Here is a 288,358-nt window from a genome sequence, read left to right as displayed (position 1 = left end):
GTTCCATGGCGGTCAGCCCCAGCCATACCCGAGCCCCACACCCCACCCGCGACAGGGCCTTACCTCGGCTGCTGGGAGCTGTCATCTGGAAGGGTCTGCAGGAGTCAGGATCGAAGATGCTCTGTGTTTATTGTGCCAGTGACAGCACATGAGAAAACTCTTGCTGTCATTTGGGGTAGCAGGATGCTTTCATCCATCCTCACATCTGACTGTTGGGGAGGGATGGTGATCAGATAAGCTCTGCCTCTCCTACAAGGGGCTGCAGAGTGGAGTCAGCCCTGGCTGCCTGCCACAGGGGCGAGGAATGATGGCAGGGAAGGCTGTGGTGGGCTCCTTGCCTAGGAGGAGGCTCCATGGGCCAGGGCTGGGCCAAGGGTCAGAGCTTTTGGGCACAAGGGTAAAGCTGTGGCCTGGCCCTGGCGGTGGCCCCTGAGGTGGCCTGTCCTCTCCTCCCTGGGGGCTGCACGGGGACCTCGGGCTTGGCAAGTTGGGTTGCCAGATTCAGCACATAAAAATGTAAGCTATTGCATGGGTCATGCTTATACCAAAAATTATTTGCGAAATTGAAGTTTAGCCAGGTGTCCTGCATTTTATCTGGCAACATTACAAGGTGTCCGAGTCCTGGGCAGGGGGAACCAGGAGCCGGCAGCCTGGCCTCAGTGCTTTGCAACAGAGAGCCTTGCCCACAGTAGGTCTGGAGTCCTCTCGGCCCGTTTCCTCATCTGTCAAATGGGACGGGGGACAGAAAGCTTCCAGCAGCAGGCCCCAGCAGCTCAGAAACCAGGCTTGGCCCGAGGCGTCGGGGAGCTGCGCTTTCACCCGCCGCCACGAGGGGGCAGCAGCGTCCCGGGCTTAAGGCGCCTTGGCCGCTGCTGGGGAGGTGGCCGAGCTGTCAAGTCCCTCAGCCGCTCAGCAAACACCTGGTCTCCGCCGGGATTCCCGGCCCGCGGGTGCCTCGCCCTGCCCAGCCCGGGTTTGTTGAATGCGTGGGTGATGCCGCGGCAGAACGGGCACGGTGTCTCCATCTGGCCTATCTATCCCCCACCCCGCTGAGCGTCCTCGGAGGCAGGGCCAGGCCTGGGTAGGCGCCGTCTTACTGGACCCAGGGCAGAGCCGGACCCGAGGCCGCTGGATGTAGCTCCCGTCTTCGCATGGGACCTGGGTCCCCGCTCCTCCCGCTGCAGGACCCACTTCCATCCAGCCCGTTGTCCCTCAGGGTGGCGGCCCCCACACCTGGAAGAGAGAGGAGCCCCAGAGCCCACTCGCCAGCCCGAGAGCCCGAGGGCCGGATCCGGGCCCCTGAACGTCCTTGCCCTCCCCGCGGTCCCCGCAGCCTCTCTCCTAGCCAGCTGACGGCAAGCCCAAGGTCCTGCCCAGGTGAGGCCAGGGCGGTCCGGGCTTGCTAGGGGCCAGACGGGCTTTGCCCCTGGGTCCCTGGGACTCTGCCCAGGGCCCATGTAAGCACGGATTTGGATTCTGCCCTTGTCAAGCCGGGGCAGTGGGTAGGTTGTGTGGGGTGGGCCCTCTGCTGATTCTGTTTCATTCATTTATGCACTCATTCCTGAGCAGCTAATTATAAGCCAGGCTCTGGGGATAAAGACAATCAGAAGTGATTTGGTGAGGTCAATACAATGGAATCAGAGCTGCGAGTGACTGGAGCATGGGGGTGGGGGTGGTGGGGGTGGAGAGAAGAGCTGGGGAGGGGTTACGGGAAGACTTTCTGGAGAGACATTTGCATCCAAGTCTCAGGATGGACCTGGTTCGTGGGGATGTGTTACTGGACCAATGTGGTGGATTCTTTGGCCTGATGCATTCAAATGACCAATTCCTGAGACATCAGGGTTTCAAAGAGAGAAAGAGATTATTGCTAGGCACGAAGCAGGAGAGCCAGACAGCTTATCAGTCCAATATCTGTCCCCCCGAACTGCAGTAATTTTGATAGTTTTATAGTATCAAAAGATGGGCAGGTTTTAGATAATGAGCACAATGGTCCCAGATGATGTAATTAGAGGTGATCTGATTATTGAGCATGCACGATTGATTACCTGCTTAGTCACAGAATGCATGTGAGAAAATGGCGGCCTTAATATGATAATGGGTGTGATTTTTAGTATTATAATGAGGTGTAGGTGACTTGTAGGTTAAAGTCTAAGCTACTGTGCATGTCAGGCAGGCCTGTTTTGGTTAGATCCAGCTTCGGTTATCAAGATAACTTTGGACTTGGGGTAGGTTAGTTCTGGGCTGAGCTAAGACCCTTCATTAATAAACGTTAGGGGCTGTCTTTAGTGATCATAAGACTTTGAAGTAAAAAAACTGGATAAATGGGTACAAATGAAGGTTAGTCACAAGATTTTTACAATCACAAGGGCGCAAGATAAAGCTATATAATCATTATCAGAGATCAAGGCAGCTAGATTATAACTCAGGTTTTGGGTATCTCCCTCTGTCCAATATACTAGACAGTTAAAAGGAATATTTATATGATGATTCAGTAATCATAATCAGTCTTTCCAACTTCTCAGTTACAGGTGGAGCATGAAGTTCAAGGAAGGGGAGAAAGGAAGGCCCCCGGGGGCCGAGCACCCCAGCTGGGGATGGGGGCCGGGTGCAGCCTCTAGGGCGGAGGGCAAGCCCCTAAGGCAGGGGCAGCAGGATACAGAGCTGGGCCCGGGCTGGGGTGTGGGAAGAGGTGGCCTGGGATTCCCACCTCCCCTGCGCACCTGGAATGAGCTGCCCAGGTTGTCACTGTCTCAACTCGGACTCCACAGGCAACGGGCACACACGCCCAAATCCACAGAACCACCAGCTTGCCCACACAGGCACAGGCCGGGTCTTTGCATGGGGCATGGCTGGACGTGTGTCCAGACATCTGGACACAGAGACAGACATGCTCAAAAGGGGAGACTCAGCAGCACACAGAATCGCGGCTGCAGAAACAGACCCTGGCACGACCACAAGGGGGTGTGGGGGGTGGGGGTACATTCCATTTGGCAGCTTGGCTGGGTTACGGTGTTTGGGCAAACACTGGTCTAGTTGGTGCTATGGAGGTACTCCATGGATGGGATTAGTGTCTACAGACAGTTAACTGTAAGTAAAGGACACTGTCCTCTGCAGGGTGGGTGGGCCTCATCCAATCAGCTGGAGGTCTGAAGAGCAAAACAAGGTTCCAGAGGTCAGAAGAATTTCTGAGAAGAATTTCTGCCTCAAGACAGCAACATCATCTTTTACTAGAATTTCCACCTGTCAGCTTCCCTTAAGGAGTTCAGACTTCAACCCTACTGTTCTAGTCTGCTAATGCTGCCTTTTCTCAAAACACCAGAAATGGATCAGCTTTTATAAAGGGGGTTTATTTGGTTACACAGTTATGGTCTTAAGGCCATAGAGTGTCCAAGGTAATGCATCAACAATCGGGTACCTTCAATGGAGGATGGCCAATGGTGTCCAGAAAACCTCTGTTACTGGGAAGGCACGTGGTTGCCATCTGCTCCAGAGTTCTGGTTTCAAAATGGCTTTCTCCCAGGACGTTCCTCTCTAGGCTACAGTTCCTCAAAAATGTCACTCCTAGTTGCTCTTGGAGCATTTTTCCTCTCTTAGCTTCTTCAGAGCAAGAGTCTGCTTTCAATGGCCATCTTCAAACTGTCTCTCATTTGCAGCTCCTCTTCCCAGCTCCTGTGCATTCTTCAAAGTGCCCCCCTTGGCTGTAGCAAGCTCGCTCCTTCTGTCTGAGCTTATATAGTGCTCCAGTGAACCAATCAAGGCCCATGCTGAATGGGTGGGACCACACCTCCATGGAAAGTATCCAATCGGAGTCATCACCCACAGTTGGGTGGGTCGCATCTCCATGGAAACACTCAAAGAATTACAGTCTAATGAACACTGATACATCTGCCCACACAAGATTACATCAAAGGTAATGGCGTTTTGGGGGACATAATACATTCAAACCGGCACACCTACCTTTACCAGAATTTCCAGCTGTGGCCTGGAATTCAGACTTGCCAGCTTTCATAATCACCTCAAGCAATTCCTTTTTTTTTTCTTTTTTCAATTAGGTAAGTTGAGGGTTTACAGAACAATCATGCATAAAATACAGGATTCTCATACACCACCCTGTTAGTAACACCTTGCATTTGTGTGGTAATTGGTTACAATTGAGAGCAAAATTTAATAATTGTACTATTAACTATAGTCCATGGTTTAATTCACAGTTTGCTGTTTGTGTTGTGCAGTTCCATGGATTTGTTTTTTTTAAATAACTACTTTCCTTCCAACATGTTTCTACTCTACCCCAATCCATGGATTTTTATTTTAAATTTTTATTCTAGTACCATATATACAATCTAACATTCCCCCTTTTAACCACATTCAGATATATATTTCAGTGCTGATAATTACCTTCACAATATCGTGCTACCATCACCACCATCCATTACCAAACCTTTTCCATTGTTTCAAATAGGAACCCTGTACATTTCAAGTCTTATCTTCCCATTCTGTATCCCCACCCTGTCTCCTGGTAACCTAAATTCTAGATTCTGACTCTATGAGATTGCTTATTCTAATTATTTCATATCAGTGAGATCATACAATATGTGCCCTTTTGTGTCTGGCTTATTTCACTCAACATGACGTCTTCAAGGTACCTCCGTATTGTCACAAGTATCAGAACTTCATTCTTTTTGACAGCTGAATCAGAATCCACTGTATGTATATACCACATTTTGTTTATCCATTCATTGGTTGATGGACACTTAGGTTGCTTCCATCTTTGGCAGTTGTGAATAAAGCCACTATGAACACCAGTGTGAAAATACCTGTTCAAGTCCCTGCTTTCAAATCTTTTGGGGTATATGCCTAGTGGTGGGATTGCTGGGTCATATGGTATTTCTATACTTAGCTTTCTGAGGAAGCATTTAAATGTCTTCTGCAGTGGCTGCACCATTTTACATTCCCATCAGCAGTGAATGAGTGTCCCTGTTTCTCCACATCTTTTCCGACACTTGTAATTTTCTGTTTGTTTGTTTGTTTTTATATTAGCCATTTTAGTGGGTGTGAAATGGTATCTTACTCAGGTTTTGATTTGCATTTACCTGATGGTTAATGATGTTGAGCATCTTTTCATATGCTGTCTGGCCATTTGTATATCTTCTTTGGAGAAATGTCTACTCAAGTCTTTTGCATATATTAAAAATTGGGTTGTTTGTCTTTTTATTGTTAAATTGAAGGATATCTTTATATATTCTGAATATTAAGCCTTTATCAGATAATGAGTTCCAAAAATTTTCTCCCACTTTGTAGGTTGTCATTTTACTTTCATGATAAAGTCCTTTGAGACACAAAAGTTCTTTATGTTGATGTGGTCCCATTTATTTTTTCTTTTGATGTGTAAAGTCTAAGAAACTATTGCCTAACACAAGGTCCTGAAGATGCTTCCCTACAATTTTTTCTAGGGATTTGATAATTCTGGCTCTTCTATTTATGTGTTTGATACATTTTGAGTTGATTTTTGTATAAGGTGTGAGGTAGGGGTCCTCCTTTCTTTAGCAAATGGAGATCCAGTTTTCCCAGGACCATTTGTTGAAGAGATATTCTTTCCCAGTTGAGTGGTCTATGCACCCTTGTCAAAAATCAGTTGGCCATCAATATGAGGGCTGATGATTGAGCTCTCAATTTTATTCCATTTTTCTGTGTGTCTGTCCTTATGCCATTACCATGCTGGTCTGATTCCTGTGGCTTTGTAATAAGTTTTAAGATCAGGAAATGTGAGTCCTCCAACTACATTCTTCTTTTTCAAGATGGCTTTGGCTATTCAAGTCCCTTACCTTTCCATATAAAGTTGATGACTGGCTTTTCCATTTCGGCAATGAAAGTTGTTAGGATTTTGATTGGGATTGCATTGAATCTATAAATTGCTTTGGATAAAGTTGACATCTTAACTATATTTAGTTTTCCAATCCATGAACACAGAATGTCCTTCCATTTATTTAGGTCTTCTTTGATTCCTTTTAGCAATGTGCCATAGTTTTCTGTGTACAAGTCCTTTACATCCTGGATTAGATTTATTCCTAGACATTTGATTCTTTTAGTTGCTATTGTAAATGGATTCTTTTCCTTGGTTTCTTCTGATTGTTCATTACTTGTATATAGAACAGTATTGATTTTGGGGTGTTGATCTTGTACCCAGCCCCTTTGCTGAATTTATTTACTAGCTCTAGGAGCTTTGTTGATGCTTCTTCGGAATTTTCTGTATATAGGATCATGTCATCTGCAAATAGGGAAAGTTTTACTTCTCCCTTTCTGATTTGGAAGCCTTTTATATCTTTTTCTTGCCTAATTGCTCTGGCAAGAACTTCCAGTTCAATGTTGACTAACAGTGGTGACTGTGGACATCCTTGTCTTGTTCCTGATCTTAGAGGGAAAGCTTTCAGTCTTTCACCATTCAGTTCAATGTTCACTTTGGATTCTTCATATATGTCCTTTATCGTATTGAAGAAATGTCCTTCTATTCCTAGTTTTCTAAGTGTTTTTATCAAGAAGCGGTGCTGGATTTTGTCAAATGCCTTTTCTGCATCAGTTGAGATGCTGGTGTGGTTTTTTTTTAATTAATGTGGTGTATTACATTAATTGCTTTTCTTATGTTGAACCAGTCTTGCATATGTGAGATAAATCCCACTTGGTCATGCTGTATAATTCTTTTAATGTACTGTTGGATTAGATTTGCTAGTATTTTCTTGAGGATTTTTGCATGTATAGTAGTAAAAGAGATTGGTCTATAATTGTCTTTTCTTGTGAGATGTCTTTTTTTTTTAAACAGGGATGTTATGTAGCAGCTTTTCAAACAATGTATTTTAATTCTTGATAATAGAGAAATTAAAACATATACACAGATGCATATGTACTCATTATTCAGCTTCAATAATTATCACCTCAAGTCCAACTATCAATTCAAGGCCATCCTATAACATTTTTATTTAAAGCAGTTTTATTCATACACCATATAATCTGCCCATCGAGTACAATTGATGGCTCTCAGTATAATCACAGAGTTGTGCATTTATTACCTCAATCAATTTTAGAATATTTTCATAGCTCCCAAAAGAAGAACCCCATATCTCTAATACCCCCTATTATTGACACTTAGGATTGGTGTGGTGCCTTTGTTACAATTGATGGAAGAAAACATTACAATTAACTACAGTCCACAGTTTGCATTGGGTGTATTTTTTCCCATATACCACCCTATTATTAACACCTTCTAATAGTGATACACATTTGTTTTATTTCATGGAAGAAACTTTTATTTGTACTATTAACCACCATTGTCATCCACAACAGGGTTCGCTATGTTATACAGTCCCATGTTTCATCTTCTAGCTATCCTTCTAGTGACATACATGACCCTAAACATCCCTTGTGCCAATTTGGATGTATTATGTCCCCCAATACATCATGTTCTTTGATACAATCTTGTGGGGGCAGATGTATTAGTGTTGATTAGGTTGGAACCTATTGGTTCAGTGTTTCCATTGGAGATGTGGCTCAATCAGCTGTGGGGGAGACTTTCATTGGATTATTTCCATGGAGGTGTTGCCCCATCCATTCAACGTGGGTTTTGAGTAATTTACTAGAGTCCTATGTAAGAAGCTCAGACAGAAGGAGCTTGCCACTGCAACTTACAGAGACATTTTGAAGTTGACCATTGAAAGCAGAGTTTTGTTGATGCTTTGGAGTTACTAGCACAGAGTGTGCCCCAAGAAGCTGATACAGAGACATTACGGGGAACGCCATTTTGAAACGCAATCTGGGAGCAAGCGGACACCAGCCATGTGCCTTCTGAGCTAACAGAGGTTTTCCAGACGCCAATGCCCATCCTTCAGTGAAGGTGCTCTGTTGATGTTGCCTTACCTTGGACACTTTATGGCCTTAAGACTGTAACTGTAACCAAATAAACCCCCTTTATAAAAGCCAATCCATTTCTGATGTTTTACAAATGGCAGCATTAGCAAACCGGAACAGATTTTGGTACCAGAGAAGTGGGGTGCTGCTGAGCTTGCAAATACCAAACATGTTGGAATAGCTTTTAAATGGATAAGGGGAGGATTCTGGAAGAATTGTGAGGAGCTTGATAGAAAAGGCCTAAACTTGCTTTGAAGAGACTGTTGGTGGAAATATGAACTCTAAAGATACTTCTGATGAGGCTTTAAACAGAAATGATGAATGTGTCATTGCAAACTGGCAGGAAGGCAATTCTTGCTTAAAAGTTGCAGAGAATTTGGCAAAATTGTGTCCTGGTGTCAGATGGAAGGCAGAATTTGGAAATGATGAGCTGGGATACTTAGCTGTTGAAATTTCAACACTAAATATCAAAAGTATGGCCTGGCTTCTCCTTGCAGCTTATAGTAAAATGCTGAACTCTTGGGTACAAAGAAACCAGAAATTGATGGTCTGGAAAACTCTGGGCTTCCAGAAAGTGAGACCCCAGAGGTTACAGCCCCATGTGAGGATTTAACCAAACATGGAAACTGATCGCCATTTCAGTACAAGCCAGGATTGGAGATCGAGTTATCCAGAAAGGATTTGTGGAAAGACCTCTTGTTCTGACAGTTTTGACCCCTGTGTGCTTCTTGCCAAGCCAATGACATTTTTGAGAGAACTGTATAGCCGGAGCCATGGCCAGTCTGGACTGGAGGGGACATAAAATTGAGGGAAATATTTCTTCAAGGACAGAATCATGAAAATTGAGGTCTGGAGTCAAGAAATCTCAGGCAAAAAGAGCAGAGCAACCCAGGCACTTAGAAAGGGTGTTTGCCCCAGAGGTAGAGGCCGGGCCTTCCGCCTTGCTGCTCGGGAAGAGTGCTGCCACCCCAGGCCTTAGAGAGGGTAGAGCACATTCCCCAGGGATTGGGGAGAGCCTGGCCACCACCCCACTGTTCAGAGAGAGAGGAAAGCCTTTTCCCTGGAGAGGCAGAGTCCGGGTGGCACCGCAATGTTTGAGGAGGGTGGGGCTGAGAAGCAGGTGGTCTTCACAATGTGTGGATATGTTGGAGCACTCACCCCAGCATTTGGAGAGAAAAGGGCTGCTGCAAAGATCCTTGGAAAATGCGGGACAGCCACTCTCTCAAGCCCCAAGGATGCGAGATCATTCTATGAATGACTCTCAGACTTTGAAATCTAATAGAGTTTGCCCTCTGGGTTTTCGGAACTGTTTTGATCCCTTAAACCCTGTTTTCCTTTCAGTGTCTCCTTATGGCAATGGGAATGTTTATCCTATGACTGTCCCTCCTTTTCATATTGGCAGCAGATAGCTTGTTCTAAGTTTCACAGTCCACAGCCAGAGGGGAATTTTGGCTTAGGATATACCACGTCTGCAACTGATTTTGATGGGATGGGATCTTGTCCTTAACTATTGCTACTGAAAGGATTTAAGCTTTTGTGATATTGTGATGGAATGAATGTATTTTATATATGGGAAGATCATGTCATTTTGGGGTTCAGGGGGTGGAATGTGCCAGTGTGGATGTATTATGTCCCCCAGTACACCATGTTCTTTGATGCGATCTTGTAGGGGCAGATGTATTAGTGTTGGTTAGGCTGGAACCTATTGGTTCAGTGTTTCCAATGGAGATGTGACTCAATCAACTGTGGGGGAGACTTTCATTGGATTATTTCCATGGAGGTGTTGCCCTACCCATTCAGGGTGGGTCTTTGTTGGATCACTGAAGTACTTTAAAAAGAACCACACAGGCCCAGATACAGAGTAGCTGCAGCCAAGAGAGGACAAAATGCCCCAAGAGCAACACTTTGGAGAACGCCATTTTGAAACACAACCTGGGAACAAGCAGATGGCAACCACGTGGCTTCTCAGCTAACAGAGGTTTTCTGGATGCCATTGGCCATCCTCCAGTGAAGGTATCCTGTTGTTGATGCCTTACCTTGGACACTTTATGGCCTTAAGAATGTAAATTCGTAACCAAATAACCCCCTTTATAAAAGCCAATCCATTTCTGGTGTTTTGCAAAACAGCAGCATTAGCAAACCAGAACATCCGCTTTCAACCACAATCACGCGTACAATTCAGTGCTGTTAATTACATTAATGATAATGTGCTACCATCACCTCTATAAATTTCCAAACACTTACAATCAAACTTATTACAGACTCTGCACAAACTAAACATCAGTTCCCCATTCTTCGCCCTCATTCTACCTTCTGGTAACCTATATTCCAGATATTAACTCCATGAGTATGCTCATTATATTCAGTTCATATTAGTGAGACTATACAATATTTGTCCTTTTCTGTCTAGCTTATTTCACTCAATATGCATCAGGATTTCATTTCTTCTCATAGCTGAATAACATTCCATCAGATGTGTATACCACATTTTGTTTATCCATTCATCAGTTGATAGACACCAGGGTTGTTTCCATCTTTTGGCAATTGTGAATAATGCCACTAAGAACATTGGCATGCAAATGTCTGTTTATTGCCTTCCTTTCAATTCTTCTGAGTATATACCTATTAGTAGAATTGCCAAAGCTTTGTAATATGCTTTATTTATTTATTTTTTTACATTATAAACCATTTGTTTTACATTTTTCAGTGTTCACATTAGTGGTAACATATAATATTTCTCTTTTTGTGCCTGTCTTATTTCACTCAGCATTATGTCTTCAAGGTTCTTCACGTTGTCATATGTTTCACAACATTGTTCCTTCTTACAAGCATGTAGTATTCCATCCTGTGTCTAAACCACATTTTGTTTATCCAGTTGTATGTTGAAGGACATTTGGGTTATTTCCATCTCTTGGCAATTTTGAATATCACTGCTATTAACATTAGGGTCCAGATATCTGTTCGTGTCACTGCTTTCAGATCTTCCAGGTATATACCAAGAAGTGTGATTGCTGGATCAAAGGGTAACTCTATATCTAGTTTTCTGAGGAAATGCCAGACTGTTTTCCAGAGTGGCTGAAACATTATACAGTCCCACCAACAATGAATAAGAGTTCTAATTTCTCCACATCTTCTCCAGCATTTGTACCTGTTTGTTTAATGGCAGCCATTCTAATTGGTGTGAGATGGTATCTCATTGTGGTCTTAATTTGCATCTCCCTAATAGCTAGTGAAGCTAAACATTTTTTTCATATGTTTTTTGGCCATTTGTATGTCCTCTTCAGAGAACTGTCTTTTCATATCTTTTGCCCAATTTTATAATTGGGCTGTCTGTACTATTGTTGTTGAGTTGTAGGATTTCTTTATATATGCAAGATATCAGTCTTTTGTCAGATACATGGTTTCCAAATATTTTTTTCCCATTGAGTTGGCTGCCTCTTCACCTTTTTGACAAATCCCTTTGAGGTAGAAAAACTTCTAAGTTTGAGGAGTTCCCATTTATCTATTTTTTTCTTTGTTACTTGTGCTTTGGGTGTAAGGTCTAGGAAGTGACCTCCTAATACAAGTTCTTGATGATGTCTTCCTACATTATCTTCTAGGAGTTTTATGGTACTGTCTTTTATATTGAGGTCTTTGATCCACTTTGAGTTAATTTTTGTGTAGGGTGTGAGGTAGGGGTCCTCTTTCATTCTTTTGGATATGGATATCCAACTCTCCCAGCCCCATTTGTTGAAAAGACTGTCATGTCCCAGTTCAGTGACTTTGGAGGCCTTATCAAAGATCAGTCGGCCATAGATCTGGGGGTCTATCTCTGAATTCTCAATTTGATTCCATTGATCAACATATCTATCTTTGTGCCAGTACCATGCTATTTTTACTACTTTGGCTTTATAATAAGTGTAAAAGTCAGGGAGTGTAAGTCCTCACACTTCATTTTTCTTTTTTAGAGTGTTTTTAGCAATTTGAGGCATCTTCCCTCTTCAAATAAATTTGATAACTAGCTTTTCCAAGTCTGCAAAGTAGGTTTTTGGAATTTTGATTGGGATTGCATTGAATCTGTAGATGAGTTTGGTTGCATTGACATCTTAATGACATTTTGCCTTCCTATCCATGAACATGGAATATTTTTCCATCTTTTAAGATCCCTTTCTACTTCTTTTGGTAGAGTTATGTAGTTTTCTTTGTGTAGGTCTTTTACATCTTTGGTTAAGTTTATTCCTAGGAACTTGATTTTTTTTAGTTGCTGTTGAAAATGGTATCTTTTTCTGAGTGTCTCTTCACTTTGTTCATTTCTAGTGTATAGTAACATTGCTGACTTATGTGCATTAATCTTGTATCCTGCTACTTTACTAAATTTGTTTATTAGCTCTAGTAGCTGTGTCTTCCATTTCTCAGGGTTTTCCAGATATAAGATCATATCATCTGCAAATAATGACAGTTTTACTTCTTCCTTTTCAATTTGGATGCCTTTTATTTCTTTGTCTTGCCGGATTGCCCTGGCTAGCACTTCTAGCATGATGTTGAATAACAGTGGTGACAGTGGGCATCCTTGTATCGTTCCTGATCTTAGAGGAAAGGCTTTCAGTCTCTCACCATTGAGTACTATGCTGGCTGTGGGTTTTTCATATATGCTCTTTATCATATTGAGGAAGTTTCCTTCAATTCCTACCTTTTGAAGTGCTTTTATCAAAAAGGGATGTTGGATTTTGTCGAATGCTTTTTCAGCATCTATTGAGATGATCATTTGATTTTTCTCTATTGATTTGTTAATGTGTTGTAATACATTGATTGATTTTCTTATGTGGAACCATCCTTGCATGCCTGGAATGAACCCCACTTGGTCATGGTGTATGATTTTTTTAATATGTCTTTGGATTTGATTTGCAAGTATTTTGTTGAGAATTTTTGCATCTATATTCATGAGGGAGATTGGCCTGTAGTTATCCTTTTTTGTAGCATCTTTACCTGACTTTGGTATTAGATTGATGTTAGCTTCATAAAAGTGTTAGGTAGTGTTCCATTTTCTTCAATTTTTTGAAAGAGTTTAAGTAAGATTGGTGTCAGTTCTTTTTGGAAAGTTTGGTAGAATTCCCCCATGAAGCCATCTGGCCCTGGGCATTTATTGTGGGAAGTTTTTTGATGACTGATTGGATCTCTTTGCTTGTGATTGGTTGGTTGAGGTCTTCTATTTCTTCTCTGGTCAGTCTAGGTTGTTCATATGTTTCCAGGAAATTGTCCATTTCCTCTATATTTTCCAGTTTGTTGGCATACAGTTGTCCATAGTATCCCCTTATAATTTTTTTAATTTCTTTGGGATCCGCAGTAATGCCACCTTTCTCATTCATTATTTTGTTTATATGGATCTTCTCTCTTTTTGATTTTGTCAGCCTAGCTAGGGGCTTGTCAATCTTGTTGATCTTCTCAAAGAACCAACTTTTGGCATTATTTATTCTCTCTCTCTTTTTTTTCCTCTATGTCGTTTATTTCTGCTTTAATCCTTGTTATTTCTTTTCTTCTACTTGGTTTAGGATTAGTTTGCTGTTCATTTTCCAGCTTCTTCAGTTGCTCCATTAGTTCTCTGATTTTGGCTCACTCTTCCTTTTTGGTATATGTGTTTAGTGCTATAAATTTCCCTCTCTGTACCACTTTTGCTGCATCCCATAGGTTTTGACATGTCTTCTCATTTTCATTCGTCTCTGTATATTTAGCAATTTCTCTTGCTATTTCTTCTTTAACCCACTGATTGTTTAGGAGTGTGTTGTTTAACCTCCAGGTACCTGTGAATTTTCTAAGTCTCTGATGGTTATTGACTTCTAATTGTATTTCATTGTGATCAGAGAATGTGCTTTGAATAATTTCAATTTTTTAAAATTTACTGAGGCTTGTTTTATGCACCAGCATATGATCTATTCTGGAGAAAGTTCTGTGAGCACTAGAGAAGAATGTGTATCCTGGGGATTTGGGATGTATATGTCTGTTAACTCAAATTCATTTAACAGATTGTTTAGGTTTTCAATTTCCTTATTGGTATTCTGTCTGGTTGATCTATCAATAGGAGAAAGTGATGTGTTGAAGTCTCCCACAATTATTGTGGAAACATCCGTGCTTCCTTTAGTCTTGCCAATGTTTGTCTCATGTATTTTGTGGCACCTTGATTGGGTGCATAAACATTTATGATTGTTATTTCTTCTTGTTGAATTGCCCCTTTTATTAGTATGTAGTGGCCTTCTTTGTCTCTCACAACATCCTTGCATTTAAAGTCTATTTTATCTGAGATTAATATTGCTACTCCTGCTTTCTTTTGCCTGTAGCTTGCATGAAATATTTTTTCCATCCTTTCACCTTCAATTTCTTTGTGTCTCTGTGTCTAAGATGAGTCTCTTGTATGCAACATATTGATGGTTCATATTTTTTTATCCATTCTGCCAATCTATATCTTTTAATTGGGGAGTTTAATCCATTTACATTCAATGTTATTACTGTGAAGGCATTCTTGAATCAGCCATCCTATCCTTTGGTTTATGTTTGTCAGATATGTTTTCCCCTCTCTCTCTTAATGTCCTTTAATGTGCTGTTACTGAATCTCTTTAGTTCTGAACCTTTCTTCATACCTCTCTCTCCTTTCTTTGTTTCTTTGTCGATAGGGCTCCCTTTATTATCTCAAGTAGGGCTCCCTTTATTATCTCAATTTGCTATTATTAGCAAATTCTCTCAGCATTTGTTTGTCTGTGAAAAATTTAAGCTCTCCCTCAAGTTTGAAGGAGAGCTTTGCTGGATAAAGAATTCTTGGTTGGCAATTTTTCTCTCTCAGAATTTTAAATATGTCATGCCACTGCCTTCTCACCTCCATGGTGGCTGTTGAGTAGTTACTGCTGTTTCCCTTGTAAGTGGCGAATTGCTTCTCTCTTGCTGCTTTCAGAACTTGCTCCTTCTCTTCAGCATTTGACAATCTGATCAGAATGTGTCTCGGGGTGGGTTTATTTGGATTTATTCTGTTTGGAGTTTGTTGGGCATCTATGATTTGTGTATTTATGTTGTTTAGAAGATTTGGGAAGTTTTCCCCAACAATTTCTTTGAATACTCTTCCTAGACCTTTACCCTTGTCTTCCCCTTCTGGAACACCAATGATACTTCTTTCTTTTTATTTTCTTTTTTTCTTCTTTCTTCTTTCTTTTTGTTTTATTTTTTTTAATTCATTTTATTGAGATATATTCACATACCATGCAGTTATACAAAACAAAGTGTACCTTCAATTGTTTACAGTACCATTATGTAGTTGTGCATTCATCACCAAAATTAATTTTTGACATTTTCATTACCACACACAAAAATAATAAGAATAAAAATTAAAGTGAAAAAGAACAGTTAGAGTAAAAAAGAACACTGGATGTTTTTGTTTTTTTTTTTCTTCACCCATTTTTCTACTCATCCATCCATAAACTGGACAAAGGGGAGTGTGGTCCATATGGCTTTCCCAATCACATTGTCACCCCTCATAAGCTACATTTTTATACAATCATCTTCAAGATTCATGGGCTCTGGGTTGTAGTTTGATAGTTTCAGGTATTTACTGCTAGCTATTCCAATTCATTAGAATCTAAAAAGGGTTGTCTATATTGTGTGTAAGAGTGCTCACCAGAGTGACCTCTTGGTTCCTTTTGGAATCTCTCTGCCACTGAAGCTGATTTCATTTCCTTTCACATCCCCCTTTTGGTTAAGAAGATGTTCTCCATCCCACGATGCTGGGTCCAGATTCCTCCCCGGGAGTCATATTCCATGTTGCCAGGGAGATTCACTCCCCTGGGTGTCAGATCCCACATAGGAGGGAGGGGAGTGATTTTACCTGCCAAGTTGGCTTAGCTAGAGAGAGAGGGCCACATCTGAGCAATAACAAGGCATTCAGGAGGAAGCTCTTAGGCACAGTTATAGGCAGGCCTAGCCTCTCCTTTGCAGCAACAGTCTTCCCAAGGGCAAGTCCTGTGGTAGAGGGCTCAGCCCATCAAATCACCAGTCCGTTATGTCTGTGAGCACATCAGCAACCATCGAGGTGGGGAAGCCCAACACCCCTGCATTCTCCACCAGCTCCTCAAGGGGGCTCTGCATATTTTTTCATTTTTTTTAATTAACTTTTTTTTTAAATAGACTATATAAAAAAAATTTTAAAAATGCAATAAAAAACATTTCAAACAAACCACAATTTTTTACCAATGATTCTTATATTTGTGCACTTTATGTTGTCCATCATATCCCTGAGATCGTTTTTTTTTTTTTCAATTTTTTCCCCATTCTTTCTTTTGTTCTTTCACTTTCCGTTCTTTCCTGTTTGAGCTCACTGATTCACTGCTCAGCTTCCTATAATCTAGTGCTATGAGTATCCAGAATCTTTTAAATTTGATCAACAGTTTATTTCCATAAACTGCAAATTCTTCTTTATACTCTTCTAGGGTCTTCTTCATGTCCTTTATATCCTGTGCCATGCTCTTGTTGTTTGTTATTTGTTCTTTGATTAATTGCTCCAAGTACTGTGTCTCATCTGATCTTTTGATTTGGGTGTTTGGATTTGGGTTATCCATATCTTCTCATTTCTTTATAAGCTTTAAGATTTTCTGTTGTTTTTGGCCTCTTGGCACTTGCTTATCTTGATAGGGTATTTTTAGGATATGTAGCCTTATTTGAACAAGTATATTTAATTTGTCAGAGCTACAGCTTGGTGGAGTGCACTTTCTCTGACTAACCAGCAGGTGGCATCCATGAGCCACCTATTCCCCTCAAGTCAGTTCTCCCCAACTTTGTCTTTGTGGTTAGTGGGGGATCAAATCTTGTGGGGGTCCAATTGGTGCACCAAATTTCCATGTGTAGCTGGTGCTGCTTGCCCTGAATGTGGGGAGTGTGTCTGAATGGTTAGGAAGAGAGGGTGGCTTTAATAATCAAATCTCCCAGGTTTTCCTAGAGACTTAAAGCTGTTGCAGGAGATGAAACCTTTAGGTCAGTCTTGCCACAGTTTGTCTCTGCCATGGACCCACAAGTCTCTGATATTGATATATGGTCCCTGGGACTTCTGTGTGGGTTCTTCCTCCAAACAGGGCCCTTCTAGGGCTTCTGCTGAGGGAAGACTGTGCTACGTCACAGGTGAGTGCAGTCCCCAAGGGAAGCTCTGGGCCACAGGGCTGTGTAGGGGTGTTCCCAGCCCACTGAAAAGATGGTTGTATGGGGCATGATTATTTCCCCCTTTTTCATGGACCTCCACCTTCCTAGCTCTGGGACAATTAGCTGCAGGTGTGTGAAAGGCTATTATCCACCAGATACTGAGGTGTGTGCACTAGTTGTGGGAAGCACTTCCTTGCTGTTCTGGACTGCATGGCTCTCGCTGCCAGATCTGCAGCCACTTTTGGGTCTCCAAACACCAACCCCCACTTTTTCCCAACCGCAGCATGGCTGCTGGTTCTCCAGCAGACTCACTAACTCATTTCAGAATGCAGACTCTCAGTTTCACCACATGCATGGTCCCTGTGGATTTAGCAGACCTTGTCCAGCCAGTGCATCCCTGGAACTGGTATTCTGGAGCAGTTTCTGTCTTTCATCTAGTATTTTTCATGGAGACATTTTTTTGCCCAGTCTCTTCTAATCTGCCGTCTTCCTCCTCTTCACTGGAGGATAGCCAATGGCATCCAGAAAACCTCTGTTAGTTGGGAAGTCACGTGGCTGGCATCTGCTTGCTCCCAGGTTGTGTTTCAAAATGGCATTCTCCAAAGTGTTGCTCTTGGGGTGTTTTGTCCTCCATAGCTGCAGCTGCTCTTCAAAATAGCACTCTCAGTTGCTCTCCAAAATGTCCTGTAATATGCTTTAAAGTCATGAAGTGTGAGTCCTCCAACTTTGTTTTTCTTTTCTAAGATATTTTTGGAAATTTGGGGCCCCTTACCCTTGCAAATAAATTTGATAATTAGCTTTTCCATTTTTTCAAAGTAGGCCATTGGAATTTTGATTGGGATTTCATTGAATCTCTAAACCAATTTGTGTCAAATCGACATCTTAAAGATATTTTGTCTTCCAATCCATGAACAGGGAATGTTCTTCTATTTATTTAAGTCTTCTTTGATTTTTTTTAGCAATATTTCATAGTTTTCTGTGTACAAGTCCTTTACATCCTGGGTTACATTTATTTCTAGACATTTGATTCTTTTAGTTGCTATTGTAAATTGATTTTTTCCCCTTGATTTCCTCCTCAGATTGCTTATTACTAGTGTATAGAAACACTACTGATTTTTGCATGTTGATCTGGTATACCACCACTTTGCTCAACTCTTGATATTAGCTCTAGTAGCTTTGTTGCAGATTTTTCAGGACTTTCTAAATATAGGATCATGTCATCTTCAAATAGTGAATGTTTTACTTCTTTCTGTCCAATTTGAATGCCTTTTATTTCTTTTTCTTGCCTAATTGCTCTGACTAGAATTTCCAGGACAATGTTGACTTACAGTGGTGACAGTGGGCATCCTTATTTTGTTCTTGATCTCATTGGGATCTCATTCTTTCATCTTTCACCATTGAGTACAATGTTAGTTGCGGGTTTTTCATATATGCCCTTTATCATGTTGAGGAAGTTTCCTTCTATTCCTATCTTTTAAAGTGTTTTTATCAAGAAAGGATGCTGGAATTTGTCAAATGCCTTTTCTGCATCAATTGATATAATCATGTGGTTTTTTCCTTTTGATTTGTTAATGTGGTGTATCACATTAATTTATTTTATTGTGTTGAGCCATCCTTGTGTACCTGGAATAAAACACACTTGATCAGGCTGCATAATTATTTAATGTGCAGATTGATTTGCCAGTATTTTGTTGACGCTTTTTGCATGTATAGTGATAAGAGTGATTGGTCTGTAATTCTTGTAGTATCTTTACCTGGCTTTGGTATTAGGGTGATGTTGGCTTCATATAAAGAGTTAGGTAATGTTCCCTCCTCTTCAATATTTTTGGAAAAGTTTGAGCAGGGAGAGGAGCTAAGATGGCGGCATAGAGAGGAGTGGAAGACTGTTAGTCCCCCCGGGAACAATTCATAAATGTGCAAAAATCTAGTAAATAACCTGGAATAACTGTGGGGAGACAAACATGACTGTCCACTCATCATCCACCAACCTGAATTGGGAGGAATGCCCAAGATCGCAGCATAAAATCTGTAAGTAAAACTGCAGACCCGCGCTGAGAGCTGAGAGCCGAAAGCCCCTCCCTCACAGAAGCCTCGCGGTGCTAGAGAGCAGCACTCTCTCAGCCCAGCTCCAAATGGGGTTTTAATGTTAACTGCTCAATATAGACAGTGACTCCTCAACAAGCAGACAGAGGCTTTTGGTGACAACTGACCTTGGGAGAGTCGGGGGACATATCTGTCTCAGGATGGGGAGCCCAGAGGATTGGTGCTATCTCTGGCTGATGGGTGAACCTGGGAGATTTCTGTCCTTTTCTCTCTCTGTGGAGAAAACCTCAGCCATTTTCAGCCCACAGCACTTTGCAGTAAAGACAGCCTGAGCCATTTTAAAATCAAAACACTTTGATCAGCAGAGTCAGAGAAACAAAGAACTTATTGATATGCCGATGACCTTTTTGGAGGGGGCATAGCTTCCCAAGAGGAAAGGGAGGGGCCCAGCACTACTGCCTGCCTTACCGGAACCAGACCCCAAAGCCTGGGGGAGGAGAGTGACAGGCCACACCCCCTTATACCAGCTGGTGACAGGCTGACAGGTGCACCTGCCAGGCAGAAAAGCACAGGTGTATCGATCCTTTAAAAAACCAACAGGGAAGGAGGCGGAGCAGGACGGCGGACTGGTGAGCTGTGTGTTTTGGTTGCTCCTCTGGGAGGGTGGGTGGAGGGCCGGGGGCTGCGTGGACTGGACACCGCGGAGCGGTTTGGCTTTGGGCGTGCTTCATGCAGTGCTCGTGGAAGCATGGAACTGCTGGGATCAGTGGAATCTGTAGGTTTTTGTGGCCGGGGGGCCCGCGCCCCTCCCTGCCGGGCTCGGTCCCATGGTGGGGGGCTGTCGGCTCTGGGGGGGAGGGGGGAGGGCTGCAGTGGCGGCCCTTGTCGGGGACTCGTTCTGCTGATCCAGGCTCCGGCCGTGGATGGACTGAGGCCAGGCGCCGGAGGGTCTGGGGGCGGCCTGCCCAGCAGAGAGGAGACAGGCATAAAGGAGAGCGGCACGAAAAGCTCCAAAATAAAAGCGGAGGATTTTTGGGGCTCTGGTGAACGTGGGGGGGGGGGCAGAGCTCAGGCCCTGAGGCTCGTGTGCAGGTCCCGGAGAAGGGCTGGTCTCTCTGCCCTGTGGACCTTTCCTTGGTGGCCCTGGTTGCTTTGTCTCTTAGCATTTCAATAACCCATTGGATCTCTGAGGAGGGCCCTTTTTTTTAATCCTTTTTTCTTTTTCTAAAGCAATTGCTCTGGGAGGCCCAGTGCAGAGGGCTTCAAAGACTTGCAATTTGGGCGGGTCAGGTCAGGAGCAGAGCTAGGAGAGCTCTGAGATGGGGGGCAGTGGTCCGGTGGCTGGGAGAATTCACTGGACACCGCAGCTTCCCAGGGGAGGGGGGTGTCCGCTCGCAGCCATCGTCCTGGTGGGCGGGAGGCACTCCTGCCCGTCGCCAGCCCCATGGCCCGGAGCTGCCCCAGACGGCCCGGTGTGACGGAAGTGCTTCAAATGATGGGCATGCGCCACGGAGCTGGGCGTGGACATTGGCCTTCCCTGTGACCTCAGCTGGTTGTCCCGGAGTTGGGAGGGTGAAGCGGTGTGAATTGGCGGAGCCCCATTAAGCCATCATTGCAGCAGACTGGGAGCCTCCCTGCGCAGCCCAGCGGCCCGGAACTGCCCTGGGGGGAAGGCACTCACCTGTGACATGGCGCAGTCATCCCTCAGCAGAGGACCCGGGGTGCGCGGCCTGGAGGAGGGGCCCACTTGCGGGTCTCAGGAGCCATACGCCAATGCCAGGGACTTGTGGGTCGGTGGTGGAGACGGACTGTGGCAGGACTGAGCTGAGGGATTGGACTATTGCAGCAGCTTTGAAGCTCTAGGATCACCAGGGAGATTTGATTGTTGGAGCCGCTCCCCCTCCCTGACTGCCCAGAGACACACCCTAGGGTGCAGGGCGGGCAACACCAACTACATACGCAGGCTTGGTGCACCAACTGGACCCCACGGGACTCACTCCCCCACTCACCAAAAAGTCTGGGCAGGGGAGAACTGGCTTGTGGAGAGCGGGTGGCTCGTGGATGCCACCTGCTGGTTGATTAGAGAAAGTGTACTCCACGAAGCTGTAGATCTCATAAATTAGAGATGAGGACTTTGGTTGGTCTACAAATCCTAAAGGAACCCTATTGAGTTCAGCAAGTGCCAAGAGGCCAAAAACAACAGAAAATTATAAAGCATATGAAAAAACCAGACAATATGGATAACCCAAGCCCAAGCACCCAAATCAAAATATCAGAAGAGACACAGCACCTAGAGCAGCTACTCAAAGAACTAAAGATGAACAATGAGACCATAGTACGAGATACAAAGGATATCAAGAAGACCCTAGAAGAGCATAAAGAAGACATTGCAAGACTAAATAAAAAAATAGATGATCTTATGGAAATTAAAGAAACTGTTGACCAAATTAAAAAGATTCTGGACACTCACAGTACAAGACTAGAGGAAGTTGAACAACGAATCAGTGACCTGGAAGATGACAGAATGGAAAATGAAAGCATAAAAGAAAGAATGGGGAAAAAATTGAAAAAATCAAAATGGACCTCAGGGATATGATAGATAATATGAAACGTCCGAATATAAGACTCATTGGTGTTCCAGAAGGGGAAGAAAAGGGTAAAGGTCTAGGAAGAGTATTCAAAGAAATTGTTGGGGAAAACTTCCCAAATCTTCTAAACAACATAAATACACAAATCATAAATGCTCAGCGAACTCCAAATAGAATAAATCCAAATAAACCCACTCCGAGACATATTCTGATCACACTGTCAAACACGGAAGAGAAGGAGCAAGTTCTGAAAGCAGCAAGAGAAAGGCAATTCACCACATACAAAGGAAACAGCATAAGACTAAGTAGTGACTACTCAGCAGCCACCATGGAGGCGAGAAGGCAGTGGCACGATATATTTAAAATTCTGAGTGAGAAAAATTTCCAGCCAAGAATACTTTATCCAGCAAAGCTCTCCTTCAAATTTGAGGGAGAGCTTAAATTTTTCACAGACAAACAAATGCTGAGAGAATTTGCTAACAAGAGACCTGCCCTACTGGAGATACTAAAGGGAGCCCTACAGACAGAGAAACAAAGAAAGGACAGAGAGACTTGGAGAAAGGTTCAGTACTAAAGAGATTCAGTATGGGTGCAATTAAGGATATTAATAGAGAGAGGGGAAAAATATGACAAACATAAACCAGAGGATAAGATGGCTGATTCAAGAAATGCCTTCACAGTTATAACGTTGAATGTAAATGGATTAAACTCCCAAATTAAAAGATATAGATTCACAGAATGGATAAAAAAAAATGAACCATCAATATGTTGCATACAAGAGACTCATCTTAGACACAGGGACACAAAGAAACTGAAAGTGAAAGGATGGAAAAAAATATTTCATGCAAGCTACAGCCAAAAGAAAGCAGGTGTAGCAACATTAATCTCAGATAAAATAGACTTCAAATGCAGGGATGTTTTGAGAGACAAAGAAGGCCACTACATACTAATAAAAGGGGCAATTCAACAAGAAGAAATAACAATCATAAATGTCTATGCACCCAATCAAGGTGCCACAAAATACATGAGAGAAACACTGGCAAAACTAAAGGAAGCAATTGATGTTTCCACAATAATTGTGGGAGACTTCAACACATCACTCTCTCCTATAGATAGATCAACCAGACAGAAGACCAGTAAGGAAATTGAAAACCTAAACAATCTGATAAATGAATTAGATTTAACAGACATATACAGGACATTACATTCCAAATCACCAGGATACACATACTTTTCTAGTGCTCATGGAACTTTCTCCAGAATAGATCATATGCTGGGACATAAAACAAGCCTCAATAAATTTAAAAAGATTGAAATTATTCAAAGCACATTCTCTGACCGCAATGGAATACAATTAGAAGTCAATAACCATCAGAGACTTAGAAAATTCACAAATACCTGGAGGTTAAACAACACACTCCTAAACAATCAGTGGGTTAACGAAGAAATAGCAAGAGAAATTGCTAAATATATAGAGACAAATGAAAATGAGAACACAACATACCAAAACCTATGGGATGCAGCAAAAGCAGTGCTAAGGGGGAAATTTATAGCACTAAACGCATATATTAAAAAGGAAGAAAGAGCCAAAATCAAAGAACTAATGGATCAACTGAAGAAGCTAGAAAATGAACAGCAAACCAATCCTAAACCAAGTAGAAGAAAAGAAATAACAAGGATTAAAGCAGAAATAAATGACATAGAGAAAAAAAAAACAATAGAGAGGATAAATATCACCAAAAGTTGGTTCTTTGAGAAGATCAACAAGATTGACAAGCCCCTAGCTAGACTGACAAAATCAAAAAGAGAGAAGACCCATATAAACAAAATAATGAATGAAAAAGGTGACATAACTGCAGATCCTGAAGAAATTAAAAAAATTATAAGAGGATACTATGAACAACTGTATGGCAACAAACTGGATAATGTAGAAGAAATGGACAATTTCCTGGAAACATATGAACAACCTAGACTGACCAGAGAAGAAATAGAAGACCTCAACCAACCCATCACAAGCAAAGAGATCCAATCAGTCATCAAAAATCTTCCCACAAATAAATGCCCAGGGCCAGATGGCTTCACAGGGGAATTCTACCAAACTTTCCAGAAAGAACTGACACCAATCTTACTCAAACTCTTTCAAAACATTGAAGAAAATGGAACACTACCTAACTAATTTTATGAAGCTAACATCAATCTAATACCAAAACCAGGCAAAGATGCTACAAAAAAGGAAAACTACCGGCCAATCTCCCTAATGAATATAGATGCAAAAATCCGCAACAAAATACTTGCAAATCGAATCCAAAGACACATTAAAAAAATCATACACCATGACCAAATGGGGTTCATTCCAGGCATGCAAGTATGGTTCCACATAAGAAAATCAATCAATGTATTACAACACATTAACAAGTCAAAAGGGAAAAATCAATTGATCATTTCAATAGATGCTGAAAAAGCATTTGACAAAATCCAACATCCCTTTTTGATAAAAACACTTCAAAAGGTAGGAATTGAAGGAAACTTCCTCAACATGATAAAGAGCATATATGAAAAACCCACAGCCAGCATAGTACTCAATGGTGAGAGACTGAAAGCCTTCCCTCTAAGATCAGGAATAAGACAAGGATGCCCACTGTCACCACTGTTATTCAACATTGTGCTGGAAGTGCTGGCCAGGGCAATCTGGCAAGACAAAGAAATAAAAGGCATCCAAACTGGAAAGGAAGAAGTAAAACTGTCATTATTTGCAGAAGATATGATCTTATATCTAGAAAACCCTGAGAAATCGACGATACAGCTACTAGAGCTAATAAACCAATTTAGCAAAGTAGCGGGATACAAGATTAATGCACATAAGTCAGTAATGTTTCTATACGCTAGAAATGAACAAACTGAAGAGACACTCAAGAAAAAGATACCATTTTCAATAGCAACTAAAAAAATCAAGTACCTAGGAATAAACTTAACCAAAGAGGTAAAAGACCTATACAAAGAAAACTACATAACTCTACTAAAAGAAATGGAAGGGGACCTTAAAAGATGGAAAAATATTCCATGTTCATGGATAGAAAGACTAAATGTCATTAAGATGTCAATTCTACCCAAACTCATCTACAGATTCAATGCAATCCCAATCAAAATTCCAACAACCTACTTTGCAGACTTGGAAAAGCTAGTTATCAAATTTATTTGGAAAGGGAAGATGCCTCGAATTGCTAAAGACACTCTAAAGAAGAAAAACCAAGTGGGAGGACTTACACTCCCTGACTTTGAAGCTTATTATAAAGCCACAGTTACCAAAACAGCATGGTACTGGCACAAAGATAGACATATAGATCAATGGAATCGAATTGAGAATTCAGAGATAGACCCTCAGATCTATGGCCGACTGATCTTTGATAAGGCCCCCAAAGTCACTGAACTGAGTCATAATGGTCTTTTCAACAAATGGGGCTGGGAGAGTTGGATATCCATATCCAAAAGAATGAAAGAGGACCCCTACCTCACACCCTACACAAAAATTAACTCAAAATGGATGAAAGATCTCAATCTAAAAGAAAGTACCATAAAACTCCTAGAAGATAATGTAGGAAAACATCTTCAAGACCTTGTATTAGGCGGCCACTTCCTAGACTTTACACCCAAAGCACAAGCAACAAAAGAAAAAATAGAGAAATGGGAACTCCTCAAGCTTAGAAGTTTCTGCACCTCAAAGGAATTTCTCAAAAAGGTAAAGAGGCAGCCAACTCAATGGGAAAAAATTTTTGGAAACCATGTATCTGACAAAAGACTGATATCTTGCATATATAAAGAAATCCTACAACTCAATGACAATGGTACAGACAGCCCAATTATAAAATGGGCAAAAGATATGAAAAGACAGTTCTCTGAAGAGGAAATACAAATGGCCAAGAAACACATGAAAAAATGTTCAGCTTCACTAGCTATTAGAGAGATGCAAATTAAGACAATGAGATACCATCTAACACCGATTAGAATGGCTGCCATTAAAAAAACTGGAAACTACAAATGCTGGAGGGGATGTGGAGAAATTGGAACTCTTATTCATTGTTGGTGGGACTACATAATGGTTCAGCCACTCTGGAAGTCAGTCTGGCAGTTCCTTAGAAAACTATATGTAGAGTTACCATTCGATCCAGCGATCGCACTTCTCGGTATATACCCGGAAGATCGGAAAGCAGTGACACGAACAGATATCTGCACGCCAATGTTCATAGCAGCATTATTCACAATTGCCAAGAGATGGAAACAACCCAAATGTCCTTCAACAGATGAGTGGATAAATAAAATGTGGTATATACACACGATGGAATACTACGCGGCGGTAAGAAGGAACAATCTTGTGAAACATATGACAACATGGATGAACCTTGAAGACATAATGCTGAGCGAAATAAGCCAGGCACACAAAGAGAAATATTATATGCTACCACTAATGTGAACTTTGAAAAATGTAAAACAAATGGTTTATAATGTAGAATGTAGGGGAACTAGCAATAGAGTGCAATTAAGGAAGGGGGAACAATAATCCAAGAAGAACAGATAAGCTATTTAACGTTCTGGGGATGCCCAGGAATGACTATGGTCTGTTAATTTCTGATGGATATAGTAGGAACAAGTTCACAGAAATGTTGCTATATTAGGTAACCTTCTTGGGGTAAAGTAGGAACAGGTTGGAAGTTAAGCAGTTATCTTAGGTTAGTTGTCTTTTTCTTACTCCCTTGTTATGGTCTCTTTGAAATGTTCTTTTATTGTATGTTTGTTTTCTTTTTAATTTTTTTTTTATACAGTTGATTTAAAAAAGAAGGGAAAGAAAAACAAGGAAAAAAATATGTAGTGCCCCCTTGAGGAGCCTGTGGAGAATGCAGGGGTATTCGCCTACCCCCCCTCAATGGTTGCTAACATGACCACAGACATAGGGGACTGGTGGTTTGATGGGTTGAGCCCTATACCATAGGTTTTACCCTTGGGAAGACGGTTGCTGCAAAGGAGAGGCCAGGCCTCCCTATGGTTGTGCCTAAGAGCCTCCTCCCGAATGCCTCTTTGTTGCTCAGATGTGGCCCTCTCTCTCTAGCTAAGCCAACTTGAAAGGTGAAATCACTGCCCTCCCCCCTACGTGGGATCAGACACCCAGGGGAGTGAATCTCCCTGGCAACGTGGAATATGACTCCCGGGGAGGAATGTAGACCTGGCATCGTGGGACGGAGAACATCTTCTTGACCAAAAGGGGGATGTGAAAGGAAATGAAATAAGCTTCAGTGGCAGAGAGATTCCAAAACGAGCTGAGAGATCATTCTGGTGGGCACTCTTACGCACACTTTAGACAACCCTTTTTAGGTTCTAAAGAATTGGGGTAGCTGGTGGTGGATACCTGAAACTATCAAACTACAACCCAGAACCTATGAATCTCGAAGACAGTTGTATAAAAATGTAGCTTATGAGGAGTGACAATGGGATTGGGAAAGCCATAAGGACCAAACTCCACTTTGTCTAGTTTATGGATGGATGTGTAGAAAAGTAGGGGAAGGAAACAAACAGACAAAGGTACCCAGTGTTCTTTTTTACTTCAATTGCTCTTTTTCACTCTAATTATTATTCTTGTTATTTTTGTGTGTGTGCTAATGAAGGTGTCAGGGATTGATTTAGGTGATGAATGTACAACTATGTAATGGTACTGTAAACAATCAAAAGTACAATTTGTTTTGTATGACTGCGTGGTATGTGAATATATCTCAATAAAATGATGATTAAAAAAAAAATAAAAGAAAATAAAGAGAGGGAGAGTCCATTGTCACTTAGGAGGCTCCTGGATCTCCAGTGGAATTCAAGTCTTTCTATTTGAATTTTAACTGAAGATGACACTTCAGAAGACTGGAAAACCTGAGGACACCAAGCCATGGGTTTTGGTATTATTTTATGTTTTAAAATGTTTGAATATATTTTCCAGTAGTTAAAATTGAACAGCACAGTCATAAATAGTTTTTACCCTTCCCATCAAAAAAAAAGTAACTTTTGTGCCATATTTTATCATAATTAATCATCAGTGATGGACAAGAACATCATATTATCCAAGAGCAAGGATGAAGACGAAAATTTAAGTTTAAAATTAACTTCATAATGGAAACAAAACCAAATAAGAATTTGTTTCTGAAACTGGGGAGAACTCTGAGTTCAGATCACTTCAAATGATCTATAAAGCTAGTCGAGAACACAATTTCGAATGCATGATAACCCTCTGGAACTGGAATCTACTTCTTAATACAAATTACCCAGCCATTACATGGAAATGCTGATCTTTTAAATGCAAGAATATGTCCTATAATTGAATTGTTTTTCCATAATTTAAGCAATAAATCAACTAAGAACTTTTCTTCCTGTAGAATGCTACACCATTGAAAGTGTTTGGAATATAATTAGGTTGGATATTACATTTAAGTCTAGGGTCTCTTATTTTATAATTAAGATCATATAACACTGTTTGTAGGAGTTTGTTTCCTATAATTAGGTTGAGATACTCTATTCAATTTGTTGTCAAGATGAAAGTCCTTACAGCCTTTTAGAAAGTTTAAGGCTATAAGATTCCTCAGTGTTGGTTTATAGTGATCACAGTTTTATTTTGGGCTTAAGAAATCTGGCATCAGATACCCTGACATATATATCATAGGATGTTTGATTTATTGTTAATAAAATTATTTTTTATTTATAAAAAAAATAAAAATAAAAAAATAAAAGATGGGAATGTAGAAAACAGTAAAAAAAAAAAAAATGTAGCTTATGAGGGGTGACAATGGGATTGGGAAAGCCATAAGGACCACACTCCACTTTGTCTAGTTTATGGATGGATGAGCAGAAAAATAGGGGAAGGAAACAAACAGACAAAGGTACCCAGTGTTCTTTTTTTACTTCAATTGCTCTTTTTCACTCTAATTATTATTCTTGTTATTTTTGTGTGTGTGCTAATGAAGGTGTCAGGGATTGATTTAGGTGATGAATGTACAACTATGTAATGGTACTGTGAACAATCGAAAGTACGATTTGTTTTGTATGACTGCGTGGTATGTGAATATATCTCAATAAAATGAAGATTAAAAATAATAATAATAAAAAAAATAAATAGAAAAAAAAAAAAAAACAACAGGGAAACCAGATACTGAATATTTCCTCCTTCTGTGACCTGAGCTTTTTCTCATCTGGGAAAACCTTATTGGGGTGGCCTAGTGGGTCAGATGCCTAGACAACAGAAAACTACAACCTACACTAAGCAAAATGAACCTGTGGCCCAGTCAAAATGAACCTATGCACAAACATACACTTCAACTGAGATACAGGAATTTAAAGAACTAATGCTAAATCAATTAAAGTTTAGAGAGTATTTCACAAAAGAGATAGAGGCTGTAAAGAAAACACTGGGCATACATAATGCAGAAATCGAAAGTTCAAAAAAACAACTAGTAGAATCATGGAAATGAAAGGCACACCACAAGAGATAAAAGACACAATGGAAACATACAACAGCAGATCTCAAGAAGCAGAAGAAAACACTCAAGAACTGGAGAACAAAACACCTGAAAGCCTACATGCAAAGGAGCAGATGGAGAAAAGAATGAAAAAAGATGAGCAGTGTCTCCGGGAACTTAAGGATGAAACAAAGTACAAGAATGTATGTATAATTGGTGACTCAGAAGGTGAAGGGAAGGGAAAAGGAGCAGAGGCAATAGTAGAGGAAATATTCAATGAAAACTTCCCATCTCTTTTGAAAGATGTAAAATTACAGATCCAAGAAGCACAGCATACTCCAAACAGAATAGATCTGAATAGGCCTATGCCAAGACACTTAATAGTCAGATTATCAAATGTCAAAGACAAAGAGAGAATCCTGAAAGCATCAAGAGAAAAGCAATCCATTACATACAAAGGAAGCTTAATAAGACTATGTGCAGATCTCCCAGCAGAAACCATGGAGGCAAGAAGGAAGTGGTGTGATATATTTAAGATACTGAAAGAGAAAAACCACCAACCAAGAATCCTGTATCCAGCAAAGCTGTCCTTCAAATATGAGGGAGAGCTCAAAATATTTTCTGACAGATAATGAGAGACTTTGTGAACAAGACACCTGCCCTACAGGAAATACTAAAGGGAGCACTACAGAGAGACAGGAGAAGACAGGAGTGTGTGGTTTGGAACACAATTTTGGCAGATGGTAGCACAGCAATGTGAGTACACTGAACAAAGATGACTGTGAATACAGTTGAGAGAGGAAGGTGGGGAGCATGTGAGACACCAGAAGAAAGGAGGAAAGATAAAAAGTGGGACTGTGTAACTTGGTGAAATCTAGAGTGTTCGACAATCATGATAAAATGTACAAATAAGTTCTTTTATGAGGGAGAACAAGCAAATGTCAACCTTTTAAGGTGTTGAAAATGGGGAGGCATTGGGGGAGGGAAACAATCAACGTGAACTAGAGACTGTAACTAACAGAATCATTGTATTATGCTTCCTTTAATGTAACAAAGGTGATATACCAGGGTAAATGCAGATAAGAGGGGGGGATAGGGGAGGCATGTTAGATACGACATTGGTGGTGGTGTCTGATTCTTTACTTCGATTTAAGGTTACTTTTCCTTTTGCTACTTCCTAGCTGTCATTTTTTTTCCTCTTTCTTTTGCCTCTCTACCTTCTTTGACTCTCCCTCCTGCCTTGTGGAAGAAATGTAGATGCTCTTATATAGATAGTGGTGAAGGTGGTGAACACATAAATGTATGACCATGCAGAAAACCATCGATTATTTACTTGGGATGGAATGTATGGTGTGTGAACAAAACCATCTTAAAAATAAATGGGCTGATGACAAAACCTCCAGGGCAATATACTCAGTGAAATAAGCCAGATACATAAGGACAAATATTGCAGGGTCTCACTGATAGGAACTAATTATAATATGTAAACTCATAGACATGAAATATAAATTACCAAGCTATAGAACGAGGCTTAAGAATGGGGAGCGGTTGCTTAGTATGAACAGAATGTTCAACTAGGATGAACTTAAATGTTTGGAAATGAACAGAGGTGTCAGTAGCAAGATGTGAGAATAACTAACAGTGCCGAATGGTGTGTGATTGAGGTGGAAAGGGGAAGCTCAGAGTCATATATGTCACCAGAAGGAAAGTTGGAGGTCAAAAGATGGGAATGTATAAAACTGAATCCCATGTAGGGCAATGTCCATGATTAACTGTACAAATATTAGAAAACTCTTCCATGAACCAGAACAAATGTATGACAATATAGAGAGGCATATAGGGAAGAAATATATACCTATTGCATACTATATACTACAGTTAGTATTTCAATATTCTTTCATAAACAGTAATAAATGTACTATATCAACACTACGAGTCAATGATTGAGGGAGGTTGGTTAAGGATATGGGAGGATTTGAGTTTCCTTTTCTTTCTTTTTTCTTTTTTCATCTTTCACTTTATTTCTTGTCTGGAGTAATGAAAAGTTTCTAAAAATTGAACAAAAATTAAATGCGGTGATGGATGCACTGCTGTATGAGGGTACAAGGGCCAATGATTGTACACTTTGGATCTTTGGATAATTGTATGGTATCTGAACAATCCCAATAAAAATTAAAAAGGAAAAAAAAAGTTTGAGCAGGATTGTTACTAATTTTTTTCTTGGAATGATTGGTAGAATTCACCTGTGAAGCCACCTGGTCCTGGGCTTTTCTTTGTTGTGAAGTTTTTGATGACTGATTCAATCTCTTTGTTATTGTTTCATTGAGTTTTTGTTGTTCTAGAGTCAATGTAGATTGTGTGTTCTAGGAAATTGTCTATTTCATCTATGTTGTCTAATTTGTTGGCATGCAGTTGTCCATAATATCCTCTTATGATCTTTTTATTTCTGTTGGTTCAGTAGTAATGTCCCCCCTATCATTTCTGATTTTATTTATTTGCATTTTCTTCTCTTTTTTTTATTTGTCAGTCTAGGTAAGGGTTTGTCAATTTTATTGATCTTCTCAAAGAACCAACTTCTGGTTTTGTTAATTCTCTCTTGTTTTTTTACTCTTAATTTCATTTATTTCTGCTCTTTGTTATTTCTTTCCTTCTGCTTGCTTTGGGAATAGTTTCCTGTTATTTTTCTAGTTCCTCCTGGTGTGCAGTTAGGTTTTTGATTTTAGCCCTTTCTTCCTTTTTTTTTTTTTGTTATTAAGAATTATTCATACATTATACAATCATCCAAAATACACAATCAATTGATCACATTTCCATCATATAGTTGTTCATTAATCACCTCTCTTCCTTCTTAATGTAGGTGTTCAGGGCTATAAATTTTCCTCTCAGCACTGCCTTCACTACATCTCATAAGTTTTGATATATTGTGTTCTCTTTTTCATTCTTCTATGAGGTATTCACTGATTCTCTTGCAGTTTCTTCTTTGACTCACTGATTGTTTAAGAAAGTCTTGTTTAACCTCCATATATTTGTGAATTTTCCAGTTCTCCACCTGTTATTGATTTCTAACTTCCATTTCATTATGATCAGATAAAGTACTTTGTATAATTTCAGTCTTTTTAAATTTATTGAGAACTGTTTTTTGACCCAACATGAGGTCTATTTTGGAGAATGATCAATGAGCAATTGTGAAGAATGTATATCCTGCTGTTTGAGGGTGCAATAGTCTGTAAATGTCTGTTAGGTCTTGTTCATTTATCATATTATTACTCAAGTTTTCTGTTTCCTTATTGATCCTTTGTCTAGATCTTCTCTCTATTGATAAGAGTGGTCTATTGAAGTCTCTATTATTGTAGTCATCTATTACTCCCTTCACTTTTGTGTTTGCCTCATGGATTTGGGGGCACCCTGGTTAGGTGTATAAATATTTATGATTGTTATTTCTTCTTGGTGGATTTTCCCTTTTATTAATACACACTGCCCTTCTTTGTCTTCTATAACATTTTTGTATTTAAAGTATTTTTTCCTGCTATTACTGTAGCTACCCCAGCTCCTTTTTGGTTGCTGTTTGCATGGAATATCTTTTTTCCAGCCTTTCGCTTTCGGCCTATTTGTATCCTTGGGTCTAAGTTGAGTCTCTTATAGACAGCATATAGATGGATCATATTTTCTATTCATTCTACCAATCTGTATCTTTTGATTGGGGAGTTTAATTCATTAACATTCAGTGTTATTATTGTAAAGGCAGTACTTACTTCAACCATTTTATCCTATATGTCAGATCTTATTCTTGTCTCTTTTTACCCTTTTGTTTAAAGGATAATCTTTATTTCTACACTCTTTTCTAAGTCTCTCTCTCTCCTGTCTTTTCTTTTCTGCATTGGGCTTCTTGGATGTGAACATTTATGACTTTCATAAGAGCTGGGAAGTTTTTGCCATTATTTACTCAAATATTCTTTCTGTCCCCTTTCCCTTCTTGCACACCCATGACATGTAAGTTTGTGTGCTTTGTGCTATTGTTCAATTCCCTGAGACTTTGCTAAAATTTTCTGTTCTTTTCTCTGTCTGTTCTTTCATTTGTTGAATTTTGGATGTTCTGTCTTCTAGGTCACTGATTCTTTCTTCTGCCTGTTCAAATCTGCTGTTGTAGGTCTCTAGTGTATTTTTAATCTCCTCTATTGTGCCTTTCACTCTCATATATTCTATTATTTTTCTTTGCACGTGCTTTCAAATTTTTCTTTATGCTCATCTAGTGTTTTCTCAATAGCCTTTATCTCTTTAGCTATATTTTCCTTCATATTCTTGAATTGGTTTAGATTTATTTGAACTTCTTTGATTAGTTGTTTCAAATTCTGTATCTCCTTTGACTTTTAATTGATTTCTTTGGGCTATATCTTCTTGTTTCTTTGTATGGCTTGTAATTTTTTTTTGCTGATATCTGGGCATCTGATTATCTTGATGAGATTATTCTGAAGGTTGGTTTCTGTCTCTTGTCTAGGATTTTGTTATTGATTTGTTTGTGTTAAGGCTCTTCTTTGAAACTTGGTTCCTCAGTATTCCCCAGCCAAAATGGGGTCAGGAACCCATGCTGGGGGTGAAGACCAGTTCTGAAGGGCCCAGGGGAGAGGGTCAGGAAAGACACCCCAAAGCCTTTTTTCCAGCCACCCAAGGGTGTACTTTCCCGGTTTGCCCAGAAGATGGAGCTCTTTGCTAAGAAGCCTTTTTGCGGCTGCCCCGCAAAGCGCTCTTTCCTGGCCAGCCCAGCAGGTGGCGCCCTGTGTCCACTCTTCCCCGCAGCCCTACTCGGGCGGGGTATTTTAGCCCTCCGTGGGCTCCGGCCCTGCCGCCGCTGGAAACAACGGTGTGCTGGCGCCAGGCAGGTACCGGCCGACGTTGCCAGACCCGGCAGTCCGAATCCGCGGGCTGATAGCCGGCTCGGACCGGGCGGCGTGCCTCTCTGCTCCGGGAGGGGGCTTCTGCAGCCTCTTCACCCCCAGGCAGGGACCGAACCCCCGGAGCGCTCTGCCTGCCGGGTGGGGGCGGGCGCGGGCTGCTCAGGGCCCCCCGCGCGGGTCTCAGTCTCCGTCCCGCCCGCCCGTGCGCCCCGCGCCTCCAGAGCCCCGCTGTGCCAGGCGCTCCCCTGCCCGCCTTCCTGCAAGTCCCCTCCCGACTGCGCTTTACTAGGAGCGTGAAGCCGGCCTCCCAGAATGAGTCAAGCAGTGTTCCCTCCTTTTCAATATTTTGGGAAGAGTTTGAGCATAATCGGAGTTGTCTTCTTGAACTCATTGGTTAAGAAAATATTGTTTAATTTCCACATGGTTGTGAATTTTCCATTTCTCCTTTTGTTATTGATTTCTAGCTTCACTCCATTGTTGGAGAGGATATAGTGTATGATTTCACAATTTTTGAATTTGTTGAGATTTGTTTTGTGACCAAACATATGGTCTATCTTGGAGAATGGTCCGTGTGCACTTGAGAAGAATGTGTGTTCTGTTGTTGGGTGAAGTGTACTATAGATGTCTGTTAGGACTAGTTGGTTTAGAGTATCATTCAAGACTTTTATTTTTTATTGATCTTCTGTCTAGATATTTTATTCATTATTGAGAGTGGTGTATGAGAGTTTCCTACTATTAGCATACAACCGTCAATTTCTCCCTTCAAATCTATCAGTATTGGAGGCGGGGCAAGATGGCAGACTGGTGAGCTGTATGTTTTAGTTACTCCTCCAGGAAAGTAGGTAAAAAGCCAGGAACTGCGTGGACTGGACACCACAGAGCAATCTGTCTTTGGGCATACTTCATACAACACTCATGAAAACGTGGAACTGCTGAGATCACCGAAATCTGTAAGTTTTTGCGGCCAGGGGACCCGCGCCCCTCCCTGCCAGGCTCAGTCCCGGGGGAGGAGGGGCTGTCAGCTCCAGGAAGGAGAAGGGAGAATTCCAGTGGCTGCTCTCATCGGAAACTCATTCTACTGATTCAAACTCCAACCATAGATAGACTGAGGCCAGACACCAGAGACTCTGAGAGCAGCCAGCCCAGCAGAGAGGAGACGGGCACAGAAGGAAAACAACACGAGAAGCTCCAAAGTAAAAGCAGAGGATTTTTGGAGTTCTGGTGAACACAGAAAGGGGAAGGGCGGAGATCAGGCCTTGAGGCGCATATGCAAATCCCGAAGCAAGGCTGATCTCTCTGCCCAGGGCACCTTTCCTTAATGGCCCTGGTTGCTTTGTCTATTAGCATTTCAATAACCCATTAGATCTCTGTGGTGGGCCGTTTTTTTTTTTTTTTTTTTTTTTTTTTTTTTTTTTTTTTAAATCCTTTTAGCTTTTTCTAAAACAATTACTCTAAGAAGCTCAATACAGAAAGCTTCAAAGAATTGAAATTTGGGCACGTCAAGTCAAGAGCAGAAATAAGAGAGCTCTGAGACAAAAGGCAATAATCCAGTGGCTGAGAAAATTCACTAAACAACACAACTTCCCAAGAAAAGGGGGGTGTCCGCTCACAGCCACCATCCTGGTGGACAGGAAACACTCCTGCCCATCGCCAGCCCCATAGCCCAGAGCTGCCCCAGACAACCCAGTGTGACGGAAGTGCTTCAAATAACAGGCACACACCACAAAACTGGGCGTGGACATTAGCCTTCCCTGCAACCTCAGCTGAATGTCCCAGAGCTGGGAAGGGGGAGCAGTGTGAATTAACAGAGCCCCATTCAGCCATCATTTGAGCAGACTGGGAGCCTCCCAACACAGTCCAGCAGCCCAGAACTGCCCTGGGGGGACGGCACTCACCTGTGACATAGCACAGTCATCCCTCAACAGAGGACCCGGGGTGCACAGCCTGGAAGAGGGGCCCACTTGCAAGTCTCAGGAGCCATACGCCAATACCAAAGACTTGTGGGTCAGTGGCAGAGACAAACTGTGGCAGGACTGAACTGAAGGATTAGACTATTGCAGTAGCTTTAAAACTCTAGGATCATCAGGGAGATTTGATTGTTAGGGCCACCCCCCCCTCCCCGACTGCCCAGAAACACGCCCCACATACAGGGCAGGCAACACCAACTACACACGCAAGCTTGGGACACCAATTGGGCCCCACAAGACTCACTCCCCCACTCACCAAAAAGGCTAAGCAGGGGAGATCTGGCTTGTGGAGAACAGGTGGCTCGTGGACGCCACCTGCTGGTTAGTTAGAGAAAGTGTACTCCACGAAGCTGTAGATCTGATAAATTAGAGATAAGGACTTCAACTGGTCTACAAACCCTAAAAGAACCCTATCAAGGACAGCAAATGCCACGAGGCCAAAAACAACAGAAAATTATAAAGCATATGAAAAAACCAGACGATATGGATAACCCAAGCCCAAGCACCCAAATCAAAAGACCAGAAGAGACACACCTAGAGCAGCTACTCAAAGAACTAAAGATGAACAATGAGACCCTAGTACGGGATATGAAGGAAATCAAGAAGACCCTAGAAGAGCATAAAGAAGACATTGCAAGACTAAATAAAAAAATGGATGATCTTATGGAAATTAAAGAAACTGTTGACCAAATTAAAAAGATTCTGGACACTCATAGTACAAGACTAGAGGAAGTTGAACAACGAATCAGTGACCTGGAAGATGACAGAATGGAAAATGAAAGCATAAAAGAAAGAATGGGGAAAAAAAATTGAAAAACTCGAAATGGACCTCAGGGATATGATAGATAATATGAAGCGTCCGAATATAAGACTCATTGGTGTCCCAGAAGGGGAAGAAAAGGGTAAAGGTCTAGGAAGAGTATTCAAAGAAATTGTTGGGGAAAACTTCCCAAATCTTCTAAACAACATAAATACACAAATCATAAATGCTCAGCGAACTCCAAATAGAATAAATCCAAATAAACCCACTCCGAGACATATACTGATCACACTGTCAAACATAGAAGAGAAGGAGCAAGTTCTGAAAGCAGCAAGAGAAAAGCAATTCACCACATACAAAGGAAACAGCATAAGACTAAGTAGTGACTACTCAGCAGCCACCATGGAGGCGAGAAGGCAATGGCACGATATATTTAAAATTCTGAGAGAGAGGAATTTCCAGCCAAGAATACTTTATCCAGCAAAGCTCTCCTTCAAATTTGAGGGAGAGCTTAAATTTTTCACAGACAAAGAAATGCTGAGAGAATTTGCTAACAAGAGACCTGCCCTACTGGAGATACTAAAGGGAGCCCTACAGACAGAGAAACAAAGACAGGACAGAGAGACTTGGAGAAAGGTTCAGTACTAAAGAGATTCGGTATGGGTACAATAAAGGATATTAATAGACAGAGGGAAAAATATGGCAAACATAATCCAAAGGATAAGATGGCCGATTCAAGAAATGCCTTCACGGTTTTAACGTTGAATGTAAATGGATTAAACTCCCCAATTAAAAGATATAGATTCGCAGAATGGATCAAAAAAAATGAACCATCAATATGTTGCATACAAGAGACTCATCTTAGACACAGGGACACAAAGAAATTGAAAGTGAAAGGATGGAAAAAAATATTTCATGCAAGCTACAGCCAAAAGAAAGCAGGTGTAGCAATATTAATCTCAGATAAAATAGACTTCAAATGCAGGGATGTTTTGAGAGACAAAGAAGGCCACTACATACTAATAAAAGGGGCAATTCAGCAAGAAGAAATAACAATCGTAAATGTCTATGCACCCAATCAAGGTGCCACAAAATACATGAGAGAAACATTGGCAAAACTAAAGGAAGCAATTGATGTTTCCACAATAATTGTGGGAGACTTCAACACATCACTCTCTCCTATAGATAGATCAACCAGACAGAAGACCAATAAGGAAATTGAAAACCTAAACAATCTGATAAATGAATTAGATTTAACAGACATCTACAGGACATTACATCCCAAATCACCAGGATACACATACTTTTCTAGTGCTCACGGAACTTTCTCCAGAATAGATCATATGCTGGGACATAAAACAAGCCTCAATAAATTTAAAAAGATTGAAATCATTCAAAGCACATTCTCTGACCACAATGGAATACAATTAGAAGTCAATAACCATCAGAGACTTAGAAAATTCACAAATACCTGGAGGTTAAACAACACACTCCTAAACAATCAGTGGGTTAAAGAAGAAATAGCAAGAGAAATTGCTAAATATATACAGACGAATGAAAATGAGAACACAACATACCAAAACCTATGGGATGCAGCAAAAGCAGTGCTAAGGGGGAAATTTATAGCACTAAACGCATATATTAAAAAGGAAGAAAGAGCCAAAATCAAAGAACTAATGGATCAACTGAAGAAGCTAGAAAATGAACAGCAAACCAATCCTAAACCAAGTAGAAGAAAAGAAATAACAAGGATTAAAGCAGAAATAAATGACATAGAGAACAAAAAAACAATAGAAAGGATAAATATCACCAAAAGTTGGTTCTTTGAGAAGATCAACAAGATTGACAAGCCCCTAGCTAGACTGACAAAATCAAAAAGAGAGAAGACCCATATAAACAAAATAATGAATGAAAAAGGTGACATAACTGCAGATCCTGAAGAAATTAAAAAAATTATAAGAGGATATTATGAACAACTGTATGGCAACAAACTGGATAATGTAGAAGAAATGGACAATTTCCTGGAAACATATGAACAACCTAGACTGACCAGAGAAGAAATAGAAGACCTCAACCAACCCATCACAAGCAAAGAGATCCAATCAGTCATCAAAAATCTTCCCACAAATAAATGCCCAGGGCCAGATGGCTTCACAGGGGAATTCTACCAAACTTTCCAGAAAGAACTGACACCAATCTTACTCAAACTCTTTCAAAACATTGAAAAAAATGGAACACTACCTAACTCATTTTATGAAGCTAACATCAATCTAATACCAAAACCAGGCAAAGATGCTACAAAAAAGGAAAACTACCGGCCAATCTCCCTAATGAATATAGATGCAAAAATCCTCAACAAAATACTTGCAAATCGAATCCAAAGACACATTAAAAAAATCATACACCATGACCAAGTGGGGTTCATTCCAGGCATGCAAGGATGGTTCAACATCAGAAAAACAATCAATGTATTACAACACATTAACAAGTCAAAAGAGAAAAATCAATTGATCATCTCAATAGATGCTGAAAAAGCATTTGACAAAATCCAACATCCCTTTTTGATAAAAACACTTCAAAAGGTAGGAATTGAAGGAAACTTCCTCAACATGATAAAGAGCATATATGAAAAACCCACAGCCAGCATAGTACTCAATGGTGAGAGACTGAAAGCCTTCCCTCTAAGATCAGGAACAAGACAAGGATGCCCGCTGTCACCACTGTTATTCAACATTGTGCTGGAAGTGCTAGCCAGGGCAATCCGGCAAGACAAAGAAATAAAAGGCATCCAAATTGGAAAAGAAGAAGTAAAACTGTCATTGTTTGCAGATGATATGATCTTATATCTAGAAAACCCTGAGAAATCAACGATACACCTACTAGAGCTAATAAACAAATTTAGCAAAGTAGCGGGATACAAGATTAATGCACATAAGTCAGTAATGTTTCTATATGCTAGAAATGAACAAACTGAAGAGACACTCAAGAAAAAGATACCATTTTCAATAGCAACTAAAAAAATCAAGTACCTAGGAATCAACTTAACCAAAGATGTAAAAGACCTATACAAAGAAAACTACATAACTCTACTAAAAGAAATAGAAGGGGACCTTAAAAGATGGAAAAATATTCCATGTTCATGGATAGGAAGGCTAAATGTCATTAAGATGTCAATTCTACCCAAACTCATCTACAGATTCAATGCAATCCCAATCAAAATTCCAACAACCTACTTTGCAGACTTGGAAAAGCTAGTTATCAAATTTATTTGGAAAGGGAAGATGCCTCGAATTGCTAAAGACACTCTAAAAAAGAAAAACGAAGTGGGAGGACTTACACTCCCTGACTTTGAAGCTTATTATAAAGCCACAGTTGCCAAGACAGCATGGTACTGGCACAAAGATAGACATATAGATCAATGGAATCGAATTGAGAATTCAGAGATAGACCCTCAGATCTATGGCCGACTGATCTTTGATAAGGCCCCCAAAGTCACCGAACTGAGCCATAATGGTCTTTTCAACAAATGGGGCTGGGAGAGTTGGATATCCATATCCAAAAGAATGAAAGAGGACCCCTACCTCACCCCCTACACAAAAATTAACTCAAAATGGACCAAAGATCTCAATATAAAAGAAAGTACCATAAAACTCCTAGAAGATAATGTAGGAAAACATCTTCAAGACCTTGTATTAGGAGGCCAATTCCTAGACTTTACACCCAAAGCACAAGCAACAAAAGAGAAAATAGATAAATGGGAACTCCTCAAGCTTAGAAGTTTCTGCACCTCAAAGGAATTTCTCAAAAAGGTAAAGAGACAGCCAACTCAATGGGAAAAAATTTTTGGAAACCATGTATCTGACAAAAGACTGATATCTTGCATATACAAAGAAATCCTACAACTCAATGACAATAGTACAGACAGCCCAATTATAAAATGGGCAAAAGATATGAAAAGACAGTTCTCTGAAGAGGAAATACAAATGACCAAGAAACACATGAAAAAATGTTCAGCTTCACTAGCTATTAGAGAGATGCAAATTAAGACCACAATGAGATACCATCTAACACCAGTTAGAATGGCTGCCATTAAACAAACAGGAAACTACAAATGCTGGAGGGGATGTGGAGAAATTGGAACTCTTATTCATTGTTGGTGGGACTGTATAATGGTTCAGCCACTCTGGAAGTCAGTCTGGCAGTTCCTTAGAAAACTAGATATAGAGCTACCATTCGATCCAGCGATTGCACTCCTCGGTATATACCCGGAAGATCGGAAAGCAGTGACACGAACAGATATCTGCACGCCAATGTTCATAGCAGCATTATTCACAATTGCCAAGAGATGGAAACAACCCAAATGTCCTTCAACAGATGAGTGGATAAATAAAATGTGGTATATACACACGATGGAATACTACGCGGCAGTAAGAAGGAACGATCTGGTGAAACATATGACAACATGGATGAACCTTGAAGACATAATGCTGAGCGAAATAAGCCAGGCACAAAAAGAGAAATATTATATGCTACCACTAATGTGAACTTTGAAAAATGTAAAACAAATGGTTTATAATGTAGAATGTAGGGGAACTAGCAGTAGAGAGCAATTAAGGAAGGGGGAACAATAATCCAGGAAGAACAGATAAGCTATTTAACGTTCTGGGGATGCCCAGAAATGACTATGGTCTGTTAATTTCTGATGGTTGTAGTAGGAACAGGTTCACTGAAATGTTGCTATATTATGTAACTTTCTTGGGGTAAAGTAGGAACATGTTGGAAGTTAAGCAGTTATCTTAGGTTAGTTGTCTTTTTCTTACTCCCTTGCTATGGTCTCTTTGAAATGCTCTTTTATTGTATGTTTGTTTTCTTTTTAACTTTTTTTTTCATACAGGTGATTTGAAAAAAGAAGGGAAAGTTAAAAAAAAAAAAAAAAAAAAAAAAAAAAGAAAAAAGACAAACAAGGGGAAAAAAAAAAAAAAAAAAGATGTAGTGCCCCCTTGAGGAGCCTGTGGAGAATGCAGGGGTATTCGCCTACCCCACCTCCATGGTTGCTGACATGACCACAGACATAGGGGACTGGTGGTTTGATGGGTTGAGCCCTCTACCATAAGTTTTACCCTTGGGAAGACGGTTGCTGCAAAGGAGAGGCTAGGCCTCCCTGTATTTGTGCCTAAGAGTCTCCTCCTGAATGCCTCTTTGTTGCTCAGATGTGGCCCTCTCTCTCTGGCTAAGCCAACTTGAAAGGTGAAATCACTGCCCTCCCCCCTACGTGGGATCAGACACCCAGGGAAGTGAATCTCCCTGGCAACGTGGAATATGACTCCCAGGGAGGAATGTAGACCTGGCACCGTGGGACGGAGAACATCTTCTTGACCAAAAGGGGGATGTGAAAGGAAATGAAATAAGCTTCAGTGGCAGAGAGATTCCAAAAGGAGCCGAGAGGTCACTCTGGTGGGCACTCTTATGCACACTTTAGACAACCCTTTTTAGGTTCTAAAGAATTGGGGTAGCTGGTGGTGGATACCTGAAACTATCAAACTACAACCCAGAACCCATGAATCTCGAAGACAGTTGTATAAAAATGTAGCTTATGAGGGGTGACAATGGGATTGGGAAAGCCATAAGGACCAAACACCACTTTGTCTAGTTTATGGATGGATGTGTAGAAAAGTAGGGGAGGGAAACAGACAGACAAAGGTACCCAGTGTTCTTTTTTACTTCAATTGCTCTTTTTCACTCTAATTATTATTCTTGTTATTTTTGTGTGTGTGCTAATGAAGGTGACAGGGATTGATTTAGGTGATGAATGTACAACTATGTAATGGTACTGTAAACAATCGAAAGTACAATTTGTTTTGTATGACTGCGTGGTATGTGAATATATCTCAATAAAATGATGATTTAAAAAAAAAAAAAAAAAAAAAAACTTCAACTTCTATGTAAGACCAAGGCAAGAGATGTTTATTTGGTGCAGGATATATAGCTCCTACAGCACACTAAATAATTTAACTTGTATGGTCAGTTTATTCAGACATCATGATTGCATGGAGCTTTGAGTGGCAGGTGGGATCTGCTGGGTTTATTTAAGTTGGTGTGAAGTGGCAAAGCATCCCAGGGTGGTTTGGGCAGAGAATACAAGTGTATATGCAGGGCCCTCCTGAGGAGCTGAGGGAAGGTGCAGAGATGTTGGACGTCTCCACCTGGGTTGCTGCTGGTATTCTCACAGGCACTGAGGACTGAGTTTGGTAAGCCGAGTCCTTGATCTTGGGGCTTGACATAATGAGGCTTGTCACTGCAAAGGAGAGGTTAAGCCTAAGAGTCTCTCCAGAGTACCTCTTTGCTCAGATGTGGCCCTCTCTCTCTAGCTAAGCCAACTTGGCAAGTGAACTCACTGCCCTCCCCACTATGTGGGACCTGACTCCCAGGGGTATAAATCTCCCTGGCAACACAGGATATGGCTCCCAGGAATGAGCCTGGACCCGGCATCCTGGGATTGAGAACATCTTCTTGACCAAAAGAGGAAAGTGAACTGAAACAAAATAAAGTTTCAGTGGCTGAGAGATTTCAAATGGAGTCAAGAGGTCACTCTGGAGGGTGTTCTTAAGCACTATATAGACATTCCTTTTTAGGTTTCAGTGTATTGGAACACCTAGAATTAAATATCTGAAACTGTCAAACTGCAACCCAGTAGCCTTGATTCTTGAAGACAATTGTGTAACTATGTAGCTTACATGGGGTGATGGTGTGATTGTGAAAACCTTGTGGCTCACACTCCCTTTATGCAATATATGGATGGATGAGTAGAAAAATGGGGAAAAAAAAACTAAATGAAAAATAGGGTGGGTTGGGGGGGATGATTTGGGTGTTCTTTTTTATTTTTTATTGTTATTTTTATTCTTTCTGGTGTAAAGAAAATGTTCAAAAACTGAGTGGAGTGATGAATGCACAACTATATGATGGTACTGTGAACAGCTGATTGTACACAATGGATGACTGCATGGTATGTGAATATACTTCAATAAAACTGAATTGAAAATAAAAAAAAAAAAAAAAAAAAAAAAAAAAAAAAAAAAAAAAAAAAAAAATCTATCAGTATTTGCTTCATATATTTGGGGGGCTCTGCTGTTAGGTGCTTATATATTTATAATTGTTATGTCTTCTTGTTTAAGTGACCCCTTTATCAGTATATAATGACTGTCTTGTCCCTCATCATTTTTTTTTACTTCAAGTCTATTTTATCTTTTATTAATATAGCTACCCCAGCTCTCTTCTGGTTACTACATGCGTGATATATTGTTTTTCACATCCTTTCACTTTCAATGCACTTGTGCCTTTGAATTTAAGGTGAATCTTGCAGACTGAATTCCTTAAATTTCCCTATTTATTGTATTGACACACACATGTATACATACATATATCCTGTTGGTTCTGTTTCTCTGGAGAATCTGACGGATACACTCCCCCAAGCACACTTGCACACTCGTGGTGGAAGGGGCACTGTTTGGGGATCAGAGGCCCTGGCTGGTTCTGACTCCACCATTAACTTCCTGAGACCCAGGGCCTGGCTGGGTGCTTGTGGGGTTGTGGAACAGGTAGCACATCAGGTGTCAGTGGAACAAGTTCTGGGGGGCTGGTTCCCACACTTCTCTGGGCCTGCAAAGTGGAGCAAGCTCAGTACCTGCCAGGCCGACCAGAAGGGAGCACAAAAGTCCTTGGCAAACTGTAAAGTCCGGTGGGGTAAGGGGGAGCAGGATGGTAACTCGGGAGGATTTGAGTTGCTGAGGGGCCTACAGTGCTGGTGTGTGTGTGTGCTGGGCATTCGTGTGTGGGGTGTCTGGGCAGGTGTGCGAGCCTGAGGGCACACTGCTCACCAGCAGGAAAAGGCTGCTCCCCGGGATCCTGCCAGGATCACCGGTTTGCTTTTTGATGAACAGGTGTGTCCCAGAGACAGCCCCCCCATACACTTCAGGTCTGGGTCCGGGGAAGCCCACCCCCAGGGCAGTCTCAGAAACTGCTGGAAAGTGCTCACCCGCAATCAGGGCCTCTCTGCCTTCCAGTGGGAGAGCCCCAACTTTTCCCCTCCTGGGGCGGGCTGCCCCTCTCCTAGTCTGGCTCTGGTCGGCCTTCCTTCCCTCCCTTTCTCCGTCCCCTCCCCAGGACCTGGCCGCAGCCAGGCCGCACTCCCCCAAACCCCTGCACGTGCCCCCCACCATGGACCCTGGTTCCTGGGCACTGCCTTGCTCTCCCCATGCCCAGCCAACACCTCCCACGCCAAGCCAGACTCATAGTGTTCATTCCCCGTTGGCTCCTCCAACATCTACTCTATTTCCCACCTTCTCCTCTGGGAAGCCTTCCTGGTGGCCCTTGTCTCCCTGCAATTTCTTACCCCCAGCCAAGTAGAGAAGACCCTGGCAAGTGGAGGGACAGGCCAAGGCGCTCTACCTCCCTGCAGCCCCCCAGCAGGTGGACCCAGCTGGAAGGAAACTGGCCGAGTCCCCCAGGCCTGCTCTGCCTGCAGCACCCAGGTACCCAGAGGCCTGGACCCCACTTCCCCCTGCCCCACCCTGGGCCTGCACCTGCTGAGGCTGCCTGGGGGTCTCAGTCTACCACTGCCAACACGGAGACCAGAGGTCAGTCGGCCTGTGGCCGGCTGGTGGCAGAGCTGGGATGAGAACGGGGCCATCTGCTTCTTAGCAGAGCCCTGCCCACTGCCCCACACAGCCAGCCAGACAGCTCTAGGTCTGTTTTCCTCCCTCTGGAGGCTCCTCGGGCCTGGTCCAGGGCTGGTGTTCCTGCTCTGGTGGCCGGCGAGCACCTCCGGGCATCCTGGGTTTTATCCCCAGCCGGGCTCCCGGGGTCCTCCTGGGGCAGGGCGGCTCTCGTGGAGGTGGGGGACGAATGAACTAACCCATGAACCAACTCCCCCATTTTCCCAAACACCTTTCCCCGGGTCCTCAGTCTCTCTCTGCAGCCCCCCGTGCGTGGTTTCTCTTCCCTTCTCTGGGAGCTGGGATCAGGATTTGAAACCCACTGGGGGCACCGGCCCTCCCCCGCCAGGCCCATCCCCCATCTCAGGAGGGTGGTAGCAATGCTGATGGCTCTGCACTGCCGTCTGTCTGTCCGTCCAGCGCCTGGCCCTGCGAACCAGGCCTGCTGCGGACCCCGTGCCTGCCCCTCCGGAGGTGCCACCTCGGGCAGGGGTGGGCAGGCTGGTTCCCCACCACGGCAGTGACTGGCCAGGGGGTGGGACTTCCACCCTGGGTGCCGCAGCTGTGACCTCACCTAAGCCACATTCGGGGATCACGGACGGGCTCCTTTGCTTCCCACGACGCTGGCGCTCAGAGAGCGGGGTGCAGGAGGGCGGGCGAGGAAGCCACGCTTGGGACGCAGGGCCCGTTATTTGGAAGCCAGAGAGTTTGCTAAGCATGACCTTCAGGGTTCAAAAGCTAATCGGGAAGAAGTCACTTGACTTCTCTAAACCTTAGTCCATCAGTCTGTAGAATGTGGGCAATAATAGTGCATCGAAGGGTTGATGGGAGGTTTAAGTCAGACAGTAACTGCCTGTCCTAGGAAGCCCTTGGTGAACGGGAGCGAACGCCACTCTGGCTTAAAGCTGGATCCCACGGAGGAGGCCAGGCCGCCAGAACGGAAACGCCGTGGGGTGGCACGAATGAAGGACCAGTGCTCAGAGTGAGGGAGGTGACAGCCCTGTCCCTGTGGGGTTGATCACAGCCTGCCCTGGCAAACAGCACCCTATTCCCACCGCCCCGCTCTGCATCCCAGGGTTTACTTCCTTAGATTCCAATTTTAGTCCCCGTTTGCACTGTGTTTCCTCAGTGAGCCCAGAGCACTGCGTGGGGGGTGTCAGAAGAGGGGGAGAGGTCTGTGGAGCTGCCGTCCCAGGGCGGGGGGTTCAGTCCACATGAAGGAAGAAAGGGGCTGAGCCACACACCCCTGGAGCAGCCTCTGGGGATGGTGTTTTCTGGGCTGGGTTCCAGGGATCCTGGGGGGCGTCGTAAGAAATGCACACCAGACCGTCTGACGTACCCGGACAGGGAGACAGGGGTCTGGGGTCCCCCAGGGCAGGGAGAAGGCAGGACAGAGAGCACTTGCAGGAAGATGGGGCAGGAGGAGGAGGCAGCCCTGAGGTCAATAATACACATTACCAGGGAGGGACATGGGGACGCACTTTCTAATGACCCATCCTGGGAGAGGCTACAAGACAGAGGAGAGGCTGCCTGGAGAATTCCTGCTGGGGAGGTGGCTTGGACGAGAGAGTTCTGGGTTCTTTCTCCCTCCGATGAGCTGGGCTTCTTGGCATATGGCCACTAGCTTTGGTGGCTGCCACCCCACCCTCTCAGGCAGCAGTGAACATCAATGTCTGTGAGCTCCTGCTCGGACAGGGTCCACTAGGACCTCCAGATCCATGTCTTCCACATTTGGGCATGAACAGCTGTTCCCACACCTTATGTCTGCTGGACTCTGTCCCCCATTCATACACTGCAGCCCTCCCCTAGCCCCCAACACTGTTTATCTTTGCCAGTTCCAGCTACATTTTTGTAAAATTCAAGCACCTAACTGGAGGTTCCCCTAGGCCAGGCAGCAGTTGTCAAGGCACCATCTTGTCTCTTTGTAGCAAGTGGAATCCTCCCAGCAGATCACCTGGGCTTGCCCCTTCCCTCATCCTGGATGGGGCTGCCAGTAGGGCTCCACGGCTGAGGGTGTGTAGGGTGTCTTACCAGGAGATAGCCTCCGGTAGAACCCATTGATTTGAAAGCCACTTGTCAGACTGGCTCATCGTTTCTATTTAAAAAAAAAAAAAAAGGGGAGGCACGGAATCTTAAAGGATATTAAAGTGACTAAAAGCAATAAAATAACTGCCATCATGGAAAGCCCACTATGAAGCAGGCTCTGAGCTCTGTGCTCTGTGCATGTGATCCCAAAGCCTCTGGCAACCCTTCTTATGCCCCTTTTACAGGTGATGCCACCAAGGCACAGAAAGGCCCAGTTCACAGGTAGGATGGATGCTCATAGAACCTCAATTCTGTCCACTCCTTTGGGGCGCCACATCCTTCGGGGGAGGCAGGCTGCTCCCCAGCCCAGGGGCTCAGCTTGCCTGGCCTCGGTCAGGCCTGGAGAGCTCAGGACTCTTGCTACGGTGCTGGCCTGAGAGTAGTCACGGGACACAGTGTTGGTTGACAGCACGTGAGCCTGGGGTGCGGGGCACTCCGGAAGGTTTCCTCCCCTCAGTGGAAGGATGGAAGATCTGGTTGCTGCTTTTCCTGCTTCTGGATGTTCACATCACATTCTGCGGTGCTGCCTGGAACTGCAGCCACCAGGCTGGGCCACCAAGGAGCTGAGTTTGAGGATAAAAGCTGCCCCTTTGAGTTGGGGGGTGGGCAGTGGGGAAAGCGGGGAGAACGTAGGTCTGTCGGGCTGCAGAATGAGCCAAGCTGAGGACGCACTGCCTTCGGACCTCTTGGCACATGAGACGTAAACGTCCCCATCATTTAAACACTTTCCATTGCACTTTCTGCTGTGGGGACTAGAATATTCGGCCTGCCATGGGGAGGGCAGGAGGGGAAGTCAGGCTTGTGTGCCCTCACAGCCACGCTGGGATGCCCTCTGCCCCTGGCTCTTTCCTCTTACCCTTTGTGCCTTCCCTGCCGCCAGGCCGGCTAAAACCACAGAGCAGCAGAGACGGGGGGCAGGCAGACAGCGCCCCAGACGGACCTGCCAAGAGCACAGTCATCATTCCCACGACTGTTTTTTGGCACTGGGCAGATGCTGAAGAACAGGCTGTGCCAGATTTATAGACACGACGATGGCTGAACGGACACGCGCGCCCGAGTTTACAAACAACAGCTGTCGTCCAGCAAGCCCGCCTTTCCCGGACGGCCACGGTGTGCCACGACCACCGCACGGCAGCTTTGATGGGCAAACACGACATCCAGATAGTTCCATTTATTTAATCGTTTTAGGACAGGAAATGCCAGACTGATCGACAGGGAGAACAGACCGTGCACAGACACCGCATTCACGGCACGGACAGTAAGTGGGTGTCCGCGGCTGGGGGCACACATGCGCTGCCTCTCGGAACAGGCGGGGGGGCACGCGGCAACACCACAACACAACCGGGCTCGGGGGATCACAGGCCACGAGGGGAAACCACGCTTCAAGGGCGATCAGATGCATTTAAATATGGGACCTCCAGGGACAGGTCGTGTCACCTCACATATAATTTATATATTAAAAGAAAGAAGACCACGGTATATATATGTGCAAGCCATTTGGGGCAGAGGAAACAGACGAACGAGACGGATGGAGCCATGCTCGGGAAAGGAGAGGCTTTGTCTACCCGCACTCCGTTTTTGTCCCCACCTTTCCGACAGTCACTCGGTATCACGATATAAATTAGCTGGCCTTGCGCTGTCTTGGGAAGTTTGGCCTGGGATCTTCAGGTGGTGCTATGGGCTCCCTGTGGGAAGGGGTGCCTGGGGAGCCAGGGACTGGGAGACCCTGCGGGGAGACCCAACCCTGTGAGTCGCCTTGGGTGGGGGGCAGGCTGGGATGGGGGAGGGCTGGGAGGAGGGTCCCCCGGGTCAGGTGGAGGAGGGCGGTGCAGCCAGCTGGGCCGGGCAGGTGCACTGGGGGCACCTGGGCCCCGGGTTTCCGGAAGTGCGGGAATGACTGAGGAGGCATCCAGGTTTGCAAGCGAAGCTTCAACAGCGAGACGAGCCCGTGCTGCTCTGCGACTGTCCATTTCCTAGAACTGGCTGGCACTGCTGGGGTCGCACTGCAGCAAGCGGACGATGGAGGGGTCACTCTTGGCACCTTTAATAAATTCTTCCAGGGACAGTTTGCCTGCGGGCAGGGAGGACAGGAGAGGGCAGAATTTACTCAGTGCTCAACTGCTCTTTGTCCCTGCAAAGAGGGCGGGGACAACTTTCATGCCAGGGCACCCGTTTCTGTCCAACTCTATAGCTGGACTGCACACATCTCTGCACTCACTTTGTGAGCATTTCTGGAAACTTTTTTCTGTTTTTTTGCTTTCATTGCTCACTGCAATGCTTCAGGTCCCTGAAAGGATGTGGCCAGTGAGGGCAATTGAAATCTTTCTAAATGTCACTCTGCTTCTTTACGTATTAAGAAAGAAGAGAATTGTCCAGGAAAAATCTGGCATTTGCCTCCACTCCATAAAGAACTCGGGGCTGAGAAGGCCATGCTGGGTGGAGGGCCCCGAGACAGCCCTGGTCTCACCGCCCAGGACAGGGCTTCCGGCCACGGACGGAGCCTGGCCCTCCGGCTCTGCCCCTTGCGGGCCACACGGTGTGGACCCGCTACTCGAGCCTGGCATCTCGCTCACCGCTTCCGTCACACCCACCCCACAGATTGGCCGTAAGGACTGGAAAAAGTATATGAGTCGTGCCAAGGGCCCAGCTGGCTCCTACCCCTCGTCTTCAGACCCTCCTTCAGCCCCAACCCTGTGACTTCCAGAAAGAGGAGTTAGGAATGTGATTTTTAAAACTCAGGTGCTGTAGGAATGTGCGTCACAGAAGAGCCACCACCCGGGACAAGCGTGTGTCCCTCTCCCGACACGGAGTGAGGCGAGTGGGCCCAGGGTGGGGGGCGCGGCCCACGGGCGCCTGCCACCCGGCTTCAGGGGTGCCGGGCCGGGGAAGTGGGGGAGCCCTCCAGCTCACCATATTTTCTCCTCACACAATCACTCTACCTGAGCTCACGCTGTGGTTGCGGCTGCATTTCTTCTGGCACCCCAGAAGCTGACACCCACTTTTATAACTGTGCCCACTTAAACGTGACCAACCCAGGCAAGGCACCTTGAGGTCCCACCGTCGTTTGTGTCCAGCGGGCAGGTGGGGACACACACGATCAGCAGATGCGGGCGTGTGGTGGACTCTGCCCTGCAGACTGTGTTTTGGGCCCTTTGGCCGTGCAATGGAATCATGATGTTTACTTCGATGACGTAAAAGCTCACAGCCAGGGCCCGGCACGTGGGGCGAGCGGCAGGGAGTGAAGTGCCTCAAGCCGGGCTCCCCATTCTCCTGTCAGGGGCCAGTGACAGACCCTCCTGGGTCTCAGGGTCTTCAGCTCTAAATGGGGTCCTGGTGGAGCCTGTCCCAAAGGGCTGCTGGAGGGCCAGGTGGGGAGACGCACTTGAGGGGTCAGCAGGGCGCCTGGAGCGGGATCCTATGAGGACAGGGGCCCAGCAGGGGACACAGCAGGGACCCAGCCTGCCCCGGGGCCTCCCGCCCCTGGCCGGAGAAGGACGCTTCCTCCTTTTGGGTCCCCAGCAGTGAGGCCGGCTTCCCTTGTCCACACAGAGACTAAAAGATGGATTTTTTTTTTTTTTTTTTAGGCTAAGGAAAGGGTTGGGAACAGGACATGGTGGGGACAGCCACTTCCTGTGCTGAGATGGGAAGGGCACACTAGCAGGCCTTGTCACCCACCTTCCAGGGTGGGCCGTGAATTTTATCGGCCACCCCAGGCGGCAGGAGTGGGTGCGTGTCTCCTTAGTTGTGTGGGGGGGGCCTCAGCATCCCAGGGCTCAAAGCCACGGGGAGCAAGGCTGCCAGGCAGGCCCGGCTGTCCCCTCCAGGCCCACGCGGATCCTCCGTCCTTCCCTGCACCCCCAGGCCTCCCAGCTGCAGGGTGACAGGGTCAGCTCAGGTCAGCATCCAGATGGGGGAGCCTTGGAGCTGCCGGGAGGGGGCTGCTGGGACTTGTGGAGATTATCGTCTTCCGGAAGCACCATGCCCTCCTCTCCTGGCGGGCAGCAGGACAGGGAAGGGGGTGGGGGGGTCCCTGAGCACGAGCTGATGTTCCGGCACTTGGCCAGGCTCACTGCTTGCTCACTGCTCCCCGCTCTGACGGTGCAGGGCTGCGTTGGGTGGGTCACAGGTCAAGGGGCAGGGCGGCCTTGGTCACAGCGAGGTTAGCAATGGCAGCTACTATTTGCTGAGACCCGAGCACTGTGCTGAGAGCGTTACGGACCTTATCTTGTTGAATCCTCACGGCCACATGCAATTGCATTTATGATCCCCATTCCAGAGAGGGGTAAACGGAGGCTCGGGAGGGCTCAGACGCGTGCGGGGCTGTCAGAATCCAAAGCCTCCGCCTTGCTACATAGGAGGCTGGAAAAAGCATGTTTTAAATCAGCCCAGAGGCAACGCCAGGCGCAAGGCTGCCTGTTTTATGTGTGAACGTGTTTTGAAAGCTGCTAACCTGCTGTCTGGTACACTCCCTGCTGCCAAAAGTTACACCCCAAACCTCGTCTCCCTGCCAGGCTTAGGAGCCCTTCAACGCACCCTTGGCGGCACTTTGGAGTTTGCAAAACACTTGTTTTGTTTGTGCAATAGCTTATCTTAAATCTCCACCACAATCCAGGGGTTCTTTTCTTTTCTTTTCTACACATCGCGTGCGTTTATTGTTCAGAGGCAAATCAGATCTCGCTCTGTGACTCTTCTTGAGAAAGTCCACGAGAAGTACGGGGTCATCAAGTTTCTTCCTTGGATTCTGCGGAAGCTCATGGCTAGTGTTGACCAGAATTGGGGCCCCGTTACTCCCTCTGAGGCCCCCTGCTCACAGCTGGGCACAGCTGTTGCTCTCACAGTGCTCCTTGGCCCCCGGGGCATCAGGGGAGACGTCCATCGTACGGTGGCAGCGAGGCTCGCCCAGCTCCCAGACCCCACCACCCTGGGCCTTTGATTCCAACCCCCCCCCAAACACACTCCCGGGCTATCTTTATCCCCATTTCACAGGCGAGGAGACCACCGCTCAGAGGGGCCCCTGGGAGAAAGCCAGGACCCAGGAACAGGTGTGTCCTGACTGCCAACCCTGGGCCCCTCCCTCAACCCAGACACAGAGGGGAGAGGGGACAGACCCCAGCAGCGTGGCCCAGACGCACCACGCCCCCCACCCCATCCCCTACCGTCATTGTTCGTGTCCATCTGCCTGAAGATCTTGTCCGTCCGTTTCTCCGGAGTGGACTCGTCCTCGGGCATCTTCATCACGGAGGACACCATCTTGTATATGGCCTGCGGAGAGCACGTGGAACAGACACGGTGAACAGGTGTGCTCAGAGACGCCCTGAGGTCTCTGGGTGGACAGGGCAGGGGAGAGTGCTTCCCCCCAGCCCACGGCAAGCCAGGGAGAGGTCAGGACACGGGTTGCCTCTCAGCAATCTTCCCCAAGGAACAGAGCGGGCCCTGCTACTCGCCGCAGCGCTGAGGGATTGATCTCATGGACAGAATGTCCAAGGAAAGACTCCAGACACATTTACGTGAAGTTCAGGAGCAGGCCGAACAGATCTCCAGTGTAAGAATGGGGGTACCTCCAGGGTTAAGGGTGGGGGAATGCCGGAGAAGGGGCTTCAGGGAGGCTTCTGAGGGCTGGGGATGACTCAGGGTGGGTGGTGGTTACACTGCTGGGAAAAATGTGGGAAAACTCATCACAAGCCCATGGGCTTTGTGTACTCTGCTATATGATGATTCTACATCAGTTTAGGAAAAAAAGACTTAGCCCCTAAAACTCAAAAGGGCAAACCACATAACCAGCCCCAGAAAGGACAGCAGCACCGGGATCTCCTCCTCGGGCTGGTCAGACCCTCTCCTTAGGGTGCTGCCAACCGAGGGCTGAGCTGCCATCGCTGCCAGGACTCAAAGCCCCAGGAGGAAGTCCGAGAGGCCAGTTCGGGGCAGGTGCCTGCTGTGTGTGTGTGTGTGTGTGTGTGTGTGTCGGGGCAGGTGCCTGCTGTGTGTGTGTGCGTGTGCACGTGTGTGTGTGTGTGCGTGTGCACGTGTGTGTGTGTGTGTGTGTGTGTGTGTGTAGTCAGGCAGTGAGGAGGCCAGCAACTGGCAGCTCATTAGAGTAACTTGCAACGGGGAAGGGCAGTCCATGGCAGGGATTTTCTGAGTACTCTCTGTGGAAGTGACTAGATCAATATTTTCATTCCTAAAACAAGACTAATAACAGCAACAATCTGAGAGTCATTATATTTTAAAAGCAGGGCATTTTTTTTTTTTTAAAGAAAGATCCCAGGGTGTCTAGATGTCTATTATGTTATACTACCCTACTCTCACTCCAGCCCCATCTCCGTTTGCTGGGGCTGCCCAGGCCTGGGTCCTCTTCCTGTGCACCACTGGGCCGCGTATATTTCAGGGCCTCTCTGCACACCCCGAATACAGAAAGAACGTCTTCCTTAGATAGGCTCGTCCAAGTGCAGAGCCAGATGCAAAGCCACCACCAAAGTCTCCCGTGGGCTTCTGAGTATTAAAACACCAATCCCTCTGGAGAAAGGTGTAGCCAACCACGTGTCCCACGAGAAACCCCACCCAGCAAGCTGGGATCCATGAAAGGTGCTAGGGGGAGGCTTTCAGGGTTTGGGAACTTGGTTTGGGGGCCTGGAAACCCCGGAGTCACTGTACCTGGGCAGGAGGCACAGCTGCTCACTGCTCTGAAGGGTACCACCTGTGGCCCTAGGTTTTTGCCAGGTCAATCTGCTCAGCCAGGGACAGGCATAACTGTTTGGGAAAGGATAAGGCTTCACACGTGGACTGGGATTAATGATTACTGGGATATAGGATTTTTGTTTCCACCATGGGTTATAGCTGTGAGCCAGGTGGTGACAGGTGAGCCACAGAATTTCCCACACCCGTGTGACTTTATCCACACTGTGTGGAAACCTGTCTACCTGGGAAACAGGTTAGTCACTTCTTAGGCCAGTTGCTGCCAGTGTAGGAGTTTATGGATTTAATACCTCTTGCTTGAGATTTAACCCGGAAGTTCCTTTGGTGTAGGGACTACCGCTTCTGGAGTTCCAGAGTGAATTCCCTAGGCTGTAGGAGTTGGGGCGAGAGGGGAGATGCCAGGGAGGGGCTGCTTCGGGCCACTAAACCGGCCCTGTGGTTCTCTCGCTCGATTACACACTTAGGCAGCCTGGTGAAGTGAACAAAACTTGGATTCTTTCTGGAAAAAAGCCTCATCTGTACAAACTCATCTGCTAGAGCTGTCGATAGAAATGAAGCCCAAGAGAAGAGGTTTCATAAGCCATGTTACTTTTGTGGCATAATTTACTTGAGTGATCATTTAATGTTTCTGTCTAACCTTACAATTGCATGTTCCTGGGGGACATGACGAGCTATGTGTTGCATTCTTAAGTTTACAAGGGTCTTGGCAGGTAGCCCACAAACATCAAGGGTTCCTCCCAATCATTATAATTCTCAGTTGTGTAACCTTAGGAAATCACCACTCTGAGCCTTGGATTTTGCAAAATGGGGAGAATGACCCACCTTACGGGGTTGGTGAAGGGGCAAACAGATACAAGTGCTTGACCCAGGCCTGGTATATAGGAAATGATCAATAAACCTTGGCTTTTAGCACTGCTGTTTGCAAGGACCAACCCAGCCATGTGCCATCTGTCCACTTTAAAAAGCAGGCCAGACTCACATTCCCTTTATCCAGTGCATGGATGGATGAGTGGAAAAATGGGGACAAAAATTAGATGAAGAATAGGGTGGGATGGAGGGGATGGAAAGTTTTGGGTGTTCTTTTTTGCTTTTATTTTAGCATAAGGAAAAGGTTCAAAAATTGATTCTGGTGTTGAACACAGAAATGTATGATGGTGCTGTGAATAACTGATTGTACACTGTGGATTCGTATAGGGTGTGTGAATATATCTCAGTTAAACTGTATTAAAAAAAAAGTAAATGACCAGTGGGGGGTAGGAGGGGAATGGGATGTTTCGGATGTTCTTTTTTATTTTAATCTTTAACTTTTGGATAATGAAAATGTTCAAAGTTTGATTGCGGTGATGAATGCACAAGTATATAACCACACTGTAAACAACGTTAAAGGATTGTATGTCATGTGGTTATATCTCAATAAAATTGCATAAAAAATAATTAATGATTAAAAAAAAAAAAAAAAAGGCAGGCCAGAGAAGGAGAGTGAGCACACGGGCCGGGAACGGTCGGTTGCTCCTGGGAAGGGGTGTCCAGGCCCCGAGCCCAGCAGCGCCCGGCCGCACCTGCACGATCTCCAGCATCTCGCTGCGGCTGATGTAGCCGTTGCCGTCCAGGTCGTACATGCTGAAGGCCCAGCGGAGCTTCTGCTCCAGGCGGCCCCGCGACGTCACGCTCAGCGCGATGATGAACTCCCGGAAGTCGATGGTGCCGTCGCCGTTGGTGTCGAAGGTGCGGAAGACGTGCTCCGCGAACTTGGAGGCGTCGCCGTAGGGGAAGAAGTTGGCGTAGATCTTCTTGAACTCGTCCACGGTCAGGTGGCCGCTGGGGCAGTCCTTGAGGAAGCCCTTGTACCACTCCTGCAGCTCGTGGTCCGTGAACTCCGTGTTCTCCCGCAGGTCCTGCAGCACCTCGGGCCGCAGCTTGCTGTTCTGCTTGCCCATGACGGTGGGCGGCGGCTACACCTGCGGGACGGGGGGCGTCAGCCGGGTGCGTCGCTGGGGCCCCCCCGGGACCTGCAGCCACTGAGCAGGGCTGAGAGATGCCCCCTGCCTGTCCTGCACCAAGGCCTGGAGAAACTCCTCCCCTCCCTCCGAAAACCAGACCATCCTTTGTGCAATCACCATCTTTCAGCAAATCCAAGGTCCCGCCCGTGGTAACTAACATGCATCACCGTTTTAACAAAGTCAGGACACTTCCAACTAAACCTTGACAGGTCACCACCCACGAATTGGCAGACATATTCTGACTTCAAGAATGTGGAAACATGAAAAAAAATTGCAACTTAAAATCAATGAAATGAGGTGTTTATGGAAAGCCCACTGTGGCCTAGATGAGTTGGGGAGGGCAGGGTGGATTCAAGTAAATCCTTGTCTTCTCAGCCCCAACAGCTCAAGGTTGAGTTGCCAGGTAGAAATGAAGCCCCCAGACCCTTCATTCCCAGCAGCTCTTTTCTCCCCCAGGCACAGCTTTCCGTTTTTTTATCCTTAGAACAGGGTCCAGCAAAAGGAGGCCCTGCCTTTATTTTGCCTCTGAAAATCCTGTCGGGGAAGGATCCAGAACTAAGCAGTAAATGAGTCTGTAATGGATAATTGTTGGTGTGTGGCCCCTGCCAAGTGGCAAAATACACTTTGCACTGAAGGAATATAATGTAATATTAACATATCCAGCTGTGGGAATGCAGAACTCTGCTCCTTTGAAATCCACACCAGGTGGGGAGGGTTCCGTCAGGCCTGCAGAAGAAACTGGTCCTGGGCTGATATTACTGCCTGATATTAACACAGCTTTCACCTCACTGCCTACTTTTATTTTTATTTCCTTATTGTAAGAATAATACATATACATGGTTTACTAATATTTAAAGCATACCAAAGAATAGAAAACAAGCAAAAGTCTCCCACTCCAGCCCCAGAGATAACCACTTTTAACTTAACTGCTTCTGCATTTATGAACACTAAACAGTATCTTCTGAATTCCTGTTAGCTGAGACAATAAAAGTATCTCACCTTTACTGCCTGCCACCTCCTCCCTTCTTTGCCCCCTCCTGGTTTTATTAGCTTCATATACACATTTGTGTGTGTGTATGTGTGTGTTCTGGTGCGGGACACTGATTACGTGCTTCAACTTGGCGGGCCTGGGCTGGGGGACCTGATCAGCCCCTGGGGAGGGTGGTGGGCACGGGCGACAGCGCCCTCCGCAGCCCCCCGGGCCTGGGAAAGTGAGGCCGGAGGCAGGCCCCATTTCCTCACCCAAAATACCACTGTTAGGGGAGGCTTGCCGGAGGGAACCGCCTTTTCCCCACCCCCTTATCTTGCCCGGACACTCCCCGTTGCCAGTGCAACTCCCATCACCACCAATGCGCATACATTGTTGCCAGACACCGTTACCGGAGCAACTCTCGCCCCTTTTCAATCAACCTCCTCGCCCTCTCAGAACCAATCCAAGCCTTTAACCTCTACAGCTACCCCGCCCTCTAAACGCCCGATATAAGCTTGTACTCTCCCCTAATAAACTCTCTTGGTTTCTTCACCCTAAAAAGAAACGTGTCCCGCCTGTTCCTTTCTCGCCGCCCTCCATACTTTGCATGCCACCCCGCCGGGGACCTGGCCAAGTCCCCCGCCTTGCCCTCGCCTCCGGGAAAGAGCCCCCGCCGCCGGTACCCTCCAAGCAATCCTGAGAGCCTAGGATTTGGCAACCGGCCGCCACCTCCCCCCCCCAGACGAATCAACTGCGACCGCATTCTGGCTTCTCTTTATGACTTTAAATAATATACTTAAAGCTCGTTTTCTAACCTCCGTATAGGGCAGTATGGCAATAGTTTTCAATTTAATATGTAGTGGATGCCACTTTGGGCCTTGTGGGGGTTTGGAGCTGTATGTACCCCAGAAAAACATGTTCTTAACTCTAATCCATTCCTGTGGGTGTGAACCGATTGTAAGTAGGACCTTCGGATGAGGTGACTCCAGTTAAGATTGTGGCCCACCTCAGTCAGGGTGGGTCTTAATCCTATTACTGGAGTCCTTTATAAGAGAATGAAATTCAAACACACACACACAGAGAAAGCCACAGATGCAGCAGCCAGAAGCTGAACATCAAGGGAACCTGGAAGAGAAGGAAGAGACCAAGAGACACCGCCATGTGAAAAGCCAAGGACCAAGGATCACTGGCAGCCAGCCCCAGAAAGCCACAGTCTTTGGGGAGAAAGCATCGCCTTGAAGACATCTCGATTTGGACATTTTCTCAGCCTCAAAACTGTGAGCAAATAGATTCCCATTGTTTAAGCTGACCGATTGCATGGTATTTGCTTGAGCAGCCCAGGAAACTAAAACTGGTCCTTTTGGAAACTCAGTTAACTAACAGAAGATAGACAAAACCGTAATGGTGATTTCTAAATAAAAAGCAAAGGGAAATATAAAACTCAAAAGGTTGCTGCCACCAAAATATCTGACAGATGAGGAAAAAGAACCAAAGAGCTGCTCAGAATTTTTTCTTACTGGGAGGAGCTCTAGACCAGGTCTGGAGTGTGGGTTCCACCCGGGTCTGCTGTCACTGTGACAGTTCTCTGGGCCTCACCTACACAAGCTCGTGGGTCCTTCCATCGTAGCCTCAGAACTGGATGACCGCAGGCTGCAACGGCTCCGCACCCAGGTTGCCCCCTTGGGCAGGCCACGCTGTGTCCCCAGCTCCTACACGGTGCACAGATGCCCAGGGTGCATCTCCTTGTGGCAGGTTTGTCTCCACTGACACACCCAGGGGGACACTGCTGGGGCCAGAATTGGACACACTTTCAGCCCTGCAGCCAAAGCCCCTTGCCCAAAGACCTGAGGGGCAGCCCAATGGGCTGAGGGAGAAACCGCTTCGGCTGCTGCTGGGGCCTCAGGCAGGGGTCCGGCTGCCCATCCCCGGGCTCTCCCCCAGGTGCTCCAAGGCAGGAGCCCATCCCGTCAGCAGAGGCTCAGGGCCGGGGGACCCGGACATGTCCACCCTGCAGCTGCTCCTTCACAGTGGCCCTGCCTGCTCCCCGCCTCTCCTCCCCCAGCCTCCGGGGAGCCCTCAGCACCTCCTGCCACCTCTGAGGGGAGGGAGTGGTCGGTGCCCACCCCCAGCCTCCTGGGTGCACGGGGAAAACCAGGGTCCAAAGGCTCCCAGGCCCTCGGTGAGCTTCCCTGGGCGACTCTCCCAGAAGCTTCCCCAGCCACCAAGTGGGCAAGCTGGGTGGTGAGCAAAGATGGACAGACACTTCTGGTTAGTGAGGCTTCCTGGACATAGGCTCCACACCGAGCATGCAAAGAGCATTCCAGAACACTCTCAGGGGACAATGAGAAGCAGCTCCTGCAGACTGTGAGCCTCAGACATTTTATGTATATATTAGTCCCACTCTACCAACAAGGAAACTGAGCCCCAGAGAGCTCCAGGGCGTCTGGGAGGTGAAGCCAGGACTTGAACCCAGGCGAGCCCAGTTCTCTCCCTCACATCACGGGGCAGGCAGCCAGCAGGGAGGCTGAGCCCAGGGAGGCCAGACTGCCTGCACCAGGCCGGCCATCTTCGTTCATTAATGGGACAGCCTTTCCCCCTAATTAGCATCCCTGCACTTTGCATTGGGGAAATAAGACATCTGCTGTGAAATTCTAGGCTCCAAGAATTGAGAGTTGCTCCTTTTGGAATCCACTCACCCCACTGCAAAATGAGTCCCTGCTCAGAACCCTGGTATCCTTTTGCCTCAAAATATATCTGTGATTTATGTTCTTACAGATCCCATTGAAATGCCAAAGCCATAGCACCTTTTCTGCCTGAAATAAACGCTTACAAAAAGGAAGGTACCAGATTATGTAGAGTGCAAAAGACAGTAAACACAACTGCTAGAAAACAATAGGCTGAGGACATTTAGGTCTGCCTGGGAGACACTTCAGCCTTTCCCATCTCCTTCCCACTCAGGTCCAGGGGGCAGGCGCAGAGTGACAGCCGAATCCTGCCTCCCGGCTCCTCCACTGCAGAGCGCTCACGCCCTTCCTTCTCTCTGATCTCAATGGGTGTCTGCAGTGGTGGAATGCGTATTCTTGCTGTTGTATAGACACACATATAAATACCTGCTTTCAGGTTTTGCTAACTGTAGAGGCAGAAGCTGGTATTCCAGGCCAGCCCGGGTGACTGCTTTTGGGGAAATGCTATGGAGACCAAACATGGCCCTTCAAACCGTGTTTTAGGAGTCCAAGAGGCCCACCTAGGGGGTTGGGGGCACAGGGACAGGGTGGGGAGAAGGTAGGACCCTGGGCCTCCCAAGTAGGCATCATCCAGAGCAGCAGCCCTTTTCTCTGTGCCACGTGATGGGGTTCTGCATCTCATCCCTTCGGAGAAAGGATTCTGCTGATGAAAACATCTCTGGCACCACAGGTCTGCTTCTCTAAAGTCCTGAGCCTAACAGCATAAAAGCATTAGAAGAACACAGAAAAGCAGGAGAGGGTGGGGCCCCAAGTGGAGTATGTTCTCCCATTTCTCTTGAAAAAATCCCCCCTCAACGCCCCCCGCCCCAAAATAAAAAGGACAAGAAACAGGAAACAAAGCCCATGTTCAATGAGCTGCGTGAGGTCCGTCCCCAGCACACAATGGGGGAGGTGGCAGAGAGGTGACGAGGCCAAGCGGGGGCAGGGAAGGTGCAACCTTGGCACCTGCAGAGGGAGGGGACCAGAGAAGGAGGGCGAGCCGCCCCCTAGAATCCCGGGGTGCTCAAGAACAGGAGGTCACCAGTCCCTCGGAAGGTGGGGGAGAGCGCGAAGCTGGAAATGGATATGGGGAGTCTAATTTGAAGGTCAGTGTGGGAAACAGAGGTTGGGACGGGCTACTGTACGGTCCTCTGTCCCCAGCTACCTTTTCTGCCAGGTAGCTGGCATGTCCTGGGCTCCCCAGCAGCCAGGTGGGGCCAGGAGGCTGTTCTGGCTCAGGGGATATGGGAGGGAGTGAGCTCCCCGTTGCAGCCTTCGACGCTCTGTCCTGCCTGCCAGCCGGACACGGAGTACCCACGGAGGCCTCAGAGACTCTGGGCACCCCAGACCCTATAACCTGTTGTGCTGGTTTCAATGTATTATGTCCCCCAGAAAAAGCCATATTCTTTGATATAATCTTGTGGGGCAGACACATTAGTGGGGATTAAGTTTGGATTAGGTTGTTTGCATGGAAATGAGCCCCACCCAACTGTAGGTGATAACTCTGATGAGATATTTCCAAGGAGGCATGGCCCCACCCATTCAGGGTGGGTCTTGATCAGTGGAGCCACATAAATGAGCTGACAAACAGAAGGAACTCAGTGCAGCTGTGAGTGACATTTTGCAGAGGAGCTACAGCCAAGAGGGACACTTGGAAGAAAGCACAGGAAATGAGAGAGGAGCTTCAGCTTACAGAGACATTTTGGAGACGGCCGTTGAAAGCAGACTTGCTCTGGAAAAGCTAACAGAGGACAAATGCCCCAAGAGCAACTGAGAGTGACATTTTGGAGGAACTGCAGCCTAGAGAGGAACGTCCTGGGAGAAAGCCATTTTGAAACCAGAACTTGGAGCTGATGCCGGCCACGTGCCTTCCCAGTTAACAGAGGTTTTCCGGACGCCATCAGCCATCCTCCAGTGAAGGTACCTGATTGTTGATGTGTTATTTTGGACACTTTATGGCTTTAAGAATGTAACTGTGTAACCAAATAAACCCCTTTCATAAAAGCCCATCCAGTTCTGGTGTTTTGCATTCCGGCAGCATTAGCAAACCAGAACACCTGTCATGCCCAGCCTCCCTCATCTGAACCCCAGCACCCAGCAAATGACTGGCGTGCCGATTTCCTCCATGCCCCCAAGGTGGGTCCACAACGCGTATTGCTTTAGGTGCACAGAAGAGGATGCCTCTGAGTAGCAGGGCTTACTTCGTTCCTAGAGCCTAGTTGAGAAAAGCTGTCATTCACCCAAAAGCAGCAGCCTAATCTCTGCCCGACTGCATGCAGCGGAGCCTCCCACCTCTCCCCACGTCACAGCCCGCGGAAACACGAGCAGGAAATGTGTCTTTATTGCGTGAAGCACCAGGACTGTGGTTGTTTGTTAGGACAACTGGCCAGCCTGACCAACAGAGAGCCTGAGGTCCTGCCCGTCAGCTTGGCACAGCCAGGTGGCTACTCTCCTCTAGAATATTCTCTAGAGACTCTGGAGAAGGGAAGTAGGGTAAAGAACCAACGGAAAACACAGAATGCCAGGGAGGAAAAGCCCACAGCCTACTTGCTCCACCCAACCAGCAAGGGGCCACCAGGCTCGACTCCAGGCAGGAAACAGGATTCTGCTATTCTGGGATTTCTGGGCTCAGATGTCCCAATGCCCAGGATTCCTGTTTCCCTATTAGAAATGGGAAACCCTTTCACCTACCAAGAGAGGGAAGGATGTCCAGGAAGGTGGTTCCACATTCCCCGAGAACTCCCCAGAAACATGCTGTCTGCAAACCACCCTGTGCTTTAGTGCATCCTGCACTGTGACCATCTTCGTGTGCACGCCTCTGCTCATGTGTCTGCAAGCAGGTGCTTTGTTCCCCAAAATACGGAGCCCCAGGAGCACAGACCATTTTCCCTCTGTATGTTCTGAGGGCCTGGTGCCAGGCTGGGTGCGGAGTTGGTGCTCAGTGTTTTCCAGTCCAGGGGGGCTCTCTGAATGCAGAATCCTGGGCCGAAGGCTGGGGTGCAGGTGCCCATTCTCAAGGCACCTGCAGGCTCCTTAGGCTTACAGGATGGGACATAAAAAGTGTCCCGATAGTAGGGGGGCATATGGGATATGGGATGCTTGAGGTTTTCTTTTTTATTTCCTTTTGGAGTAATGAAAATGTTCTAAAATTGATCATAGTGATGAATGCACAACTATGTGATGATACTGTAAGCCACTGATTGTATAGTTCGAATGGATTGTATGGTGTGTGAATACATCTCAATAAAACTGCATTTGAAAAAGCAAACTGAATGATGAAGAATTTAAAGGCCGACAGAGCCTTGACTTATGCAGGCTGTGTCTGGGGAGCACCCAGCAAAGATTCCAGAAGCTGGGAAGGTGGGATCATGCCAGGGGGTGCTGAATGGCCTGGCAAGGCTGGGAGGAGGCAGTAACCGCTCCATTTTAGAGACAAAGAAACTGAGGCCCCGCTGGGCTGGGTGCTGGTGGGTAGCAGGGCTGGGCTGGGATGCAGGTGTGAAAGCCGGAGCTCTTTCCCTCTGCACTGCACCGCCTGGAGGCAGGGGGCTGCCAGGCCGCCTTCCTGGGGCCCTGTGAGTGCCAAGATCCATGGGCAGTGACGGGGGCCACCCCGGGTGCTTTCAGCTGGTGTCCGTCTCCGCTACCTCGCCCCTAAGCTCGCCTGCCAGGACGGTTTCACAAAATGGCCTCCCCACTATAACTTTTACAAGGTCGTTAAATGGAGCCCACAAATGCCAAATAAATCTGTCGGCCTCGCGTGCACTCCCAGGCACTGGCCGGGCAGCCCACACACACTTAACCAAGGGCCCAGCTGAAATATTTAGTAAGAACCTCACTTTCGCTCTCTCCTGGAGGCTCTTGAGCCGGGAGCAGGCAACCTGGCAGGGGACGGGCACGGGTGGGGAGGTGCTTTCTGCAGTGACCCCCATTATTAACTAAGCAAACGAACTAACCGTGTTGATGCCTGGTTGGCTGGGAAGATGATGACAAAAAGCAAGCCTCTCTGCAAAACCAGAAAGCTGCCACTCGTGTTCCCAGCAGAAATGGCTGGCTGGCTACGGTCGTTAGGCAGACACCATGGCCTTCGCTTTCTGGAAAGCCTGACCTTCAACTCCAAGAAGGGTGGTGGGGTGAGGAAAGCACCTGTATAGGGGCAGCTCCAGCACCTACGCGGCTTGGAAAAATTCCCATTCAAGCAGGGCTGGGATCAGACAAGAAACAGCCTTCTGAGAGCATCAGAGTCAGCATTTTAATCCACCATAATGCAGAAATGGAGAAGGCAGTTAATGCATTACTCTGCTTCTCAGCTACCATAATCGTTCTTAATGTGCGGAATTGTTGCTTTGTTTTTTTTTTTTTTTTTTAAAGAAAACGTGTAATTGGGGAGCCCTACAAAAATACTGAACCCCAAGTAGGTATTGCCTGCAAACTAAAGCTTTTTAAATGGCACAGTTCAGTCGGCTGCGTGGTGAAGCTCCAAGGAACTAAGTGCTCCAATAGCCCCTGAATCGCAGCCCAGGATCCAGCTGGCTAATGGCGTCAGTCGACATTTCAAACCGTTCCTCTAAAATGCTTTCATCAAATTCATTCTCCAAAGCCAGCCGGGCCAGTCAGACTTGGAAACGCTTAAGAGGGAAGATGATGGGAGAGGCAGGGAATACAGCTCTTTATAAAAGGCAAGGGGCACTCCTGCCAAGTGTAAATAATAGGGAACACGGTATGTGTGAGGGGGTATATGGAGCTCTATATTTTCTGCATGGTTTTTCTGTAAACCTGTAACTTCTCTAATTGAAAAAAGGAGTAAAAGAATATTCACACTGGAAAAAGAAAAAAAAAAAAAAAAAGACCCAGGAAGAGGCTGGAGGAGCATTTGTTTTGAATTTTAACTTAAAGACCAAAAGGTTCATTTGAGGGAAAAACTTGTTCTGCAGGGAGGTGGAGAGGGCAGGTAGGAAAGAGGAAAGATGGGTTTGGGTTGTTTCTTTCCCATCAGCAGACTCAATTCTTGCCCTGGGTTGAGCCACATCCTACCGAGCGAGAGGGCTAACTGCATGTCCACAAGCAGCTCAGGTGTGTTTCCTTCTCTCCTCCAAATAAGCAGGTGCTGATCAAGCCACCTGCAGCCTTGGCTCCGAGGGGCCAGTCCCCTCCCAGTGGCTGTGCCGGCTGTGGCCTGGGTACGGGGCAGCCCCGCCTGGCCACTCGGGCTGCAGCCAGGGAGCAGGCTGTGCAGGTTCAGGCCTGTTCTAGAAAGGTCTAGCCTACGGCCTCCAAGTGGGGACTTGGGTCCATCTGTATCAGAATTTGGGGATAGGAATCTGAATTTTCAGCCAGCTACACCCACTCTCTGCACTTGAAATGGAGAGACAATAACCACAGTCATTTATGGGGTCAGATACGGCACCAGGCCTAACTCCAAAGGGAGCCCCCGTGCCCCTCGGTGGGGCATCAACACCCTCTGTCAACCAAGATTCGACCAGTGCCTTCGCTGGGCCTGCAGGGGGTGGGAAGGCTCCCGGCCACCTGCCACACCTGCAGGGCCTCGCTCTGCTGCCACTGGCACCCACTCAGGTGCGTCAGCCCCCACCTATAAGTAGGGAGGCTTTGTCCTGTATAGAGCAACAGGCCACATGTGGCCAGTCTGAATTCAGGAATGTATCATCAGTGTAAAGCACACACACTGGATTCTGAAGACCTGATATGAAAAAAAAAAAAAGAAAAAAGAATGTAAAATATCTCATTCATAACTTTTCTGTGTTGATTACATGCTGAAATGATGTCACTGTGGATATAAATGCGCTAAACATATTGTCAACTGTTTCTTTTTACGTTTTCAGTGTGGCTACTAGAAAAGTGAAAATTGCACAAGGACGCAGCTCGCGTGGCTTGCATTTTATTTCCAGTGGACGGTGCCGGGTGTGGTGCTGTCAGGTGGAAGGTCCCTGGGATGCTGTGGGGATCTGAGGCCACAGGCGGTGGCTCTTTCCAGTTCCCCAGCATCCTGTTTACGAGCCCATTGTTAACCACAAACCAGTGCCAAGAGGCCTCCTTTGTTCCTTGCACCCGCGGTGCCCTCTGTCAAAGAGCATGTCTGCGTTCACAGTGACACACAAGTCCTGGGTTTCCACTTCCCGCCAGCAGGGCTTGCTTAGGGGACTTCACTAGAGGCCGGTGGCCACGAAGTCCCAGAGCTGACCCCCGGCTAAGATGTGATGGGGGGCGAGGGGCTGCAGAATGAGGGGTGCTCCCCCCCCCCACCCTTCTGAGCCGGAAAAGCCAGACCTGGGGAAAGCAGAGGTTTCTCTCTGTAGCAGTTACAGGGTGTGGCTGGATCCACACCCAGCCCATGACCTCCGGGAGTCTGTTTCCGAAGGTCTTCCTGAAAACCCTGTTGCTTCACAGTGTTTTACCAGCTCCAGCTCCAAACCAGTGACCAGGGCTGTTGAAAAATCCAACTGAAAACCACCCCGAGTTCTGCACCCCTTTCCAGCAGCTTAAAATCCCCATGGCTCCCCACAGCCAAGACAGACAGAAAGAGAGACAAAGAAGGAAAGAAAGAAAAAGAGAGAGAAAAGAAAGATCCTAATTAGGATAGGGTATAGAAATCTCACCCTGTCTTGAACCACATTCCGCTTTTCACCCTCCCAAGGAAGGGGGAGTAAGTTGAAATGCCATAAATGAGGCTGGGGGTGGGGGGCATGTGGGGAAAAGAATGTTCTTTCTCTTGCAGAAAATATGCAGGTGGCTCTCCGTGCACACTTGCACCTTTGGCAAACACCAGTCCATCCATGTGCTCACCTCAGCGAACTCTTACGCATCCACTAAGGCCCAACTCAAATGTCACCTCCTCAGGGATGCATTTCTCAGCGCCCCCCTACAATTCCTCTTTCCTTTGCTTTCCATTACCACTTTTTACATTTTTCTATTATGGCCTCAACTTTCATTGTATCATTTACTTGTCTTTGTTAACTCATTAGATTCTGAGCTTCCAGGAGGAAAGAGAACAGCTCATTCATCCCTGAAGGCGAACCTGCGAAGTAAATTCTAGCCTCAGGGACTTTGAATTTGCTGTTCCCTCTCCGTGGACTGCCCCCTTGCCCTGATGTCTGGTGACTCTTCTGGCATTACGGACCCTGAGAGGGAACATCAGGCTTTAGGATAGTCACGTGCTCTCTCGCTCAGGTTTGCAGCTCCGAGAGGATACGTTCCACCATCCAGACTTGGTCTCCTGGAAATCTCCAGACAGCCCGACCCCAGCCCAGGAACAGCTGCGGCGTGGGGGAGGGTCTGGGGTCCAGTCACCAAAAGTGCCTTCCTCCTCCTGGGGGAACAAATCTGCAGCTGCATGTCCCCCTCGACGCCCCAGGGGGGGCTCACGGCCCTGGCCAGCCGCTGACCTCTAAGCGGGCTCCTGCAGACGTTTGCCCCGAGGGCTGACCCCGCTGCAACCCGAGCCTCCCCAGGAGGGGCCGTCTGAGCCGCCGCCCCAGTGGGGGAACGGAGGTTAGTCAGACGGACAAAACCGAGGAGCCTCCGGGGAAAGGAAAAGGAGCTCCCACGGAGAAATGCCCCCTCCCTCACCAAATCTGCTAATGCAACAGGAAAAGGAAACTTGAAAGCAGGACCAAACAATGAGACCAAAGGATTTTTCTTAAAGCAAAAGCCTCCATGTACGTCTATCCTGTGAGTCTTATGCTGTTCCGGAGGGGGTGGGGTGGGGGGTGGAGGGTGCAGGGTGCCAGGTGAGGAGGGGGGCACATGGGCACCTGGGGGAGAGGCGGGGCCTGAGAGAACTGGGTCAGACTCCAGGTGTGGAGCCCGAGGCGTCCTTTGCCTCCTCCCGGCGCCTTCCTGGCTTGCTCTAGAAGGGAATTTGGGGCTTTTGGCGGCAGGCCCCAGGCTGGAGAGAGGAGCGAAATCTCCTGCTTCATTCATTCACTCACACACTCAAATGTTTCCAGGAGCCCCCTCTGGGCCAGGGCTGGGAAGTGCAGGATGAATGAGGCACGGGGACTCTTTCGGAGGTGCCCACAGAGGGGGGACAAGCTCCCCAATGCGTACCTATGGGACAGAGTCTTAGGGGACCCCACGAGCGCTGGGTACCAGGAGTGGAGCTGAAGTTGGACAGAAGCTATGTCCAAACTGGGGCTCAGAGCCTCTGGGAGTTCACGCAGTGGGGCAGACAAAGGGAGCAGTGTGCCAAGGGGTGGCGACAGAGACAGCACCCCAAACGCACCCAATGCTGGGATGACCCAGCTACAAACCCCTCCCCACCTGCCATCCGAGGTGGGACCATTAGCTTTGGGCTCGACCACAGAACACCAGCAAGTTGACTGCAGTGAGGAGGGGGACAGGGAGAGAACCATGCAGGGCTGGAAGGCGGGGGCTGGCAATGCCCCCTCCCGCCCCAGCACACCCCAAAGCCCGCACCCCTACTGCTTCCAGCCACGTCCAACCCCTCAGCGCGCCTGCACCAGTGGCGGACCCAGGGACCCCATTAACTGTCCATCACACCACAAAAGCACAAAAGTCGAAACCCACAAACATCTGAGTCACCCAGCTTCTCATCCGCGGGGACCCCCAGCGTGCCACAAGTTCACTGCCCTTTTAAAGGAATTTTAAGAGTTCGCGGTATGTTGGAGACTGCTGCCTCACTTGGGGCGGGAGCCACTCCGAGATGTCAAAGATGCCCCTTCATCAGCCCCTCCAAGCCCGATCTGAGCCCGATGGGGGACAGAGAGAGAACGGGGCTGCTGGCATCTGATGGAGCACCCCACACCCCTGCCCCGGCTCAGCTGTGCTGATTATGTGGGGTGATTTGGCAGGTCACCCCCTTACACATTTTGGAGTAAACTCCTCTGGGCTACTTGTGCCCGGCTGCAGCATGACTCAATTAGGGAAGTGAGCTCTGGGAAATGTCTGCACGTCAAATGGCAGAATTAAGTCCGTAATTCCACCCTGCCGCCCCTGCCCAGGATGTGAGCAATGACCCTTCCCCAAAGGGCAACATCCTCACCCCAGCTGGAGCGAAACGGACTAACCCGGACTAACCCGGCCCTGGCAGGCAGCCGGTGCCAGTACCCGCTTTGTTCCACCACCCCATCTCACCCCGGAGCGGACACAGCTGGGGCAGGCTCCGATTCCGGGTCTCTGTGCCCCGTCTGCTCCTCTGTAAAATGGGCCAGCTGTAAAATCCCAAAAAACCAGCTGCGGGGATTACTGCAAGGACCCGTGGCTGTGTACAAAGGAGCCCGGGGCTCCTGCCAGCCTCCGTGCTCCCGAGCCACATGGCCGTGGCTGTCACGTAACTTCTCTGGACCTCAGTTTCCTTGACTGTAAGATCCCTGCCACATTGACTTTACGGTGCAGCTGTGAGGAAGAAAGGACTTGAAGGCTATAAAAGGACTTTGACAAATTGAAAGCATCAAATATACGGGGGTATTTTCACAGCTTTTCTGATTAAAGAAATACCAGACACACTCAAGGAGCTTAACCACAATATTTAACAGGACTGGACTAGCAAGATGGAGTTCACAGTCTGAGCGCAGTTTCCCGCACTTTCTTGCAGACCGCCCTTGATTGGCATGGCCAGCACGGTGGTAAGAAAACCTGATCCTCGCGCTTCAGGTGGACAGAGATCCCGGGGTCCCAGTGGCCCACAAACATCTGGCTGGGGGCGGGGCCAGTGGAATTCCCACTCATGTTAAGGGGAAAATGATGGATTGGCAGAAACCCAATCATGCGGTAGCAAGGTAGAGCCTAAGGGCCAGCTCAGACTGCCTGGGGTGCACAGCTGGCTCAGCCCTGGGGACGGCAAGCTGGTCCTGCACACCAAGTGTTTCCAGCCACAGTGGCATCTCAGAGAGAGGAACGTCTTCTCTCTAATGGCAATCTGTCTGTCTCCGGGGGAGACTGGGGCTTCTAACTGGCTTTGGTCCATTTAAAAGGGTGTACAGCATTGGAAGCAACCCAAGTGCCCATCAACAGATGGATGGACAAATAAAATGTGGTACGTACACACAATGGAGTATTATCCAGCCGTAGAAAGGAATGAAGTCCTGATACCTGCAACAGTGTGGATGAAACTTGAAGACATCACGTTGAGTGAAATAAGCCAGACACAAAAGGACACACGTCGTATGATCTCACTGATACGAAATGTCTAGAACAGGCAAATTCATAGAGACAGAAAGTAGAGTTTCCAGGGGCTGAGGCAGGGGTGGGGGAGAGGAATAGGAAGTCATTACTTACGGGGACAGAGTTTCTGTTTCGAGGTGATGAAAAACTTTGGGCACAGATAACAGTGATGGTTGCACAACACTGCAAATGGAATTAATGCCACTGAATTGTACATTTAAAAATGGTTAAAATGACAAAAACAACAAAACAACAACAGAGCATTAAACAAGTGGGAAAAAAAAAAGAATATACAGAATCCTGTTTTCATGCCATGGGGCTGGGTTTTCTGAAAGAAGAGAGAATTTTGCAAATGCTGAGAGAAATGGTCTGAAATTTTCACAGAGTACACCCCAGCATTTTTTTTTTTCTTATTTTTGCTTTTGTGTAGCTTTATTCTGAAATAACCATTGTAATGGAAGGTTATTTCCATCTAGTATGTTCCCATTATGGGAACAAGAAAATTTAATATTTACAGAATAATTTTCTGTTATAATTTTTAGAGTTGTACTTGTGGTATCTGATTCAATTTAACTGGCAGAATACTAGAATCCTCATTTCACAGTGTGGAGATCAGAGGAAGCTTCTTTTTTTTTATTTAAATGCAATTTTATTGAGATATATTCACACACCATATAATCCATCCAAAGTATACAATCAACGGCTCACAGTGTCATCACATATTTGTGCATTCATCACCACAATCAATCTTAGAAAATTCTCACTATCCCCCCCAAAATAATAAAAATTTTAAAAAATGAAAAAATAAAAATAAAAAACCCTCAAAACATCCCATACCCCTTATCCCCCCCTATCATTTATACAGTTTTTTTGTCTTAATTTTATTACTCATCTGCCCATACACTGGATAAAGAGAGTGTCACCCACTAGGCTCCCACAGTCACACAGTGATACGATAAAAGCTACATAGTTACCCAATCATCGAGAATCAAGCCTACTGGATTACAGTTCCACAGATTCAGGTATTTCCTTCTAGCTATTCTAATACACTAGAAACTAAAAAGTGATAATCTAAATAATGCATAAGAATAACCTCCAGATTGACTTCTCAGATCTAGTTTGAAGTCTCTCAGCCACTTAAATTGTATTTTGTTTCATTTCTCTTTCCCCTTTTGGTCAAGAATGCTTTCTCAATCCCATGATGCTGGGTCCAGGTTCATCCCTGGGAGTCATGTCCCACATTGCCAGGGAGATTTAAACCCCTGGGAGTCAGGTCCCACATATGGGGAGGGCAGTGAGTCCACCTGCCGAACTGGCTTAGAGAGAGAGAGAGGTCACATCTGAGCAACAAAAGAGGTTCTCTGGGGGAGACTCTTAGGCACAATTTAAGTAGGCTTGGCTTCACCATTACACACCAGCATTTTGAAGCAATCTGGGCAGGTCAGATGGGTGCCTGGAAAGGGTTACTTCCAGCCATCCTCTCTTTCTCTCTCTCACACACACCCCCTGACGCCACCCTCCTTGGCACTGGTGTGAGGACAGAGCCTAAGGCCTCTGCGGTCCCCTCACCACTGACCGTCTGTGTTGGTCACAGAGTAAAGGGCTTCTCGGCACCTCTGGGTAGGGGATGACAACGATATGCCCCCTGGAAATTTTCGGTTCCTCAAGAAAATACTATGGCCTGTGTTTTTAATTCATGCATTCCTTCCACAAATATTTGATGCACTTTCTGAAGCCTGAAGAGATATTGTATTTAGTTACTGAAAACGTAAAGAGAGAACTGTCGGCCTGACCTCAGGAGCTCACCCCGGGGTGCTGCAGAGAGGCTGGCCCAAGGCCCCGCAGGCCGGGCAGGGGCGGGGAGGCCTCCAGGGCTGCTGCCTGAGCTCCTGCAGGATGGGAAGGGGGAAGGGATGGAAGTGGGGTGTCAGGAAGAATCCACGGTGTGTGCAGAGGGGATGGCAGGGTAGGGTGTATCTAGAGAAGGCTGATTTGGGGGACAAGGGAGGGAAACAGCTGGGGAGATGGGCAGGGCCAGGCCTGGGGACTTTACCCTGGTGGGGTTGGGGGGGGCTGCATCTATGATTTGCAGGCCCAAGCTTCTGGGGAAACTACCACCAGCAGGTACCTCGCCCCTGCTCTGAGCTCTGGCCATTATCCACCCATCCTCACCGCCGATGGATGGACTAACAACATGGAACCCACTGCAGGTGGGGAGGCGGGCAGGTGGGGGAAAGAAGAAAAAGCACCGCCAAACCCTGTGGAGTCAGATGAATTATGTGAAGGGCAGTTCAAACTAGAAGTCTGAATCAATAAAAAAAAAATTTTTTTGAATGTCTTTGAATTATTTTTCCAGTAAAAGGGTCATGACTGAAACAACATAGTGCTGTAAAATACAAGTGTGGGTGTGTTTAATGTTTAATGGGCACATGAGAATTACTAATATCAGCATACCTATTATTCTCAATCTCAGAAAGGGGTCAGAAGCCTTTCCGCGGACAAATCGCATCACTAGATCCTCCTCTGTAAAATATGAGTTAGGACAGTGATTCCTGAAGACATTTCCTAGCTCTAAAAATATGTCTTTGAGTCAATCCCCAGCAGTGGCTTCCGAAGTACCCGAGAAGTTTGCTCAGTTAAATGGGAATTAATGGTCCCGCTTGCTAGGGTTTTGTTTGGCAAAGCCATTTGCTTAGCTGGTCTCCCAGTAGGTGGTAAAAAGCTCAGTTTCTGCCAGGTCCAGCAGAATGATGACTAAATTTTCTATTCATGGGCCCTAAATGAGCCACTTCCAAATTCTGAATTCATGTGCCCCAAATGCACACGACTGGGCCATGTTCTAACACATCTTGGGTAGAATCTGACTGTGAGAAGAAATGGCATTGTAAATGCCCGGGGTTTTGTGCACGCTAACAAGAGGCTCCTCTTTGCAAGGCAAGGTCCGCTTGGTGACAAGGGCTGGCGGCAGAGCTCCCAGACGGATGGCTCCAGCCAAATCCTGCCTTGCGTCCACTTACGGCTGAGCACGCAAGTCCAAACACTTTTCCATTGTTGTTGTTTCAAACTGGGAAGCAAACCCCCAGTGAATCATCTCATGAGCTATTTGATTCCTGTTTAATGTCTTTGGGAAGAAATAAAAACAGTAATTCATTCTCAATAAAAACGGCACCAATTCTGCTGAAACGCCAGGTGCTCTGATGGGAAAGTACCGGCTGCCCCTTGGTGGCCCCAGCGGCTATAGTCTTGAGTTGTCCTCAGAGAGTGTGTTTGTTTATAATAGTGGCAGGGACGGCTCATAAAAGCAGTCCTTTGGCATGTCTACTCTTTAATTCACAACCTAAGATGCCATGGATTCTGCAGGGAAAACTGGGAGCAATGCACAAACCCACCTACAGAAAGACTAAGAACAAATGTGACCCGAGCACCCACTAAGTGAAAATCATGATGCTAAATTAAGTGTTGGGGGTACACAAGACTAGGCATCCTCAAAGTGCTCGCAAGTACGTAAGGTGTCCTCAAAGTGCTCACAAGTACACAAGGTGTCCTCAAAGTGCTCACAAGCCAGCGGGGAATGGCAAGGCAGGAATTCCTTCCTTCCTCATCACAGTCAGTTCTGACTCAGAGCCAGGCACGGCGCTTGGGTGCTGGGGGCAGAGTAGGAAAGGAAAAGAAGGGGGTGCAAAGGAACGCAGCATTCCAAGAAGAACCAACAGATTCTTGGCCTCAAGCACTCAGGTGGAAGTCTAGGTCCTTTCCTGACCCTTGTCCCCCAGGAGGTAGACCTGCTCCCACTTACCGAAGGCGCTGCTAGGAACCATTCTGCAACCAATTAACACAGCACTTGTGTGCCAGTTTGTGTATATATTATGTCCCCCAGAAAAAGCCATGTTCTTTGACGCAATCTTGTGGGGACAGACGTATTAGATTGGAATCCTTTGATGGAGTGTTTCCAAGGAGATGTGACTCAATCAACTGTGAGTGAAACGTTTGATTGGTTAATTTCCATGGAGGTGTTACCCCACCCATTCAGGGTGGGTGTTCACTGGATCACTGGAGTGGTATAAAGGAGTTCACAGACAGGGACTCAGAGCAACTGAGAGGGACATTTTGGAGAAGCTGCAACTTACAGAGACATTTTGAAGATGGCAGTTGAAAGCAGAGTTTTGCTGCTGCTTTGGAGGTACTAGCCCAGAGTCTGCCCTGAGAAGATGACACAGAGATATTTTGGAGAACACCATTTTGGAAACACAACCTGAGAGCAGCTAAGAGTGACATTTTGGAGAACTGCTGCAGCCTACAGAGAAACATCCTGGGAGAAAGCCATTTTGAAACCAGAACTCCAGAGCAGATGCCAGCCACGTGCCTTCCCAGCTAACAGAGGTTTTCCGGACACCGTTGGCCATCCTCCAGTGAAGGTACCCGATTATCAATGCATTACCTTAGACACTTTATGGCCTTAAGACTGTAACTGTGTAACCAAATAAACCCCCTTTATAAAAGTGAATCCATTTCTGGTATTCTGCAAAAGGGCAGCGTTAGCAAACCGAACAACTTGGAACACAGGAAGTACGCAATAATTGTTTGATGGGAGGAAGGAAGGAAGTTAGGAAGGGCGGGAGAGTGAAGACACGGCTGATACGGGCATTCCTTCCAGAAAACCTCTGAATCCCCATGGATCCAGTCATTTACTCGTGGATCTTTCACCCCGAGTGACCCCCTGAGATTCCACCTTCCCAGATATCAGTGTTTTCCAGCAAAGATTTTTTTTTTTTTAAAACTAGATGGTCTCCAGCTTTGGTGAAAAAAACAGTTTCCTGGAGACTCTCTGAGGTCCCAGAAACGTCCAACAGAGCAAATGTTTGTTAAACATCTTCCATATCCCCAGTGATTATTTCTGAATTAAAAACGTGGACATGTGGTCTGACGTTCCAAGAATATTCAAGGGGTCAATGGGACAGAGAAGGAGAAATATGAGCTGCCCTAGCAAATTCCGATCATGTGCCTAGGATTGTGCTGGATGCCTTGGGAAGGGAAAAGAGAAGCTCACACGGGCTCCACCTACTGAGGGCTACCAAATGCAGAGGGGCGAGCTCCGAGCAGGCTCCCAGCAGGCTGAGAGGTCCCACCCAGGTGCCAAGAGGCAGTGAGATCTCGGGGAAAACCACTCGGCCATTCATTCACTCACCTACAGGCTTCCCCTTGGTCCTACCCATTTGGCATTGAGCTAAGATGGACCTACAGGTAAGCTGCCCTTTCTTTTCACCTCAGCCTCGATCTCCCAACCAGATGGGAGGCCCAGGCTGGGTCTGGCCCACTAAGGACCCCTGACGTGGCACCCCACCCACCCAGCAGGTGCCCAGGAGATGCTGATGGGTGGTCAGTCCTGGCCAGGAGCTCGCAGTCCTCCAGAGGGGCCTGGAAAACGGTTCCGTCTCCTGCATCGACTCCACGGAGGAGCATGCCTACGCACGATGGGATGTGTGCATGCATGCACGTGCAGGTTTGCCCACAGTGCTCGTCCTGCAGGGTCGGTCCCTGTCATCGGGGCTTGGAGGGGACACCCACAGGAAGCGATGTTGCAGAGTCATCCCAAGTCACTCTAAAAATAACCCTTGACTTACAAAATAGGAAGGATTTTCCCTTTCCTGGTGCCCAGCCTCAAAACCACAAGTGTTTCCACTGAGAGAGGCATTTCAGAAGCCAGTGTGGACGGCCCTCTGGGGCACCCGCCTTGGATCTGCAGACGGATCAACCCCCCGATGCGAGTTTGGCCTGGACACAGGTGCTAGTGAGCCCCCTGTCCTACAGAACCCGGAATCTCCATGTCCCTCTTCTTCGGACATCTTCCAGAACAGTTAAACAATTACCTTGTAAACGTGTGAGGAGGGCCCACGACTTAAAGGACCAGTGGTGGGCAATGGTGACTTCGGTTGCCCCGAGACGCTGCTTGTTATCCGTTTTCCTAATTGGGGTCGTGCCCCTCAGGTACCCTCGACATCCCCTCCCACCTGTCTGACCTCGTCTCCTACCCACCCCCTCACCTGCTCACCCCTCCAGTCACCCTGATCTCCTTGCTGCACCCAACACTCACGCAGATGCCCACTCAGGCCCTGGCACCCGCTCCCCTCAGGTATCACTATGCTTGGCTCCCCCACCTCCTTCTCTTCTCAGTGGGGCCTTCTCTGAAATCCTAACACACATTCCGTAACCCCCTTTCCTGACTCTGTGTTTTCTCCGATTTATATTTTATTGTGTTTATGGTCTGTCTCCCTCCTGTGGGGCCATGTTCAGGCTGGCTCGTTCACCCTCAAAGCCCAGAGCCTGGAAGCCTGGTGTGGAGTCTACGCTCCATAAAGACTCGCTGAGTGATGAATGTGTGACTGTCAGGCCGGAAGGAGGCTGGGAGCCCTGGCTCCGGCACACAGCTGCGCTTTTCCTCCAGGGCCCCGTGGGCAGAGATGGAGGAAGCAGTGAACACACCCTGGCAGCTCATCCCCAAGGCGGGGAGGGGCAGAGAGAAAGGACCCCCTTCCATTTCCCGTCTCCCGGCCCACGCAGCCATCGCCAAGGACACTCAGGCATCAACAAGTACCACCTGATGTCCCCCAAAGCGTCTCCTCTCTGGGGCCAGGGTGTGCACTGAGTATTTTGCTGGATGGGGAGGGACACAACAGAGAACTCTCCAGTGCCTTCTGGCATCTTCAACGGCTCCGGTGTCCGGGTTAGCAGCTCCCAGCCTCCGTGGGGCCTCCTCCCGGGCCAGGAGCCACCCGAGCCCCTCCAGCTTGCAGCCCCCAAAGGCAGGCAAGACTGACATGGAGGTGTTGTCCAGGGAACCCAGACACAGATTTTTTTTCCCCTCCTATTTCCAGGAGGGTCCATGGAATGAAAGCAAACCGGCGAACGCAGCATCTTCCACGTGCAGTTGTGTCTGGTCTGTTTTCTTTGGGGGGCAAAACCCACCAAAGCAAAGAACCTTCTACTCACCCGAGGCCTGAGGTAAAGGCCCCTGCAGCCAGTTTCACCAAGGGGAGCAGGAAGCCCGGCCGAGGGGGGGCTCAGACGGGTGGAGAGAGACCCTCCCACTCAGGAAGGCCGATGCAGACGGTGCCCCAGCCACCCCCCAAAACAAGGGTGGCAGGAAGACCCCACCCAGAGGACACAGACTGCCCCCAGGCCCAGGGCCACGGTGGGTGGGGAGGACAGAGGGCCCACTCTTCCCTGGAAGCCCCAGGCTGCGGTGCTGGCGCCTGGCTGAAAGCGATGTCTGTCCCGGGCCTGTGTATCCGACCCATCGAGAGACACCGTCTGTCAGGGGTCTGACAATGGGGCTGGCGGCTGGGCCTCTGCCCTCCACCCCAGGCTCCCTGGTGGAGGTGTCGGCTGTCCGGCCGGTTGCAGGGGCCTGGAGCCCCCAGTCACCCTTGCGGTGAAGGTGGTGACAGTTTTAATAGTTTGAGGTTCAATATGTAGCCTCGCGGCTCACCCCCTCCGGGCGGGCAGATGAGAGTTATAAAGAGGTGGCCTCTGCTTTTTGGTGCCAGGAGAATTGTCGACTTTCAGAAAGCGACTTTCTGTGAAGGGTTCAGAGGATTTGAATCCTCATGAAAGACTCCAGCTGTGCTGGTTTGAACCTGTTATGTACCCCAGAAAACACCATATTCTTTTAATCCACTCTTGTGGGGGTGGACCTATTGAGGGTGGAACCCTTTGATTAGATTATTTCCATGGAGATGTCACCTCACCCATTCAAGCTGTGTCTTAACTAGTTCACCAGAGTCCTTAAGGGAGCTCAGGGAGAGAGAGGGAGCTCAGAGTCAACACACACCCAGACATTTGGAGATGCTAAGAGATGAAGCCCAGAGTTTGCCCTGGGGAAGCTAAGTGAGAACCTGCAGACGCTTAAAGAGAAAGCCACTGGAATCAGAAGCTGAAAGCAACGCAACCCAGGAGCAAAGGACCAGCAGACGCCAGCCACGTTCCTTCCCAGCTGACAGAGGTGTTCCAGACGCCATCGGCTTTTCTTCAGTGAAGGTATCCTCTTGGCAATGCCTTCGTTTGGACACTTTTATGGCCAGAGAACTGTAAATATGTAACCTAATAAATCCCCTTTATAAAAGCCAATTCATTTCTGGTGTTTTGCATTTCGGCAGCTTTAGCAAAAGAGAACCACCTCAAACTCACTGGATGCAAAGACAGCGAGTTGGTGACAGGGGCTCTCCCGGGCAGGGAGCGGCCAGGCAGAGCTGGGCCCCCAAGGGCCTGTGGCCCCTTCTCCCAAACCCTCCTCCCGTGGCTGCGTCCCCTAGCCCTCTGGCAGCACACCCCATGCTCCACAACCACAGCCTCAACTGAGCCTCCGGACCGTGGGGAAATGCAGGGAAGGGACACGGATGGTGAGTAACAGTCACGTGCTGGGGCTATTGTGATTATAACACTGGCCTTACCACCAAGAGAGGAAACCTAGAGGAGGAGGAGGCTGCAGTCTTGGAGCCCCTCTTGGCCCCATGTGCCATGGGGGATGCTTTATGTCTCAGCTCCAAGCTTTTTTTTTTTTTAAATTAAATTCAGTTTTATTGAAATATATTCATGTACCATACAGTCATCCATGGCGTACAATCAACTGTTCACAGTACCATCATATAGCTATGCATTCATCACCACAATCTATTTCTGAACATTTTCCTCACATCAGAAAGAATCAGAATAAGAATAAAAAGTAAAAGTAAAAAAGAACACCCAAATCATCTCCCCCATTCCAACCTATTTTTCATTTAGTTTTTGTCCCCACTTTTCTACTCATCCATCTATACACTGGATAAAGGGAGTGTGATCCACAAGGCTTTCACAATCACACTGTCACCCCTTGTAATCTACATTGTTGTACAGTCATCTACAGGTCAGCTACAAGCTTTTTAAAAAAAATAGTAATTATTAGAGAACGTGTAGGTTTACAGAAAGATCCTGCAGAAAATACAGAGTTCCCATCTACCCCCTATTATGAGCACCTTGCGTTCGCCTGGCACCTTTGTTAGAAGTGATAAAAGGATATTATTACAATTGCTCTATTAACTATAGTCCACAGCTCACATTAGGGTTCACTGTGTTGTACAGTTCCAGGTTGTGTTTTTTTAAAAATTTTTATCCTAGTAACATATAAAACCTCAAATGTCCCGTTTTAACCACACGCAAACATTTAATTCAGAGTTAATTACGTTCACAACCATCCATTCCTTTCCCTCACCCCCAGCAGAGACGCTGTGACAATGGCCTGGCCGTGACCCTCTCTGAGAGGGGTTTATTAACCCAGCCTGCACATGAGACTCAGACGAGGCTGTTGAGGGGCAGAGGCCCAAGGTAGAGACCTTTCCACCACACCCCACACCTGCTACAAGCTCCTCACAGGAGAATAAAACCCCAAACTCCGCTCCGGAGGGGCAAAGCCCCAGCAGACTGAAGCGGCTCTCCCAGGCCTCCCGGGCCAGCTGGGCTCAGCGGACACCTGTTGGAGCAGCTGGCAGGGAGGTCGGGCTCGCCAAGGGACCCTGCGGCGCCGGGAGGACAGAGGACAGGAGAGCAGCTCGGCCTCGAGGTCCAGGGATGGCGCGAAGATGGGATAAGGTGCCTGAGCTCGGGCCCACGGGATGAACGGGGGGCAGCTGGGCAAACAAAGCAGGGACCGTGTCCCAGGCCGAGGGCACAGCCCGCGCCGAGGCACAGAGACGCGAGGGCATGCTCCGAAGTTACTGGCACTTCGGTTCCACTAGCGCCTCTGTGCCAGTTTGGATATATTATGTCCCCCAAGAAAAAGCCATGATCTTCTAATCCAATCTCATGGGATATGGGGTTAGGTTGTTTCCATGGAGACATGGCCTGCCCCACTGTGAGTGACAACTTTGGTTAGGGCGTGACCTCTGATTGACTGTTTCCATGGAGGTGTGGCCCCGCCCATTCAGTGTGGGCCTTGATTAGTTCCAGGAGTCTTATAAATGGGCTCACAAACGGAAGGAATGCAGAGCTGCAGTTTTGGAGATGGCTGTTGAAAGCTGATGCTTTGGAGAACGCCATTTTGAAACACAACCTGGGAGCAAGCAGACGCCAGCCACGTGCCTTCCCAGCTAACAGAGGTTTTCCAGATACCAATGGCCTTTCTCCAGTGAAGGTGCCCTGTTGTTGATGCCTTACCTTGGACACTTTACGGCCTTAAGACTGTAACTGTGTAACCAAATGAACCCCCTTTATAAAAGCCGATCCATTTCTGGTGTTTTGCAAAAAGGCAGCATTAGCAAACAGGAAGAGCCTTCCTCCACCCGAAGCAGGGCATAGCCTGAGATGGGGCTGGGAGGGGAGGCTCCAGCAGACCAGGCTGAGAGCTTGGGATTTATGCCTCGGTTGGCAGGAGGGCAACATTGTCCTCTTCCAAGATCGTCCATCTAAGAGAGAGCAAAGGGGCTCCAGGCTGGAGACCAGGCAGGAGGCTGCGGATCGAGAGGGTGATGAAGGGGTCTGAAAGAAAGTCAGGGCTTGTGCGATGGGGACCAGGGAGCCGACCGGGGACTTTGGAGGTCACGGGTTGGGTGTGAGGTATAGGGAAGATTCTGGGAGATGAGCAGGGACTGGGCCGGCCCCCGGGGTACCGTGATGTGAACGGGGGGTTGAAGAAGAAGAGCCAAGAAGGGATGAGTGGCGTCAGCTGCTGGGGAGGAAGGGGGCTTGAGCAGAAGGGAAGGGGAAGCCAAGTAAAAGGATGGAGAGGAGGAGCAGGTGACGTGGGGATGGTGGTCCCAGCTCCACAGTGGGGTGACTTCTGCCGGGTGCCGGCCCCAGGCTCAGAGGCCAGGGTGGGGCAGGGTCCCAGGCCTGATTAAGACTTTGCCAGGCTGCAGGGCAGGAGTGCAGGGGTGATGGGGCTGGGGGTGAGAAAGACATCCCTGTGGTCAGTCTTTGGGGAGGTAGGAAGGGCAGCAAGTGGAGGATCCCAGGGAAGTCCATGAGAGGTTGAGAGAGAAGGTGCAAGACTGTTCCAGGCTGGGCTGGGCTGGGACGGGTGGGCAGGGAGGGTAGAGAATGAGGCCCGGGTGAGGGAGGCTCGGCCACAGGAGCCTGGAGCCCCAGGAGGAAGGGGGGATCGAGATGGACCAGAGGCCGTGAGCTGGGTGGAGGGTGGGGGAGAGATGGCCCAGCAACAAGCACCTCGGAGAGCAGAGGTCCCTTCCGAGAGGTGGGTGCAGGGAAAGGGGAGGGCCACCCACTTCGTCCCCCCAGGAAGGGCTCTGAGGGTCCATGGAAAGGTCAGGGAGGGCCCAGGACGGTGGGGTGAGAGAGCCAGAGGGCTGGGGTCCCTGACAAACGGGCTCCCCAGTGGGCAGCCCTTTCTCTTTTATGATGGCGAACAGGGGACCAGGAGAACAACGTCTCCAGGTACAGGGGTCTGAGAGGAGAATGGAAAACACAAGGACACATGAAGAGACCGAAAATGTCCCACTTTGTCCTCATCTCACCTGCTGTCCTTTTCAAACTCTATTCCTTAGACCATCTACTAATTCCCCTCACTGGACAAATCTGAAAATGGGAGCACAAGAGGTCAACTGATTTACCCAGAAAGCCCTGGCCAAGTTAGGGTGAGAACCAAGGTCTCCGGTGGCCTCCCAGGGAAACTGGGTGGGCCCAGGGGGACCTGTCACGGCAGCCGGAGCACAGTGGTCCCTCCCGCCCCGACCAGGCAGGACCCCGCAGAGCAGCGGGAGCCCCCACTTCCGTCCTCAGTCCCCTGGCTGCCTCCAAACCCATCCTGCCTCGCGGAGCGACTTGCCCAAGGCCAAGCGGAGCCCGAGACCAAGCAGGGATCAGGCTTTCCGGGGTCTGAGTCCACGTCCTCCGACCGGGCCACTAGACCATGCCCCTGCAAGAGAGGACCCACAGGTCACGCGAGCGGTGGGCCCACGATGGCCCAGAGGCCCCTGCCTTGCCCTTGTGCCTGGTGGTGGAGCCACAGGGCTTCTGCTAGCACCAGGCTGACTGCAGAAAACCCTGCCCCGGCCTGCTCAAGGCCTCTGCTCCCAGAAGGAGGGAAAGCCGTCTGTGGGACACGTTGGCAAAGCCCGGCGGCACTGCCCATTATCCCAAAGTCAGAGTGGGCGCCAAGTGTGGCCTGCTGGCCTACGGGATCTGCAAAGTTGAGCTCCAACCCTAGCAGCATCACACCCTGGCTGAGGGGTCCAGGGCTATCCCAGGCGTGGCCTTGCCCAGGAGCCGGGGCTAGCCCTCCATACCTGGCAGAGCCGTTGCATGGGTCGGTGAAATCATGCACACAGATCTAGCACAGGGCCTGGTTCACAGGAGTGCCGGGTGCCAAGGAACTCTGGTCTCAGGGTCCTTCAGCCTCAGAACCTCCCCATTTCTCAAGGGCACTGCCAAGGGTGGACCCCATCCTCCCTGGCTTCCTGCCAGAGGCCCTGGCATGGCGCGGGGTTCACACGGGGAGCTCCAGCATATGCACAGCACATCAGCTTAGAAAGCACCACATGTTCATCAGGAGAAAAGAAATTCAAGAACTGCCAGCATACCTGGGCCCCGACCACCTAGAAGTGCTCACCACTGGCTTCTCGGGGTGGTGGCCCCTTTTCTGTGGACCCAGAGCATCCTGTGTATGGTTTATGATGATAATATCATTTGGTTAACATCCCTAGACTGCCAAACACCTTGCTAAAAGCTTCAGGTGCATTTATTTGCATGATCCAATTTAATCCTCAAAGCAGCCCAAGAGTGAGGCCTAATTATTACCCCCATTTTGCAGATGGGGAAACTGAGGCTTAGAGAAGCCAATTGCTTGCTCAAGGTCACACGTCTTCTAAGTGGCAGAGCCAGGATGGAAGCCAGATGGTCTGGCTCCAGGGCCCAGGCCCTCAACCCCATGTTATATAGCTTTTCCCTGCTGGCTCGCTCTTTCTGGCCATCTCCATTTTCTTGCTAAACTACAGGACACACCCCGGTTATTTCCTCACAGCCCACTGCTGTCTTCCTCCGTAGCAGTGATCACAGTTTATGCCCACTCCCTGGAGGGTCATGGGGACAGGACCGGGCTGCACGTCCACCACTGAAAGCCCGGCACCCACATGGTGCAGGCCCAAGGGTCAGAAACGCGTCCTCTTCCATCAGTGCAGCTGGTGCCCAGCCCAGAGCACGTACACAGTAGGCGCTCAATCAATAACTAGTGTCTGACAAATGAATGCCCCCAAAATGCATCAGGTAAACATTACTGAAAGCAGGGAATATCTTGCTGAAAGTGAAAATTCTCCCATTTCCCTTAATAAACAACTTTATGTCCCACGTATGGAATTTAAACTAACTAGCCTCAGAACGTGCTAGATGCTTCACATATGGTCATCGTTTTATCACCCAGCATTCCACAGCCCCCTCCCCACCCACCACCACCCTGGCAGGGGGACACTGTCCTTTTCTCCATTTTACAGAGAAGGAAACAGACTCCTGTCCCAGGTCACCCAAAATGCAAACCCAGAATGCAAACTCCCAAACCCATGCTCTGCTCTTACAAGACGCTCTAGTAAGTTAACGGGGGATTTTAAGAGGCCCCTTTGAATCCAGCCAGCTCGGGTCGTGGAGGGCCTCCCGCTGTCCTGGCGCCCGGGCAGGGGAGCTCAGTCTGGGGCCCGCCTGGCTGCGGCCTTGAACTCGGCTGCACAGATCCCCTCCCTGCCCTCTCACTGCCCCAGAGACATCTCCAGGGCTTCGCCTGGCAGCAGGTCAGGTCAGCTCTCTGCTAGAAAGGCCCATCCCCTGCCCAAGTTCCAGCCCTCTGGGGTCAGCTCAGCAACCCACCAGGCAGACGAAACCAAGATTAATCTACAAAAGCATTTTCTATCCCAGCCCTGCACGTCCCACCGAGATGCACATCCAGCTTTTACGAGGAAAGCACCAGGAGAGGAGGGGGAAGTTCTGGGTTCTGGGCGTGTCTCTGCTGCTGAGTGACCCCATGACCTCGGGCATGCCCTGTAACCTCGGTTTCCCCATCTGAGAGCCAAGGGGGTGGTCTGGATCATCAGGCGTGGGGGGTGGGGCAGCTCGGACACCAGGACTCTGCAGGAGGAGGGGCCTGTCATTTCAGTTACCTGAAGGCCCTGGTTACCCCCCACCCCCACCCCGAGTGCTCGGGAACATTCCATTAACTCAAACTGCAAACTTCCTCCCGGCTCTATCACTGAGCCACAGGGGCTCCCTGGCCACCAGCTTTCCAGTGACAGATAAAGATTACTGTCATTGCTGGAGACGGAATCGAGTAGCAGGAGTCATTATACAGAAATAACCAAGTGGGGCTCTGTCTGGTCGCTCCTGATTTCTGTCTAGCGATTGTCTTACACATTCTGATACCTCTTCCTCTCTAGGAGCAAAGAGTGCAGAGGCCGGGGGATTCGGATCATCTACTGAGCACAAGGCTGCAGCTCCAGACACCTCCTGCCAGGTAGATCTGCCCGCTACCAGATCACTGAGCTCATGAGAGAGAGGAGCTGCAGACGACAGGAGCCCCTGGGAAGGCGAGAACACACACAGCCCCCCCAGATCCCTCCTACGAGACCCAGGGCTCATGTGTCTCTGTCTCCAGGGGACCCCTCCCTGCCCACAGCCCCATCGTACAGCACCTCCCTCTCACAGGTTTGCCCAGATGTGACCCACCCTTGTACTCCCAGCTCCTGGCCCAGGCTGGACCAGGGCAGGGCCTCGGGGAGAGGAGGAAGGGGGGTGGAGACTGAAGGCCACGTGGCAAGTCCCCCTGGGCTCCACACTTTCCTAGCTGTGTAACCTTCACAGGTGCCTTACCTTCTCACTGCCTGAGTTTTTCCAATTGTAAAATGATGACAAAGATAAAAATACTACCCAGTGCACCAAGTTCCTGCAAAGATTAAATGAGCAAATACACAAAAAATGCTTGGCACAAAGGACAAACTCGGCACTCACTAATGTTACTGGAGGGGCAAGGGGAGGCCTGCCCACATGGCTGGGGGACTACACAGATGTCCTCCTGCCCTCTTGACCTCAGAGGGTGGAGAAGCAAAGTGCAAGGTCACCAGAGCCAAGCAGACCCACCCCGGGTCTTCCCAGCCGGCAGCCAGTGCACGTAACGGGACTCGGCTCTTGTCGCCCCTCACAGATGGGAAAGGATGAGCGGGTAGACAGGGGAGACCCCTGGAAGCTGGCAGCCTCAAATCCAAGGGCAGCGTCCCCAAGAATGTTCCGGGGACCGAGCCTCACCACTCTGCCCCAGACACTTACTCAGCACACATACCAAGCACCCAATGTGTGAGCTGGAGCCACTTCTGATGTGCCCACAGCCTATGGGGCACACCGAGGAACACGCAAACTCTCAGGATCTCCCTGTGGTTTGAGGGCCACACACAGGAGTACATGTGTACAAAGCAAAAAGACATGAGGTGTCCTCAGTAATCAGGGGACCCAGGTTGGGGGGAGCCTGTCTTTGGGACATACACACAGCCCTTGAGGAGGTTCTCTTTTAAGCAACTCACAGCTTGGATCCTGAAACAGCCCAGGCTGCTATCTCGGGCCACAGTGAGGTGCGACCCAAGCAAGCTAGTTCTAGGGTGGTTTCTTGGAAAGTTCCTCTTTCGGGGCCCCAGGCCCATCTTCCTGGCTGGCCGGTAGTTGGGAAAGGCAGTTAGAAAAGCTCCATCTTTCCAGTGCATGAAATCTTGTTTACAGGCTTCATCACCCTGACTCTGAAATCTGTGGGAAACTGGAAATCTCCCCTTGTATCCCCTGTACACAAGGGGCGGACGTGTGCTCAACAGACAACAAATTATTTTAATATATCCTGAAATCCAACTTAATCAGGAGAAAAGCTCCTGAGGGAGAAAAATATAACGTGGTCCAAAGTCAAAGATTGATGACTTTTGGATTATGACTATTTCTGAGGCAGCTGTGGGTTCCACAAGAGTAAGTCTACAGCAGCCCCAGGAAATAGCAACGCAAACGAACCACAACCACATGCACCAGGCGGTGAGGCTCACAGCATAAGGCCGAGGGAAAGGAGCCAGACACAGAAGATTATGCACTACCCCGTGATTCCATTTATGAATAGAACAAAAACAGGTAAAATGAATCCACGGGGATGGAAAGCAAGGCCGTGGCTACCCGTGGTGTGGGGTGGTGAGGACACGGGGCCGTTTGGAGCCTTCTGGATCGGTTCTGGGTCTGGCTGTTGGTTACGTGGATGTGCTCACTTGGTGAACATTTACCAAGCTGTGTACTTACCATTTGTGAAATATATGCCGGTTAAACTTCAATCAGAAATTTACACTAAACAAAGGTACTGTGCCAGTTTGGATGTATTATGTCCCCCAGAAAAAGCCATGTTCTTTAATGCAATCTTGTGGGGCAGATGTGTTTAGTCTGGATTAGGTTGGAATCTTTGGATTAGGTTGTTTCCATGAAGATGTGACCCACCCAACTGTGGGTAACACCTTTGATTAGATTATTTCCATGGAGGTGTGTCCCATCCATTCAGCCTGGGTCTTGATTAGTTTACTGGAGCTTTGTAAAAGCTCCGACAGAAGGAGCTCAGTGCTGCTGCAGCCAAGAGAGACATTTTGGAGATGGCCATTGAAAGTAGACTTTTACTAGTCCAGAGTTCGCTGCGAGAAACTGAGAGAACACCCCCAGATGCCTAGAGAGGAATGTCCTGGGAGAAAGCCATTTTGAAACCAGAATCCTGGAGAAGACACCAGCCACATGCCTTCCCAGATGACAGAGGTGTTCCAGACGCCATCAGCCTTTCTTCAGTGAAGGTATCCTCCTGTTGATGCCTTAGTTTGGACACTTTTATGGTCTTAGGACTGTAACTTTGTAACCAAATAAACCCCATTTATAAAAGCCAATCCATTTCTGGTATTTTGCATAATGGCAGCTTTAGCAAACCGGAACAGTACTTACTGGCATTGCCTTCCCGTTCCACTCAAAGTGGAACAGTCAGACTGGGTCTGGGGGCTTCCCTGGGTACACTGCCCCCCACCCAGGCTGAGGGCTGGTGGGCACTGTTCCTGCAGCCCTCCGATCTCTTCATAAGGCCAGACCACTCGGGAGACCGTGGGAAAAGAAGGAGCTTTGGTGTCAGGCGGGCAGGGTTCAAACCCCGACGTCCTCCAGGCAGGCTCACCTCTCTGAGAGTGGTTTTCCGTTGCTCAGGGAGGCTGTGTGAGACGTGAATTTTCACAAAGAAAGATGCTCGTGTAACTGGTGCCCTGGCTGCACGCCCTGCTGTTTATTTGCTGGACTGAAATTTCCTGAGCAGCTACTATGTGCCAGGTATTAGGTGAGCATCCTGCCCCCAAAAGGCTGACTTTCCAGAAGTGACAGATGGTACCCAGAAACATGAGAAAAGTAAGCAGAGGTTGTGATAATGGCAGGAAAATAGTACAGCGTTCTGGTAAAGATTATGGGATGGGGGTGGCGGGGGGTAAGGGGAAGGGTGATATTCCAGCTAGGGTACTCCACAAGGCCGAGTACTGACATGCCTGGGGAGAGAGGGGCAGACTTGGGAGTAGCGCTCCAGGCAGAGGGACAGAAAATGCGCAGGCCCTGCGGAAGGAGGGTCCCTGCCTATTCAAGTCGCTGCAGGAAGGTGAGACTGGCCACGGCAGGGCCAACGAGGCAAGGGGTGGTAAGAAACAAGGACCCAGGTGAGCAGGGGTGTGGAGGCCGGGCTGGGGAGCTGGCATTTTATTTCAACCACAATTGTTTGTAGAAGAACTTTAAAAAGCACAGAGTGCTGCAAAAAATACCAGGCAATGCAGAAAGGGGGTCCCCCCTGGGACCCAGGGGGAGCAGAGAAGTGGGGCCCCAGCCTTCTCCCAATGGTGTGGAGGGGGTCACTTCTAGAAATGGTACATTTTCTTGAGACATAAACCTCAAGTCTGTTCCTTTGTGGCTCTCCGTGGGCAGGAAAGGAAAGAAAATGGCTCACTGTTCATCAACAGAATCCTTGGTGTCTACTGAGCCCCCAGCCACTGCCTTCCCCCAAACGGGGGTCCCTGAGGCCCCCGACCCATGGCCAGGAGGGGCCACCAGGAGCCTGTTCCTGCATTCTCCGTTCTTCCCAGGTGGCGTCTGGAAGGAGGAAGACAGAACAAACCTTTGCCAACATCAAAACAATGAGGCGGCCAGGGGGGGAAGCACTCGGAGGGACCCTGGGGAGACGGAGAACAATAAATCCAGACTTGATCCAGCAAGTTCTATTTTGGGGGGTTTTGCCCGCAGACTCGCCTACTGCCAGTCGGCTGTCTGTGCCAGAGGGGGAAAAAAACACTTCAGACTCCTGCAGCCGACAGGGATGGGGCTCCGTGCTGGCGCTGGGGAGAAGGCGCAGGCAGCCCTCCCGCACGCCCCGGGGCCCCACGACTGCTTCACAGACCCGGCTCCAGGGGTGATTCCACCAGGGAGGGAAAAAGGCTCTGTGCTGAGAAGAGTCACCCATCTGGTCCGATGTGCAAACGGAGGCCCCGGGAGGGCAGGTTTTACCAAGATCACAGAGCCGGCACCGCTCCCAGAAGGAGGCCAGTGCTTTCGTTTGCTGGGCAGAGATGCAGCGATACGGGACCCGAACAACTGTCCCTCCTGGAGGTGCCCAGGCCCTGCACGGGTCACCTCCATGTGAGCAGGGGCCACAGCTGCCCTTGGTACCGGTGTCGGAGGAGAGAGGAAGGACCAACGGGGACATGGTTAGGAACGAGTTGTCAGTTTTGGCCTTTGCCCAGAAAGCCGGTGGGCAACGAGGGCACGGAACTAGGTGCCCCATGAATGGTCGCAAGAGCTCACGTCTCTGACGGATGAGGATGCTGGAAAGCAGAGCAGGTGGAGGTTAGGGCCAAAGCCCGGGGGCGAGGACACTGAGAAGAGCTCAACTGGGTGAGCTTCCACCCCCAAGAAGGAGGCTCCTTGGTGTGCAGTGGCCGGGGCTCCCTACTCGGGGAAGGAGGGTCAGTGCGGGCACAGGGCTGGGCCTGGCAGATGACTCCCATCCTGGGTGGTCCCCGGGCCTCTCTGGTGCCTTCCTCCACCCACTCGAGCACACTCCATGAGCCAACTCGCTTCCAGGATTCACAGACCCACTGCCCTGGCCTCCGGGAGCCTGTGCTCTGTCACACATGGTGCGCGCCACATATTGCACGGGCTGCGGACAAAACCAAAACGAGGGAGAGGAGGGTGGGGGGACTGTGAGTCTAGAAGGGCACGGCGGGGCAAAGCCCTGCAGAACGAGTGTCTCCTGGTGCTCTCTTCTCTGGCTGTAGACCCAGGCTGGAGCCTCCCTCACCCTCCTACATCTCCAGGGGGGTGGGCGTGTGTGGAATGGAGCACCATCACTGCCCCACCCCAAAGCCACTCCCCTGCTTCAGAGTTCCCTGCCTGAGCTCTGCGGCCCACCCTTGATGCTCCAGAGGGAGCAGGTCTCCCAAGCACCAAGGCTGTGTGGGAGGGGTGGGTGCAGACTGAGCGCCCCTTCTCAATGTGGAAGTGGTCCAAGGGGGGCGGATGTGGGCTCTGACACTGTCACTGTGCAGCCCTGGGCAAGCCGCCTCTCCTTTCCAGGTCTGCTCCCTCCTCTGTAAATGGAGACCCTGACCCCTCTCCGTGGGATCCTGAGGCTGCCATAGGGACCAAGCGAGGCAATGACTTCACGTGGAAGCACTTTTTAAGTGTGAGGCCCTGATGCAAAAGCCCGGATCTGCTCTTTAGGGTTGACCTCAAGGCATGGTGCACGGAAACATTTCATACATATCTCACCACCCAGGGCCAGGTCTTCAAAAGACCAACAAGATCCAGACCTTTAGCTACAATGGCCAAGAGAAAAAGAGAAGAGACCAAATCTCTAGAACGAGAAACGAACAAGGTGACATTACTACCAACCCTACAGAAATGGAAAGGATTGTAAAGGGCTACCATGAATTGCTACACAAAATGGACCAATTCCAGGAAAGACACAAACTACCAAAACTGACTCAAGAAGAAATAGACAATCTGAATAGACCTATAAGAGGCTGAATTATTACACACACAAAAAACTGCACACAAAGAAAAGCTCAGGCCCAGAATCTCCAATGAATTCCACCAAATGTGCAAAGAATTAACATTGATTCTTCACAAACACCTCCAAAAGAGAGAAGAGGAGGGCACTTCCCAACTCAGTTCAGAAGGCCAGGATTTTCGCATACATACCAACACACTTACTTCTCAGATGTGTCTGCAAAGAGTGAGAACATCGCCCCTGATCTACGATGGGGCAATAGAGGCTCAGAGAGACTAAGCCACTTGCCCAAGGCCACACAGCCAAACAGTGCTGCACCTGGGACTAAACATGAGTGTACCTAGCCGCGAAGGCCATGCCTTCCTCCACTATGGTGAGGGCACAGGCCTAGCACTGTGTCCTGCCCAGGCAGGGACGCCAGAGACCTCAAGGAGCAATAAAGGAGCAAGGAGAGATGTACTAATTAAGTATTTAAGATGAATTAAGGCGGTGCAATGCAATGCTCTAAGTGCAAGGTGGATGGGTCCGTGGAAAGAGGGGAAGGGTGGGCAGGCAGGTGGTGGGGAGGGGGAGCGGGGGGCTCTCAGGCCAGGCCCTCTGCTGGGTGGTCTTCAGGTACCTGCCTTTCATCCCTCATGGCTGCCCACGGCCTGCAGATCCTGTGGTTTAGCATTCAAGGCTCTTTTGAGCAGGCCCGCCTGAAACCTGTCCACTTATGCTCCTGTTTCCCTCTATACTCGCATCCCCCTCGCTCACCGGGTCCCCCGCACCCTGCACAGCACCCGGCAGGCTGCCAATAAATGTTGAGCGAACAAATCGATGAGTAGGGCAGCTCACAGTAAGAAGCCATGAGAGATGAGGCTGGGGAGGAAAGACGAAGTCAGATCAGGGAGGGCTTGGGATATTGGCACTCAGGCTCTTGGCAACTGGGAACCAGGGCAGGCTTTTGAGCAATGGACTTAGAGGAAGATCAACTCTGCAGCTGGGCAGGATGGATGGCACAAGTTGTGGCTGACATCAGGGAGACCAGAGCAACCCAGGCAGGTGGGTGAGGCTGGTGCATGTGAAAATCTGAGATTTTTAAGGATCATTGCGATCGCGTGTGCTTTTCACCTTGTCACATGCTGCAACGGGAAACAACCCCCCCGCCAGGAGCCAAAATGTCAATGTATTATTGGTATTCGTGATTTAATTAGCATCCAACCCTAAAACCCCCAGGAACATCTAGTGCTTCCGGAAGCAGGAGGGAGAGCATAACTGCCTCACAAAGAGCCAAAAAAGTAAAGCACCGAATGTGAAGAAAACCTGGGCTCTCCTTAAATGCAGCCTGCAAACCAACAGCCTGGAAAGAGCCTTCCAGGGCCAGTCGGGGATTAAGGAATGTTCTCCTGCCGAAGCCACTTAACCAGTAGATGACAAAACCTCCAGAAGCCTGTCTGCAGTCAGAATAAGTCATGTGAAAACAGAAATAAATTATTCATTCCCCACAAACGAGCAGCCTCTGGGTTTTTGCAGTAGCAGCCGTTCCACACACACTGAGAAGCTTCCTCGAATCCTATTAGCGACATGGCTAATAGGACACAGGACACTGCTCTGCCCACCCAGCCTTCCACGCCGGTCCACGAGTGGAATCAGCCCCCCACAGGAACTGCAAATAACAACCCCACCTGGCCTCAGAGACATGTGGGGCTCTTGCTGGAGAGCATGTTTACACCAAAGGGGTTCCTTTAACCCGCAGCCTCCCAAGTGCTCCCCCTCCAGGGTACAAATCACTCCTCCCACTGAGGAAAACTAGCCTGGAGTCGGTATTCATAAAAATGCAGATTTCTGGGCCCTGCCCTGGAGAGTGCATTTCCAACCAGCACCCTGGGGTGACTCTCAGCTCCCAGAAGGGAGAGGCCTGAGAAGGAAGTGCTGGGTCTTGGAATCAACCCCTGCCTCTCTTCGCAGGGACACACTCCCAGCTCAGCCCCAGGCCAGATCGCCACCAAAGAACATATGCAAAGCAGTTTGCACGCACTAGAGCTCAGCAGACAGCCCTGGGCCGGGTCTTTGCCTAGCATTCAGCCTCCAGTTTTACATCCGTGGTTCCAGTCTGCTAAGCTAAGTCCCCAGTTGGGGGTTCTTCCTCTGCCTAGAACATTCCCTAACTCCCCAGCGAAGGACCCCAGCTCCCAAGCCACATCCCCCTGTCCCCCCCCCGCATGTCAGCGGTACTGCATGTCACTGCACTTGGCCACTGATGCAACCGCATGGCTTTTCTGGGATGTGCTGATTGGCGTCTGTAGCTCCACCACAGAAGGGACTGCTGGAGGGAAGGGGTCTTAGCCCCATACCCACCATACCACCTGGCGCAGAGCGAACACAATAAAAATCGGTGGCATGAATTAGTGAATGACCGAGAGTCCGCACCAGGCTGGGGGACTCGTTCTGCTTAAGCCCGCAGGGGCTGGGTGTTTAACATAACAGCGTTCCCCTTCCGGACTTCCCCAGGTGGACGGGAGGAGGGAGGCTGTATTCCACTGTCCTGCGTTTCCTTCAGTTTGCACGACTTCCAGCCTTGCCCCCGACTCCTCGGGAGAGGAAGCGGCTTCTGTGATCTGACAGAAGAAAGGAAAGCCCCCCCAGCCTGGCCTTCCCCCACGCCGTCCTTGCAGCTGCCTCCATCCCCGCCCCGGGTTTGCGGTGGTTCAGCAGGTCTGCCCAGGGTTGGGAAATGTATTTTTAAGGGAAGGGCAAGGATCAGGAAGCTGGTTCTGGCTATGGATCAAGCTTGCTAATCCAGAGCTGTCGAGGAAAAGGCACACGCGTGTGCACACACGCACACACTCACACACACACACAGAAATCAGTGGTTCTCGGCAGGAGGCCGTTTTGCTCCCCAGGGGGACATGTGGTAACATCTAGAGATATTTTTGGTTATTCCATCTGAGGGGTGCTCCTGGCTTCTGGGCTACAAAACAACAAACAGACACCAACGACAAAGAGCCTCCGGGTCCAAAACGTCCACAGCGCCAGGGTGAGAATTTCTGGCATAAACCTGCTCCCCTATCGGTCATCGCCTAACTATCTATCAACTAGGTCCAGACTCAGGGGCAGGGGGTATGCAGATTCGTCCCCCAGACTCCCCAGGGAAGGGTAAGGAGATCCCCCGGGTTTGCAGAACTGCCTGTCCCCAACACCACTGCTCTAGAAGGTCAAACACTCCACGGACTTCTCTTAAAGAGGAGAGGGCTCCAGAAAACCGAGTTTTAAGTGCTCAGGAAAAGTGTTTGGAGTCCCTGTCGTGTGGCCAGGCAGAAACAGGAAGACGGCCGGTTTGCTGTGGAGACTCCACTCAGCAACCAGGGCCACGTTTCACACACAGCCCCAAGCAGGAACGGGGAGGCACACGGGCGCCTGGCTTCTCGTCAGACTAGCGTGCCGGAGGCTGTCCCCAGCCTCTGTTACAGCCGACATGGGTTAGGAAGCACGGCACTCGAATTATTCTTTCTCGGGTGCCCCCCCCCTTTTTTTAAATTCAGTTTTATTGAGATATATTCACATACCATACAATCATCCATGGTGTACAATCAGCTGTTCACAGTACCATCAGAGAGTTGTGCATTCATCACCCCAGTCTATTTTTGAACATTTTCCTCACACCAGAAACAGAATAAGAATAAAAAATAAAAATAAAAAAAGAGCACAGAGATCACCTCCCCCATCCCACCCTATTTTTCATTTAGTCCCTGTCCCCATTTTTCTACTCATCCATCCATACACTGGATAAAGGGAGTGCGATCCACAGGGTTTTCACAATCACACTGTCACCCCTTGTAATCTACATTGTTATATAATCGTCTTCAAGAGTCAATGCTACTGGGTTGGAGTTTGGTAGTTTCAGGTATTTACTTCTAGCTATTCCAATACATTGAAACCTAAAAAGTGTTATCTATACAGTGTGTAAGAATGTCCACCAGAGTGACCTCTCCACTCCATTTGAAATCTCTCTGATTCTTTCTGGTTTGGGAAAAATGTTCAAAAATAGATTGGGGTGATGAATGCACAACTATACTATGGTACCGTCAACAGTTGATTGTACATGTGAATATATCTCAATAAAACTGAATTAAAAAAAAAAAGTAAAGGGCCACCCCTGAAAGAATACTTTCAGTGCTGTGTTTCCTAAACTGAAGCTTTACTTCGTTTCATTTTGTATCTTCCTTTTGGTCAAGAAGATGTTCCCAATCCCATGATGCTGGGTCCAGATTCATCCCCGGGAGTCATATCCTGCATTACCAGGGAGATTTACACCCTTGAGAGTCGGGTCCCACGTAGGGGGGAGGGCAGTGAGATCACCTGCCCAGGTGGCTCAGTTAGAGAGAGAGAGAGGGCCACATCTGAGCAACAAAGAGGCACTCAGGGGGAGACTTAGGCACAATTATAAGCAGGTTTAGCCTCTCCTTTGCAGTAATGAGCTTCATAAGGGCAAGTCCCAGGATAGAGTGGCCCTTTACTTTTAAGCCATAGTTTCTTGAGGATCATGCAAGACTGGTCTTTATTATAGACGGAAGTCTCAGAACGTTCTACCAGCGAGCTTTAATGACACTGAACTTTGGCGATAGGGGGTAAACGGAGGGTCAGGGCACCCGTGCTGTTTGGCCTCAGGACACCTGTGCTCACTTTAGTCCTGTCCCAGGTGTCGAACACAGAGTCTAAACTTGACGCCAGCCCACCAGGGGGGCAATGAATAGCCACCTCTGTATCGTGCGTATGGCAGTCTACAGCGAGCTTCCACATCTGCTTTGCCATTCAATCCTCTCCACGTGGGAGCCCAGGCTGGAGAAGTTAGGGGACCTGTGTGACATCACCCTGCTGGGAAGGAGACATCAGGTCCGGAACAGGGCTCACCGGCAAGGGCTGGGCTGACAAATGTTTGCACTGTTGCTCAAAGCACAACTGTATATCCTTAAAGAACTTTTAAGGGCCCCTTGGGCAGCTCCTTGCTTCGGTTAAGGAATGACCTGCTACATCCCTAGCGGTGCCAAGCTCGGGGCACCTGGACACCTCAGGGAGTCAGCAGGCCTCCTTCCTGGCCCTCCCGGGTACCCCCTGTTCTGCTCACCCCCCAGGAGAACTTGGAAGCTGCTCTGTCCTGCTCAAAAGCAGGGAGCCCGGCTGGCGAAGATGCTCCCCTATTTGAACCTTCCTGTCAAGGTGGTGGGCTGGCTGCTGAATTGGAATTTAGATTCCATTCTCGCATTCTTTCACTCATTCAAAATATATTTAACTGACCTATACCAGGTATTATGGATGAAAAGGAGAAAACAAATTCCTGATTTCCAGGCACTCACAGGAGACGATCCGGGAAAGGTATATGCATATATATGTGGCGAGTGTTGCAAAAGAGCCCACGGCAGGGCCTCCTACCCTAGCTAGGAATCAGGGAAGGCCTCCTGGAAGAGGTGACATCCAAACAGAGACCTGGAGAGTAGGGTAAACTCCTGGGGAGTCAGCTGTGCAGAGAGAGCATGAGAGAGTGGAGGCGGGGAGAGGTGGGGTAGAGGGAGCAGCCCTGCCCGGGGAGACTTCCCAAGAAGCTCCCACCCACCTAGAAAGGGACAGCTCAGCCCCAGGGGGAGCCAGGCCCTCTTCTGACCCGCTGTGGTGGGCAGGCAGTCAGCACCCCTGGCTCCTGTGCAAAATGGGCCTGAAGCGAGCACAGCCAGGAAGGGCCTCGGAGCACGGGGCTCCGCGGGCTTGTTCCGGCCTGGCCAGCCTGGCTGGCAGACGTCCCGGGGCTGGTTGAATATAAGCGAAACTGCAAAAACTGATCTGCCCCTGCCCTGCACACAGCACAGACCTCTGGGTAAATACTCTCCGGGCTCTCACCCGGCTGGGGCACGCCCACCAAGTCGGCCGGCTGGTGCACGGGGCACACTCGTGGCTTTTCCACTGACCCACCCAGGTGCCTTCTTTCTGCACCCAACAGCGTAGGAGCCTGGGGTCTCCACACCGAGGAAACCGCCTGCCCTTCCTGACCAAGAGCTTGGGCTTTGTTTGGTGGTTGTGTTTTTTAATTGCAAAGTTGCCACAGGGAAGGGAAGAGCAGGACAGCACAACCCGCACGTTGCACACTTTTTTGGTGCCGTGGGCAAGCGGGTAATTACAATTGCACAGAGCTGCTTTGTGGGCATGACCATTCCCGTCTGTGCCTCCTGGTGGGGGGTCAGCGAGGCGGCCTTCCCTCCGAGGCACTGCTTCCTACCGGGGGGCGCCTGGGACTCCCCGGGAAAGCTCCATCCAAAGCCTGGGGTCCGAACTCACTCAGCAACCTGCATGAATGAGCTGAAAGGAGAGCCAGTCGATGCTGAGTTTGTGCTCAAGCCTCCCAAATATTTTTATTTTTATTTTTTTAAACTCACACTGTTATCAAAACTGCACTCTCGTGAATGAATGAACATGCATTGAAACCCAAGGGCAAAGCCTACCTTTGACCCTGTTAAACTTCATCTTCTTTGCAGCTTACCTGCTCAACAACCAGAGCTTTGGCAATTTTAATAGCCCTCCAGCTTTGTATCCTCTGCCAAGTTGGCAAACACGCCACGGCTTATAAAGCAGAGGATGAAAACGCTGACGTGGTCGGGGCAAAGCCGTATTGCACGTGTTGAGAGATGGCCTGTGGTAACCACCACCCCATTACCCAAGGCTTTTAGGGTGCACAGCCTGTTTTCCATTCACTTTCCAAAAAATCCCCACAAAACAGTCGGTTCCAGCTCTGCTGAATGTGAAGCCCTGGGCCCACAGCTCTCCGCCAGCCCAGCATGCCAAGAAAGGAAGTCAGTTTTGTGTGCCCTTGAATTTATTAGCAAGAACTTCAGACCTGCCCCCGGTCCCAGCTGCTGCTAACAGGGGGTTGCAATCACCTCCCCTTCAAAGTAACTTCCACCTGTAATACCTTCACAATATTTCTGCAAAACCAAGTAGTCCAGGATATTCTATAATCAGAAAGCCAGTGGCGCAGATTTCGTTGTTTTGTTTTGTTTTTGCAATGGTAGTGCTGGACCTCAAATCTAGCCTTCTGCATCCCTCACGCACCCATGGACAGTCATGGGGCCTGAGGTTGGAGCCGCGATGGAGGGTGAAGGGACCGCAAGGCTGGCTCTTGTCCCAAGGCCCAACTCTGCCCTGATCTCCCTGGGGAGTGCATAGGAGGCCCAAGAAATTGCCTTCCCTAAAATGAGAAGGCTGGACTGAACCACGTAAGTCCCCATACTTCTATGACTTGCCCTTAAAACCTATGCTTGTAAATAATTTTTAATAACCCAGGCGAATGGAATCTTAGAACATTAAATGGAAAGAGTGGGACCTGCAATGTATGTATAGTATAAAGTCAATTTCAACATGCATTTTGCCTCTTCACCCACCAGTAAGCAAATACCAGCTAGAAGAAATAGACCCAGATGTTAGATTCCAATTATCTCTGCGTTCCAGGATCACAGATTATATTTGCTCTTTTCTTTTCCGAATTTTTGCATTTTCTACAACGAGTCTTTAACGTATACAACCGGCCCCATCCCTACAATTTAAAAAACCCTTTAAGCAGTGCATGCAGGTAAAACTGAGAGTTGCAACCAAACCTCTCTCTGGCTCCCAAATGCCTGGCAAATGTTAACTGTTCACGCAGATGAGTCCCACACCTCCCTTCAAAGCAGCCTTAAAAAAAAAAAAAAAAACAGGGAAGGATACCTTTCTCCAATTTGCCTCGGCAAAGATGCTGCAGAATCTTGGCAGGTGAAAATGTGAGAGAAATCAGACAGGGGGTCCATCATTTGGATCCCGCAATGTCATAGATCCCATCGAGAGCCCTGAATCCAAACAACTTACCTTAAAAGGGGCAGCGCCATCCTGGCCTCCCAAACCAGGGCTAAGCGAAGGTGCAGCGCTGGAGACAATCGCCTTCCAGGTTAGTTCAGAGCCCCTCCCCAGCCCAGCCCTCCCTCCCTCCGCAGGGCTCCGAGGCCCTCTCCTCCGGGACGCCTTCCCTGCTCCGTCCGCAGCTCCCGGGATAAAGGAGGCCGTTGCTCTATGTTTCCGTCTTTACTTTCCACCCTGGATGGACAGTTCCTCCGAACAGAACATATCCTCATAATTATTTCTGTGTCTTGGTGCCAAACCCAAAACTTGGTACCTGGGGGTTGCTGGTCATCAGCTGTCGAGTGGAAGGAAAGGAGAGACGCAAGCGGGTGGCAGGGAAACCAGGCACTGCCCAGTGCCTGCCCTCAGGAGCCGACGATCTGCCAGGCGCACTGGGGGTATTTAAAGTACGATGGCAGCAAAGGGGAAGGAGGAAGCTTCCAGGAGAGGAGCTATCCAGGTGGGCCTTCCTTGGAGGTAGCCCCGGAGTTCTCCCAGCAGAGTGGAAGAGCATTCTCCGCGGATGACCGGCACGTAAAGAAAGCACAGAGAGAAGCGTGCCCAAAGTGGCACAAGAGGGCCAATGGGCCGGGGCATTCCAAGCAGGGTGGCGGCAGTGGGCAAGGCTCGCCAACTACCTTCCTGGATTATTTTATTAATTCTAATAGTTTTAAATTGATTCCTTCATTTCCTCCAAGATACAAAAGAAGGACAGAAAGGGAGCCAGTGTTGGTTGCGAGCCCACAGGGTGTGGAGAGCCTTCCATGCATAAGCAAGGCCCAGCCTTATGGGTTTTCTCTGATTCCGTTTACTTCTCCAACCCATGGAGGGGATCATGGAGGGGATATTGTCCTCACCAGGCACACGATGGAACTAAAGCCCAGGGATTATGTAATTTGTCTGTGATGGTTAGGTTCATGTGTCAACTTGGCCAGGTGATGGTACCCAGGTGTCTGGTCAAGCAAGCACTGGCCTAACAACTGCTGCAAGGATGTTTGTGGCTGGTTAATAAACCAACAGGCTGGTTTATTAAATCATCAGTCAATTGGCTGCAAGCTGTGACTGATGACATCAATGAAGGGCATGTCTTCTACAATGAGAGAATGCAATCAGCTGGATTTAATCCAGTCAGTTGGAGACTTTTAAGCAAGACAGATAGAGGACCTTCACTTCTTGTTCAGCTAACCAGCGAAGCTTTTTCTGAGGAGTTCATCCAAGTTGCCAGTTCGCTTCCTAAGGGGTTCATCGAACACGTTCTTCGGAGTTGCCAGTCTGCTGCCTGCCCTACGGAATTCGGACTCGGGCATACCCACAGTTGCGTGAGACACTTTTACAAAATCTCATATTTATAGATACCTGTTGCTGATTCTGTTTCCCTAGAGAACCCTAACTAATACATTGTCTAAGGTCCCACAGCTACTGGGGCAGAAACCCAGGACCATTCTGACTCCAAAATTCACGTTCATCACAACATGCCGTGCTACAAAAAAATGATACAGAGGTTGATTCTGACTCTTGTCTAATTGTTTTGCCTGCAGTTTCCTCGACAATATGAAATAAGGGTGGTGACTGCACACATTCCTTCTTCCCGGTTTGCTCTGAGATTTCCTTCTTCACCTGGAAGTTTCCAGTAACACGACACCCCCAGTGGCTGCACAGCCCAGCCCTGAGAAAACCCCCGAGACCCCCCACCCAGGCCCACACAGGACCGTGTCCCAGGCAGGGGAGGTCCCTTGGGCAGTGCGATTCTGCCTGATGAATTCGTGGGAAGAGCAATGCTACATGAGAAAAGCAGGCTTTAAAGCAGCAGCTCGATTTCATTTACGAAATTGTTATCTTTCAGGATACAGGTCTATGCAGAAGGAAACCCCAGGTAGGACCTAGGGCAAAGTGCCACTTCTAGTGCTGGGGTTATGGATAGGGATTTTTCTCCACCCTTCTCCATACTTCTAGCAGGATTTTCTAATTTTTCTTCCCTACAGACCCAGATTTCCTTCTAGGCTCAAAGACTACCCTTCTGCAGCCGGCCCATGAGATTCTTCCATTACACGGCCCCCTGCCTCTCCCTTCCACCCATTAAATGCTTTAGTGCGCCTGTTTTGTGTCGGGAGCTTCCCTGGCGTGGGTAGCCAACAAGGCCCCTGCCCCCTAGGAGCTTCTACTCCAGCAGAGGAGAAAAACATCCACTAATAACACACGAATAAACAAGATAATAACAGACTGTGATCTGCCAGGAAGAGATCAGGGCATACATCTACACCCTGGGGCCAAAATCTCTACCCACTTCTCTCTCTGTTTATAAATCCTCCCACACCTAATCTTAGCTCAATTCCCAGCCTTTCCCAGAAGCCTTCTCAGATCCATACAGTTAGAAGTAAACTCTCCCTTTCCTCCCAGCAACTCCCTTTCCCAATGCTTTGCTCCTACCCCTCCTTTACAGCTGTCACAATGTTTGCTATTTATGTTTAAATTAAGTGCATGGGTGTCTGTCTCCTGGCAGGACGGCAGGATCTCCTGCAATTCCACAGCTTGCCCAGGTACCAGCCGAGTGCTCCCAAGAGCCAGCACAATACATGCTTGCTTAGCTGGTCCAAACTGTGCTTTCCCTCTGGACTGCCCACTCCCTGAGGGCAGGATGGGGTTTTTTACCTCTGTGCATCCTGTGTGCACCATACCTAGACAAACAGCTCCTTCCTCCACTCCTTAAAGCCTGTAGCAAGAACTGCCAAGTTGGGAGTCAACACTCAAGACTGCACCCGTATGTGCCAATATTAAAACGAAACAAACAAACAAACACACATACACAAGAAGAGGATGCCCAAAGGGGAAAGTGACTGCGTTAGGAGATTATCAGTGATTTTTTTTTTTTTGCCCCATATTTTGCAAACCTCTGAAATATGGTTACATAACTCTCATAATTAAAATAAGTGTCTTATGCAGCCCCCGTTCCCCCGGGCTCTGGCCTGCTGCCCCACTGACCTCGAGCACCTGGCCCGGCAGCTCCAAAGGGGGGAAGATCTGGGACAACAAGAAGGAAGGAAGGAGGGGGCGGTGCAGCGCTGGGAACCTGGGCAACTCCCATGGGGAACTGGGCGGGCTGGTTAACCCAGCCGGGTCACCCTGAGCTCACGGGACGGCCAGTCCTGAGACACGGGGACTCGGAAGATTGTCCAGGCTGGACCTCCCTAAAGGTCCAAGGGGGAAAACAGACCTTGAGGCGAAACTGAATGACCACGTCCACTCCAGCCTGAGCCCAGACGAGGCATGTGAGTGGGGAGAAGAGGTAACCTGCGCCGAAAGTTCCCAAAGATCCGCACTAGAGATGGTCCTCGTGAACACAACAGAGAGGTCCCAAGCCAGGGAGCTGGGTCTTCATCTGCAGGATGAGGGGTTAATTCTCCGGGGCCCCAAACCAGGCTGGTTTGGGGGCGTGAGGGTGAAGGGGTCCTCAGGGTCCGGGGTTGTCCAGCCCCGGTCCCCAGCAGAAGCAGCCTGTCCCGGGACAGCAGACGCCCCACCCAGAAACGGACGGTGCCTTCTGGCCGAGCCCTGCTGTGTCCACACGGCTCTGACTCCTGGGCCCAGAACAAGCCTGAAACACGCTCCCCTCTGCACTGGGAATAAAGGAACCTGTTGTCCTTGGTTTAGAAATCTGAAACATTAAAAAAAAAAACAAACCCACACCCACAAGACAACTCTAGGGGATTTTGTGAATGATATCATCTATATTGAGATCCACGCCAACACCCAAGCTCCAGTTTCGAGGGACATTTGTCACGTGTCACTTCAGATCACTTTAAATTTTAATTTTTCTATTATCAAGTCAGACGATAATGGTGATCATCCGAGGCCCCTCAACCCAACTCATGTCTTATTCATTGACAGCAGCCTGGGACTGTGAACTGGGTACCGGCCGGGAGGCCCCGTTCTGCCCCTTCCTGGGGAGACGGTCCACTCCAGGCCTCAGTGTCCTTGTCCGCCTCGGTGCCCCCACCAAGGCCGCCCAATCTGTGTACCAGGCAGGGAAGCCTGCCTTCTCCCTGCAGGCCTGGTCCCAGCCCTGCGTACCTGCCCGTGTGCCACTCTCGCACCTGGGGACAGCCTCTCCCTGTTCCCATCCAATCTACAGTGACCACCGACGCCCAACAGGCCGGCTGTTCTCAGCCCCTGCTCAGCGTCCGGCTCGGGGGTGACCTGCTCTGAGCCTGTTCAAGACCCCCTAGCTCGAGGGTAAGGGGAGGGGGACGGCAGCACCCACCTGGAGGTGCCACCCTCTCAAATGGGCACTGACCTGCTCGGATGGGAACTGCAGGGATGGGGGTTTCGGGGGGCTCCAGGGGCCTCCCTGAGGCTGTGTGGGGAAGGCAGCAGCCCTGGGATCGGAAGCTGACGGCCTTCTCCAGAATCAGACCCGCGTCCCGGGCCAGCCCGCTCCTCTTACACCTAACACACTCCCCGGACCTCCCCTGGCTCCCCCGAGGCAGCCCTGCTGAGGACCACCCCAGGTCAGGTGTAACCGAGAGCACAGGGGGTGACGGTCCCTGTGCCCCCCGCAGCGGGCTGGCTGACCCACCTGTTCAGGAAAGGCTGAGGCTGGTAGCTAGGAGCCCGGGCGGAGCGTGGGGTCTCCTCGCTGCTGGGCCCTGTCTCGGGGACGGCACCCTCCCCACTGGGTCGTAACTCCACGCTCACCTGTCTGCCTGCCCCAGTCAACCGCGAGCTCCCCGACGGCGGGAACCAGCTGCATCGGACAAACCGTCCGGAGCACAGTAGGTGCTTAATGACTGATTGAAGGTGCAGACTGGGTGCTCACCGGGCTCGTGATAAATCACACAGTGCCTCGATGACGCGTGTCTCCCCGGATGCCTTCCCCCAGCCCCAACTGTCGCACCCCAAGCCCCACACAGCTTCCTTTCTGTGGCTCAGGCCACTGATAAGATGATTTTTCCAATCTCGAGTCCCAGTCAAAGAAGGGATCAGAAACAGAGAGAAAGCACATAGAATCAGAGCAGCAGCTGGTGAAAGAAGGCTGGACTGGAAGATCCTCCCTGCACACCCAGCTCTCAAGCAACAGAGTCCTGACGCTTTTACGCAAGACAGAGTTGACCTTCACGAGGTAGTCCCTCATGTCCGAAAACAATCATGCAAACAGTTACGTTCAGCCTGGTTATACATTCTACACATGTTAACTAACTGCTCCCCAATCTTTAGCCTCATTCTATACGCTGGAAACCTGTGTTCTGTATTTTACGTCTGTGAGTTTATGTTTATACATTCAAGTTACACATTTGGAAATGGATAGAGGTGGTGGTAGGATGTTACTGTGAGAATAATCAACAGTGCTGAACGGTGTGTGAATGCGGTGGAAAGGGGACGTTTAGAGTCACGCGTGTCACCAGAAGGAAAGCTGGAGCTTAAAGCACAGGAATGCATAATAGATAATCTTGCAGTGGATGATGTCCATGATTTACTGTCCAAATATAAAAAATTCTGCCATGAATTAGAACAAATACACAACACTATTGCAGGGAGTTTATAATAGAGGGATATATGGGAAAAAACATACCTATTGCAAACTACAGACTATAGTTACAGGAATATTTTAATACTCTTTCATCAACAGTAACAAATGTACCACACTAATACTAGAGGTCAATAATAGGGGGGGATAAGATGCATGGGAGGATTTGGGTTTTCTTTTTTATTTTTATTTCTTTTCTGGAGTAATGAAAATGTTCTAAAATTGACCATGAGGATGTAGGCACAGTTATGTGATGATACCGTGAGCCAGCGATTATATACTTCGGATGGTTTTTGCAATGTGTGAATATACCTCAATAAGACTGCATTGAAAAAAATATAGGAAAAGCATTTTCCAAAAAAAAAACAACAATCGGGGCAGAGAACACACAGAATGCGAAAGAGCCTTCTAGGAATTAGAGAAGCATCAAGAACCTGATAGACCCGATCACCGGTCCAAGGAGGCAGCTGGATCTGTTGACTGAAGTCTCCTTGTTACACAACGATGGTTTCCGGAACAGTCACGGAAGCAAAGCCTGAAATGGAGCCACTGAAAGCAGCAAAGGAGCATCCCGGGGAAAGTCAGACCACCCCATCCCCAGGCTCCTTCCCACTGCCTTCCTGAGGACACTGTCACCGGAGGGGTGAGACTCCAATCACCAGTGCAGTGAGGGGACCGACCAGGGCAGGGCCATGCCGGGGCTGGCAGGCCTGCTCGCCTGGTCTTCTGCAGGAGACAAACAGAGAAACCTCAGAGGGTGACACAGCAGCTGGTCATGAAACGGCCCAGGGGAGGCTGCCCGAGAAACCAAAGACCACTGTTGGCCAGCTTATGGGAGAAAGGACTTGTTTCTCCAAATTGTCCACTCTCCACTTGACCATTCTCTCCTCCAAAGCCTCAGGCTGGGGCTGAAGGCGGTAGTGGTGGGGTGGGGCGGCGGCTGGCGCATTGAGACATCCACCCTGGATGGGGCTATCCACCCCAGAGACCCCCGGCCCCCCACTTTTGCCTTGCTATCACTCACTGCCCAGAACCCAAGTGAGTTCCCCAGGGCCCCAAAGCCTGGGGTCAACTCTGCATTCAGAGGCCACAGACACGTGGAAAGCTAAGAAAAGCTCTTCTCAAGGAAAACCGTAGCTTGAGTCAAAGCCGAGGGGCAGATGTGGGCATTACCTGGGCCCGTCTGCTTGGCTTCAGGAGTGTGGGCACTTGTGAGGTACCCACATATATTCAGATATTGGCTCTCCTTTCCAACCGCAAACAGCCAGCCCGATTCACAGCCCCCCAAACTGCAAGCAGTGGGGCCAGGAAACTGCACCCCATTCCCTAAAACTACCTTGCCTGCTCCCATGGCCTTGCCTTGCTGCTCCTGAGCCCTGAGGACACCCCTCCCTGCCCGTCGGTCTCCCCTTGCACCCCCTTTTCCTTGCCACCTCGCAGCTGAGTTATACAGCCCCAAAGCAAAGTGGGTAGCCTTGGGCTGGCCCAGAGTGAGCCCTGGAACAGGCCCAAATTCTGTGATAACCTCAGATGGACCCCTGCATTTACAGATAGGGAAACTGAGGCCCAAGGGGAAAAAGGGCAGCCAAAAGCTGGCGGCCAAGGCGAGTTCGAACCCAAATCCTCCCAGGACACCACTACTGCCCATGAGTCCCTCTAGCCTCCCAGGTGCAGGAAGGGATCCTTGGGACTTTCAACACCTGGCCGTCCCCCCGCACTCTGCAAAAGGCCAGTGCTAATGGCCACCTCATCCTCCAGAGCCTGACGTGAGTGTCCAGGCACCCCAGGGCAGCCTCGTCCCAGAACCAGCCCAGTCGCTGCTCGGTTTCCGGGTCCTGGACCCCGATCTGGGGCACAGACACTGGTAAACTCACCCTAAATCCAACACCTTCCCTGTTCCAGGGGTCCCCTTCCTGCCAGCCTCTACTAGCATTCTGCAGAGAATCGGCTCAGTTCTGCCCAGAAGGATTTAGGGTTTTTATAGACAGGGACGGAGAAGATTTTGTCCAAATTGACAAAGCAGGTCAGAGGTCAAGCCAGGCTGGAAATCCTCACCCCAGAGTCTCCCCAGCCCCAGGCTCCAGGCATGCCACATCGCTCGTGCGTGTGCACACGTGCTGCCTTCCCCCTCCAACCAGCTGCCTGGTTGTTTGAATGGGAAGGCAAGTCACTACTAAGGGGAAGGAGAAATTCACAACTGCCAGAAGAAAGGGGGGTTCTGGACTTACCGCGACATCTCCACTGGGGCTCCACGAAAGACACCTGTTTAGGCTCCACGTGAACAGAATGCCAAAGACAAGCTGTCCAGGCCCCACCGCCCCTGGGGCCTAACCCAGTACACTTCTCGAAGATAAGTGGCCCAGGTGAGCAGTTGCAGCCTGAGATAAGGGCTATATATAGAAGAAGAGAGTTGTTTTTTCCAAAATGTTAAGAAGCACATTTCAAAGAGCAAAAAGATTTCAAGGACACGCTGGGGGTGGCCTAATGAGGCCAGAGCCTTTTCCTTGCTGAATCTCAAAATAAATTAAACTTCTCACAGTATAACTAATTCTGAGCTGACTGGATTCACGCCTCCTTTTAACTCACTTTCAGCTTTCCCTAGTGGATCCAAACACAGCACACTCTACATTATTTGATTCATAAGGAATCAGTGACAGTTTTCAATTGACTTCCACCAGTGAACTGCCACCTCCTCCAAGAAGGCCTCAGGGATGCCTCTCTCCAGTTCTCCCACTCACAGCCTGGGCCGACATTGGAGCCCATCAGAGCACAGCCTGTGTGAGCGTCTCCTTCCACGTGGAGCACCCTGGAAGGCAGGAGCGGTATCTAGCCCCTCGTGAACTCCCTCCTGGCATTTGCAGGTGGCTGGCACTTGATAATGGCTGTCCAATAGAATTGGACCACAAGGAAATCTGGAGGTCCACAGGTACACGCACATATAACTACTTGTCAAAAAGACCATAAACAAAAACGTCTTATGAACAAGCTACCTGGCTTTCACGTTGACCTCATTCTCATTTCTTAGCCTGCAAACGTGGTTTAATTAAGGTAGTTATGCATCTAGCACTATGTGGGGGACAAATGGAGGTGCAGCAGAGCCCTGGATCTCGCAGCCCACGGTTGCACCCAAGAGCACCCCACAGCAAGAGGGTCCAGCTGACTCCCTCCCACGGGCAGCAGGGGCGATGGGTGCTGGGACAGGCTGTGCAAGTGTCGGTGAGAAGGAAGGAGAGAGGAGTAGCTGCAGGAAAGCAATCCAGGAAAGGGCCAGAAGCTGACTTTCTAGGTGAGGGCCTCTCTCTGCTTCCCTCTTTACGTTGGTTAGGAAAACTCACTTCTTTCGGGGGTAGAAACAAAGCAGAGTTCGAACCCGCTTCTTTTCTCGTGCTCCAGGCAGCATGGACCCCCAGCCACCCAGGCTCTGCTCCACGCAGTAAGCAAACAACCCAGCTCACCCCCAGCCTCACAGCCGCCCCACCTGCTGCTCACCAGGAAGCACCCTTCCATGGCCACGTGGCGCATCGGAGGCCTCTAGAAAGGGCACGGCGATTCTGCAGATACCTTGAGGCCAGGGGAAACCCAGAGAGAATTTCCCAAAGGGTAGAAGAAAGAGAAACTAGCTGTGATGGCTGCTGAGGCCCTGCTGAAGTAAACAATTCCTAAAAGCCAAGCCGAGGGCACAGAAAGCAGGCCAAGGGCATTGTCTGATTTTAAGAGGCAGAGCTAAATGGCTCCTTATTCCCGGGCATGGTTGTGCGGGAGGAGGCAGGAAAGGAAGATCCCCTTGCAGCAGGCACTGAAAACAGCATTTTGGATCTGACCAAGCCTGCTGGGATGTGATTGGTGGCTTCTGCCCACATGAGACGGGCGAGGCCTCTGGCTGAAAGCAGCACCACATCCTTGGGCCTCCCCCAATCCCAGGGAAAAGCCCCCGGCTGCCAACAGCCTGGGAGACACGCTTTTGGGAAAATCCGGTAATTACAGAATTCCCCTGCCATCTCTTTCCACTTGGTTTAGATGTTGGCTAAGGAAACGAAGCCGGTTGTGGCAATGACTTCCAACAGATATAATCAAATAATCTATTCCTGGATTCTGCAAGTACTAAAATATTGGTAATTCAATTCCAAGAATGTCATTTAGGAACTGCTGGTGCAGGCTGCAGAGGAAGCTCAGCGGACACACTCATGAGTTCACCTCCAAACTCCTGCTGACCTTGAGCCGTGGGGCTGGTGCCCGGCTAGAGGCCGGCTCCCCGAGGGCAGCCAAGATCTGGGCACCCCCACCCCACATCCCAGGACCCGTGGGTCCAGGAGAAAGAGGCCGAGAACCGTGAATAAATATCGACAACATCCTTAGAGAAACACTTACAAAAGAGCAACTAGCAGCGTCTGGGGAGGTTGGGAAGGCTCCTCTAAGAGGCAATTTGAGTTCATCAGAGCTCAGGCCAGTGCTGGGGACACAGAGGGGCTGGGAAACTGCCCTCTGGGGCATCAGTCTGGGAAATGCAGATACACCCGTGCAAATGGGCCCAGGGCAGGTAAGGACCTCTCAGGTAAGGAAGCCCCCACTCCCCACAGCACGGGGTCCAGGGAGAGGAGGGCCCCCAGCCCCACCCCCATGGCCACCCAGGTCCTGGTGAAGCTTCGCCAACCCCCGTCCCAGCCCAGGGTTCACCATCATGACGTTCAAGGTTTTCTGTGGGAGCCTCAGTCAGGCGGCTGTGGTCTGGCACAAGGTCTCCTGATGCTGTGACAAATTTTTGCTTAGGAAGCCTAAAATATACAATTAAACCCACATGTGGGATTATGGGGATTGTAATTTTTTTTAAATTTTTATAAAATTTTTTTCTGTACTGGCTTCTTTCTGCAGATGATGACTTTTGCACAATAGGAACGCTATTAAAGATTTAGTTTAAAAAATGCCAACAGAATCCCCCCTCAGAACAACACTGTCTGCCCACTAACTAAAAGAATCAGCATGGTCAGAGACAAAATTATCCTCACGTCCAAAGCAGATGACAAGAAACTGGAAAAACAATGGTAAATACCTAGTCAGAAAAATCTCCTTGAAACTTCCCAAGGCCAGAGGCCCCCCAGTTCTCTGTGGCATCACCCTCACACTCCAGAGGGGCCTCTCACAGCAGCCGGGAGGAGGCAGGACCAGAATTGTCTGCTGGTTCAAAGATGCCCTCCTCGCCTGGCTGAACACCCTCCTTCCCGCACACAGAGGGATCTGGGGCCCATTCTGCAGGAGAAGACTCATGGGCTGAGGCAGCCCCCCAAAATAAGTAACGCAGCCCCCAATAGGGACGTGTGGTGGCTCCAGCCCCAGAATCCTCCGACCTAAGTGCCAAGCACTCACGCTTCCGCCGAACGCCAACTGCCTCTCTCTGCTTGTCGCTGGAGGCCCTGAGACGAAGGAGGCAGTGTCTGCAGGAAGGGGCTGGCACCCGGGGGAGGAAAGCGAGACAGGCACGCAGTGCAGGGAAGCCCGGGGCTGTGGGCGCCCAGGAGCCGGGCGAGGGGCGCATCGGGGAAGGCTTCCTGGAGGTGATGGCTGAGAGCTGAGAAGTGCCAGGTTGGGACAAAAGACAAGGCTGGGAGGTGAGAAGAGTCAGGTCATGAAGGGCCAGATGCTGTGAGCTTGGGTGAGGTGCTTCTCCAGACGCCGATCAGATGCATCTTGGGACAGCTATGTGAGAACCAAGCCTTGGAAAACCAGACCTTCATTTTAAGCAAATTAAAAGCTTTTACTATCCATAGGATCCAAACAGTGACCGCCTCTGTCGTGTAAGGCAGCCATCCCTGGTGGACATTCCAAATCTGGCTTGAGAGGCTCAGCTGGGGAGGCTATAGAAGGTGCAGATTTAGCAACCCCAAGTGTGACACTTTCACAGAAAGATGGTGACAGGAACTGGATTCAGAATCCAAAGACCCAGGTCTGGTTCAGACCACCATCTTCTCCGAGCCTCATTCGTGACGTGAGACCTAAAGGCGCACTCAGACGCGAGCCGGGTGACCTGTGCGGGAACGGAGGTGAACTGCAGAGTGGCCAAGGGGGAAGGAGGTGAAGAGTATGGGGTTGGGTGGGGTACGCTGCAACGCAGGAAGGATGAAGGACCATCCCACATCCAGTGGGAAGAGAGGCAACTTCCAGACAGAGCAATCCCTGGAGAGAACTGCCTGTCCCCACCCCAGGCCACTGTCCAGCTCCAGCCCATCCACCCACACGCTCAGGGTGCAAACAGCAGGCAGACACGCAGGTGCATGTTCTAGAACATAACCCAAGCACCACAAGCCCAAGAAGGACAAGATAAGGGTGAGGGGACCTGAGTTCTACTTCCCAAGACCTCAGGTTCCTCCTCTGTAAACAAGGCAGATGATCAAGCCCCCGACAGCCAGGCTGGGCCTGCTGGGTACTGTACCCAGGGCTTTGCACAGATCAGCCCAACACCCTGGGTGTCTGGGTCGCCGTCAGGCTGGTGGCCAGAGAGGAGTCAGGACACATGCATACCTGGCGACACCTGGTGACACCTGTGGGAGGGGCCGATGGTGGGCGGGGCTGGTCCTCATGGCTGGCTGCTCCCCCTGGGTGAGGAAGAGGACGTGAAGGGAGGGGCGAGGACACTTGGCCAAGCAGGAAGGAAGCCGAGGAAGGAGAAGGAAAGTTCCATGGAAACCAGCCAAGAGCAAAGGGGAGAACAGGAGTTTCCTTGGAACAACTATCACAGGGAGGTCACCCCGGGGACTCGCCAGGGCCCCGTGCTTCTCCCGGCAGCCTGCCGCCTTGCCACCGGGCCCAGTTCTGGCTCCACCCTGCCCAGGGATCTGCAGCCGACACCCAGCGGGAGGGAGTGGGGCGACCCCTCGTCCCTGCACTCAGGGTGCGGGGCCACTCATCACTGCGTAGGAAAATAAAGCCGTGGGGTCCTGGGGACAGCCCCGGGTCGAAGGGCAGGAGGGTGGGCTCCAGGCTCCGAGGCTGCAACCCCAAGCAGGACATGCCCGTCTGGGCCTCTGCCGACTTAGGTTCCAGGAGCGGGTGTGGTGGGGACGCAGGGAAGGAGAACACCACCTACAAGGGTCACTACAGGTTTGTTCCGGTTTGCTAATGCTGCCAGAGTACAAAACACCAGAAATGAAGTGGCTTTTATAAAAAGAGGTTTATTTGGTTATAAAGTTACAGTCTCAAGTCCATAAAACGTCCAAGGTAAGTCCTCAACAACAGGGCACCTTCTGGAGGATGGCCATTGGCGTCTGGAAAACCTCTGTTAGCTGGGAAGGGTGGCTGGCGCCCACTTGCTCCCAGGTTGCGTTTCAAAATGGCATTCTCCAAAATGTTGCTCTTGGGGCATCTTGTCCTCTCTCGGCTGCAGCTCCTCTTTTAAATGTCACTCTCAGTTGCTCTGAGGTCCTTCTGTCTGTGAACTCCTTTATATAACTCCAGTGATCCAATTAACATCCACCCTCCACAGAAATTATCCAATCAAACGTTTCACTCACAGTTGATTGAGTCACATCTCCATGGAAACACTCAATCAAAGGATTCCAACCTAATCAACACTAATCTGTCTGCCTTCACAAGACTGCATCAAAGATAATGTCATTTTGGGGGCCACAATACATCCAAACCAGCACAAGGCTCTTCCCCAAACTGTGGCCTTGACACCCTGAACACAGCCTCATCCCCATTCCTGGGGCTGGGGTCCCAGAGCCCTGGTGTTTCCTCGACCCCTGAACCCCGAGTCACACCACACCCGGCCTCCTCGCTTAACAAGCTCACTCGGTGCCACCATTTACCGGCACGTGCCATGAGTCAAGTGCTGCACCAAAGGCTCGATGGACGTTATGCGATCGTCACAGCCTGTAAAATGGTAGGTGGCTCCATCTCCACTTTACAGACAAGAAAACCAAGGCCCAGGGAGGGGAAGTAACTCACCCAAGGTGACATGGACTTGAGATTTGAGCCCAGCTTCTGGTTCCAAAGCCTTTGCTATTGGCCACCGTGCCAGAGGGGTTCAAGCCTTGGTCAACCTCAGACCCAGCTTCAATGGGGTCTGTTTCTGTAACACAGATTCCCGGCCCACCTGCAGAATCCCTGCAGATTCTGATTTAGCAGGTCTAGGTGGACCCAGGAATCTGCCTTTTTTTTTTTTTCTTTTTGCCAGCTCCCCAGGTGCTTCTGATGGAAGGTTTCTGCAGGTCAGGCCTTTTGAGAAACACAGCTATGCCCCATCATCTCTGGTGGAACTGGAATGCCATCTGTATGGGTTACACGGGTGGATATATATTGGACACATCCTGAAAGGTCCGTTTGAGAAGCTCCTACAAACAGCCGATAAAGCGCCAAGTCACTGAGCAGCAGAAGGCGGGGGGGGGGGGGGTGCTAGAGGGTAAACCCCTCTATCCACACATCTGCAGGGGATCCTGTCCACCCATGCTGGAGGATGCCTTGCTAACTTCCATGCATCTCTCAGGAGTCAGAAATGTTTTCCTTGCCACGGTGTCAAGGGGCACTTAGAAGTCTACAGGAAACCTACTCCACCACCACTCTGCTCTGTCTCGCACTTGTAAAAAGTAAAATCCTTTCAACTTAAAGTCTACTTTAGAAAGTAAAAGAACAAATTGACAGTGCGGGTTAGAACAAGAATGAGCTGTAAAACCTACAAAAGGGTGGGGTAACGTGTCACTCAGGGGCTGTGTGGCCCTGAGAAAACCACAGCCCCTCTCTGGGCCTGAGGCTCCGCAGGCATGCGCAGTCCTCTGAGCCCCTTCTCTGCTCAGGAACATTTGACCTCATCCTTTCCAAGACGGACCACGGCTGCGCTAACGCTGCCATTCAAACCAGTCTCGCTGGGCATTTGTATCTGACACGGACCATGGGTGACAGCGGTTTCCACTTTTAGAGTCTGGGCCAGGCAAAGCAAAGAAAGCAGCAGTGCATGTCCCTCTACAAACAAACATGCATTTTTCACAGCCCTCCGGGCCTGCCCTCCCTTCCCTCCAGAAGCAGAAGAAATGGGATCTATCTGCAGATAAGGCTCCCAGAACTGATGTCCCTGCAGTCAGGCGGGCAGGTGGCAGAAGGTTACAATAGAACATTGCAGAGTCCTCTTTCCATCCTCACAGCTTACCTTTCCTTTTCTGAATGGATGAGGACTCATCTAAATAAGAAAGTAAAAGGCTAATCAGAGATGCCCCTTTCCTGGTTCTCTTCACCCCTTGCCCAGCCCCATCCTTCTCACTCCTGGGATGGCATTTAAAGTGTTTCCACCGAGGTCAACTTGAACAGCAAGCAACTGCGGGCCCGACTCTGCTGGGGGCCAGGATTCAGGCATTCGAGGGTCTGCTTGCTGTCACACTCCCCTCCACCCGAGGGCCTGCGGCACCGTCCCCTGCTCTCTCCCCAAGACACCCCTTGAGCACTGACTGCTACTGTCAGTGCATGTGTTTTCCTTGTCGTGTAGATTCCCAAGCTCCACTCTGCCTCCAGGGAGCTGGCAACCAACAAGGGCTCGATAAGGACTTGCTGGTTGAGCAACCCCAATTCAATGACAAGGATCGAGTTGGACCAGCCTGAGGCTGTGTGACCTTGGGCACGTTGCTTAACATCTCTGAGCCTTGGTTTCCTTATTATAAAAGAGAGATGATGACCTGATTCGAATGGCTATGGTGAGACTCAAATTAGCAAGCTTTGGCAAGCTTTCAAGAGCTAAAAATTTTTTATTCAGGTTATTATCAAAAGATCATAGTCATTATAAGAAAAATCCCACTCTCTGAGCTAATAAAATATTTATAACACAAAAGGGGCTTTACTCATGCTACATATTGTGTACAGAGCTCAGGAAATCAGTTTAAAACGATTAATGAATCGATCCTTTCAGTCCCCTGAACCTAACTGGTTTCACTTCATCAAGGAGGACAGAAGAGCATGCCCTAGATAGCTGGGCTCCGTCAGGCTCTTTTCTCGGGGTCTCTCCCTTCTGGTAATTTGAAGGCAATTAGGGTCACCGATTCAAATTTCAGAGAGGAGCAACATGTGAGTTATCTGAACACTCTCTTAATAAGGTGGTGGGCAGAAAATGAGAACTGCCCTGTTTTCTCTCTCTTAGATCCATGCATCTCTGCACCCACAGGCTGCACAACCATCGACTACGCAACTCCCTGAAGCCCAGGCAGCTCCCCCAGGGAGCCCACAAACTCGAGAGGACATGGAGCCATGGGGTGGCCCAGGCAGTGTCACATGTCCTGCTTTAGTGCTATAAAAATAGTTTTCCCCCTGCCAACAGGCTGGACGCCAAGCTGCACCTCATTCCTCACATATACCCAGCACCTGGCACACAGCTGTTCACGTTCTGTGCACCTGACAGATATCTATTGAAAAAGTGCTATTGAATGACTAATAAAAAGTATAATTAAGAAAGTTCAAAGATATGGAGAGAGGGAGAAAGGAAGGGAGGGATGGAGGGAGGAAGGGAAGAAAGAAGAGGGGAAGAAAAGAAAAGACAGAAGAAAAAAGAAAAAAACCCAAGTAACTAATCTAGAATATCCACAGGCTCAGGCCTCTTACTGGGAACGTGGCTGGTTTCCTTCCACACTGGATTTGTTTTCTAAATGGAAATTTGGTAAGATTCAGTGTTATTTCTGCTTTTGCTTTCCATGTTTCACTCTTTCACATTTGACTGCTCATTAACTTTCTGAATAGGAGTCTCTCACAAACTAGGGCTGTTGGATAATGTCTAAGGCCCTTCCAGCTCACCCTTCCTGATTTCTACAGAGCTTCCTGTTCTCTTAGATGAGGTTTCATGTCCCTCATGCCTGGAATGCCCTCCTCCACCCCAAATCCCAACTCATCCCACTTCCCTCTCGCCCGGCTCCTACACATCCTTGCAGCAGCAGTGCAGTCACCCCTTCCAGGGACACCCTCAACCCCCAGGCCTCGTTAGCCCCTGGGCTTTATTTAGCCCCTGCACTTCCTCTACCCAAGCTCTCCTTGGGGGTCTGACTCTGACTGTCCCTGCCAGGCTAGGAGCTCCAGGAGGCCCCACTCCTCTTAACAAAGTATCTGGTGGAATGTAAGATGAAGAATGAATGAGTGAATGAACAAATGAATGAATGAAGGATGGCGCGGCTCAGGCCACATCTCATTCCCAGTAGGAGATGAGGAAGGAGGTAAAAGCAAATTCAAAGAGTCTGACAAGCTATGAGAAGACAACAGGGGAGTCCAGCCTTCTCTAAAAAGGGGTTTCCCGCTCACATTTATGCATTTATAAGTGTGTAAATAAAATCTCCCACCAGTGGGAGCGCTGGGCTCAGGAGTGAGGCGACGGCCTTCCTCAGGGGGAAGAAGGGCTGGCCTGGAACTGCGGCCACCATCCAAGGAGACGAAGCGACTGTCAAACCAGAGCCGTAGAAAGAAGGGAAGTGGGAGCTCTGGTGGATCGAGTTTGGAGGGGGAGACCACCGGCCACGCAGCCCGCCTGGGAGCCTGGAGCTTGTTCACGATTTGTGGAGTCGTTGGCTCCCTCCCCTCTGCGGCCCAGCCACCAAGGAATGGGCAACAGAGGCCCAGCCCGCCTCTCCATGGGTCAGTGGCTCCCCGTGGGGCAGAGGCTGGAGGCGAAGCCTCTCCCCGGCCGACGCTCTACCTCTGACCTCGCTCCTGTCACCAAGGCCACCAGGCCCGGGCCTGGCGAAAGGGGCTCCCTCAAAGCACGGCAGGGAAGTCTTGGGAAGAAAGGGAACTCGTTTCAACTGCTTAACCTCTGGTTTGGCATTTCTTGCTTGCAGGGATTACAAAGGGGAAAGAGATGTGAGAGAAAACAGGTAGAAAGGGGCCCCCCACTAACTTCAGCGAAAGTGGCCAGGCCGTGGGTGTATCCCCTCAGTGGCTTGATTCCGCGCCGTGTCGCTCTGCCAGCTGGCACATCTGAGCACTGAGTGGCTGCATGAGGTCACTGCGAATTTTGGGGCACAGCAGGAAAATGCTTTTCAGATCATTACACCACTGATTTATTCTCATTTCCCTCCTCCATCTTTTACTGAAAAACTAGGGCTTGATCTGGCTATTGCAATCATCCAACATCACCGCACAGCATCCTCTGTCTATTAAACTGGGACCCAGGATCACTGAGCAATCAAAACCATGGTTAGCTGGAAACTGGAGCTAAACATCCTTTCTTTTTCCAGCAATTCCTTGCGGCACAGGAGGCAGGCTTCTTTCATCTCGGCTGCACACACAGCAAGCAACTGCGACATCCCTGCGTTTGACACTCGGAAGGAGCCCTGCTGGAAGCAGCAGGTTTGAGGTTTGTGCATCTGTCGGCGGAGAGAGGAAGATGGCAGATGCCACAGCCCAGGGTCACAGCTGGAGGTTCCCACCGAGGGCAGGGAGGCCTCGGGGAAGGCAAGGGTCAGGAGAGAGCGAGGCCCGGGCAGGGGCGAGACTGCGGATCCCAGCTCTCCTCCGAGCCTCCAGCTGCTCCTATTTGACTCCTTCTCCTTCTTGGCAAGCACAGAACATTTTCTCTCTGCAGAAGTTGCTGCTATTTCATAATAGGAAGACAGCTCTGTTGTTATTCCTGTTGGGGATGGGATTATGTGGTCGTGGGGGATGATTTCTTGATCATCTTCTCTAAACTGCAGGTGGGGAAAACAGGAGTAAACAACATTGTTCTGCAAATAACTTGTGGGGAGGAAAGAACATGATTTTAAAAGAACATTCTGGCTTTATGTTGGATCTCCATTTAGGGTAATCTAATAAAGATTCAAGAGGCATTTCTGCTTTCCAATTGGCTCCTCAGAGGAAACACCGGCACAAGCCATGGCCTGAAGCCAATTAGGGCCAAATTCTGGAGGCATGAACCCCACCAAAAGTCCAATCCCTCGTACGCCCACTGGGACGGCCGCGGCACCCCCAGGGAGGGGCAGGCCTCACCACCACCCAGCTTGCACAGCCCACAAGGAAACGAGATGAGCAAAGCATGCAAAAACGAAGAATAAATATGAAGAAAAATGCATGGATGAGAAAGAACAAAGCCTAATGTAGTTAATGACCGTGCATTAGGCCAGGGGCTTGCGAACGTCCTCATGTGGCTCTGATCTGCAGGTGATCCCCACCCGCTCCCCACCTACCCTCCCAGGAGCCTGGTCTCCCCCACCTCAGCCAACCTCACCCTTTTAAAAGGCTGCTGGGCCCGGGGCAGCACAAGCACTTAGCCTCTTGCATGGGTCGAGGGCACTGCTGTTTGAAAAAGCTTCACAGACGATGACGTGCAGCTGGGGCTTAGGGGGTGCGGAGCCAAGACACAGCGGGGCAGGGGCACCTGGCAAGATGGACGGACGGACACACTCAGAGAGCAGGTGGGCAGGTCAGGAAGAGAGTGGGAACCGCAGGGAGCCGGGTGGTCAGGGGCCATGGCCCCGAGGACACGAAGGTGAGGGCTTCTGGCAACACTGAGAGGTGCTCTCTCTGGCCGGCCAAGCCCCTGGGGTGGGGTGTGACATTTGGGGTGCAGAGTCTGGCCATGGGGCCAGACAGATGCAGGTTCAAATCCTGCCTCAATACTTTGGCCAGGTTATTTCACCCTTCTGAGCCTCACAATCAAAGCCGCCTCTTTACTGACCCCATAGGCCCACCGAGGACCCCTCTGGCACAAACAGGGTTCCCTCCTGTGGCTCTGAACACTTCCTGGCCCATGTCATTATTATACGGGACTCTCCAGGGGGCTGGGACAGGGCCGGGGAGAGCACAGGCTGAATGGCTGCCTGCCCTCATGGGCTTCGTTTGCTCTGTATAAAATGCAGAAGTGGATTTTCTGTATAACGACGATCTCGTAGGGCTGTGGTCAGACACAAGAGCTCACAGGGGTAAAGCACCCGGCGTGGAGGGGCGTTTCACAGGGGGTGGCATTTAATAGGGGATGGCGATTGCTGGGAATGAACCTGCTGCCAGCTGCACCGCTGACTGCGTTCCCTTCCACAGCACTGCTCACAGGGTCGGGTGCAGAATAAACAGCCACTGTGGGGCGAGGAAGACGGGGAACCCGACTGTGCACTCCCGTCTGGTTCAGAGCAAAAGCAGCTGAAGACTTCGGTCTTTCACTCCCAGAGCCCTGGGCTCACAGACAGCTCAGTCCCACCTGGGATTCTGTGCCTGGGAAGGGGGGCCGGTGCTGGGGAGGGCTCCTCAGAGAAAGGGGAACCCACTCCTGCCCGGTCCCAGGGACGTGTGTGCTCAAGGCTCACAACCACCCCGTGCACAGATGTGAACGCAGGGGCTCCGGGGTCATGGCTCACCCAGGGTCGGCCAGGATTTCAGCCAGGGGGCCCCAAAGCCAACCCAGAGGCCTCCCAGGGGACAGGAATGCACGGGACTCTCCAGCCCCGGCCTCCTCCTTTGTCTGTCTGTCTCTCTCTCCACCCCACCCCAAGCCCCATGCATGTGTGTGTGCCTGGCCAGCTGGGTCCCTCCCTCCCTCCTCCCTTCCTCCTCCCTCCCTCCTCCCTCCCTCCCTCCTCCCTTCCTCCCTCCTCCCTCCCTCCTTCCTCCCTCCTCCCTCCTGCTCCCTCCCCTACATTTGGAGAGCAGGGCAGGACCCAGTTTGGCACCCCACGGCCAGGCTTGCAGGGACCGACCGTCTCCGGCCAGTTCTCTCACAGTCACAAACCAGTATGTTCTGCAGAAAGGCCCACAGATCAATCCTTCCAAACCTGTGCAATCCCTGAGGTAAATTCACGGCATCACTAAGGTTCCCGGGGAAGAGAGCACACTCTCAAGACTCCTGAGGTCTCCTCCGCCAGGGGCTGCCTTTCCCAAGTAAGAGGAAAACAGGTTTCAATTTTTAAGACCCTCATAGCAGTGCCCTGGGGGCCCTATACGGAGCCCCAAAAAACCTTAATAAGGTGGTTCTTTATCTACCTAGAAAAAAATGTGTACACATGCATAGAGTTTACTCTTCAAATGCCTAGCCGCTCAGTTTCCTTGTTCCCGGGCCGCAGGCAGATAACAAAAGGTGGTTGGAAAGAGTTACTGGTTTTTCCCAGCCATTCCTAGGAGTGTGACTGCCAACTCCAGACAAAGTCACCCTGAGGAAACACCCATTCTCTCTCCTCATTCACGTCTTAGTGATTGGCTAATTGTACGGCCGTGCCAGCAAACTCTTATGCACCCTTCAAAACCCAACTGAAACGACTTCTCTCTGCCATGGCTGCCTCCCCAGGAAGACCCTGCTCATGTTCTCTCCGGCCTTTGGAAGATGTGCTCCATGCCCCAGTCTGGCCTGCATGTCATTCCACTAGTGGGTGCCCCCCCCGAGCACAAGGATGTTGTCTTCCTCATCTTCGTCTCCCCAGCACTTAGCACAGTGAGGAGTAAGTGCCTGGTGTATCCTGGACTTGCTGTGCTTGCTGAATGGGAGGATCTATGAGGAGGTGTCCATAGTTTGCAAAACAAAAGTCATACCTCAAGTCTGACCCAAGATCAGACTCCTGGAAGATCCGGGGCACTTGTACGATAACCCCCCATCCATATCCTCAATCCTTGGAACCCATGCCGGGACCCAAAGAAGCAAGAAGGAGGTGGGTAGTTAAATCCTTCGCCCCTGCTTCGGCACTGGGGGAAAATGGGAGATATGTGAGGTTCGAGTCCTGCTACCTCAGCCTCTGGGTCGTGTCACATGCTCTCAGAGCCTCAGTTTACCCATCTGTAAAAGGAGCACACTTGAAAGGTGGCTGACCCTGACCCTGGCTTCCCCAGAGGAATTATGAGGTTTCTGTTCAAGTGAACAGTGACGTGGCATGTTAAGGGTAGAACAAAAACATTCCCAAGCGGCCCTCCGATGGCCTAACAGGTAGGAGGCACTCGGAAAGTATGTGTGGAATGAAGAAAGGTGGACAGGACGAGTACACAGCTGAAGGGCTACGCACAGAGCAGAGGAGCAGATTTCTGCAGGGCTCAGAAGGGCTGGAAGGGGAGATGAGCGAGTTGTGGCTGCCAGGAGAGCAAGCTAAGGAGCAATCAGCAAGAGCACTGCAGGTTGCTGCCGCTGGGGGAGTGAGCACGCCGTCACTGGAGGAATGCAAGCCCAGAAGAGATGAGAAGTCAAAAACGTTGTGTGGGCCTTAGAAGAAAACCCCTTTACAAAAGTCCCTTTTTCCCTGGGGGCTCCAGTATTGCACATTCTAGGCCAGAGGTCAGCAAACTTGTTCTGTAAAAGGGCCAGAAGGTACTTCAGGCTTTGCAAACCAGACAATCTGTGGAGCTATTCAGATCTGTCTTTGGAGCCAGAGCAGTCACAGACAATTACCTAAAGGGGTAAGTGTGGCTGCTCCAATAAAACTTTATTTGCAAAAACAGCTGGCAGGCTGGATTGGGCCATGGGCCATGGTTCTAGAAGACTGATCTCATTAGAGGGAAGTTGGGGGTCCCTGGTAATTTGCTACCATCAGCTCCACTGTCTGACACAGGTGTGTAGCAGGTAACAAACCCACATCTTCACCTTCAGGCCCAACTTAAACCATCCCAGACAATCACCCAATTTCTTTCAACCTCCCCCATTCATTTTTCTTTTCCTTCTGCATGTGTGTTGGCTTGAAAATGTCTACGATAAAAAGTTGTAAGAGATCTTCCCCGGATTCTGGACTTATTTGAAAAGCTGATTGCTTCAATCCTGCCTTCTCTGAACTTTGGGGCACTAAACCAGGGCCCCCATTCCCCCATCAGGCTGCAGCCCACGGCCATCCACCCTACCACGGGCACTAGACCAAAACAAAAAAGAGGGGTAATGCAATGTTGGAGTCTCCCTAAGATTAAAGGTCTTCGTCTAAAGAACTGTCTTTTCTTCTGAGATTACATCTTTCCTTGTTAGTATGGGAGTTAAAATGTCCTTTCTATCATTAAAAAAGCAATGATGGTAGATGGGAAGTTTTTAATGTCCTTATTTGACAAAATTTAAAGTTGAAAACCCTATGTTGGCCCTATTATTTTATTTTATTTTTTTAACTTCTACCAGTTCATAAAATCCTAAAGTCTGGATGCCACTACCCCACTTCTAGTTTTAAAAATTGCCTCTCCCTCTGGCTTCTCTTCACCCCAACCTCACCCCTCCGAGACTCAATCTCCAACCGGAAGCTTCCATGCAGCTCTCCCCAGGCCCTCTGGCTGTGCTCAGGAAGGTGGAGGGGAGGGAAGGCAGCTGGGTGGAAACCCCTCACCTCCCGGTCCCATGCTGAATGCACTTGCACACGCCACATCTGGTCCTCTAACACATCTCGGAGGCCAGCAGGGCAGACCCAGTCCCAGGACAACACGTGAGAAAACCAAGGTGCAGACGATGAGGTGAACTTCCCAAGGTCTCCCAGGCTGCGGAGTCATATCCCAAGTCACGAAGATTTACATCTATGTTTTCTTCTAAGAGTTTTACAGTTTCAGTTCATACATTTAGGTCTTTGATCCATTTTAGGTCAATTTTATTTCTACATGGTGTGATATAAGGATCCAACTTCATCCTTTTGCAGCTGTCCCAGCACGATTTGCTGAAAAGACTTGTCTTTCCTCCATTGAATTATCTTGGTCCCCCGGTCAACAATCAATTGACTATAAATGTGAGGGTTTATTTCTGGATTCTCAGCTCTGTTCCATTGATCTCCATGCCTATCTTTAGGCCAGTACCATACTGTCTTTATTACTATTGCTTTGTTGTATGTTATGAAATTGGAGGCTGTGACTTCTCCAATTTTGTTCTTTTTTCAGGATGGATTTGGCTATTCTGAGTCCTTCTTATTTCTGTATGAATTTTAGGATTAGCACTTCAATTTATGCAAAGGAGCCAGCTGGAATTTGGAATAGGGGTTGCTTTGAACCTTTAGATTAATTTGGCAAGTACTGTTATCTTAACAATACTGTCTTCCAATTTATGAACATATCCTTCCATTTATTTAAGTCTTTCATTTCTTTCAGCAATGTTTTGTAGTCACCAGTGTACAAGTCATTCATCTCTTGTGTTAAATTTATTCCCAAGTATTTTATTCTTTGTAATGCTATTGTAAATGGAATTGTTTTCTCAATTTTTTCTTCAGATTGTTCATTGCAGGGGTACAGAAATGCAACTGATTTTTGTATATTGGTCTTAAGTCTTGCAACCCTGATGAACTTGTTTGTTGTTTCTAATGGTTTCGTATTTTCCATACAAGATCACGTCATTTGCAAAAACAAAGAAAGCTTTACTTCTTCCTTTCCAAGCTGGATGTTTTATTTCACTTTCTTGCCTAACTGCGCTAGCTAGAACCTCCAGTACATGAGTGGATTACAGTCTGAAGGACAGACATCTTACCTTGTTCCTGAGCTTAGGCGGAAAGCATTCAGTCTTAAGTGATTAAGCACGACGTTAACGGTGTGTGTTTAAGTTTTAAAAATTCCACCTAGAATTGATAAAGACTTCTCCAAACAGTTAAGACTGGGAAAGCACACAAAACTTTGTTTATGAAAATGGGTTTAGATAGGAAAACAGCAGAAGAAAAAGAGTCCAAGCTTTCAAATAACTGTATAATATTGCGGAGAGGGGGTGCATTTAAAAATCTCCCAAATTTCCACACTCAATTCCTACTTGATCGGAACAGAAACTGGAAATCCCAGATGTGTTACAGTTGTGGATAAAGCAAGAAAGAGAGTGCAAAACATCAGTGGACCCATAATTCAAGAAAAACCTAGGTCCTAAACCGAGACATGGGGGAATGAACACATGCTTTACATTAAAACAAACTGTTTTACATTAGGTTAAAAGGTTCAAGATATATCTATATCATATTTATGCTTCCTCTTTAATCTTTTTAGTTCACCAACTCACCACCAGAGCTGGCAGTACTAGAAAATAGGCTTTCTTCTGAGCATTAAAAAATAACAGAAATTACTTGAACTGGTGAGACAAGATATAATTTTTTTTCTGCCTCCTTTGTACCATTTAGTATTTCTGGAGTGTTCTAATGAGTATATATTATTATTCTTTAATCTTATTTTATTTTATATTTTTTAATTAGCAGAGTTGTAAGTTTACAGAAAAATCCTACAGAAAATACTGGGTCCCCATATACCACCTTATTATTAACAGCTTGCATTAGTGGATATATTTATTACAATTGATGAAAGCAAATTTTTATAATTGTTCTATTAACTGTAGTCCATGCGATACATCAGGGTATACTATTTGTGTTGTACAGTCCTATGTTTTTGTTTTTAAATTTTATTCTAGCTAAATATATATACAACCTAAAATTTCCCTTTAATCACATTTAATTATATAATTCCGTGCTTATAATTAATTCACAATGTTGTGTTTTCATCACCACCATCCATTCCCATCACCCCACACAGAAACTCCGTACAATTTCAGCATTAACTCTCCCTTCCCCTGATAACCTATATGCTAGTTTCTGGTTCCACGAATTCATTTATTCTAATTATTTCTTATTAGTGAGATCATACAACACTTGTGCTTTTGCGTCTGGCTTACTTCACTCAACTGATGTCTTCACGGATCATCCATGGTGTTGCACGTATCAGAACTTCCCTTCTTTTTATGGCTGAATAATATTTCATTGCAAATATATACTGCATTTTATTTATCCATTCATCAACTGATGGACACGGGTAATTGCAGCAACTGTGAAAAATGCTGCTATAAACATTGGTGTGCAAAAATCTACTTGAAATCCTGCTTTCAATTCTTTTGGACGTATACCTAGAAAAGGGATAGCTGAGTCATATGGTGATTCTAATACTTAACTTTCTGAGGAATTGCCAAACTGTCTTCCACAGCGGCTGCACCATTTTACATTCCCACCAGCAATGAATGAGTGTTCCTATTTCTCCACATCCTCTCCAACACCTGCAATTTTGTTTTTTTTTTTTAATAGTAACCATTCTAACGAGTGCGAAATGGTACCTCATTGTGATTTGCATTTCCCCAATGGCTAACGATGTTGAACATCTTTTCCTCTGCTTTTTGGCCCTTTCTATATCTTCTTTAGAGAAACGTCTATTCAAATCTTTTGCCCATTTTTCAATTGGGTTCTTGGTCTTTTTGTCTTTGAGTTCTAGGATTTTTTAAATGTTCTAGACATTAAATGCTTATTGGATAGGTGGTTTCTAAAGGTTTTCTCCCATTGCGTAAGCTATCTTTTTCTTTTCATGATAAAATCCTTTGATGTACAAAAGTTTTTAATTTTGATGAGGTCTCATTTATCTATATTTTTTTTGTTACTTGTGCCGTGGGTGTGAAGTCTAAGAAACTATTGCCTTACACAAGGTCCTGAAGATGCTTTCCTATATTTTCTTCTAGGCATTTTATAATTTTGGTTCTTATTTTTAGGTCTTTGATCCATTTGAGTTGATTTCTGCCTATGGTGCAAGGTAGGGATCTACCTTCATTCTTTCACATACAGATGTACAGTTTTTCCAGCAACATTTGTCGTAGAGACTATTCTTTCCTAATTGAGTAGACTTGTCAAAAATCAGTTGGCCATAAACGTGAGGGTTAATTTCTGAACTCTCAATTCAATTCCTTTAGTCTGTATGTTTGTCCTTGTGCCAGAACCATGCTGTTTTGATTGCAGTGCCTTTGTATATGCTTTAAAGTTCGGAAGTATGAGTCCTCCAACTTTGTTCTTCTTTTTCAAGATATTTTTGGCTATTCAGGGACCCTGACCCTCCCAAATAAAGTTAATGATTGGCTTTGGCATTTCTGCAAAGAAGGTTGTTGAAATTTTGATTGGGATTGCATTGACTTTGTAAATTGCTTTGTGTAGAACTGACATCTTAACAATATTTAGTCTTCCAATCCAATGGACACAGAATATCCTTCTATTCATTTAGCTCTTCTTTGATTTCTTTTAGTGATGTCACGCAGTTTTCTATGGGCAAGTCCTTTACATCCTTGTTCAGATTTATTCATAGATATTTGATTTTTTAAGTTGCTATTGTAAATGGATTTTTGTTGTTGTTAATTTCTTCCTCCGATTGTTCATTAGTAGTATATGGAAACACTATTGATTTTTGCACCTTGATCTTGTACCCTACCACTTTGCTGAATTCATTTAAATAGCTCTAGGAACTGTCCTGTGGATTTCTAAGGATTTTCTGTATACAGGATCATGTCATCTGCAAATAGGGAGTTTCACTTCTTCCTTTCCAATGTGGATGCCTTTTATTTTCTTCTCTGGCCTCACTGATCTGGCTAGCACTTCCAGCACAATGTTGAACAATGGGGTGACAGCGGGCATCCTTGTCTTGTTCCAGATCTTAGAAGGAAAGCTTTCAGTCTTTCACCATTGAGTATGATGTTAGCTGTAGGTTTTTCATATATGCCCTTTATCGTGTTGAGAAAATTTCCTTCTATTCCTTGTTTTCTAAGTGTTTTTATCAAGAAGGGGTACTGGATTTTGTCATATATCTTTTTGCATCAGTTGAGATGATCATATGTTTTGTCCCTTTTGTTCTGTTAATGTGATATATTACATTAATTAATTGTCTTATGTTGAACTACCCTTTAATATCTGGGATAAATCCCACTTGATCATGGTGCATAATTCTTTTCATTTGCTATTTGATTTGGTTTGCTAGCATTTTGTTGAGGATTTCTGCATCTATATTCATAAGGAATACAGGCCTGTAATTTTCTTTCCTATGATACCTTTATCTGGCTTTGATATGAGGGTGAGGTTGGCCTCATAGAAAAAGCAAGGGAGTCTTTACTCCTCTTCAATTTTTTGAGCAGGATTGGTGTTAATTCTTTATAGAAGGTTTGGTAAAATTCCCCAGTGAAGCCTTCTGGTCCTGGATTTTTCTTTGTTGGGAGGTTTTTGATGACTGATTCAATCTCTTTACTTGTTATTGGTTTGCTGAGATTGTCTGTTTCTTCTTGAGTCAGTGTAGGTACTTTTGAGTTTCTAGAAATTTGTCCATTCCATTCAGGTTATCTAACTTGTTGGCATATAATAGTTTATAGTATCCTCTTGTAGACCTGTATATTTTAGTGGGGTTGGAAGTAAAGGACCCCTTTTTCACCTCTGATTTTAATTATTTATATCCTCTCTCTTTTTTTCTTTGTCAGTCTAGCTAAAGGGTTGTCATTTTTATTGATCTTTTCAAGGAACCAACTATTGGATTTGTTGATTCTATTTTTTTTTATTCTCTATTTCATTGTCTCTGCTCTAATCTTTGTTATTTCCTTCCTTCTGCTTGCTTTGGTTTAGTTTGCTTTTCTTTTTCCAGATCCTCCAGTGTTGAGGTTAGGTCTCTAATTTGAGATCTTTCTTCTTTTCTAACGTAAGCATTTAGAGTTACAAATTTCCCTCTCAGCTCTGCCTTCACTGCATCCTATAAATTTTGTATGTTGTGCTTTCATTTTCATGCACCTAAAAATATTTCCTAATTTCCCTTTTGAGTTCTTGTTTGACCCATTGGTTAAAAGTATATTCTTTAATTTCCATATATTTGTGAATTTTCCATTTCTCCCTCTGTTATTGATTTCTAGCTTCATTCTAGCTTCATGTGGTCAGAGAAGATACATTATATGGTGTCAATATTTTCTAATTTATTGAGACAGTATGAGACAGATATGATCTATCCTGGAGAACGATCTCTGTGTACGAAAGAAGAATGCATATACTGGTAATGTTGGGTGAAGTGTTTTATATGTTTGTTCAGTCTAGCTGGTTGAGGGTTTTGTTCAAGTCTTTTTCCTCACTGACCTTCTGTCTAGATGTTCTATCCAGTTTTGAAAGCAGTGCATGGAAATCTCCTAGTATTAATGTAGAATCATCTTTTTCTCTCTTCAAATCTGCCAATATTTGTTTAATATATTTTGGGGCTGTGCTGTTAGGTGTACATATATATATATATTTATATTGTTATGTCTTCTTGTTGAACTTACCCCTTTATCAGTATATAATGACCTTCTTTGTCCCTAGTAGTAGTTTTGGACTTAAAGTCTATTTTATCTGATATTAGATAGCTACCCCAGCTCTATTTGCATGGTATATATTTTTTCCATTCTTTCACTTTTGACCTACTTACATCTTTGAATTTAAGTCTGTAAACAGCATGTGGTTGGTCATGCTTTTTTTTTTAATCCATTCTGCCAATCTCTGCCTTTTGAATGGAGAGTTTAATCAATTTATATTTGAAGTAACTACTGTTAATTCACGACTTTTTGTGCCATTTCTCTCTTTTGTCTTTGTGAGTCTTACACCTTTTCTGAATCAAAATTCTCCCATTAATGCCTACTGCCTTATTTATTTGGAGGGTTTGTTTGTTTTGATGTGTTTTTATGTTTTTTGTTTGTTTTTGTTTTTTGTATTGTACCATTTTGAGTCCCTCTTCATTTCTTTCTGTATATATTTTTCACATATTTTCTTTGTGGTGACTATTAGGCTAAAATTTAACATCCTAAATCTACAGCAGTCCATGTTTCATTTGATATCAACTTAACCTCAACAGCAAACACACACACTGTTCCCATAACTCCTCTGTCCTCCACCTTTTTGTTGTACTTGTTACAAATTATATCTTTATATATTTTATGTCCAAAAACATAGATTTATCATTACTCTTTATGCATTTGCATTTTAGAACTTGTAAGAAGTAAAAAGTGGACGTACATACCAAACAATACAACACAATAGGGCTGGCATTTATAATTACCCATATAGTTGCTTTTACTGGAAGTCTTTATTTCTTTATGCCACTTTGATCCTCTGGTGTCTTTTCCCTTCAGTCTGAGGAACTTCTTTAACATTGCTTGTAGGGCAGGTCTAGTGGTGATGAACTCCCGCAGCCTTTGTTTATCTGGGACTGTCTTAAGCTCTCCCTCATTTTTTGAAGAGAAAAAAAAAAAAAAAAAAAAAGTCTTGCTGGATATAAAATTCTTGGTTGGCAAGTATTTTCTTTCCACACTTGAAACATTTCATACCACCGCCCTCTTCCCTCCATGGTTTCTGATGATAAACCGGTACTCCATCTTACTGGGATTCCCTTCCACGTAACTCGTTGCTTTTCCCTTGCAGCTTGCAGAACTCTCTCCTTGTCCTTGGCATTGGACAATTTGTTTACTATGTGTCTGGGCAGGGTTTTCTTTAAGTTTATCCTGTTTGGGGTTTGTTAGGCTTCTCGAATGTGCACATTCATGACTTTCATTAAATTTGGGAACTTTTCTGCCCTCATTTCTTTGAATATTCCTCCTGCCCTTCTCTCTTCCGTCTCCTTCTGGGACTCCCATACTGCGTACACTGGTACGCTTGATGGTGTCCCACAGGTCTCTTGCCCTGTTCAGTCTTTTTTTTTTTTTTTTAATTTGTGCTTCTCAGCCTCTTTTCAGTTGTCCTGTCTTTGGAATCACAGATTCTTTCTTCTGCCTGCTCCAGTCTGCTGTTGAAACTGCCTAGGGAATTTTTCATTTCAATTATTGTGTTCTGCAACTCTAATATCTCTGGTTCTGATTGACAATCTCAAAGAGATTCCCATATTGTTCATTCATTGTTTTACTTATATCCTTTAGTTCTTTCTCTGTGTTTTCCTTTATCTCTTTCAGCATATTCAGGCTCATTTTTTACAAAGTCCATCTGTTAAGTCCAAAGTCTGTTCCTCTTGGTTGATGGTTTCTGGATTTCTATCTTGCTCCTTTGGATGGGCCATCATTTCCTCCTTCTTTGTTTGTCTTGTAATCCTTTGTTGAACCTTGTACATTTTAGTATTTTAAAGTGTGAAATCTGGGATTTACTCCCTGAGCTGTCTGTTCTTAAGTTTATATCCAGCTGTGATACGACAGAGATTTTCTTGAATGCCAGGAGGTCATCAAAATGAACAAACAAAGCAAAGAGCACCTTTTACTGTCTTTACAAATTGGCTCTGCTTTAGCTGATGGTCTCCTTCAGAGCTCAGCCCTCCTTTCAAGAAATCAGCCCAAGGCAAGTGCAAAGGACAGGATCCCCTCTGTCTTATCTGGGTCTCCAGGGGAGCCAGGATGCCTGCTTCTTTTCCTGGGCTCCTGCTTGCTAGAGGTCTTAGGAATTCCAAGTTTACAGTCTACAAGAGTGAGAGTGAAGGCCTCCTCTTACTCCTTTGAAATAGACCTCCTCCCCTTTGGGGGTGCTCTCTTGAGTGACTTAGTGCAGGTCATCCTTTGCCCAGGTGCTTCAACTTAACCGATTCCCACACTGCCCCAGCTGTCTGCAAGTTGCTTCTCTGCCTTCAGAACAAACTCCGGGAGGGTGAGCCTGAGACATGTTCCCTTGGCTTCCACCCTACAGACTGGCCCTGGCATACATGTGCCCTATAAGTGCACAGGGGCTGCTGTGGTCCCAGGGACCCCCACTGGGAGCACAAGCTGACTCCATCCCGTGTTATGGAGCAGGTTGGGGAGGGGCCAGCAAGTGCGCCAGGAGCTTCCTCCTTGGCTTTTTCGGAGCTGCATTTCCTTAATTCAGCACTTGCTGGGTTAATGCAGCCCTTGAACTGTTTTCTGTAGTTCTGAGGAAGGATGCTCTCTTAAAGATTCCTCTGCTGCCTTTTCCCGATGGAGGCTGGAACAGTGGCCACCCTCCGAGCCCTTCCCAGGAATCTGAAGTAGCTGATCTAAAGTAGTGATCAGAGATCAGACCACACCCCAGGAGTCTGGAGAACTACGTCTCTACAACCCACCCTGACACCAGAAAGCTCCAGCCCCCACTGCTGCCTGCCACGAGGCTGGGGAAGGGGGATGGCTGGCAGCCGCTACAGGGAGGGTGCAGCTCACCAGGATTTACCAGCGTTTTCCTCCCGCTCCTCTCTGGATGCTGCACTGTGTCCCTCTAGACTCCGGAGATTCAAAGTAGTTGATTCAGACGTTCCTGCCAGTTCAGTAGTCCATTCGGTGGAGGGACTGATTCCTGGAGCTCCCCACTCCGCTGTCTTCCCACAATCCTCTCCCTTACCAAAGATGACTTTTATAGTAAAGAAAAAATATGATAAAATTTCTTTTTAAGATTTATAGTCTATTACTTCCTGGTGACAACAGGAAGGAATCTGGAAATGCCATGTGCTCGTGGCACGTGTTATTACCAGGGCCAGTACCACAGAAGGTAAGTAAGGGGGAAATGCACAAAAGGAACAGCACAAAACAAAAAACTAACCAGGAGTCTCTGACTCAAGTGCATTGCTACCTTGATCAAGAATTAATAGGACACTGAAGCAGATTCCTTAATTTAGTTGACACTGAAATGGGCTCCTTTACCCAGCTCTTTGGTTTAGCTTTTATGAACCTAGAGTCTTTTCAACAAATGGTTTCTCTTTGGTTTAGCTCACTTCTAGAAGCAGCCTTGCTTTTGGAAATAAAGCAATGCTGCTGCACCAGTTTTGGACAACATCACACCACACAAATCTGGATTTACTGGGAGAAGGCCAGAGTTTCAGAGCATTTAAAAAAAAAAAAATCACAATGTTACTGCTTTCATGTACATAAAATAACTTAACTGGATTAAAAAGTCTATTTCACTGGACTTAAATTCCTCCACAGATGGGGCTTGATCTTGCATTCCTCCCCAGCACCATGCTAGGTTTAGAGTAGGCGTTTAATAACTCAGTGAATGAATGAATGCACGCTTAAGCGTGACTTAGCCACTTACCCAGTGGACCTTCTTGTGTAAACAAGGGCTTCTAAAATGCCAGAAGCTGCTGGAAGGAGCCTTAGGTTCTGCTAGTGCCCCTCTTCCCCCATTCTCATAATCACATTTTCTTATGTTTGAAACACGGTTTGCTAAGCTGGGACCCTGTCTGAAGTAGGGAGTGCACAAAAGTAAAGGGTTTGGGAAGCTGAAATTCACGCTGGCTTGTCCCAGCCTCTTTGCCAGGCTAAATTTACTGTGGTCCTCAGTGATGGGAAGGAGGCCCCACATTCCACCCTCACCCAGGCCCACGGTGTGGGGAAGCAGGGGCAGGTGCAGGACTCAGAGAGCTTGAGCTGGCCTTGCAGGAAGACAAGGGTGTGGTTGTTTGGGACAAACACCCTCAAACCAGATCCTGGAAGCCCGGAGGGAGGTGGGGGCAGGAGATGCTGCAACACAAGGGGTAGCAGGTGTAGCCATTTAAAAATTATTTGCCTCCCCAACTTTGGCCCCACCTTCATCAGCACCTGGGGCTGGAGCCCGGGGGGTAATGGCCAGTCAGGTGGTAAGAGGCACATTTTATTCATATTGGGAAGTCCCAGCTGTCTAAGGAAGTGTCCCTTGAGAGCCCCGCCCACCGGCCCTAATGCACTCACCATAGCAGTGACAGGGGACCCCACTCAGGGCACCCCACTAGAGGAGGAGACCCACGTGACAGTGAGAGACTGGCTCCGCCGGCATGGAGGAAGTGCTCAGGAGGGGTGATCTGGAGGGGTGAATGACCAAACCAGCAGGAAGGAGCTAAGGGGCTCCTGCACAGACCCCAAGGCCAGGCACTCAGGGGCATCCCCTCTGCACTGACCTGCAGGTCCAGGCCCAGCTCCTGCAGCAGCCCCTGCCACCAGCCAGCGACTGGGGGTAGGTACAGAGCACTCTGGAAGTGAATTCCTATAATACAATGTTACGGCTTATCTAGGAGCATTCTGTCCCACCGAGGAGGAAAACAGTTTGCAGCACTCTGGAAACAAACCCCATAAATCCCTTAGATACTAAAGGGGCGGTGGAGATGGAGAGAACAAATGCTGATAATCTAACCTAATGTACTGAGGGTGGTCTGTCCCCAATGGGAGCAAGAGGGAAGGTGGAGGGAGGGAAACTGGGGGGTGGGGGGGGAGAGAAGAGGGGAGTTGGAGGACAACAAAAGCTAGGGAAAACGAAAGGGGAAGAAGGGAGGAAAAAAGTGAGACAATGTCACGTTCTCATTTTTGTACCATTAAATGAAGAATGTAGTACATTTGGTTCTGCCTGCTGACAGTGCCGGCCCCTCCAAACTCTCTCTCTGCACATAACCAACAGAAAAAAAGCACAGCTTCCGTGGCTCTGCGGTTTCAGCCTGGTGGCCCAGTCGTCACAATTTGGGGTACACTCTTAACCGATCACTTGCACCCTGATTGGTTCATGAGTGAAGACCTGAAGATCCTGGAGACTACTTGGAGGTGTGTTTGGCTTCAATGTCTCAAGAAGCCAGAACTGCCTCTCGATTCAAAGAGGAATGAAGCCACAAAAGCGGGGAGGGCGGGCAGATGGAGTTAATATGTGGGGTCAGAGTGCCTCCTCCCAGACCCCAAATCCCAGTCCCGGGCAAGGCGCTCGGGCTGTTTATGGGGTAAGGGGAAAGTTGGGTCTGTCTCCTTCCACCTCCTCTCATCCACAGGCCTGAGAAGGTCCCAGCTGTGTCCCGGGGGCTCCCTGGCCTCATCTCCACTGTGGGCTGACCCCTTCGTCTACAGCGCTGCTCAGAAAGAGGATGGGGAGGGAGGCCAGTCGACCCCCCACGGCTCCCCTGCCTCACCCCAACTCTCAGAGGAGGGTGCAAATGGACAGGGGCTTGGGAACTGCCGGCCTGGGGAGTTGTCAGCCCCGGCTCTGAGCCAAGGGAAGGTTGAGGGTCCCCATCATCTGCACGCACGTGTGCAACATGCCCTAGTCTCTCTCTCACACACACACACATTGACACACACCTGCAGCGGCACACACGCATTTCACAAGCTCACATTCCAACACGCACACACGGTGTGGACACACAGACCATCTGTGTGCTCAGGCGTCTCAGGAAATCTTCCAACTATGCTGAAATCTTCTCCGTGGTCGGCCCTGGGGAGCGGGAGGGTTACACATGATTAATCTGTGTTCTAGTTTCTTTATAGTTTCCAAATGTTCCACAGTGTACGTGTAATGCTCTTACATCCAGAAAAAGTTAAGGAATACGATTTTTTTTTAAGTCTCTCTGAGACTGAAATAATAAATAACATCATAGGGGGACTTGCTCATATATTGGTCTCATTTTGATCCACACGACAATGCCGTGTATCATTTTTACAAATGAATAAATCGAGGGTAAGAGAACGGATGAGCTCTTCCCAGGGTCACCCAGCCAGTAAGTGGCCCCAGTGGAGATTTTGGTTGCTGTGCTCATGGAAAATAAAGGCTTTCTCTGGTGTTTCCCCCAAAGGTAGCAGAGAGCGAGAGAGTGTGTGTGCACGCCTGGGCGGAGGGGGAAGTGGGAAGCGTGCCTGCGTGGTGCGAGAGGAGCCTGTCTTACTCATTTGATTATAAAATATTTCTGAGCCACCAGATGGTCTAATAGCAGCCACAGATGCCCTGATCACTTTTCTTCATTTCTTTGCACAGGGTTCCATTTCAGGGGCCCGACAAGGGATACCCAAGACGCTATTCTGGAGTTGCCCAGAGACAATGACTACACAACAGAAGTAACCGTATTCAGTGCATCCGCTTAAGAGATATGCATGCATTATTTCTTCCCCAAAAGCCCCCCTTATTTCAGTCCCCAGGCACCTGCTGGCACTTTGGGCAGGAGCCTCTTGGGGCGGGGGGGGGACCCCTTCCTGGCGTGGCAGCCTGCCCAGGGTGGGCCTCGGATCTGGGCTCTCTTACATAATTCTTGGCTCAGAGGCACAGCTTACCCTTTAGCTACTGGCTCCATCTGCAAAAATGGGCTTTGCAGAAAGCAAACATGAAAGCCGGGAAGTCCCCTTCGCCAGGAGCCTCCCATCTCCAAGATCAAAGACGCAGGTTGATAAGATCACCCGAGCACTCAAAGTCTTCTGCTTTGCTTGTTCTGCTTTTTTTGTTTTGTTTAATGCAAGAACCTTTGTCCCTAGTCCTTTGGCAGCTCAACAACCTGGTTAAAAGCAAGAGGTTCACGGCTGTGGTGTGACAAGGCCACGCAGCCTCCCTTTTGCCCGGCTGGGTCCAAAAAAGCACTTCAAAGGACCAGTGTCGCTAATGGTGTCCATAACCTGGAGAGAAGTGCTTAAGACCCGAGGACAGGGGCCTGCCGGGGGCTTCTCTCCAGAATTACTCCTCGGGAAGAGGGTGACAGCATGCCACTCACTCAGCCTCGTCCTGGCGCCGGCCGAGAGAGGAGGAGAGAGTGGGCCCCCTTCTCTTTCTCCCCCAGCCTCTCCTCTCTCTCTGCCCACCCCTCACGGGCACACAAGCAACTGGCAGAAAGACCCTCCACGCCATCGCTGGGCCCACCAACAGCCGCCTCGCTGGGCTTTTTGTTTCTGGCCCCAGCCCCGTCTGACTCAGCATCGTCCCGGCACCACCGACACCTGCAGTCAAAGGTCTCGGGGCTCACGAGCCCCCTCTGATCTTCCACTCACCACGGGCCCCAGCTGGAGCCACCCCCCACCCCGAGAAGGCTACAGCTTTCGAGAAACCACCACGTTCAGACACGAAAGAAAGGAGGGTACTGGGGAAAGCAGGAATCGCTTACAGAGAAGTTTGAGGGCAGGCACCTAGGCTGGCCCACCTTCCACCACCCAGACCTCCAAATCCCCACCCAGAAGTCGGCAGGCAGTGGGAGACCCCTCCCCGCTGCTATCAGTCCTTTACACACTAGTGTGAATTACCATCTCTGGGAGAGGATGGACCTTCTTAGTGGGGAGTAATTTGAGTTGGTGTGTTTTAGGGGACAGGGCAGGTCTCCACGAGGTGCTAGGGTGGGGAGAGGAACAAAGTGTTTGGCAGAATGGGGCACACTCCGGGGAAAGAGGGTACAAAGAGGAGTGAAAAAAGCCAGTTTCCTTGTCTTTAATCTCTGCTCCAACCTGACCCTGGCCTCAGTTAAGAAGGAAACTGGTCCTCCTCCCTGCTCCTGCCCCACACTGGGTCCCCGCTCTCGATCGAAGCCCACGGCCTACTGTCATCATCGTGGGGCTGGGGGCAACGTCCGGGGCCCAATGCCCTGGAAAAGTATTCCTGGGGAAATCACGTCTCAAGTTTCCCACCAATGTTAGCTGAAGCTTGTCGGTTTCAACTAGAGGAAAGTCTGTGTCCTAAACATTTGGAATCCAGCCCATTTATAGACTGGAGATTCCCTCCACAGTCATTTTAAACCTCAGCAGCCTTCAGCTCGCAGATACACAAGGTTTTTTGCAGCTGCAGGAAGCAAAGCAGAAGTCCTGCCTGTGACAGCCTCAGGGGGCCTGGTGCTCTCAGGACAGGTGAGAGAAGACACGTGTGGCCCGTTATGTGGCAAGATGACACTTTATGGCCAATCCCAGGAACGTCAGTCAAAATATTTAACAATCCATACGGCACAGGCCCCGGCTTCTGGTGCTTGATGGTGGGGAAGTCTGGGATGCTGGGGGTGGGAGGAGACGGGGCTATTTTAATATTTGACGATGCAGGGCCACGACAGTACATACCAGCAGAACTTCCACGCTGCTCACCCCGACACGGGCACGTGGCTGGAGCTAGCTCTACAGCTGGGGAGGCAGCAGGCCGATGCCACGGAGAAGAGTGCAGGAAGGAGGCTCCAACAGACGTGTCCACAGACAGAGCCCATTCAGTTCCTGCAGCGGCTCTATAAGAGGTGCCTTGATATGTCCAATGTACAAAGGCAGAAGCCTGAGCCCCGGGCTTGCCCAGGACAGACAGACCGTGACAGGCAGATCCAGTGTTCAGACTCAGAGCTGTCCCTCGCCCAAGCCCGTGCTTTGCCACGCCTTAGCCAGACCTCAGCCTGAGCGTCAGCCTGTCTGTAAGAGACGAGGAATGGGGGGAACTGGGGAGGGAGAGCTGGAAAAGGGCCACTTACATGCCCCAGCCTTGGATTCAGTCCATGGGGACAGACTGACAAAGAGATCCTCAAAGGCCTGGTCAGAATGTCCTGGCCAATCTCTGGAGTGTGGCCGGGGCCCAGCCCAGGAACAAATCGTGCCTCTCCTTGCCCAGAAGTCAGGCTGGGTGGCAAAACAAAACTCAGCTAGAAAGAGAAAGAAAGGAGCTTAACCGCCATGGCTTACACTTGCCTGGCTTTTGACAAACCAGGTGCTGCGGTTTGCATGTCTGATTCCTTACGCCTGGAAGGCACGTGCCCCTCTTTCTTCCTGTGCCCAAAGTCCTTAAAAGCCCAGCACAACCTCATTCCCTGGGAGGCTTCTCCAAGCCCTCCCCCAGGCGAGGCTAGCCACTCCTTCCAGGGGTGCTCTCAGCTCTCCTTCTGTTGGACTGGATTACTTACAGACGCCCTGGCCCATCAGGCTGAGCGCTAGAGGACAGAGACTGCATCACTTTACAGCAGACCCAGAAACTGGGGGTGGCTGGGCTTGCAAACAGAAGGCAGGCTGGTGGCTCTCCAGGGGCACCTCCAAAAATTGCACCGCAACCCCCTGGAATTGTGCCACACAGGGGCCCCAGGTCGATGCTGAGTTATTGATTATTCACCGGCAATGAAAAATCTGTTTCAAATCTTCTCAGTGCTCAGTCCAAATGAAACAGACAGCAAATCCTTTAACGCCAAACTTGTGGATCATTTCAAAATACTTGGAATTTCCCTCGGGTAGTCAGGGAGGTCTTGGCTGGAAGGCAGGCACATCATCACGGAAGGGCCCATGCCAACATCTGTTCCAGCTGCTTCCTCTCCTCCCCCTCTCCTGGGAAGTCTTACGAAGTAACCTGAGAGGCAGAAGAATCACTTCCCAAATGTATAAAAAGCCAACAGCCCGGATGCAACCCAAAGATGATTCCCATTTAGGTTTCTGAAGTTTTTAGGCAGCTTCTGCACATCAAGGAGAGAGTTTCCGCTTTGCAAAACCCCCAATCTCTTATTTCCCCCAAAGCCCAGAGCCCCAGGGTCATCGCCAAGCCTGATGACAGAGCAGGACAGACGGCACCATTGGAGTTGCTTTCTGCCACCATTTCCAAAGTCTGGACTTGAAGAAAAACTTCCCAGGACATTCCACCTACAGAACAACTCCCCTGAAAACCTGCTTCGTGACGCATGAAACGGAGCTTCGTTTAGTGGGCCATCGCATTTAATTTACCCCCAATTTATTACACCTCCAATAAGTACCCAGAATTTATAAAAGATGTTCTGTGAAGGGGGGAAAAAAGTGGGATGATTTAGCCCAGAGAAGAGAAATCTGGGGTTAACTGAATTAAATCACTGTGATTCCAGAGCTCACTCCTATCCAGAGGGAAGAAAAGGCCAAGACTCAGGCACAGGAGAGAAAACGAAAGGGCTCCGGGGGCTCAGGCCAGCTAGAGGGGCAGGGTTACACATCAACGGCAGGACCCTGGAGGCTGGGGAGTGTCTTCCCAAACAGTTCTTATACCCAAGACTCCATCTGAAAGGAGCCTCCCCGAGCACCTGAAGCGGGTATAAAAGCAAACTCGGAGACAAACAAGCCTGGGGCTGAATCCCAGCTCTGCCGCTGACAGATAATGGGCAACCTCTGGACCCACACGTCCTCGGTGCCGACGGGATTCTGCCTGCCTCCGCCTCCTTTCGGGGCACATACAGGTGACGGCTCGAAGTCACCTACTCTGCCGTAAAAGTGATGCTCTGAGCTATCCAACATTAAAGGCACATTCATAACTAGAACAATCCTCTGCCAATTCCTTTTCGTGATCACATGGCACTGTTTTTAGCAACAGGCCCTACAATATAATAAATAGCTCTGCCTTCCGTGGGCAGAGCATCTGACAGCACCCACACCGAGGAGCAACAGCCATCAATAAAGGAAGCACTCAGAGCCTCCCTTTCAAGTGAGGAACTGAGGCTCAGAGAGGTCAAGTCACTTCTCCAAAGCCACACAGCCGGCCAAGGGGCTGAATTTTACACACAGCCCTATGTCTTTATTTCTGTTTATTCAGGGGAGAAGAGGCGAGAAAGGAGAGCTTTCAAACCCGCCCTATTTGAGTCCCAGGTTTCTGAAGGGTCACAACGTGACTTCACCAGATCTAAATAATCAAGTGTTCATCCCAATGCCAAGAAGCTGAGATTAATCAAGAATTCCCTGCATTTAGGGAAGGAAGGAAAATTTCTTCTTCCCCTCTTTAGTAGAAAGAACCAGTGCAGAAGGAACCCCAAGAGGCCCACTGAGCCCCAGGGACCTCTGTTTCACCAACTCTGTTGCTAAGCTCCACCGTCTGTGAGAGCATTGCCAGCTGCCTCTGAATTTTGCTGTGCAATCTTGCATGCTCTGTGCCTCAGTTTCCCCATGGGTAAAATAGGGATAATAGCAATAACTTTGTATGGTGGTAGTTTTCAACCTTTTTATTGTAAAGACTTTCAAATATGTACAAAGCAGACAGACGATTAGATGATGGCTTCAAAATGCCCCACTGAGCCCGTCTTGTTTCCTCCAGACCCTCACTCGCTGCCCCCAGCCCCAGTGGTTCACTGGTAAAATCTCAGACACCACACCTTTCCATCTCAAACTATTTCAGTGTGCCACAGGGTTGGATGAAAACTAAATGAGATAACTCAAGTGAAGCACTTCGACGCGGGCATGGAGCAAGTGCTCAGTACACAGTAGCTTCTGCGCTTTGTTATTAAGTGTGCAAATATTATCACATCACCACTGCCACTGTTACCAAAACTTCCACACTTACAACTACCTCTGCCACCACTGCAACCCGTTTTCCCCTCTAGCAAATGGAGACAAAGCCACCTGCCTTAGCCACTTCCTGGGAATTCATTGAGGCTCTACCGGACACACGGGCGTGAGCTTTTCTGAAACACCGGCCGCATCCGCAGAATCTCAGAACAGTGCTCTAAGAGCACACGGTGTTGTGGGCCTTGCATGTGTCTGCTGATGGGTCGGGACCGTATCTTAGCTTCCTCAGACGCACACACATGCCCAACACGGGGCTGGGCACAGAATGGGGGTTACTCGATCACAGTTACTAATCCTTGAGTATCCGCTAGCACCGGGAGAGGCACCTACATCAGCCTATCAGGCGGGAATTATCCCTTCTTTACAGGTGGGAAACTGAGGCTCAAAGAGAATAAACAATCTCTTTAAAAAAAAAAAAATCACCAACTGGTATCCAGTCCTCTGCCCCAAAGTTAGTTTTCCATCCCCTTATGTTGCCTCCCAATAACTGGATGAAATATTGTCTATTTCTCTGTTTTGTTTTCCAAGTCTACAAAGCAGGGATTTTTAGTATATTCACACAGTGGTACAACCATTACCACCATCTGATTCCAGAACATTTTCATCTCACCATAAAGTCCTGTCACTCCTCATTCTCCTTCCCCCCAGCTGCTTGCAATCACTAATTTATTTTCTGCCTATTCTGGGCATTTTGTGTAAACAGAATAACACAACAGGTGGCTTTGCGTGGCTGGCTTCTTTCACTCGAATGTTCTCACAGTCCTTCCATGTTGCGGCGTGAATCACTATTTCATTTCTCTTTACGGTGGAAGAATTTTCCATTATGTGGACAGACCACATTTTGTTTATCCTTTCATCTGTCGGACGTCTGGGTTGTGTCCACTTCTCAGCTGGTGAGAATGATGGATGCCATAGGTCCTCAGGGCTGAGTTCTTGTGTGGACATCTGTTTTCAGTTGTCTGGGTCATATACTTAGGAATGGAATTGCTGACTCACACAGTAACTCAATGTTTTTTTTGTTTGTTTGTTTTTTTTTTTAATTAAATTCAGTTTTATTGAAATACATTCACACACCATACAATCATCCATGATATACAATCCACTGTTCACAGTATGATAACATAGTTATGTGTTCATCACCACAATCTATCTCTGAACATTTTCCTTACATCAGGAAGAACCAGAACAAGAATAAAAAATAAAAGTGAAAAAAAAACACCCAAATCATCCCCCCATCTCACCCCATTTGTCCTTTAGTTTTTATCCCCATTCCTCCACTCATCCATACACTAGATAAAGGGGGTGTGATCCACAAGGTCTTCACAATCACACTGTCACCCCTTGTAAGCTACATTATTATATAATTGTCTTCAAGAGTCCAGACTGCTGGGTTGGAGTTTGGTAGTTTCAGGTATTTACTTCTAGCTATTCCAATACATTAAAGCCTAAGAGGTGTTATCTATATAGTGCATAAGAATGTCCACCAGAGTGACCTCTCGACTCCATTTGGAATCTCTCAGCCACTGAAACTATTTTGTCTCATTTTGCATCCCCCTTTTGGTCAAGAAGATACTCTCAGTCCCACGATGCCGGGTCCACATTCATCCCCGGGAGTCATACTCTGCGTTGCCAGGGAGATTTACACCCCTGGGAGTCGGGTCCCACGTCGGGGGGAGGGCAGCGAGTTCACCTGTCGAGATGGCTCAGTTAGAGAGAGAGAGGGCCACATCTGAGCAACAAAGAGGTACTCAGGGGGAGACTCCTAGGCACCATTATATACAACTTTAGACTCTCCTTTGTGGTAATGAGCTTCGTAAGGGAAAGTCCCATGCTCGAGGGCTCAGCACATCAAACCCCCAGTCCCAATGTTTGTAACAACATATGCTAGGGGGTCAGCATCTCAAAGTTTAGAGACAGGCCTTACAATTCAGGGATAGAGTTAACTGCTGTAAGAGCTTACAATCTAGGGACTATTACAATTATTGTGTCCACGTTAGGCTATGTTCTAAGATTCAATTCTGAGTCTACACATTGTAGTTAGTCCATATTGGTGAGGCATCATCCCTCTCACCATGTTTTCTCCAACACTTTTACTCCTATATATATATTTTCCTACAATTTTATAGAGTTAAATTCACACACCATACATTTATCCACAGTGCACAATCAGCTGTTCATGGCATCATCACAAAGTTGTACATTTATCACTACAATCAGCATCCAAACATACTGATTACCACAAGAAAAATTGTTTTCTTTCTTTTCAGCAATAAGAAAAAATGTTAAAAAGAAAAACAACATGTCATACAATACAATATACTACCAAGGACAGCAAACAACACCACTACCAAGAATCCCATATTCCTCCCCTATATCCCCCTCTCATATACATTTAGCATTGGCGTATTGCCTTTGTTACATTTAATGGAGGTATATTACAATGAGTAACTCAATGTTTAACTTCTTTCCTTTAATGCAATTTTATGGAGATACACTCGCACACTGTGCAATCCATCCAACGTGCACAGTCAGTGGTTCACAGTGTCACCACGGAGTTGTGCCTTCATCACCACGGGTTTAACTTTCTGAGGAAGAAGCAGACGTTTGTCGAAAGTGGCTGCACCATTTTACATTCCCAACCACAGTGGGTGACACTCCCAACGTCTCTACACCCCGAACAACACCTGTTATTGTCTGTCTTTCTTATTACAGTCGTCCTTGCGGGTCTCTGTCCGTTTATATTGAAATGGATTTATAGTTCACACTGTCCTTTTGTAAAGCTGGACTTGTGGCTGACGGCAACCACCTAAGGTAGGCAGGGACGAGTATTTTCACCACCTTTTACAGACGAGTAATCTGCGGGCTCAGAAAATGAATAATCGAACTGTGAGCAGACAGTCTTGTCACAAGGTATTATTCCGAGCTCAGCTCTCCTCTGCTCAAGAGATGAGACACTTGAAATTCTCCTTGGGGCCAAGGAAGGAGTCACACAATTTAATCTGACCCAGGACCCATGTCACATCTGTGAGCTTTACGTAGATCACAGCATTTCAACCAAGTTCACCCAAACCATCCACTTGTCCCCAAACGTGACACTCCTAAAAGCAAAGTCACCCTCCTTCATGAACGAGCACATCTCTTCAAATCTACCCACTAACAGGATTTATGACCCTCCCCTGACTTTTTTTCTAAAAATAGTAAATCCCCCTCCCCAAGTGCAAAGATAGTCAGCGATCCCTTAATACAGATTAAGCCGGTGCAGCCGGGGACGACTCAGCCTCAGAGCGCTGGGGCCCTTCCAAGCTGCTCAGAGTAATGTGCAACCAGCTGTTCAGCAGAGTGAAAAATGGAGCATGAGAGCAGGGAGGGGAAGGTGGGGCAAAGGGGTGGAGGTCGGATTTTTAGGCACCGCCTACAATGGCCAGAGTGGAAGAGAACGAGCCCAGGAATGAGCAGGAGTTCCAGGCTCGCCTCATTCCCAGCTGTGCAACCCTGAGCAAACTTCTCAACCTCTCTGAGGCTCAGATTTCTTGTCTGTAAAACAACCATAAGATCCCTGCAACCACAAACCTCACAAGGCAGCTAAGCAGTAAATGAAATGTGAAAGCAATCTGAAAACTGTAGCACGCGGTAAGTTCTTATAATCACGGTGGGGGTGGGGATATGTTCCTGTAATGGTATTATTTTCCCTTTAAAAAATAGTCATCAGGGCTAATAATTAGGTTTAATTTCACAGCAAACGTGTAGTAGCACAGTTAGAACCTAGCTAAGATAATATTTAGCAAAAGCTTTACAAACATGCGTATTCCTAAACTAGCAATTCTTCCTAGAATGTTTCTTAAGGAACAATCGTGCAAATCCAGGGGAAGGAGGGGGTGCAGGTACAGAAGTGTCCGTCACAGTGTGTGGCAGGTGCCACTGCTCAGAATACCCCATCTCTCCCAGGGGAAGATTAGATGTCTTGCCCCTTGACGTCAGGCTTGGCCATGGGATCTGCTTCAGCCAATGAAACGTGAGGGGGACCGACAGGTGCTCCACGTCAAGTTGCGCCATGTGCTTCCACCATCTTTGCTGCCTTGGCCACAGACCAGCAGAGTCCCGGATGGGGCTGCTCTGTCAGCCCACGTCCCCGAGGAACAAGGCAGAGATCTGAGTGACAAACGACAGGCGGCGGTCCTCTCGCCTGAGCAAGAAATCGTTTTGTTGTTGTAAACCATTAAGATCTGGGGGTTGTTTGTTACCAGAGTATAACTTAGCCTTAGGTGACTGATAAGCAGCCAGATGTCTACTAATGCAAAACCACAAACGACCCAGGTGTCCGGCTAAATAAATATCCACAATGGAACGCCAATAAAATGCCACATACATGGGCAAAAGAAACCATTCTCAATAACTGAAAAAAAAAAAAAACCCAAAGGATCAGTACCCAGAATATTAAAATATCTACAGTAAGAAAAATATAACCCACCTAAAATATAACCACTTAAAAGTACACAAACATGCAATTCACAGAAGAGGAAACCAGAATGGACAACAAAAACATTGGAAAGCAGTTTGCTCTCACTAGAACTCAGCAAAGTACAGATTAAAACAACCAGGAGATACTATTTAATACCCATTGGAGTGTCAAAATGTTGAAGTTTGATAATACTGGTGCTGGAGAGGATGTGGTGGGAAAAAAAAGGAACTCTCTTATCCTGGAAGAGGGGCGTGTAAACTGCCAGAAACACTTCAGAGAGCAATTTCGTAACATCCAGCTGTGCTGGGCATGCCATATAACCCAGCATTTCTGCTGCTAGATATCTGCTCCACAGGAATTCCCAAGGTGTGTTTGTATTAGTCACCTATTGTTATGTAACAAATTTCCCCCAAAACCCAGCAGCTTAAAATGATAAGCATTATCTTGGTTTCTTTGGGTCAGGTCCCCAGGTGCAGCTTAGCCAGGTGGCTCTGGCCCAAGGTTCTTGGCTGGGGCTGCGGAGTCATCTGAAGGCTCAGCTGGGGTCTCCGAGCACACTCCCACGGCCATCAGCGGGCGTCGGTCCCTGGCCATGGGGGTCCCACGACGGGGCAGCTGGATTTCCCCAGGCCGAGTGAGCCAACACAGAACAAGATGGAAGCCTCAGTCTCCCCAGGGATCTAATCTCAGAGGAGAGATCCCATCACTTCTGATGTATTCTATGGTGAAAATCAAATGCTTAAGTTCAGCCACACCCCTGAGAGGTGGACAACACAAGGCGGGAACCCTCGAGGCTGCCTGCCACGGCCCTCCAGGAGAAGCCAGCGTCCACTCCGGCAATTCTGCATCGGTGAAATGGAGAAAACCTACCAGTATGGCACTGGGAAATGGAGAAACGGCAGCTTGTTGGGACAATGGAACTCTCTACAGCAGTTTCTTTTTTCAAAAGGAGGAGAAAGAAGACCATGAGCCCCATCTCCATGCATCAACATGGATAAATCGCAAAAGCGGTGCTGCACAAGTCAAAAGCAAATTACAAAATAACAGGGCTAGTCTAGTTACTATTTATGAGTATTTCTAACAGAAAAACTCATTGTTTCAGTTTGCTAAAGCTGCCAGAATGCAGTAGACAAGAAATGGATTGGCTTTCATAAAGGGGATTTATTAGGTTAAAAATTTACAGTTTTAAGGCCATGAAAGTGTCCAAACTAAGGCTTCAACAAGAGGATATCTTCACTTAAGAAAGGCCAATGGCATCCAGAACACCTTCGTCAGCTGGGAAGGCACATGGCTGGTGTCTGCTAGTCCTTTGCTCCCAGGTTGCATTGCTTTCAGCTTCTGATTCCAGTGGCTTTCTTTCTAAGCATCTGGGGGTCCTCTCTTAGCTTCTCTGGGGCAAACTCTGGGCTGCATCTCTTAGCTTAGCATCTCTAAGCATCTCCAAGCATCTGGGTCTGTGTTGGCTCTGAGCTCTCTCTCTCTCTAAGCTCTCTTAAGGACTCCAGTAAACTAATTAGGACCCACCTTGAATGGGGTGAGGTCACATCTCCATGGAAATAATCTAATCAAAGAGTCCCACCCTCAATAGGTCTGCCCCAGAGAGGGGACTAAAAGAACATGACTTTATGGGGTACATAACAGATTCAAACAGCACACTCATGTTTTCTTGAAGGCTATGCATAGTAAGAGCATAAAAACATGCCTGGGCAACCTCTTTGTTGCTCAGATATGGCTCTTCCCTCTCTAAGCCCAACTTGGCAAATAAATTCATTAACCTCTCCCCCTCACCCCCCGAAGGGACATGACTCCCAGGGGAACGAATCTCCCTGGTGACATGAGACACGATTCCCAGGAATTGAGTCTGGCCCTGGAAGCAAGGGATTGAAAATGCCTACTTGACCAAAAGGGGTAAAAAAGAAAGGTAACAAGCTGAGGTCACAGCGGCTGAGAGATCCCAAATAGAGTCGAGAGGCTATCCTGGAGGTTTCTCTTATGAAAGCTCCAACTAGACATCCCAAATGGCCACAGCATGCCATGCACTTACCAAAAGTACCCCCAAATACCTGGGTCCCTACCTGAGAGTCTATAAAAGATGCACTCACTAAGTTTTGTCTTTCAGAAACTTAAACCCGCTACAGTGTTCCCATGCCAGACGGGTCCTGGAACACAGAGGCAACTTTCTCTTTGGGATCAACTATCAGATGCAGCTCCGTTCCCCATAATGTCGACACCCCCTTTCAATATGAACAAGTTAGGGTGCTCACTGCCTAGACACCCCTGAAGACGGAGAAAGAGATTAAGTGAGAGGAGAGGGTAGCAACAAACAAGATAAGATTGAACAAAGGTCTATGAATACTGAAACTTTATATAATTATATATATATTTTTCACTGCTGGGGTGTTGGAATGGCTGGAAGGAGGTAAACGACATGGTGGAACTGTAGCCTAGAGCATCCTTTGGGATTTGCTCTGTAGCTGCTCATTGAGTTGTGCTTTGAAGTTCTGCACCTTTCTGTATATATCTTGTATTGCACAATAGGGAAGGGACTGAGAGTGTGGAACTGTAACCATAACAATTTTTGAGATTACCTATATGACTGCTTGTTGAGCTGCACATCAAGAGATGACACTTTTCTGTATGTATATGTGCTGGTTTGCATATATTATGTCCCCCAGAAAAAGCCATATTCTTTAATGCAATCTTGTGGCAGCAGACGTACTAATGCTGATTAGGTTGGAACCTTCTGACTGAGTGTTTCCATGGAGATGTGACCCACCCAACTGTGAGTGACATCTTTGATCAGAGTGTGATCTCTTGATGGAATGTTTCCATGGAAATGTGGCCCCGCCCATTCAGGGTGGGTCTTGATTAGTTCACTGGAGTCCTATATAAAGAGCTCACAAACAAAGGGACCTCAGAGCAACTGAGAGTGACATTTTGAAGAGGAGCTGCAGCTAAGAGAGGACAAAATGCCCCAAGAGCAACATTTTGGAGAATGCCATTTTTAAATGCAACCTGGGAGCAAGTGGACACCAGCCACGTGCCTTCCCAGCTAACAGGGGTTTTTCGGACACCATTGGCCATCCTCCAGTGAAGGTACCCGATTGCTGATGTGTTACCTTGGACACTTTATGGCCTTAAGACTGTAACTGTGTAACCAAATAAACCCCCTTTATAAAAGCCAGTCCATTTCTGGTGTTTTGCATTCTGGCAGCATTAGCAAACCAGAACAGTCCATTTTACAATAATGTAAATGGCTGAAGTTGTGGAACTGTGACCCATGACATTCTTTGAGATTTGCTCTCTAACTACTTGTGAAATTGGACATTGAAAGTTATCACTGTTATGTATATATGGTAAAGTTCACAATTTTAAAAATGGAAAAAAAAAAAAAAAAACAAACAAAACATGCCTGGGAATAACAGCCCCCACTTCAACACAGGGAAGGAGGGGCTTTGGCTGGATCTGTAATGTTTCACTAGTGTTTAGGGTACAATCAATCAAGATAAAAATATGATGCCATTTTTGCTAAAATATAGATATATTTCTATTATGTGTCTCTCCTGGGTGCCCATAAAGTCTGCCCACAGATGACGTGATTTATAGATGCAGATTTACAGACTGCAGATACTCTTGACAACATTATAGCTATTGGCCTGTGTTTCCAGACGTTCTGGATGTCTTCATATAGACAGAAATGAGTCTGGAGGGGTAGATATCAGAGTAACAAGTTAGGTGTGGGTGGAGTTGTTTGGGAGGATATTTTTTCTCTTTTCTGTGTTCTCCAATTTGACAGAAATAAGCAGAGATTATTTGAGTAAAAAAAATAAATTAAAAGCTTCTTCAAAGATCCAAGTCTAGCTCAGAACCAAAATGACTAACAGAAAGCCCCAGGTGGGAGAGCAGAAATGAATTCCATCTGAAAGGGGAGGGTCTGGAGCAAGGGGAAGAAAACACCTGCTCCGGGGTGGGGGGCCCTCATCTTTGGCAGAGCCCCTTCCCCGGTGTCTGGGGAGGTGCCTGGGAGGCCGGGGCCGACACCCAGAGGGAATGACCGATCTCTGCCCTGGCTGAAGGGAGGATGCTGTGGGATGCCACGCGCTGGCTCCTTCGCCCCCCAACACGGGCAGAATTCCCCCAGAGGGTTCACAAAGGACAAGGGTCAGAAAAGAGCACCCCACAGATCCCCCAAGCATGACCACACGTGTCCACGATGAACTCTAACCGCCTGATTTATGTCCCTCTGTACTTTGCCAAGTCTCTACAGTGAAAGCACATGACTTACATCAAAGGGGAATAAATAAACTTTAAAAACGGATGCATCTTTGTCTACAACTCCCAGTGCCCAAGAGATTAATTCAATAGATCAGACGGAGGCAAGTGGCTGTAGGTCTTGGCAGAAGGGCCAAGGGGTGACGTGGCTCGGACAGAAACCTCCGGGTTCAGGGGTACGAGGGTCAGCGTTGCTCTCCCCTGCACCCCCACCCCCATAACCCCTCCTCAGCCCCCTCCCAAGAAGGGGGAGGGCACGAAACAAGCCCTTTGGGAGCATGTGCCTGGCTTGGGGCTTGGGAGGAGACAGGAACCAGGTTTTCATGTCCAGTTGGCTAGATGGGACTTAAAGAGTCACTGAGAAAAGAAAGAAAGAAAAAAAATCAGGGAACATGATCTACTGTGATTAAGTATTGAGTGGAGTGAGGCGGTAAATGCTGAGGAGATCAGGAAAGAAAGCGAAGAAAGAGAACGAGGCCCGCTGGGTGGCGAAGGGCAGTCAGATGGCATCGGTTCTGGCCCCAGCTCTGCCTGCAGCTCTGCGTGACCAGACACGTCACTTCCCCTCTCGGAAGCCCAGTTTCGACACCTTCTACAGAAGGAGGAAGGACGGAGAGATGAGACAAAGTAAAGGAACTGTCCCCCTATTTGGCAGTTCATAAAAACAGCCGTACAGCTCCAGAGTGCCCGGGTGCAGAGGCTCCTTCCTCTGTCCTTGAGATGGACACACTTGTGGGTTGACACTAATTTCAACGCAAGGAAAATCCACACAGGCCTTGAGATGAGTCAACACCTAAGAAGCTAAACCTGGAACTGGACTAGTTTTAAGAAGGCAGGTTGAATGAAGCTAATCGGCTGCTGACTGGCTATGAAACACAGGAGTGTCTCACCTTCTAGCCACGCTGCCGGGGAGGGCCCGACCCCAATGCTGTGTAGCCCCTGCCATTGCCCGCACAGCTTGGGAGTTGTCTGCAGAAAGGGCCCATACGTGGCAGGCCAATGGGCCGCTGGGTGTCTGTCCCTAAGAGCCGTCACAGCAGCCCAGAAATAACCAGGGACGCGCAGCTGAGGGGGAAGGTGGCCCGAGGTGTGGCAGGGGCTGTAGGACTCCTGGGGTTGGCATTTGTCCCCAGCATTGCCGTGTCCACAGCCCTCTCACACTTGCTGCTTGAAGGAGCCTCCCCACTGAGCAAGGACAGGGGCTGCAGGGACGGGGGCTGCAGGGACGGGGGCTGCAGGGAGGTTCCCAGCTCCCTAAGGCCGGGTGGCCCAGCCTTGGCCCAGAGCTGCCCGCAATCCCTGCCCATGCCCTACGTGGAAGAGAATGAGCACAGCCTCTGAGCGCAGAGTCACAAACAGTAGAAAGTGGCTTATTTCCTTCCAAGGCCTCAGGAGGTTGGAAACAACAAATCGTAAGAGGGAGAAGCTAGAGGCAGGGACGTGCAGGATTAGAGATAATGCAGAACTCTGCACGGTACAACACATCAGAAAAGTCTGGGCACCGCTCGTGAAGGGCAAATAATCACCCACCTCACCTGGCCCCTGCACAGAGCAGCAAGGTACGGGATAAAGATCACACTTAAAAAGGCAGGGGCGTGCATCTCAGCTTGGCCACCACCCCTGATGCAGCCCTGAAGAAGTTACAGAGCTCCCACTTGCTACTCTGGAAAATACCAATTTCTTAGATCCATTTGACCAACAACAATTTCCCACATGTCCATCAGGTTCAGCAATGGTGCTCGGTGTTCTGAGGGATGTAAAGAAGGGACACAGCCCTGTCCCTGGAGAACTCACAGGTCCTGCAGGTGGAAAAGCAGGGGGAGGTAGCATGGGGAGGAAGGCACAAGTACTCCAGGTGACAGGGACAGTTAAGGAGACAGGAGGGACTCCGCCGGGTTCGCTGAGCGGCAAGCAGCTGTCCAAGGCTGGAGCCCGAAGGCACGTGGGGTGGTGGCAGCGGAAGCAAGCGGGGGCCCAGACACACTCGGAGGCCCCGCAGCTCGCAGAGCTTAAGCTGCCCCCGAAGACCATCGGCAAGGCCCGAGGGTGTGCAGCGGGGAACGCCGCGGTCATATTCGTGGCCTAGAGAAATCACCCAACAGCTGGGAGGAAAACAGATCAGAGGAAATGAGATAGATGGAAATCAAGGGACCCTGACGTGGGACCCCTAGGTCCACAGAAGAGGCCGTGAGGAATGAACCAAGAAATAACAAGAGAACAGAGAAGAGGGGAGAGGATGAGAGCGTGTCACGGAGGCAGAATCGACCAGGCTCAGATCAGCGGGTCTCAAACTGCAGTTAGTGCGCAGAGAGCATTTATTTATTCAAAATGCCAGTTCCCCAGTGCCAACCCAGCAGCTTCTGACTCCGAAGGCCTGGCAGGGGACCCAGGAAACTGCCGTGTGCTGTACGGATGGCCCGGGTCCACACTGTGAGAAACACTGGCTTGGAGGGTGACTGCTGTGTAGACATTAGTGAGTTCAGGTACAGCAAGAACCTACCCTTGAGCATGGAAGACGCACTCGGGAAAAATGACTTTTCCTTCTTTGGAGTCAGCGCTGGCTGCCACCTCTTGAGTTTTTACTTTGGACCAAGCACTGTGCTGAGCAATTAAAAATATCATCAATTTAATTAATCCTCTTACCAACCTTAGTAGGTGAACAAAACACTATCATTCCGGTGGCTGAGAACAAATGCTGACTGAGATCAAGAAATGCACCCAGGACGTGCTCCAGGGCAGGGCAGGGAGGACAGCATTTGAACCCAAGACTCCCACTGCAAAGCTCACACTCTTTAACCACTCTCCTTAAAGGACCAAATAAGAAGAGGCACCAGAAAGCGTTCTGTAAATCATAAAAACCCACCCAAAGTTCAGTCTTCTTCCCTGCTCAACCGCCGGGACCACCAAGCCAGCCTTCCTGACTCCTATTTTTTGGGGCCCCCCTACACGATCCCAAGCTTAGAGATGTGTAAAGAGAAAGCCCCTCCAGCTCGCCCCACAAATGGCACCAAGTCGTCTTTCACTTAAAAGGAGAAAAATCAAAAGGGCCAAGATTTAAACAACAGGAAGTGTTCTGAGGTTGGCAAGACCATCTGCAGCACGTCTAACCAGAGCAGGAGCCCCTTCCATGCAGGCTGATGATTTTTTTTTAATTTTTTTTTTATTCAGTTTTATTGAGATATATTCACATACCATACAATCATCCATGGTGTACAATCAACTGTTCACAGTACCGTCATAAAATTATGCATTCATCACCCTAATCAATTTTTGAACATTTTCCTGACGCCAGAAAGAATAAAAATAAGAATAAAAAATAAAAGTAAAAAAGAACACCCAAATCATCCCTCCCTCATCCCACCTATTTTTTATTTAGTTTTTGTTCCCATTCTTTTACTCATTCATCCTTACACTGGATAAAGGGAGTGCGATCCACAAGGTTTTCACAATCACACTGTCACCCCTTGTAATCTGTATTGTTATACAATCGTCTTCAAGAGTCAAGGCTACTAGGTTGCAGTTTAATAGTTTCAGGTATTTACTTCTAGCTATTCTAATACCTTAAAACCTAAAAAGGGTTATCTATATAGTGCATAAGAATGGCCACCAGAGTGACCTGTTGACTCCATTTGGAATCTCTCATAGGCTGATGATTCTTAAGGCCAGACTCTTGGAATCCTGCGCTGCTTGATCCGGCCACGGGCTTGCACCCCAATGAGACCAATTACACAGGGCCTGCTGCCATTGCCGCATTTAGAAAGCAATCAGCAAATTTGGAGCCAAGCGGATGTGACCAGCATCTTTTCAAAGGTACTCCATTAATGGATCCTTTCTTTGTGAATGAGTTCCTACAGCCGGGAACCAGCCCGGCCCAGGACCCACAAGGAGCCCAGGAACAGGATCTGGGCAGGGGTGGGACCAAGCTGGCCAGAAGGGTGAGAAGGGAGAATCTGCTGGAGGGAAAAAAAAAAAAAAGCTGTGGCTAAGAGACCTATATGGGTTTTCTCTACTGCTGCCATCACAAACGACTACTAACTTAGTGCAAAAACAGCACAGCTTCATTATCTCACAGTTCTGAAGGTCAGAAGTCTGACCCAGATGGTCTCGGGCTGGAATCAAGGGGTGAGCAGGCTCTAGCAGGGAAGCTGTTGCCTTGCCTTTGCCAGTTTCTAGAGACTGCCCACATCCCTTGGCTCATGGCCCCTTCCGTCTGCAAAGCCAGCAAGTGGCCCTCTGACCGTTCGTTAAGTCATGTCTCCTCGGACCAACGACTACAGCTAGGAAAGGTTCCTTACTTTTAAGGACTTGCCTGATTACATGGGGCACACCCAGAAAATCCAGGATCTTCTCCCGACCTCAAGGTGCTTAACTCAATCTCACCTGTAAAGTCCCTTTTGCCAGCTAAGGAAACACATTCACCTGTTCTGGGGATCAGGACAGGGACATCTTTAGGAGGTCATTATTCTGCCCATCACAAGAATGTTACCAACATTCTTGAACCAACAAAGCTCAAAGCAGTGGGCCTCTAACTTCCAGGTGCATAAGAGCCCCCAGGGCATGTTACAGAATCCTGAGGTTCACCCCTTGTGATCCTGATGCGGAAAATATGGGAAGAGGCCAGGAATCTGCATTTTAATATGCATCCCCAACAATCCCTCTCATGACCAAAGGTCTGGGGCCGAGAATATTGAGGTGCTGGAGAGTAACCCAGCTGTGGGTCAACAAACATTACTGTATTAGTTTCCTGGCTGCTAAAATGAATACCATGCAATGGGTTGGCTAAAACATTGGGAATTTATGGGCTCTTGGTTCTGAGGCTAGGAGAAGTCCAAATTCGAGGTGTCCACAAGGCAATGCTTTCTCCCTGCAGACTGTGGCGTTCCGGGGCTGGCTGGCCGGTGAGCCGTGGGATTCCTTGGCTTTTCTGTCACGTGGCAATGCACATGGTGGCATCTGCTCCTTTCTCTCTGGGCTCTACTGACTTCCAGCTTCTGGCTGCTCCCCGTGGCTTCCCCTTCTGTATCCAATTTCCTTTGCTTATGAGGACTTTAGCCATAATGGGTTAAGGCCTACCCATGGGTGTGGGCACAGCTCAACTAATAACATTTTCAAAGGTCCTATTTACAGACAGACCAGGGGTTGGGACCTGAGCATGCCTTTCGTGGGGGGCATGATTCAATCCCCAATAATTACCAAGCACCTGCTGGACTGGGAGTCAGCCACACCTGGATTCAAATGCAGATTCAGTCACTTGGGAGCTGAGAAACCTTGGACAAGCCACCTGCTCTCCTGGGCCTTGGTGTCCTTCTCTGTAAAATGGGATCCCAGCCTCCACCTGCCTGCTGAGCGCTCCTGGGAAGACAAAGGAGACCACACACCTGGAAGAAGTGGAGACCACCCCAAAGAGCCACATGCCATGTGAACAGAGAGGCACTGTCCCCCTTGGCCCTCTGTGCCTCCAATTCACACCCTGAGCTGGCTGCGCCCACGACGTTCCTGCTCCGTAACTTCTGCAGATAGGAGGTGGACAGAAACAATCTCAACTGCAGTCTCTTTACACCTACTAAATCCCACAGGCCATTACAAACGAAGCTTCCGCTACATCCGGCAGGAGCTGCAAAGTTACGGGTCTGGCGTTAACCATAAATCATATTAAAGTGAATACATATTAAAGTCCACACCATTTGCGGAAAACGCTACCCAGAAAACTGGATCTCTGGTAGTGTTGGGCTCTAAATAACTCCATTCGCTACCAGAATAACCAAAGGCTCTTAGCCAAAGTGTGCCAGTTTGAATGTATTACATCCCCCAAACGCCATTATCTTTGATGTAATCGTGTGTGGGCAGATGTATCAGTGTTAATTAGATTGTAATTCTTTGAGTGTTTCCATGGAGATGCACCCCACCTAACTGTGCGTGATGACTCTGATTGGATAATTTCCATGGAGGTGTTGGCCCACCCATTCAGGGTGGGTCTGAATTAAATTACTGGAGCACTATATAAGATCAGATAGAAGGAGCAAGCTGCTACAGCCAAGAGGGACACTTTGAAGAAAGCACAGGAGCTGCAGATTAGAGACAGTTTGAAGAAAGCCATTGGAAGCAGACTCTTGCTCCGGAGAAGCTGAGAGAGGACAAATATCCCAAGTGCAACCAAGAGTGACATTTTTGAGGAACTGCAGCCTAGAGAGGAACGTCCTGGAAGAAAGCCATTTTGAAACCAGAACTTGGAGCAGACGCCAGCCACGTGCCTTCCCAGCTAACAGAGGTTTTCCAGATGCCATTGGCCATCCTCCAGTGAAGGTACCCGATTGCTGATGTGTTACCTTGGATACTTTATGGCCTTAAGACTGTAACTGTGTAACCAAATAAACCCCCTTTTATAAAAGCCAGTCTGTTTCTGGTGTCTCGCATTCTGGCAGCATTAGCAACTAGAACACAAAGTTAGGTTGTGGCTAAAGGTAAGAGAACTGACACCCACAGACAACCACAGGAAGTCGGTCAAAATAAAAAGCAAATCCGAAAAATAATCAACTGAACACCAACAGTAATAAAGTAAAAATAAAAGAACTAAAGAACTAAAGGATCTAGCCCTTTAACATACAATACCCCATATAATCCTTGTGACAGCCTTGCCAGCTGGGTACGATCTATAGATGAGGAAACTGAGGCTCAGGAAGTCAAGTGACTTGCTTGGGGCCCAAGCACCCAGGAGCACCCCCAACGCACTGGCCCCCAACTCAAGAGAGGCCAAGAGCACGGACCCCTTACTGCGCTCACCCACAGAAGCTCCCGGGGCAGTGGCTTTAGGCATGTTGGGGAAGCAGAACCACTGCCCGTGAAATACACATTCTGAAATTCTGTTTAACCTGATCTGAGGTCTCTCTCCAACTCTGTGCCATGGCTGCAAATCAAAGACACAGTGGGATGGGCTTGTCTCCTTGGGGGGTGGTGGATGAAGGGGCTCCTGCATTACCTCCCTCCGGTGATCCTACAGGACCACACGCTGAAGGAGGACTTAGCCCAACGTGCTCCGGTCACCCCGGAGGAACAGCCCACTCGGGTTTGGTGACCGGGATTCCCAGAGGAGCCACCATTTGGGGCGGGGGTGGTGGAGTGGGGACAGGGAGAAGAGCCTCCTGAGCCAAAGGGACAGCCAAGACAGAGACCCGGAGGCAGGGAAGACGCCGTGGCGCCGTCGGGGACTGGCAGGGACCATCTCAGCTGCAGGGTCGGGGGGAGGGGGAGGAGCGGCCACAGTGGCCAGTTGCCCGGGCTGGGAGCCCAGAGCATCTGCCGGTGAGCAGCGGCCAATTTTAAAATGCACAGGGCGGGAGGAGCAGGGGGGAAAGCATTCTATAAAAGACATAATGTGTGTTGATGACACTGCTCAAATTCTCCCCAAAGGCAGAAGGCACACATATCTCATAGATTTATTGATGCTGCCAGAGACGCTGGAGAAAGTCCCTCCCCACGTGCACCGAGTTTAACAAGCTTCAGACTAGCTCCCTGGATTCTCACTCTAAGCCTGAGAGGTAGCAGGTGGAGACGAAGGTACCTGACTGCACAGGTGAGGAGGATGGAGGCTGGCAGAGGACATGGCCTGCTGGCTAATTCCCAGCCACTGCATCAGCTCCACCATCACCGCCACCTGCCTGAGCCCCCATCCCCGACTCCTCCAAAGCATGGCCGTCAATGTGTGGCAAGGAGGACCGTGGGGCTGCCCCCACCAACTGCTTTAAGAACGCCTCCTCCAGGATGTCCACACCAGCCTCCTTCAATGTACCCCGAAACCAGCCTCTTGGCCCCCAACAGCCATGCTAGGCCCGAACGCGTCTACACTATGCAGACCAGCAACACTCATTCGCAGCCCCGTGGCCAGGCCCCCTGCAAGGCCCTTACCCTGCAGAGGAAGAAAACCAGAGAGAACATGGCCAAGTGAATGAACTCTGACAACCCTCACAAAGACCAGAAGAGGATCTGTCCTGCGCCTCAATCTTTCCGGATCTATTCTGCTCAGAGTGTATTTACGGAGCAACTACCAGGTGCTTAGTGGGTGCTACGAGAGACGGAATCTAGCCACCAAGGGCGGGAGAGGGAAAGGGACTGGCTCCAGGGAGGACATCCTTCCCTAATTTCATCGCCCTCAGCCTGCCCCGGGCCCTTGATTTCGGACCAACATGCTGGTGCTGTTCTGGGGCAGACTAAATGTTGGTGCAACCACGCTTTGCCTGCACGGAGTTTTAAAAATCCCCCGCTGCATACAGAGTGGAGACAGGCCAGCTGGTTCTCCTCTAACAGAGGAAGTCAACCCTGGCCCCGGAGGGTGGAGGCCTGGCGGAGGGGACCCCAGGGTCGGGAGCCCCAATTAAGTCGGACGGCGGCAGGAGGCAGGTGCTCCGGGGACAGCTCCTCCGAGCTGGTAGGGAAGATGTTTAATGCACACTTGCAGTTTCTAGCTCGTCACGTTTTAAAAGTACTTAGTGAGTTAGGAAGCCACGCTGTAGCAGTGCTCCAAAAGAAATATGTCAAGGTGGCTCCGGGGCCGGCGTCGGGAGCTGAAGGACCTGCTCTGCCAAGGGAGGCTGTGCAGGCAGACCCCCTCCGAGCAGGCCACGAGGGGCCTCCAAGGGCCTGTGAGCCTGGGGAAGAGCTCCATTCTGGCAGGGCGCCCGGGAACTGGTGCCAACCCTGGCTCTGCCACCTCAGAGCTCGGAAACCTTGGGCAAGTGCCCTCTGAACTCCAATGTTCTCGTCCGTAAAATAATTACGGCCTCACAGGTTGAGGCTGAATTTAACAGTGACATGGAGAGCATGTCTGTGACTCAAAAATCCCATGAAAATGTGATTATTATGGCTAATGGGTTAAAGTCCACAGAGTTCAAAACCCAACACACTGCTGATGTTCTCACAAACACTGGGGACTGGTGGTTTGGTATGCTGAGCCCTCTGTCTTCGGATTTGCCCCTGTGAAGCTTGTTACTGCAAACGAGAGGCTAAACCTGCTTATAACTGTGCCTAAGGGTCTCCCCCTGAGTATCTCTCTGTTGCTCAGATGTGGCCCTCTCTCTCTCTCTCTCTCTCTCTCTCTCTCTCTCTCTCTCTCTCTAAGCCACCTCGGCAGGTGATCTCACTGCCCTCCCCACTACGTGGGACCTGACTCCCAGGGGTGTCAATCTCCCTGGCAAGCAGGGTATGACTCCCGGGGATGAATCTGGACCTGGCATTGTGGGATTGAGAACATCTTCTTGACCAAAAAGGGGATGCAAAATGAAATGAAATAAAGCTTCAGTGGCTGAGAGATTTCAAATAGAGTTGAGAGGTCACTCTGATGGACATTCTTATGTACTATATAGATAACATTTTTTAGGTTTTAATGTATTGGAATAGCTAGAGGTAAATACCTGAAACTATCAAACTCCAATCCAGTAGCCTTGACTCTTGAAGACGATTGTACAACAATGTAGATTACAAGGGGTGACAGTGTGATTGTGAAAACCTTGTGGATTGCACTCCCTTTTTCCAGGGAATGGATGAATGAGTAGAAAAAATGAGGACAAAAACCAAATGAAAAATAGGTTGGGATGGGGGGATGATTTGGGTGTTCTTTTTTATTTTTATTTTTTATTCTTATTCTGATTCTTTCTGGCATACGGAAAATGTTCAAAAATAGATTGGGGTGATGAATGCACAACTATAAGATGGTACTGTGAATAGTTGATTACACACCATGGATGACTGTATGGTATGTGAATATATCTCAATTAAAACTGAATAACAAAAAAAACCAACACACAACCCAGGCAGGAATTCACTGGCCATTAGCCGAGATGATACAAGAAATCCCATTTACACCAAAGGGCAACCAAGGTGGGCAAAGCAGGCCCACGAGCAGTTTCTTCTGCTTTCCCTCATCTTTACTGTCCACATTTCCCCAAAACATAGGCCGAAAAGCAATACACAATCAGGAACCCCACAATTAACGCACTGATTTTTAAGAAGCACTGAAGTGCCATGTTGGACTTACAGCTGACATGCAACTGTCCCGAAAATGAGGAAGCCGGGGCCAAAGGGCAAGCGACTTTCCCAGGTTCACTGAACAGGTGAGGCTGGTTGAACCCGGCCCTTGGCTCCCCAAGGCTCCCGATCCAGACCCGCAGCTCCATCCACTGCCCCAGAAAGACATTCCCTCAAGGAGGTGGCCCCTGCAGGAATTTCCGAATCACATACTACCTACAGTATACTCCTGTTGCCGTGGCAACCAGTCCTCGCAAGGCTGTGGCTCCACAACCTCTGATTGATCCAGTTCTCAAAAATTAACATTACAATGAAACAGTATTTGCATTTAATTTATTTTAATTGGCTTTTACCATAACTGAAGGTCTTGGGTTCACCCTTAATAACCACAGGGTGAGTGAGTTCTTAATGATGGTGGGGGGGATCATTAAAACGGCAAGACGAAGGCTAATCATTTCAAATTTTCATAATTGGAAAAATCCTTAACTGACTTCTGTACAGTACATTGCTTAATTCTCTCATTTTTTTTTGGAGAAGACAGTAAAGCCTCTCGCGTGTTAAAGTTCATCCTTTAGAATCTGTCCTTGTATTGCAATGAGAAGAGTCCACTAATTCAAGACGTGAAATAGTGACAATGGAAGTGTTATAAGGAAGTTCCAAGAAGACAAGGAATTTTTTTGTCTTTTTCTTCCCATTGATGTATGTCTGGTGCCCAGGAGACTGTGGGGCATGTAGTAGACACTCAATAAATATCCGTTGAATGAATGAATATTGCACTAATTCTCACTAGATGATGCGATAAAGCACTTAGAACAGTGTCGGTTACTTGAGCTGTTGCTGTTTTCATAATAAATGAGGGTGGTTTGTGCCTGGCTAAGGTAGTCCACTGCTGGGTCTATAAAAGATGGGGCCAGGATAAGGGCTGGGGAACGGGTGGAGGGAGGGGAGTGGCCCTCACCTGGGTGCCAACACCTGTAGCTGCCTCGGTCACCCTCCAAGATTCCACTTAAATCCATCTACTGCCGGCCCTGTCGGGACACTGCAGAGAAAGAGGACTGGGGACATGGTTGGCCTTGTTCTCCAGGGGATTCCGTCCATTGGGAAGATTTATATCTGAGAGGTGCCATAAGAGTGACAGTCAAATACAAGGTGGCAGAGGACACATGTAGGAAAGGAATCAACTCAACCTGAGAAGACTGGCTTGCTTCTTAAAGGACGAGTGGGCACCTGCCAGGTGGAGGTGGGTGAGCCCAGAGTCTTTTTTTCTTTATATTCTACTGTCCTCAGCACATTCGGCCTCATGATCACAGGACGGTTGCCCAACGTCCAGCAATCACATCTGCTTCCAGGCAGGAATAAGATGGAGGGACTAAAAGTCTTCTGTCTAAGGCACTGACTTTTTATTCAAGAAGCCTTGAACGAACCCCTCATTTGGAAGAAACTCACTGGCTTCGCCTGACTGGGAAGCGGCTAGGAAGGCTGAACCTCTGGTGTTCCAGCCTCGTAGGGAAGGACAAGTGAAAATGTGGAATAGCAGTTGGGAGAGCCATCCTACAGAATCTTAAGGAGGCCGGGCACACTGCCCCTGGGCATGGTGAGTCAGAGAGATGGCACATTGGTTAGGGTTCTGCCAGCTGCAAGTGACAGAAACGTAACTCCAGCAGGAGTAGGGAAATGGGAGAGGACTGGCAGGAATCCCAGAAGGAGTCAAACAACCGGAGTAGGAAAGAGAGGGGTACAGCCGGGCTGCTGGGGTAGCAGGGACAGGTGAGCACACACCTCAGCTCCTTCTCCTTCTCTCACCGCTGCATATCACCATCACTTTCATTCTTACCTCTCACTCCACACTTGGTGGGAAACGTGGCCAGTGACTTCTCCGAAGCTCTGGAGAGAGGCTCACCGGCTCTCTGGGTCCTGATGACCAATATCCCAGGGACGGGCTTTACTGGCCCATCTAGTTCAAATACCCGACTTCAGGCCAATCCACGGTGGCCAAGGAATAGCGTCATATTTCACAAAATGCCTTTTCCCCGTGGCACCATGTGGCTAAGCAGCAAGGCTAGGGAAAATCACATGTTCAGTGCAGCTGGAGTCTGGTTTTGGCCTTGGCAGAAAAGCAAGCCGGGTTCCCTAGAGATCCAGCCTGTCCAACAAAAAATAAGATGACACCTACCAAAAGGAGACCTGCAGCTGCCTGCACAACCTTTAAAAATGACACCAGTCGTTTGGGGCCTGAGCAACATTCTCTTAGGATTAACAATGAACAAACAAGCAAACAAACAACATACGATCTGGTGGCATGGCTATTTGAACGCTGTTTCACTTTTCTACAATGTGCTCCTTCTTTTGGTCCTTTCCATTCAGTGAACTCTTAAGTCTGGTGGCGGCGGCAGCAGTGGTCACCCCCTTTCCTCCATAACCATATTTCCTACTTCTGTACCCTCTTTCCCCTGCACCTCTCTCCAAAAACCCTGGCCTACTTGTGGTTCCCTAACCTCACAAGATACAGCCTTAACCTCAGGGCCCTGCTATCCTCTGTGCCTGGTGCCCCCCCACAAACCCCTGCTCCCCGAGTTTCACGTGGCCAGCTCCCTCATGTCTTTCAAAGTCTTTGCTCAAATGTCACCTTCTTGATGAGGCCTTCTCTGACCACCCTACTTAAAATTGCATCTCTCACCCACCCCAACCCCAGCGTCCTTCTTGGATTTATTTTTTTTCTATGGTCGTATCACCTTCTAAGTATACAACATTATGCTACAGAGTCTTATTCCATTTATTGTTTGTTGCTCCCAGCTAGAAATATAAGCCCCAAGAGGGCAGGACTTCTGCTTGGGTTGCTATCCCAGCACAGAGCCTAGTACTATATGAATGAATGAGTAAATGAATGAATGAGTGCTCCTCCAAAGAGAGAGTGTTACTCCAGAGCTTTTGTTTGTGGCACAGAAACAAAAGTGCAGGGGCCCAGGGAGAGCAGTAGTTCAAGAACGCCACCAAGGACCCAGAGTCTTTTTTGCTTTATGCTCTACTGTCCTCAGCACATTTGGCCTCATCATCACAGGATGGCTGCCCAACTGCCAGCAATCACATCTGCTTCTAGGTAGGAATAAGATGGATGGACTGAAAGAGCTGGGGCTTTTTCCCTACCTAGAGATTCTCTTTTCTGGCTCGTGTCTGCTTAAACCGACCCTACTAAATGCACAATCTCTTCCCTTGTGGAGTTCTCAACCAGGAGGAAAGATGAGACCCACATTTGCCAGGACCAGAGCCTCATAGATGGCCACCCTGCGGGAGCCGGAGCCACAGTGCCCCAGAAGCTAGAGCCAAGAACTGGCTCCGGGAGGCTTCTTGGAGGGGCCAAAGCAAGGCTGTGAGCTGTGAGGAGGATTTGGGAGGGTGGCAAGACGCAAGAGGGCATCCCGGCTCAGAGGTTACTACGAAGCAGATGTCTCTGTCCTCAGCTGATGGCATCAAAATGAGTGTTTCCTTTCCCCCATAATTCAAAACCCACGACCCGCAGTAGGAGCCTCTGCAGGAGCCAGGCCAGCTCAGTTTGGCAAGCATAAGTCGGATGTGAGAACAGGCACCAAGGATTTTAAACCGCAATCCACCCCCACCCTCTGCCCACACTCCCAACAAAGGTGATTACCAAGTTGGCTGAAGTCTGGGGCAGGTTTCAGGGGAGCTACTTTCTCAACATATGCTCTGATTTAAGCCAAGCTTTACTGCCTGTGTTTGAACAAGTGTTTTTCATCTAAGCGTTAAGTTCCCAGACTTCCCAATTCACAAACAGCAACTCACATCTCTATCCGCAGATGAAAAGTTAAAGGAAATCGGATGCTCCAAGAAGGGCAGAGAGTGAATACAAACGTACAAACGTTTTCCCATTTCCTTTGTGAGGCTCAGACGACATATTCTCCAGGCCTCTTAAGTGCATAGACATCTTCCAGGAGGAAAATGAAAACTACAGGTTTACCCCCAGACCGGGGGAAGAAAAAGGGCAGAAGAGTGAACAAATTTCCACTTGCAGAGCCATAAAGATCTAGCCAGCGAGGAAATCGCTGTTCAGGCACCTGGGCGGCAGGATGGCAGGATGTGAAGATAGAAAGATTATCGACCGTCATGGTAGTGGTGGTCCTTATATTTATATAGCACTTGAGAGTTTGCAGGAGGTTTAATGGTTATCTTTACATCAGTCCTGTGAGGGAGGTTTTATAATTCCCATTTCCCGGGTGAGGAAACATGCTGCGAGGATCCCAGAGGAGACAAATACCTGGCACTGGCTCCAAGAGGGCAAAGGTTGGTGCTGTGAAAGCCTTGGGGAAGGCGGCAGGAGGGTATGGGCAGAATTCATAGGGAAGTGATTTTTTCCCCCTTAAAAAGAACAATGTCTTCACTGTCCATTAGATGGCTAAGAGAGCCAGTGGGGTGTCAAGAAAAGACACCTCTTCTCTTCCATGATGCTCTGAACTGGAGCTACACAAAGGTGGACCGTCTCTAAGCCGGGGAGCACTGGAGAACCGAGAAGTTTGTTTTCTTGTTCAGACCACAGCCCTCCTCCCGGCTACAGGACCAGGCCCCGCCGTCAAATCTGCAGGTGCAGACAGAGGCTGGGCTCCCGTCCAGCTTCCCCACCGTCCCGCTCAGCCCCCAATTCCACTCCCCTCCTGTCCACGGGCTCCTCGGGCCTGGCGAAGGCTGCTGGACTCCCCCACCAGTTAACAACCTCCTGTGAAACTGGCCACTGGCTGCAGAGGTGCTGAATGGACTTCGGCTTACTGAAAATCTACAGAAAGGGGGAGAAAAGCAGATTCTGCCTTTTGCCGATGAAGTGTGTGCAAAGACATACACACGTGGGAGGGGGACAGGGACACCCGCATCCTCCCCCCTCCCCCCCATGTGCCTCCAAGGTTGAGTGTTTGGGAACCCCTGTTTCTGTGGGCTTTGGGCTGGGAGCTGAAGCAGAAAAAAAGGAAAAAGGGAACGACAATGTATTCTACAAGACCGAAAAACTGCAAAGAGCTTTCCACACAGTTAGCCAAGTTTTTGCCTTTCAGAAGCTATTAAATGGGGAGAGACCCAAGAAGATGCACAAACAGGATTTTTGTACTGTATAAAATGATCGTAACCAGACTGATGAGGCACTGTTCTACATTCTAAAGAAAAAAAAATGCCTATGAATAACAGTGGGTCAAACAAAACTGTTGATCTGTATCATCCAACAAGGCGTGTGTCTGTCCATCCCACCAAAGACACCCAAAGAGGTCTGTGGCCACGTGGTTCCGCAGGGGCTGACAGGGCAAGCCGCCATCAGCCCGGGGCTCCCTCCAGGGCCTCCCGCTGTCTTGGGCGACAAACCATAATGTGAGCTTCCCAAGAGCGGGGATGCCAGCTGTCGTCGTCACTGCGGATCCCCAGGTCCCGGATCAGGGCTCGGCACGCATTATATAATTGTTGAATTAACTTGTTGAATTTCAAGGAGTAATCATTCCTCATTCACACCACAGAAAGCATCGCCGGCTTTCTTAAAAGAAATTCTGGTTTGTTGTGGATGGGTGTTTCCCCCGACACCTTTAAGTGTTTCCAGCAGGGAAGGCAGCTTGTGCAGTGTTAATAATTAAGCAAACAGAAACCGAGGGCAAAATTACGTCCGAGGTCACTATGTAGGTCAACCACAATATAGGCCTTTGTTTAGAACAACGTAATTCATGCCCGCTGTTTCGGAAAAATATTGATCACCTACAGTGAGGCTTACTCCTTTTCCAGGACGACAGGGACACCTAGGAAACCACCGGGACACACCCGCTCTCCATGGTAACCCACCTGGCTCGTGATGGGACGCACACTTCCTGCCTCTGTTGTGAATCCTGAGAGCCCAGCATTTTGAAAATAACAATTTCTGAACACTGGAGCCATCCCTAATTTTTTTTTTTTTTTAAATATGTTTTCCTTATGCTGACGATCCTGAAATAATCCACCAGGTGTGTATGGAATTTTGCTGACAAGTCTATTTTGCTTCTCAAGTTCACACATATGGACCAGAACAGCGATGTTTAAAAATCCTGATCCAAGAAACCTGTGACAGGCGCTGAGCTGGTGGCAAAAGCAGCCTCTGACTCCTCACGTTTTATAGCACTCTCATCCACTTGGAGAGGCAGCACAGCCCCCACATCTCTCTCTCTGCTTCGTTCACCCTGAAATTAATCTTTCCTAGTAGCCAAATTATGAAGATGGCTGGCTCCGTCTTCGTAGCTTGTCGTGCTGACTCAAGAGCCTGGACTCAGACAGATTAAGCCTCTGAAAAACGACTGGGGATAAAAGCAGAAGAAGCTTCTAGAAGAATGCCACTGAAAGTCAGACATGGCCCTAAGGTGGGCTGAGAGGCCCAGCCCACAAACATCGCCATGCCAACACTGGAGCCAGGAGAAGCACAGGAAAAGAAGAATCCCAGGGGTCTTTGGATCTGCCGGGGGCCCAAGACTCACGGGTTTCAGTCTTGGGGGGCTCGCGAAGGAAGGGCAGCGGGATGGGGAGCAGAAAAAGGTTTGGTTTTTTTTTTTTTGTTTTTTTTTTTCCCCAAAAGGGAGCTGACAAACATTAGCCTGGTGGACAAACAGTAAGGAGGAGGGCCCACAGGGCAAACATTTGCTGGTGAGAAAGAGGGCAGGGACAGTGAAAAACAAAAGCAGGGACTGGCAGTGGGAGGCCACCAAACCACTTCTTTAAAAACCCAAGGTTAAAACAGCAAGAGCCAGGAAGCCTGCTTCCAGGTCAAGAAACAATGTGAGCCCTCAAATTCCAGTAAATAAGAAAAGAAACACATCCTAGATGATAAACAAATGAGCCCGACACTCTACCATATTGAAAAGGTGAATTTCTGGAAAGACTCAGAACATTTTTCTTTATATTCCAGTTAATAAATTGGTTCAAAACTGAATTTAGATGAGATTAACAACTTCTAATGATAGGTTATGATAAATTTCCATTAATTCAAATAATCACACCTATAGAATATGTGGGTTCCAGCCAGTCTGACTACAAAAAAGAGAGTTTGCTAAACAAATTAAGAAAGAAAACAAAGTTTTCAAAGGAATGGGTTCCTGGAGTTCCTTTTAAAACTTTGAAATTGCAAAAGTTAATACACACTCATTGGTGAAATTTTGGACTGTAGACAAATAGCAAAAAAGTAGCAAAGAGAAATCACCCAGGACTCCATTAGGTTTCTTTCTTTCCCATCTATTTTCTGACTTTTTTTTTTCTCCCAAACATAATTGAGATGAAATTGTCCATATAATTCTCTAACTTGCTTCCCACCTTCCATATTTAAGAGAAGCATTAATTGGATTATTTTCAACTCCTTTAGCAAATACCCAGTACCTTTCTGCCACTAAAATGCTAAAGTCAAGGAATTCTCAGTAACTCATTAAAAAAACCAATTTAAGGCAAAATCTGGTCAGCGGTTTGCTTTACTATATATACTTCTGTCTGAAAATACAATCACTTGTTTTCTGCAATACTCCCCGAATCCTGACTTTTCTGTAATTCACAGTTATTCAAAACCAGAAGTTCAGTCTACCAGCTTCTACGACGAGCAGCAAGTGCCATGGCCTCCCAGTAGGAAGATAAAGACATCATCATAATGAGGATGACAACATCCTCTGCAGCACTTTCTTGTTGGTGGCCTCTTAAGGGAGTAGGAACCAGCTTCTAAATAAGGCATCCGAGCTAGAGCATGAGAACTCAGCTCCATTAATTGAAACCCTCTTTTGAGAGCCCATGGCCTAGGTTCCACTGAAATCATTTGTCCCCAAGTCTGTCTCTTCCTATATACCTAGAGACCCTGTTGTAACCTCCTATTCCTTACCAGGGAGTACTGTTCTTCCTATAGCACAGGAAGTTATAAGGAAATGCTGATGGATGGATGGATGGACGGACGGATGGATGAAACAAGAGTTTACTTCCATTCTAACTTCAGCACCTTCCTGCCTTCATCCCTTGATCCATGATCCAAAAATCTGTTCCTGAATATTGTCGGTTTCTTCTGACTTATAATGTCAGCTCTTAATATGGCAATTGCTACGGTGTCTGGGTTTCCTACAAGAGGTTCATTTTTTTTTGTAGTCGGTTTAGCTATGAACTGTGCAGCTGGAGGATCACAGAAAGAAAAAAAATACATCACAAGTAAGCTGGCCCTCCCAATCCCTCCTGGCCCCTCAGGCTTGTAAAGCAAGCCCTTCAGGGATAGGTGTTAAGTTTTTAAATAATTCCATTTGCAAAATCCCCCAGACAGAGGGTTCCACCCACCACCCTACAGCCGAGGGAAGTGGATGGTTGAGTCACACATCTGGGCATCCACTGTGTTCCAGGCTCTGTGCCAGGAATGGGGGCCACAGGACCCTGCCTGCAAAGAAGCCCCCCACTCAGGGAGCGGAGTACGTGCACAGCAAGGCTGACTACTGGACGCCCAAGCAGCAAGATCAGGCTCTGACCAGTGCCAGAGGGGAGAGGCAGCAAAGGGCCTGGAGAATGTGGTTGGGGGATAGGGGGATGTAGCAATTTGTTCTCCTTACAGGGGCAAAGGAGAGCTTCACAGAGGAGGTAACACCGGCTCACTCCTGGGCATGAAAGAGTGGCTGAGATTTTCCCCTGATCTGGAAGATGAGTGAGTCTCATGGGGCTTCTTTCAGAATCACACTCCACCATCCATCCATTTGGACTCACTCTGCCTACATCTTCCTACCCTAACTTCCCTCTGTCTCTCCCCCAACAGCTAGGGAGTCCTCAGAGAATAGCTAGGGAGGCAGGAATGGGCGGGAAAGGCAGTGGCCAAAATGTTGGGAAGCAATGCTGTGACCGGATGATGATGATGGTGATGATGATGGTGGTGACATGATGGTGGTGGGTGGAGGTGGTGATGGTGATGGTGGTGGTGGTGATGATGATGGTGGTAGTGGTGACAGTGATGATGGTGGTGGTGGTGGGTGGTGGTGATGATGATGATGGTGGTAGTGGTGGCTGGTGGTGATGATGATAATGGTGGTGTGGGTGATGGTGGTGGTGACGTGATGGTGATGGTGGTGGTGCTGGTGGTGCTAGTGCTGGTGGTGGTGGTGGTGATGATGGTGGTAGTGGTGATAGTGATGATGGTGGTGGTGGTGGTGATGGTGATGATGGTGATAGTGGTGGCTGGTGGTGATGATGATAATGGTGGTGTGGGTGATGGTGGTGGTGACGTGATGGTGGTGATGGTGATGGTGGTATGGGTGATGATGGTGGTGGCAGTGTGGCAGTGGGCGATGGTAGTGGTGGTGGTGGTGATGATGATGGTGGTGATATGATGGTGGTGGGTGGAGGTGGTGATGGTGATGATGATGGTGGTGATAGTGATGATGGTGGTGGTGGTGGGTGGTGGTGATGGTGATGATGGTGATAGTGGTGGCTGGTGGTGATGATGATAATGGTGGTGATGGTGGTGATGGTGATGATGGTGATAGTGGTGGCTGGTGGTGATGATGATGGTGGTGATGATGGTGGTGATGGTGGTGGTGATGGTGGTGGTGGTGACGATGGTGGAGGTGGGTGATGATGATGGTGATGGTGATGATGGTGGTGGTGATGATGGTGGTGTGGGTGACAATGGTGGTGCGGGTGATGATGATGACGACGGTGATGCTGCTGTCCTGGGGAGCCAGTCACTGCTCAGGACAAACCGCAGGGGGAAGGAGCTACAGGCCACAGTGGGATCTGAACCCTGCCTGAGGGTTCCCGGCTGAGAGAACCTGGAATTCCCGAACTGCCCTACCCCTCCCTCAGCCCTCCCTTCATTCCCAACATCAGTGAAAATAAATTCCCAAGTGCACAGGCTTTCGCCTTCCAGCTCTGAGAACAATCAGCCAGAGCACATTGATTTTAGGTCAGGTAAGAGCATATCACCAAAAACACGTGCTAATAAAAGAAGCAAATCTTTATCCCCGTCTTCAGAGAGAAAGAAGAGGGAAAAACACCCCCCCGAAAATGAGAATAATTCCTACATGTCAAAGGTTTGGCATGAAGGAAAACAGTCTGAGCATCTGTCCAAGGCCTGTTTCTACTTTTAATTAATGAGAAGAGAAAAGACACCCAAAGAGGCCAAAGCATCCACCACATTTTATCTCCCACCCCTGGAAGCTGAGCCCCGGCCAGACACACAGTGCAGACTGCGTCACCAAGCATGGAATCAGCACTGCAACAATGGGAGGATTTTTAATAAAGCCACATCCCTGCCACTGCCACCACCACGCTTTGGCAAGGGCTGAGAGAGACAGAGAGAAAGCCACCAGCCCTGCCGCCCACGGCCCCACCTCGGCCCCCCCACCACCACCCCCAAGTCAGGGCAGGCTTTTCTGGACATTCCCCCTCATTCTGCCAGGAGCGACTCTCCAGCCACACACGATAAATACAGAAAATTACACCACGCTGCAAACGATTTTTTTTTTTTTAACCAAGGTGATCGATTTCAGGGATTCTCGTTTCCCTCCAAAAAACCGATTCCAGGGCAGCAAATAGAGAAGGCTGGGGCAACAGGGAAGAGCGGGAAGCTGGGGTCAAATCTGTTTTCTGGAAACATCCGTGAAAAGCCCAGAAAGGAAGCAGAGATCAGAGCATGGGCTGCTGCAGGAGCAAAGCTGTACTCTCTACCTGCCAATGCCGGAACCGTGTTTCTACGAGCGTTCCCAGGAACCCTCCTGTCACCGCCAGCACACAAGCACGCATATCTGCAACTCAAGCGCTTTCCAAGCACCCACAAAGGGAGGGTATAACGAGGTCTGGGCCTCGCTGCGTGAGAGGAATAAGCTCCACATCTCTGGGCAGCCCCCCACTTCCAGGACCCTGAGCGGGGGAGGGTGCCACTTACCCCAAAACGCAGCCCTTTCCCTGGCTCCTTTCTGGGCTTGGTACACATCAGCTGCCCAGGCCCTGAAATCTCAGCCACTACAACGCAGGTTCGAAATGGGTCTAATGAACCCGGATTGGAAAAGAAATACCTTGTAGCAGAGGAGGCATCACCACCCAAGAATGCTTTAAATAATAACGGAAGCATATGAATGACCACCTGAAGACTCAAAGACTCAACTGGGTTCTCGGCAGCCGTGATTTCAAAATCCGACTGGTTGAGAAGGGCCCGGATCCCCACTTTGGATGGGGACAAACTCAGGCTCAGAGAGGCTCACCCAGAGAGCAAAATGAGAGAAAAGAGGCCTTAACCCCAGCACCCTGATCTGCAATTCTGCAAATGAGGCTCAAACATCTCTGTTCAGTGTCCACGGCGGAAAGCTCTAGACATCCGTGGAAGCCGGGCCCCGTATGTGACCTGGCGACGATGCACCAGACCCAGAACTAAATTTCTGCATCCGAATTTCCACAGCCGTAAAAAGAGGTCTCTTCCTCTGCTAACCATCTTCAAAGAGCAGAAATAAGGCAAGGAGAGAAATTCTTCTGAAAGGCTCGGGGCAGGGAAGTGCCCAGTGCCCATGTACACAGCTCCTCCCGCCCTCTGCTGATTTCCCAGGAGGTCACCCCTTATGTACATATTTATTGAGCCATTTCTACCCGCTCGGTGCCGAGCCAGGTCCCTGGAAAATGATAATGTGCCATGCAGCATTCAGGCCCTAAAAGGGGTGTACACTACGTGGGCAGGGACAACCAGACAAGCTCAGGAAACGCAGATCACCAGCCCGGGAGACACCACACAAGGGCATACAGGTACTTACCTACATGGGGCGGAATTTGTGGTCTGATTTGTGGCTCTGCTACTTTATGGCTGGTGGTCTTGAGCCACTTATTTTGTTCTGGGCCTCCTCGGTTTTTTTGGTTGTTTCCTTAAAAAAATGGGTTTAATTCCATTTGCCTCACGTGTTCCAGCTGAAACAATATAAGGTACGTAGCAGGTGACATTGCATCACCTGACCATGTCCCCCACCCTTTAATTGAGACCCCAGGACCTTACTGGACACTAAGGAGTTGCATGAAAGAAGGTGAGGAAGGCAGCTTCAGTTAGCTCAGCAAACATTCTCTGGGTATCTCGTGGGTGCTCAGCGCTGTGCTAGGTGCACAGATAAGAAGCTCAGTAAGATTTGTCCACCGTTTTGCAGGGAGAGGGAAGTGCTAAGTATGCAGATCTTTCATCTGCGCCAAGGGAGGAATTAATCCTAACTGGAAGAATCCAGTTAGGGAAGGGACCCTTGAGCCAAACCTGTAAAAGGACAGGTAGGAAGATAAGGCAAATCTACAGACACAGGGCAGATGGGTGGTGCCTGGGGCTGGGGACAGGAGCAGGCAGTGACTGCAGGTGGGTGCCGGGGATGCTTTGGGGATGACAGCAATGTTCTAAAGTAGAATTCTGGTGACAGCTGCAAAACTCTGTAAATTTACGGAAAATCATCGTATTGTATGCATAAAATGGATAAATTTCATGGCATGCAAATTATATCAATAAAGCTGTTTATTTGATTTTACTTTTTTTTTTTTTTTTTTTTTTTAGAGGATGTGTAGGAGTTTGATAGGTAAAAAAAAAGTCTGAGTGGGAGAGAAGAAGGAAAACAGCCTGAGCAAGCTGGCCTTCCTTCACTTCCTGGGTGCCATCTCCCACCACCCCACTGCCTCCCAGCCCCCTCCCAGCCAACTGTACCCTGTTCTCTGGGAAGCCTCCAAGCCCCTTGGCCCGAGCTAGGAGCTCCCCGTCACAGCACCTGTCAAGCTCTATGGGACTGGCTTGTCTGGTGATCTCTGCAGCCCTGCACCCCAGTCCCCAAGCCCCATGGGCAGGGGTGAGTCGAAAATCAAACAAGGACACTGTAGGTGCTCTAAAGAACACTTACCAAGGAATCAAAAGAGTCAGGGAGGGCAGCAGGGCTGGGAGAGGAAGGTGTGGAATCTGTCTTTTAAAATCTGCGCTAATGTAAAAATCTATTCCAAGGAGTTAATAATAGAGGGGTATATGGGGAAAACGCACCTATCACAAACATAGACTATAGTTAACAGTAATATCTGAATATTCTTTCATCAACAGTAACAATGTACCACACCAGTGCTAGGGGTCAATGATAGGGGGATATGGGGTGGGTGTAGGATGTTTTGAGTTTTCTCTTTTTTTTAGGGGTGGGTGGGTAATGAAAATGTTCTAAAATAGTGGTGATGAATGCACAGCTATGTGATGATACTATGAGCCACTGACTGTATACTTTGGATGGATTGTACGGTGTGGGCATATATCTCAATAAAATTGCATTAAAAAAAAAAGTGTGTGCAGACAACAGCATGACTGTAGTGAAGCACCTGGAAGCCAAAGTCCAGGTGACGAGAAGACGAGGAGGCAGTGGGGAGGTGGGAGAGAGGCCAGGGCAAGGGGGAGCGGTGCCAAGACTCAGCAAGCAATCAGAGGCATGGCATAAAGAAGGGGAAAGAACCCCCCAAATCCTCCAGGACCTCTAGCTTTTAAAAAAGTGAATAGAGGAGGAGGCCCCTTCACCATGACAGCTTGGGTGAGGGAGAGCTGGGTCGGGAGCCCAGGAGAGAAGCCCAGACTGGCGTCGGTGCCAGGGAGCAGGCGTGGGGGCAGGTGCGCTCAGCTGGGGGGACCTCAGGAGGCGAGAGGAGACTGGAGCTCTGGAGCACGGTTCGAAACACCCCAGGGCACCTAGGACAGTGCCTGACTGAGGGGACACCTTGCTCGTTGCAGGGGAACACAGTGCAAGGGAAGGTTCATTTCGGCTAGGGGAAAGGGGCATCGAGGCTGAATCCACCGACTTCACGAGGGGTATCATGCACCCCTTCTCCCCGCCTCCACAATGCCCCATTCCTTTCGTTGGGCTGATGGCAACCTTAACCAAGGTCCGGGAGGCTTCCCTACTTAGCCAAGGGTCAGAGATCCACACCCCCAGCTCCTTAGGCTGACCCCAGCACCCGTCCCCCAACACAGCCTCTCTTGGCTTCCTGCCAACCTGGGTTGTATCTCAAATGCTAAAAAGAAACAAATACCCAGAATACACAGTCGCCTGGATTAGCAGGCGCTGGGATGCACTTGGGTTATGAAGGTAACTGAAAACAGCCCCCAAAGAAGGCATCTTTCTCGGTCCTGATGCGGGTCGGGCAGTGCTGCAGCACCATGAGAGCCTGAGAGCTCTAGGAACAACATCTTTAGTTCACCTGATCTCATAAATGCAGAGATGCGACGCTTCGCCTCTGAAATTCAATTGTAGTTGAAACGACGTGGCCAAGGCAGAGCTCTCCAAAGGATTTACTGTGCTTTTCAGATGATAGAAAAAAAATTATTTAAACGTGCACCTTTCTCATCAGCATCCACAAAATGTTCCCCTTCTCAAATTGTATCCATTACCTTTAGTTTTATTAAAACATGCACCACTAGATTCCAACCAATTTTTTCTTTTTGGAAAGTGATTCGAAAGAAACTTTTTTTTTTACATAGGGCAAGGGGCCTCAAATCCATGTACTATCTCCATGTATAATTACCTTTCTGTCATCTCCTGATTAGAAACTCAGCCAAAAAGAAAAAGCACAAGAGTGACACGAGATTCACAGTCACACAGGCTTAATGGGAGACAGAAAAACACTAAAGAAGCCCAACGAGACTGTGGGAGAATCGTGAGCCCCAAAGCAGCACGTGATTAAAATCTAAAACCTTCTGCTCAGCCTAACTGCAAACGCGCCTTCCTTCCCCAAACACAATGACGTCAGGTGCTGACAAACTAGCAAATGATACATAATCCTCCATCAAGTCCAGGCTGGCAAGTCGTATCAATTGAAAGCATCCTCCCTCCACAAATTTAGGACTTGCTGGAATTCTACGTTCTAATATAAATACGATCCCAATCTAGAGAAAATGTCAGCTGCCAAGTAGCTTAATCTCTGGTGCCAAATCAACCTTGGGACTAGTTGTCACGATTCCGGATTATCCCTGGTTCCCAAGTGACCTTGGCACGCCACCACTTAGGAGTAGCAATATAAGGTTTTAGGAGAGGTTTGGGGAAAAGAAATCGAGTGAAGGTTTGCACAAACTCTCAACACAGGGTTCCATGTGAATGGTTACCCTTGGAAGTGTGCAATGCAGAACTGGAAGGAGGGGCGGCCCATGCCCTGGAGGACAGCACTGCCACTTCCCCAGGATGAAATCTCTCCATTAGCCGGGGAGAGGAGGCCCCCGGGGCGGGTCACACGAAAGGCAGCCCGCCTTGTCCATCAGCAGCTGGTGTTTCTCATTCTGCACAGCCTTGTGGCCAGAAAGGAGGACGAAGATAAATTCCGAAGGAATTTTGTCCCGGTTAGTTCTTTTAGAATCTCTCTAGGAGGTTTTGTTGGAAACGAACGGGTCCTTGGCTCGAGTCGGGGCAAACCTCTTCCGATTCTGGAATTTTTTTACTTGTCCTGGTTTCTCCACAGGCTGGATGATTTTCCGGGCTTCAGATTCCCAATACCAGATCTCCCGAATTATCTCACATAGGCATCTATTTTCCTCCCTACAAAAGGGTAAATACAGAACCCAAAGGAAGCAGGCAAGGCTAGAGAATGTGGCGACACAGCCCATGAGAGAGAGGCAGATGCTTCGGACATTCCCTCTGGCACATTATCCAATAAAACCCCGAGAGCTCAGTAATCACAGGCCCTCTCAAAAGCCGAACAGAAATAGATCTGGGGCCAAAATCCTGGTTTGGTTGAGACAAAGGGCTGGTCTTTGCTAAAGGAAAATAAAATAAAAAACCTTTTCAATCTGTCTTCTGAGCACAGAAAGCCAGACTGATATTTGAAAATATCATTATGGAATCCAATTATGAGACGAGAGTAGGTTCCAGATCAAAAGCCCATCTCTCTTCTCGAATATAAAATCATTTTTGGAAACAGAAAGCAAGTTGCATTCTAAGCGTGCCCCTGACACCAAACCAGCATGAAAAATTAGCCTAAGTTCTCATACGCTGACATCACTGTTGGGATCTCAGCTTCAAGCCTCGATGGAGACAAATCAACGGAACCGAACCAGAGGCTGCCTCTGTCCGTGTGTCACAAAAGCCTGCCAAGCATAGCAGCTTCCCTGAAAACACGAGCTGGAGGGGCACTTGATACTTGGGAAACATCCGATACCCAGACAAAGCCAGGGTTCACTGCTTCCTCAGACCCGACCACGGCAATGCTCCATTTTGAGAGCCTCCTAGACAAATGAGATCTGCTGTAACCCTGGTTAAATGTTATTTGTTTTTCCAACTGGGAAGGGACTTCTTGGCACAAACCACAGAGAAGAGGGAAGGAACCACCTACCTACGGCCAAAGGGGGGCAGGGGCCCGGGCAGCCCTAGGCGGCTGCCTTCCTGGGTCGGAGGGAATGTTGGGGTGCGTTCAGCAGGACTCGCCCTGAGAGCTTCGTTCACATTCTCTGCTGTTCAGTTTTACAGGCAGCAGGTTTCAAAACTAAATACTTTGGAGGAAGGGTCCCACCGGACTTTTCGGGCCTCCTGGCTGACTCAAAGGGTCGTTAGATTTCAGGAACTGGGGGGGTGGGGGGTGGGGGTGGGGTTGGAGAGGGTCCAACGCCAAGCCCCAAGGCAAGACTTGCCCTCTTGGCAAACACCTTCCTCTAGGTGGAACCTGGCGTTGGCTGGGAGCAAAGGTACCAGGCCCGGGTCGGAGGTGCACGGCGAGGCCGACCTCCGTCTCCGCGGGGAGCGCCACTTTCCCGCCGTGGCTCTCGGATGCTACGAGCTGCACGCCCCCCGGGACTAAGCACTTGTTGAACAAAAGGACTCCAGACTTCCAGCAACCGCTGCCTTTCCGGCCAGAAGAGGGACCCCCGCTGGTGCGCTGGAGGCTTCAGGGCTGGAAAACCAGCCGGCTCTCGGCGCGGCGCGCTCCTGCAAACTCCCGGGCTGCGCCGGCCTGGGGGTGCGGCAAGGAGCCAGCGCACCAGGCAGCTGAAACTTTCTCGAATCTCGGCGCTTTCGCATTAAGAGCCGTGACAGATGCACAAAACACGCCCAGGGGAGAGGGGAGAGCCCCACCCACGATAAAGCACACACAAAAAAAGGGGGGTGGGTGGGTGGGAGGAATGAGAGCTACTAATCCAGTTCCCATAGCACCTACTAAGCGCCAGGCCCTAGAACAGGAGCTATCGTTCGTGCGTTCTCCTTTAAATATCATGACAGCCCCCGAAGAACTGCCCCCATTTTTGCCCCCATTTTAAGGTGGCGTGTCTGGTCCAGGTCGCAGCGCAGGTAACGGCGAGGCCAGGGCTCCTGACCGCGGAGCAGATCGCTGACGCACCGGCCCCTACCCTGGCTGGAACCCACAGGCGACCCACGTGTGCTTGCGCGGACCTGCCCATGGGGCGCGCGCTTCCCTGTCGCCCGTCGCGGCTCCCCACCCCCCACCCCCCGGGCTCCTGCGCTCCGCACTGCGCCGGCCAGCGGGGACCGCGGGGCCTCGGCGCCCTGCCCGCCGCCCACGCCCACCCCGCCATCTCCCGCCCGGCGCACGGCTGCTCACACGCGACACCCACCCGGTACCGGCACCCACGAGTAACGGCGCCCCGACACACCGTTCCACAAACGCAGGTAAAAATGTGCACCCCCAAATCACACACACGGATCCCCACGAGGACACGCCGTTCCAGAGATACACCACTGGCCCGCGGTCACACACAACTCCACCCGCGCAGAGGAACACAGGCAACCCCCCCAGCACACACAAACACACAGGCACGCACGCAGAGAGCCACGACTGCAGGCACACGCGGCGCACACCGATGCACACGCCCGCGAACCCCGCAGTCCCCGCAGCCCGCCCCTTCCTTACCGGGTCCGGTGCAGGACGCGCTCCGCTGGTTCCCGAGCCCAAGTTGCGGCGCCGGCAGCGGCAGGACGGCCGCGGGCCGCTGCGCCGGGACAGGCGCGCCCAAACCGCGAGGGACGGCTAGGAGCGCGGGCCTCCGTGCGCCCGCGACCGCCGCGCCGGCCCTGCGCTCATCGCCGCCCAGAAGGACAAAAGGAAGCCGGGCGGCGAGGGGAGGAAGCGAGGTGCAGGCGCCCAGCCAGCCCGTCCGTCCGTCCGTCCGCCTTCTGCTGCCGCCGCCGCCGGCCAGCCAGACCCGGGAAGGGAGGGGCAGGAAGGCGGGGCCCGGGGGCGGAGCACGCGGCCGGGGGCCGGGCCTGGAAGCGGGCGGAGCCTCGGACCGCCCCGCCCCCAGCCAGTAGCCCCGCCCCCCCGCCGCTCCGGCCGCGCCCCCAGCCCGCGGCACCACCGCCCCGCCCACCGCGTCCCCGCCCCTAGCCCGGGACCCTGCGGAGCCCGCCGCCCCCTTCCTGCTGGGCCGCACCGCCCCGGCTCCCTCTCCTCTCGGCCTGGGCCTTGCCGGGGTCTCCCCCGGCCCCCCAGGGCATGTGGCGCGAGGGACGCGGCAGGGGCGGGGCCGAGCACCGAGCCGCCCCCCGCCCCAGCCCTCCGCCCCCGCCGGGCGGGTGGGGGAGAGGCCGCGAGGCGGGCCCGCCCCCCTCCCCCGCGCCCCGACTCCAGGCCTCAGCCGGAAGTGCGGCCCGGGCGGCCTAGCAAGGGGAAGAGGCCGGAGTCGCCCAGGGACCCCTGGCGCCCAGCTGCGGACCCAGCCCCGGCCGCCGGGCGGGCCCCTTGCCATTGCCCACCCCGCCCGCAGCCCCCCGTGCTCGTGCCACCAACCTCTCCACGCCTCTTTCAAGGGAAGAGCCGAGCGCTGGGAGAAGGGCGACCTGGGTTTCGGTTCTGGGGACCTTTGCAAACTCACTGTGCCCTTTTGGCAAGTGCCTTAGACTCCCTGGGTCTCCGCTTTCCTCCGGTAAAATGGGCGGGAAGGAGAACCGGGATCTCGAGGGTCCTTCTTCCGTGACCTCAGTTTCCTTGTTAAGGAAGGAGCCTGGTTGGTCACTTAATTCTCAGGGTCAAGGTGGCCCAGGGAGGGGCAGTCTGGCGTTTCCTGCAGGCTTTGCCCAGCCCATACCTACTGCACTTGCAGGGGAGGGCAGGAATTAGGAACTGTGCTACGCGGATCCCCGCACCCGAGCAGCTCCTGAAAATGTGGGCCCTAGAGGAGCAAACATCCACACACACACCCCCCACCGCCCGCCCCAAACATCACCCAAGAAAGGTAACCACAGAAACAGCCGGAAATGTGGAGCTGGCTGTTCATATTAGGCTGAGACAAAACTGTCTTTCTCGGCTCTCTGGGGGAAAACTCAAATCCCTTCTGCAAATCCTCCTCCTCAAAAAGCACTGCGAGTGAGCTCCTACTACTCGGGAGGTGTCGGGAGAGAAGCGGATGGTGGAGCGGTTTGGTCCAGGGACTGGGCCTGGAGGCTTGCAGTGAAGGGGGTCTGAACCCAGTATCCTACCCCCCTCTCCCCCTTCTCCCCTGTAGGCAGAATAGCAAAACTCAACCTGGAGGAACTTGGTCTCCTCATCTGGAGGGCTGTGAGGATCAAATGAAATAGTGACTGAAAATGTCGGGAAGGCTGGAGTGATACTCTAAGGAGCCAGCTCTGGTCCCCTAGGAATACAGACTCTTTCCTCTTTAGCAGGGACAGTAGCCAGGGCCATTCATTCCGTGCTACCCCAGCAGGTGCCCGGTGCACGGGGTGTGCAAGTTCTGTGTTAGCGTAGGCTGTGCTGTGCTGACACCTGTGCCCCCAGTTCCCACTCAGGTCACAGATCAGCGCAGCTCAGAAGGGCTGAGGAGGACTCCACGCCGTCTTTTTCGGGCCCAGGAATGTTCTATCCAGTGATACCGCCATCCTCCTTCAGGGCCTCGGAGGCCTCCCTTGGTGGCAGTGCTTCCAGCCAGCAGCAAGAGAAGAGAGAGCACTGGCAGAGGGCCCGCAGGGACCCTTAGGAGCCAGGCCTGGCTGGGGCACACATGACTTCCGCCCATGGAATTAGTCGCACGGCCCCACCTAGATGCCAAGCGTCTGGGAAACAGAGCCTTCCTGTGTACCCAGGAAAAAAATGAACCGGTTTGGTGAATGCATAGCAATCTCTCTGCTGCAGAAACTGGGAACCCTTCTACCAAGCAGTCACGGGGGCAACAGATGTCCACACAAAGCGCAATAATTACTGTAATCAAAGCTTGTGCTCTAACCACCAGGAAGGCAAAATCCGCTCCTGGGAGAGAGGGACCGGGAAGGCATCCCAGAGAAGGTGACAGTTTGGCTGGGCCTTGAAAGATAAGCAGGAGCTCACCAAGCAGCGTAGGAGGGGGAGAGCACGGTAAACGCTGGCAAGGGGCAGGGTAGAGGACTGAGGTATGTGCCCAAAACCCAGCTTGTTCACGTGTACCTTCTGCATTTCCTCTCCCCTAGCCCAGATTTTCCATTTCTTTCCGCCATTCCCTGTCTTTCTTACCCCCCAAGGCTCGGTGCCACTCTCTCCTGGCCCTGCAACTTCTCCAGCTCACACGCACTTCTCCCTTCTCTGAACTTGCAGAGGAGCACTCTGCACCACAAACCTCTTTTTCCAGGCATGTACAAACTGATGTCGCTTTTCTGTCTCCACTCTCCTCAGGATGCAGACTTATGGAACTCAGAGGCGAGCATGCCTTAGTTGCCCAATAAATACTTCTTGAATTTAATCAACTAGAGCAAGTAAGACAGTAGAATGCAGGAGAGGGTGTCATGTTATACATACATTTTGTTTTCCATATATGACTGGAAGCACTTAAGGGGAAAAATAATTGCCTATTCTTAATAATAATAATGTCTGGCTTAATTTTACGACTTTGTTTTTGAAGCACTTTTACATATGCTATCTCCAACATTCTTGAGATTATTTCTACATTTTACAGATAAGGAAAGCTTTGCTTGGAGAAGTGAAATGCCCAAGGCCACATATTAGAATCAGTGACAGCCAGCTCTAAAAGCCAGACTGAATGTCACTAGCCTGGACCCACACAGGCCTTGGAAGAAACACTTTTTTTTTTTTCAAATTGTTTGTAACCGTTTGATGAACTTGAGTGTATTTCCTACTAAGGAGGTTATTTCAAATAAACGGCTGCTCCAGGAGTGTTTGAGGAAGTGGGGTTCAGCTTATTTTCATGTCCTCTTTTGATTCCATCATGCTGTTTCCTTTGTAACAGTGCAGAAGTGTGTCTGCCAGGAATAAAATGGGCAACACTCCCTTAGGCTTGAAGCTGCACCCAGGGCTGGGGACCAGGGCCTGGAAGCTCATGGACAGAGGAATGGCCGGAGAAAAACATGCAGCATCAGTGTCAAGACCCCAAAAAGGTGCCTGGACCTTCAAAGGGAGGAGGTTCAGGATTTACCACGATCCGGCAGCCAGCAGAATCCCCGAGTCCTGCCTGGCAGCAGTGGATGAATCTACTGGGATCACTGTGTCATTTCTTTCCTATCCCCTGAGGCCTGCCAGCCAGTGTGTCGGTGACTTCTCCTGACCCAGATGTGCCAGCCCCGTGGTGGGTTCCGAGAGCTGACCCAGAGGCCGAGCCGATGGAGCTCCTCCTTCCCCTCCATCCTTACAAGCTCCGGGGGTCTGAGATAAACTACAGCCTTCTCTCCTCAGGCAACTGCCCTATATATTTTTTTCTTCTTCTGTTTCCCAGTTGTGTCTGCCCCGCTGCCCCACTCTGATCTCAAGGCTGGGGTCCCCGGAACCCCCTTCTCCAGCACCAGGGGCTCTAAGGATCTCATTTTGTTTCTTGAACAATTTATTATCCTCTTGTCCCCTGATTCCCTGGCCCTTTCCCTGGCGTTGGCTGCTGGGGAACAGGATCAAGATGTGAAAGGAGCTGGGCTTGGCCGGGCTAGGTCTCTACAGCCAGTCTCTTCTCTCATCACCATACCCAGAGGCACACCCCTGAAATGGCATTTGGAGGTGCAGAGGAAAAGGGACAGGATCCAGGGTCAGGCAGACCTGGGTGCAAATCCCTGCTCCCTGATTCACTTGCTTAAGAGGGAGTCATTTAAACTCAGGAAGGTCATTTAACCTCATGGATCCTCTTTGTAAAGTAGATAACTTTAGCTACCTCATGGGGTTGTAGAGAGAATTCCATGAACTAAAATAAAATGTTTAAAAAGAAAAAAAAATTAGCTCCCATGGTCCTCCCCTTCTCCCTTCTTTTCTCCATCCCTTTTAGCAACTCTGGATATTAATATCTCCCTCGGATTGAAAGAGGCAACCTATCGAAAGGGTTATCGCATGGTGGGTGCTCAATAAATGATAGCTGTATTACTTTCATCCCTATCATTATCAAAGGCTTATTGGCCGCTCAGTACAACTGGTGTGTATAAAGAAAACCATCCCAGTCACTAGCAGGCAGGACACCTGGGTTCTGGTCCCAGATCTGCCATGTTTAGCTGTGTCACCTAAGCAAGACTCTTTACCTCTCTGAGCTCGTTTCTTCGAGGATGCTCTGCCCTAAGGGAGGGGAAGTGGCTTTGTAAACTGTGACGTGCACGTGGCAGACTCTGAATGTTGATTTTATAGCAGTAGCTCCACAAAGAATGGTTAAGTTGGGTTGAACTCAACCCTCAAGGGGCAGATGTGCTCTTGCTGGTTTGCACAACTGGTGGAGGGGGACACGTGTCCATGGCTCCTAGTTACCCAGTGCACCACATCAGCAGCCTGCCAAGCCCACCCCCACCCACTCCCAGCCTGCTTCTCTGCACAGCATGCCCAACATCTTTTTCATGCCAGTGGAAAATGAGGGGAGAGGCCCAGAGTTTGTTTGGCTGCATAACGCTCTGTGCTAAAACACAAAACCCAAAGCCAAACACAAGCAGCAGCTCTGAAGGCAGTTTTGAACCAGTTCACACCAGAAAAGGCTGCTCACCTTTCCATCTCTGATCTCAAATGCTTTGAGGGAAACAGAGCTCCTGGGGCTGGCTGTAGCTCCAAGAAATTGTACCATGCAATGCAATAGGTGAGTGTCATCCTGAAACGTATTTCCATAACTAATGTGGGGTGCCAGCCTTGCATGTCTGTGTAACGCTTTCAGTTAATCTTCTAGTCTAATGCTGTCCAAATTCCAACAGAAATCAACATGACCCACTTGTGTGATTTTCCATTTTCTAGGAGGCACATCTTAAAAAATGAGGACACAGGTGAAATTAATTTTAATGACACGTTATATTTAACACAACATATACAAAATAATACCATTTCAACATGTGATCAATATAAACTTATGCATGAGATATTTTATATTCTTTTTCCTAGTAAATCTTTGAAACTGCATGTGCGTCCTATACTTATAACACATCTCAATTCTAACTGGCAGTGTTTCAAGTGCTCATTTGCAATACTTGGCGAGTGACTATTATATTTGGCAGCACAGATATAGACTGGTAGATCTCAAACTTTAATGTCCATTGGAACTCCCGAAAGGAACGCTAAAACAGAGGGTGCTGGGCCCACTCCCGGAAATTTTGGCAGGTCTAGGGTGCTGCCTGAGAATCTGCATTTCTAACAAGTTGCCGGATAATGCTGATACATTGATATGAGACCACAGTTTGAGAACGGCTGGCATAGACAGTCCTCTGAGGCAAGCAAGAAAAATGCTTCCTATTTTGCATGTGGGGAAACAGTATCATTACTGTAAAGTGAGCATGATCAAGGATAGACATAGGGATCAATGGAATAGAATCGAAGGTCCAGAACGAAACCCATACATTTATGGTCAAGTGATTTTTGACCAGGAGACCAAGGCAATTCAAAGAAGGGAAGGATAGTTTTTCCACAAATGGTGTTGGGACAACTGGACGGCCACATGCAGAACAATGACACTGGACCTCTATCTCACACCATGTACAAAAATTGACCTAAAATGGACCAAAGACCCAAATGCAAGAGCTAAAACTGTAAAATTCTTAGAAGAAAACCCAGGCAAAAATCCCCAGGACACTGGATTTGGCGATGGTTTCTTAGATACCAAAACCACAAGCAAACAAAGGAAAAACAGATATATTGGATTTCATCAAAATTAAAAAGTTTTCTTCCTCAAAGGAGAACATCAAGAAAATGGAAAGACAACTCACAGAATGGGAGAAAGTATTTGCAAATCAAATCACATTTAAAAGACAAATAACCCAAATTAAAAATGGGAAAAAGGATTTGAATCGACATTTCTCCAAGGAAGATATGCAAATGGCCAATAAGCACATGAAAAGATGCTCATATCATTAGTGATGAGGAAAATGCAAATATAAACCTCAATGAGATACCACTTGACTCCCACTAGGATGGCTATAATTAAAAAGATGAATACTAACAAGTGTTGGGGAGGATGTGGAGAAATTGGGATCCTCATATATTGCTGGTGGGAATGTAAAATGGTGCATCCACTCTGGAGAGCAGTTTAGCAGCTCTTTAAAAAGTTAAACATAGAGTAACCAGCAATTCCACTCCTAGGTCTATACCCACAAAACAGAAGTCTACACAAAAACTTGTACATGGATGTTCAGAGGAGCACTAGCATGGCTGAACCTTGAATACATTATGCTAAATGAAAGAAGCCAGACACAAAAGGCCACATGGTGTATGATTCCATTCATATGAAATGCCCGGAAAAGACAAATCCATTGAGACAGAAGGTAGATCAGTGGCTACCAGGAACTGGGGGGGAGGAGACTAGGGAGTGATTGCTAGTGGGAATGGAGTTTCTTTTCAGAATTAGATAGTGGTGAACATTGCACAACTTTGTGAATATACAAAAAGCCATTGAACTATGTATTAACAAACAGATTAAATTAAGTTAAATTGAAACTCAAGAGGAGACCACTTACCCCCGAACTGTATAGCTTTGTGGTAGGGGCTGGAAGGCAGATAGATCCCTGAACTACAGATTCCTAAGTAAGATTTTTTTCCCACAATGTCACCAGGCCTGCGGGGCTACATTTTCTTAAGTATGACAAGAACATGACATTTAAAAGAAACTCCAAGGGCATAACTAAATGAATCCCTTTATAAAGTGAACAAGAGATTTCATAGAAGAAAAAAATCTTAATGGCCAGTAAACATATGAAATGATGCTCGACTTCATCAGAAGGCAGGAAATTTTAATAAAAATGACAAAGAGGTACCACGTCACCCTCGGCCATACCAAGTACTGAAGAGGCTGTGGGCAAAGGGGACCCTCCGACACTGCCAGGAGGGGTGTGAATTGGCACCATCCTTTTGGAGAGCAGTTTGGCAACATCTAGTAAAGTTGAAGGGGAGTATATCCTACACTCCAGCAATTTCTGCCTCTGGTTATAGACCGTAAGACAACTTCTGTGCATAAGCCAAAAGCCATGTGCAAGGACCTCACTGCAACATTGTAGGAGTGAAAATTGAAAATGACCTCAATGCCTGTCAATAAATAAAGTGAATTATTTTCATATGATGGACTACTATAAACAGCAGTCAAAATCAATTAACAAGATATATGTGAATCAACATGGATAGATCTCAGAAGCAGCACTGAATAAAAAAGGCAAGGAATGAAAATGGTATAGTATGTTACTGTTTATCTTTGTTTGGAACATGCATTATGATACAATGTATGTTTGGGTAGAGAGATACACATATAATAAAAGTATAAAAATGGACAGAAAGAGAACACCACAAATTCACGTTATTCATTAATGATACTTTCTGGGACAGAGCTGGGTGGGAAAGAACTGGAGGTGATTCAAAGGGAACTTCAACTGCACCTTATGTATATTATAGGAAAATAGGAAGCGTATACATCCAAATATTAATTCCTTGCTGTGGGCACATACACATTTGATATATTATTCTCTGTACTCATCTGTATTTTAAAAACACTTTTCATAAAAATGTAACGTGACTTTATCTGTTGCCACTAATTTTGTCTGTTGTTAAGTCTGGATTCTGATTTAGGGTGATGCTCAGCCAACATCCAAGTCAGTTTCAGGAACGTCCACCTTTGGGAAAGTAGCTCTCAAACCAAGAAGAGGGAGACGCTGTTGGTCTGGAGACAGCCCAAATAAAAGCATTACCAAATTCTGTAGAAGAAGCCTTGCTTGGACAATTGTGGGTAAAATAAGGCTGAATGATAGAAATAATGGAATGTTCTTATGGTAAAGAAATGAGAGCCGGTGTCAGAGGGACTGTTAAATCTCATGTTTTTCAAGGAGGGTCAGTGAAGTCACTGTACGCTTAAAATAAGGAATGGGTCAGGACAAGGGTGAGGCTTTGCCAAAGTCATGTACATGGAAAGATGCCAGGGACGGCAGCTGGAGACACTCAGACTGAATAAGGGTTGGCTTGAGAGACAGGTGAGAGGAAGCATCTGAAGTCACAGTCCTCCAGATGTAGATGGAGTGACAGCGAGAGGAAATCCAGGTAGAGCTCATGGAAAGTCCACAGGAAGCTCAGCGGACGGCTTCGGGAGGGATAGATCGAGCTGCTTAGGACACCGCGTGGCCGTGCCTCCAAGAGCTGGCCTCTGCTGCACTGAAAGCTTCAGGGCCCACAGAGCACCAAACATCTGCCCCATCACCGAGAGCGGGTGGCACAGGGTCATTCCACGCAGGTGCAAGCAGTTGCTGCAGATCTTAGTGGCCGGAGGACACCATCGGGTATACATGGCATCAGGGCTGCTGTGATGTGCTTTCCAGATTCCCCATCCTAGCCGAGGCTCTGACCCCTCAGGGTTGGGTGCTGACCACTCACAGCTGAGTCCCTCCCTGGGAATTGTCCTTTATTGAAAAGAGCTGCTTTACCCTCCTTAGGAGAGCCCACATCCAATGACTGGTCATTTTGGGGGTCCATAGGCCCCCCAGCACTGCCCAGGACAGCTCCAAAGGTCTACCCCAGCTTCAGGGTTGGCAGAAGCTTCTGCCACCACTGCTCATCTGCTTCCCTTATTTACTGCGTGGGTGTGTCCCCAAGGACCCCCCCTGCCTGATAACCTCCTGCACGCAAATCTCGTCTCCAAATCTGTTTCCCGGGGAACTGATCTAAGACACAGCGGTATCTAACAATGGTCTGGAGCTATCAAGAAAAATGTTATGCTGAGTTTAGGAGCCTCAATTTGAGAAAGCAGGACTGTCATATAATCTATCTTCAATTCTGCATGAGAATGAGCTGCAAATAATAAAGGCTTGAAAACTATTGGCTTACGGAAGATCATTTAGTTCTTTCTCAGGTAAAAATAGCCCAGAGCACAACTAATCTATAGGACAGAAAGCAGGTAGGTGCTTGCCTGGGGCGTCGGTGGGGAGAGGTGGGGGGTGTAGGGGGTACAGGGATTGAGTGCAAAAGGGCAAAGGGAACTTTTGGGGGTGATGGGAATATTTCACATCTTGAGTGGTGGTGGCAGGGTGTATATATTTGTCAAACCTCACTAAACGATGCATTCAGCATGGGTGCATTTTATTGTTTGTAAATTATACTTCCGTAAAGTTGATTAAAGGGGAAAAAAGGAGCCCGGAGGCTGGAATTCTGGGATTAAACTGGCAGGTGCAGGTGACAGGGACCCCGTCTTCTTCTGTCTTGCTCCTCTGCATTTATATCCTTATTCCAGGCAGAAGGAAGAGGAAAGGGGACAGGGCCACCCCCACTTCACGGTAGGTTCCGCAGGACACCCCTGCTCGCGGCTCAGCCGGAGTTTAGTCTCGCAGCTACCCCTCCCTGTAGGGAAGGCTGGGAAATGTGTCCTTCAGTGTCGACCTTTCCAGTCCCAGATAAACTCAGGACTCTGTTATTTAGGAACAGGAAGAGAATGGCAGCTGGCAGAGGCCGTCTCCCAATATCTCAGAAAGATTTCCACGAAAAAGTGGTCGAAATGCAATGGAGCTTGTGTGCTTGAAAGGGGACATGTGCTTAAAAGGGAAAATTAAATATGGGGGAGTCTTAGGGCCTTCCCAGTGAGGGAGATCTAGGATCTGCAAAGACCCAACACCCAACCTAAAAATCTTTTCGTTTTCTTAGTAGGTTCACAGTTGCCTAAGGGGTGGGGTGGGGTGGGATGGGGTGACTGCTAAAGGGTACAGGGCTTCTTTTGGGGGCAATGGAAATGTTCTTCAATTGATTGTGGTCATGGTGGCACAACTCTGAAAATACTAAACACCATTGAATTATAAACTCTAAACAGGCAGGTTATAGGGTATATGAATTATAGCTCAATAATGCTGTTACCAAAAAAAAAAAAAAGTTACCTCCTTTTTCTGTATCCTTTTGGTGGGTCAACTAAATGTGATTCCTGTCCGGTGCCTTTGCCCACTCGGGGTCCCCGGCCTGAGACCTATCTCCCAAGTCCTCTGCCCGGAAAACCCTTAGGCCTGAAGCCGTTCCTCCGAAGCCTGGTGCTCGGCCGAGCCACGCTGGAGCTTTATCCTCCCCTATTCGAACCAAGTGGGAAAGTGAACAGAAGCTCTACAGCCAAGAAGCAGGCCTGCCTACAAAGCCCAGAGACCCCGGCTCTGTTCTAGGCCATCGTCAGCCCCCAAGGACCTGTCTGGGGGAAACTAAATGTGATTCCTCGCTGACCACGTGGCCTGGGGTCCATGGCTGTTGGGAAGTGAAGCAGGGTTGTAAAGCAAACCACCTGTCTTTATTTAAAATTTTAATATTTTGTTCATCATGGACTCTTACACTAATTTTGATTTTTTTAAAATATTATGTTAAAATATAACTTCTCTTGCTTGCTGAATTTTCTAGCGCCCCTTCCAATTTTGCATCTGAGGCCAGTGAGTGCCTCCCTTCCCAGCCCAATCCTGTCCCTGCTGAAGCCTTTCCCAGCTCCCCTTCTCTACTCGTACATGTTTCTATAATAGCTTATCCCAGTGTTTTGTTGTAATCCGATTATTTGTCTGTCTCCGCCATCAAAATGTGAGCTGCCTGGGGGCAGGGACATATCTATTCATCTCTATACCCAAAGCCTGGACATGCTCGACAAATACTTGCTGAATTAATGAATTGATTCCATCCATCATTGTGGATTTTTCTCCCTTCTACAGTAAAACAACAGAGCCCAATGAAGAAGTAACCTGTTACATTTTATCTCACAGTGGCACGGTTGCGGGATGGGGGAAGGCCTGAAGGGCTTGGGGGTCCCGGGTTTATTTGTCATTGTTTCCTGACTCGGTGAGAAAACGGTCCCTGTCTATACCCACAGTCTCTGGAGTTCGGATCCGCTGCCAACACACATTTCCCGGCTTTGCTGTATCATCCCCAACCTCTCAAGCGCCACAATCTAGAGGAGCCAGGAGGCCCACAGTGGGTTGGGTCTGGAATGTCCAAATATCCCCATCTGTCCCAGTTTACAGGTAGAACGAGGCAAGACAGTTGCAGGCCACGCCCCAGGCTGGTGGCAGCCCCCAACTGGAACCCAGGTCTCCTGGCCCCTGCCTGGGCCCTGCGCTGGTTCCACACAGGCTGGGCCTCCAGCTCACACCTCTGCCCCTCCACCCATCACTGTCCCACAGCCCCGGGGCTGGCCACCCACCTCTGCAGTTCTGAGGACCCCTTTGTTTCCAGTGTCCTTCCTGCATGTCAGCTTCCCAGAGACGAAGAGGAGGGGGTCTGGGCTGAGTGGGGGCCCTGTCCTGCGTTTCCATCCGGGAAGCAGCCCTGTGCAGAGGCTCTCTGGAGGAAGAACCCCAGACCGCCCGTCTTTGGCATGAGACCATCACTGTCTTCACGTGGGGCTGGCTGGGCACCTGCAGGAAAGGACCCCGAAAGCATCTGCAGGCAGCAAAGCGCCTTGTTTCGTTTCTCCCTTTTCATTGCTGCAGGGTCCAGCTGTGTGCTGGGGGCAAAGGCCCGGATCTGGGCGAGGGGGTTTTCGATGGTTTGAGTTTAGCGGCTGTCTGTGCTTTCCCACCTGCCCAGGAAGGCCTCATGGAGGTTCAACCCATGGCTCCCAGGGGTTTTTTGCATTTTTAATTGGAGACCCCTGTTCTGTAAAGGCCCCGCCCACTACTCCCCCTGTCATCTTGGTGGCTGAGGCCTGGTCCAGCAATAGCGCAGAAACAGAGCCCAACTCTGTGTACCCTAGCAGAGGCCCCAGGCTCCCCGAAACCTGCCTGAACCTGGCTGCCCTGGGTCAGGGTGCAGGCAAGCAAGGACCCCAAGGCTAACCTCCAGGAGGTGGGCGAAGCTCAGCTCCCTCGTTTTCTGCTAAGACCCACGCCCTGCCTCTGCTTCTCTCCCCGGCTCCCAGGGGCTCATTCACCCCCTCCTTTCCCCGACAAAGCTGCTTCCTGGGAGGCAACCCAAGAACCTTTCCCTGCAGGATTTGCATCCAAGAGCTTCCATCTTCTAATCTTAGTGAAGACTCTAAGACGTGTTGGGATTTCCAGACTTCCCCAGCCACCGGCTGCTCTTGGGGCAGGACCCCCACAGCGACCCCTTCCCCACCTAGGAGCTCACCCAGCACCCTATTAAAGTGAGTCTGATGAGAAACGAGTGCCCATCACAAGGGAGGCAGGGACCCAGCCACTGGAGAGTCACCAAGGAAGGGGAGTGGAGAGCCCCAGGCTCCAACCTCCCCTGCAGGCCACTCTGCACCACCCCACCCCGAAATTCCTTCAGCACCCTCAACAAGTCCAGCCACTCCCCAAGCTAGTCCTCCTGCTGGGGAGTTCATTGCCCTTCTCCTCCCACCAAACACTTTTCCATCCTTTGAAACTCATCTCAAAGCCCAAATGTCACAACTGTAAGCCAGCAGGATGCCCCTCGCTCCAACACACCCACCCACACCCACCCACACACAAATCCTCAGTCCCTGTGCTTCCCATTTGTGTACTCACAACACTTATCCCAGTGCTTTGAAAAGATGAGTTACTTGCCTGCATCCCCCCCACCCTGGGGGCAGGCTGGGGAGGGGTGTTTCTGTAGCCCCAGCCCTGTAAATCTGCTATGGGGGAGTGTTCTAGTTTGCTAATGCTGCCGGAACACAAAACACCAGAGATGGATTGGCTTTTATAAAAGGGGGTTTATTTGGTTACACAGTTACAGTCTCAAGGCCATAAAGTGTCCAAGGTAACGCATCAGCAATCGGGTACCTTCACTGGAGGATGGCCAATGGTGTCCGGAAAACCTCTGTTAGCTGGGAAGGCACATGGCTGGCATCTGCTCCGGAGTTCTGCTTTCCAAAATGGCTTTCTCCCAGGATGTTTCTCTGTAGGCCGCAGTTTCTTAAAAATGTCACTCTTAGTTGCTCTTGGGGTGTTTTTCCTCTCTTAGCTTCTCCGGAGCAAAAGTCTGCTTTCAAAGGCTATCTTCAAACTGTTTCTCAAGCTCCTCTCTCATCTCCTGTGCATTCTTCAAAGTGTCCCTCTTGGCTGTAGCAAAGTTCGCTCCTTCTGTCTGAGCTTATATAGTGCTCCAGTAATCAAGGCCCAAGCTGAATGAGCAGGGCCACACCTCCATGGAAATTATCTCATCAGAGTTATCACCTATAGTTGGGTGGGTCACAGCTCCATGGAAATACTCAAAGGATTTCAATCTAATCTGCACTAAAATGTCTGCCCCACAAGATTGCATCGAAGAATGTGGCTTTTTCTGGGGGACATAATATATTCAAACTGGCACAGGGAGGAAGGGAGGCAGGGCATGAAGGAGGGTCGGGCCTCGCCAGGCCCTGCAGTGTGGTCAGCGAGTTGCCTTCCCGGAACTGACAGGACCCCACGGGGTGCTGGGAGTCCTGGGGAGCAGGCAGGGGGTGCCCAAGCAGCCAGCGTGACTCAGCTCCGGAGGCAGTCTTCCTGCCCAGCACGGCCACCCTTCTACCAGCCAGATTGCTTGCTGGCTTCTTCTCCGGACCTCAGACCTGGATTCCGAGAAGCCGACCCCAGACCCAGAGTCAGGACCTTCAGGCTCGAGCTCCGGATTAGATCGTGTCCTCCAGCTGTGTGTCCTTGGGCGAGTGGCAAGCCCTCTCTGGGTCTGGGTTTCCTCGCCTCTGAAAAGTGGGGACTGGAACTCCGCATTCCTCCCAAAGCTGAGTTGAGAATTAAATAAGGCGACCTCTCTTCCCCGACCTTTTTGTCCCTTCTCTGCATTTCTCCTCCTTTCACCTCTGCTGGGTTGCACCTGCCATCCCCCCTGCCAGGCAGGCCCTTCCTGCTCTCTCCTGGAGATGAGGGCCTCCTGGGAAGCCTTTTTCCACAGCTGCAGGAGGAAGCTCTCTCTCTCTCTCCTCTGGCTCCCGGAGCATTTTGCACCCCTCCATCACGGCATTTAACACAGTGCATGGGTTGTCTGTCTCCGTTTCTATTCTGTGGGCTCCTTGCAGGCGGGGGAGACCAGAGCTGTCCCTGCAGGGTCCCCGTGGTGAGCCCAGGGGAGGTGCTCTGTAGAGCTTCCTTAGTGCCAGAGGAGAGGCACAGTGGGCAGTTGACTACGGTCAGACAACTGGGGTTCACACACCAATACAAGTTTCTGCATCTGCCTTGCTGTGTGACTCCAGACAAATCACTTCCACTTTCTGAGTTTCTGTTTGCAGCTTTATCAGGCGGGTATGATAGTATGGGCTGACTTCACGTGGGTGCTGTGAGGAATAAATGAGATCATGTACAGGAAAATGCTTTGAGCAGAAAGAGAGGGATCAGGATGGCACAGGCTGGGAAGGTGAAGTGCCGCTTGCTCCCCTGAAGATCTTGTGGGAGACAAGACGATGTGTGTTGGGTGCCTATCTTTCCTAAACAAAAAATCGGTTCACGTTGGTCCGACCATGAGAAGGATTTTTTTTTAAACTCAGGCTCGTGCTGGAGAGTCTGGGTCCTGAGGCTGCTGTGGGCATGTTTGCCATGTCTGCAGGTGGGAAGGTGAGCCAGGTGGCCCCTGAACACAGCTGCAGCCCTGGGGGCTCCTGCTTAGATCGCAGGAGCTGTGCAGCCCCTAATGCAGCCTGAGGAGGCATTGACCAGACTCCAGGTCTCCTTAGAGCTGAGCTGGTTTTCAGGCCCCACAGAGTCCATTAGCACCTGCCAGAGAACACACTGTGGCTTTATACTCAACCCGGCATCTGCGCCAAGCTCTGACGAAGAAACCCATCTGCAGGTCCCAGCTCCGTGCTCCTCACAGCACAGATGCCTGGTGTGCTAGTTTGGGTAGATTATGTCCCACCAAAAGTTGTATTCTTTGATGTATTTGTTTTGATTAGGTTGGAATCCTTTGATTGTTTCCATGGAGATGTGACTCAATCAACTGTGAGTGAACCGTTTGATTAGGTTATTTCCACAGAGATATGGACCCCGCCCATTTAGGGTGGGTCTTGATTTAATCACTGGAGTCCTATAAAAGAGCCCACAAACAGAAGGCCTCAGAACAGCTGAGAGGGACATTTTGGAGATGGCTGCTGAAAGCAGACTTTTGCTGACACTTTGGAGATGCGAGCCCAGTGTTTGCTCCAGAGAAGCTTAAGAGAGGACAAACGCCCTAAGAGCAACAATTTAAAGAATGCACAGGAGCTGAGAGTTGAGCTGGAACATAACCCGGGATCAACAGATGCCAGCCACGTGCCTTCCCAGCTAACAGAGGTTTTCTAGATGCCATTGGCCTTCCTTTGGTGAAGGTATACTCGTGTGGATGCCTTAATTTGGACATTTTCATGGACTTCAGACTGTAAATTTGTAACCAAATTAGCCCCCTTTATAAAAGCCAATTCATTTCTGGTGTTTTGCATAACAGCAGCATTAGCAAACTAGAATATTGGACATAAGGGAGTCTTGGGTTCTCCCCCACCTGCTTTGGCCTATGTGTCTCAGAGCTTCAGAGTTTTGGAATCCCAGGGTCTTCCTGAAGAGGATTCTTAGGTGGGATTATTTCTTCCAGTCCTCCATGCTCCCCCACTGTTTGGAAGCAGCCTCTGACATCCGTCCCCACAAGGCCTAGGTCAAGGAGCTGGCCCTGGGACGGCCTGTCCGCTTCCGGCTGAGTCCGGCCAGCCAGCTGCCCCGCGCCAGGAATCTTTTGGCACCCTGTGCTGCCCTCTGCCCGCACCCACCTCTGCTCTACAACCCCATCTTAGGCCAGAGCTGAGGGCAGGAGTGGATCTTATCCACCTATGTATCCCTGGCTTGTTGTCAAGGCCCCCAACAGTGCATGTCTGAAGGATGCGCCACAGGAAATAAATGTACAGCCTGTTTTGATATGGACACTACAATTTTTTTCTCTTCATTTTCCTTTTTTTTTTTTAAAGTGGAAAAATGTGTTTATTAACATTCAAACTCCCCTCATACAAGGCCATATAAAAATTCTTAGCTTTTTTTGATTATACATAAGTCTATATAGTCTACATAGTTACAATGATGTATAATATAATTTAGCTTTTCATAATACGTTGTTAAAATACATCATTAGTTCTGTTAAGCATAAGCACTTATTTTCAAATCCAATACTTGAAATAAACAATTTTCTTCTGTACATAGTTTAGCAGGGCTAATAAGCATAAGATGCTCTTTATTAAGAGGTATATGATTTGAATATCAACAGTTGCTGAAGTTTGTTATTTTTTATGCAGTGTTTTCTTTTTGCTTTGATCACAACCACATAAAACCCTTAAGGATACTGAAATTCGGTAAGCAAAGTTCAGAGACTTACTACTTTAGCTGCGGAATCAAACTCATACATAACACTGTAGTATTAAAAACCTCAAAAAAAAACCTTGAAATCTGCACTAGTATGGACTGTTCTATCAGGAAAAGACTACTTGGGAACAGAAGGGAAAAACAGCTTTAAGTATACATGTTTTTCTTTGTGGTGCTGATAGGAGGAAAAAGGCATTATAATTTATTACCTTGCTACCTGTCACTAATTTGGGGATATACGAGGAAAACAGGTATTACTCAACTCAACAACTATGTAACTTTTTGGAGGTGGGAGATGGCTTAGCTCATGCTAGCTCGGACTTTGTGTGGTCAAACAAAACACTGGCACACTGTGACTAGGTCTGCAAGCTTTACTAAGGTGTTTTTTTAATGTTTTGGCTATATATTTCACTCCAAAACGGGACCTGATTTGATGCTTGAGGTACAGCACCTTTCTGTTACTTCTTATTAAAATGAAAGTACACTCCTGAAGATAAATACTGGATCGAAAAAACGTGTTTCAGTCATTTGATTAAACTGTAGAATACCAAACAAGTTATTTCTACAGAAATCGCTGAAGGGAGCGAAAAATTCAAATTATGTACCTAAATATTTTAAAGTGAAATAAACAAATTTCCCTCTGAAGGTCAAACTGTGTTTGCTATGTTGTAATCCCATTCACCATTAGGCTGCAGTTGGACCACGACACTATGTTCATTAATTTCATTTTCTGCCTCACTACTTTCGGTGTCTTCATTGTCATCTTCCTCATAGTCTGAAGCTTCTGTCATGTTCTGATGTGAATGGGATTCCGATAAAGCTCCAAATGACTGGGTGCTGACAGAAGCCAAAGGCCTAAGTAAAGGGGTATGTTCTGACACTTCGTTTTCTTCTTGACTACTGCCTGTGTCAGAGTCTGAATCGCCTTGAGAAGGAACAACTTTTTGCTTGCAGACGGCAGGTTTTTTTGGTTTTAGTTAGCCAAGGGTCTACACACTTGCAGTGATAAGCATGGGAACAGGGAAGGATTCTGAGCTTGTCTCCATCTTCATATTCATCCAAACAAATGGCACACACATCGTACTCATCTCCTTTCTTGAAATTATGTATAGGAAGTTCCTTAAGTTGATCTTTACGACGTCTGTTTCTTCTAGCTCTGTGTCTGTCCTGGACAAATTTTGTAATCATGAAAATGATTATCAAGATGAGACAGATGCCCACTATAATAAGGAAGGTGATTAGGTAGTATTCCAGAGGAAGACTAAATTCTGGAACTAAAATAATGTGGCCCCCTTTTTCATATGTGAATTCATCTTTCAGGGAATTAGCTGATGATTCACCAATAAAGACAAATGGAATGTCAATTTTCTTCAACACATCAACTTTTGTCTGGCTACTGCAGCAACTTTCTACCTGGTGTCTCTGTTGGCCCTCTTGCCTGACTTTCATCTTCACCTTCAGTCTGTTCTCCAAAGAATAGCCACAGTGATCTGTCGTTGGATCCCGTGCTAATGAGGTCATCAGAATCAACATTGTGAACTATGGCTGCTTTGAATCCTGCTCTCTGTGCATTTAATACCTTTATACCAAAATTGCAATCAAGTCTTCTAATTAATACGATGAAAGCACCAGATGAATTGTCTTTTAGTAGTGGAGGCACTATAGGTTCACAGGCATTCTCTGGTTTTGAGTTTATCGGAAAACCCTTTAAACCTTCAGCTGGAAGTCTATAACCAAACCTTGCAGGAAGGTGATCAAATGTCTGAGATGCATTTTCAAAATTATATGCTAAAATGTCTGCTTCTACAGGCAGTAGGCTTAAGGATGCAAAGAACTGTACAGTCAAGATGGTGTAGACTTGTGTGGCTGACAACATAAGCATTCCTATGGAGAGCAGCATCTCGTTGGAAAATCACCTGGAAGCCCGGTCCCGGAGCACAAACTGGCTCACTCGCTGCGTCGCTGACGGAGAAGCCGCTACTGAGACTTCATGACTGCATATCCGCACCGACCCCCCTCTTCATTTTCTTTTTTGCACTGAAAGGGTGCAATCCAATCCAGAATAGACATAGCTCCCAGTAGAAAATGCAAATGTTTCCCCTCATATTCGAGAAGTATCTAGAAATTCAGCTAACCTGGCCTTTACAAGAAAGGGAATGGGGGCTGTGCTGGTTTGGATGTATTGTGTCCCCCAAAATGTCATGTTCTTTAATGCAATCTTGTGAGGGGCAGACATATTAGTGTTAGTTAGGCTGGAACCTTTGGATGAGGTTGTTTCCATGGAGATGTGACCCACCCAACTGTGGGTAATACCTTTGATTAGATTATTTCCATGGACACGTGGCCCCACCCATTCATCTTGGGTCTTGATTAGTTTACTGGAGCCCTATAAGAGCTCAGACAGAGGGAACTCAGTGCTAGAGCAGCTGAGAAAGACATTTTGGAGATGGCCACTGAAAGCAGACTTTTGCTGACACTTTGGAGATGCGAGCCCAGTGTTTGCTCCAGAGAAGCTAAGAGAGGACAAAACACCCCATAAGCAACATTTTGAATAACTCACAGGAGCTGAGAGAGGAGCTGGAACACAACCTGGGATCAGCAGATGCCAGCCACGTGACTTCCCAGCTAACAGAGGTGTTCCAGACGCCACTGGCCTTCCTTCAGTGAAGGGAGACGCGAGTTGATGCCTTACCTTGGACACTTTATGGCCTGAAGACTGTAAATTTGTCACCAAATAAACCCCCTTTATAAAAGTCAATCCATTTCTGGTATTTTGCATAATGGCAGCATTAGCAAACCAGAACAGGGGCATTTGGGGACTAATGAAAAGGGAAAAAAGAGAATAGGGGACATAGGGGCTGTGCGGTGGGGCCTCAGGAGGGTGAAGGGACAGGCCAGATGCCTCCCAGCTCCCTGTGCTGATGCCGCCAAAGAGGTTCCATTTGGGAGGAATGAGGAGCTGTTGGCGCGGGGCAGTGAGTGGATACTGAGAAGGACCACCCAGGCAGACAGAATTGGAGGTTCCAGAAGCCTCCTCAGCAGCTGGCCTTGGATCTGCCCTTGCTGAACCAGCCCCTCCCATAGGCCTGCCCTTGCAGACCCCTCCCACAATGCACAGATATACCAGTAAGCCAGAGATGCACTGGGGAACTGGACCCCGGAAGCCCCCGAGCTGGGGTAGTGCCTAGTGACGGCCCGCCCCCAACCAATGGATCAGTGGGGAGGGGAGGAGGTGGTGGCCTTCAGAGGGCAGACGGGGCTTCCACCTGCTTTAAGGCGGTGGCCGGTGGCATCCCTTCCTCTCCCCACCCCTTTGCCCCTGGCTCCCCTGCCAGACCCTTTTCCAGGCCTCTGCACAGAGCCCTCGAGCAGCTGCTCGTTCCTCTCTTATCCCACCCGACCCCTCCCATGCCAGGGCGACCCTCTCGAGGCCTTGGATGAAACACCACCCTACAGGACATGCAGCTGGCCTCCCCAGGGGCCGGGGTGTCCCCTGGGCCAGGTGTGGCCAAGGCGGCCCTGCAGCAGCTGGCACGGTGAGACCCTGCAGAACGCTGGCCTCTTCTCGTCTTTGCCTTATGACCTGATGTCCAGGGGCTGGGGCTAAGGCACAGACTGTCTCAGCTCTGACAGTCTAGGGCAGGTAGGGAAAACCAGCAGATGATTATAACCCCGTGCTGCGTGTGTGACAGTTACATGCCCCGAGAGACTTGTCTAATAGCAGGGAGAGGAGACGGAGGCAGGGTGAGGGGTGACCATGACAACAGGTGCACCTAAGTCTGGGTAGGGTTTCTGCAAGCAAAGGACACTGGACAGGGTGGCACCAGGCATGGAGGCATGGGGTGGGCCCAGACATTCCCAGGGGACGGGAGAGCCTGAGACAGATTGTTGGAAAAAGCGCGACCACCTTGGTTGGGAAGATAGGATTTGTGGGGGGCAGTTTAGGGAAACGAAGCAGGAAAGTAACATGGGGTGATGGGGTCAGAGCATCTGAGCAGCAAGCCCCTTAGAGACTCCTGAGGGGCCCAATGCCCCCTTTTAGCAGGTGGGAGACCCCCAAGCCGCAGAGCCCCGTTATATATCTTACACATAATCAGTGGAAAAGGAAAGCTGGAGCCCGTGCAGAAAGGTGCAATGAGCACAAAGGCTGGAGTCTGGGAAGCTGGGGCGGCTGCAGGTACAGGGAGGTGGTGTGAAAAGAACCTGCAGCTGGGACGTGGAGGCTTTTGAACCTTATCAAAGAGTAGATGCTTCTTCCTGAAGGAATTGGGGAACTGCTGAAGGGCTACTGCAGTGTGTAGAGCCTCAGCTTGCTTTGGGAGGGACATAGACTGAAGTGGGGTGAGCCCGGGGCCATGGGTGAGCAAGGCCAGTCCTGTGTGAGTCCAGGGGTAAAGCAAGGCTGGCCTGAATGACAGCGTGGCCGTGGGCGCAGAATGGGGTACAGCATGACAGAGCTTGTAGACTGGTGACCTTGGGCCTTGAGGGGGAGAGAAGAGATAAAGACGATGGCGAGCCTTCCAAGGTAGGGCCTGGGAGAAAGGGGGAGCTGATGGATGAGACGGGAGCTCAGATGACACCTCAGTGTGCAGGGAGGACACAAGGAATATAGTAAAAGCTCACACTTATCTAAGTGCTCACTATGTGCTAGGCAATGTTCTAAATACGCTGTTCACTTATTTAATCCTTTCAATAACCCTGTGAGATAGGCCCTATTATTCTCCCCATTTTATAGATGAGGAAAGCGAGGCACAACAAGGTTAGTGAATTTGCCCAAGGCCACACATCTTTCAAGTAGCAGGCCTGAGAATTGAGCCTCGGAGTTGGATTCGGGAGCCTGAACTCTCAGCCCCTACACCACACGGTCAGAGGGGGCTGGAACTCTGGGCCAGGGCTTCAGGGCTTGACTTATAAAGGATGGAAATGGGGTCTGAGCAGCAGGCCTGCTGGGAGAAAGTGTCAGGACCAGTTGGACCTTCGAAGGGAGAGATGGGGACGAGGAGACGGTTAGGGGTTAAAGTGTGTCCCCCAAAAAGACATGCTCGAGTCCTCACCATTGGTCCTATGGATGTGAACTTACCTGTAAATAGGGTCTTTGAAGATGTTATTAGTTAACATGGGCCCTAATCCCATAAGACTGAGTCCTAATAAGGAGAGGAAATTTTGGCACCGACAGAGACAGCCACGTGTCAGAGGCAGAGGATGGGTTATGCCACAGAGTGTCAACCAGCCACAGCCAGACCCTACAGACTTTGCAGAAAGCATGGCCCTGCCAACACCTTGGTTTTGGACTGCCAGTCCCCAGAACTCTGAGATGATAAATTTCTGTTGTTCAAGCCAACGAGTCTGGTGGTGCTTTGTTACAGCAGCTGGGGCAGACCGAGACTCTTACTTGAGCTCTGTAACAACCCCCTGTGTTTGACAAGCTCCAATATTTTATTCCTTGGCTACCCCCTTCCTCTCCACCCAAGTGCTGCCATCACCCTGGACATACTCAATGTCCATGTGGCTGACCCATTTGGTGCATCAGCTTCTCGGTTCCTCTGTCTACCTCCTCCGTCCATCTGTCACCCGTTCTCCCATGGTGAACTTGCCAACACCTGCCCCTGTTCACCTCCCAAACCTCACATTCAGACCACCCCCTCCCCGGGCTCACTTCCTCTGCTTGCTGGCTGATTGCCCACCAGGCTGTCCATCGGCCACACTAGGGCCCCCACCGCTGACCTGTCCTCTGACCCCTCCCCTCACAGGCCCCCAGCCCCCACCTCCCATCTCGCTCAGAGTCCACGGTCTGTATTTTCAATCACTCCTTATATTACTCTCTTGAGCTGCCCTGCAACTTGCATAAACTTCCCTATTCCATCCATTTTGCCATTTTCCTTAAAAAGTACTTAAAATCTTCTCTACTCTATGAAATCCTCAGCAATGAGCTTGAGACTCTCTCCATGAAATAGAACCATCAGAGAAAAAGAGTTTTAACTTCCTGCCACTGTATCTACAAACCCGAGCCTTTCCTCTCCTCCAGAAGGGCTCTGTCCCAGAAGGGATGGAGGGGAGGAGGGGAAGTTGTTCCTGCCCTTTTACTAAGAGCAGCTCTCTCCACCTGTGCAAACCCCACCCCCCCACCCCCGCACCTTCCCAGGAATCTGAAACCAATAATTAGCCTTTCTCTTTGACTTCAGCATTTCTCATTAACATGTAAGCATAAGATTTCCATTCCCCCTTTCTCCTTAACAATGGAAACCTGGTGTGGTGGCTTGGCGCTATGGACCCCAGAAAAACATGTTCTTAATCTTAATCCATTCCTGTGGGTGTGACCTCACTGTAAATAGCACCTTTTGATGAGGTTATTTTTAGTTAAGGTGTGGTCAAATGAATCAGGGTGGGTTTTGATGCTGTCACTGGAGGCTTTCTAGAAAAAGCTACAGAGAAAGCTGTGGGAGAAGAGAGAGGTCAGAAGTCAAAGGAACCCCGAAGGGAAAGGAGAAGTCATCGCCACGTCATTGCCCTGTGACAGTGTCCACCAGCCCATGGCTCCAGTGACCATGTGTAGGTCAGTGACTCATCACCCATGTCTCCAGCTTGACCCCACTTCTGATTCCAGACTCAACATTTCTACGTACACATCCTGTAGGCATCTCAAGCTGCATATGTTCCTAACGAATGAGCTTTCCTCACAAGCCTACTCCTTGGGGAACTGTCTACCTGCCAACTCATGCCTGAAAGTTGGGAGTCTTCTGCGAGGCGTCCCTGTAGCTCACCTCCTACATCCACCCCACCACATGGCCTAGTGGTCCTGCCTCCTAAATGTTCCTCACATCCGTCTGCTTCTCTCCATCTCCATGACCACTGCTGTCAACTCTCTCTTGGTCTGCAGGAGGACCTTCTCCCTGGTTCTGTGTCTTCTCTTGCCACCCTGCAGACCAGATCAGCTCTTAGATCACAAAGAGGATCTCGTCATTCCTCTGCTTAAAACCCTTCAAGGCCATCCGTTGCTTTCAGGAAAGACGTCTCCAAGGCTTTGTGTGAACACCCACAGTTGACCTCGCTGGCCTCATCTTCCCCTCCCTTCCCTCCCTCTGACAGGGGAGGACCACACTGGCCCCTTTCTGGACCCCTGCATTCAGTATCAGGGTTTCCAGATTCTTCCTTGTCTGTGCCTGAAATGCCCTGCTGTGCTCTCCTCCTGAGCAGCCCCTTCCTCATCTTCAGGACCCAAATTAGATGTCACCTCTCCGGGAAAGCCATCCTGGAACTTCATTCTGTTAGGTAAATACCACTGTGAGCAATTAACCAGGTGTGTGACTACCTGATTAGTATCTGCCTTTCCCACCAGCTTTGTGGAGTGAGGATAATGCCCAGAAAAATGCCTGGCACACACGCAATAGGTGCATAATAAGTGTTTGCCAAATGTGTGAACGTGCAATTTTATCTGTGGGGAAAGGGAGGGTGAGAGAAGGGAAGTGGTCACCTGAGTCCCCACGGTTGGTGCCAGACAGGGCAGGGATCGGATCCAGACTCTTGGCACCTCCTCCGGCTGCCTCCACCATGGCAGGAGGGCCCGGAGAGAGGCTGTGAGAATGGGGGTGCGGGGGGGGTGGGAGGGGATCAGAAGGGTGGTGAGGAGAGCAGGTGAGGTGTGCCGGTTTGAATGCATTATGTCCCCCAAAATGCCATTATCTTTGATGCAATCTTGTGTGGGCAGATGCATTAGTGTTGATTAGATTGTAATTCTCTGATTGTTTCCATGGAGATGCGACCTGCCCAACTATAGGAGATGACTCCAATTAGATAATTTCCATGGAGGTGTGGCCCTGCCCATTCAGCATGGGCCTTGATTAGTTTACTTGAGCACTGTATAAGCTCAGGCAGAAGGAACGAGCTTGCTACAGCCAAGAGGGACACCTTGAAGAATGCACAGGAGCTGAGAGAGGAGCTGCAACTTTCAGAGACATTTTGAAGACAGCCGTTGAAAGCAGACTTTTGCTCTGGAGAAGCTAAGAGAGGACACACGCCCCAAGAGCAACTAAGAGTGACATTTTTGAGGAGCTGCAGCCTAGATAGGAACGTCCTGGGAGAAAGCCATTTTGAAATCAGAACTCTGGAGCAGACGCCAGCCACGTGCCTTCCCAGCTAACAGAGGTTTTCTGGACACCATTGGCCATCCTCCAGTGAAGGTACCCGATTGCTGATGTGCTACCTTGGACACTTTATGGCCTTAAGACTGTAACTGTGTAACCAAATAAACCCCTTTTTATAAAAGCCTATCCATCCCTGGTGTTTTGCATAACGGAAGCATTAGCGAACTAGAACAGGAGGCGAGCAGGAAGCTAGCTCCTGGCCCCTGGGTTGGGTGGATGGTGCCATTTGCAGAGAGGGCACAGAAGGGGTGAGGCAGAGGAGTTCATTGCCAGAGCAGCGGACATCCCCCACATGTCCCCCAGGTGATGGGCATTCAGGAACAGGGTCTGGGTGAGGAGATTTGGGGGTGGAGGGGAAAGCAGTGACTGAGACCCTGAGGCTGTGAAGCAAGGGGGCAGCTCCCTGCTGGGGCTGGTGGAACCGCCAGGCCTTTCCCATCCTTTTTTTTTTTTTTTCAGTTAATGAAAACTTAAGGGATGAACATGCAGTTCTCTGCAAGCAAACAGCTGAGCCAAGGGGGCAGGTGGGGACAGCAGCAGCAGCAGAAAACACCTCTCGGCAGGAATCCTCTTATTTCTGCTTGAGTCTATCTATGTTATAAGTTTACCTTTTGAAGCCACTTCAGGACCTGAACCTAGATTAGGCCAAAAAGAAATGTAAAATGTGGGAAGAGTATCAGAGGATCCATAGTGGACCCCCTCAGGGCGAAGCTACCTAGTAGGATATTTAAAGTGTAATTCACAAGTTTTGAATTTTGAAATTTTGACGGTGAAGAATAAGGTCATGTTGCATGTACAAAATGAAGCCCAATTGCATTTATAAAATCCCACAAAAACTCTTTTTCCCAAGTGTTGGGGACTGGTGTTGGCTTAGTTTATCAAAAAGTTGGTCAAAGGAGAATTTTTACAAAATATTCAAACATATCTTGAAATTTTTATTTTTAGCTTAGAACATACAAAAGTACTTTCATCAACCAACATTTTTTTATAAGGTAAGTTATGGGTTTACAGAAAAATTATACATAAAATACAGGGTTCCCATATACCACCCTATTATTATCATCTTGCATTGGTGTGGAACATTTGTTACAATTGATGACAGCACATTTTTATAATTGTACTATTAACCATAATCTCTGGTTTAGCTTAGGATTCACTGCTTATGTTATAAAGTTCCATGGAAATTTTTTTTAAAAGAACTTTATTCTAGTAACATATTTACAACTGAACTGTGCTGGTTTGGATCTATTATATCCCCAGAAAAGCCATGTTCTTTAATGCAATCTGGTGGGGACAGACTCATTAATCTTTTTGATTAGGGTGTGACTTTTTGATTAGGTTGTTTCCATGGAGGTGTGACTCACCCAGCTGTAGGTGAGACATTTTGATTAGATATTTCCATGGAGATGTGGCTCCGCCCTTTCAGGGTGGGTCTTAATTAGATCACTGGAGTCCTTTAAGAGGCTCAGGAAGAGAGTCAGGAGCCAGAACTGACAGAGTTGCTTACAGATGCTTGGGGATGCAGACAGAAGTATGTTTGGAGATGCTAAGCTAAGACATGAGGCCCAGAGTTTGCCCCAGAGAAGCTAAGAGAGGACCCACAGACGCACAGGAGGTGAGAGAGAGGAGCTAGGACAGAAGCCCAGAGACATTTTGGCAAAAGCCATTTCAAAACCATAACCCAGGAACAAAGGATCATCAGATGCCAGCTACGTGCCTTCCCAGCAGACAGAGGTGTTCCGGACACCACTGGCCTTCCTTCAGTGACGGTATCCTCTTGTTGATGCCTTAGTTTGGACACTTCTATGGCCTTAGAACGGTAAATGTGTAGCCTAATAAATCCCCTTTGTAAAAGCCAACCCATTCCCTGGTATTTTGCATAACAGCAGCTCTAGCAAACCAGAACACTAATATTTCCCCTTTTAACCACATTCAAATATATAATTCAGTGCATTAATTACATTCACAGTGTTGTGCCAAGGTCACCACCATCCATTACCAAACATTTTCCGTCATCCCAAATAGAAACTCTGTATAATTTATGCCTTAATTCCCTATTCCCTATCCCTACCCCATCCCCTGGTAAACTATATTCTAGATTTTGACTCTGAGTTTGCTCATTCTAATCTCATTCTAATTATGTCATATCACTGAGGCCATACAATATTTGTCCTTTTTTGTTTGGTTTATTTCACTCGACACGGTGTCTTCAAGGTTCATACATGTTGTCACATGTATCAGAACTTCATTCCTTTTCCCAGCTGAATAATATTCCATCATATGAAAATACCACATTTTATTTCACCATTCAGTGGTTGATGAACACTTGGGTTGCTTCCATCTTTTGGCAATTGTGAATATGCTTTGAACATTAGAGTACATATATGTCTTTGTGTCCCTGCTTTCAATTCTTTCAGGTATGTTCCTAGAAGTGGGATTGCTGGGTCCTATGGTAATTCTATACTTAACTTTCTAAGGAACTGTTGAACTGTCTTCCACCAATTGCACCACTTTATATTCCCTCCCTCCCTATTTCTCCACATCCTTTCCAATACTTGTAATTTTCCATTTTTTTTAAATAGTTGCTACTTTAGTGGTGTGAAATGATATCTTGTGGTTTTGATTTGTGCTTCTCAAATGACTAACAATGCTGTGCATCTCATCATGCTTTTGGTCATGTGTATATCTTCTTTGAAGAAATGTCTATTCAAGTCTTTTGCCCATTTTTAAATTGGGCTGTTTCGTCTTTTTGTTGAGTTGTACAATTTCTTTATAAACTCTGCATATTAAACCCTTATCAGATATGTGGTCTCCAAATATTTTCTTCCATTGGGTTGGTTGTTTTACTTTCATGATAAGGTCGTTTGATGCACAAACATTTTTAATTTTGAGGAGGTCCCATTTGTCTATTTTTTCTTTTCTTGCTTGTGCTTTTGGTGTAAACTCTAAGAAGCCATTGCCTAACTCAAACTGAGAATGCTTCCCTATGTTTTCTTCTAGGAGTTTTATGGTTCTGGTTCTTATGTTTAGGTCTTTGATCCATTTAGAGTTGATTTTTGTTTATGGTGCAATAAATTTTTGATGTAGGGCACAGTCTTCTCCGAGTAAGGGTCACGTGGCTGAAATAGGAGTTTTCTTCCCTGCATGAGCAGCACCCACAAGGTACTCCTTATGATTTCTAGATTCTACTTCTTTAAAATGTGATGGGAAATTAAAGGCATTTGTGCAACAATCTCAGGACAGGTTCCATTTAGTCTTGGGTTAGTTTCCATCTAGTTGTACAGTTGTATTTCTTCCTTCCGATCTGTATACCTTTGATTTCCTTTTCTTGTCTTATTGCATTAGCTAGGACTTCTAGTACGATGTTCAATAAGAGTGGCAAGAGGAGACATCCTTGCCCTGTTCCTGATCCTATGGGGAAAGTATCTAGTTACTCCCCATTAATTATGATGTTTGGCTGTAGGTATTTTGTAGATGTTCTTTATCAAGTTGAGAAAGTTCCCCTTTATTCCCAGTTTTATGAGAGTTTTTATCATGAATGAATGATGGATTTTGTCAAATCTTTTTCTGCATCTATTGATATGCTCACAGGATTTTTATTCTTTAGCCTGTTGAAGTAATGGATTACATTAACGGGCATTCAGATGTTGAACCAGACTTGCATACCTGGAATAAATCCCACTCGGTTGTGGTGCATAATTCTTTTATACATTGTTGAATTCAATTTGGTAATATTTTGTTGAAGATTTTTGCCTGTGTGTTCATGAGAGATATTGGCCTGTAATCTTCATTTCTCATAATGTCTTTGTCTCCTTTTGGTATTAGGGTAATATTGGCCTCATAAAATGAGTTAGAAAGTGTTCCCTCTTCTTCCATTTTTTGGAAAAGATTGTAGACAATTGGTATCTTTTCTTCTTTAAATGTTTGGTAGAATTCACCAGTGAAATCATCTGGGTCTTCTGCTTTCTGTTTTGAAAGTTTATGAATTGTTGATTCAATTTTTTTTTAATAGTTATAGGCCTATTCAGATGATCTATTTCTCCTTGTGTGAAAGTCGATAGATTGCGTTCTTTCAAGGAACTGGTCCACTTCCTCTAATCTATCAAATTTGTGGGCACAAATAATTCCTTAATTATCCTTTTAATGTCCATGTGCTCAGTGGCAGTGGTCCCTCTTTCATTTCTGATATTAATAATTTGTGTCTTATCTCTTTTTTCTTGGCCAGTCTGTAGTTTATTGATTTTATTGATCTTTTTTTGTTCTCTCTGTGAACCCTGGTATTTTCCCATAGGTGCTAGTTATCCATTGTTGTGTCACAATTACTTCAGCACTCAGGGCCTTAAAGCAAGAATAATAATCTGCTATCTCTCACAGTTTCTGTGGATCAGAAATTTGGGAACAACGGGCAGTTCTGCTCAGGGCTTCCCGTGAGGTTACAGTGAGATACCGGCTGGTCCTGCCATCATCCAAAGGATTGTCCAGAGCTGAAGGGTCACTTCCAAACTGGCGCACACACAGAGCTGGCTGTTGGCGGGAGGCCTCGGTGCTCCCTGCATGGCCTCTCCGCAGAGCTGCTTGAGCGTCCTCGTGGAGCGACAGCCGGCTCCCGCCAGAGCAAGCGATCCGAGAGACCGAAGCAGGAGCTGCAAAGCCATTTTGGACTTAGCCTCCAAAGACACACGGCATCACTTACACCGTCTCTGATGACTGTTCTTGACTTAACGTGGGAGACTACTGCACAAACGCCTGACTGTGGAGAGGTGAGAATTACTGGGGCCGTACAGTGCTCACCAGGCTTAATGCAACTCACCTTTAATGAATCTTCTTCAAAGTGTTTAATTTGGTGTTCATAGAAACAAGTCCTTTTGTATTCCTATTTTATCATTTTATATATGTTTAATTACACAATGCCATGATAATAACGAGTGTAACTTACATAAATGGGTTTGGGAACATGATCCACTGACTCTACAGATATGACCACCTGTAGGAGCCCAAGTATGTGGGCAGCACTCAGGGACAGCTCCAGCCAGGGACAGTGAACGTGCTGTGGGCATGGCTGGGGACCTCAGAGCATCAGTTAAACAATCAGCTAAGAGAGCACTGGAGGCACAGTGAAGTCTCTGCTAGAACCCATGGTAGGATTCGGAGTCAACAGACCCAGGCTGACTACTTCTTTGCTGAACCTTGGAGCTGCATAAAGTATGTGTGTTCTGATCAAGAAAGAGCTCGCTAGCACCAACCAGCACCTCCTGAACACCTGCGGACAGATCCAGGTGCTTCAGGTGCCACCTGAGCTCTTCTCCTGGGAATCACGGTCCAGAGGGGATACTGAGGTGAAGAGGACATTTTGATATGTGTGCCCACTAGGATGGAGGGAAGTGCAGGCAGCGTGGGGCACGGGGTGGGGGAAGGCACCTGCTCCCAGCCAGGAGAGCCCAGTGGGAATCCAGGAGCTGGCACCGGCCAAGGTGAGTCCTAGGGACAGACAAGGAGTTTTCCAGGCGAAGTGAGGATGAGAGCAGCCGGGTGGAGTCTGTAAGCTCCACAGGAGGGGAAGGAGGGGCGTCACAAGCCGCTCAGTGTTGTGCAATGAGGGCCAAGAGCTGCCATGCCTGGCTCTAGAATGGGTCCCCGGGTCCCCTCCACCCAGCCCTCCTCCTCACTTCCCAGGGTCTCAGGCCCCCCTGGATGGGAAGCAGGGCTGGGGGGTCTCACCCTCAGAGCCCAATGCCGCGTCCTAAAGCATGAAACACTGTCTCTGCTAACCCGGAGGGAGCAATTTGGGTGGAAATTTGGACTTGAGCGTGGAAAATGAACTCTACTGGAAGGAGTAAAAGGAAGCTGACAGAAAACTTTTAAACCCAGCCGCAACCCCAGGGGCAATAAAGAGTTTGGACAGTTGCTAGGCCTTTTGGAAAACAGGAATCAGTTGGTAGAGCAATCAACTGCTCTTCACGGCTTCACTATGAATATTTTACTCCAATTCCTAAGAAGAAAAAGGCGGGCTATAATGATCTAAACCTTGCAGTGAAAATCCTCCACGGTAAGCAAGGAGCGTGTGTTCACGGTCTGACACGTGAAACTTCAAACAAACGACGCAGAGAGAGAATGCGTGTCAGCACCCTACAGGCTGTGCAAACCTCCCGGGAGAGGCCAGGATCCGGGACAGGTGAGGGCTGACGCGGGTGAGCGAGGAGGCACAGCTCGAGCTGGCAGACAGAGTGGCTTGAGGGTACCAGACAGATGGGGGCCCCTCAGAGGGAGAGTGTGGCCGTGCCAGGGGATGGACATAGGAGACGATCCACTGGGAGAAAATACTAGAACTCTTTCGGGTTTGTTCTCATCCTTTTACAGTTTCTGTTTGGAGATATGTTTCATAGTTGACATAATTGATTTAGTACAGGAACACTTGTATATAATGTAAAATGAATGAATGCATACGTATTGGCGTGCCTGCTCGAAACCTTTTTACCGACAAGCATACATGATCAAAACATTTAGAAGGGACCTCTGGCCTTTGGGGTACTGTCCTCCGTGCCCCTGAGCCTGGCATTCAAGGCTCCGGTGGAAACTTCCAGTCTGTGTGCCTGGAGCACCCTCCTCTTTCCCGCTTTCTGGCAGCGTCTCAGGGATGTGCCCTTCCACTGGGGTAGGAGCTGATAAGCTGTTCGGAGGCTCCGGAGCTGCCCTCTCACTGGGGTCAGTGGGAACTGCCCCGAAAGGTCTGGACACCCCAGCTTGGACAAGTGCTTCTCATCGTAAGCAGAAGGAGAGCTGGGTGCACACACGTGCACGCACACACACGTGCACACACACGTGCACACACCGTCAGGGATGGCGGCTTGGGGAGATCCAGATGGAGTGTCTGGACAGGGTGTCTGCTGGCCTGAGGAAAGGTGCTGGCACAGGTGGGGCCAGCTGGGGCTGCTCTTGGGAGCCCTGGCTAACCCCCCATGACCCCTCCGAGTGGGTGGGGCCAGGCAGCCTCTGTGGGCTCAGTCCCTGGGCACCTTCCTGCTCAGGAGAGGCCCCTGGTCGGAAGGCTCCGGAGACCCATCATTTGACCACTGTACTGACAGAGTCCAGGAAGCAGAAAAGACTTGCCCGATGTCACTCAGCCCCAGGCCTGGTGGCCTTCCTCTGTAGCACCAAGCCTCGCCCCACCTCTGGGTGCTTGTGTGTCCAGCCCTGGTTCCCCAAGGAGACTGTGAGTACAGAGGGGCTAGCATGGGGCAGGGGTGATGGGAGGTGGGAGGGAGGGACCTTCTCCCTCCAGGACCCTCAGGTCTGGGCCCAGCTCTCCCTGGCTGGGGAATTTGGTAGGACTGAGAACCAGCCAGGGAGAGCTGTCCTCGTCTTCCCTCTGCCCCTACCCCTCTCCACGTTTCAGGCTCAGAAAGCCTCCTGCAGTGGCTTGGAGTTGGGTAACCCAGAAAAACATGTTCTTAATCTGAATCCATTCCAGGGGGTGCAAAACTATTGTAAATACAAGCATTTTATTGCACTCCACTTTTTTGTGCTTTTACGAATTGAAGGTTGTGGCAACCCTGCAAGGAGAAAGTCTATCAGCACCGTTTTTCCAGCAGCCTGTGCTCACTTCGTGTCTCGGTGTCACATATTAATTGTTTTTTTTAGACATAATTCTATTGCATACTTAATAGACTACAGTATATTGTAAACATAACTTTTACATGCACAAAGAAACCAAAAATTTTGTTTGGCTCACTTTTTCACGATAACCATTTTATTGTGGTGCTCTGGAACCGAACCTGCAATGTCTCTGAGGTCTGCTTCCAGGACGTTTTGATGAGGTGCCTTCAGTTAGGATGAGGCCCAAATGAATCCAAGGGGCCTCCATCCTATTACCAGAGAATTTATAGTCAGGGCCACAGGAGAAAGCGACGGAGAGAAGCCAGAAGCTGGAAGTCAATGGAACCCAGAAGAGAAAGGGGAAGACACTGCTGTGTGCATTGCATGTGGCAGAAAAGCCAAGGACCGAGGTTCATCAGCAGCCAGCCCCAGAGTGCCAAGGACTACTGGGAGAAAACATCGCCTTGATGACACCTTCATTTTGCTTTCTCCTAGCCTCAAATCCATGAGCCAATAAATCCCCATTTTAAAGCCACCCCATTGCATGGTATTTGTTTTAGCAGCTATAAAACTGCTCTTGCCTGGCTGAAATCCAGAGTCTGGGGGGGCCGAGAAATAGGCACCTCCAGAGAGCAGCTTGAGGGTGGGACTGCAGAAGATGGTTCTCCTGAGAAGGCAAAGCTGGGGAGGAGGGAGGCAAGCTGGGGGGGGTGGTGAGAACTTCTCGTCTGCCACAAATGCAGAACTGCAGTGTTTTTGGCTTCTTGTTGGGGACACACCCAGGATACTCAGAGAATCAGGGAAAGCAAAGTGAAAGGCAAAAAATAATTATTTGCCCAGAGCTACAGTTTAAAAGCCACACTTCCCTTTTCCCCACACACCTCATATGACACCCTCTTGGCGGCTCTCAAGTGGGTGTAAATTAGCTTTGAGGTCTGGAGAGATTAAGCGATTTGCTCAAAGCCACTTGGGCAGGGCGTGGTTGCCCCTGTTCTCAAACCCTCGTATCCTGGCTCCAAAGTGGCTTCTCTCCAAACTGTCCACGTTACATCAGCTTCCCTGCTGGGACTGGGGCTTGGTTCTGATAATGTGCACTAGACCAACTATTTTGATCTCAGGACCTCTTTACAATCTAAAACAATTACTGAGGCCCCCAAAGATGTTTTGGGAGGGGGAGTTGTATCTGTAGGTATTTACCATGCTAGAAAGTAAACCTGAAAATTTTAAGAAATACTTTTATTAATTCATTTAAAATAATCATAATCCCATGACATGTTAATAACACTTTTAATGAAAAGCAACTACATTGAGGCCAGCTTGACTTTGATGGACAAGGGGACTTACGACCCTCAGACAGTTACCTGCCTTTAGGCCCGTGGGCTAACTCGAACTTGAAACTTGCCCAGGGGGTCATACTGGGCCTGGCTGATCTGCCTGTGCTGGTATTTGTCTTGCTCTGAGTCAGAGCATATAAAAGCCAACCTTCCTCCCAGTTCTGCAGATACTCAGAGAGGCCCAATCAAGGCCAAATTAGAGAGGACATGATGCACAAATTTAGGAATGGGGAATCTGACTTTAGGAAGGGTTTGTAAAGTACGAATGAGAAAATCTGAAAATAGAATAAAGGAGGGATATGATAAATGAGGGGTTGAAAATGATAGGAAACATTAGTTGGGTCTCAAAAAATTTCCTGAATTTTTCCCATCCCTGATAAAATAAAGAAAAACCTTGATTTTGACTAGAGTCAAGACCAACCCTCCCCTCCCTCAATTCTAATGTCTGAAGCTTTCATGAAACAAGAATCCTTTCCATGGATTTGGCTTTCATCAAGAAGCAAAAATAGCTTTAAGTCCAGGCATGAGCTTACATGCAAGATTAGCAAAAACCAAAACCAAACCCTACCTGTGTGGTGGGTTCAGAGAACATCCTTTCAACCTGCCCCAGGCCTCCAGATGTTCTTTATTCCATTCTACAGAGGGTGGTCCCCCTTTAAAAGGGTTCTGCTTGGGTCTCGCCTCTACTCAAAAGTCTGCAGCGGCTCCCCATCGTTCCCGGATAAGGTTGCAGCTCCCGAGCCCGAAACACTCAGTCTCCCGTATGAGCTCTCCTTCCTCTGCTCAGAGCCTGAACCCACATCTTCCTCTCCCTAGGGTTTTTCAACTCTACCCTTTCCACCTCCATGACCTCAACTTCCTCCCAGTGGATTCATTCAGATGTCCGCTCAGATCCATCAGGTCGCCAGTGGAATGCATCACCTCCACAAACTTCCTCTTTTAGTCTTCCCTGCTGTGATTCTTCCAAGCCAAGAACCTGGTGTGGCACAGGCTGCCAGCTGACCCAACCTATTTCCTCTTCCTCCAGGACACACAGATTGGACTACATTTCCCAGCCTCCCTTGCAGTTAGGTGAGGCCATGAAACCAAGATGGAGCCCGTGGAACTTGGGCATAAGTAATTTATGGCTCTTCAAGGCCTAGCCCATAAGAACCTTCTACTCATATTCCTCCATGCTCTTTTTCCATTCTGAGGGCTGGGATGAAGACAACCACCAGGGTGACCCTGGGGGAGCCACATGCTGTAAAGGACAGTGCCACAAGGTGGAGGAAGCCTGGGTCCCTGAGTCACTGCATGGAAGATAGCTGCTAGGGAGAGCAGCCCCACCAGGGACCCCAAAATTGAACTACTACATGAGGAAGAAATATCCTTTCACTGTATTGACCATAGAGATTTGTTGAGCTTGCCTGTTATAACAGCTACCTTATTTTACACACCTGGGCATCATTCAAGACATGTTCTCCCTCATCTCACATCAGTCAGAAACCAAGTCGTGTTCGTTTTAAGTGCTAGATGTCTCTTGATATACTGCCTCTCTCCAGCTCCACTTTACTAGTTCAGGCCTTGAAATCTCTAGTTTCCTAACTAGCTCCACCACCACCACCTGCTTGTCCTCTGCCTTACTGCCTATGTCATCTTCCTCCTTGCCAATATGATTATGTCATACTTCTCTTTAAATCCCTTTATGGATTCCCACTGCCTTTGGGGTAAAATCCAAACTGCTGAGCCTGGTGCATAAGCCCCTGGTGATCTGACACTGCCTGCTTCTCTAGTCTGTCTCCTTCCTCACCACCGGCTCTTCTCCCCATCACTATATGTGCCAGTGGCTCACCTTTTCCTGAATGAGATCTCTTCCATGCTTGGGGAAACTTTGTTTCCTCTGCTTGAAATGTGCACCCCACTTTCCCACATTTTGGACTCTGTTTGAGGGCCTCCCTCCAGAAAGGCCTTTCCAGGTTCAGGTCATTTCTTCTGAGTTCCCCCAGGCCCTGATTCAAGCCCCCTTTGTAGCACTTATCCCATGGAGGCCGTTATTTGCCTTCCTGCCTGTAGATGTGTTTGTGAGTTTTTGTCTGCCCAGTACCCTTTTCCAGTTGGGGAACTGTCCCGCAGGCACTTCATGTGATTCTGGGGAGCCATCTGTCAGAGCATCTCACCCTCCCCTTGGCAGTGGGGTGGGCTTATGACCCAGCCTTGACATGTCCCACTGGGCTGGACGTGCAGTCCAATTGGTGTCAATCATAATTATAGATAGTGCTTGATTGATGCCCTATTTTTCACCCTGCTTTATACTCACACCTTTTTGCCAAATGACTTTGCACCTTCTTCCAATGAACCAAATCCTTTGGTTTTGGCCATGTGTATCAATCAGCATTCTCCAAAGAAACAGAACCAACAGGATACATGTATATCCTAGTGTTTGACCGAACAACCAGACACCATAGGCTAGCCAAGTTGACATACAAAATTAACCATCACACCATGCAACTTGCTTTGGCCCATGGAATAGGGTGGGGGTAAGAAGTTTCTGAGCCTGGGCTTGAGAGGCCTTGTGTTTCCATTTGAGCTCTTGCACTCCTGCCATCTCCAAGAGACAACCTTCCACCAGGGAGCTGCTGGCCCCTCTGCCTGGGCTCCAGAATGCAAACTACGGAGCAGGCCTTAGATCAGACCTCACAGGGGAGCCAAGCCCAGCTGAAAGCAGAGATTGAAGCACCACCACCCAGCTGAGTCTAGCCAGGATCAGCCAACTCCAGTCAACCCTTAAGCCACAACATTTTGTCCAGGTTTGCTTCGGAGCTAAAGCCAACTCATAGAATAATTCCCTTGTGAGATTTCACATATGCTCACTGAAAGAGAGCTCTTTTTTTCTTTTTTGGTTTGGTTGGGGCCAAGAGCATCCCCGAAATTAAAGCATGTCTGAAGTGGGAAAGAATGTAACTCACAGGCAAAAAGCAAAAGAGACGAGCGGAACTGAGAAACAGAGGAGACTGTGACAGCCCAGACAAGATAATTTAAGTCCCCAAATCCAGCCTCTGGACTCCCCAGTTATGACAACTTGCTTTTGGTCTGGATTTCTTCCACATGCAACTGAAAGGCTCCCAGCTCTTCAGACGCTTCTCTTCTCCCCTCTAACCTAAGCACCGGCTGGGCAGCGACTGAGTTGAACCCATCCCTGTATCAAATGCCTGTAAATGTTCCACAATAAGCGTGCCATCAGAATGGATTTTCTGGCATTGTCTTATTTAACCAGAAAAGTTGCCAGATCCCACTGTTGATGGGTGAAGGGCTTTCAGAATCCATCCAGAAAAATCTCAGGATGCAATATGTGGGTGGATACCTATGGCCCAGATCTGCTGATCTCCAGTCCAGTCCAATCTGTTTTCTCCCACAACAGAGTTTTCGATCAATAAACCCAGAGCCTGCCTTCTCGGCATAATGCAATTCATCAAGGCTCCACAACAAAATCAACCAAGGCAAGTTGGGGGCAGGAAAATGGCAAAAGGAACTACAGAAAGAGAGCGGGCTAGGAAATTGAGAAATTCAGCAACACGTGATTAACCCATTGAGGAAGGCAGACATAGAATTGCTTAACAAGCGATCATTCATTCAGCTGTAATTGCACGTCTCTCAGGTTGATGGAAGCTCTTTGTGTTTCCAGAGAAATTTAATAGGAGCCCTGATGGTTTTTCTGACACCCTCCCCAATAGCAGTCACCCCCACCCCTGGGAGATGGTCAAGGTGTGCTCTAAAGAAATGGGCAGCCATCATCCTTCCGGAATCATCTCGAGGTCACGGTGCAAGGAGGCCAGTGATCGGGTCCACACCGGGGTCCCCAATCTCAGGCCGCCTGCACCCAGACCCAGACGAAAGCTACCCCAGCTTCACTCCAGTCGGGAGAAACTCCAGGATCCCATGCAAACTCCAAAACACCACGTTGCATGTTTGCACTGTTTAGCTTAAGCTATTATTTCGCATGGAGTTTCAGAAAGGTTTCTAGAGAGCACATCCGGCTTCACGTCACCTGCTGACACAGGTTTGTTTTTTGTCGCGGTAACTGGTTAAAGAAGTAGGATAACTGGCCAACTGACCCGTTTAAGTCCTGTGTATTGAATTCATAGTGTGTGTGTGTGTGTGTGTGTGTGTGTGTGTGTGAGATATTAGGAACCCCCCTCCCAACCCCCACCCCTCCCCCTGCCACCCTGACGTAGGCCACAGGGCTGAAGTTCAGAAAGAAAAAGTGGGGATGACTCCTTCTCACCAGTGATTTTTAAAAGACAGCATCCTGGAAAACCCCTTGGCCTCAGACAAGTCAGGAATGGGCACACACTGTGGACACCCAACAAATATTTGTTGCAAATTCATTTCAGTTCAGTTCCATTTAATACAATCTGTTAGGTCCCGTGGCAATCCCGCCATTTCTTGGATACTTTGCAGTTGGCGTGTCAACCGCCTTCCTGACCCTCCCAGCCTGGGAGGGTGGTTGGGGGATGGAGAGGTAGGGATTCCACATGGGGAAACTGAGGGTGGGGGCTTTGCTCCTGGACCCTGCCCTCACAGGGCCCAGCCAATCCCTGAGGCCAGCATGGTGGCAGCGGCAATGTGATCGGGAGAGTCCCAGAGGGAAATGGGCATCTCACCTCCAGAGCTCTTCCCCACCTTGTACAGAGATTCTCCTTCCACGGCCTGCCTTGGTTAGGGGGTGGGGGATGGCGTCTCAGGATTCATTTTATCAAGAAGGCCCCCGTCCTTCCATTTCCCTCAAGGCATTTCTTGAAGGCAGATTGGCAGATAGACCGGCAGCCCTGTCTGCTTGGAGGGGAGCCCACCAGGAGAGAGGGAAGCAACTTGCATTTAACAAGTGCTGGGTGCAGTCTCGCTCCCCCCAAAATGGAGCCACATGCTCTGGTTTTTGAATCCAAGAGTGCAGCCCAGCCAACCAAGCTTTCAGCAGAGACAGAAACCACTTCCCCTCTTTCCAAACTATGAACTCACTGGCTTGTAATTACGAAACCCTCAGAGGCTGTAATTGCTATAATCACATCCAGTTTCTTTTTCAGAAGAGCAGACGAGTCCTTCCTCAGCAGCAGGACTTCCTTAGCTCCTGGCCCAGAGAGAAGGCAGCTCTGGGGAGCCAGAGGGTCCCGGGCGATTAGATCCACCTCTGACGGCCAGTGATTGTTCTGGAGATCCTCGGTGGGTGGTGGGAGGTCAGAAGGTCCATCACACCCCCAAGTGCCAACTCCACCCGCAGCCAGGAAGGCAGGCTTCTAGCAGATTCCACGTGTTAGGTATTTGGGAACCCTGGTGCTTGGTGTGCAGACACAGCATGGGATTCTGGGACATTTCTCTTCGGGTTTGAAAACCAGGAGAAGCGAACACAACAACGAGAAGTGAGCCTCAGGAGGGGATGCCAAGAGGGTGGGTCATTGACAGGGTCTGCAGCACAATTTTGCCTTCAGTTGCCCCTCGCTCCTCATTTCCGTCACTACAGCTTTGTTCATTCCTCGGATAACAAGGCTCATCTAGCTGTCCCCTTCCTTCTCTTTGCACACAGTGTTCCCATGATGTCTCCATGCAACAGGTGGGCCAGTAAGCCCTCAGCTGTGTTTCGTCACTAGATGACTCTTGTCCACTGTTGTTTGTCCTTTTATCTGTTGGGGGGTCACACCCAACATGATACGGTACATAATGTGGGAGGGAATTGGGATGTGAGTGTGTGTGTTCGGGTTTGCTAATGCTGCCGTTATGCAAAATACCAGAAATGGATTGGCTTTTATAAAAGGGTTTTATTTGGTTACAGATTTACAGTCTGAAGGCCAAAAAAGTGTCCAAACCAAAGCATTAACATGAGTATACCTTCACTGGAGAAAGGCTGTAGACATCTGGAAACCTCTGTTAGCTGGGAAGGCATGTGGCTGGCGTCTGCTTGCTCCCAGGTTGCATTTCAAAATGGCGTTCTCCAAAATGTCTCTAGGCTTATCTTCATGGGGCAAACTCTGGGCTATTATCTTCAAAGCATCTTCACAAGTCTGCTTTCAATGGCTGTCTCCAAAGTGTCTCTCTAAGCTGCAGCTGCACTGAACTCCTTCTGTCTGAGCTCCAGTAAACTAATCAAAGACCCACGCTGAATGGGCAGGGCCACATTTCCATCAAAACATTCAATCAAGAGGTCACACCCTAATCAAAGGTGTCACAGTTGTGTGGGTCACGTCTCCGTGGAAACACTCAATCAAAAGGTTCCAATCTAATCAACACTAAATACATCTGCCTCCACAAGATTGCATTAAAGAACATGGAATTTTGGGAGACATAAAAATGCAAACCGGCACAGGGGGCATAGCCATCCTCACCAAATAGGACACCTAACAGTTGGATGATGGTGGAGACATTGGCAATGGCCGTGGGGAGGGAGAGTGTGGGAAGGGGGCGAGGGTGGTGGGAGTAGGGGTGGATGAAGGAGACGGGACCATAGTTGACAAGGCTTAGAGATCTGGTTCTCAGCCTGTGGGTTGAGTCAGACAGATGTCTGCTCTTGGCTTTACCTGTTTGCACCTGTGACAACAAGTACATGGCAGACTCTTGCACACGTAGGCCCACCAGCCAGGGAGCCAAGTCTCTCACCAGCCCACGGCACGGCTCGGTCTGTCCCAACTCAAACACTAAAGCTTATTCTAAGAGCAAAACACCAGGAAGAGGTCATTTCCACTTGGCATCTTCAGAATGACAGAAAGAGGAGAGAACAGCTACAGAGAGGGCCAGGCCTGGCGCCTTACTGAGGCCGGGACGGTTAGCGGAGGCCTAGGCATGGAGGAGGGTGAGCACCCGGCAGCGAGCACAGCCAGCCCCCGGAACCCTCTGGGATAGACGGCTCTCATTGTTCGCATATTAAAGGACTCTTCCTCACTTTCATTTCCTGGTAATGGCTCCATCCGGTAGGCTGTGGTGGGCCTTGGAGACTCCGCAACTTAGAAGACAGAGCTTTGTTTGTTGGAGAAATGGGTTTGGGGAGAGTCTGGCCGGGAACTGGGCTGCAACAAAGCACTTTTTCCCATTGGGAAGGCAGAAGAGGCACCACCAGTCCAGGCTTGCCTGGGGAGCTACCATGGCCACTGGGCACCTCGGTGGCCTTGTCTCCCAAGCCATGGAGCTGCCCCTCGGCCTCAGTCCTGGCGTGGAAAGCTGGGGCAAGAAGCAGCTGATCCCCTGGGATGGGGTCAAAGTTGGGGGCAGGAAGAGTGACCTGGAACACACAGGGACAGTGCTGTCCCTCTCTGCTGTTGTACCCGGCCTGTGGCCCAGTCGGTTTTGCCTGAAACCCCACGAGGCTGCTGCCTGCTTCCCTCTGGGTCTCTCTGGCCACTTGGGACTCCACCTTGGTCTCCACTCTCTACCGAGATCTCCGATGGACCCCTCGGGACGTGGCTCTGCCTCTGCCCCCCAGAGGCCACGTGTCTGCCCCAGGGGCACGGGCTGGACACTCATACAGCACCGGGAGGAGGAGGACGCGGGAGTGGCCTCCCACACGACCCTGTATTCCTGTTCCCTCCTAGTCACACGGAAGGGAGGTCTCCCATATTTGGGCCATCCTAAGAGTGGCCCTGGACGTCCCCTCTCTCCACCACACCTCCTGCCCTTCCCCAGTCCTCTTTTGGGCCCCCAGTCTCTGCCCCTCCCTCGGGGAGCTCCATCCCTCCCCTTAGGAGAAGGAGGCTCTGTCTTGGGGCAAACTGGGGGCTTCAGGCTTTGGCCAGGGGCTAAAGGGGGGGGGGGGGGCTCCTCTGCTCGGGTGGGGCCGGGCAATGTGGGTGCTTACGATTCCGGTTTGGACTCCCTGACGTCAGGGCACTGATTATCGAGGGAGATGGTTCACCTGCCCTGGGGTGGAACAGCATGGTGTCCTATGTTAAGACGACTCTGACTCGGCTCCGTCCACACCCGCCACAGGGGCCTATGCAGGGGCCTCAGCACTTCCGGAGTCCACTTCCATCACAGGCTCCCTCCCCAGAAAAAAATCCACTTCCCATGGCCTTCTGGCACCCACTCCAATTAGATTCTTTCTAATTCCCATTCTGCTGACACCTTAGAAAGAGGGTTTCACTTTCAGACTATCCAAATATGGTTTCATATTCCCAGAAAACACTTGTGTTTCGGTTTGCTAAAGCTGCTGGAAGGCAATATACCAGAAATGGGTTGGCTTTTATAATGGGGATTTATTAGTTTACAAACTTACAGTTCCAAGGCTGTGAAAATGCCCCAATTAAGGCATCAAGAGAAAGATAACTTCTCTGAAGAAAGGCGGCTGGCATCCGGGGCTCGTCTGTCAGCAAGGCCCATGGCCTTGGGGGTGGTGTGTCTCCTTGAGGCATGCCCTGGGTTTCTCTGGCTGGGGTGGCGGGGATGAACGTGGGGGGCTTCTGGAGAAGAGAAGGGGTGGGCCCCTGGACATGAGATCCTGCAGACAGGAGAGGGACTCCCAGCCCATTCCCACCAGCACCGGCCCCCTGGGCCCCACCTTTGGGCTCTGCTGTGCAGGAACGACACTCAGCATTTGTTCTGGTCCCCATCCGGCTCCACACCAGGCTTGCGCTGACCCTCCTATGCAGAGCAGAGCCCACCACTGGATTTGTCCCAGGGAACAGGGTCCTTTCCCACTTCTCCTCTCTGCCTGGTGCTTGCTGCTCCCCACCAGCGCCTCCTGGCTGTGGCTGTCAGCAGAGCAGCCCGTGGATGGTGCTCCCCTAACCTGCCACAGTGGGACTCACCCCACCGCACTTGGCTGCAGCCCTGCCAATTAAGGGAGAGGAAAGCCGGGGTGGAGGTGGGGCACGGAGTCCACCTGGCCCAGACTGGGGGGCGCAGAGGGAGTGCAAGGCCCCACCGAGCCACCTCCACCAAGCCACCTCCACGCTGACACCTCCAGAGGCCTGAACCCCCCTCTGAGGACCTCTGAGCCCCTTTATGTACCTGGAGGGCGGCACACACATCCACCCCTGAACCCCGAGGTGGGTGAGAACGTAGAGGCTGATCTGAGCAAGGGCTGGCTCCTGGGACCCAGGCTCTGAGGTCTGCAGTGGAGGGTGGCTCCCTTTGGGAGGCAGGGGTGCTGGGTTGAGAGTCATCGGGGATCCCAGATCACTGTCAGGGAAGACAACACTGAAACCAGTGTGACATGATAGCGGGAAAGAGCATCGGGCCCCGAGGGAGAAAATGACTCAAAGATGTTTGACTCCTAGAAGGGCCCCCGCCTCTCCCAGGGGTCGCTTGCATGCCCCGTCATGAAATGGAGTGAAGATTGGGGGTCCCCAGAACAGAGAGTCCCGGAGGTGGTAATCCCCACCTTGCATCCTCATCACAGGCCTGAGAAATCACACAGGATGTGCTGACAGGTGGCCAAGTGTGCTGGTTTGTGTATTTATGTCCCCAGAAAAAGCCATATTAATGCATTCTTGTGGGGGCAGACATATTAGTGTGTGGAATGGGTTGGAACCTATTGGTTCAGTGTCCATGGAGATGTGACCCACCCAACTGTAGGTGATAACTCTGATTGGATAATTTCCATGGAGGTGTGGCCCTGCCCATTCAGAGTGGGCCTTGTTTAATTTACTGGAGCATTATATAAGCTGAGACAGAAGGAGCTCACAGCTAGCTGGAGCTGAGACAGACATTTTGAAGACGGCCTTTGGAGGCTGATGCAGACATTTTGGAAAACGCCATTTTGAAATGCCACCTGGGAGCAAGCAGACGCCAGCCACGTGCCTTCCCAGCTAACAGAGGTTTTCTAGATGCCCATGGCCTTTCTCCAGTGAAAGTACCCTTTGCTGATGGACACTTTATGGCCTTAAGACTGTAATTGTGTAACCAAGTAAACCCCCTTTTATAAAAACCAATCCACTTCTGGTGTTTTGTATTCCGGCAGCATTAGAAACCAGAACACCGAGCAAGGACAGGGCAGTGTCCTGCCTCCTTCCACCCTCATTTCCCAGCCAGTCGCTCCTCTTGGCTCTACCTCCTGCTGTATCTCAGGGTTCCCCCTTTCTCCACCTGCCCCAGCTCCTCTGCAGACCAAGCCACTGACTACAGCCATAGGTCCTTGCTTCCTTTCTTACCCCAGTGCCCTAAATAATGTACTCCCCACACTGCAGCCTAAGGGATCCCTTAAAAGAAGCCCTCCCACCCTACAATGGCAGGTCCTGGTATCTAGAATACGATGACAACTCAGCAGGCACCGGGGCATGGCTGCTCCCTTCTGATTCTCTCGCCCTCTGCCCTTTGTACCTGAGCTCCAGCCTCTCTTTTAGTCTCATGCATATGTGGAGCTGGGCAACTCCAAATTCTGCAGGACAGGCTGCAAGCTGGAAACTCTGATAAAGGTTTTCCATGAATTCCCCAGGAGAAGCTGGCTGGCTGAAATGATGATGGAAATTCTCTCTTCTGACTGCTGAAATCATCACTTCTCCTTTTACAGTCTACAAATGATTGGATGAGATTATTCTTATTGCTGAAGGCAATTTCCTTAGTTGATTGTGGATGTCATCAGCCATAGATGCAATCAACTTACTGGTGATTTAAGTCCATGAAATGTCCTCACAGTAACAATCAGGCCAGTGCTTGCTGGGCCAAACAACAGGATACCATGACCTGGCCAAGTTGACACATGAACTTAAGCATCACAGTCTGCCCCTTAACATCTTGGCACCCGTACACATCTCCTTAAATCATATTTAATCTCTAAATAAAAATAATGACATTCATATTTTCACCTAACAGTACTAAACTCTCCTGTGTACAACCAGAAATGCATTAACTTTCCCCAGACTAGGGGCAAGTCCTTGGGTAATATCACTCTTAAATGTGATAGCCTATAACTTAAATACCATGATGTGAAGTTAACACAACTTATATCATATGATAAGGGGGTAAGATAGGGACAAAAACAAAGATATTTGTTTTATGTGTACTTATACAAACATACTCATAACAAAACAAGGAAGAAATATTCATAACCATTACAGTCCTCATTTCCGTAACCGGTAATGTGGTCATAGTCATATTTATAACTACCTTCTCCCACTACTCATTCCATATTCCGTTTAACCTCAGCAAGCGCCTCCAGCTGGCTGTGGTTCTTTGCCTGGTAGGTGACTCAAACCTTCATTCCTGAAGTTTCTGGACCATTGGAAGTCCTGCAGTTTTCCACTGATTTTAACCCCAGGGCCTGGTAGTACTAAGAGGTACCCTAGGGGATCTGTATTTCAGGAAAACTCTTCTTCATCTCCATTGTGTAGTTGCAGCCCTACGTCCCCTTGAAATCCAGATCATTCACTCCAGCCAGTAAAGTTATTCCCTTCTTTGTTGATTCAGATGCGCAAGGAGCCCAAAGTGGCCAGGTGGCAGCCTTAACTTCCAGTTCAGTGGAGACACTCTTGTGTCTCCTGGTAGAAGCACTCCTCCTTTTGGAACTAAGACCTGTAGACCAGCAGAGCTTAAGGGTGCAGGGACAGGGACAAAAAATTTTTCCAGCCAATCACTAGGGGTAGTAGTGAGTGGTGCTACTACTTCCATTTCTGCCCGTCAATCCTGGGTATGAATCCTGGCTATAGGAGAAACAGCACCATAGAGTGGATGTTGATTTAGAGCATACACAGCCTCCTGGAGAACACTGCCCCAACCCTGCGTGGTCTTGCCACCTACTTGTCATCATAATTGAGTCTTAAAAAAAGCCATCCCACTATTCTATCAACCCAGCTGCTTCAGGATAATGGGGAACATGGTAAAACCAGTGAATTCCATGAGCATGTGCCCATTCCCACATTTCATCTGCCATGAAGTGGGTTCCTTGATCAGAAACATGAAATACCACGATGGCGGATAAGGCATTCTGTAAGCACACGGATGGTAGTTTTGGCAGAAGCATTAAGTGAAATGAAGGCAAACCCATATCCGGAGTATGTGTCTATTCCAGTAAGAAAAAAAATGCTGCCCCTTCCATTACGGAAGGTGTCCAATGTAATCCACTTGCCACCAGGTACCAGGCTCAGGGAATGGTGCCACACTGGGGACTGAGTGAGTCACTGCTACTGGCAGATGGGGCACTCAGCAGTGACAGTAGCCAAGCTGGCCTTGGTGAGTGGAAGCCCATGTTGCTGAGCCCGTGCATAACCTCTATCCTCCCTACCACCATGGCCACTTTATGAGCCCATTGGGCAATGAAAGGAGTGAGTGGCTGGGTAGAGACTGGTGTTGACAGAACAGGTCATCTTATCTATTTGATTATTAAAATCTTCCTCTGCTGACGTCACCCTCTGGTGAGCATTTACATGGCGCGCAAATATCATGTTTTTTGCCCACTCAGAAAGGTTTATCCACATATCTTTTTATCATTAATTTTACAATCATGTTCCTTCCAAGTCCCTGATAATCCAGTCAAACCATTAGCAGCAGCCCCTGAATCAGTATACCAACACACCTCTGGCCCTTTCTCCTTCCAAGCAAAATGAACAACCAGGTACCCTGCTTGAAGTTCTACCCACTGGGAGGATTTCCCTTCACCACTGTCCTTCAGGGAGGTCCCAGAGAGCCAGAGAGGGGCTGCAGCGCTGCAGCTGTCTACTTTCGGGTGGTATCTGCATATCGTGCAGAACCATCTGTAAACCAGACCTGAGTTTTCTATTCCTCAGTCAACTGATTGTAAGAAACTTTTCAAGAGGCCATAGCCTATAGGCTGGGAAAGACAAGGTAAGGTGGAAGGAGTGGGAGCCAAGGGTATTTGGGCCACTTCCTCATGTAATTTACTTGTGCCATCAGGGCCTGCTCGAGCCCAATGTCACATACATCACTTCCAGTTTATTGAAGAGTGCTACTGTGCACACCCAACTTTATGGCTTGATGGGTCAGACAACACCCAGCTCATGATGAGCAGCTTAAGTCTCATGGTAACTTGGTGGCCCCTGGTTAAGTGTTTGGTCTCTACTGAGGCCCAATAGCAGGCCAAACACTGTTTCTGCAAAGGAGAGTAGTTATCTGCAGAGGATGGCAGGGCTTTGCTCCAAAATCCTGAGGATCTGCATTGTGATTCTCCTGTAGGAGTCTGTCAAAGGCTCCAGACAGCATCTCTACTTGCCACTGACACTTCCAGCACCAGTGGAAGCAGATCTGCTGGATCATTTGGACAAAGTGGCAGAACAGCTTGCACAGCAGCCTGCACCTGTCACAGAGCTTCCCCTCGTTCCAGTCCCCACTCCAAACTAGCTGTTTTCAGGTCACTCAGTGTGGTGGTTTGAAACTGCATGTACCCCAGAAAAACATGTTCTTAAATCTAATTCATTTCTGTGGGTATAAGCCCATTGTAAATGGGACCTTTTGATGAGGCTACTTCAGGTAAAGTGTGACCCCCTCATTCAGGGTGGGTGCTTAATCTCTTAGGAGTCTTTTATAAATGGAATGAATATATACTGTATATATATATATATATAGCTAAACATACACACACATGCATGCGTGCACACACACACACACACATATAAAAAGAGAGAAAGCCATGAAAGCAAGAGGCTGAAAGCTATGAAACCTAGAGAGAAAGGAGAGACCAGCAGACATCACCATGTGCTTTGCCATGTGGCAGAGGAGCCCAGGATCTTAGGTGTCTGGTCTTCAGGAAGAAAGCATCGCCTTGAGGATGCCTTGATTTGGACATTCTCACAGCCTCATACTGTAAGCTACTAAATTCCAACTGCTTAAAGTCAACCTATTTCATGGTATGTGCTTTGAGCAGCCTAGGAAACAAAAACAGATTTTGGTACCCTGGGTGGGGTGCTGCTGTTGCAATACCAAAAATGTGGAAACAGCTTTGGAATTGGGTAATGAGTAGAGGTAAGAAGAATTGTGAGGTGCTTGATAGTAAAAACCTGGATTACTCTGAAGAGACTGATGGTAGAAATACTGAAGGTACTTCCGCTGAGGCCTTAGAAGGAAAAGGTGAATGTGTTATTGGAAACCAGAGGAAAGGCAACGTTTGTTTTAAGCTGCAGAGAACTTGGCAAAATTGAGTTCAGGTGTCAGAGGAAAGGAGAATTTGAAAGCAATGTGCTTGGATGTTTAGCTGAGGAGATTTCCAAGCTGAATGTGGAAAGTGCAGCCTGGTTTTCCTTGCAGCTCACAGTAAAATGCAAGGCAAAAGGGATAAACTGGGCATTGAACTCCTGGGTACAAAAATTGATGGTTTGGAAAACTCTGAGCTTCCCAGAAACAAGTTCCCAGAAACAAGTGCTCCATGTGAGGATTTAACTGAATGTGGAACCAGTCAGCCAGTTCAGGGCAAGTCAGGATTGGAAGGATCTACGGAAAGTCCTACTATCTGATGGTTTAGAACCCTGTGTACTACATAAAAAACCAACGAGTTTTTTGTGAGATCTGTATGAATGGAACCATTGCCAGCCTGGACTAAAAGGGACAGAAATGGGAGGGACTGAAGGAAAAAATGACTGCAAACCATGAAAGCTGAGGTCTGGACTGAAGACGACTTCTCAGGCCAAGAGAGCAAGCCCACCCTTGAGTATGAAAAGGGTGGGTCTGACCTGGAGCTTGGAGAGGGTGGATCTTCCATCCAGTTGCTCAGGAAGAGTACTGCCAACCCAGAGTTCTCAGAGGGTGGGGCCTATTCCCCAGGGATTGCAGAGAGCCTGGTAGCCACACAGTGTTCTCAGAGGGTGGAGCCTTGGCCCCAGTGCTGTGGAGAGCAGGGCAGCTGCGCAAGTGCTTGGAAGGGGTGGGGCTGCTGCTCCATCAGGGCTGGAGGACAAAACATCATTCTATACATGACTCTCAGACCCTGATATCTAATGGAGTACGACCTGCAGGGTTTTGGAAATGTTTGGGACCTGAGACCCCTGTTTTTGTGTGTCCCCATTTTCCTAATTTCTCTTTACAGGAATGGGAATGTTTGCCTATCCCTCCATTGTATACTAGAAGCAGACAACTTGTTTTTTAGGATTCACAGGTCCACAGACAGAAGGAAATTTTGCCCCAGGACAGACCACACCTACAACCAATTTTGATGAGACTTTGTACTTAGTATTTTTACTGAGATGATTTAAGCTTTTGAGATATTGCAATTGGAGTCACCACCTGGTTAAGCTTATGAAAATCCACTGTCATTCTCCAAGAGCCATCTGTTTCCTGCACAGGCCAAATAAGAGAGTTGAATGGGGTGTGGTGGGAATCAACACCCCTGCATCCTACAAGTCCTTAATGCTGGCTCTAATCTCTGCAATATCTTTAGGAATGTGGTGTTGCTTTAGATTTACTATTTTGCTAGGCAGGGACAGTTTTAGTGGCTTCCACTTGGCCTTTTCTACCATAATAGCCCTCACTCCATGAGTCAGGGAACCAATGTGGGAATTCTGCCAATTGCTGAGTATGTCTATTCCAATTATGCATTCTGGAACTGGGGAAATAACCAATGAATGGGTCCAGGGACCAAAGGACCCACTGTGAGATGGACCTGAGCTAAAACCAGACTTCTATAAGCCCCTACTCTGACTGATGGACCAGAGTGACATTTTGTGTCTCCTAGAATTAATGTCATTTCTGAGCCTGTGTCTAATAATCCCTGAAATATCTGCTCATTTCCTTTTCTCCAATGCTCAGTTACCCTGGTAAAAGGTTACAGGTCTCTTTGGGGAAGGCTGGGAGGAAAATTAACAGTATGAGTTTTTGGCAGTGTAACAGGGCCATTCCCTAAGGGCACCTGGCCTTCCCCTCATTCAAGGGGCTCTGGCTCTGTAAACTATCTGTAATCTGGGAATTGAATAAGGGGCCGTGACTCTCTGTTTTTGTAATTCAAGTTAGACTTTAATTTCCTTAACCTACAACTCTTCTGCTTACACAGAACAAGTAGGAATTTAGTAGACTGCCCATCTATTTTACTTTTAGGTAAAATGATCTACCAGCCAATCCCATATGTCTCTGCTAGTCAGACTATTCTGATTACTGCTCTGACTCTGCTGTCCATTACTATAATCATACTCCCCTTGTCTTTGTTGATTAACTGCTGCCACTTGGCTTTTGCCAACCTGGGATCTGATCATCCCCAATGTGTTTAAGGATCTAAGTTCAGTGAGAGCAGCTCCCACATTAATACCTGACCTACAGAGAAGAAAGAGTGACCAAAGAGCTCTTCAGGGATGATGGAGCTAGTCTCACAAATTTAGTCCTCACATCTTGATGAATGGTGTGTCCTCTGGACATTCCTGGGGTGTGTGAGCAGGTCATGCATGATAAATCCACTTTAACATTCCAATCTTTCTAAGCCTTTGGATTCCCTTATCTACATTATACCAGGACAGTTTTGGCATTTTGACCTCAGGCAATGTAGGCCACCTTTTGGTCCAGGCTTCAGCCACAAATCTGAACAAACTGTTAATGCCCTATCTAACCCCTTGAGCTACAACATTGAATCCAGAATCTCTGCTTGGTACACCCATGTTCCTGTTTGCTAATGCTGCCATTATGCAAAATACCAGAAATGGATAGGCTTTTATAAAGGGGATTTATTAAGTTACAAATTTACAGTTCTATAACCATAAAAGTGTCCAAACCAAGGCATAAACACGAGTATACCTTCACTGGAGAAAGGCCGTGGGCATCTGGAAAACCTCTGTTAGCTGGGAAGGCATGCGGCTGGCATCTGCTTGTTCCCAGGTTGTGTTTCAGCTCCTCTCTCAGCTCCTGTGCATTCTTGATTCTTCTCTCAGGGCATTTCTCTCCAAGAGCCTGGGAGTCCTGTCTTAGCATATCCCAGGGCAAGCTCTGGGCTAGTATCTCCAAAGCATCAGCTTTCAACTGCCATCTTCAAAATGTCTCTCTCAGCTGCTCATCGAGTTCCTTCTGTCTGAGCTCTTAGGGCTCCATTAAACAATCAAGACCCATGTTGAATGGGTGGGGCCACACCTGCATGGAAATAATCTAATCAAAATTATCACCTACAGTTGGGTGAGTCACATCTCCATGGAAGTAGCCTAATCCAAATATCCCACAAGATTGGAGTAAAAGATCATGGCTTTTTTCTTGGGGAACATAATATATCTAAACTGGTACAACCCATATCAATAAATTCAGCCTGATCCAACTTTATATTCCTTCCACCATTATCCCACACCCTTAATATCCATTCCCACACATATTGCCCTGATTTCTGTCTATATAAATTGGAAAACTCGTGCAGTTTTTTTGGAGTATAATGTACTTCCTTACACTTTGTGTCACACGTTGTAACTTACTTTTGGGGGCCTATTGGAACTTCAGTCTAGTTATAGATTTGGAAGAAAAGAGGGGTGGTGGGGGTTGGTCATGAGAAGAATCAGAAGTATCTTGAAAGCTAACTACATAGGGCATTCCATCACAATTTCATCTGGTATAACAGCTTAATTTATTTAGACAGAGGAGTGAGGATTGTTTCCTCAGGGCAGGTGGTTACAGATTTATCAGGCACAGCAGGATTAATCTCTTCAGGTGGAATTTAGATGAGATATTTGTCAGGGCTGACCATTACAGGTTTATTTGGCAAAGACTCAGCAGAATCTAAGGTTTCAGTATCCCCACCACCACCATTATCAACCCATATGTCCCTGTCCCAATTTTCAGGACCCCATTCCTTTCCAATCAATGCCCTCACTTTAACAGCAGACACCCTGCGAGGTTGGGAATTTAGTTTACATTGTAATTCAGCCACTTGGACCATGAGACTCTAGGTCTTGTTTTCAGAAATCTCAAGTTTTTCTTTCAGGGCACACATAGAAACTTTCATGTCCTTCATACAGCACTTAAGTCGAGAATTTGAAGCCTTGAGTTCATCCCTTCCTTTTACAACTGTATCCAGCATATTTAGGAACAACAAGCCAATGTCATTATACCTTTCAGCTCCACAAAACTCTGTTAAGGTGTCAATAAGACTTTCACCCAGAGCCTTGACTTTTTTAAGCATTTGAGTAGCCATATCCAGTGTTGATAATATTGACAACAAGTGCCATGGACTATCAGTGCAATCTTGATGGTTAAAAATAGAGTCATGCCTTTGACTCTAGTAAGATTAGAGAGCCAATTCAGAAATATCATCCTTAAGTTCTGTTACTCCAGAACCACTCCTGGTACCAAATCTTATAAAGATTTTTATAAGAATTGTCTCACACAAGTGTGGAGTTGGGAAGTTAAAGTCCAAATTCCATAGGGCAGGCTACAAGCTGGAAACTCTGATGGTTTTCAATAAATTCCCCAGGAGAAGCTGGCTGGCTGAAGAAATGATGGACATTCTCTCTTCTGACTGCTGAAATCATCACTTCTCCTTTCAAAGCCTTCAAATGATTGGATGAGATTTCTCTCATTGTTGAAGGCAATCTCCTCCGTTGATTGTAGATGTCATCAGCCATAGATACGATCAACTTACTGATGATTCAAATCCATGGAATACCCTCACAGTAACAATCAGGCCAGTGCTAGCTTGACTAAACTATTGAACATCATAGTTGTCAACACAAGTTGACACATAAACTTAACTATCACTGTGGGCTTCACCCCCAAATAAAAAATCAGTTGGCCATAAATGTGAAGGTTGAGTTCTGAGCTCTCAAATGGAGTCCATTGGTCTAAATGTCTGTCCTTGTGCCAGTACCATGCTGTTTTGATTAGTGTTGCTTTGTAATAAGTTGTAAGCTTGGAAAATGTGAGTCCTCCAATTTCGTTCTTCTTTTTCAAGATGGCTTTTTTCCTTCAGGGCTCCTTATCCATCTACATAAATTTGTTGATTGGCTTTTCCATGTCTACAAAGAAGGCTGTTGGAATTTTGGTTGGGATTGCATTGAATCTGTAAATTGCCTTGGATAGAATTGACATATTAACAATATTTAGTCTTCCAGTTCATGAACATGGAATATCCTTCCATTTATTTAGGTCTTCTTGATTTCTATTAGCAATATTTTGTATTCTTTCTGTTTACAAGTCCTTTACATCCTTGGTTAGATTTTTTCCCTAGATATTTGATTCTTTTAGTTGCTATTGTAAATGGAATTTTTGCCTTGATTTCTTCCTCTGACTGTTCATTACTAGTGTATAGAAACATCATTGATTTTTGTGTTTTGATCTTGTACCCCACCATTTTACTGAATTCATTTATTGGCTCTAGAAGCTTTGTTGTGGATTTTTCAGGATTTTCTGTTTACAGGATTATGTCATTTGGAAACAGGGAAAGTCTTATTTTTTCCCTTCCAATTGGATCTGTTTTATTTTATTTTATTTTATTCTATTCTATTCTATTTTGCCTAATTTAGCTCTGGCTAGAACTTTCAGTACAGTGTTGAATAACAATGGTGACAGTGGGCATTCTTGCCTTCTTCCAGATCTTAGATGGAAAGCTTTCAGTCTTTCACCATTGAGTATGATGTTAGCTATGGGTTTTTCATATATGCCCTTTATCATTTTGAGGATGTTTCCTTCTATTCCTTAGTTCTCTAAGGGTTTTTATCCAGAAGTGGTGCTGGATTTTGTCAAATGCCTTTTTTGCATCAATTGAGATGATCATGGTTTTTTCCCGCTTCATTCTGTTGATGTGATATATTACATAGTTGATTTTCTTATTTGATCCATCCTTGCATAGTTCAGAAAAATCCCATTTGATCATGGCATATAATTCTTAAATACATGCTTGTTTCAGTTTGCTAGTAATTTGAGGATTTTTGTATGTATATTCATCAGAGATTTTTCTGAAATTTTCTTTTCTTTTAGTATCTTTGTCCAGCTTTATGAGAGTAATGTTGGCCTCATAGAATGAGTGAGGGACTATTCCCTCATTTTCAACTTTTTAGAAGAATTTCAGCTGGACTGTGAAGCCATGTGGTCCTGGGATTTTCTTTGTTGGGAGGTTTTTGATTACTGAATCAATCTCTTTACTGGTTATTGGATGTTGAGAATTTCTCTTTCTTCTTGAGTTACTGGATGTAGTTTTTGTGTTTCTAGGATTTTGTCCATTTCATCTTGGTTATCTCATTTGTTGGCAAACAGTTATTCATAGTATCCTCTTATAGTCCTCTTTATTTCAGTGGGATCAGTAGTAATGCCTCCTTTTCATTTCTGATTTTATTTATTTGTATTCTTCCCTTTTTTCTTCATCAGTCTAGTTAAAGGTTAATCAACTTTATTGATCTTTTCAAAGAACCAACTTTTGGTTTTGCAGATTATTTGTATTTTTTATTCTCTGTTTCATTTATGTCTGCTCTAATCTTTATTTCCTTCCTTCTGCTCACTTTGGATTTGGTTTGCTCTTCTTTTTCTAATTCTTCCAATTTTGAGGATAGCTCTCTAATTTGAAATTTTCCTTCTTTTTAGAGCTATGAATTTCCCTCTCAGCATTGCCTTTGCATCCCATAAATTTTGGTATGGTGTATTTTCATTTCCATTCACCTCAAGATATTTCCTAATTTCTCTGTGATTTCCTCTTTAGGCCATTGGTTATTTAAGAGTAAATTGTTTAATTTTCATGTTTGTGTATTTTCCATTTTTCCTTCTGTTATTGATTTCTAGCTTCATTCTTTTGTGTTCAGAGAAGATACACTGTATGATTTCAATATTTTTAATTTGTTGAGACTTGTTTTGTGACCTAACATTTGGTCTATCCTGGAGAATGATCCAAGTATTCTGTTTTGTTGGTGGAAGTGATATAACATATATATAGGTTAGGTTTATTTGGTTTAGAGTATCATTCAACTCTTCTATCTTCTTACTGATATTCTTTCTAGATGTTCTATCCATTATTGGATGTAGTGTATTAAAACCTCCTATCATTATTGAAGAACCATCATTTTTTCCCCTTCAAATATGTTAATATTTGCTTCATATATTTTGGGGCTGTGCTGTAGGTGCACATATGTTTATAATTGTTATGTCTTCTTGTTGAATTGTCCCCTTTATCAGTATAAAATGACCATCTTTGTCTCTCATAACAGTTTTTGACTTAAATTTTACTTTATCCAATATTAGTATAGCTACCCAAGCTCTCTTTCAGTTACTTCCTGCATGGTATATATTTTTTTCCATCCTCTCACTTTTAACCAATTTGTGTCTTTGAATTTAATGTAAATCTCTTGTATACAGCATATAGTTGGCTCCTGCTTTTTTTTTCTTTCAATCCACTTTTTGCCAATCTCTGCCTTTTGACTGGAGAGTTTAATCCCTTTATATTTAAAGTAACTACTGGTAATGTAGGACTTTCTTCTGCCATTTTGCTACTTAATCTCTGTAAGTCTTATACTTTTGTCCCCCAATTCTTTCGTTAATGCCCACTTTCATATTTATTTGATAATTTGCTCTGAATCATCTAGAATCCCTTCTCATTTCTTTCTGGGTATATCTTTCATATATTTTCCTTGTGATTATCATGGGGTTAAAATTTAAAATCCTAAATATGTAACAATCATTTGATTTGATACCAACTTAACTTCAGTAGCATACACATATGCTTTTTCAACCCCTCTGTGGCCCCACCTTTTTTGTACTTGTTAGAGACTGTATCTTTGTACAATGTATGTCCAGAATCATAGATTTATCATTACTTTCTATGCATTTGCATCTTAGCCCCCATAGAAGAAGTGGATTTACTTACAAAAATATAATAAAATAGTACTGGCACTTATAATTACCCATAGGTTGCCATTACCAGGGGTCTTTATTCCTTTAGGCTGCTTTGAACCACTGTCTATCATCCTGTCCTTTCAGTCTGAAGAATTTCCTTTAGCAAGGCTTGTAAGGTAGGTTTAGTGGTAATGAACTCCCTAAGCTTTCATTTATCTGTCTCAATCTCTCCCTCATTTTTGAAACAAAGTCTGAATATACAATTCTTGTTTGGCAGTTGTTTTATCTCAGCACCTTAAGTATTTCAACCCATTGCCTACTTTCCTCTATGGTTTCTGAGTAGGAATCAGCACTTAATCTAATGAGTCTCCTTGTACATAACACCTCGCTTTTCTCTTGCAGCTTTGAGAACTTTCCCCTTGTCCTTTGCATTCAACAGTGAATTAGTATTTGATGGGGCATGTTTCTCTTCAAGTTTATCCTGTTTGGTGTTCTCTAGGCTTCTTGGATGTGCACATTCATGTCTTTTACTAACTTTGGGGAGTTTTCTGTCATTTCTTTGAGTATTCCTTCTGCTCCTTTCTTTATTCTTCATCTAGGACTCCCATATGCATTTATTGATACACCCGATGGTATCTCATAGGTCTCTTAGGCTACTTTTGCTTTTTATAATTCTTTTTCCTTTCTGTTCCTCAGCCTGACCTATTTCAATGGTCTTGTCTTTGAGTTCACTAATTCTTTCTTCTGTCAGCTCCAATCTGCTGTTGAAACACTCCTGGGAATTTTTCATTGCAGTTATTGTGGTCTTCAACTCCAGTAGTTCTGTTTGGTTCCTTTTGGAAATTTCTGTCTCTTTATTGAGACTCTCATTTTGTTCATTCATTGTTTTCCTGATATCCTTTAGTAATTTCTCTGTATTTTCCTTCATATCCTTGAGTACACAGAAGATTATTCTCTTATAATCATTGTCTGGTATGTCCACACTCTGATGTTTTCTAGATTTCTATCCTCTTCCTTTTGATGGACCATTGTTTCCTGTTTCTTCATTTGTCTTGTAATCTTTTTTTGCACACTGTACATTTTAATATTTTAAAATGCTAACTCTGGGATTTATTTCCTGAGATGTCTTTTATTGAGTTTGTGTCTAGCTAGTGATATGAAGAGATTTTCTTGAGTGTCTAGAGCTAAGAAAACCAAGCAAACTTAAGCAAAAGTCACTTTCACTGTCTTTGCAAATTACTTTTGTGTTGGCTGGTGCTCTCCATCAGAGTTCAGTCTCCTTATAAGGAAGATCAGCTCACGGCAAATGCAAAGTGCAGGGTGCTGCCTGTCTTTCTGAGCCCATGTCTTATCCTGGGCTTGTGCATGCTAGTGGCCTTAGGAGTTCCCCTGTTTACAGGAGTTTGAATGCCCCCTCTTCTCCCAGGAAATAGACATTTTCCCTTTCCTAAGTGTTCCACAGGAGAAGTTAAAGTGGGACTGGACCCCACTGCTGCCTGCTATGAGAGCAGGGGCTGGGCGATGATAGTTTCTCCCCAGAGAGAGCAATTCCTGATGTTTACAGTTTACCAGCCTCTTCCTTCCACACTTCCCTGAATGCTGCACAGGGTTCCACTGGATTCCAGAATTTTGAAAATAGTTGATTCAGACAGTTCCTGCCTGTTAATAGTTGTTCTGGTGGAGGGACTGATTCCTGGAGTTTCCTACTCCACCATCTTCCTACAATTCTCCCTCTTCATTTTATTGATATTGTCCTTTTATGCCCCAAAGCTTTTAATTTTGACAAAGTCCACTTGAACTATTTTGTCTTTTGTACTTTTGTGGTAAAATCTAAATATCTATTGCCTACTTACCCCAAGGTCTCAAGATATTTTCCTATGTTTTCTTGTAAGAGTTTTATAGTATTTGCCTTATATTTAGGTCATGGACCAATTTTGAATTAGTTTTTGTATATGATGAGAAGTAGGGGTCTGCATTCATTCTTTTGCATGTGATTTCCAGTTGTCCCAGCACCTTTTGTTGAAAAGTCTATTTCCCCCATTGAATGGACTTGGTGCCCTTGTTGAAAATCAACTAGCCATAGATGTGCAGATTTTTTCCTCAACTCTGAATTCTATTCCATTTGTCTATAATGTGTCCTTGTGCCAGTTCCAAATTGTTTTAACTACTGTAGCTTTGTAGTAAGTTTTGAAATCAGGAAGTGTGTGTCTTCTAACTTTGTTCTTTTTCAAGATTGTTTTGCCTGTTCAGGGCTCCTTTCAAGTCCATATGAATTTGAAGATCAGCTTTTGCATTTCTGCAAAAAAAAAAAAAAAAAAAAAAAAAAAAGGCTGCTGGAATTTTGATAGGAATTGCATGGAATTTATAGATTGCTTTAGGCAGTATTGGCATCTTAACAATATTAAGTCTTCCAAGCCATGGACTTGGTGTATCTTTCCATTATTTGGATCTTATTTAATTTCTTTCAGCAATGTTTTGTAGTTTCCAGTAAACAAGTCTTTCACCTCCATGGTTAAATTTATTCCCAGGTATTTTCTTCTTTTAGATGTTATTGTAAAAGGATTTTTCTTGATTTTCTTTTCAGACTGTTCATTACTGATGTATAAAAATCCAACTGACTTTTGTGTTTATTTTGTATCTTGTAACTTTGCTGAATTTGTTTATTCTTTGGGATTTTCTTGTGAATTCTTTGGGATTTTCTATGTATAGGATCATGTTATCTGTGAATAGGGATTATTTGACTCCTTCTCTCCAATTTTGATGCCTTTTATTTCTTTCTCTGGCCTGATTTCTCTGACTAGAACTTCCAGTACAGTGTTGAATAACTGGTGACGGTAGGTATCTCCATCTTGTCCCTGATCTTAGGGGGAAAGCTTTCAGTCTTTCCATTGAGTATGATATTTGCTGTGGATTTTTCATGAATGCCCTTTATCATGTTGAAAAAGATCCCTTCTATTCCTGTTTTCTGAGTATTTTTATCATGAAAGGATGTTGGATTTTGTCAAATGCCTTTCCTGCATCACTTGAGATGATCATGTGTTTTTTTCCTTTGTTCTGTTTAATGTGGTAAAGTATTTTTATTTTCTTATGTTGAATCATCCTTGCTTTCCTGGAATAAATCCCACTTAGTCATGGTGTATAGTCCTTTTAATATACTGTAGGATTTAGTTTGCAAGTATTTTGTTGAGAATTTTTGCATTTCTTTTCTTAAGGGATTTTGGTCTGTAATTTTCTTTTCCTGTACTATCTTTTTTTTAATTTTTTAATTTTTTTTATTTTGAAATAAATTCAAAGTTATATGAACAGTTGCAAAAACAATACTAGCCCCATACACAGAACTCCATCATACCCTGACCCCCCTTCCCCCGGTAGTTCAATCCACCAACTTTAACTTGCTGTCACATTGCTATTTCTTTCCCTCCGTCCCTATCATCCATCATCTATTGCTCTGTCGTCTGAACATATGACAGTTAGTTGCACACATTCTTGAGCATTCACTATAATTCACGTATACACTTCCCATGAACAAGAACATTCTTTCATGCAATCCCATTAAGTGCAGCTAAGAAGTACAATAGATTCAGCAATGATAAAAAGCTTACATTCTTTCCTTTCCCTTATGTCTCAACTGCGTCCCTTTGAGCCACCTGTCCTCTATCCTCCTGTCCCATCCAAGTTCATCTTTAGTATACAATTGTCATCTAGTTAGACTGACTTTTTTTTTTTTTTTCAGTTGTGGAAACATATATACAGCCTAAATCTTCCCATTCCACTCCCTCCCTAGCCTTTCATTAGTGGGATTAATCACATTTACAATGTTGTAATGCTCTTACCCACCATCCATTACTAAAAATTTCCCTTCACCTCAACCAGTGACCCTACACTCATTTCTTAACTCCCCATTGCCCCTTCCCCCATTTCTCTTAACCCAAACTCTACTTTTCATCTCTATGGTTATGTTCTCTGATAATTTCTTTGTGTTTACTGTGGGGCTTAAAATTAACCTCTTAAATCCATATCAATCTTGTTTTTCTTTGATACCATCTTCACTTCAATAGGACACATAAACTATGTTCCTATACTCCTTCATTCCCCCACCTTTATATAGTTGTCTAAAATTACATATTTTACATTGAGTTGAAAACCACTGTTTTGTCCTTAGACTTTGTGTATTTTATATCATGTAGGAAGTAACTAGTGGAATTACAGTTCAAAAATTATTGACTTCTATTTGTATTCCATTGTGGTTGGAGAATGTGCTTTGAGTATAATTCAATGTTTGTTTGTTTTTTTTAATTTCTTGAGGCTTGTTTTATGACCCAGCTTATGGTCCCTTCTTGAGAAAGATCTGTGATCACTAGAGAAAAGTGAGTGTCCTGGTGATTTGGGATGTAAGGTACTATATATGTCTGTTAAAATTCTCTATATCTCTTTCTCCTTTCTTTGTTTCTCTGTCGGTAGGGCTCCCCTCAGAATCTGAAGTAGGGCAGGTCTTTCATCGGCAAAGTCTCTCAGCATTTGTTTGTCTGTGAAAAATTTAAGCTCTCCCTCAAATTTGAAGGAGAGTTTTTCTGGATAAAGTACTCTTGGTTGGAAATTTTTCTCTCTCAGAGTTTTAAATATGTTATGCCACTGCCTTCTTGCCTCCATGGTTGCTGCTGAGTAGTCACTACTTAGTCTTATGTTGTTTCTTTTGTATGTGGTGAATTGCTTTTCTCTTGCTGCTTTCAGAACTTGTTCCTTCTCTTCATTATTTGACAGTCTGATCAGAATATGTCTTGGAGTGGGTTTATTTGGATTTATTCTATTTGGAGTTTGCTGGGCATTTATGCTTTGTGTATTTATATTGCGTAGAAGGTTGGGGAAGTTTTCCCCAACAATTTCTTTGAATACTCTTTCTAGACCTTTACCCCTCTCTTCCCCTTCTGGGACACCAATGAGTCTTATGTTTGGATGTTTTATTTTATCTATCGTATCCCTGAGCTCCATTTTGATTTTTTTGATTTTTTTCTCCATTCTTTCTTTTGTTCTTTCATTTTCTGTTCTGTGGGCTTCTAGGACACTGAGATGTTGTTCAGCTTTCTCTAGTCTTGTATTGTGAATATCCAGAGTCTTTTTAATTTGGCCAACAGTTACTTTTATTTCCATAAGATCTTCTATTTTTTTTATTTACTCTTGCAATGTCTTCTTTATGCTCTTCTAGGGTCTTCTTTATGTAGCTTATATCCTGGGCCATGGTCTTCTTGATGTCCTTTAAATCCTTTGCCATGTTTTTGTTCCTCGATTGTAGATCTTTGATTAATTTTGTGAGGTATACTGTATCTTCTGATATTTTGGTTTGTGTGTTTGGAGTTGGAGTCTCCATATCTTCCGGTTTTATCATATGCATTAAGATTTTCTGTTGTTTTTGGCCTCTTGGCATTTGTTTTGCTTGATAGGGCTCTTTCAAGTTGTAAAGAAAAAGGGATATCGATCTAATTTTTCAGAAACACAGTTTGGTGACGTACACTTTCTCTAACTAACCAGCAGATGGCGTCTGTGAGTCACCTATATCCCTCGAGTCAGTTCTCAACCTTTTTTTCCACTTTGTGTGGGGAAATGATTCTTGTGGGTTCAGTTGAAGAACTCAGTTTGGGTGTGTTGCTGGAGCTGTCCACCCTGAATGTGCGGTGTGTGTACGGGTAGCCAGGGAGGAAGGGCAGTTCTAATGTTCAAATCCCCCAGGATCCCGGAGATTCAAGGCCGCTGCAAAAGTCTAAGCCGTCATTTCAGTTCAGCCCCAGCCTCTCTCTCTCGCTGATCCGTAAACCACCGGACTTGGCGTAGCGTCCCTGGGTTCTCCGAGCGGATCCTCCCTCCCAGCTATGCTCCTCCAGTAGCTCAGCCAAGGGAAGGCTGTGCTACGTCACCAGTGCACGCTGTCCCACAAGGGAAGCCCTGGGCTGCCGGGCCGTGCAGGGGCGCTTTCAGCTTGATGCAAAGATGGCCAAACGGGGTGTCTCCACAACCCGCTCCTTGCACAGTTCCTCCTTCCTAGCTCCGGGACAACTGGCAGGGCTCTGGGCTGTGGGCATGGCCCCGGGCAGGAGTTTATCCAGCCCTCCGGGGAGCCAGCTGCTAGCCGCGGGGATTCTTTCTTCTTCCGGCTCTCCCCTCCGTTCCCCCAGCCCCAAGTGTATCTGCAGTGGGCTGTCTTCCAGGCCAGACACCAAGAGGTCAGCCCAGCCCCCGCTTGCTGTGTTTTACTGTGTGGTTCCCACTATTGCAGCTGCAGCTGCTCCTGGGTTTTTCCTTTTTTTTTTTTTTTTTTAAAGAGCCCATCGGTCTCCAAACGCCAAACCCTGGCTTCACCAGACCGAGGCGTGGCTGCGGGTCTTCCAGCCAGCTTACTCACTCGTTTCAGAATGCAGACTCCTGGTTTCACCAAGTATACGGCCTCTGTGGAACTAGAAGACCTCGTTCAGCTGGCGCATTGCTGAAACCGGTATTCTGGGTCACTTTCTGGTTTTTATCTAGTGTTTTTCACAGAGGTGTTTTTTTTGCCCTGTCTCACCTAGCCTCCATCTTAGTTTCTCCTCTCCTCAACTTTTAAAGATAATTTTGACAGATATAGAATTTTTGGTTGATAGTTTTTTTGTGTGTGTGTGTGTTTTTTTTTAAAGACTTTAAATATGTCACCTAACTGTCAACTGACCTTCATGGCTTTTGATGAGAAATCCACTGTTAATCTTCTTGGGGATTCCTTGTATGTGAGGAGTCACTTACCTCTTGCTGCTCTCAAAATCCTCTCTTTGTCTTTGGATTTTGACAATTTTGCTATAGTATATCCAGGTGTAGATCTCCTAGAGTCTAACCTGCTTGGAGTTCATTGAGATTCCTGAATATGTATAGTCATATCTTTCATTAGATTTGGGAAGTTTTGGGCCATTATTTCTCCAAATACCATTTTTTGTCCCCTGTGCTCTCTCTTGCATTTCTGGAGCTTCAATGATGTGTATGTTGGTATGCCTGATGGTGTCCCACACATTCCTCAGGCTCTATTCATTTTTCATTATTTTCTCTATCTGCTCCTTCCATGGGATAATTTCAGTTGTCCTGTCTTCAAGTTCTCTGATCTTCTCCTCTGTCTGTTCAAAGCTGCTTGTTGAATCTACCTAGTGAACTTTTACACCTCCAAAATTTCTGTTTTTTTTTTAAATATAATTTCTATCTCTTTATTTCGTTCAGACAAGGTTTTCCTAATTTCCTTTATTTCTGGATTTGTTTTGCTCATTGAACATATTCAAGACAGATGATTTATCTAAAGTCTTTGACTAATGGTTCCAATGTATGAGCTTCTTCAGAGACGGTTTCTGGCAAATTCTTTTTTTTTCCTGTGGATGGGACATACTTTCCTGTTTCTTTGTGTATTTTTTGTTGAGAACTGGACATTCTGGGTATTATGTTGTTTTAACTCTGGAAATCTAGGTTCTCCCTCTTCTCTGTGATTGCTAGATTTTGGTTGTTACTATTGTTGTTGTTGAGGGCTGGAGCCACCAATTTGTGACTTTTCCAAACTATTGCTCCCAACAGGGAATGGAAAAGAAAAAAAAAAATACGTACTGACTGTGATGGTTGGGTTCATGTGTCAACTTGGCCAGGTGATGGTGCCCAGCTGTCTGGTCAAGGAAGCACTGGCTTATCTGTTGCTGTGAAGACATTTCATGGACTTAAATCCTCAGTAGTTGATTGCATCTATGGCTGGTTACATCTGTAATCAACTAAGGGGAGTGTCTTCCATAATGAGAGATGTTTAATATAATCACTTGAAGGCTTTTAAGGGGGAACTGATGACTTCAGCAGTCGGAAGAAAGGATTTTTGTCTCTACTTCAGCCAGCCAGCCTCTGCTGAGGAATTCATTGAAGACTTTCATTGGAACGCAAGTTTGTGGCCTGCCCTACAGAATTTGGACTCATGCATCCCCACAGTTGTGTAAGATACTTTTATACAATCTAATTCTATTTACAGATATTTCTGGATGGTTCTGTTTCCCTAGAGAACCCTGACTAATAACATGCCTTTTCTGCCTGACAGGTGTTGGAAAAATGGCTGCCCTGAGTGCAGAACCCCAAGAGCAGTGACCATGATCAAACCACACACCCCTGGATTTTGGAGGCCTAGGTCCATATAGCCCACCCTGGCATCAGCAAGCTGCACCAGGGGCCCAGGCTGTCATGCCCAATGCTGTCTCCATGCATTTGGCAGTTAGGGAATGGTAGCCACTGCACAGAGGGTAAAATTCACTGGTATTTACTTCACTACCAGCCCCTTCCTCCAGCTCTTCTGTGGATGGTGCATAGTGTTCCACAAGATTCCAGAGTTCGAAAATAGTTAATTCTGACAGTTCTTGCCAGTTCAATAGTTGTTTTGGTGAAGGGATTGGTTATTGGAGCTCCCTACTCCACCATCTTCCTACAATCTTTTCTGCAACCATGTTCTCTCTCTCCTATATGGTATCCTGTTCTCTCACTCCCTTTGGCATACAGACATGCCATGGTGTCTTCATTATGGGACATAGAATCTATTCTTTGGCCCACATCCATCCAGCCTCTCTCCTTTTCCCAAAAGAACATCCTGAAATAGTTGTTTTAATTGCCATTTCAACATTCTTGCCTCTCACATTTTCTCCAACCCCTTCAGCCAGGCTGTCTTCCTGTCACCCTTGAGTCTGTTCTAGTTAAGGTCACCAGTGACCTCTTGTTATCACATCCCATGGCCATTTCTTTATTATCTCAGTGACAATCAACACAGTTGACCACTCCCTCCTCTTCACTTATATGACAACTTTCATGTCCACCCCCGCATCCCCCATCCCCACACACACCTCTTCTTTCTCATTCTCCTTTGAAGGAGGCTTCCTCTCTGCTTGGTCTCTCAATATAGCTGTGCCTCAGGTGAACTTGCTCAGTTTCATAGCTAATATCTTTCTCATCTTTACTCCAGCCCTTGAAAAACATTCCACAAGAATATCTAATAGACATCTCAAGCTTAATATTGTCCAAACTAAACTCTTGATTACCTCCCTTCTGGGAAAAGAAAAATCATCTTTTCTCCAAATCTTCCACAACTCAATTCCTGGCGCCACCATCTACCCTATTTCTTGAGCCAAGAACATAGGATTCCTCTTTTCACTCCCCACATTCATTACATCAGCAAGTCTTATTGACTCCCCCTCCAAAGCACATCCTGAGTCTGGCCACTTTCCTCCATCTATTGCAACAACAGCCTGGCTCAATCTACCATCAACTTTTGCCCGGACCACAACAAAAGAACCCTGACCTCCCTGCTTTCGGTTTTGCTCCATTCCAGTCAATAATCTATATGGTAGCTGACATGATTTTTTAATCCTTCTTTTATCCATAATAGCCCCAAACTGGAAACTACACAATGTCCCTCAATGGATTAATGGTTAAACAAATTGTGTTACAATCCACACCATGGAATACTACTCAATAAAAGGAAAGGAGCTATTGATAAACCACACTTAGATGAACCTAAAATAACTTATGCTAAGTTTAAAAAAAAAAAAAATCTCAAAATAAGACATACTCCATGATTCCATTGATGTAACATTCTGAAATAAAACAATTATAGTGTTGGAAATAGATTAGTTTTCATGAGGGGATGGGTACAAGAGGGGATGGGTAAGGATGACAGAGGTGAGTCTTGTGGTGATGGTACATTGGAATATCTTGATTCTGATATTGGTTATGCAAGGTACACATGTGATAAAATTGCATGAAGCTATTCACACACATACACACACACACACAAATGAGTGCATGTATAACTGGTAAAATATGAATAAAAACTATGGATTGTAGCAATAGTTTTGGAGACTGAATCATGTCATATTCAGCTCCCAACCCCTAGTCCTGCGGGTATGAAACCATTTGTAAACCCACTTGAAGATATTATTAGGTAAGGTGTGTCCAAACTGAATGAGGGTGGGTGTATTAGTTAGGATTCTCTAGGGAAACAGAATCAATGAGAGGTATCTATGACTATAAAATTTATAAAAGTGACTGATGCAACTGTGGGTATGCACGAGTCCAAATTCTGTAGGGCAGTCAGCAAACTGTCAACTCCAAAGAAGATGTCCGATGAACTCCTCAGGAAACGAACCAGCAACTTCGACAAACTCCTCAGGAAACGCTTTGCTGGGCCGCCGAAGAAGAAGTGAAGGTCCTCTATCTGTCTTGCTTATAAGTCTTCAACTGATTAATTGGATTAAATCCAGCCAATTGCATTCTCTCATTGGGGAAGACAAGCCCTTTGGTGAGTCATCAGTCACAGCTGCAGTCAATTGACTGATGATTTAATAAACCAGCCTGTTGGTTTATTAACCAGCCACAAACATCCTCACAGCAATTGTTAGGCCAGTGTTTGCTTGACCAGACAGCTGGCTACCATCACCTGGCCAAGTTGACATGTGAACCTAACCATCACAGGGGGCCTTAATACAATATGGCTGAAGTCCTTATAAGCAAAAGGAATTGGACACAGAAGAAGCCACAGGAGGAACAAAAAGTTGGAAGTCAATGGAAACTGGAAGATAAAGGAGAAGATGCCACCATGTGCTTTGTTATGTGGTGGAAAAGCCAAAGACCAAAGATTGCCTGCAGCCAGCCCCAGAAGGCAGTCTTTAGAGAGAAAGCATTGCCTTGCTGTCACCTTGATTTTGGACTTCTCCTAGTCTCAAAGCCATGAGTCAATGAATTCCCCACTGTTTAAGCCAACCCATTGTAAGGTATTTTGTTTTAGCAGCCAGGAAACTAATACAGATGTCAATTTCTTGGTTTTGATCTTGGACTATGGAGGTGTAAGATGTTTGACATTGGTGGGGCATGGAGGAAGGGTACATGGGGCTTCCTCGTACAGTGCTTTGCAACAGTCACATTTCCTGCACTTTGCCTCCATCACAACAGCTGTAGTCAGGGAGGGCCTTTCTGTGGAGGGTGCCTTGAAGCTGAGATCTGAGAGCAGAGAGCAGGGAGCAGGGCAGGGAGCACCAGTCTTGAGGAAATCAAAGGATTTCCCTGGTCAGAGGGGATAGCTAATGCAAAGATCCTCAGGGAGAGGGAGCATGTGGGGGTTCAGAGAATGGAAGGAAGACTGGAAGTGTGATGGGGATGACGATGGAGAGGCGGGCAGAGGCCAGCCCATGCGAAGTTTTGTAAGACATTATAAGGAGTTTGAATTTTAACTGTGATCGAAGCCATTGGAAAGTTATAAGGAGAGGAGAGATACGATTTGATTTAGGATCTTAAAACATCACTCCAGCTGCAGGGTAAATAATCGCTATAGAGAAGCAAGCATAGAAGCAGGGAGGCCATTGGGGAGCATTTTGCAGTAAACCAAGTAGGAGAGGACAGTGGCCTGGACCAGGGTAGTGGCGAGGGGATGGAGAGGGGAGGGCCAGTTTGAGTGAGTTTTGGGCAGTGACCAGATGAGACTTGGTGACTGATTGAGAGGTGGGATGGGGAGGCAGTGGAAAGAGTGGGAAGAATGAAATAAAACACCTGTTTTTCTGCTGGCTTGGGGTTTCAGGCTCTGGGGCAGGAAACACAGCATGAGGTCACCTCCACTTCTTACTGAGTGGCCTTGTGACAGTCACACAACCTCTCTGAACCCATTGGGGTTACTAATTTCTGTGCTGCCTCTGTCTCAGGTCCACTTCAGGGTCACACATTAGGGATAGGATGCCCCATGCCAAGGCCACCTCCTCTGAGAAGCCCCCCGACCCTGCCCTCCCTGGCATGACCTCCCTCTTTTGCACCCCTCAAGTGCTCAGGAACCCCCCCTCTGTTCCCTCTTCCTTAGGAAATGTCACTTTGTGAGCTTGTCTTTCTCCACAGGACTGTGACCTCCTGTCCGTTGTGCTTCTGTCCCTCCCTGATTCCCAGCATGGTGCCTGACATCCAGCAGGGGCTCCATCAACATATGTGTCTCCCCAGCCCCTCTGATCGTCAGCCACTGTCCCCAGGTCACAGCTGAGAGAACAGGTGGTTGTGTGCTCAGAAGTGGCCCAGCTCATGTGTCATTGCCAGCGATGACCGTCTCCCCCAGGGGAGCTGGCAGGACCAGCCCTTCCTGTGCCTTCCCGGAGCCAAGGGGGCCAGTCTTGGGGCTGGGAGACCAGCCTGGCTTTTATCCACCTCGTTCAAGCCGAGAGGTGGGGGCTGTCCCAGGCCTGTGTGAGGCCCTCCGGAAGGCCCTGCCCAAAATCGGTGTTAATGGGACAAGTACCCCTTTCCCCAGAAGGTGAGTGAGGAAGCATGAGCCTCGGTAGCTGAGAGCAGCTGTCTTTTATAGCGAGGACAAAACACACAGAGGAGGGCAGAGCCCAGAGAACTGCAGGGAAGGGGAGCTGTGATGGAAAACTGCTGCCCCTGAGCTTTTTGGTTATGTTAGCCAAGTCCCCTTAGCTGTTCTATGAAGCTGTTCTCTCCTTTAGCTTTCATTTTTGTATTACGAATAGCAGAGTAAATGCCCTTTAATTGTGTGAGTCAGTTCAAATCGAGTTTTTTGTTGCTTGCAACAAAGATCACCCCAATTACCCTCCAGATCTGTACAGAGGAATAACCTGAAGCCTGGAGAAGGAAAGAGAGTTCCATGCCCACCCCCTCCTCAACCCCTGTTTTTCTCTCCTTTCTTCTCCCCTCCACATCCCCGATGTGGGTCTGAGCCAGGAGGGCCTGGGCAGGCTGGGAGGGTCTGTGGGCCGGATGGGTGCTTGGGGGCTGAGGCCGGCCCTCTCCATTCCTTTCCAGGACGCTGTCTGTGTTGAGTTATCAGGGTGCATGGCAGGGGTGGGGGGCAGGGTGCAGGTGTCTCTTTTTCCATCCTGCTGGATCCCAGGAGGTGGAAAACGACATCCCACCAGGATCAGAGCCTGAGCGAGAGGCTCGGCCAATCTGCCAGGGAGAGACTCGTGGACTTGTCTTACAGCAGGGGGTGGGGGCGTGGGTTCAAGACTAACCTGCTCATTTCCCTGGTTAGGGAACCGAGGACTTGGGGGTTGGCTCATCCAAGGCGCCTGACTCCCAGCCTCACCCTGGGCCTGGGGGAGCGTGGCCGGGGTACCATTCGCCTTACGTATCCAGGCTTCTAGGAGAGGGGCCGGTTCAGGGAGGGTTTTGCGGACACGGCAGGAGGTGAAAGATGGAAGCCAGACCCAGCGAGCGTCAGCGTGAGGGCCGAGGCCTTTGGCAGGGAAACAAGGTCAGGACCAGGCAGGCCAAGAAGCAGTGCAGGGGAAGGAGAGGCTGAACCTGCTCATAACTGTGCCTGAGAGTCTCCTCCCAAGTGCCTCTGTGTTGCTCAGATGTGGTCTCTCTCTCTAGCTGAGCCAACAGGGAAAGGGAACTCACTGCCCTCCCCGCTATGTGGGACCTGACTCCCAGGGGTGTAAATCTCCCTGGCAGAGCAGGACATGACTCCCGGGGATGAATCCAGACCCAGCATCGTGGGACTGAGAACATCTTCTTGACAAAAAGGGGGATGCGAAATGAAACAAAATAAAGTTTGAATGGCTGAGAGATTCCAAATGGAGTCAAGAGATCACTCTGGTGGACATTCTTACGTACTATATAGATAACCTTTTTTAGGTTTTAATGTATTGGAATAGCTAGAAGTAAATACCTAAAACTATCAAACTCTAACCCAGTAGCTTTGAAGACAATTGTATAACAGTGTAGCTTACAAGGGGTGACAGCGTGATTGTGAAAACCTTGTGGATCACACTTCCTTTATCCAGTGTATGGATGGATGAGTAGAAAAATGGGGACAAAAACTAAAAGAAAAATAGGGTGGGATGGGGGGGTGTTGATTTGGGTGTTCTATTTTTTATTTTTATTTTTTATTCTTATTCTGATTCTTTCTGGTATAAAGAAAATGTTCAAAAATAGATTGCAGTGATGAATGCACAACTAAGTGATGGTACAGTGAACAGCTGATTGTACACCATGGATGACTGTATGGTATGTGAACATATCTCAATAAAACTGAATTAAAAAAAACTAAATGAAAAATAGAGTGGGGGAGATATTTGGGTGTTTTTTTACTTTTATACTTATTCTGATTCTTTCTGGTGTAAGGAAAATGTTCAAAAATAGATTGGGGTGATGGATGCATAACTATAAGATGATACTGTGGGAGGCGGGGCAAGATGGCAGACTGGTGAGCTGTAAGTTTTAGTTACTCCTCCAGGAAAGTAGGTAAAAAGCCAGGAACTGCGTGGACTGGACACCACAGAGCAATCTGTCTTTGGGCATACTTCATACAACACTCATGAAAACGTGGAACTGCTGAGATCAGCGAAATCTGTAAGTTTTTGCGGCCAGGGGACCCGCGCCCCTCCCTGCCAGGCTCAGTCCCGGGGGAGGAGGGGCTGTCAGCTCCGGGAAGGAGAAGGGAGAACTGCAGTGGCTGCTCTTATCGGAAACTCATTCTACTGATTCAAACTCCAACCATAGATAGACTGAGACCAGACACCAGAGACTCTGAGAGCAGCCAGCCCAGCAGAGAGGAGACAGGCATAGAAAAAAAAACAACACGAAAAACTCCAAAATAAAAGCAGAGGATTTTTGGAGTTCTGGTGAACACAGAAAGGGGAAGGGCGGAGCTCAGGCCTTGAGGCACATATGCAAATCCCGAAGCAAAGCTGATCTCTCTGCCCTGTGGACCTTTCCTTAATGGCCCTGGTTGCTTTGTCTATTAGCATTTCAATAACCCATTAGATCTCTGAGGAGGGCCGTTTTTTTTTTTTTGTTGTTTTTTTTTTTAAATCCTTTTTTCTTTTTCTAAAACAATTACTCTAAGAAGCCCAATACAGAAAGCTTCAAAGAATTGCAATTTGGGCACGTCAAGTCAAGAGCAGAACTAAGAGAGCTCTGAGACAAAAGGCAATAATCCAGTGGCTGAGAAAATTCACTAAACAACACAACTTCCCAAGAAAAGGGGGGTGTCCGCTCACAGCCACCATCCTGGTGGACAGGAAACACTCCTGCCCATTGCCAGCCCCATAGCCCAGAGCTGCCCCAGACAACCCAGTGTGACGGAAGTGCTTCAAATAACAGGCACACACCACAAAACTGGGCGTGGACATTAGCCTTCCCTGCAACCTCAGCTGAATGTCCCAGAACTGGGAAGGTGGAGCAGTGTGAATTAACAAAGCCCCATTCAGCCATCATTTGAGCAGACTGGGAGCCTCCCTACACAGCCCAGCAGCCCAGAACTGCCCTGGGGGGACGGCACTCACCTGGGACATAGCACAGTCATCCCTCAACAGAGGACCTGGGGTGCACAGCCTGGAAGAGGGGCCCACTTGCAAGTCTCAGGAGCCATACGCCAATACCAAAGACTTGTGGGTCAGTGGCAGAGACAAACTGTGGCAGGTCTGAACTGAAGGATTAGACTATTGCAGCAGCTTTAAAACTCTAGGATCATCAGGGAGATTTGATTGTTTAGGGCCACCCCCCCTCCCCGACTGCCCAGAAACATGCCCCACATACAGGGCAGGCAACACCAACTACACACGCAAGCTTGGTACACCAATTGGGCCCCACAAGACTCACTCCCCCACTCACCAAAAAGGCTAAGCAGGGGAGAACTGGCTTGTGGAGAACAGGTGGCTCGTGGACGCCACCTGCTGGTTAGTTAGAGAAAGTGTACTCCACGAAGCTGTAGATCTGATAAATTAGAGATAAGGACTTCAATAGGTCTACAAACCCTAAAAGAACCCTATCAATTTCAGCAAATGCCACGAGGCCAAAAACAACAGAAAATTATAAAGCATATGTAAAAAACCAGACGATATGGATAACCCAAGCCCAAGCACCCAAATCATCAAGACCGGAAGAGACACAGCACCTAGAGCAGCTACTCAAAGAACTAAAAGATGAACAATGAGACCATAGTACGGGATCTGAAGGAAATCAAGAAGACCCTAGAAGAGCATAAAGAAGACATTGCAAGACTAAATAAAAAAATGGATGGCTCTTATGGAAATTAAATAAACTGTTTGCCAAATTAAAAAGATTTGCTGGACACTCATAGTACAAGACTAGAGGGTGTTGAACAACTCCTCAGTGACCTGGAAGATGACAGAATGGAAAATGAAAGCATAAAAGAAAGAATGGGGAAAAAAATTGAAAAACTCGAAATGGACCTCAGGGATATGATAGATAATATGAAACGTCCGAATATAAGACTCATTGGTGTCCCAGAAGGGGAAGAAAAGGGTAAAGGTCTAGGAAGAGTATTCAAAGAAATTGTTGGGGAAAACTTCCCAAATCTTCTAAACAACATAAATACACAAATCATAAATGCTCAGCGAACTCCAAATAGAATAAATCCAAAAAAAAACCCACTCCGAGACATATACTGATCACACTGTCAAACATAGAAGAGAAGGAGCAAGTTCTGAAAGCAGCAAGAGAAAAGCAATTCACCACATACAAAGGAAACAGCATAAGACTAAGTAGTGACTACTCAGCAGCCACCATGGAGGCAAGAAGGCAGTGGCATGATATATTTAAAATTCTGAGAGAGAGGAATTTCCAGCCAAGAATACTTTATCCAGCAAGGCTCTCCTTCAAATTTGAGGGAGAGCTTAAATTTTTCACAGACAAAGAAATGCTGAGAGAATTTGCTAACAAGAGACCTGCCCTACTGGAGATACTAAAGGGAGCCCTACAGACAGAGAAACAAAGACAGGACAGAGAGACTTGGAGAAAGGTTCAGTACTAAAGAGATTCGGTATGGGTACAATAAAGGATATTAATAGAGAGAGGGAAAAAATATGGCAAACATAAACCAAAGGATAAGATGGCCGATTCAAGAAATGCCTTCACGGTTTTAACGTTGAATGTAAATGGATTAAACTCCCCAATTAAAAGATATAGATTCGCAGAATGGATCAAAAAAAATGAACCATCAATATGTTGCATACAAGAGACTCATCTTAGACACAGGGACACAAAGAAACTGAAAGTGAAAGGATGGAAAAAAATATTTCATGCAAGCTACAGCCAAAAGAAAGCAGGTGTAGCAATATTAATCTCAGATAAAATAGACTTCAAATGCAGGGATGTTTTGAGAGACAAAGAAGGCCACTACATACTAATAAAGGGGCAATTCAGCAAGAAGAAATAACAATCGTAAATGTCTATGCACCCAATCAAGGTGCCACAAAATACATGAGAGAAACACTGGCAAAACTAAAGGAAGCAATTGATGTTTCCACAATAATTGTGGGAGACTTCAACACATCACTCTCTCCTATAGATAGATCAACCAGACAGAAGACCAATAAGGAAATTGAAAACCTAAACAATCTGATAAATGAATTAGATTTAACAGACATATACAGGACATTACATCCCAAATCAACAGGATACACATACTTTTCTAGTGCTCACGGAACTTTCTCCAGAATAGATCATATGCTGGGACATAAAACAAGCCTCAATAAATTTAAAAAGATTGAAATTATTCAAAGCACATTCTCTGACCACAATGGAATACAATTAGAAGTCAATAACCATCAGAGACTTAGAAAATTCACAAATACCTGGAGGTTAAACAACACACTCCTAAACAATCAGTGGGTTAAAGAAGAAATAGCAAGAGAAATTGCTAAATATATAGAGACGAATGAAAATGAGAACACAACATACCAAACCTATGGGATGCAGCAAAAGCAGTGCTAAGGGGGAAATTTATAGCACTAAACGCATATATTAAAAAGGAAGAAAGAGCCAAAATCAAAGAACTAATGGATCAACTGAAGAAGCTAGAAAATGAACAGCAAACCAATCCTAAACCAAGTAGAAGAAAAGAAATAACAAGGATTAAAGCAGAAATAAATGACATAGAGAACAAAAAAACAATAGAGAGGATAAATATCACCAAAAGTTGGTTCTTTGAGAAGATCAACAAGATTGACAAGCCCCTAGCTAGACTGACAAAATCAAAAAGAGAGAAGACCCATATAAACAAAATAATGAATGAAAAAGGTGACATAACTGCAGATCCTGAAGAAATTAAAAAAATTATAAGAGGATAGTATGAACAACTGTATGGCAACAAACTGGATAACGTAGAAGAAATGGACAATTTCCTGGAAACATATGAACAACCTAGACTGACCAGAGAAGAAATAGAAGACCTCAACCAACCCATCACAAACAAAGAGATCCAATCAGTCATCAAAAATCTTCCCACAAATAAATGCCCAGGGCCATATGGCTTCACAGGGGAATTCTACCAAACTTTCCAGAAAGAACTGACACCAATCTTACTCAAACTCTTTCAAAACATTGAAAAAAATGTAACACTACCTAACTCATTTTATGAAGCTAACATCAATCTAATACCAAAACCAGGCAAAGATGCTACAAAAAAGGAAAACTACCGGCCAATCTCCCTAATGAATATAGATGCAAAAATCCTCAACAAAATACTTGCAAATCGAATCCAAAGACACATTAAAAAAAATCATACACCATGACCAAGTGGGGTTCATTCCAGGCATGCAAGGATGGTTCAACATAAGAAAAACAATCAATGTATTACAACACATTAAAAACTCGAAAGGGAAAAATCAATTGATCATCTCAATAGATGCTGAAAAAGCATTTGACAAAATCCAACATCCGTTTTTGATAAAAACACTTCAAAAGGTAGGAATTGAAGGAAACTTCCTCAACATGATAAAGAGCATATATGAAAAACCCACAGCCAGCATAGTACTCAATGGTGAGAGACTGAAAGCCTTCCCTCTAAGATCAGGAACAAGACAAGGATGCCCGCTGTCACCACTGTTATTCAACATTGTGCTGGAAGTGCTAGCCAGGGCAATCCGGCAAGACAAAGAAATAAAAGGCATCCAAATTGGAAAAGAAGAAGTAAAACTGTCATTGTTTGCAGATGATATGATCTTATATCTAGAAAACCCTGAGAAATCAACGATACACCTACTAGAGCTAATAAACAAATTTAGGAAAGTAGCAGGATACAAGATTAATGCACATAAGTCAGTAATGTTTCTATAGCTAGAAATGAACAAACTGAAGAGACACTCAAGAAAAAGATACCATTTTCAATAGCAACTAAAAAAATCAAGTACCTAGGAATAAACTTAACCAAAGATGTAAAAGACCTATACAAAGAAAACTACATAACTCTACTAAAAGAAATAGAAGGGGACCTTAAAAGATGGAAAAATATTCCATGTTCATGGATAGGAAGGCTAAACGTCATTAAGATGTCAATTCTACCCAAACTCATCTACAGATTCAATGCAATCCCAATCAAAATTCCAACAACCTACTTTGCAGACTTGGAAAAGCTAGTTATCAAATTTATTTGGAAAGGGAAGATGCCTCGAATTGCTAAAGACACTCTAAAGAAGAGAAACCAAGTGGGAGGACTTACACTCCCTGACTTTGAAGCTTATTATAAAGCCACAGTTACCAAAACAGCATGGTACTGGCACAAAGATAGACATATAGATCAATGGAATCGAATTGAGAATTCAGAGATAGACCCTCAGATCTATGGCCGACTGATCTTTGATAAGGCCCCCAAAGTCACCGAACTGAGCCATAACTGTCTTTTCAACAAATGGGGCTGGGAGAGTTGGATATCCATATCCAAAAGAATGAAAGAGGACCCCTACCTCACCCCCTACACAAAAATTAACTCAAAATGGACCAAAGATCTCAATATAAAAGAAAGTACCATAAAACTCCTAGAAGATAATGTAGGAAAACATCTTCAAGACCTTGTATTAGGAGGCCACTTCCTAGACTTTACACCCAAAGCACAAGCAACAAAAGAGAAAATAGATAAATGGGAACTCCTCAAGCTTAGAAGTTTCTGCACCTCAAAGGAATTTCTCAAAAAGGTAAAGAGGCAGCCAACTCAATGGGAAAAAAATTTTGGAAACCATGTATCTGACAAAAGACTGATATCTTGCATATATAAAGAAATCCTACAACTCAATGACAATAGTACAGATGGCCCAATTATAAAATGGGCAAAAGATATGAAAAGACAGTTCTCTGAAGAGGAAATACAAATGGCCAAGAAACACATGAAAAAATGTTCAGCTTCACTAGCTATTAGAGAGATGCAAATTAAGACCACAATGAGATACCATCTAACACCGGTTAGAATGGCTGCCATTAAACAAACAGGAAACTACAAATGCTGGAGGGGATGTGGAGAAATTGGGACTCTTATTCATTGTTGGTGGGACTGTATAATGGTTCAGCCACTCTGGAAGTCAGTCTGGCAGTTCCTTAGAAAACTAGATATAGAGTTACCATTCGACCCAGCGATTGCACTTCTCAGTGTATACCCGGAAGATCGGAAAGCAGTGACACGAACAGATATCTGCACGCCAATGTTCATAGCAGCATTATTCACAATTGCCAAGAGATGGAAACAACCCAAACGTCCTTCAACAGATGAGTGGATAAATAAAATGTGGTATATACACACGATGGAATACTACACGGCAGTAAGAAGGAACGATCTGGTGAAACATATGACAACATGGATGAACCTTGAAGACATAATGCTGAGCGAAATAAGCCAGGCACAAAAAGAGAAATATTATATGCTACCACTAATGTGAACTTTGAAAAATGTAAAACAAATGGTTTATAATGTAGAATGTAGGGGAACTAGCAGTAGAGAGCAATTAAGGAAGGGGGAACAATAATCCAAGAAGAACAGATAAGCTATTTAACGTTCTGGGGATGCCCAGAAATGACTATGGTCTGTTAATTTCTGATGGATGTAGTAGGAGCAAGTTCACAGAAATGTTGCTATATTATGTAACTTTCTTGGGGTAAAGTAGGAACAGGTTGGAAGTTAAGCAGTTATCTTAGGTTAGTTGTCTTTTTCTTACTCCCTTGTTATGGTCTCTTTGAAATGTTCTTTTATTGTATGTTTGTTTTCTTTTTAACTTTTTTTTCATACAGTTGATTTAAAAAAGAAGGGAAAGTTAAAAAAAAAAAAAAGAAAGAAAAAAGACAAACAAGGAAAAAAAAAAAAGATGTAGTGCCCCCTTGAGGAGCCTGTGGAGAATGCAGGGGTATTCGCCTACCCCACCTCCATGGTTGCTAACATGACCACAGACATAGGGGACTGGTGGTTTGATGGGTTGAGCCCTATACCATAAGTTTTACCCTTGGGAAGACGGTTGCTGCAAAGGAGAGGCTAGGCCTCCCTGTATTTGTGCCTAAGAGTCTCCTCCTGAATGCCTCTTTGTTGCTCAGATGTGGCCCTCTCTCTCTGGCTAAGCCAACTTGAAAGGTGAAATCACTGCCCTCCCCCCTACGTGGGATCAGACACCCAGGGAAGTGAATCTCCCTGGCAACGTGGAATATGACTCCCGGGGAGGAATGTAGACCCGGCATCGTGGGATGGAGAACATCTTCTTGACCAAAAGGGGGATGTGAAAGGAAATGAAATAAGCTTCAGTGGCAGAGAGATTCCAAAACGAGCCGAGAGATCACTCTGGTGGGCACTCTTACGCACACTTTAGACAACCTTTTTTAGGTTCTAAAGAATTGGGGTAGCTGGTGGTGGATACCTGAAACTATTAAACTACAACCCAGAACCCATGAATCTCGAAGACAGTTGTATAAAAATGTAGCTTATGAGGGGTGACAATGGGATTGGGAATGCCATAAGGACCAAACTCCACTTTGTCTAGTTTATGGATGGATGTGTAGAAAAGTAGGGGAAGGAAACAAACAGACAAAGGTACCCAGTGTTCTTTTTTACTTCAATTGCTCTTTTTCACTCTAATTATTATTCTTGTTATTTTTGTGTGTGTGCTAATGAAGGTGTCAGGGATTGATTTAGGTGATGAATGTACAACTATGTAATGGTACTGTAAACAATCGAAAGTACAATTTGTTTTGTATGACTGCGTGGTATGTGAATATATCTCAATAAAATGATGATTAAAAAAAAAAAGATGATACTGTGAACAGTTGATTGTACACCATGGATGACTGTATGGTATGTGAATATATCTCAATAAAACTGAATTAATTAACAGACAAACAAAAAGAAGCAGTGCATGGGGTGGGATGGGGGTGTCAGGGTGAGCGCTGCGGGGGACAGAGCTGAGCCCAGGGAGGCTGGGAGAGGAACCCAGCAGGGAGGACAGGGAGGTCAGCCTGGCCCGGCCAAGCCCAACCCGCAACGACTGTGCTGGGGCCCCTGGGCAGCACTAAAGAGATCTGGCTTGAACTGGAACTCCCGGCCTCAGTTTCCTTGTCTGTAAAATGGGGATAATAATGCCCAAACACCAGATGGTCATGAAGATTGAATGAGACATTGGACGTGAGAGTTCAGTGTTAGTGTCTGGCACCAGGGAGGCTCAACAAAAGGTGCTCGCTTTTACACTTCGCTGCCAGGGGTCTACAAACCACTTCCCTCACTGTCCCCTTGTCCACATTCTGTCCCTCTCACCCTCTGCAATGCGCGCTGTCTGCCACTGTGGCCCCAGCCCTGTCCACACACTTGGGGTGCTGGGGCCTCCCCTTGCTGGTTGGCCGGCTGGGCTTTCCTCTTCCTGCTCAGTCTGCTGGAGGAGAAAGAATTTCCAGCCAATGTTGTTCTCACATGACAAATGATGAAAACAGTAACAATGAAAATAATGAAAATAATAACAAGAGGTTTATGAGGTACCTATTATTTGGCAGACAGTGGGATAACACTATAAAAAGCAAGGAGACAAAATATAGTTCCATGGCTAAGAGACTTCAAGTGGAGTCAGGATGTCATTCTGGAGGTGACTCTGATGCAAACCTCAGCCCAATCTCACTAACTGCCAAGTTACACAAGCTCCAAGCAACCACGTTCCTCAAAACCTTAAGGCCATCAGGACCCCAGAAACCAACCATGAGATAAAGAATTCAGCAAACTATCTAATCTGAAGAAGAATGGGAGGACTCCAAAGATCCACCAACCACAAACAACTTATCCAATCTTCTTTTGCTTAAAAAAAAAAAAAGACTTGCCCGGAGGTGCCAAGACTGGGACACATGATTTGGGTGGTGTGCCAGTTTGGATATATTATGTCCCCCAAAAGCCATATTCTTTAATGCAATCTTGTGGGGGCAGAGTTATTAATCTTTCTGATTAGTGTGTGACCTCTTGATTGAATGTTTCCATGGAGATTTGACCACGCCGATTCAGGGTGGTTATTATTTAAATCACTAGAGTCCTAAAAAAGAGCTCACAAACAGAAGGAGCTCAGAGCAGCTGAGAGAGACTTTTGGAGAGATGCTTGCTGACGCTTTTGAGATGTTGGCCCAGAGTTTTTTCCGGAGAAGCTAAGAGAAGACCCCAATGCTTAGATGCACAGGAGCTAAAGAAGCCCAGAGACATTTTGGAGAAAGGCATTTTGAAACACAACCCAGGATCAGAGGACCAGGAGACACCAGCTGACAGAGGTGTTCCGGACACCATCGGCCATTCTTCAGTGAAGGTATCCTCTTGTTGATGCCTTAGTTTGGACGCCTTTATGGCCTTAGAACCATAAATCTGTGACCTAATAAATCCCCTTTATAAAAGCCAATCCATTTCTGGTATTTTGCATAATGGTAGCTCTAGCAAACCAGAAGAGATGGCTACCTGAGTTTGTGCTCCCCGAATTGCAGTTCTAAGACCCCAAAGCAATGCCTTTGAGGCCTTGCAGCTCAGCTTGTTATTTCTTGGTTGACAGCGCCTTATGGACATCTCCTATAAGCCTCCCAGCAGACAGTGCCTTCCCCTCCCTGGAGCCCAGTTCCTTCATTGGGTGGGGAGGGGTCGGCCCAGGGCTCCAGGGTCTTTCCTGCTCGTTGACCTCCTGGACTGGAGGCAGCTCCTGGCTGGGTCACTGGCTCCGACGTTATTGTCCTGGCTCTGGTGTTGACTTTGTGCTGTGGCCTTGGACCCACCACCCACCTTCCATGTGCCTTGAGGAGGCAGGCTCACCTTAAAATCCTTCCAGCCCCCAAATAATGACAGTCACACCAGTGCTTTCCTTGCTGATTGAAGCCCTCGTTTTCATGGCTTCCATTAATACAGACACATATTTTTAACATCATCCAATGCCCTCGATTTGTTTTCTCATTTCCCATCTTCATTTCAATTGCCCCTTGGGACTTGGAACCTATTTAGAGAAGGTCACCCGTGGTTTCTCGGGGGCAGCTTCTCCTCTCTCCACCCTCCCATCCAGAGAGGAGGAACAACAGACTGGTCTAGCTCTTTCTGTTTCCTGGCTCTGTGGAAAGGGCATCTGGGTTTGGGGTGGGGGGCCATGAAGGGCAGCGATGGACCTGGCCAAGAAGCTGCTCAGCCAACCACCACCTTGAATCCTGGCTCGGGAGTCCTTCCAAAAGGCCCTCATTCATTACCCTGGACCCCAGGACGAGAGAGACCCAAGCCGTTTCTGCCTCCATCTTTTCATGTGTGGTTGGAGAAACTGAGGCTCAGATCGGGGTACGTACCACCAGGCCAGGGGTCAGCACAAACCTGACCTTCAATCCCATGATTCAGAGTTGAGCAATTCAAGGAGAAGGGAAAAGGAAGGGGGAGTCACTCTTTCCAAAGGCATTGCAACAGCTACCACACCCCCACATCTACAGCAAAAAAATCCCTCTGTTTAATAAACAAAAAGACCGAGCAGCCTCTTGACTTTTCTTCAGGCCCGTGGCTGGGTCAAGAGGGAAAGGGGCACGGCAATAGACGGAAATTAATGGCTAATGGGTCTGTTCTGTCTTTGGTAAGATGCTGCACATTTATTTGAGTGTTTATTATAAACACAGAGTCAAATCACAAGTGCCCTTAGTCATCCTGGTTTAAAAAAAGATCCCCTTTGCCTTAAAGAAGGGGCCACCTGATTGGGTACAGAAACACTTGGGGGTAGGGGGTGTTTCAGGTGAACGGTCAGGGTGAGAGAGGGTTTGGGGTGAACTGATGTCACGAAATGGCCAATTAGGGCTTGAATGCAGGTTTCCTCACTCTCAGACAGGGCCCCCCAGCCGAGTCCCCTTCGGGAGCCCTGCCCTCCAGGATGGCTACGACCACTGACCAAAACCCCAGGCTCACCCCGTCCCCTAACCCCACCCCGGGCTGGGACCAGGGTGAGGTAAGGAGGTTCCTGGGTGCCTCTCGGGGCCGACCCTGCACTGGCACCAGCCTGAGAGTCAGCGCCTCCTGAGATTTTGCCTGGCTTGCCTGGCACTCGTCCCAGCCCGGCTCAGTGGCACCAGTCGTGGCCAGTGGGCAGCCCGCTTGGCGCCGGCAGATCCGAGCTTCTGCCCTCTGCCCCTCGCGGCCTCCCCGGCCTCTCCCACAGCCCCGGGGCCGTGCCTCCATCCCTCCTGTTTGCCAGCGGTGGCACCGGGTCCCGCCCTGCCTTGTGCCAGAGAGGGAACAGTTTTTGCAGGTAATGATTCATCTCTCAGTCAAGGGCTCTGGGAAATGCAAACTGCAGCCGTCGGGCTGGGGCTTTGATTGGAGACATTTACAAAGTGGGAGGCGGCCACTCCTTAGGAGACACTCCGGGTTCAGGTCCCCATCTGGGGAGGCTCGTGGCCGCTCCGACACCCCAATCGCCCACCCCATGCATATTGCTGTCTGCTGGGGTCCGAGGGGATCGGAGGACACTTCCAGGCTCCCTGGGGACATGAGCACTGCCTGAAGGAGCACTTTCCTTCCCAGACCTGGAGAACTAAGGGAGCACCCAGAGAGCGGCAGGGGACCCAGCTACCCACAGGGAGGACCCTCAGATCTGGTTCTTGTGACTCGGGCTCAGCAGATCTTGGTTCTTGTGACTCGGGCTCAGCAGATCTTGGTTCTTGTGACTCGGGCTCAGCAGATCTTGGTTCTTGTGACTTGGGCTCAGCGAGAGGGCAGGTGGTTTAGGACAAAAGGACAGACATGTTGAAATGGGCTGAGGGACAAGCCCGCAGCTGCACAGCTCCAGCTTTGTCCAGGACAGCTCCTCACCAGAGCAGGGCTGGGGCTCCAAGCCCACTCTCTCCACACCCCTGGCCACCCCCTCCACCTCTCAGCCCTCTCTGCCCAGAGCCCCAGGCCCCACCCACCCCTTATCTCCCTCTTCCCTTCCACCTGCAAATGCTGATCCGGGTCCCCCCGAGTTTTGCCTTGTTTTCCCCTTTCCCAAAGGCTCCCCAGAGAGGCAGTTGGTATCAGCCCTGATTGGGGGGTGAGGACTCTGAGGTCAGGTGAGGTCGGCAGGCCCATCTGACCTTGCCCTTGTTGTGGGCCGTAAGTCTGAGTGGGTTACTGAGCAGGTACGCGGCTACCTGCTCTGGCTCCGACAGGCCTGCCCAGCCCGGATCCCTACAGTGTGAAACCCGGCACCTGGAGGCTATGGGGAAGGTGCTGAGGCCTGTGTGTGAGTCCTGGGATACGCAATGGGGTCTACTTCTCAAGGGCAGGCTGTCTGCCTCGTTTTCACCATTGCCCCCTGTTCCGGTTTGCTAGAGCTGCCATTATGCAAAATACCAGAAATGGATTTTATAAAGGGGGATTTATTAGGTTACATAATTACAGTTCTAAGGCCATAAAAGTGCCAAACTAAGGCACCAACAAGAGGATACCTTCACTGAAGAAAGGCTGATGGTGCCTGGAGCACCTCTGTCAGCTGGGAAGGCACAAGGCTGGCGTCTGCTGGTCCTTTGCTCCCAGGTTGCGTTTCAAACTGCCTTTCTCCAAAATGTCTCTGGGTCTCTCTGAGCTTCTTTAGCTCCTGTGCATCTAAGTGTCGAGGTCCTCTCTTAGCTTTTCTGGAACAAACTCTGGACTAGCATCTCCAAACGTCTCCAAGCATCTCCAAGTGTCAGCGTCAGTGTGAGCTCTTAGCTTCTCTCCAAAATGTCCCTCTCAGCTGCTCTGAGCTCCTTCTGTTTATGAGCTCTTTTATAGGACTCCAGTGATTAAATCAAGACCCATCCTGAATGGGCAGGGTCCGTATCGCCATGGAAATAATTTAGTCAAATGTTTTGCTCGCAGTTGTTTGAGTCATATCTCCATGGAAGCACTCAATCAAAAGATTCCAACCTAATCAACACTAATATGTCTGCCCCCACAAGATTGTATTAAAGAATATGGCTTTTGGGGGGACATAATGTATCCATACTGGCACACCCCCCAAGAAAGCCAGAGATCCTCAAGGTGGGGGCATCCTAGCAACCTGTCTCCCACCACCCCCCCCCTTACCTGGAGGCTGGCACATGGTGAGCCCTAAGCAACTCAGGGTTAGTCTGCAACTGGGGGTGCCTGTGCCTCTCCCCACCAGCACTGGGAGCAGGGCCGACGCCTGATTCAGCCCCCTGGGTGGGTCAGGGGATTCTCTGGGAAGAAAGCAGGGAGAAGCTCCGAATGACACCCTGACACAGCTCAGCCCTGGGCGCTCGGGGGAGCCTGGCCTGCATTTCACCCTTACATCGCCTGCAGAGGGAACCCCCCGGCACACGGATGCACCCCCTCATTGGGAGTAGGACAGAATGGAAAATTCTGCCTGTGACTTTGCTTCCCTGAGTTACCTCCCCCCAGCACTTCTGGCCACTTCCCGCAGCTCAGCCACCTAATTGCTCGGAGCCTGTGAAAGCCTTTTAGAGCTTCTGGGACCTTTTCTTTGCTATTTTTTCCTTTCCATTTGCAAGAGAATTGAGTAGGTGTGGGAAATGCTACCTGGGCATCTGGGGTTGGGGTGGGTGGTGAGGAAGCCCAATGGACCCATGGCCCCTCCCCAGACGGAATCTCCCAGCACTCCAGGCTTCCGAAGAGACCCCAAGGCAGCGTCCCCTGCTGCCCGGGTGGCCTGAAGACCCCAGGCAGAGCTGAGCCTGTGCAGGAAGGTTGGGACTTGATGGGAATCGATCAACGAGAACAACTCGTCCTTGGGACCACGATGTCTCAATAGCCAGCTCCCCAATCCAGCAAATTGTACCCACCCGAGTGTGTGTGTGTGTGTGTGTGTGTGTGTGTGTGTGTGTGTGTGTGTGTAGAAAGACCTAGCCCCAGAGCCTGGGAGGTGGAACTGCCACAGGGGCCGCTGTGTAAAGCCAAGTAAAGCCAAGTCAAGTCACCATGACGGACCCGGCACAGACACCCGTGTTAAATGGTAGACTTGTCCCAGATGGTGGAACTCTCTGGATGACTCTGCCTTCGGTTCTGCATGACCCTGGGCAAGTTTTCCTACCAGCAGAGAGAGGGGATGGAAGTAGGTGACCTCAAACATCTGAAATTCCGCAACTCCGTCTCGCTCTGTGTTCATAGAGGCAGGAGAAGAGAGCTTGCCTGTGAGCTCTGCCTCCTGTGGGTCGGGAGGGGCAGTGGACAAGGCTCTTACATGACTGTACCTGTCATTCGGGCACAGTGACACCTCCTGCCCACCTCAGAGGGTGCAGGTAAGGGGCAGCCAATCAATCAGAGGATGTGTGTGGACAAGCCTCAAAAATCACCAAGTGCTATCTAAACAGAGAGGGTGCAATCATTGTGATTTAGAGGTTGCTCTGAAGGAACTGCTATTCTTTGAAGCACTGGCCTCCTGCCCCCTCCCAGAACGTATGAAGAACCTCTGGGTGTGCAAGTGGGAGCCAGAAGGGACCCAGAGAACTTCCTGAGCTCACCACGCCCTTCTTACAGAGACAGCCCAGAGAGGGGAAATGACTTCCCCAAGGTCACTAGCGAGTTATCCTCAGGTTCGAATCTCAGACAGCCTGATTTCCTCCAGCCCAGAGATGCTGGCTGCCTTCAGGGTTCGACCACGTGCTCCCTCAGAGCTCCAGAGCCCCAGGGAGGCAGGGCAGCTGCCCAGGGCAGATGTGTGTGGTTCTTGGGGCTGCCCTAGCAAGTGCCACAAACTGGGTGGTTTAAGCAGAAATTCTGTTTCTCTCACAGTTCTAGAGTCTAGAAGTCTCAGCAGAGCTCTCTCTGAATTCTCCAGGAGAGGCTCCTTGCCTTTTCCTCACTTCTGGTGGTTTGGTGGCAATCCTTGGCGTTCCTTGGCCCAGAGCTGCAAAATGCCAGGCTCTGCCTCCGTCTCCACCTGGCCTACTGCCCTGTGTGTGGGTCTCACTGTCTCTTCTCTTCTGATAAGGAGACCAGTCAAATTGCATTCCAGGCCCACCCTTCCCCAGTGTGACCTCAGCTTAACTAACTACATCTGCAACAATCTTATCTCCAAATAAGGTCACATCCTACAGTTCTGGAGATTAGGATTTCTGCATATCTTTATGTGGAACACAGCCCACAACAGGAGTCAGCTGGGCGGCCCCACGTATATACAGTTGAAGGGAAGGCTCAGTGTCAAGGTCAAGAGCTGGGCGCTGGGGACGGAGGAGGGATGGGAACCCAGCTCTGCCCAACCCCAGATGGATGACCTCAGGCAAGGACACTGAGGAAGACGGGAGGGGGACAAAAACTACCTCTGAGGGATAAATGGGATGATGCCCATATAAAGTGTTGGCACAGCCCCTGGCACATAGTAAAGGCTCAGTAGATATCACTGTCATTATCATTAAAGGATGGTTCCAGGGGCTAGGTGGACAGCAAGCTGGCTCCAGCACCTCACCTTTGGCAAACCTTCCTCAGGGATGACAAAAGGGAGGGTGAGTTTAGGCTGGGGTCACAGGGCTGTCCTCTTGCTGCTGCAGACAGGTTGGTGGCTGGGAAGACCGGACGTCACTCTATCCAAGATGTATTAGTCAGAGTTCTCTAGGGAAACTGGGCAGCAGAGATCTATAAATATTACGAGATTTTTAAAGTTGTCCCATGCAACTGGGGAGATGCATGAGTCCAAATTCCATAGGGAAAGCTGCAAGCTGGGAACGCCAATGAAGGTTTTCAATGAATTCCCCAGGAGAAGCTGGCTGGTTGAAGTAGAGATGGAAATTCTTTCAACTGCCAAAATCATCACTTCTCCTTTTAAAGCCTGCAACTGATTGGATGAAACATCTCTCATTGCTGAAGGCAATCTCCTCAGTTGATTGTAGGTGTCATCAGCCATAGATGCAATCAACTTACTGATGATTTAAGCCCATGAAAATGTCCTCACAGTAACAATTAGGCCAGTGCTTGCTTGACCAAAAACTGGGCACCATCACCTGGCCAAGCTGGCACATGAACCTGACCATCACACAAAGGCGAGCTGCTGCTCATGCGTGCTAACTGCTCCATCCGGACCCAGGTCACGGCGCCCAGGACACAGGAACGGGCTGAGGAAGGCAAGAGGGGAGCTGGGTGTTTCACAGCACCCATGCACAAAATCAACCAGGAGAGAACCTTCCACTGCCACCCCACCCACCGCCAGCACCTGCGGGGACTGAGCTTGTGCCTCGACTTACCAGGCCTGGGCCAGGGGACTTGATATCACCCCCTGGGGAGGGTAGTAGGTACGGGCGTGAGTGCCCTCTGCAGCCCCCCCGAGCCTGAGGAGCGAGGTCAAGGCAGCTCCCTTTTCCTCACCCAAAATGCCACTGGCAGGGGAGGCTTGCCGGAGGAAACCGCCTTTCTCCCAACTGCCCTTTCCCCACTCCCTTATCTTACCCACATACTCCCTTGTGCCAAGGCCACTCCTGCCACCGCCAGCGCGCATGCACCGTGGCCAGAACAACCCCCGCCCGCTGCAACGGCTCCTGCGTCCTCTCAGAACCAATCCTAGCCCCTCTTCCTTCAGTATTGCCATTTTAGGCTACTTCACCTCCTTTCCAGCCCTGCCCCTCTTACCAGCCTATATAACCTGTAATCACCCCTGAATAAATCTCTTTGGCGCATACTCCTACTGGATGAAGAGTGTTTTTGTCCTTATCGCCGCCCTCCACACCTTGCACGCCTCTCGCCGAGGACTTTGGCCACGTCCTCCGCCTCGCCCTCGCCTCCGGGAAAGAGCCCCCGCCGCCGGTAACCTTTAAGCAGCCCCGAGAGCTGAGGGCTCGGCTACCGGCCGCCACTCCCCCTAGAAGCAGTAACCCCGACCGCAAGCACCGCCATCACCTTGAGAAAAAGCGAAAGGCACAAGAAGCCAGACTTAACTTCTATATCATGCAAATTCCCCAGCCACTTGGTTCCCTTTCTTTTTCTGGGTTGAAAGGAAAAAACCTCTGCTGGTAGGAGATATCGCCTCTTCTCCTATCAGCTCATCCAGCCTTGCCCACTGCACAGGCCCCGGTGGGCTGGCCACATTATCTACAAAGGGAATTATCTATGTATTGGGGGAACAAAACTGGAAAGCACTTGATTTGATAAATGTCACCCACTGGAGATATTTTCAGAAATGTGTGCAGCAGCAGCCCGGCCAACAAACGATGTCAGAGAGATCCAGCTCCCCGCTGCTCTGTAAGTAATGGCTTTGTACTTTTCCAGGACACTTCCCAAGGGAGCCATCCCAGAACCATGGCATGACTCACCTGCACCCATGTTAGCTGATTATCTGAGCTCAGCCCAGAAGCCAGACGTTTCATGAGTCCCTTTGGGTGTTTGTAAACATGATTCTATTTGGGTTTGGGATGTGCCTTTTATGACCAAAGGGTCCCCAGGCTCCACCATACATCCAACAGGATTGGGCTGCATTTGGGGGGTTCACTTCCTCCTTTTCACAGCACCCCCTGGATCTTGAGTGTCTCCGGTGGACCACCGGTGCTATGGGCACCATGAGTTAGGCGGGAATGGCAGCTAGAGGTGTTGGGCTGGCTTGGTTGGGGTGCAGGAGCTCTGCATGGAGGAAGATGGTAAGGGATTGGCGGAGGGGGTCAGAGCCAGTTGGTTTATCTTTATCTTCAGACAGAGCGGTCTGTGGAGAATGCCTGGGGGTTGTCGTCTCCTGAGCCGCCTGCCCTGTGGACTCCTTCCAGCTGCGGGGAGCCCCTGGAGAAGATGGGGAAGGAGAAGAGGGAGGACAGGCGGGGAGGGTACAGGAAGAGAAGACACGCAGCTAGTGCTGGGAAAGAAAAAATCTGCCTGAGGCAGAGAGGCAGGGGTTGGTAGACTGCCTGGGAATGTGCAGCCTTCATCCCCCTTCCATCCCCAATTCTACAGGATGTCTTGTGGTACCGCGTTTAGTCTGCACACCTTCAAATCAGCTGGGATATGGTTGAAACCATAGTGTGGGCTTAGTTTTAGATCCTATAACTTCGTATCCAACAGAGCACTTTTGAGAGTGAAAGAGGGTACTCTCTTATTGTCCCGAGGAGCAGACATAAACCAAAACTTTCCAAGCAAACCAGAACATGTGGTCTCCCTGGTGGAGGTGGCCCTGGGTTTCAGCACTGGCTGTAGCTCATGCCAGCTGTGTGACCCTGACACATCACCTAATCTCTCTGGACTCATTTGTGAAATGGGTACTGTGCTGGTTTGGATGTATTATGTCCCCCGAAATGCCACGTTCTTTGATGCAATCTTGTGGGCGCAGATTTATTAGTGTTAATTAGGTTGGAATCCTTTGAGTGTTTCCATGGAGATGTGACTCAATCAACTGTGAGTGAATCTTTGATTGGATAATTTCCATGGAGGTTTATCCCACCCATTCAGGGTGAGTCTTAATTGAATCACTGGAGTCCTATAAAAGAGTTCACAGACAGAAGGAGGTGCTGCAGCCAAGAGAGACACCTTGAAGAACCCATGGGAGCTGACAGAGGAGATGGCACACAACCTGAGATCAGCAGGCACCAGCCACGAGCCTTCCCAGCTAGCAGAGGTTTTCTGGACTCCACTGGCCTTCCTTCGGTGAAGGTATACTTGTGCTGATGCCTTCATTTGGACATTTTCATGGCCTTCAGACTGTAACTTTGCAACCAGATAAACTGTTCCAGCTTGCTAAAGCTGCTGTTATGCAAAATACCAGAAATGGATTGGCTTTTATAAAAGGGATTTATTAGGTTACTAAGTTACAGTTCTAAGGCCATAGAAATGTCCAGGCTAAGGCATCAAGAGGATACCTTCACTGAAGAAAGGCCGATGGTGTCTGGAACACCTCTGTCAGCTGGGAAGGCATGTGGCTGGCATCTGGTGGTCCTTTGCTCCTGGGTTGTGTTGCAAAATGGCTTTCTCCAAAATGCCTCTGGGTTCCTCTCTCTTAGCTCCTGTGTATTCTTGCTTCATTCTCCCAGGGTGCTTCTCTCTAAGCATCTGGGGGTCCTCTCTTAACTTCTCTGGGGCAAATTCTGGGCTTCCTCTCTTAGCTTAGAATCTCCAAACATCCTTCTGTCTGTATCTCCAAGCATCTCTAAACATCTGCATCTGTGTCGACTCAAGCTCTGTTAGCTACTCCAGTGAACCAATCAAGACCCACTCCGAATGGGCGGGGCCACACCTTTCATGGAAATAACCCAATCAAAGGTCTCACCCACCATCTCCGTGGAAACACTCAATCAAAGTGTTCCACCCAATCAGAGTGGGTTAAAAGATCATGGCTCTTCTGGGGTCCATAACAGCTTCAAACCTGCACAGGTACCATCACACTTGACTCATAGAGTTGTCAGAGGGTGAGAGGAGAGAACAGATATGACTTCACTTTGGAAACTAAGTCACGGGTCCCTACGTGGGCTTTGTGGGAAGATTTCCTCTGTAGGAAGGTGGTTTTGGGGGTCATTTTCCCATCCCTTCAGGGCTGGTCCTGGGATGAAGGGGAGGCCATTTCTGGGGACAGCGAGCTCGGGAGGAGCCCCTGGGAAAATTCCAGGGGTCTATCCAGAATGGACATTCTCAGTTTATGTGGGAAACACCTTCCCTTCAGTCATCTTCCATGATGTACCCAACCATCCTGCTGGATGTAACGGGCCTTACTTGCACTTCCCATGGTGCGGATGGGGAAACCCAGGCTCAGAGAAGTCAGCAGACTTGCCTGCAGTCCCACAGCTAGTTAATATCAGGGCTGGGACCAGAATCCACTTCTGTCCAGCCTGGTTCAGGGCTTAATCCCCCAGCCCACCTCCCTGGCCACTTTGCTTTAGAAAGCAATGCCTACAAGCCAGGCACTGGGCTAAATGCCTTAGTTGTCCTCATATCTAATCCTCCCCAGAAGACGAGGTGTTGTGCTGTCCATTTTCCTATAAGGAAGCTATGGTCCCTGTCCTAGTTTGCTAATGCTGCAGAATGCAAAACACCAGAGATGGATAGGGTTTTATAAAACGGGGGTTTATTTCACTACACAGTTACAGTCTTAAGGCCACAAAGCATCTAAACAATCAGGTACCTTCACTGGAGGATGGCCAATGGCATCTGGAAAACCTCTGCTAGCTAGGAAGGCAGCTGGCGTCTGCTCCAAAGCTCCGGCCTCAAAACGGCTTTCTCCCCAGACGTTCCTCTCTAGCAAGCTTGCTCCTCTTCAAAACATCACTCCCAGCTGCACTCAGTGAGTTCCTTCTCTCTGAGTCAGCCCATTTATATAGCTCCACTGATCAAGGCCCACCCCGAATGGGTGGGGCCACACCTCCATGGGAGCTTCTCATCAGAATCATCACCCACAGCTGGGTGGGGCACATTCCAAGCAAATCTAATCAGCACCAAAATGTCTGTCCCACAAGACCACAAAGATAATGGCATTTGGGGGACACAATACATTCAAACCGGCACAGTCCCCAAAGTTCAATCTCCGGCTCCAGGGTCACATGGGAATTAGAAGACTTTTCTACCTGACTTCAGCCCGGTGTGCCTGGCTACAAACCCACAGCCTCTCTCTAGGATGTTCCCAGGAAGTAGGGAGGGTTGTCCCCAGAGCCCAGGTGACAGCAGGCAGCCGGAGGGAAGCCCAGATGGATTTGTGTTTCCAGAGAATTTGATGCAGCAGAGTCAGCAGTCCTTGCTGGCCAGGTCAGAGAATCCACACCCTCCTGGGGTGACCAGAGGGAACTGGTCGCCACGTAGAAGGATGTGGCTTGGGAACCCATCGTGGGGACAGCTGGGAAATTCAAGGTCCTTTTCCCTTGAACCTGGAGCTTTCCAAGCTGCCGCCAGGATGTGAGTCTCTGCACCTCTGCGGATAACCGGCAGCCATTCCCCTTCAGAAGCCATGGCCAGGGAAAGGCTGATGCCATCTCCAGCCTGAAAGATGTCTCTGGGCAGAGAAATGCCATGTCTTCTCAGTGGCTGCTTGACCAAACCTGCAAAGCCACAGCGGCAGCAACAGAAGCTCTTTCTAAGGGACCAGGGGAGGCAGGTGGGAAGGACGATGCTCTCCGTCCCTGTGCAGTCCCAGCTCCTCCCGACCTCGTCCCTGTGTGGTTCCCTCCCTCTCTAACTCTCCCCAGGCCCCTCTGTCCCCCCACCTCTCGGGCCAGCACTCTCCTGCCTCAGGAGTGCCCACCGACCTCCAGGAGACCCCTCCCTGCCCCTAGCCCCCTACCACCCCTGGGTGCCTCCTTGGCTCTCCTCTGCTGTCTTCCCTGCCCTGCCCATGGGTGAGGGTGACCATGGGGGTTCCAACTCAGGGCATCTCCTATGGGTGGGCAAGAGCTGCAGGGGTCTCTTCTCTGGGTCACTTCGCAAAGGGGACGTGAAGCTCTCCTGGAGACCACACAGTCTGAGCTATCGTGGGAAAGATGTGTTCCAGTTGGCACAGCTTTGACCTTGACCCTTCTGTAGTAAGAGCCCCTGCTCCCCGCCTCTATCATGGTACTTGGAGGCTCTGATCTTCAAGTGGCTCTGAGCTCAGCGTTGGAGCCCCAAAGCTGCAAGCCCCCCAGGATGGTTGGTGCCAGCTACAAGCAGAAGCTTTTGATTCCAAATCTTCTGTCCTTCAAGTTCTTGCAGAACCACCTTCTCCAGGAAGCCTTCCCAGACTGCAACCTTCCCTCCCCAATGACACACTCATAATCTTCTTTATCCCATTCTACCTTTCTTCTCCCTCATAGCTCTTTTCCCACTTTTTTCACATGATGTAATTGACTCACTTATGTCTTTGTTGAATTTCTGTCCCTCCTCCCATTAAAATGTAAGCTCCAAAAGGGCTGAAGGTGCAACACTGGCATTTTATAGGAAGCCCAAGATACTCACCCAAGACCACAGCAGAGCTCTGCCCCCAGGGTGGGCAGCAGGACCAGCCACTGCTCCCCACCAGCATCCGTGGCTCATGGGCTGTGCACCCCTGCTTGGCTGGGGGACCTTGATCACACCCCTCACTGAGCCCTCCCCCTGTTCCTTGTCCCTGAAGCTCCCCTCACCCTCTGCTCTTGCAAATTCCTGGGCTGATAAAGACCATGTTTGTCCAGTGTGCTCCTGTTTGCAAAGCACCATCTCAATTACTGACATTTGGTCAGCCCCGCAAGGAAGGCATCAGTTATCCCTTCCCTGCAGATGAAAACACTCTGTGCCTCGGGGCTGGGGGGAGCTTCCTTGGCTAGTACAGGCAATGCCAGAACCAGGATCCGATCCCAGGGTTCTCGATCCCTGGGCTACCTCTACAGCCGTGTCTCTCGAAGCTGCATACCGTTAGTGGCGGGACACTCACTACCTACCTCCTGAGACAGATGCTTCCAGCACTGTGTGCCTTGATTCCTGAAAAGTGCTTCTTCTGCTTACAGTTTTGAGGCCATGAAAATGTCCAAATCAAGGCATCATCAGGCAATGCTTTCTTCCCGAAAACTGGACTCCTCTGCCACATGGTCAGGCACATGGTGGCATCTGCTGGTCTCGCCCTTCTCTTACCAGTTTCATTGCTTTCAGCTTCTTGCTTCCATGGCTTCCTTACTATCTCTGTACTCATCCTGTTTATAAAGGACTCCAGTAAGGGGATTAAGACCCATCCTGGGCCATGCCTTAACTGAAGTAACTGCACCAAAAAAGTCCTACTTACAATAGGTTTCCACCCACAGGAATCGATTAACGTTAAGAACATGATTTTCTGGGGTACACAGAGTTCCAAATCAGCACACAGAGCTCCATAGAGCTTGGAGGGGGCCATGCCTACCTCTTAAAATCCCTGAGCTGGAGCTCACTCACCCAACAGCATCGAACTGCGAGGGGGGCTGGGACATACCCAGGAAGATGATGAAGTGGATTTGGGGAACAACTTCTCTCTAGATGAGTGACAAGAGCCCAGCATGGCGGGTGAGTATGTGAATCAGGATTTGCACTCTGGTCTGTCTGACCCCAGCTCCCACTCACCTGCCCTTTCTCCACACTGCTTGCATTGGCGTTTGGGAGGAAGAGCCAAACGGCCCTGCTATGGAGCTCAGTTCCACAGGGAAACCCCTAAACCCTGGGAGAGCCATTCCAAATGGAACGTGAAAGTATGGGAAATGCTAAAACAGCGAGGGCTGGGAGACCTCGGAGGGATAAGTCCCATGGGAGCAGTGGTGTGGCACTCAGGTGGGGGCCTGACAGGAGCCCCTGGTGGGCACCCCAGCTGGGCTCCACTGGTGACCTCAGCCACACAACTGGGAATGGCTCCAGAGCCAGGAGGTTGGAATGCTGTCCAGCCGTGGGGCTACTGCAGGTGAAGCTCTTTTCTGGAAACAAATGGGGGAATGGAGTTATAGGCACACCACTATTGCCTGTTGGTGGTTGGGCCTCAGTTTCCCCAGCAAGGTCATTCCAAAGAGGAAAGATAAATGACCAGCCCCTGAGAACATCCTGTTGCTGCCCCACTCAGACCTTTGTGGCTGCTGCTGCTAAGAGGGGTGAAAACATCCTATAATGTTGGGCTGGATCCCTGGAGCTGTGGCAGCCCCTGGATTGCTCTACCCCAATCCCCTGGGACCCCAGAGTGCCCTCTGAGCCTTCCACCCTTCCTTCCTGGTCCTAGTTCTCCTGGGTCTCTGGGGTCACAGTCTGGGGGATTCCTTGCTGAGGTTACCTGAAAACAAGGACCTAAAGCCTACGGCTCAGAGGCCCTATTCCAGGCCCAGCCCCGTGTGTCACTCTCTGTGTGGTCTTAGGCCAATCGCTTCCCCTCTCTGGGTCTATCTGTTGACTCTGATTTCATCCTGAGCCATGGGCAGGTGGCAAAGTTGGAGGGGCCTTCCCTTCCCTCAGCCTTACCTGCTCATTTACGCATGAGGAAAGACGCCCAAAGAGGTGAGGGATTCACTCGAGCTCACCAAGCACGTCAGTAAACAAGGAGTATTTGTGCTTTCCAGGAAAGGTGTGCTCGGCCCCCCCCTCCCCTGCTGGCAGCGCTGCCAGGTGCTTTCTATTGACAAGGGGTGATGAATAGCCCAGTTAAGTCTTGAGTAAATACGCAGGCTTGGGATCAGATGCAGGTCCATGGCTTACACGAGCTTTCTTCATCAAGGACAGGCCCCTTCCTACCACCTCAGACAGACCACCTCAGCCACACAACTGGGAATGACTCCAGAGTCAGAAGGTTGGAATGAGGTCCAGCCTTGGGGTTATTTCAGATGAAGCTCTTTTCTGGAAACAAATGGGGGGAATGGAGTTATAGGCACATCACAATTGCCTGTTGGTGGTTGGGTCTCAGTTTCCCCAGCAAGGTCATTCCAAAGAGGAAGGCCTGCCCTGGACAGGGAGTGGGGTGGTCTGGGTTGGAGCTGACCTATCCATCTTTCTATTGGGAGTAAACATCTCTGTCTCAGTTTCCAGGCAGCTGAAACAAATACTGTACAATGGGACGGCTTAAACAATGAGAAGTTATTGGCTCACAGTTTTTAGGTTAGGAGAAGTCCAAAATCAAGGCGTCAGCAGGGCGATGCTTTCTCCCCGAAGACTGTGGCATTCTGGGGTTGGCTGCCGGCAATTCTTGGTCCTTGGCTTTATGGTCCCAGGGCAATGCATATGGCGGAGTCTCCTTTCTCCTCCAGCTCTACTGGCTTCTAGCTTCTTCCCTGGCTTTCTCTGTGTGTGTGTGAATTTCGTTCTGCTTATAAAGGACTCCAGGCATCCAGATGGAAACCCAACCTGGTTCATTTGGGTCAAACCTTGCCTGAAGTCACAGCATCAAGAGATCCTAGTTACCACGGGTCACACCCACAGCTCATGGATCAATGCCACATCTAAACTGTGTTCCACCGTTCAATCCACTGCAACCTCTAACAGTGGTCCTCAACCTTGGCTGTGCGTTAAAATCACCAAGGGATTAAAAAAGTGTCAGGGAGTTTGATTTAATTGGTTCATGGTGGAACGCAGGCAACCGACTCTTAGAAGTTCCCCCAGGTGGCTGCAATGGCAGCAAAGGCTGAAACCCACCAAAGTCATTTCAGAAGGCCCAGTGGGGTTACAGGAAGTCCTGTGACTGTAAATCGGGCCAGACCCCTATTGGTAGCATTTGCAGGTTTCAGGGGTGCAAATACTCAAGCTATCACAGCTTAATGTTAGCTCTCAAAAGTCCTCCTTATTTAATACTGCACTCTCAGGAGCCCATAGAGCTGACTCTGGTCATACTATCTCATTACCCAGACGGCACTTAGACCTCCCCTGTTTGGAATATAAACAGAGAAAAGGAAGGAAGCTTCCAGGCTGTCCAAACAAAAGATCATAAAATCTGTACCCTACAGTGGAAGCACTGGCTTCCCAGAGAGCTCATCAGTTGCTCACACATGCCCTCCTTATTCTTAATTTAGCATAGGTTTAGCAAACCTTGTTATCCGATTTCCCAGACCAGATCCAATTAAGAACAACCCTTTCCGAATGGTTGATAGAAAGTAAAAGCTTTCCTGGCCATGCACGACAAGGAGGACACCCACAGCATGGGGACATATTGTTTAGAGGCAAAAGGTGCTCATCTCAAAAGCAAACAGAGGACTTAGCACAGCAAATATCCTGCTTGCCAGGGATGCTGAGTGCTAGAGCTGGGTAGGAAGGCAAGTTGAAGAGAAATACAATTTGGGGAAACAAAACAGCTAAATTCTGGAAGATACCAAGGACGCCTTCCAACTTACAGGTTAGCAGGGGTCACTGGGGCAAAACCCAGAAAATACTTTCCATGTCTTCAGCTCCTTTTCCTCCCTCATAGTCAGGAAAATATTTCTAGGTGGCCCTGTCTGGATTTCAGAGCTGGGAGGGAGCAGGACTGCACGTGATGCAAAGGAGATTTAGCAGGCGGAGAGCTCTATCGATGGAGACAAGGCAAAACCCAAGAGCTGCATCTGCTTGGGTGGATGTCGTTAGGAATCTTGAACTAGGGGTCCTTCCCCCACCCTGTGGGAGAGGCAGGGGGTGCAGGGACCAAAAGCCAGTCCAGGGCCGGGGAGTGCCGCTAGGACCAAGTTCTCCGCGTCTTGCAATAATATGAGAAAAATAACGTTTGTGGGGTGAGTTTTCATAAAGCAACGTGTTTCCAGTTTGAAGCGCTGGTCTTGGGGCTAAGATGTGTGACAGGATACGTTCTTTTATGAAGTGATGGTGCGAATAGATGGTGGTTGCTTCTTTTTTTAAAGTGTCCTTTTTTTTAAAATTTAATTTTATGCTTTTAATATTTGTCTATGTATATATATATTTATATATTCATATTAAATGTCTTTTCTTGGTAGAATGGGAAATTGGCGACACTCTGTGGGTTCTCCTCTGGGCTGGAGGACACGGAAGGTTACAGACCTGGGAAATCCAAAATCTGGGATCATGGATCAGTTCCAACTCTCTCCATCACAGATGTAAGGACGAGTGGGGTTGCTGCTTAACCAGGTCACACGGAAAACTCAGTCACTAAATAAGCAAAGCTTCCTCAGGGCCTTGATTCCCCCAGATCAAGAGGGGCCCTCCATGTCCTGGGTATTGTATTTGTTTCCTGTGGCCGCTGTAGCAAATTCCCACAAACATAGTGGCTTAGAATGGCACAGATGTATCATCTGACAGTTCTAGAGGTCAGAGCTCTTAAAATCAAGGTGTTGGCAGAGCCTTGTGCCTCCTGGAGGCCCTAGGAAGGAATCCATTTGCTTCTAGAGGCTGCCCGCATCCTTGTCTCGTGGCCCCACGTCACTCCAGCCTCTGCTTTCATCATCCCATCTTCTTGGGTTCTGATCCTCCTTCTTCCCCTTTACAAGGACCCTGGTGATGACATGGGGCCCACTCAATCAACCCAGGTTTTGCTCCCCATCTCAAGAGCCTGAACTTGATCACATCTGCCAAGTTCCTTTCACCATACAAGGGTTTGACGGATTTACATGTGGATACTTTGGGGCCATTCTACCTACCACAGGTATGAGGTCACTTCCGTTTCTTGTGGACTTTTGAGTAGCAGAATCCTAGCGTCACAGGATGGGTTCCAGAAGATGCAAAGACCATTTGACGCCCACCCCCCAACACGGGCTTGAATGCCCTCTAAAATGGCCAGGTTGACGGGGAGGCCATGGAGGCGGGTGGAAAGACCCCAGGTAGACCAGGGGGCCAATCCTTGGGCAGATCACTTGACCCCTCAAGGCTCAGTTTCCACATTTATAAAACGGGGACCATCACACCAACCTCACAGGACCATCGTGAAGATTAAGTGGGACCAAGCACGAGAAGAGGCCTAGTGCTCAGTTCAGCCCCCTTCTCCCTCTCCCTCCTTCCAGCTTGCCCACCTTGGGGTGGAGGCTGCCCCCAGCTTCTCGAAGCAGCTGGTGCACTGCTGGACGGTGCTGGCCACTGGAAGGTTCCCCTTGGCTGGAGACTTCCTCTCTGCAGCGGCATGGCCTTGGGTGCCACAACTGCAGGTGGCACATGGGAGGGAGCCTGGGGTGCCTGCAAGTTTGTGCCAATGCCCAAGCAGGTCTCGCTTTTCTTTCACGCCTTGTCCAGGCCAGGCGTGAGTGGAGGGGAGGGTCTCAAAGAAAGACTCTCTCCCTGCACCACTCACAGCACCTATTTTAAGGTATCTCCTTTCATGACTGGGACTTAAGCCACCACCTGTCAAACAAGTGGTGTACAAGTGATGGGACAGGTTCCCGGACCTGAGGTGTGGGACAGAGGGCCAAGGGCCTCGGAGGACCCCGAATCCACACTCTGACCAGAAAGGAACCATGGGGAGCACAGGGTCCAGTCTGTGGCTGAAACTGCTGCGTGGGACAGGGAACTCCCCCTCCACTCAACTTCGGTTGCCCCCATCCTACACCTGCTCCCTTTGACATCTGGGTCTCGGGTGTCTCCTGGGTGGGACTGCCTCGGGGCCCAGTGGAGGGGCCAGGGTTTTGGGTGAGGCTTCTGCATGGGTTTCCCAGTGAGCACCAAACTTCACATTCAGGCAGACATCACAAGCTCACCCTTCCTGGTTAGAGGGTTTTATCATAAGTCTGTGAGCAGCTCAGAGGTGGCAACTGTGTCCCCAGCTCCCAGCACAGAGAGACTCTCCCAACTAATATATTGTTGAATGAATGAATGAGTGAATGAATGTAGGGTGGGTTGGGGGTGGAGAGAGAGCAACCCATGGAGCTCCCTACAGGTGTTCATCTCTGGGTCCCACAGTTTCCTGCAGAAGGTCTACCCGTCCCCAGACGTGCTTGTCCCTTAGCATCTCCTGGTGTGGTAGCAACTTGGCTAAGGTGAGCTGCATTTCCTGATGCAGCTGGTTGGGGTGAGCTGCCAGGAGATTCCACGGTGGGATTTGGAGGGTGCTGATCTGTGGACCCTCCTCGTCGGACCTGCAGCTGCCCCACCTTACCCCCGACCCTCTTTCAGCTCCTCTGACTCCTGGGCTCTGTGTGTGCGTCTAACTCCACAACAAAGGGCTCAGGCTTCTGCAGGACGCCCCTGCCACCAAGGTCAGGGACGATGGGAATCAAAACAGGTTTCAGTCCATCCTCGTGGCTCCTTCTCGAGGCTTCCAGCTCAGCTTGCTCTTGCTCTCTCCCATTTTACATCCAACTCTTTCCCGCAGGGCAGACTTCAAGCTCCAGCATCAGACATGAAGATCACAGCTGTACAGACGCTGCTTAACCAGCAGCTCAGTCTCTCTAACACACACACACACACACACACACACACACACACACACACACACACCAACTGCACACGTATGTGGTTCTGCTTCTCTGATTCGCCCTGACCGATGCGTCTAGTGTATTTGTTCCCAAGGGCTGACATGACAAATTACCACAAACCGCGCAGCCCAAAACAACAGGAATTTATTCGCTGGCAATTCAGGAAGCTAGAAGTCTCACATCAAGGTATCAGCAGGGCCACGCTCCCTTGGAGTGGGGGAGAGGGGGTGACTAGGCTTGCCCCTTCCAGCCTCTGCCCCAACCTTCCCGCAGCCCCCCTCCCTGGGTGTCTGGGTCTCTGTGTCCAAATGTCCCTCTTGTTATCAGGACACTGGTCTTATTGGATCAAGGCCCACCCTAATTCAGAGTTCCTTTCTCTTAACTGATGACATCTGCAAAGACCCACTTTCCAACTAAGGTCACTTTCTCAGGTACCAGGGTCTAGAACTTGAGCACATCTTTTAGGGGAACACAATTCAACCCGCCACACCTGGGGAATCGTTTAAAAATTCCAAAGCCCAGGCCACAACCAGACCAATTAAATCCCACTCTCTGGGCTGTGGGACCCAGGCATCGGGGTGATGCCAATGCTCAGACAAGCCTGGAACCACTGGTGATGCCAAAGAGGCTGTGGAGGGCCATGTCCCCAGGGGCAGCCCAGGGCCTTCTTGGAGCTCCCCTCCCTGGAAGGCCACAAGCTGCGTTCCCTGGGCACAGGGCAGAGCTGAGCTTCTGGAATCCTGGCCCTCCTCTCTTATGGTTTCTGTTTTCATTGTGATCACTGTAATTATTAATCTCTAATCAAAATCTCTGCTCTCTTATCACCTCAGAAAGTAAGTTGAGCCGCCCAGGGCAGCGGCCAACTCTGGCCAGTGGTCGCTCAGCCCTGGAGTTGGAGAGCTGGGATTCCTTCCCGGCATCTCAGGGTCGAGGGGAGGGGAAGTCAAATCAGCATGGTGTCGGCTCGCACCCCCTGCTCCCCAACTTCCGGGCTCTGCCACTGTCCCAGAAGGACACCTGGAGTCCATCTCTACTGATCCCGTGAGCACCAGGAGTGCCTTCTGAGTCTCCAAAGAAAGAAACTCCCTGACCCACAGCGGGGGTCTCTGCTTTATATTAATGGTCTGAAACCCGTGGCTCAGATAGGAGGTGCCCGGAGACTGTCAACTTGAGAAGGAGCTTGTCTCTCAGTTTCCCCGCCGGGTGGGGCCCGCTGGGCGTCCCCTTCGGTGTCCGTGCACTCCTGCTGACGGGAGCCGGCTTGCACCCTGCCTGCCACGCCGGAGGCTGGCGCGTTGGCAGAGAGGCTCGCAGGGGACAAGGGAGGTGAGTGAGGAGAGGCCGACCCCCACGCGGGCACAGGGCAGCCGGCCGAGCCACACAGACCCTGAGGACAGTGGCCTCCGTCGTGTGTGGCCCCAACTCCTCCATCCCAGGGAGGGCTATGAGCCGAGGGTCCCTCTGTCCTGACAGTCTTCTGTCCGGAACTCCCACCCACCCCACTTGCTGATGGGAAGAGCCACAAGGTGATGGCTTCTCAGAAATTAGAATCTCAGTGCCCTCTGCGGGAACCCCCGCTGTGACAGAACTCCACTTACCGCAGCACTGCGAGTTTGCTAAACGCTTTCCTATGCACAGTGCATTTTATTCTCCCAGTTAGCCTCAGTGGAGGCAGGTAACATTGCACCTCTTTTACTTATGGGGAAACTGAGTCCTGGAAGAGTTTAGGAAGTTGGGCAGCGTTTTATGGAGCCAGTGGCAGGACCCATGTCCTCAGGTTTGGCAGATCAGTGCAGGGGCGCCAGGTGAGGTTGCTGCTCCCGCACACTGTCAGACAGGCTGGCTCCAGCTGCCCCACCGTCCCCGGGTGGACACTTAGCTCCATGACAAAGGGTGCCAGCTTCTTCCGGGGGAACATGTGCATTGTCAAAGTCAGAGACGGGGGGACTGACACAGGTTCCTTTGCCTTCTCATGGGTTCTAGCCCATGCTTGAGGGTTCCAGCCTGTCCACCTCTCTCCCAATCTCCACCTTCCCTTCCCCGTCGCCTGCCCGCCAGACTGCAAGCCCCAGCCTCAGATGTGGAGATGACACAGGAACTGCTTAACCAGCTCCACGATTGATGAGGTTAGATCCCTGTAGCAAATCCCTTTATGCACATACGTTATCTGCCAGGGGTTCTGCTTCCCTGTTTGAACTGTGGCTGATACAATTGGATCACTTTGGAGAACTGTAGCTGCCACAACTAAATATATGCCTACCCTGTGCCCAGCCAAGATCCTTTGTTTATACTTAAAGGAAATGTGTACGTCTGTGTACCAAAAACATGTACGAGAATGTTCTTAACAGCACTATTTATACTAACCCCCTCAAAGTGAAACAACCCAAATGCCCATTACTGGCAGAATGCATAAATACACAGTGGTATATTCCTACAATGGAATCCCGGGCAGAAAGAAGGAGCAAGCTGTAACTATACTCAGAAATAGAGATAAAGAACCAAAACACAAAGTTGAGTGAAAGAAACCAAACAGAGCAGCTATGCACATAGAAAGAACGTATACTGTGTGTTTCCACTTAAGTTTTTGTTTGTTTGTTTTTTAAAGCAGCGAAACAAATCTAATGCATTACAAGATGCAGCTCCTTGTCCACTTGTGATTTGCAGACTTTCCAATCCTCAAAAAGCTTTTTTTAAAGCCATTGTTGAAAGAGCTCGAAAAGTGTTCTAGAGGCCTGAGCAGCGGCCGGTGGTGGACAGAGGCATTGGGATCTCAGGACCTCAGGAAGTCCTCTATCACCCCACTGGATTAGGAGATCCTGGGTCAGATTTGTGGGTGATCCTGGTCTTGTCACTGAACTCTGAGCCTCAGTTTTGCCAATTGCAAAGTATGGCACAGATGGGGTGTCTCAAGGGATCCTCCCAGCTCTGATTCTCAAAGACTTTCTTGTGTCTTACTTGAGATGCTGATAGATGCTAAACCTGGTTATATTCTGAGGCCACAACACCAGGGTGTTACCTAGTGTGGCAGATTGTATTTTACCAAGTTGGCCACAGTAATATCTCTTACAGAATGTTCTCTTACAGAGACTTCAACAGCTGCCCCATTGAGAAGTGAGGACTACGTCTCCTTGCTTTGAAACCGGCAGGGCTGTTGTGATTACTTCAACCAATGGTGTATGGCAGACTTCCAAGGCTAAGTCGTAAAAAGCTATGTAACTTCTGCTTTGCTCATCGGAATATCTGCTCTAGAAATATTCAGTTGCCAAATAAGCCATCAGATACCTCGAGGCCGCCATGTTTGAAGGAAGCCCCAAATGGTCTATCGGGAGAGATTCCACAGAGAGACTCTTCAACCACAATGGAAAAAGAGAAATGCTTGTTCTGCCCCCCCGATGCCTCAGCCCCTGCTATTCCACCTCGCAGAACCGTCTGACTGGGTTAGAAACCTCCAGCCAACCCTCCCCAAAACTCCTGACCCACAGAAACCATGAGATAGTAGAATGATGGTTGCTGTTTTAAGCTGCAAAATGTGGGCACAATTTCTTAAATTGCACTAGATAACTGGAGCACCCTGTTTTCCATGATTTGTAGGAAGCAGGCAGAAATCCGTAATCAGAGGGCCCTGGCAAAAGAGGCCCCTGGTGAGCTGGTGCTGTTTGCCCAGGGGTATGGCCCATGCGAGCAGTGAGGGCAGTCAGGAGAAGGCCTGGGGAGCCCTCAGTGGCCACTATGGACAGGGCAGGTGTTAAGGGCAGGTGATGGAGAGAGAAGAGAGGCACCCTTCCCACGGCCTGGTCTCACCCGGTGAATGGGAGACGCAGTCTGAAAGTGACCTGTGAAATCAGAGGCAGACACTGGACTCTGCACCCTTGGAGAAGCTTAGGGAGCTCATGAGATTTTAGTATTCCGGAAACTTCAGGGTCACAGACGAAATGGTTTGCAGGAGGCTCGCCAAGTTCAGGGCACCCAGAAGCGGAGTATTCAGGAGCCACGGAGGATGGCCGTGAATTCAGGTGTGGGAGCAGCCCACCTGGCCGCCAAGCCTGTCTTTGACCTTCACGTGCTGGGGCTGCCTCGTGGAGTGGACAGAGCAGGCAGGGCTCAGCTCGGGTGCCGGCTCTGCCACTTGCTGCCTGTGAAAATGAAAATGTCTTCCTTGCCCAGGCTCGGTCTCCCCAGTGGCTCGGGGAGATGCCAGAGCAGGGGGCACCCCTGGGAGCAGAGAGACAAGACCCAGGTGGGGTGGGTGGGTGGGTTTAGAGCAGGTGACAGGTGACAAGGGTCCAGGAGCTGGGACAAGGGACAAGAAGAAGATTCGGTCTTGAGGCAAAGCAACAGCCACTCACTGCAGGTGGAAGGTTAGAGAAGGCGGCCAGGGACCAGAGCTAGATGGCACCTTCCAGAAGATGAAACTGGCAAAACTGGCTTATAAAAAAATCTCCTTTAACACAGCACTGTGAGAGGAAGAGGACAGAACGTGGTGAAATCCAATTGGACAGGCCACCAGGGCATCTCAGGAGGAGATGATGGAACATTTCCAGTGTCCTCATTCACTGAAAGCTATAAATTTGTAATCCTGCAAAAGGTTTGTGGGAGCCCCAGCTCTGCCCAAGGAGCCGTGGGGATGGCACTGAAGGAGGGGTCAGTGGGGTGTGTGTGTGTGTGTGTGTGTGTGTGCTGAACTTTGGGGTCAGAAGGACCTGGGCCCAAATCTGTCTTGCCCCAGTCATGAGGCAAAGCAACTTAACCTTTCTGGGTCTAAGTTCCTCTGTCTGTTAATCAGGGGTGCGAACCCTGTCCCCGGGGGTGTGAGAACGGAATAAGGCCCCGTCTGCGTGAGTCCCTGGCCGCAGCCTCTGATGTAGCAAAGGGCCCATTGCAGGTGATCGCACCTGCTTCTCACAACACACTCTTGCCTCTCTGCTTCTCAAACTGGCCGAGCTGGTGAAAATGCAGATTCTGATTCAGCAGGTCTGGGGTGGGGCCTGGGATTCTGCATTTCGCACAAGCGCCCGGTGATGCTGCTTCCAGGAGCCCTTCAAGGAGCAAGAGGCTGTAGAGAGGAACTCCTGGCCCCACTTCACCCGGGAGGGGGTCTCTGCCTCCCTTCCAAAGGCCCGGGGGGTGCAGACTAGGCCTGAATGCAGGGTCCTTGCTGCCTGGCAGCTCCTGGGGAGGAAGGGGTTAACCAGCATGGCAGCCGAGTTGCATGACATCTGAATATGTCCTGGGATCACATCCCTGTGCTCCTGGCTCCCCAGTAGTAAAGGTGGGAGACACTGGTGATGGCGGCAGCAGGGAAGGGCTGGGGGTGGCTGGGGCGGGGTGGTGGTAAGCACCCCTTCCTCCAGGCGCGCCACATCCGTGCCAACTGCTTGGCAGCTGAAAGTGCTCTGCAAGCCTCCAGGGTGATGTGTGCCACGTGGGTGCAGGAGGGACAGCTCTTCTCCATCCCAGGCTTCCTTCCCTCACCCTGCTGCTCTGCTCAGCACTCGCTGCCACCTGCCCTGTGTGGCCAGGCCATGCTGGCTCCCGGGAACTTCCGAAGTGCCCCAGACAGGGTGTTGAAGCTCTCTGGGTTCGCCCATCTATGGACTGAGAACAGCCATCCCTTTTCGGGGGGATCCGAGGAGATGGCAGTGCCCCTCCAGCCTTGCACTGGTTACCATGGGCTGGCATGCAAGGGAACGGAGAGGCAGCTGGAATCGCCACTCTGCAGCTGGCCAGTTGATGACATCCACAAAGTCCAAGCCACTGATTCTCGGCAGCAAGATGGGGATAACACCTACCCCACTATATAGTTGTTGAGCGTGCAAGGACCTTATGTGTCTAAGGATGCAGCTCATCAGTGACACGGGGGATGCTGAGATACTGGGACTCTATGCTAATGAGCTCACAGCCCCTCCCCTGGGGCTGGATGCATCTTAGGGGCTTAGATTATTTCCTTACTTTATTTGCCGTCATCAGTTTGCAGTTTGGGACTCGGGAGGCCAGCCACCCAAGGGACTTTTATTTCCTCCCTGGCACTAGATCTGCGATTGCTACCCAGGGAGGGTTGGCTGAGGCCACCTTACCTACAAGTTAGCCCTCCTCTAGGCGTGTTTAACCAAGGCCACCCTTGTTAAATGTTTTTCCACTCAATTAGGGTTTGCCAGGAAACAGAACATTTTATTCAAAGACCTGGGGGTAAATTATTACTAACTACTAATGATTAGAGTTAAAAGAGCAATACATAATTTAGAACAGGATTTAAAGAGGTTAGAACACCTAGTGTGTTTTCAGTTGGAACACTTCTGGTTGCTAATGACGGAAACCCAGCTTCATCTAGGTTAAGCAGAAAAGAGAATTTATTGGCTCAAGACACTCGGAAGTCCAGGGGGACAGTTGGATTCAGGCACAGCTGGATCCAGGGGCTCCCTCCCAATGAAATGGGTCTCCCTCCTTCCCTCTCCCTGACCCCCAGCTCTGCTTTCCCTTGAGCTGCTCATGGTTCTGAAGGGCCCTGGCATCCCCAGCTTTTCATTCTACCACCTCAAAACCCAGGGAAGAAACTTGCCTGGTTCCCTGGTGCCCCTTCGAGGGAGAGCTCTCTGACTCAGGCCCCCTCCCTGTCCTGGATGGAAGAAATGTGGGCTCTCGCTGGCCAGACCTGGTTGTGCGCCCACCCTGGAACAGAGGTAAAGTTTAGTTCCTCAGGGGATGGGGTGTGGGATCAACCCTGAACAGAAGGTATGGACTGTGAGCGGAACAGGGATGGTTACTGTTCCGGTTTGCTAATGCTGCCGGAATGCAAAACTCCAGAGATGGATTGGCTTTATAAAAGGGGGGTTATTTGGTTACACAGTTACAGTCTAAAGGCCATAAAGTGTCCAAGGTAACACATCAGCAATCGGGTACCTTCACTGGAGGATGGCCAAAGGCGTCCGGAAAACCTCTGTTAGTTGGGAAGGCACATGGCTGGCGTCTACTCCAAAGTTCTGGTTTTAAAATGGCTTTCTCCCAGGACATTCCTCTGTAGTCTACAGTTCCTCAAAAATGTTACTTTTAGTTGCTCTTGGGGTGTTTGTCCTCTCTTAGCTTCTCCAGAGCAAAAGTCTGCTTTCAATGGCCGTCTTCAAACTGTCTCTCATCTGCAGCTCCTCTTTCAGCTCCTGTGCATTCTTCAAAGTGTCCCTCTTGGCTGTGGCAAGCTGGCTCCTTCTGTCCGAGCTTATATAGTGCTCCAGTAAACTCATCAAGGACCATGCTGAATGGGTGGGGCCACACCTACATAGAAAGTATCCAATGAAAGATCTCGCCCACCGTTGAGTGATCACACCTCCACGGAAACATCCAATCAAAAGTCTCCAACCCAACCAACACCAATACGTTTCCTGTCCACCACAAGACTGCATCAAAGATAATGGCGTTTTGGAGGACATAAAACATCCAAACCAGCACAGTTCCCCAAAAGGGGGAGAGGGATTCTGGGCTGGTCAAGCTATGGAAGCCCATTTCCTCTAGACTTTTTATTTGTGAGCCTTTATCAGTTCTTCACTGCTTGCTCGTTTATCTCAGGCTTCAGTGGAATACAACTCTCTTAGCCGTCCTCACCTTAATTCTTGGAAGCCGGAAAAATATCTGCAGTGACTCCAGGTTGTTGGGCTCTGTGCAAACGAGGCCATGAGCTGCGGCCCCTGCCCTGCAGGATAACGCAGTCTGGGTCCCACACCCATCAACCAGTGTCGGCCGCGTGCTTGTTAACGCTTGCGTCACCCCAGCCTCTTTCCCCAGAGGGTTTCAATCAGCCCTTCTCGGCTCCCCTCTGCGATATTGGCTTCTATTCGAAACTGGCTTGATTATATCTCAGAAGGAATCACTCGTTTCCTTCCCTTTGTAACTAACGCAAATTGACCCATCACTTCGTGCTACCAGCCTGGTTTCTCGGTATTCAAAGGGTGACTCACTGGATCCACATTTGGCCTGAGGCGGAGATGGAGTGAGTTACTCCGAGCCAAGAAGAAATCAGGCTCACCCAGGCCCTTTATCCAGTACGGACAGCCCTTCCCCAGTTGACCACCACCTGTCCCATCCACATGGCACTTTTATTCCTCCTTCCATCTCTGTGACCTGGGCAGGGACGGTGGTGTCACACCCAGCTAATGGAGAACGAAAGGAGCGCCATCGAGCCACAAGATCCCAGCCTTCCATCGTGTTGGGGTGGACTCTGGACTGGAATCAGCCAGGCTGGGGCTGGAGTGTCGTCCACACTGCCAGCCAACAGGGTGATGCGTTTCTTGACTCTCTCTGAGCTACGCCTGGAAAACCGGGATAACCCTTGAATCCCCAGCTTGGCTGTGAAGATGTGCTGTGTGAACTGTAAAGAGCTGTGTAAACTGTGAAGGGCTGTGCACCTCAAAGGGATCACATCTTCTTCATTTTCCTTCTCGTCGTGATTAAGCGCTCCTCTGCCGGAAGCTGCGGCACAGGGAGCCCCCAGCCTCCATCCTGATGGGCCGAGCAGGTGTCTCTGGGGAGACGGAACCCGCCTTGGGGACCCCCTCCACCCGGAGATGGCAACTGAGAATTCCTGCGAGAGAAAGAAAAATCCTGAGCCATGACCCCAGGGCCAGGCGCATACACAGCCGCCCTTGCAGCTGCTCCATAGTTCAAGAAAATAAGTGCTTCGGGGTGTCTTGCAGTGAGAGCAAAATACAGTCATTACAGGGAAATGGTAGACGCTGGCTGATTGAGTGCGTTCTTCTCAGCCAAACCTGAAATTACTTGCGCCATTGACGTGGGCCTAATGGGAAAGACAAGAAAAAAAAGAAACCCTGCTGGGAGCTGGGCCATGTCCCTGAAGGCGGGCAGGCAGGGCTGGGCTGGCCTCCATGGCCTGGGGACAACCCTCCCTGCACCTCCAGCCCTGTCATTTCCCCAGGAATCTGTGAGCATCTAGCGGGGACCGTGTCCCATCCATGTCTGTGCCCCAAGGTCCCACAGGGTGCAGGTGCATAAGAAGGTACAATCAGCTCTTGCAGGATGTGAATGAACAAATCAGTCCTCACCACCAATATTGGCTACTAGGACCTCCAACCCCCATTTCTACCTCCTCCCAGCAGAATTGCTTCTGCCTCGGTTGCTGAGCTTCCAGAACAGGTTCTGTGCCCCCTGCTACCCATCGCAGAGCTGTTGCATTTTAAGGACCTGCTCACCTGACTTTCTCCCTGCTTGATAGAGTTCCAGGGTCTCCCTCTTCAGGGCCAGCCCGGTGCCCAGTCCAGGGCTGGAAGTTTACGGTCAGCATGCCATCCACTCGACGTCCACTCGGACTATCTGCCTCGACCTCCTCTTTCCCCAGCAGCCTCTCGCCTCCCTCCCCAGCAGGAGCTGATCCCTGGGTTTCCAGCAGAATCGCCTGGCAGTCTTCCCACTCGTGCAAGCCACAATTTGCTCTTCAGATTGTCACTCTGTTTACCAACAGCAGAATCTCCTTCACACTCGGCTGTTCTGCAAAACCAGCAATTATCCCAAGGCCTGCCACCTCCCCTGGATGTGAACAATGGCTTAATAGGAAAATCAGAAAGAGCGGCTCGGAAGCCTTCATTATTTTTCTCCGTTAAACCCAATGCTGTGGCGCAGCCTGGCCTGAGCCCTGCCTTAGGAGGGTGGGAGGCCAAGCTCAAGGTGAAGGGGGGAAAGTGTGGGGGGCTTCCAAGGGGAGGACAGTCTCTCCCTCTGAAGGAAAAGGTCACCCCTTGCCAGGTGACAAATCTACCCGAATAAACTGAGGGGGGCCTGAAGGATGGCGTCCTCGGAGCTCGTCCTCGCACCTGCTCCACTCTGGGGAGGTAGCGGGGACTGTGGTCAGAGTTCCCGACAGACAGACTGGCATCGAAACCTGGCCCGGCCACTTCCTAGCTGTGTGAGTCACTGGACCTCTCCGGGCTTCTGTTTCCTCACCTGTAAAATGAGATAGCAACAGCACCTGTCTCCCAGTGTTTGGGGATCAGATGACGTCGCCCACAAACAGCTGTTTCCAGAGTCTGGGTGTGCGTCCCAGCTCACAACGCAGGACCTCTGGGGCGTGAGACACGGCCCCTCACTTCCTGGGCCTCCCTCATCTGTAAAACAGCAATAGTCAGACCCACTTCGCTGGAATTTTGCAAGGATTACACGAGAACCAAGCAAATGGTACAAGTCACAAAGTGACCCCATTAGGGGTCAGAGTGGTGGGTCATGCTAGGAGTTTTCCCCGCTCCCAAAACACTTACAGAGGAGAGGTGGGCACCTAAGAAATCTCAAACCTAGATAGGAGCATCTGGGGAGGGAGTGGTGGCCCCAGCTGGGAGGTCCCTCCAGCTTGGGGGACCCAGGACCTGGGGTGGGGGGTTGGGGGGCCCAGCAGGCAGGAAGTTGGGCTCCTGCTGCCAAGGGACATCCTGCTTCAGGTCACACAGCAAGGGGCTGCCTCCTCCATCAGGAGGGCCTCCTCGGCTGCCACCAGGTCCTGTCCCCTTGCTCTGGTGGGCTGTGGCCCGGAGAGGCGGTCAGCTTCTGCAGAGCCGTGCAGGCTGGGACAGGAAACGTCCCTGGTGTTCCTGGGGATGGGACACCTGTGCCCTAAGGGCTGTGCCCATGTGGGGCCCGTGGACTTCAGACCCGGGAGAAGCACTGGGCGAGTTCCTTAGAACCTCTGAGGCACTGGGCAAACAATAGGAAATAAGATACAACCTCTCCGCCACCAAGAGTGCCCCGTCTAACAGGGAGACAGATGGTGACAGCACAAGACAATAGAGAGGCTGTAAGGCAGCGGGAAGCGGAGGACACACGGGGCACAGAGAAGGCTTCCTGGGGGGCGTTGACCAAATTAAGAGGGATGGGCCTGGGGAGGGGCATTCTGCAGGCTGCTCAGGGCTTAGCATTTAAGGAGAGGGTCTCAAAACCAGGCAGCCAGTGCCAGAGCCAGGCTCAGAGAGGGGACGAGCTTGCCCGTCTCGTAGCCAACGAGCGGCAGAGTCGCGGCGAGAGCCAGGCTGCCCCCCGCGGGCTCCCGTGCCCTCTGCACCCCCTAGGCACACACCCTGGACCGAGGCTGCAGACCTGTAGGGAGGGTTAGGGTCCCAGGCAAAGCTGCCCCAGCACAGAGGGGAAGAACATTTAGGAGACCCTGGCAAAGGTCATGGTCTATTTGGGAGAGCCAGGGGTGCCTCTCAGGTCTGCCCGGCTGGAGCTGGGCGGCTGGGTGACAGGCAGGAGGGCTGGGGGGCCTGTGTCTCCGGCTGGGCCCTGCCCTCTAGCGGGCCTGGCTCCCTGCATCGCGATGGCACTCAGGCTTGTTTTCCCTCAAATCCCAGCTCTGTGGAGCCCCGGGTGGGAGGGTGCTCTGTTTTCCCACTGGTGGGGACTGAATCACACACACACACACACACACACACACACACCCTGAGAGGCATGTTCAGGTCCCACCTAACCCCTGGTCCTGTGGCTGGGAACCAATTTGTAAACAGGATCTTTAAAGACGTTGTTGGTTAAGGTGCACCCACACCCAGCAAGTCTGCGGCAGTCCTTACACGTGTCAGGTCCGGAGCCGTTCAAGAATCCACACAACCCAGTGAGTCATGGTTTAAGTAGAGAAGTTAAGGTTTATTAGAGGAAGAAAGCAGAAGAAAGCCGGTGGGAGCCATCAGAAAAGAAAGAAAGGAAAAATGGCTCCGGCCCTCTTTCTGAGAGCAGCATTTTTTAAAGGAAAAACCCACGTTGGGTGTTGGGGGGGAAGGTTCTGCTGAGTGTGTTCTGGGCCTCGATTGGGTGGGTGCTCATCAGTTTCTGCCGACTGGTTACTAGGGTTCTAACACACTACTCTTACTCTTCCCTTGTCCGCCCCCTGGGGTCTAGGCGCCACTGTGACTGGGATTCCTAAAACAGCCTTCAACCCTTAGTTTATGGCGCACCTGGTATCAATGAGATAAGCAGCAGAGCCCCTGGATCAGACATTCCTTCTATATGCTAGACTCTTTTTCTGGGGTCTGAAAATATGCAAAGGAAATTGGACACAGAAGAAGCCATGGGAACACCCAGAAGCTGGAAGTCAATGAAACCGAGGGGAAAGGAGAGGACACCGCCATGGCCATTGCCACCTGTTGGAAAAGCCAAAGGAACCACAAAGAATGCCAGCCAGCCCGAAATTCCAACCCCGGGTGGGGGTGGGAGGGCGTGCAAGCCTCCCAGCCTCTGAAACCAGGGGCCAACTCATTGTATTGTCTGTGTTTTAGCAGCTAGGACACTAATGCATCCACTGGAGTTGGGAGTTGTCTGCTGAGGAGGGATCTGCAGGCTTGCAGACCTGAGAGATTCTAGAATTTCTCTTCCAGCTGCATTTGCACCCCTTGCAGGGAACTTGATGGGGAGTTCCACCTCCCCCAGGCAGTCCTGGCACCCTGGGGTCTGGCTTCAAAGGGTGAGCACGAATGGAGGAGGGCCCCACACCGGAAGGCAGGGGCTGGGAAAAAGAGTGCTGTGATTCATCAGCCCTGAACACGAACCATCATAAATAATGGAACACATTCGGACATGGTGATTCAGTGTGTCAAAATATAGAAGGGCCATTTAGTATTGGCGACAAAATTAGATAAAAGGCTTTACTCCTTCTGATGAAGAAGCAGACAGAATGGTGCCGAGACAGAATACAAAAGCCCCACACCTAGAAACGCACTAAATGAAAACTCGAGTTTCCAAAACAGCCCAAGGAGCTGATGATTACAGTCTGTTCTGCTAAATGCCAGGTCATCATACGCCCTGAAGAAACCTCACCTTATCAAAATTCATGGTCGCAAACAACTGTTTTTCTAAGAAATCAGGGGTTAAGAGCTGGAGTATTTCAGATTTGCAAAACCAATTTTTTTTTTTTACGTTGCAGGAATTTAAATAATTAAAATGTTTTCTCTGAAAGCATTTTAAATTGCATTCTAAAAAAGTAATCTGATTGATCAGAACTCACAAAAGCAAACGAACAAAAAAGAACCTCAGCAATAAAAACCTGTTTTTCATTTGCATTTTCCAGTGCACACCCTGAGGACGTCAAGAGTTTCCACCATCACTTTGGCCTTCCACGTTGCAATTTTGCTCTAAGCACAATTCACAACGGTAAGCAAAAGAAGGACCCCTTACCCAAGTCCTCCGAGCCCAGGGACACTCAGAACAGCCTGTCTGCCGGCTTTGCAAGCCACGCCTCCCCCACCTCTTCTGAATGAGTTCCCAATCATTACGGCAGTAGAGGCAGAGTAAGGCACTGTATATTCCCTAACTAACTGATCTTGCTATATTCAGTTTGCACTGAGAGATTTGCATTGTGAAAGGAATACCTATATTCACATAAAAACAGCATTCGTCATTCCTGTCGGAATACACCGCAGGATTTTTCTGAACTAGTCAATCCCATGAGATGTAACATGCACGTGTGTGCACACATACACATGCAAAGACACACACCTCTTTGGATAAATAAGTTTAAGATATATCAACAGAAGATCCCTCCCCGGTGATTCACAATGCAAATTAACATATTAAAGGCACTGAGAAGTCCTGCAATAAAGAAATCTGCTTAACTTTGTTTAATCCAGTGTTTCATATACTTAATTAACCAAGGAATTTTTTAAAAATTATTAATACCTACTAATAATTGGAGACATGCACATGCCAGGAAGCGCATTAGTAAGTGCTCATATAGAAATAACCAAAGTCGTGTGCCTTTGTGCTGGCTGTTTTTTGTTTGTTTGTTTGTTTTCCCCAGAAGACTTTCCCCAACCCTAGGTGGCAGCAGCCGAGGTCCTCACAGCCTCATCCAACAGACGAGGACACCGAAGCCCAAAGAAAGGACATTCCTTATCTCAGGTCACACCAAAATCGAGGACTTCTTAGAGACTGTAACCGAAGTTCTGAGCATACGTAACATTTGCTGTCCAGCACACGGTTGTCCTCTGGGGACACAGGAGACTGCCTGAGAGTTTCCTGGTTCCTCCTTCTGTCTTTTCCTCATTCCTGGGTCCTGTTTTCCTCATTCCTCCGTGACGTCCAGCTGTCCTGGGTGGACGATCATCCAACGCTCCCAAAGTGCCCTGGCCTGTTCCTGAGCAGTGAGCAGGTCCTTGCCACTTGGATCCCAAGCAGGAAGTGCATGTTCCCTCCGAGAGGGTTTGGAAACACCCTTGCCCTGTCCCCTGCAGCAAGGAGGCCACTCCGGGACCCAGCCCGGCCCTGGGGACTCTGGTTGGACCCCTCGCATAAGCAAAGACGAAGAAGTTTCTAGATGTCCAGTAGTTTCTGAAGCTACACGTGGATGGGTGGGTCCTGGCACAGCTCCAATAGTTAAGAGGCTAAAAGCTGTAAGGGACTCCTGGGGAGGCCCTGGCTGGGCCAGAAATGTACCTTCGGCCACACTGGTGAAGGGTATCCACCAGCTCCTGCGAGAGGAGAGGCGAGGTGGGGACGCGGGTGTCTGGAAGGATCGGCGGCGGCTGCCACTTTGAGGGTGGGCGGGGGCTGGAGGCGTCTTCTGTGTGCTCTGTGGGAGCAGAAGCAGGTTGAGCCCCTCTTTAAGGCCCCATCAGCACCTACCTTTCAGGGTTGCTGTGAAATTGAAGATACTAAGCACAAAACCTTTAACCTGTGCCTGATTAATACTCAGAAAGATGTAAGAGCACTCCCTGGGGGAGGAGGAGGAGGAGTGAGAGCTCATTTCCCCAAGTTCTTTGGGAAATGTCTGCGGTGGCATTGTGAGCTCATAAACTTGGGTGAGCATCAGAAGCCCCTGGAGGGCTTGGCAAGCACAGATGTCTGGGTCCATCCCCAAGTTTCTGATTCAGTAGGACTGGGGGGGGGGGTGTTGGGTGCATGAATTTGGGCTTCTGGCATTTTCCTGGGTGATGCAGAAGCATCTGGTTGGAGACCACACTTGAGCCCAGTGTTCAAGGACTCAGAACAAGAGAAAGCTTGAGCCCTGGGCCAAGTCTTCAACCACCGGCTGTCCCAGCTGCCAGGCCCCAGAAATTGAGATGCAGGCGCCATGGAGACCTGCCCTTGTTTCACTACAGCAGGCAGGGGCTTCAGGGCAGGCCTGACCTGGCCGTAGGGGCCCTGTGGGAGGGCAGGGGGAGTGTTGGGGGCTCCACCGGGGGCACCCTCCCAGCCCCAGCCCCAGCCCCAGGCACGGCCTGCAGAGCTCGGTTCCAGCCACCAGTGGGCTAGTGTGCCAGGGAGCAGGCACAGGCTTCCCCAGGGCCTCCAGCCCCCCAGACGGCACTTTCTGTGCTGAC

The 288,358-nt window shown here is 48.4% G+C and overlaps 1 protein-coding gene and 1 pseudogene across 3 annotated transcripts; both read right to left on the bottom strand.

Moving 5' to 3' along the window:
* Positions 1-48,729: 48,729 nt before the first annotated feature.
* HPCAL1 (hippocalcin like 1) lies at positions 48,730-175,892 on the bottom strand. 3 transcript variants are annotated; one of them, XM_037812514.1, is made up of 4 exons: positions 175,593-175,892; positions 55,826-56,224; positions 52,730-52,835; positions 48,730-49,644 (listed from the first exon to the last, which is right to left on the bottom strand). In XM_037812514.1, exons 2-4 carry the CDS (start codon positions 56,201-56,203, stop codon positions 49,547-49,549), a joined length of 582 nt encoding a protein of 193 aa, XP_037668442.1. In that variant the 5' UTR covers positions 56,204-56,224; positions 175,593-175,892; the 3' UTR covers positions 48,730-49,546. The 3 variants fall into 3 exon arrangements, with proteins under 3 accessions (XP_037668442.1, XP_037668443.1, XP_037668441.1); XM_037812515.1 differs by having other exon boundaries at positions 175,678-175,892; XM_037812513.1 differs by lacking the exon at positions 175,593-175,892 and adding an exon at positions 174,717-174,839.
* Positions 175,893-192,087: 16,195 nt separating this feature from the next.
* On the bottom strand, positions 192,088-192,973 carry LOC119516820 (annotated as a pseudogene).
* Between the last annotated feature and the right edge of the window lie 95,385 nt (positions 192,974-288,358).

Source organism: Choloepus didactylus, chromosome 20 (assembly GCF_015220235.1).
Source record: "Choloepus didactylus isolate mChoDid1 chromosome 20, mChoDid1.pri, whole genome shotgun sequence".
NCBI lineage: Eukaryota > Metazoa > Chordata > Mammalia > Pilosa > Megalonychidae > Choloepus > Choloepus didactylus.
This window is presented reverse-complemented; position numbering and strand designations above follow the sequence as displayed.

Excerpts from the sequence above, each read along its gene's own strand:
- HPCAL1 (XM_037812514.1), bottom strand. The coding sequence starts at position 56,203 with ATGGGCAAGCAGAACAGCAAGCTGCGGCCCGAGGTGCTGCAGGACCTG. Across the intron at positions 52,836-55,825 it reads AGATGCTGGAGATCGTGCAG|GCCATATACAAGATGGTGTC; the intron begins GTGCGGCCGGGC and ends TGCTCTCCGCAG. Across the intron at positions 49,645-52,729 it reads GATGGACACGAACAATGACG|GCAAACTGTCCCTGGAAGAA; the intron begins GTAGGGGATGGG and ends CCCTGCCCGCAG.